Below are 243,793 nucleotides of genomic sequence, written 5' to 3'. Positions count from 1 at the left end.
ATCACAGTAATCCAAGCCTAAAGAAAGAAAGTGAAGTCGCTCAGTTGTGTCCAACTCTTTGAGACCCCATGGACTATAGCCTACCAAGCTCCTCTGTCCATGGGATTTTCCAGGCAAGGGTACTGGAGTGGGTTGCCATTTCCTTCTCCAGGGGATCTTCCCAATCCAGGGATCGAACCTGGGTCTCTAGCATTGCAGACAGACGCTTTACCATCTGAGCCACCAGGGAAAGCACCAACCAATAATGCTGAAGAAGCTGAAGTTGAATGATTCTATGAAGACCTACAAGACCTTCTAGAACTAACACATACAAAAAAGATGTCATTTTCATTATAGGGGACTGGAATGCAAAAGTAGGAAGTCAAGAAATACCTGGAGTAACAGGCAAATTTGGCCTTGGAGTACAGAATGAAGCAGGGCAAAGGCTAACAGAGTTTTGCCAAGAGAACGAACTGGTCATAGCAAATTCCCTCTTCCAACAACACAAGAGAAGACCCTGTACATGGACATCACCAGATGGCCAATACCGAAATCAGATTGATTATATTTTTTGCAGCCAAAGATGGAGAAGCTCTATACAGTCAGCAAAAACAAGACCGCAAGCTGACTGTGGCTCAGATCATGAACTCCTTATTGCCAAATTCAGACTGAAACTGAAGAAAGTAGGGAAAATCACTAGACCATTCAGGTATGACCTAAATCAAATATTTATGACTATCCAGTGGAAGTGACAAATAGATTCAAGGAATTAGATCTGATAGAGTGCCTCAAGAACTATGGACGGAGGTTCCTGACGTTGTACAGGAGGCAGGGATCAAGACCATCCCCAAGAAAAAGAAATGCAAAAAGGCAAAATGGTTGTCTTGAGGAGGCCTTACAAACAGCTATGAAAAGAAGAGAAGCAAAAAGCAAAGGAGAAAAGGAAAGATATTCCCATTTGAATACAGAGTTCCAAAGAATAACAAGGAGAGATAAGAAAGCCTTCCTCAGTGACCAATGCAAAGAAATAGAGGATAACAATAGAATGGGAAAGACTAGAAATCTCTTCAAGAAAATTAGAGATACCAAGGAAACATTTCATGCAAAGATGGGCTCAATAAAGGACAGAAATGGTATGGACTTAACAGAAGCAGAAGATATTAAGAAGAGGTGGCAAGAATACACAGAACTATACAAAAAAGGTCCTCGTGACCCAGATAATCATGATGGTATGATCACCAACCTAGAGCCAGACATCCTGGAATGTGAAGTCAGGTGGGCCTTAGGAAGCATCACTACAAACAAAGCTAGTGGAGGTGATGGAATTCCAGTTGAGCTATGTCAAATCCTGAAAGATGATGCTGTGAAAGTGTTGCACTCAATATGCCAGCAAATTTGGAAAACTCAGCAGTGGCCACAGGACTGGAAAAGGTCAGTTTTCATTCCAATCTCTAAGAAAGGCAATGCCAAAGAATGCTCAAACTACTGCACAATTGCACTCATCTCACACACTAGCAAAGTAATGCTCAAAATTCTCCAAGCCAGGCTTCAACAGTATGTGAACCGTGAACTTCCAGATGTTCAAGCTGGATTTAGAAAAGGCAAATGTACCAGAGATCAAATTGCCAGCGTCTGCTGGATCATTGAAAAAGCAAGAGAGGTCCAGAAAAACATCTACTTCTGCTTTATTGACTATGCCAAAACCTTTGACTGTGTGGATCACCACAAACTGTGGAAAATTCTGAAAGAGATGGGAATACCAGACCACCTGACCTGCCTCTTGAGAAATCTGTATGCAGGTCAGGAAGCAACAGTTAGAACTGGACATGAAACAACAGACTGCTTCCAAATCGGGAAAGGAGTATGTCAAGGCTGTATATTGTCACCCTGCTTATTTAACTTATATGCAGAGTACATCATGAGAAATGCTGGACTGGATGAAGCACAAGCCAGAATCAAGATTGCCAGGAGAAATATCAATAACCTCAGATATGCAGATGACACCACCCTTATGGCAAAAAGTGAAGAAGAACTAAAGAGCTTCTTGATGAAAGTGAAAGAGGAGAGTGAAAAAGTTGGCTTAAAGCTCAACATTCAGAAAACGAAGATCATGGCATCTGGTCCCATCACTTCATGGGAAATAGATGGAGAAACAGTGGAAACAGTGGCTGACTTTATTTGGGGGGGCTTCAAAATCACTGCAGATGGTGACTGCAGCCATGAAATTAAAAGACATTTACTCCTTGGAAGAAATGTTATGACCAACTAGACAGCTTATTAAAAAGCAGAGATATTACTTTGCCAACAAAGGTCTGTCTAGTAAAAGCTATGGTTTTTCCAGTAGTCATGTATGGATGTGAGAGTTGGACTATAAAGAAAGCTGAATGCTGAAGAATTGATGCTTTTGAACTGTGGTGTTGGAGAAGACTGTTGAGAGTCCCTTGGACTGCAAGGAGATCCAACCAGTCCATCCTAAAGGAAATCAGTCCTGAATATTCATTGGAAGGACAGATGCTGAAGCTGAAACTCCAATACTTTGGCCACCCGATGCCAAGAACTGATTCATTTGAAAAGACCCTGATACTGGGAAAGATAGAAGGCAGGAGGAAAAGGGGACGACAGAGGATGAGATGTTTGGATGGCATCACTAACTCAATGGACATGAGTTTGAGTAAACTCTGGGAGCTGGGGATGGACAGAGAGGCCTGGAGTGCAGCAGTCCATGGGGTCACAAAGAGTGGGACATGATTGAGCGACTGAACTGAACTGACGTCCCAGATTGGTCACTAGGTGGCCCAAACATGGGACAGATTCAAATACCGGTACAAAACCTTTGAAGATTGGGATGAAATTCTAACCACAGTCCAAAGGAGGTCAGTTAGAACTTATATCCTGAAACTAGTTTGGTCAATTAAATACTAGTACAAAAATATCCACATTCTTTATTCTTTAAATAAGACCCAAAGTCTCATGTCATAGTATTCAAAATATTTAAGATACAATCTAGAATTACCTAGCATATGAATAACCAGGAAAATCTCAACTCACACACACACACACACACACACACACTCACACAAGACAATCCACACATATCAATACCAAGATGATTTAGATATTGGAGTTATCTAACAAAGACTTACATCAGCTATTATAAAAGTGCTCATACAAATAATTGTAAACATCCTTGGAACAACTGAAAAATTAGAAAACTTCAGTAAAGAAATTATAAAATATAAATAACAAAATGGAAATGTTTGAACTGGAAACTTTTAAAAACAAAAATTTACAAACTCAGATAGATCCCAAAGCAAAATGGAGATGACAGAGGTAAGAGTTACTGAATATGAAGACTGATCAGAAGACATTAGTCTGAACAGTGAGGAAAAAAAGCTGAAAAGAGCCCCAGGAACCTGTGGAACAACAACAACAAAAAGTGTAACATTTGTTGCATCAGACTTCCATAAAGAAAATAGAAAGTGTACAAAGCTGGAAAAAATATCTGAAATAATAAGAGCTGAAAACTTGCCAAATTTGGCAAAGATATAAATCTACAGATTCAAAAACCCAATGAAGATCATGGCATCCGGTCCCATCACTTCAGGACAAATACATGGGGAAACAATGGAAACAGTGACAGACTTTATTTTCTTGGGCTCCAAAATAGCTGCAGATGGTTACTGCAGCCATGAAATTAAAAGACGCTTGCTCCTTGGAAGAAAAGCTATGACAAACCTAGACAGCATATTAAAAAGCAGAGACATTACTTTGTTGACAAAGGTCCATACAGTCAAAGCTGTGGTTTTTCCAGTCATGCGTGGATTTGAGAGTTGGACTACAAACAAGGCTGAGTGCCGAAGAATTGATGCTTTTGAACTGTGGTGTTGGAGAAGACTGTTGAGAGTCCGTTGGACTGCAAGGAGATCCAACCAGTCCATCCTAAAGGAAATCAGTCCTGAATATTCCTTGGAAGGACTGATGCTGAAGCTGAAACTCCAATACTTTGGCCACCTGATGTGAAGAACTGACTCATTTGAAAAGACCCTGATGCTGGGCAAGATTGAAGGCAGGAGGAGAAGGGGATAATACAGGATGAGATGGTTGGATGGCATGAGTGACTCAATGGACATGAGTTTGAGCAAGCTCCGGGAGTTGGTAATGGACAGGGAATCCTGGCGTGCTGTAGTCCATGGGGTCACAAAGAGTTGGACATGAGTGAGCCACTGAACTGAACTGAAATGGATCATGCTTTTTGCATGTCATATCTAAAAAATCTTTGCTTAACCCCCAGTTACAAAGATTTGGTCCATGTTTTTTTCTAAAAGTTTTGTAGTTTTACATTTTACATTTAGAGCTATGATTCATATTGAGTGGAGAGAAGATATTTACCACATGTACAACTGAAACAGCTCACATCTGGAATATAGAAAGATCCCCTACAATCTGCTAAGTACAAAATCAATATACAGAAATCAATGTATTTCTATAGACTAAAAAGAAGAAATGAATTTTTCAAAGAATGCTATATATTTTAAAAGAACATATCTAATATATATGACTATATATTTTTTAAATATATTAATTTTAAAATGTCCAGTACCTAGGAATAAATCTAACAAACATTATGTGAGACCTCTACAAAGTATAAAACATTAAGAAGAATTACAGAAGACTCCCTAAAATGGAAATATACCATGTCAATGAATTTTAAAAACTGATACTGTAAATATATGAAATTTCCCTAAATTGATCTATAAATTCAGCCCAATCACAATCAAAACCTCAACAGTTTTGTGGATCTTGACAAACAAATTCTAAACCACATCGGATATGACAAAGCTATAGAACTGGAGGCTGTACTATTAGTGTAAGGTCAGAGGAATAGACCAATGGAAGAAGAGAGCTCATAAGCACGTCCCCATGTATGGACATGTGATTTACAACAAGGGTGGCACTGCAGAGAAGTGGGAAAATTGGTTCTGGGACAATTATGTATCCATATGGGATATTTGTGACCTCAGGATAAAGAATGGTTTCCTCAAGTATCAAGAGCAGTAACCAAAAATGAAAAGACAAATCAGACTAATTAAAATTAAAATATACCATTATGAGTGGAAGGGCAAGCCACAGAATGGGAGAAGATATTTACCACATTTGAAACTGGTAGACAACTCATATCTAGTCTATATTAAGAATTCCAGGGACTTCCCTGGTGGTCCAGTGGTTAAGACTTCACTTTCCAATGCAGAGGTGTGGGTTTGATGGTTCCCTGGTTGGGGAGCTAAGATCCCACATGCCTCCCAGCCAGAAAACCAGAAAATAAACAACAGAAGCAATATTGTAACAAATTCAATAAACTTTAAAAATGGTCCAAATCAAACTTTAAAACAGAAAACTTTTTTAAATGGTCTAACTCAAAAAAATTGAAAAAAGAAAAAAAAAAAGAATTCCAACAAGTCAAAAAGAGAAAATAACCAAATAGAAAAAAAGATTTCACAAAAGAGGGAATACAAATGTCCAATAAACATTAAAAGGTGTTTAACCTTTAATTATCAATCAAGAGAATGGAAATTAAAACTGCATTGAGATAATACTTCATATCTGATTGGCAATAATAAAAGTCTGACAATACTAAGTATTGATTGGGAAGCATGTAGAAACAACATGAGTTCTCAAGTACTGCTGATGGCAATGTAAAACTGGCACAACCACTTTGCGAAATAATTTGGCATTATCTAGAAATGAAGACAGCAATTCCACTTATGTTCTAGATAAAGTTGAGTACACATGTATCAAGATACATTCACAAGAATAGCATTGTCTGTAATTGTCCAAACTGGAAACCACCCAGATATCCATGAACAGGAGACTGGATAAATAAAAGGATATACTCATATGACAGAATACTATACAGAAGATGAATGGGAAGAACTATACCTAGATACAACAACACGGATCAATTGTGAAAACAATTTGAGTGAAAGAAGCCAGACACAAAATAATTCATACAGCACAAGTCTCTTATGTAAAGTTCAAAGGCAGGCTGAACTAATCTATGTATTAGAAATGCCTACTTAGACAGTAAAGCTATGTGCTGTGCTTAGTCGCTCAGTCGTGTCTGACTTTTTGCAACCCCATAAACTGAGGGATTTAGCGACTTCCCTTTCACTTTTCACTTTCATGCATTGGAGAAGGAAATGGCAACCCACTCTAGTGTTCTTGCCCTGGAGAATCCCAGGGATGGGGGAGCCTAGTGGGCTGCCATCTATGGGGTTGCCCAGAGTTGGACACGACTGAAGTGACTTAGCAGCATGAACTGTAGCTGGCCAGGCACCTCTGTCCGCGAGGATTCTCCAGGCAGGAATACTGAGCAAGAAACAGGGAATTCCCTAGCGGTCGAGTGGTTAGGAGCCTGTGCTTTCACTGCTGAGGGTTTGAGTTAGATCCCTGGTCAGGAAACGATGATGAAAAAAAAGCAAGGAAGGCATTATCATAAAGCTCAGAGAGCAGAGAAGAGGTGTAATCAGGAAGGGGCCACATTGGAGACTTTTGAGATATTGGCAATATTCTGTTGCTTGAACTCAGTAATAGTTACATGGATATTTACAATAGTTATAATTCATTAAGCTATACAATTACGTATTGTTGCTTTTCTGTGTGGGTTATATATTCCTAATTAAAAAGGTTTTAAATGTTTCATACAACTCTGAATAAAGCATTCTAATAATAAGCGTTCTAACGTGATATATTTACTTTTGTTCAAAGATGTAACATTGTTCTTTTGAACGTAAGTGTAGAATTTTTTATGTCATCTTTTAAATTGTACCAAATAGACCCAGGAGAATGGGAGCATTTTTCTCATTACTGAGAATGGTGAAAATGCAGACAGGATGTGCTTGGTAGTGGATATTTTCTCACACACTTTAAAAAATCTTTAATATTCTAAGATAGATGGCTTGGTAGGAAGGAATAGATACTTGTTACGATTCTGTGGCCTGAATGAAATAATGGCACAAAGACTGTCATGTTTCTGAGTCCCACTACCTTTGTACCTTGAGAACTCTTCCTCAAGAATAATACTTTCTCTGATAACAGCTGTCATCAAAAATAAGCCCCTGAAAAGATATCCAGCATCTCTAGGCATCAGGGCAATGCAAACCAAAACCACAATGAGATGCCGCTTTCTCTCACTAGGATGACTGTTTGTGGAAAGACAGATAATAAGAAGTGCTGGTGAGGGGGCGGAAAAGTTGGATCCCTCATATATTGCTGGTGGGAATGCCACCAGCTGCTTTGGGAAACAGTCTGGCAGTTCCTCAAGTGATTAAACACAGAGTTAAAATTTGATCTAACAATTCTATTCCTAGGTGTAGAGAAATGAAAACCTGTGTGAACACAAAACCTTGTACACAAATGTTCATTGAGTACTATTCATAATAGCCAAGAAGTGGAAGCAAACCAAATATCTATTAACTGATAAACAGATACATAAAATGTGGTATAACCTCACAATGGTATAGTATCCAGCCGTAAAAAGGAATGAATTACATGCTACAACATGGGTGAAACTTGAAAACATTATGCTAAATGAAAGCCAGAAAAGAAGGTCACATTTTATATGAAATGTCTAGAATAGACTAATCCATAGAGTCAGAAACTAAATCATTGGCTGCCTGGGGCTAGGGAATTGAGGGGGCTAGAGAGTTAGAGCTATGGGGTACAAGAGTTCTTTTTGGAGTGATGAAAATGTCCTAAAATTGATTGTTGCAATAATTGGAGAACTCTGTGAATATATAAAAGCCATTGAATTCTATACTTTAAATGGGTGAATTACTAGTCAGTAATGATTTTTAAAAATATGTCCTCATAGCACTGTGCTACTTAACATTTTTAAAGACCTATCTTGGACCAAAATATCCCAGTTTAAAACACCGGGCTTCACATGTCAACACAGACACTAGATAAGTTAGAAAAGTATTAATACCACAAACTCTTCTTTGGATATTGGTGTCTTGATGAAAGGAATCTTCGCTGACACTTCATTGACACTAGCTTATATCCCCATATGGCATCCGGGGCGGTGCACCCTGGGAAGATTTGGAGTGGTTAAATGTTGCTGTCTCTGTCTGTGTAAAATGTTTGACAGATCGTTTTGAAAATGAAGATGGGGAAAGAGAACTAGAATGAAATCTCCACCACAGGTGTATTCTCAGGCCAATTTTAGGGAAAAAGTTGAGGATCTGAAAACTAATTCCCTTCAAACTATGCTTGTCTGAATTTCCCTTGGAAAGACTTCATGTATTCCAGTTTGAAGACATGGATTATAGTATAAAAGTCACGTCTTTCAAGACCATAATCTCTGCTATGAATTGCTGAAGCTCTTCTAGCAACAGAAGCCAAGAGTTGAGCTCTGATTCCTACATTCAGCTGTGCCAACCTCCTCAGGGCAATAAACCTTGAAGCTTCAGCTTCATGGTCTAACTTTGAAGGAGCAAGGAAGGACCACATTGGTTAATATATCAAATTATAATCTCTCTATTCTAAAAGGACAGAGAAGGCAATGGCACCCCACTCCACTACTCTTGCCTGGAAAATCCCGTGGACGGAGGAGCCTGGTGGGCTGCAGTCCATGGGGTCTCGAAGAGTCGGACACGACTGAGCAACTTCACTTTCACTTTTCACTTTCATGCATTGGAGAAGGAAATGGCAACCCACTCCAGTGTTCTTGCCTGGAGAATCCCAGGGACGGGGAAGCCTGGTGGGCTATAGTCCATGGGGTTGCACAGAGTCGGACATGACTGAAGCGACTTAGCGGCAGCAGCATTCTAAAAGGAAAGGAAGGAAGGAAATCCCACTGCAAGGAAAAGAAAGAATCCTGAGAAAAAGACAACAGTGTCATCAGGAGACAGTTTGGTGGTGTGCTGGGAACAGAAGCCAGACTGAGTGGGTTAGAGTTTGGTCTGGAACCGGAGAGCAGAGGCAGCATTCAGGAGGCTCAGCTGAGGAAAGCGACAGGAAGATAGCAAGAGCTGGACCTCAAAACTGAGGAGGGTTTGTCTTCAGGTTAAAAGAACCTTGAGAATATTTCTGGAATGAAGAGAAGACATCAGGAAGGGAATGTAGAGAGGGAGGGAACTGGGGAGCCTAGCAAGTTGTAAGGAAACAGAACGACAAGACAGGAGATTGCTTTGAATCATGGAAGGACACCTCTTCCTCAGAGGTGCATAAAAGCAGTGGAAGCTCTGGAGAGGTTTTTTTGGGGGACAACAGATTACTTATGGTGCCAGATCATCTGACCTCTATTTCTCTAGAGTTCTGGCAGCAAAATGAGAAGTGGCTGAGAAGAAACAGAAAGGAGGGCAGGGCCCCAGGACACCAGAGAAGGTTGGAGAATCAGCAGAAGGGAATGGCCATCTGGTGTCATAAGAGGTGACTGGGTTAGTGAAGCCTGGTGGGGTGGGGGCGGGGCAGCTGGGCTTAGCTGTGTGGGTCTGTGGGACCCTCTTCTTCCAGCTGGGAGATGCAATAAGATGAGCAGAGGTGGGGGCTGCCCAGGATTGGAGAAGAGAGAAATGTGGGGTAAGTTCCCAGGGGAGAGAGAGTCAGCTGTGAAGTCCAAGGTCCTGGACTGGAGGGAGCGAAGTAAGACCTGGACAGAGGGGTAGGCTTTGAAGAGAGAGGCCACCCTTCAGGGAAGTCAGGAAGCTGCAGTTGAGTGGGTGAAGCAGGATTGAGTGGGAAAATGAAGGGGATGGAGCAGATGTGAACCATGAGGATATGTAAAGTATCCCACATGTATAATACAGTAGCCATTAGCTTCGTGGGCCTTGAGGTATGTAGTCAGTCCAAAATGAGCCATGCTGTAAGTGTAATACACACTGGGTTCTGAAGACTCAATACGCAAAAAAAAATGTTAAATACCTCATTAATAAATGTTTCCATTGACTATTGGTTTAAATGTTAATTTTTAGGTATATTGCATTAAATGAAATATATTATTAATTTCATTCATTTCTTTTTACCTTGTTAATGTGGCTGCTAGAAAAAATGAAATTCCCTATGTGGCCTGTGTACTACTCTTGTTGCATGGCTCTGGTGGACACTCTCCCAGGGACGGGGACTGTCTGTGTCATCGCCCGAGCACCCAGCACAGAGACCTGCAGAGAGGCCCCAGTGAGCGTGCGTGTGTCTGTGTGTGTGAACTGATGAGCAGATGAGTAAGTGAATTCATGAAGGGACAAGTGAATGGATGAATGAGGATTATATGTGGTGTTCAAGGACTTGGTCAGTTTCTTCTAAATTGTTTAGGCTTCTATGGAAACACAAATGAAAGGGAAACAGAAGTAGTTAGAATTGAGGAGAGCTCACTAGGCTTTGAGGCAGGGAGTCCCAAAGAACATTTTATGGAACCTAACTTAATATCAGCGTCCAAGAACCTAGACCCTTGCCTCATCCCTCTTTTCCTTTTTTTTCTTTTATAAAAGTGCTCCTGCAGCACTTTAACATATGCCAGGGACTGTCCTCGGCACTTTGCACATCACATCACCCAGTGAGGCAGGTGCTCTTGTTGTCCCCCCTTTACAGATGAGGGAACTAAGGCACAGAGGTGTTAATAACTTTCTCAGGATTACCCAGTAAGTGGTGGGACTGGCATTTGAACCAGGCCATCTGTCCCCAGTAGTCAGGCCCCTAACTACTAAACCATCCTGACTGTCATCCCATCATCTCCCTTATGTCTCCAATAGAGATGTGGGTTTCTTTTTTCTCCCTTTACTTGCCTCTCTTCCACCCCCAGTTCCTCAGACCTTGTATTCCTGGAGAAAGTTCCCAATGAACCTTGCTTACTGGAAACATGTAAGTAACCCTACACCTTGCTCACAAATGAGACACACCATAGCTGCATGGTCCATCCCAATAGCCAAGCAACCCTGCCTTCTCTCCTGTCCCAACCCCACACCCTCTGCCCACATCCTCGAGCCTGGCTCACACCACCTTCTCCCTCCCTAACCCAGGAGGCTCCTCTCCCAGACCTGGGATTGGCCCTCCCCTGCCTTCCTGGGCAGACTCAGAAATGAGTGTTGGAGGAGCCTGAGGCTTCACAACTCTAAGCAGGTGCTTTACCTGTCAGTCTAGCATGTGTCTTCAAGGTGACCTCAAGGGTATAGGATAGGGGGCCTTTCAGACATCACCTTGGCCGGGGCCTGGGAGATGCCTTGATTTCACCCACCCAGGATCCCCTTCCAGCCTCTCCTTGGATCCCTTCAATGATGGAGTAGCCCTGAATCTTCACCCACTGGGAGCCAGTGCCCGAGATATGCCTCAATCCCACCCACCAGAGACTTTTTCAGCCTCAGCTTGGATCCCTTCAGTAACAGGGCAGCCCTGAATCTCCCCACACTGGGAGTAGCCAGAGCCCAGCATCTCCACCTTCAGGGCCAAACAGAGACTAAAAAGGAACCAACACCTTCCTCTCTATTTCTCTCTCATTAAATTGTGAATAATAATGCATTTACTTATTCTCCCACTTAAAAAGTTGTTTAAATCCTTTGAAGAATCTTGCAAGGTAGCTTGGCTAGACAGCAGGCAGGACAGTCCAATGCTTCCGGTGGGGGGGCCAGGGTCTTCCACTCGCCTGCCTTTTGGTCCAGAAGGTAGGCATTTGGATTGATGGTATAGTCCTTTGTCTGGACATCGGTGGTTGTGGTGACACCTCCGCACACAAACACTTTGTTGTCTCCAACAGAGCATATAGCATGGGACACATCCAAGGGGCAGTTGTTGGGCAAAAGAGGCACTGAGGTGGTTGTCTTGTTGGCCTTTACCTTCTGCAGATTGATCTCTACACTCTGCCGGTGGCTGTACACGCAGAGGATGTTGTCCTGATGAAAAGAGAGCAGGGGCCGGTGGTTGAACTCAATAGGAAAGGTGATACACTGGACCACCTCCCCAGTGTTGGTATCGAAGCAGTCCACCACCCCAACCCGGGAGATGTAACCCTTCACCAAGCACCGCCCAGTGACAATATACAGGTTCCGGTCACCCCTGGTGATCACGGCTGTGCCGTCCATAGGAATGCTCATCTTCCCTGCCAGGCACCAGGTCTCCTTGCGCTCATCATAGCGATAGATGTTAGAGACATAGCGCCTTGGGGCAATGCTGCCTCCCACTGAGTACACTGTCCCCCCGCAGGTCACCATGGTGTGGAAGACAAGCCCAATTGGCAGGTCGGGCAACTTGGTCCAGGAGTTGTCATCCATGTCATACCGCCAAGCCGTCTTCAGCCCTGAAATCTGCTCAGTGGTTCCACCAGAGATGTAGATGTAGCGACCAGCAGAGGTGGCACTCAGTGCTGCTGCCCTGTAGGGCATCTCTGAGAGCTTCAACCACAGGTTCTCCTGGATGATATAAGCAAACACTCCATCGTTGAACTTTCCGTGGGCCTTCTGGCCACCTAGGATGACCACTGAATCAAGCAGGGCCCCTTTCCGCTGGTAGCTCAGCAGGCTGGTTGGCCTCTCCTGCTTGCGGTCCACAAGGACACTCTCAATCAGGGTTGAGTGGGCTGAGCTGTTCTCCATGCCCATCAGCTTGTTGCTGGCATACATTAGCGTCTTGTTGGAGACAGCATTGAGGTTGATGTAATTGAAGAACTTCTTGAAATACTTCTCCCGCTCATCCTTCCGGAAGCATACCCAATTGATGAGTGCGTTGAGAGCCTGGTCTTCATTGAGTACATGCAAGTTTTCATCTCGGAGCAGGCGGCCGAAGATGACAGGTGGACAGCGCATGAAGTGCACGCAGCCCTCAGGACTGGCCCAGTAGTGGAAGTTGTCACGGATGCCAGAGTAGGCCAAGTCTGACACCTCTTTGAGCTCAAACAACTCAGCCAAGAAGAGGTAGCGCAAGCAGTTGGCACGGCGGATAGACTTGATCAGGAAGTCATTGCAGTGAATTCGAAGGCGGGGTGTGTTGAAATACTGGGCCCCACGAAGGAGCTCTTCCACATTCTGTTCTGAGATCACCACCTTGCCACTGTAGAAATAGTCTAGAAGCTGGTCCACTGTGGTCGGACTCAGGTAGTTGGGGTCAATGGTGATAAAGAGCTCATCGGTGGTCTTCATGTCATGGTTGGAGATGAGGTTCTTCACCAGCGGAGAGACTGCAGCCAGCACATTGCGATGTGCAAAGAAGACATGGTGGTCCACAGTCAGGGCTATGTCCCAGTACTCTTTGCGTTTTCTCTGTTTGTTCAGGTTCTGCAGTACGAAGCTGTTGTAGTTTTTCTCGGTGAATTCCAATTTCATGGTGCTTCTTGCTGGGTGAGACAGAAGATCAGCAGCAGGTACTGGAGAACAGACTTTCTCAGGCCTTTGGGATTCAGATTGATGGTTGTTTGCAGAGCAGTTGATCAGGGAGGAGTGGGAATAAGAGAGAGGATGATGTCATAGAATGGATGAGGTCATCACAATGCAGGCCCCCTCCCTGAGGCCTTTCTCAGAGGCACAGGGCTTTTCTCCCCTCTGATGGCTCTGATCTGCCAAGGCCAGATACCCTGCCAGGACCTAGTCCAGGGCCCAGAACTCAGGAGGAAACTCAGAGATGGGTCACAACTCCCACCTGGGACCTTCAACCTCACTTCAGGGCCGCTTCTGGAATGTCAGGGCCAGTCTGGGCAGGGCTAGTATGGGGAGGGCTATTAGGAAGCCTGGGGTAAGGATTTTTACATCATCTAGAGGAATGTACATTGCACAGGAGGGAAACCGAGGCCCATAGAAGAGCATGAACTTGCCCAAGATCACGTAGCTAGTTGGAAGCAGAGCAGGGCCTGAAAGCCAGTCCTTCTGGAACCCACCCTTCTGGGATGCTCCTAACTACTCAGCTTTCCTCTGTCTCTGATTCTCAAGCCCCAAAGCACCTTTCACTGCCAAGGCTCCTGGATATTAGAGAAGAAAAAGCTCTGTCCTTTGGTTTCTGACCTTTACGGCTACAGACATCATTCTTCACATTGGGCTGGCCCAAAAGGTCGTTCGGATTCCGAATGAACTCTTTGACCCACCCAATTAAACGGAGAGGTGGCGGCCCCTCAGGGAGCAAGGACGCAGGAGTTACTCTCGGACCGGGGGATGGGAGGGCCCTCGAAGCCCTGATTATTTCAGTTTCACGGAAAACCGGGCCATTCTGTCCACACTGCCAAGTCTCTAGCTTGTAAAATGTTGGGGGCTGGGATAGGTCAGCTCTCCCCATCAGCTGGGGACTTGGACAAGTTTCTCATTCTCTCTAAACCTCAGTTTTCTCGAGAAACGCTGTGAGATGGGAATAATAGCTGCATCCGCTTAAAAGATGATTAAGAGTTTACAAGAGAAAAGGACCGGAAAATGTTAAGCCCAGTGTTTGGTTCGCAACAATCGTTCAACAGCTAGCTGCCATTTCACTAGTTCGCCAAGTTTCGGTGTTCCTGGCTGGCTGCTCCTTTCGTAAACACTTGTGGTTCTCTGTGATCGTTGGCAAGTCTGGAAATCCCCATCGCCTCGGGGTGGGCTCCGTGCGCCGCCTCAGCCACGCGGTGGCGCTGGAGTCATCTCCAGCCTGGGAACGGTGAGCTCCTTACCGACCCCGGCGCCGCCCCCTCTTCCCCGACCGGATCGCGGCAAAACACCCTGTGCCCATTTTTCAGACAGAGGTAAAGCCCTAGATAGCGGGCGCACGGCCGAGCGGCTAGAAAGGAGACATCCAGAACTCTAGGCGTCCCCCTTGGTGCCCCGCCGGGTGCCACGTCCACGGCCCACCCCGCCTCCTAGCCGGCGTGGGGCTCCCCGAGTTCCCGTGGCGCTGCTGTGCCCAGGAGGGGATAAGGACCAGCCGGAGCCTCCCACGGAGGAGGGCCGACTCCTGCGAGTCCCAGCCGGAGCAGCCTTCGGGGGCTCCCAGCACCCGGCTCAACAACGTAGACCCTGGCGGCAACGGCAAGGTCGAACAGAGAAGACTTGGGCTCGGACCGCACCCTTGATCCCTGAGCCCCACTCCTGACCGTCAGGCCGTCTTTAGCGTCCTTACTAGGAAAACTGTCGCTGCAACCTTGGAAATGTGAGCCTGCCAGCTCTTTCCCTCCCGGTGTTGTCAAGTTCTCATTATTAACTGCTGGTCTCTCCCTCCTCCCTTCATTCCAGATCTGGCTTTTTCTTAATTCGACAATTATTTTAGAGTACTTACCTTTTAATGCTATATTTATTCACCTTGACGTCTCCAGGGTGAGAAGCGCTCAGTCTCTTGAGATACGTGTCTGCACAAGGCTAGAACCTTCTGTTTTCCCCAAGGGAAGAAGGTTTGGCTTTCTGCCCTTCCAGGACTAGCTCTGTGGCTTAGGTGAGTTCCACCTGGTCCCGTCTCTCCTTGTGAAGATAATTAAGCTCTAATTGCTTCTCCCGCTCTGATCTCTGGAGAGGAGAGGCCGCTGTGATTCAGATGGAGAAGGATGAAGCCTCTTGGTGCTGAGGCCAGACACTTATCATTTCCATTGGCTTCTAGGCCTGCCCACCCAGGGGTAGGGGATGAGTGGGTCATTCATCACTCCTTTGCCCCCACCCCCACGTTGATGGAGGAGGTGGCCATGCCCCTCTGTTTTTGTTTCAGGTCCCAGAAACCATGGCCAGAAGATCTCTCATCAGATGCTTCCTTCTGGTTTAAGAAAGTTAGGTTTACAGGGTGTCCTGGAGAACTTAGAGGACCCAGTAGACTTATTTCCATGTGCCAGACCTTGTACAGCTAGACAGATTGTGGCCCAGAGAGGGGAAGGGGCTCACTCAACTCAGTTCACAGAGCTAGGACTGGAAGCCAGGGTGCCTGACTCCTTCCTCTACCCTCTGGCTGCAAAGGAGAGATGGCAATCTGGCTTGTCTTCTGCTTACATGGAATTTATGGTGGTGGTGATTTAGTTCCTAAGTCGTGTCCAACTCTTGCGACCCCATGGACTGTAGCCTACCAGCTCCTCTGTCTATGGGATTTCCCAGGCAAGAATTCTGGAGTGGGTTGCCATTTCCTTCTTCAGAGGATCTGTGTGACCCAGGGATCGAACCCATATCTCCTGCATATTTCAGGCAGTCTCCTGCATTGCAGGCAGATTCTTTACTGACTGAGCCATCAGAGAAGCCCTTGAACTTGTAGGAGTTGTCATCTTTACAAAATCCATTGTAAGAAATTAGATTTGTGCCCACTCACTCAGCCAGCTTTGTTCTCTGGCTTATCTTCAGCTTAGAAAGCTCCCCTGGTCAGTTTGTTCCTTATTCCAGCCAACTGAAGAAACAGACTCCAACCTAAAGGGGCTGGCTGCCTGCCACGGTCCATCAGTTGGTTAGGTATATGTGTATTGAGTAGAGTATGTCCCTAGGAGCTACGGGATGTTCAATGACTGGTCGTTGAGTTTGTCTTGTTTGTGGTAGCTGCCCAGGTATGGCCAAGGCCCTCAGATTCTTGCACAGGTCAGCATTTTCTGTTGCTGGAAACTCCCTGGAGGGCGGGGGTTGGGGGGCCTCTATCTAATAGTCTATCCTTCTGGGGAGCATCAATTAATATATCAATTTGTTGGGAAGCCCTGAAGAAAATGAAGGGTATGTTTTAAACATAGATTTGGCCTGGAACTGGAAAGGATAAGAGTCTTCCTGTCTTTCCACCAGTTTTATACCTCTAACAACTGGCTTTCTCACTTCCATATATTTCCAACTCATAACTGGGCTTACACATAGCTTTGACTTGCCATGGTCTTAATTCAAACTCATGGCATCCTTATTTTTTCAGTTCCACTGGTCAATTCTCTCTGTATTTCTTAGCTCAAATTCCTGGTCCATGGCCAGGCTAGGGATTGGCTGCCATGAATCACATGTCCACTCTAGTCCTGTCAGCTATGTGACAGTAGGTCACGTGACTCAAAACAAGTCTACAGGGGAGGGGTTGGAGGTATTCAGAATCTTGAGTTACCTAAGATGGGAACTCAGAGTTATTGATTACCTTAGTTACTGGTTAAGAATCAGGCATGAGCAACTTCCCTGGTGGTTAAGACTTCACCTTCCAATGCAGGGGATGTGGGTTTGATCCCTGGTCAGGGAACTAACATCCCATATGCCTTGGGGCCAAAAACATAAAACAAAAAACCCAGAAGCAATATTATAACAAACTTGATAAAAGATTTTAAAAATAGTTCATACCAAAGAAAACCTTAAGAATCAGGCATGAATCATATGGGAGTAAGATATTACACTAAAGATTTTATTGCTGTCCCTGGGTGAGATGAAGGGCACAGCAGAAGCCTGTGTTCACAACAGAGACCTTCAGGAAGCACGTCTCAAAGACTGGCCCGCACAGACTCCCAGCCCTGCTATCTCACTACCTGGAGATGTCATGATTTCAGGGACTCACAGCTTGGCCTTTCCCACCTGGACCACATGGAGTCCTGATTTTAGAGGACTTTGTATAGTTTGAGGCAAAATGCAGAGCTAAGTTAGCGCCTCTAAGCCCCCGCATGGGATATCTCTTTGGAACACTTGGGCCTGTGACACATTCCTGGAGGAGCAGCAGCGCAGCTGCAGTCACAGCTGCCAGGAACAGGCTGGGGCTCCCACCCTGTGTGGGGGGAGGGCACAGGCTGGAGGGCTTCCTCTGGGGACTCTGAGTGAGCTCACCCTCACCCCCGTGCTCACTGACTTCATCATCCAAGGCTGCTTGGCCAAGAGCCCAGGCAGAGTGAGGGGCTTTCTCCCAGAACAGGCCCCGGGCCACCAGGCAGAGTGGGGGATGGGTGAGTTGCAGGCCTAGTGCTGCTCCCCAGAAACCAAGGTGGTGGTGGAGGGGCAGCATAGAGAGCTCTGAAATGCCAGAGGATCTTTAGAAAAAGAGGGTGGGCCAAGGGTGGTGGAAGATAGAAAAATGCAAGGAAGTCAAGCTTTTTTCTCCATTTGTTCTTTGGCAATCCCACTAGAGAATTCCAGGAGGCGTGCAGATGACATCATGTCTTACAACTGAGAAATCTCAGTAATTCCGTGAAATGGAGTCCCTGCCTACCCTGTATTTCGGATGGAAACTGCTTTGTATTGACATGTTTAAAGCTGTATTTTTGTCACATTTAAATGAGGGTTTAATATTCTTAAATATCTACCAAAAGTAGATTACAATGCATGAAGGTCCCATAAGATGAACTTCACTTTCTCAGCATCACAAACAGTTGGAATACAGAAAGTCCAGGGATTAGGGATGGATATAAGTAAGGTACAAAAAAAGTTTGCTTTAAAAATTTTTTAAAAAGTTTAAAAATTGAATTTTTCCCCTCAAAGTCCAAATAATTGCAGCTTAGGGACTCATCGAGATAAAGGCTTTGTATGCTCATTTCTTTGATGAGAATGATTTCATGCACAAGTGTCTAACCAAGTGTGTGTGCAAGAGACTCAGCATCACACACACAAGCACACACACCCACAGGGACAGGCACACAGCTGAGTTTTGTTGTTCTAGGCACTTCATATCCAAGTTCTTGAGTCTGCCACCTTCCCATTCCACTGGACAAATTACTTCTTTGGAGGCAGGACATTTTCCTCAAAGAAGCCCTGGTTGACGACATTCCCTGCTGGGAAGTATCTGGCCACCACAAAAGAGGACCCGTCACTTGCAGATGCCTTCCCCACTCCCATCTTCTTTGTATTCTTCCATACCATGGCTGTGAAGTGTCCTGTAGGAACAGGCATGGGGAGAGGGAAACAGGCTAGTTAGCAAAGCCTGGAGAATGGTGTTCCAAGGGACTCTTGAACTCCTGCACCATTCTGCCATGCGGGGGGAAGCTTGATCTTCAACTGCCAATCAGAAGGAGACACAAGACACTGACTAATTTTCTAACACATTGGGTGCTCTCAATCAGCCAGATAGACCCTACTCATCTCACTATCCAATGCTCAAAAGTTTCATGGTCTCCTAGAGATTATGGCAAAGCCCAGTGACCCCAACAATTAGAAGGTCACCCTACCTGGCACCTACTTCTACCCCTCGCCCCAAACCACACTTTCAAGGTCACCAACGATCTCTGTGTTCCTTCCCAGTGGTCACTGGTTGTCCTCATCTTACTTGACATCTCAGGAACATTAATAGAATAGATTCCTGCCCCTTTCAAAGGACTCTCCTCTTTTGGTTTCCTCTCTTGGCATTCACCCCACATCACTCTCTTCCTCCTCCTCTTCCATCTCACTTGTGAATACTGGAGGACCTGCATTTCCCAAGGTTCAATCCTGGGCTCTCTTTTCCTGTTGCCCTCTTCAGACAATTTCATCTTTCCCTGGCTCCCAAATATCTTTGTCCAGCCCAAATCTCTCCTCTGTGTTCCAAACACAACTACTTACTTGACATTTCCACTGGGATGACTCACAGGCATCTCAAATGTAACCTACCCAAACCTCACTCTTGATTTTGGTCTCTCCCGTTTCCATGACCAGTACCTCTGTGCACACAATCCTCAGGGTTGCTCTGCATTCCTCCTTCACCTTCATTTCCCCACAAACACTCATTCAATCCTGAAGAATCTAACTTCAAAATACATCTCTAGTCCTTTCATTCCCAAAACCATGGTCTCAAGCATGAACTTTTCTCACTTGCATCACTGTGATAGCCTTCGCCTGACTCTCCAGCATCCACCCTTGCTTCCTCAATTTACTTTCCATTGATGTAGCCAGAGTGATCATTTTGAGACATAGATCATATCTGTTTACTTCTCTACTTAAAAATCCTTCCATTGCTTCTAGTTGCACCTAAAATGAAACTGAATGCTTTGGTCCAGTGGCCTCCTTTCCATCCCTTGAACACATCCGGATATTTCTTACTATGGAGCCCTTGCACGCACTGGCCACTGTATGCAATGCTCGTCTGATGACCAGTGTTTTCTTATCCCTTAGGTCTTGGCCCAGATGCCACTTGTTCAGAGAGGTCTTTCTCAGTCACTCTTATTTCCTGAACACCTCCCTCTCAAGATGGCCTTACTGTACTGTTTCCCCTCTCACAGCATTCTTACCATTTGCAGTGATATATTTGTTTGATTACTTGCGAAGCACTTGGCCCCTTCACTAGGCTATGAGCCCCATATGGGCAGGAACCAAACTGATTTATTTATCAAAGTATGTGCAGTACTTGGCACAGCCTGACACATGGAATGTGAAATAAAACTTTGTGGAATGAATGAATGAATGAATCAATGAAAGCATATGGAAGAACCAACGTGGACTAAGTTCTGCCGTCACTGAAAGTGCAGGCCTTGTATGTTTTGAGCTCCTTGAGACCCAGACAAGTTAGAGCCTCCTTCAGTTTCCTCTGCTCTCAGCCACATAGCTAAGTTCCTTCTCAAGCTATTGCTGGCCCCTCCAGATACTTCTGTGGCTGCTGAAGCTTCCCAGCATCATTCTCTCACTGCTCAGGCTGCCTGCCCCGCACTCACTGGTCTTTTCCAGCTGCTAACATAGCTTAGCCTCTAACTCTGCTCTTGTTTTGGCGTCAAAGAACTGATGCTGTAATGTACTCTTTGCTCAATGACCATAAATTCTCATCTCCTGGGAGCAGAGATCAGGAGTTCATCCTTTCCACCTTTACTGCTGAAGTTTCAGAGAGATCCTTTGACAGGTCAGTGGGATATTTACTTCCATGTCACAGTATGGCATTCATTTTCTAAAAACAACCCTTAAGAGATTATGTTTCCTTTTTGAGAGCAGGCACCATATTTGTCTTCTTGACCAGTGGGCTTGGTACACAGTAGATGCTTAATTAATATCTGATGAAGAAAGAAAGAGACAGAGGGAAGGAAGAAGGAGGAAAATTGTGATCAGAGTAGCTAAGCTTCCCACTGGGTGGTTAAGAAAGAGGGTAACCACTTTATACTCATTAAGATGGATATTATTTTTTAAAAAAAATAACATGTTATTTGTTGATGGGGATGATGGGGAGAAGTTGGAACCCTTTTGCTTTGCTGATGAAAATGTAAAATGGTGCAGCCACTGTGGGAGACAGTATGGCAGTTCCTAAAATAATTAAATATAGAATTACCATACGATCCGATGATTCCACTTCTAGGCATACACCCAAAAGAACAAAAAGCAGGGATTCAATATTTGCACACCAATGTTCATATTATTCATAATAGCTAAAAGGGGGAAAGAAAACACTGCCCATGGATAAACAATGTTGTTATATAAGTAGAATAGTCAAATTCGTGGAGAAAAGTAGAATAGTCGTTACCAAGGCTTGGGCAGGGGGTGTTAGGAAGGGATAGGCGTTATTGTTTAATGGGTTCAGAGTTTCAATTTGGAATGATGACAATGTTCAGGAGATGGACGGTGGTGACAGCCGCACAACAATATGCCTGTACTTAATCCCAGTGAACCGTGTGCTCAAAAATGGTTAAAATGGGGCTTCCCTGGTGGCTCAGTGGTAAAGAATCCGCCTGCCAATGCAGGAGATGTGGGTTTGATCCCTGGTCAGGAAAGATCCCACATGCCTTGGAGCAACTAAGCCCGTGCACCACAACTGCTGAGCCTGTGCTTCACAACAAGAGAAGCCGCTGTGATGAGAAGCCTGTGTATCCAGCTGGAGAGCAGCCCCCGCGCTGCAACTAGAGAAAGGCCCGTGTGGCAAGGAAGACACACCACAGCCAAAAGCAAAGCAAACAAAATTTTAAAAAATTATACAAAATGGTTAAAATGGTAAATTTATGTTAAGTGTGTTTCACCACACAATGAAGTAAAGGAAGGAGGGAAGGAGACAGGGCTGGTGTCCACACTCTCCAGTCAGGGAAGAGATGAAGTTCCCCACTGTGTCTTGTATTTGATAAGGACTAAATCAACATTCATTGATTAAACTGGTTTTCTCCTGTAGATGAACTCTATTTTTATAATTTAAAATTTTTATTTATTATTTTTATTGGCTTCACTGGGTCTTAGTTGGAACATGTGGGATCCAGTTCCTTGAACAGGGAACCTGGGCCCTTTGCATTGGGAGCTCAGAATCTTAGCCACTGGACGAGCAGGGAAGTCCTCATTTTTATAATTTTAAAATTTAGGCATTATTTCTTTGTCTACATCTCTAAAAGATTTGTGATTACTAAATTCTTTGTGAAAACAACCAAACATAAACACTAACCTCCGGGGCTGCTGTGATCTAATCAAAACAAGAATTAAAAGGAAACATTAACTACAGTTATGCATCCTGACCATTTACCCTTAAGCTCATGTTAACTGTTGCTCAATACACCCTGAGTCTCATCTCAGAAAAGAGGAAGCACTATTTTCCAATTCATCCTTGGTCCTTAAACTTTTAATCACATTTCTTTCATCTCCAGCTCTTCAGCAGCTTTGCCAGGTGTCACTGCTTCTATAGACTGTTTTTTCATTAAGGCTCACACCCTTTTGCCCACAAGCCTTTTCTCCAAGAGACCACATGCTCTGGCCACTGACCTACCCACTGTCTCCATCACCCAGACAAGGAAGAGCTGCCATTTATCCACTGGTTGCCAAGAAAATGATTACAGACGCCCTAGCAGCAGGGTGTCTAGCCCTACTGCACACATGCACACTAGCAGTCTGAATGTCCATGGAAGCCCTTTCCAAACAGATAAGACTAAGTCATCTTTCCTCTGACTTTGGAGGTTTCAGTCTGCACACAGATAATTAAGCCTGGGTATTTAGAGATGAATTAGAGAGGACACAACTTCCTTAGCAACCATCAGATACACACTGGTTTCTAACCCTGAATTACTAACAGCTTCCTTCTTTTTCTTTTTTTTCCCTAAAAGGATCACATCCTCTTTCCTGCTATGGACCCAAACTTTCCAGAATATACATCTGAAAAACACATTAAATAAGTTACAGTATATCCTTGCAAGAGAATAAAAGAGAAAGCTCTTTCCCGATTGATATGATACAATCTCTGTCAACCTGCTGTGTGAAGAAAGCAAGTGTGAAAGAGATCATCTACCTGACACCAGAGAATAATAAAAGGGAAAACCACAAATGTTGGTTCGAATGACTCTAAAGGATACACAGAAACTGGTATTACTGGTTGGGAGGCAAAGCGCTGGAAGTCAGGGATGGAAGGAAGACTTTCCACCTTATACAGCTTGCAAATCTCATGTCATATATCGTATTACTTATTCAGAATAAGTCAACAAGCCTATGCATTAAAAAAACAAACAAAATAAAGGAACTGCAAGAAGCTATTTCTCTCTACTCAGCAGAAACCGAATTGTGTCCTTCATCACAAGACTTTGACCTGGGTAGGGGAAGGGTGGGGTCAGGGATATTTTGAAGGCTCTTTCACCTACAACCTGGGCCCAGGTCAAGGACTCCCTGAACCATGATGCAGTGAGAAGCAGCTCCAGGGGTGGCTGACGCAGGGGGGACAGGCCTGAGCATCTTTAAGAGTCTTGTAAAACCCCCGCTTCTATCACCACCCAAAGCTGTGCTTCTGTCCAAGGGTCAGGCTCTGTGTGACCCCACGCACTGCCCACTGGTGCCTGGGATGGAGTAGGGGCTGTTGGCTCTAGGCTTTTCCTCTTGAGGGATGGGAGATGTAGGATAACAGACAAGACAGAGGGTCAGTGATCATGGAAAGTTGAGACCAATCCCCAGCTCTGACACTTGAGAGATTCCTACCTTGCAGCAGGGACCATGGAAAAAGCATCAGATTGAAGATAGAAGGTAAAGAGAAGTCTTTTCCTCTTTCTGGGCCTCAGCTTCCTCCTCTGCAAAATGGGTGGAATAAAGTCCCACCTCCAAAAGGTATTGCAGGTCACGTGGCCGTGGAGGTGGAGACGCTTTTTACTATCAAGTGGCATGTACACACGAGCAACACCAATAACTTGCTCTGACACATGTGTGATTGCTCGTGAATCTTGCTCACAGGATGAAATAAAACATCTTCTGGACATTGATCTTTATGAAAAGAAGACCAAGTTCTGCCTACACATTGTTAATCACTGTTAGGAGGTTGTCATTGTTCCTGCTTCACCTCTCAAATCTAATTACCACAGAACCAGCAGTTCTCTCCCAGGGCCTGGCTGCAGCCTCCTGGTCCTGCCCCACAGGACTGAGAGGAAACGCCTCGGTTCAGATGCTGCTATCTCTACCCACACGATTGCAAGAACCCCTGCCCCAAAGGGTAAGTGCAAACCACAGGAAATGGTGACTGGCTCTGAGAACATGTCACTTCCTGCTTCTGAAGAGTCCTGCAGAGGGTGGGAGGCTGTAAGTGTCTCCACCCATGGGTGGGATGGGGTTGGGTAGAGGAATAGCAGGATGGACAGAGAATCCTCTGTTCAGTTCCTCTGGTGCCTTCTGGTCAGAGGAACTCCCAGCTCCTTTGAAACCATCCTGGGCCCTGGGTGGACGTGAGTCAGTTCTGAGGAAAGACGAGCCTGGTGAGGCCTGTGAGGGGCAGGGGGAACCCAGAGCGGCTGCCCAGGGCTTTGGTAGGCTAACCATTCGCTGCTCACATGGAGGTCCATGGGAAAGTCTGGATGGTCCCATGGCCGGCTCCCTGTGTCTAAATCCCAGCTCTCAGAACATCCCATAGAGGCCACCACCTTGGGCCTCTCCCTTGGGGACAGGGAAGGACAGGGTGCTGACCCAAGGTCATGCAACTCATAGTGCCAGAGCTGAGACTAGATCCAAAAATCTCTGCATTCCAAGCTCACCTGAACCACAGACTAGTGTGTAAAGGAGAAGGGAGAATACTGGGACGTTGTGGGGAGGGGCTGGGGGGAGGATGTGAGGGCAGGAGGGAGGAGGGTGTTAAGACCAGGGCAAGAGTCAGTGGCTCAGCAGTTTTCCTGATGGCCCCAGGAAGCCACTGGCAGTTTAATCAGAAGAGCAGCATGGACAGAGAAGGTCTTAGAATACTCTGGCTCCTGGAGAGCAGGCCCAGAAGTAGGATGACAGATGACAAGTGCTGAGGTACCACTCCTGAAAAGACACACTCAGCAGCTTTTACAGTCCACAGCCTGTTCATGCCACACTCCAGTCATCTGAAGATGACTGGGGCAGGAACCGGCAGCTTGGGTGCTCTTGGATGGAGGAGTGTGTTACGTGTGTGTGTGTGTGTGTGTGTATGTGTGTGTTTTCGAAGAGGTGGGGATGGTTTTGCCCTCTGGGCAAAGTCAAACCAGAGAAATATGGAAGTAAAACAGAAGGAAAGTGATTGATTTTTAGAGGGTTAGTTCCTCTGTAGTCAGACCCAGACTACAACCCCACCCCGGGCCAGGTCACTGCTGTGTCCACATCACTCACCTGTCCCAGAGGTGAAGCCAGGCTGCTGAAAGTTGTAGTTCTTGATCTCACTGTACCATCTATCAGCTACCTCCTTTCCTGTAAGGAGAAGACACTGCTGACAACTCAGCAGCAAAATTAACTGACTCCCTATTCCTTCCATCTCCCATTAGCCCCGAAGCACCCATCCCTCAATCAGACATTTCATGAAGCACCAACGGGCTGACATGGGGACTCTTGCCCGTGAGCACATCCAGGCTGAAGGGAGGGCCTTCTTGGGGGTTGGGAAGAGCCCTGACCTGAGGTCAGGGGACCTGCATCGTGTCCCTGCCCTGCAACCAATTCGCTGTGCAATCCTGGGCAAAGCCTGCCCAGTTCTTCTGGGCCTCTATACAACAGGCCTGAATGCAACATACTCCAAGGGCTTCTAACAATGCTGTGAGCTTTCCGGAGACTCTGCCCTCATCCCACCACAACTCTTGCTCCTGAAACATCCACAGGAGGAAGTGTAATTGGGCTGGTGGGTCAGGGTCTCTGCTGCAGGCAGGAGGGCCCTCTCCTGGAGCATCCACTGGTCACAGGATTCCCCTGGGAGCAGCTGAACTCAGGGCCAGAGAGCTAGGAGCCTTGGGCCTCAGGGCAGTAAGTCTTGAACTTTAACAAGTGCATGAATCACCTGGAGCTTTTGTTAAAACGCAGATTTGGACTCCGGCAGATCTAGGTAAAGCCTTGAGTCTGCACTGCTAACACATTTCCAGGTGATGTGGCTGATCCATGGACCACACCTGGAGTTGCAGGGCCTCTGAGAGCAGTGGGAAGTTTTTCAAAATTACTGATGCCTGATACTGATTGTATCAGTGTCTCTGGAGGAGAGATCAGGGTCCAGCCAAAATAGGAAACTGCTGCCCTAGAGACCACCCACCCAACCCCTCTCTGTAGGGATGGGGACACTGGAGCCAGGAAGGGTAGCAGACTTGCTCAAGGCTCCACGGGAAGCCATCGTGAGGCTGGGAGGGAGCCTCATCTCCTGCTGGCTCTTTCCCGCCCCCCTCCCTTCTCCCCATCCAGGCCCACAGCCTGAGCCTGGGGAGGGTCTGCGGGCCTTGGGCTCCACCCTCCTCAGGGGCAGGCCCGTGCTTCTCGTGGAGAGCTCTGCCTGGAAATATAGAGGCTGTCCAGGGCCTCCCTGGGGAACCCCCAGGAATGTGAGGCCAGGGAGGGAACAGTCATTCTCCTGCAGGGGAGGGAGGCGGTCAGAGCGCGAGGTGGCTCTCTCCAGCATTTTTCCTAAAAAGCCACGCCAGCCCTGTCAGAGCCAGGAAGCTCCACAATGTTTGGTCAGTGTGGTGGGATCACCATCCAGGCTGTGACCTTGGGTGAGGAATTGCCTTTCCCGTTATTATTACTTTGTCCAACATGGAAAAAAGCTCTATTGCACTTTTCTCATGAAAACAGTTAATACACGAGCACTGAAAAGACTTTTAGCAGAACATGAGGAAAGTAAAATTCTTCTGTAACTGGGGATGCTGCAGTGCCCACAGGGTCAGGCTGAGACTCAGCACACAAACAGTCTTTCCCCCGCCCCCACTCTCAGCTGGGAGTTCTTTTCAAGGGAGTGCGGGGGCGGGCAGTCTGACTCATCTCTGTGTCCCTGGCACCCCGCACAGGCCTGGCCCTGAGCTGGCCCCTGGAGCCCTTGTGGTGAACTGCAGTCAGCCCCTGGGGGCAGATAGAGAGCTCTGGGGTTCTTTCCCCTTTCTGGGCAGGTAGCGGCACCATGGGGGCACTATGAGGGCACTGGGGCCAGGAGGAGCCTGAACACTGGATGTCCCAGGCCCGGCTCAGGCAGTGGGTGGGGGGCTGAGAAATGACCCACCTGTCTGATCGTAGGATGCCCATGCCAAGTTCTCTCCACACTGGCCACGACTGGACTCTGGGCTGTGCTTGAGGATCCTCGTGCTGGCCAGGGCCTCTGAATACCTGCAGGAGTCCACGGTGCTTCCTTAGAGTGCGTACAGCCTGGGGAAGCCTCAAAAGTAGGAGCCCTAACCTAGCGTGGCTGAGCTTCCGTCCCTGCCCTGAGGCTCGCGGAGGCAATCAGGAACATCACACCTGCATCGCTTCTAAGCCCCTGCTCCAGTTCCACTTTACAGAGGAGCAAACTAAGGCTCAGAGGAACAATGGGACCCACCTAGGTAAATGGCAGAGGGGCTATTCAAGTATGGCTGTGTTTGCCCCCCAAGCCCACATCTCTCCTGCATCCTAGTGCCCATCCATGACTGCGGCAGCGGCAGCACCATGAAGGGCCTTGGGCACTGGGGGGCACTCACTGCTGAGCCTCCCGGTTGAGCTTCTTGCAGAGCTTCAGTGGGGGGACACCATGCTGCTTCCGGTACTCATTGTGGGCCTTCAGGACCTCGTCGTTAAACTGCTTGGAGGCTGCAAGGAGTTCAAGATGGAGACCATCTCAGTGAGCAGAAAAGAGCCACAGGAAGTAGGAAAGTACCCTGCAGGCTTCAGAGCATGGCCCAGCTCAGACCTGAGGCCACAGGGCCAGGCTTGCTGCCCCAATCTCTGCACACCAACACCCCCAGGGCTGTGTAGGGCCCCATGGGCCATGTAAGGTATCTGGGTCTTTATTCATGACAATGGGAAGTGACTGACTGAGGGAAGGGAGGTGAGCTAAGGAGACCTCTGTTTCTGGAAGACCTTGCTGGCTGCTGAGTGGAGGATGGGCTGGAGGCGCAGAGCAGATGGAGAGGGGGGTGCTGGACAGGGAAGAGCAGAACATCTGAAAGAAAATGTGTGAAGGAGACTGGATATCTCAGATGGGACCTATGGTGCATGCTAGGGGAGGACTGGGAAGGGCTGGAGAAGGGAGCTCAGAGAGAACAGGCCTGGCTGGAGTGCAGGGGTACCTGCACTGCCCCAAGACAGAGGGACAGATGGAGAGAGGAGGACTGACCAGGGCAGGACAGCATCAGGAAGTGGAGAGAGGGGAGAGTGTGGGAAAGAATGCTGTGGGGGTGGGGGGGGGCAGGGCGGGGTGTGTTCAGCTGACTCAGCAGGTGAAGGAAGGTGTGCCCAACTGGGTCACAACCTCAGAAGGGGCAAAACCAATGGGGCTGGAACTGGGAGGGGAGAAGTGGTGAAGTCAAAGGTAGGCCAGGTCAGTAGTGGACAGAGGTCATATCAATTCGAATCTGAAATGGAACTTCATCTATCCCACATCCTCCATCCATCTCTCATCCATCCACCTATTGATTCATGATGTAAGTAGCAGCATCCAATCACCCATCTATCATCCATCCAACCCCAACTCATCTATCTGTTCATCTGCTCTCCGAGTGTGTCCGCTGTGCCAAGTCCCATACCATACGCCAGAGGTTCGGACAAGTTAGCTATGTCCTTCCCTCAAAGAGCTCATACCCAGAAGGGACAGAGTCTTGAAAACAACAGCCAACAGTGTGGCAGGGTCAAGGTGCAAGTGAGCACAGTTCAAGAGGAACTTGGAGAAAAGCAGCCTAACATGGTTAGGCCTGATTTGAGGCCCCGCAGATGTCTGAACAGGAGCTGGTTAGGCTAAGACTCTGAATGTGCTGACCTCAGCCTTAGGAGTCTGGGAGGACCCTCTGCCATCACCATGGAAATGGTTGAGTTATGTGTGAGGGCCACAGGGGGGTCCATAGAACTGAGCTAGTCCCCTCTGGCAGGAGCCTGTCCCTGAAGCCTGCTGTGGGCAGAGGGTATAAACCAGAGGATGAGAGAAGCCTCCCTCCATCCACTGGCCCAAGTCACCATCACCAGCCACCTTTATCCTCCTCTGCGGTCTTTTCCTCCAGAGGCCATGGAGATTAACCAGCAGGGGTCCTCTTCCCCTCCCTCAGCCAGATCCCTCAAGTCTCCCGGGCCTTCAGATTGAATCCCATTGGGTCGCTAGGGGACTTGAGGGAAGAAGACCCAGGGCTTGCCCTCCAGAGCTTTGGGCTAGACACTGACCAGGAGAGGGAAGGAAACTGCAGGCCATGCCAGTGGTGGGCAAGTGGTCACAACCTCCACACTCTGGGAACTGGTGGGGCAGTCTGGTGGGGTCCAGTCATAGTAATGGGGAGTGGGACAGGGTGGGAAAAGGGTGCCAAATGCCAGGATCTGGGAGGTCTGGATTGACAGGCAGAGATGGGGAGATGCTGTGACAAAGGCATGTAGGTGAAAACCATGGCCATGGTAACAAGTCATAAGGCAGAGGGTGGAGCTACCACCTAAAGTCCTCAGCCCACCGAGAGGGAAGGTGCTGTTGAATGAGTACAGAGTTTCAGATCTGCAAGATGAAAAAGTCCTGGAGATCTGCTTTACAACACTGTGAGCACACTTTACTAAAACGTGGTCAAGATGGTGAATTCTATGTCATGTGATTTTTTACCAGAATTAAAAAAAAGATTTTGGGGGACTTCCCTAGTGCTCCAGTGGCTAAGACTTGGCACTCCCAATGTGCAGTGGTCAGGGAACTAGAACCCACATGCCACAACTAAAGATCTCATGTGTCACAACTAAGACTCAGCACAGACAAATAAATATTAGAGAAAAAATTGGGGTTTCACATGTTACTCTGGATAATGGAGTCACAGAGGCTTTTAAAGAATATCTCAGGTGGAAGTGGCAGGAATCACAGCAACTCATGGGAACCACACTGGAGCCTCACTAACAGGACGCTAAGGAGTCACCAGGGTGGCATGGTGGCCAGAAATCCATGGGCTCCTGGGCGATGTGCTGCTTGCCCTGCACAAGCCAGTGTCCAGCTGCAATTCTTCACCCAGCCCAGCCCCCACCTTGCATTAGAGTCAGTGACAGTCTGAAGTGTGTACAGAGGTGGTGATGAGGTGAAGAAGGGGCTGGATATGTGGTCACATAAGGGATGGTAGCAAGAACTAGAGAAGATCAGACTTTGGAAGATGCAGGACAGGGCCCTGCTGAATTCTGGGGCCCCACCGGGCAAAGTTGGGAACAGTGGGTGGAAAGGCAGGATGACAGATTTCAGCTCAGCCTAAGAAAGATCTCTGTCTCCATCAAAGCTTTCTGAAGACTGAATGTGCTACCTCACATGGTAGTGAGCTCTCCAGCACGGGGGCATACAAGCAGGTGATGCCTCTCAGAGGAATTCAGGCAACAGAGGCCCAGTCAGATGACTTTTAAGTCACTTCCTATCCTGAGGGTGAGGGTGAGAGGAGGCAAGATGACCGACTGACCCCGGACTTCCAGGAGTTCAGTGTGTGTGTACACGCGAGGGCGAGTGTGGATGCACACAAAGTAGCAGAGGGGCTCTGAGTGGCAGGCCTGGCTAGGCCCGTCCTGCAGTCCCTTCCAGCTCTATGTACCAGGCAGGCCACGGTGGGACACCATGAGAGAAGCATGGGACTGAGTGGCACGGGCAGTGGTGACCACGGATGTATCAGGGAGGGCTCCCTGGAAGAGATGAGGAGGAGGCAAAGGTGCAGAAAGGGCCAGGATTGCAGGGGTCTGGTATAAATTGTGCTGTGAGAAAGAGGTGGAGTTAAGGGGAATGGGTGGGTCACTAAGGCAAAGCCAGTTTAAAGATAGCCCTGTGTGATACAATGGACCCTGGACTGCTCAGGCCCTGACGTCTCCTTGGCAGAGAGGGACATATAAGGCTGCTAAAAACTAGGTCACTGCATTCCCAGAACGCGGGAAGTACTGAAAGTAGTGAAAGTTCCAGCACCAGGGTTTCTAGGAAGGAGTCAGCAGGGTCGCCCTCTCTCCCTGCCACTGACTGGAAAGACTGGGGGCCCTATAACCACACCCCTGGCTGACGCAGGGGTTCCCTCCCACCACAGCAGCCAGTCCCAGCCCAGGTGGGACTGAGCAGAACCGAGCCCCACGGAGGCAAGACACCTCCCAGTGACCACACCCAGCAAGAGACACACCCACTTCTGTAAAAAGACCTGAGGACAGATAAACATCAGAGAAAGAGGCCTCAAAGAAAACCCACCCATCCCCGCATCAGGCAGGGAGAGACCTCAGAGCCATCCCACGATGGGGGAGGGAGGGTTATGGCTTCATTTTGTAGGAGGGCAAAAGAGCATTCCCAGGTGGCTTAGCAGTTAAAAAAAAAAAAAAAGTCCATGTGCCAATGCAGGAACCACAGGAGACGTGGGTTAGATCCCTGGGTTGGAAAGATCCCTAGAGGAGGGCATGGCAACCTACTCCAGTATTCCTGCGTGGAGAATCCCATGGACCGAGGAGCCTGGTGGGCTACATACAGTCCAGGGGGGTCACAAAGAGTCAGATGCGACTGAGCACACACGCTCACAAACTGAGGCTCAGAGAGGTCATACAGCCCTAGGGTACCAGCCTGGAATGAGGGAGGGCCTTCCTTTTGCTTGTTGGCCAACCATTTCTGGGTGCCAGGCCTGTGCATCATCTGATTTACTTTTCACCACCTTTGCTGGAGCTTTCACCGTTGTACCCATTTTTTGGATGAGGAAACAGGCTCAAGAACATACTCTGTCCACATTCCCACAGATGGTCTAGGCGTAGGCCCACGAGGAGGGGAACCCCGCCCTGAACCCCAGCCCACTCCAAGGGTCACCAGACAGAAGAAATCACTGAGAAAAGGGGGCCACCAGACCCAGGAGGAGCATCAGTCCCAGTGAGGTTGACAGCTGCCTTCAAATCTTTGAGGAGAAAGAGGAGGAAGAGGGAAGAGAAGAAAAGAACTAAGATTTCTCAAGAGCCTCCTCTGTGCTAAGCCCTTTGTAGACAGACCTGCCCAAGTCGTCCCAGAGGAAAGCCAGGGGCTCTGGAGTAGAAGCTCCAGGGGGCACAACTGGGGCTTAAGGTCAGAGCTGCTGGAAGGGTCTGCCTGGGCCTGGCTCCTGCGGCCAAGGGGTGGGGGCAGGCCAGGGCATCTCTGCTAGGTGGAAGACAAAGGCGTCTTGGGTAGGGGCTCTCAAAGGTCCTTAGGGCAGAGCTTCTAACTATGGAATAGACTCTGAGGAGGTCCGTGCCTCTCCTCCCTCACAACTGTTGGCTGAAACAGGCCCCTCCCTCAGCATTCGTCCTCTTCTGGCCTCCCAGAGCCCAGCTGACTCATTTCTCAGCCCCCTCCCAACTCCGCATCAAAGAGGCCCAGGACCGGCAGGGGCCAGAGCAGGAATTATGAACAGGCCCCTTCTGTCCCTTGGCAAGAGGCTAGAAAGCCGTTGGGGCAAAGCTGGTTTTGCTAGTTTATCAGGAAGGAAAGAATAAAAAGTTGATTTAAAAAAATAAAAAGAATGAGTTCCAGATGGGTAGCTTTTTCAGCCTGGGTTCCAGGAAATTCAAGAGGTAAATCCCAGCTCTGCCTTTTATTAGCTGTGTGATCTTGGTAAAGTTGCTAAATCACTCTGTGCCTCATTTCTTCCATACACAAAATGGGGATAGCAGTATCTACCTCACAGGGTTGTTGTGAGAATTAAATAAATCAATCTTTGTAAATGCTTTAGATCAGATCTGGAACAGAGTGAACAAACTATAATTCAACTAAATGTCACCTATAAATCATTACTGTTGGGCAGAGACCCATTAGCCTCCTGGCTTTGTGGGGAACTCCCCTCCCTTATTTTAATGGGAGCAGGGCTGCTGGTATTTAACTTGGTCTTTGATGACCTTTTCAGTACCTCTGAGCTCAGGTACTTACTGAGTGAAAAAGTGAGCACAAGAGCAGATGAATGAGATTCTCATACCAGCACTGGGGAAGCCTGAGGACATGATTCTTCTTTATAGACAAGGAAATTTTGGTCTTTGGGAGGACATGTGACTTGCCTGAGGTCACACGGTGAGTCCACACTGGACATTCAGATCCAAGAATGTCCCTCCCTTGCCCTGGATCTCACACTTTCCACCTTACATACTTCTTTCTGTCCCTAAGCGAGAATGACAAAGATGTCCCAGGGTATGCCTTAGGCTGCCCCTGTGTGAGCGGATGATGGTCACAGAAGAACTGAGGGAGGCAGGGCAGGGAGAGCGCTTGTTCTGCCAGCAGAGAGGCGGTCTCTCTCCAGTCCTGCCCGCCGCCACCCAGGCCTGCTTGCCAGCACGCTGCCCTGTTTCCTCATCTGTGTAAGAAGGAAGGCTGACATCTGTGGTTTTCAAAATAGCTTCAAAGCAGGGAAACCCTTTTTTGAACCTTTCTTTAGAATCAACAGATGAAAACAAAACTGTGGGGACTAACCTGCCCACGTGGCCTTCCCCTGCAGAGGTGTGAAGGCCCTGCTCTGTAGAAAATTCCTGGATAATTTGGTCCCTGGAGGTCTTTCTGCTCTGATGACCTCGGGCTAGGAGATGTGGATTGAGGGACAGTAAGATTCTTAGCGATAGAGAGTGTGTGGTTGTCCTTCAGGGCTGGAGTCCAGGCTGAGAAGCAGGGTGACAAATGACCAGTGTGGCAGACAGGTCAGCACCCAGCTGGGAAGTCAGAGAACTGGGTGCAAATCTGTTTGTCCAGGGTGTGAGCTTGGGCAAAGTACTCAATCTCTGTAAATCCATTCAGCTGATAATAAGGGCCTCATAGGCTGTTATAAAAGTTGATAACACATATGAAACACCCAGCTTCAAGCCTGGCACACAGTAGGAGCTGAATAATTGGCAATTGCTATTATTAGGGACCATATTAGAGGCTTCCACTGAGCCCCAGGCTGTTTCTTTTCTCTGCTCAGCTACAAACTGAAGCCCAGCAGGAAGATGTGGGCCAGGGGCTGGACCTAGGAGTCTCTGAACACTGGACTTCCAGAATTTAAGCTGTGTTGGTTATGAGACACTTTTCCAGCAATGCCCACTATCCCAGTAGCTCTGCTGTATATCTGAGGTTAAAGATTAAAAAGAGATGGGCTCCCATGGAGTGATGAGGAAATTGAGGCCCAGAAGAGGCAAGCTCCTTATGAAGGTCTTTATGGAACCACAAAGGGCTCCTCTGTGGATGCATGTCTGTGATGCTGCCTGTCCTTTGGGCACAGACAGTCTCAGGCTGGTAGCCTGGAATGACAAGTTTAGGCCTGTGTAACCCAGGAAAGTAATTTTCTCTTGCGGATCCTTAGGGGACCCGGATACTATCCAGGGGGCTCAGAGTCTTCGGAAGGAGATGAATAGAATGCATGTGGCTAAGGGCCAGTATTCTGGAAGGTCGCCAGGTCTGAGGAGGTTAACGATAGGAAGGGGGCGGAAACTGCCTGAACCGGCTCTAACTTGCTTTCTGCCACCATCCTGGAGACTCTGCATCTCCAGTCCTAGAAGGTGTCATCACTTTCCTGCATCCAGACTCACACCGCTGACCTTTCCTTCTTATTCACAAGTTAGTCACCAAGTCTGCTTGAGGCTGCTGCTGCTGCTGCTAAGTCACTTCAGTCGTGTCCAACTCTGTGCGACCCCATAGACGGCAGCCCACCAGGCTCCCCTGTCCCTGGGATTCTCCAGGCAAGAACACTGGAGTAGGTTGCCATTTCCTTCTCCAATGCATGAAAGTGAAAAGTGAAAGTGAAGTCATGCAGTTGTGTCCAACTCTTTGCGACCCCATGGACTGCAGCCCACCAGGCTCCTCCATTCATGGGATTTTCCAGGCAAGAGTACTGGAGTGGGGTGCTATTGAGGCTACCATCTTGAAAATCCATCCCCACTTCTTCTCCAGTCCCTTAGATGTTTCTGTTATCTCTTGCTTGAGTAACTGCAACAGTTTCTCCCTGATCTCTACCTCCACTCTCTCTCCATCTGATTCACCCTCCACCCTGGAACAATTCTGGTCCCACAGCTTTTAGATCAACACCTTTCAGTGGCCCCCCAGGTCTCATGGAGAAAGTCCAAAGTTCCAAGACACTCGAGAGTCTGACCATCTCTTCCAAGAATCTTCACTGGATGCTTGGGAAAGAGATCCACCCCCCACCCCCAACACACCACAAGCTCCCACTGCTCTTCACCTGCACCTGTCTTGTGGCATGGATCACTTTCCACCTCTTGCTAGAGTGTAGTGCCTGTCTATCCCCCAACCAGCTTTCTGATGCATTTCATAATCCACACAAACACTCCTAAGGGCAGGGGCCATGCCCTCTGCAGCACTAGGTCTGCAGGTTGATACAGAGCTGACAGATGATGGAAGGGAAGAACAAGGGAGGGAAGGAAAGATGAAGGGGGGGAAGGAAAAATGGAGGGAGGGAGAGAGGGATGGATGAACAGAGAAAAATGGGCATTCAGCTGTTCTGGAAAACGGTTTCTTAGGAAAGAATCCAGAAACAACTGATTAGAATGTAGCTTTAGATAATTTGTGGACTTTCTCCTAATCTGTAGAGAATGGGACTTCCCCAGATAGGAATTTCAAAGGGTCCTCTCACATCTGCCATGCTCTCCCCTACCCCCCACTAGCCAACGGCATAATAACTATGCCACCTTTCCAGTCTGCAAAAGACCCTGGGGATGATACCGGCCATCTTCTTTGTATAAATGAGGAAACAGGCACAGAGAAGGAAAGGGCTTTGCTCAAGATCACACAGCAAGTGGTTAGCAGAGCCAGGGCTGAAAGCCAGAGCTGCCACTACAGATAAGGCAGGCTAGGCCCAATGCCAGAGAAAGTCACTTATTCCAACATTGGTACCTCAGAAGTAGAGGACAGATTCAGGAAGAGACCCAACCTTAAACCATCTGAGGCTGACAACCTCAACTTTCCATGAAGTGGGGCTTTTGAACTCTGTTCAAAATCTTTCATTCAAAAGCCTCCTGTGAGGCACGAACTATACTGAGAGAGACACGGCTCCTGGCTGTCAGAAGTGAGGAGTTGGTGGGGAGCAGGTTTTTGGTTGGGTAGAGTCCCAACCTGATAGCTGGGAGGGCTGCAAGGAAGAAGACACCAGGTCAGGAATCGGGGTGCGGTACTAGTATAGGTGTTGAGCCTAGAAGGATGGGGAGGATTTTCAATTTCACCGAAGTGGGAGAGGCAAAGTGGTGGTGGTGGTGAACGCTGGGAAGGGGAACCCAGGGGAAGGATCCAGTGCCATAGCTGAGTGCAGAGGCAAGAAAGGGGTGATGGCCAGCCCCTGAGAGCCCCACGGTAGAGCTGAAGAGTGTGTACTCTTTCAGACTATGGGATGGAAGTTGTTCGGGAATAACAAGAGGAGATCTGGGTTTTAGAAAGTTCACCGTGGCAGCCACGGTGGTGAGGCTGGGCAGCGGACAGGTCAGAGAAGAGGGAAGCCGTTGTGTGTACTCCTGTGTAGCCTGAGTCTGGCACGGGGTGGGAGGGGGGTGCTTAGAGGAGAAGGCACAAAGACAGAAGAAAAGGATGCTCAGAGCTGTCTTTCGCAGGGTTGGTCCGGGCAAGCTGCTTTGCATCAAGAGATGTTGTCACAGTTCTGTGGCTTTTTCCAACTCTAACCCTGTCCTGAAACAAAGCAAAAGCCACGCCTTGGCCGGACTCAGCGCTAATCCCATCAGCGCCTGGAAGCCCTCCCTGACGCAATCTCTGGCTCGCAGACAGGAGGACCCTCCCTCTGTCTCGCTTTCGCTCCCTCTCTCCCGGTGGCCCGACGGCCACCTCGGCTTCCTGGCTGCCCCGGAAACTGCCAGCTCTGTGAGCCCCTCCATCCCGCACCCTGTGGTCCCATAGCGCGGCCAGAGCCGCGTCGCCCCGGCGGAGGTGGTCGACCCACTGCCCCTGGGGATCCAGCCAGCTTCGGAAAGAGTGACAGAGAGGACCTCGGAGCCCCGAGCCATCACCGCACCCCGGTCCTGCTGGCCCGGCGGGCTCACCTGATTTGCCCATGGCAGGCTCGGCACGCTGCTCCGCTCCCGCTGCGCTGCGCTGCGCTCCCTCCCGGCCCAGCGCCGTTCAGAGCTGAGGAGGAGGCCTGGCGGCTGCAGCCCCTCCCCCGGCGCCGCCCGGCCCCCGCCTTATATGGCAGTGGCAGCTGCAGGAGGAGTTGCCTGGGGTCATCCCGCCGGCTGCCTGGAGGAGTCACCGCACCCCGGCGCCGCGCGGGCCTCTCACCGACTCCGGAGAAATTTGCCCGCATGGGGCCGCTCAGAGCTCTCCAAGTGCGGACGGGAGCCCAGGCTACTGGCCCCGAGCTGCCCCTCTCCGGAAACCGAATGGGGGTGAGGAGGGAAGCCCGCGCTTCCTACACAGTTGGTAGATGCTCAGAGACTGATACGCTAAGGGTTCCGCAGGGCTTATTGTCGGGGAGTGAGGGACGGTTCCGACCCGCATCACCAGGGCTTGGTGCTCTCCCTGCATCGGCCTGACCCCAACAAACCCCTGAGGCCCCGGGCTCCGATGTACGTCTTGTCCTCTCTGCAGCACACACCCTCTGGTGCGGGTCTGGGTTGGATCTGGACACTTCCCAACACTCCCCTTCCCCGCGTGGCCGTCCCAGGGAGGCTTCTGCAGTCCCGCTGTGTCCCCTGTCCTCTGTCCCTCGTTGCCTGTCAGACCAAGCCAAATCCCCCACCCCTGAAGTCTGGGGGCAGACCTGTCTCCTCAGCTTCCTAACTTCATCCCATGCTCCAGTCAAATTAGACTTATGAGGTGGGGGGTTGGGAGCCCTCGCCGAGTGGCTTGCAGATTCTTAAGAGTCTTAGATCCCAGACCAGGGATCAAACCCAGCCCATGGCAGGGTCCAAACCGCAGATTCCCAACCACTGGACTGCGAGGGAATTACTCAAACTAAAAAAACTAAGATCATGGCATCCAGTCCTATTACTTCATGGCAAATAGATAGGGGAAAAGTGGAAATATTGGTAGATTTTATTTTCTCGGGCTCCAAAATCACTGCGGATGGTGACTGCAGCCATGAAATTAAAAGATGCTTGCTCCTTGGAAGAAAAGCTATGACAAACCTAGACAGCATATTAAAAAGAAGAGACATTATCTTACTGACAAAGGTCCAAGTAGCCAAAGCTATGGTTTTTCTAGTAGTCATGTATGGATGTGAGAGTTGGACTATAAAGAAAGCTGAGCGCTGAAGAATTGATGCTTTTGAACTGTGGTGTTGGAGAAGACTCTTGAGAGTCCCTTGGACTGCAAGGAGATCCAACCAGTCCATCCTAAAGGTGATCAGTCCTGAGTGTTTGTTGGAAGGACTGATGGTGAAGCTGAAACTCCAGTACTTTGGCCACCTGATGTGAAGAGCTGACTTATGTGAAAAGACCCTGATGCTGGGAAAGACTGAAGGCTGGAGAAGAAGGGGATGACAGGATGAGATTGTTGGATAGCATCAGCAACTCAATGGACATGAGTTTGGGTAAACTCCAGGAGTTGGTGATGGATAGGGAGGCCTGGCGTGCTGCAGTCCATGGGGTTGCAAAGAGTTGGACACCATTGAGCGACTGAACTGCACTAAACTGGACAGCAAGGAGATCCAACCAGCCAATCCTCAAGGAAATTAACCCTGAATATTAATTGGAAGGACTGATGCTGAAGCTGATATTCTAATACTTTGGCCACCTGATGCAAAGAGCTGATTCATCTGAAAAGACCCTGATACTGGGAAAGATTGAGGGCAAGAGGAGAAGGGGGTGACAGAGGATGAGATGGTTGAATGCCACCACGACTCAATGGACGTGAGTTTGCGCAAACTCCAGGAGATGGTGAAGGACAGGAAAGCCTGGTGTGTTGCAGTCCATGGGGTGGCAAAGAGTTGGACATAACTTAGTGGCTGAACAACAACAGACTTTCTGATATTCCCCAAACATGTTCAGAGATTCCTCACCTTCTTGCCTTCCTTGGGCTATTTGTTCAGTCTGGTCTGCTGGCCCATCTCTGCCCATTCAAATCCTACCCTTCCCTTAGGGTGTATGGGTCCCTTCAACTTCCAGAGGTCCTGACCTCTTTTGGCCTTGGGGCAGTGGTCAGTACACACCTGGCACTAAAGAGACTTGGTCTCACTCATGGCCCCACCCGTGTGAGACAAGCAAGGAAATTAAGATGCAGCCTGGGTGAGATTCCCCAGAGTAACTCCTTATGGGGGAAGGGATTCAGTAAACCCTAACTGAAAGAAGCTAATTTTAAGATCTTTCAATAAGTGGGCACTGAAGTGGACTGACTTATTGATTATAAGGGTTGATTTTTAAGTAAGACTGGGCGCTGTCCTCTACTTCCTCCCCTGTGCCAGGCAAATAAGACCATTTATATTTGATAACATTATTTTCAAATTTCTATGGAACAAATACAAAGGTTGACCAAATATTAGGCCCTAAAGTAAACCACAATTCCAGAAAGTAGAAACTATCCAGTTAAATTTTCTGAACACAATGTAATAAAACTAAAATTTAACAAAAGATTAACTGATAATTTTTGAAATGAAAAAAGTCCCTCCCAGAGGACTGAAAGGCAAAGTCAAAAGAAGTGTTAAGAGATGAATGGCAATTAAGAATGCTTGGTTAAGAGCCTGGGGCATGGCCTTGAAGTCACGTGGCCCATGTCCGTGTTCCAGCTCTGCTGCCCACTGACTGGGATTCTCATCCAGGTGCTTGAAATAACAGTAACACCTAACTCAGAGTTTTGTTTTTTTTTTTTAATTAAATAAGATGATAACTAAAGCATCCTTTAAACATCACTTATTTGTGTGTGGGTAATATTTCACAGTCACAATTTAGATATGTAAAACGGTCACTGTATAGATCTAGTCGAAATTCCACTGATGGTAGAAAACTTAAACTTGCAAATTGACGGAAACTGTCACATCTACTTTAGTCTCTTGGGGATAAATATTCAAGCAATCCAGAATCTTCCCTGGTCCCTCGCTATGCCTCTGGGTCAACTCTTCTAGACTCAGATTCTTGGGCAGCAGCACCTGTTTGGCTGAACCGGGGTCACATGACTTCCCACAAGCTTTCAGAAAGAGAACAGAGGAATGTCTGCCCCGCTTCAGCTTCCATAGTTAGATACAGGATCTTGTACTATCAAATAGAGACCTCGCCACATGCTGAGCAGCCAGAACCCAGAAGATGTCTACCTTATCTTCCCTTCAACAAAAGGAAATTTTGTTTCTGTCCTAAATGTTTCCCCAGAATGTGCTGCACTCCATGATTCAGTCCTTCTTAGTGTCTAAAGTCTTATATTATTATAAATTCTTCCCTAAACTATGGTTTAAGATACATATAATGCTTTAAGCCCTTCAGCCTTTGGGTCTTGATCTGCAGTTCTGGGGAATAAAAAATTCATTGTAATAGTTTGATGGGTAGAGATCATGGCAGCTAGAAAAGTGGAGGAAAGTAAAACCTTGGCAGAAAGTCTCATTTTATTGAGTTGTGCTCTCTTTATTACTGTTGGTAGAAAATATACGGGGGGGACTTTCCTGTTGGTCCAGGGGTCAAGACTTTGCCTTCCAATGCAAGGGGTATGGGTTTGATCCCTGGTTGGGGAGCTAGGACCTCCCATGCCTTGGGGTCAAAAAAGAAAACCCCCAAAACATAGGACAGAAGCAATATTGTAACAAATTCAATATAGATTTTAAAAATGGTTCACATCAAAAAAAATAAAAGATTAGAAAAAAGGAAATCTATGGGATTGAGAGTTGTTTAAAAAGAGAAAATAAATAATGCTGGGCCAAAGGAGTTAGACAAGTTATAAAAAATAAAGAATCATAAAAAAATATTGAATTCTAATTAATGAATAAATGCTGAAGTGTTTAGGGGTAAAAATATATTAATGTTTGTAACTTACTTTGAAATGCATAAAGTATAAGATGTATGGATAGAAGACAAGATGGATAAATAGTGATAAAGCAATTAGCAAAATGTTCATTATAGAATCTGGACAGTGGTATATGGATTTTCACTTTCACATTGTCTGCCAGTTTGAAATTTTCATAATAAAGTGTTCAAATTAACTGAATAAAGAATTAATATAGATAAAACAGAAAAGTAGCAGAAGCGAAAAAATATATCCTAGAGCTGGAAGATATCAAATAGATAAATTTCTACAAAATCAAATCACTAAAAAAAAGTCTAAAAAGAGAAAATTCAAATGTACTACATTAATAATAAAAAGAGGAGGTAACCTCTTTTTAGAAAAATAGTATCTACTCTCCACTAGTAGATTTTCTGAATTGGGCAATTTTCTAGGGAAAAAAAAAAAAGTATTTAAGAAGAGAAAAAAATAAAAGTGAACCAATATGGTCATTAAAAAAATGAAAATATGACTGCTTACCCAAATAAGAGCTGGACCCAGATAAGCCCACAGGTAAATTCTATCAAAGCTTTGATAGACAGATGATTCTGGTACTATTTACATGTTCTAAAGCATAGAAAACCTTCCCCTCTCATTTAATGAAGCTAAAATGATCCTGATTCCACAACCTGAAAAATACAACAAATACAAAAAAACATTATGAATATAAATATCAATGTCCTAAATAAAATGTCAGCAAGCTGAACCTAGAAGCATATTATTAGAGTAAAATTTATTTCAAGGCTATTAAGAAATATATTCATAAGTCAAAGGAAAAATGTCATTTAAATGGATGCAGAAAATACCTTTGATACAATTCAATATCCACTAAGGAGTTTAAAAAAATCTGTTTTCCCTTAGCAGAATCAAGAGAAACCTCCAGAACAAATAGTAAAACATCATACTTAAAACATCATGCTTAACAGTAAAACAATGGGACACTGCCATTAAAATAAAGAACATAAGGTTTCTTGCTATCACCACTGTTATCCAACACTGTCTGAGGAGTTCTAGCTCATACTAGGGCAACAAAATGATGTAAGAGGTATAAATATTGGTAAAGGAAGAGTGAAGTTTTAATTATGGCTTCTTCCTAGAAAAACTTAAGAAAATTCATTAAATTAACATAAAAACCTTCAAATGATAGCCAGGTCCAAGAATAATATTTTTAAGAATCAACTTTTTCACATGGCATCAATACCTAGTTAGAATGTTGTTGTTGAGTCACTAAGTCGTGTCCGATTCTTTGCAACCCCATAGACTGCAGCATACCAGGCTTCCCTGTCCTTTATCTCCCAGAGTTGCTCAAATTTATGTCCATTGAGTTGGTGATGTTATCTAACCATCTCATCCTCTGTCACCCTCTTCTCATTTTGCCTTCAATCTTTCCCAGCATCAGGGTCTTTTCCAATGAAATGGCTCTTCGCATCAGGTGGCCAAAGTATTGAAGCTTCAGCTTCAGCATCAGTCGGTCTTTTCCAATGAAATGGCTCTTCGCATCAGGTGGCCAAAGTATTGAAGCTTCAGCTTCAGCATCAGTCGGTCTTTTCCAATGAAATGGCTCTTCGCATCAGGTGGCCAAAGTATTGAAGCTTCAGCTTCAGCATCAGTCCTTCCAATGAATATTCAGGGTTGATTTCCTTTGGGATTGACTGGTTTGATCCCCTTGCAGTCCAAAGGACTCTCAAGAGTCTTCTCCAGCACAATTTGAAAGCGTCACTTCTATGGGGCTCAGCCTTCTTTATGGTCCAAATCTCACATCAGTAAATGACTACTAGAAAAATGATAGCTTTGACTAGATGGACCTTTGTTGGCCACGTGATGTCTCTGCTTTTTAATATGCTGTCTAGGTTTTTCCTTCCAAGGAGTAAGAGTCTCTTAATTTTATGGCTGCAGTCACCATTTGCAGTGATTTTGGAGCCCAAGAAGAAAGAAAATCTGTCACTGCTTCCACTTTTTCTGCATCTATTTGTCATGAAGTGATGGGACCAGATGCCATGATATTCATTATTTGAATGTTGAATTCAAAAAAGCCAACTTCTCTTTCACCCTTAAGAGGCTTTTTAGCTCCTCTTCACTTTCTGCCATTAGAGTGGTATTGTCTACACATCTGAAGTTGCTGATATTTTTCCTGGCAATCTTGATTCCAGCTTGTGAATTATCCAGTGCAGTATTTCACATGATGTACTTGGCATAGAAGTTAAATAAATAGGGTGATACATACAACCTTGTACTCCTTTCCCAATTCTGAACCAGTTGTTCCATGCACAGTTCTAATTGTTGCCTCTGATCCACATACAGGTTTCTCAGGAGACAGGCAAGGTGGTCTGGTAGTCTCATCTCTTTAAGAATTTTCCACAGTTTGCTGTGATCCACACAGTCAAAGGCTTTTGCGTAGTCAGTGAAGCAGAAGCAGATGTTTTTCTGGAATTCTCATGCTTTCTCTGTGATCCAACAGATGTTGGCAATTTGATCTCTGGTTTCTCTGCCTTTTCTAAAACCAGCTTGTATATCTGGAAATTCTCTGTTCATGTACTGCTGAAGCCTAGCTTGAAGATTTTGAGCATAACCTTACTAGAATATATCATGGGCGAAACCTTGATTAACAGCAGTAATAGCAACTTACTTTTTTTTAAGATTTTTTTTTTTTTTGATGTGGACTAGTTTTTAAAGTCTTTATTGAATTTGTTACCATATTGCTTCTGTTATGTTTTGGTTTTTTGGCCTTGAGGTATGCGGGATCTTAGATTCCTGATCAGGAACTGAACCTGCACTCCCTGGGCTGGAAGGTGAAGTCTTAACCACTGGACTGTCGAGGAAGTCCTGACATCAACCCATTTTAAAAGTACCCAAGTATGGACTTGTTTCACTAGGCACATGATCAAATTCATTTTATTACGAGGATTATGTCGCTTCCTTACATGCGACAGCCTTGTCTGCTTTAGGAAGAAAATGAATACGTTGAGGAGGGTGCTTGCTCTTGGGCAGCTCCATGCTGACAGGGAAGGCGAGCTGGATCCTGAGCCAGATGACCTTTCTGGGTCATTCTTGGGGAGTTGGGAAGAGACTCTGGGAAATGTGGCATGAAGAACGGCCACAAGAGGAGGGTGGAGAGGAACTGTGGAGGCTGCACTCAGAGGGACCCTTCCAAAAGTTTAAACCAAGAGGCCTTGCCATCTTGGGGTGTGCTGGAATGAGGGGGCAGATACCTGCACATCTCCCCTCCTCTTACAAGGTACTGCCCTGATCTGTTGTGCTGGTGTCTTCTTCTGCTCCACTTCCTTCCCTAAATCACTCTGTGCCCTGCGGGGAAGGTTGACTTGCATAGTTGCAACAGAATCCCTTGTCCTCTGGCTTCTGATGGGGTTCAGCAATGGGCGGACACCCGAGGGAGGGGGAGGAAATGCCTGCTCCGTGCAGCAGTGCCCTTGGCTTCTGGAAATCACCTCACCACTTTGTGCCAAGAGGTGTTAACATACCTGTGTTAACAGCTCGTGCCCTGTACTCTTCCTCTGGTTTCTTACATACTGCTCACACCTTTATAAATAGTTCCTTTATGAAGCCTTCCTCAAATTATCCTGATTTGGGTGGGCCACCTGTTTTCCTGCTGGGTCTTGACCAACATGAATGCCTCCATGACTCCTCCCTAAAACTGTGGCTCACATCTCCAGTCAAGGTCAGCGGGAGATTGTCCAGGGAAGACAGCCCTCAGGAAGGGGACCCGGAGAGGTTCTGGCTGAGTGAGGCTTCCATCTGTGAACCATCAGGCAGGGAAGTGTCAATCAGGAGGCAACATCCTCAATATGAAACCAGTGTTCTGAGTTAACCACCTGTGCCCCCAAGCACAAGGAGAAAGGACCCTGACCCAACTGGGTACAGAGATGGCGGTAGAAAGGGTCCACTCTCTCTAGTAGGGGCAGGGGGAAGACGGTGCACTGAGGGTAACTTTTTCCTGTGTATATTTCCAGGTTTGGGGGGAATACACAAAGTTATTTTTCACAATAAGAAAACAATAAATTTCATTTAGGAAAAATGAAAGAGTGGGTGGAGCTGGGGGCAGGGGTGTTAGGAAGCTTCCCCATGTGAAGGCTCCTGCCTTACCCTTCCTTACCCTTACCAGCCTCACTTCCTGAGAACCTAACCTGACCTTGGACTCGGTATATGCCCTCTCTGTGCACCCTTTTGCTGTGGGCCAGTGAGAGAAGCAGGTGGAGGGCACTGTGCAGACTGTCACACAAAGGGCAGGAGGGCTGTGTCCATTACTTTTATGATCCCTGTTGCTCCTTGGACCTGTCAGACCCCACCCAGGTGCTTGCCTTGTCAGTCTGACACTGAACCTAGTTCACTCGGGCCACTCACAGTGTCCACCTTCACGGAGCGCTCCTGCATGGTTGGCTCCATCCCTCAGGAGCACAAATCCTGCCCAGCTGCCTTGTGCCAGGGAAAGCCCAGACCTGGCCTCTGGCTTGGCTCTGACCTGACTTGCCGTGTGACCCCGGGCTTATATTGCTTTCCGGGCCCACTGCCCTCTGTGTACAAAATGAAAGTCTGCTGGACTGGGGAAAGGAATTTCCCTAGGAATGATTCTGCAGCTTTCCCTTTCCCTCGCCTGGCAAAGCTCACAATGCAGCTGGGAGAAAGGGAGAGAGGACCAGGGCCTCTGGTCCCTTTGAGAAATACAGTGGGAATGTGTGGGTTTGACTCCCGCCAGCCAGGGTTAAAGGAAAACCATTCAATCAAATGAAAGAAAATGAAATGTCTTCTATGGATTTTGTGTGAAGGCCATCAGTGTTGCTGGCGGGTTTAACTTTCTTCCCAAGGTGCAGCTGAAACAGACCCAGGCTGAACCCTGAAGGAGGGGGCAAGTTCCAGGGAAAGCTGGCACCCAGCCTGGCTCAATTAATGTTTCCTCAGTAGAGTCCAGGAGGTTCACAGGACAGAAGAAGGGAGCATGAGATAACGAGATCAGTGGGTGACCTTGAAGGTCTCTCCAGTCACTGAGGTTGGGTGGCCACAGTTCTATGCCTGGGAACTATCCCAGGCAGTATAGCTGGGAGGGCAAGGCCAACAGCTCTGGGTGCCATTCCGGCCTGGCAGCCTAGGCTCCAAACCTGACCTGCCTTATGCTTCCTCTCACCACCCCTTCCCACGTCATTAACTCCACTGTACTACCACTGGGACAGACCCAGTGCTAATGAAGCCCTGCACAGCCTTCTGTCTGCTCCTTATTAGATTTTCTCTCCCACTCCTCACACTTCCCATGGCACACTGCCTTGTACAATTAGGTGACCTACATCTGTTTTGTACAGGCTAACCACAGCTGAGGGCAACACCACTCACCTCTTGGTTGAAAAACTTTCTTACTAGAAATGAATGTTCCAGAGTTTGTACTGAAGACACCCTAATGTCTGTGACTAATGCCACTAGACAAGCTCACAGACTCTGAGATGTGAGCCTTGCATATGTTTGTGGCAAAAAGACCATCCCTTCTAACCACCCTATTCTTGAGCAAACATCTAGTCTAGGCTGGAGGAGGTGAAGAGGCCTTTGCATTGGATATGGGATGGAAGTTTTAAAATAACCAGGTCAGAGGCCTGAGGAATGAAGCAGGGCTGTTTAAGTAACTGGAGGAAAGCACTAAAGTTATGAAATCAGACACTTGTTGTTATGGGGTTTCACTACCTTATTAGTGAACTAGCTGTAGTTCATGGGATCACAACGAGTCAGATACGACTTAGCAACTGAACAATCACCTAGTTAGAAACACCTATCACAGCTGGAGGTAGTTAAACAAAACTTTTCATATCTATACTCTAACAAGTTGAGACTACCCAAAACTGACTTTATCTTAGGGTAAATGCTCTTGGCGGCCTTGGCCAACTTACTCTTGCCCTCTTGCACCTCAGATTGGTTGGGGCAGCAGTGTGTTGCCTCTGACTAGCCAACCAGCTACGGCCATCCTGCTCCCCTTGGCCAACTCTCTAGTGTTGGCAAATACTACCCAGTCCTGGGCAAGGAGATACCCGGGACAACTGTTGAGGGATTCCTGAGAAACATTTTTTTATTCATAAGATACAATGGCAGCAAAGAAGGTACTCTAGTGCCCTTTCTTCCTACTCAGAATGCTGTGCTTGAAGCTGGGCTTGTCGCCACCACCAGGAGACCATGATGGAACTGTGATCTCTTTACCATGGACATCCAATGAGGATTTGGTCACATGAATGACACACATTTGCTGTCCCTGGTTTACAGTAAATGATGACTTATGAGAGACCAACAATTTAGTGTCACCCTGTGACAATCGAGCCTTAAGCCTGGATCCTCTGTCCTGGAGCCCTTGGGAAGACCCCTGACAGAGCTGGTTGTGGAGTGAGGATTCCAGGAGATAAGAAGAATCTTTCCCAAGTTCTCCTACTTCTTTTTGCCCTGATTAAAAATGTTTACATTCATCACAGTCTCTCCTCTTCATTGCCATTTTTGCTCTGAAGATGATTTACTTTATTACCAGTCACTTTGGATAACTCCCTTGTTTAATAGGTCTCTCATACAAAGCACCCTGTTGGCTGTCCCTGGGCTCTGGTGGCTGATGGTTTGACAGTTCCAGGTGGGCACCTGGCCTGAAGGTGAGGCACTGTTGTGTGCTCCCAGACTGACTAACGGCCAGTTAGAGAGACGTATACTCCCCAGAGGATATATCTAGCAGCCACCTTCTTCTAGGAACTGAGTCATTTCCTGTGAGAAATCCATTCTGTCTGGTTTAAGTGGGGCTGAAGCTCCCCTGACTTTCCTTCTCTGCCAGAGGTGGGCATATGACCCAGGCCAGGCCTATGACCCTCTTAGGGTCCACTCCTGCCCAATTACTTCCCGTAGGCCAGACAGGAGGTTATTTCCTATGTTTTCCTAGTGTCTTAGTTTCATTACCCATGACCTTATGGGAGCCTCTGAACCTTTCTCTGGAGTCCACTTTTCACGCAGTTATCTCATCTGCTAAGTTACCTCCCGCAGAACCGCTTTCTCCGGACTTCCAGGTCCTCCCTGCCTCTAGCTCCTGGCAGAATTACAGAAGGGCAGGGCCCACATTTCTCTCTTTCGCCTGTGCCCCCTGTCTCCCACAGAGCCTCTACTAGCCTAATACACTTAGACAGAGCTAACCAACAGGGGCTGTGTCCTGCTCTGAGGCCACTGACAGCTGGTCCCCAAGGCAGCCTGGCTGTGCTCACCACAGCCACCGGCTAGTGAGGAGTGCCATCTCCTGAACTGACTGGGCCTGGGCTTGTTTCGCCTGTGACTACCTATGGTCAGAGTTCTCAAGACTGTGATTCTGTCCTTGGGGCAGGACCAACCTTTAGATCTTTTCCTCCCTTGATATTGCCCCCTCCATCAAACCCAAGCACCTCTCTTATTTCTCATTTCCTTCCCAGACCAAAAACTTCTACTGCTTTTTTAATAAGAAATTTAGTCATTCCTGGCTATTGCCCTATCCTGATGAGAAAGGGCCTCTGCAGTAGACTGTATCATTGTTCAAAATACTCATGGTCTGCCCCAGCTTCTTCCCTTCTTCCCCGCAACACACATACACAAGAGGACGGTATGTTCCTCGCTACCTTTTGGAGTCAGGGGCGGCCATGTGACTTGCTTGGACGTTAGCCGTAGGCAGAAATGACAGCGTCATTTCTGAGCAGAGACCTAACCAACAGTTGTGGTTTCCTTCATCTCCTTCTTCCCTTTGTGAGGACACTGCATGGGTCCTGGAGTGAAGACAACAATGAGAAGAAGCACAGCAGACATGTGACGGGAGCAAGATGGAGGTTTGGGGCCTTAGCCTCAGCCGACTGATAGAACCTCTCAGGCCCTGACCAGCTGGCCCTCTGTCTTCACAGTGCAAAGTTCTTTCTGTTCTAGGATATACCATAGGGCTGAAGTATCGGGATGAACCAGTGGGGAGAAGAACTGCCTAACCTACTCCTGGTCTTGGAGTGCCTGAAGCTCTCAGTCCTGAAGAAGCCGGGGTCTTTGTCCTTGACCCTTCTGCCAAGAACATGCCAGGGTCTGTTCTGACCAGCTCTGTCCCAGCTGCTCTGTTTTCCCATTTTTGAAGTAATCACACTCCCATAACTTCTTAGTCAGAGCAAAGGACATGGCTCACTGAAGAGTGATCAGTGGTTTCATTCTAAATGTGCACTTTGCTTAGAAATACACATAATCATATAAAATTATTTTATTAAAATAGAAAAGCTTTCCAGTATATTGCATTGAAGAGATTTATAGCAATTGCAACAAACATGCTACATCAGCACTGAGAAATTCTGAAAGCTTTAAGTGCCCACTTTTAAACAACATTTTGGTATAATAAGCATAACCCTATATCTTTCAGAGGGTACATATATATAACACTGAGAAAAACACTTCATGTAAATTCTAAGTTTAGGTGCATATAAACAAGAAGTATTACACTGAATAGCTTATTTAAAACTGTGAAACACATTCAAAGTATTCAATTTCTTAGACAACATGCAAACATTTTAATACTTAGATTGACACTTTTAAATATATAAACCACACTTCTTTATAAATCTGTATCAAAAAAGAAAAACAGAACACTTACCTACATTGTGCATATCACAAAAAACAAATGTGTCTTCATGAACGGAAAGTACTGGGTTAACACACATGATTGTCATTTTACAAATATGGCTATTCACCTTCTTCATAATAAAATAGAAAAATCATGTATTATTTACATGAACTACTAATTATTTCACTTTTTGGCAATTACATAAGTAGCAGCAATTGGTTTAAAGGTTAATGTTTAAAAACTCAACATTTAACTTGGATGATACCAAAAGATATACATCTGTTAATATAAAAAATGCATAATACAAGATGCTTTGATGCAATATAACTTCTCCCTTTCACAGAAGTCACAGACACACTTTAAGAACCACTGAGACTATCACTTAGGTACAATATATCATGTGAGTGCCATTTACTTAGCCTGCTTTTGCTTACTTAACACATTAAATGGATTCTGAATTAGATTTCTATAAATTAAATTTGCCTGATGACTTATATGAATTCCAAAGATGCCTTATCTTTTTCTCATACTCTAATAACAGTGGCTCTTCACTGTGACTCCTCACTTCTAGACAGAGTAGGGAATTATCTGTAAACAAACACACATGCACTAGGGGCACCCTAATACTGAAAGAACTCTGAAATGAAGTTTCTGTGATACGAAGTCCATAGTTAAAGTGAGCTGTCTTTCTAAAAAGTGATCATCTCATTTATCAATGATATATAATTTGTTTTCGGTGGGGGACCCATCTAATGAGCAAAATGTAAATTGTAAGGCAGTCAGTGATCCACCAGAAGGAAACATCCTCTTTTCCTTAGTATTTGGAAGAATATATTGTAACACTTGTAGAAACAAGGAAAAACCCTGACTAATACTGGTAATTAAGAAAAATACTGTATGGTGAACAGGTTAGAGGTGACAAGTGCTTTGCCTTGGCCACTATTCAACTACAAACCAGCAGTCCTATATGTTTTTTCCAAAGTGAGAAAATTAGATCAAGGACTATTTTGCAGTTTTCATGGGCATCAGTTGTGTCTCCAGACCCTGTGGAAGGTGAGGCCCAGGCTGAGGAGGAAGAGGCAGGAGTGATGGGGAGGCCGGGCGCTGGGGGCGGCTGAGGGCATGCTGCTGGAGACCTGCACCTGGGAGATGACCAGGGCAGACAGAGGGACGTGGGCCGCCAGAGTGGGGCTGTCAGAGTTGATGAGAGACTCGATCTTCTCTGCTTCCTTATTGCAGGCCTCAATCTGGGAGAGGATAATCAGATCCTTTTAATATAAGTCACAGAACCCACGAAAAAGTCAAGTCACACAAATTCCACATATATCCCAACACACGGAATATGTCTTCTCTTTATCCTTCTTTTTAGCAAAGTGATATTCTAATAAAGTCTTAATTTATTACACAAATAATAATAGCATCAATGGAAATCAAATGAAAAGAAAAGCCATGACCCACACAGCCATTGCCCTTTCTTTCCCCACAATCCTGTTCACCCCTTCTTCACGTTTAGACATTATCTTTTCACGCTTAGACACAGTCACAGGGATTGGCCTCTCCACAGCCACCTACACATCAGGAGAAGAGGAGAGCGCTGAGACAGAATGAGCTTCCTCACTGTGGCAGCTTAGAAACCACTGTATTCACTTCCGTCACTGGGACCTCCCTATGTTGATGCTGAAATTTGTGCCTCCTGAGTGAGTTTCACCTCTAGATTATGAAGAAGAAAACTCGGGGCCCATCAGATCAGTTCTGGTGGGCTCCTCCTCCCCAGTAGGAGCACAGGAGACCTGGCCTTGTCACTGAGTGGCTGGTGTCTGTCCCTGCCCTCCCTGGGCCTCAAGCGCCTCATCTGGAAGATGAGCAGACACCTTTCATGTCTGCACCTTCTGAGTCACAGCACCTGCACCTCACCCCCCCTCCCCCGCATTCTGTTGGAAGCCACTCCCCTGGAGCAGCTTGTCCTCAGAGCTGCCGTGCTTTCCTCCCTTCCGCCCACCCAATTCAGCGTGACAGGATGGCTGTACGACACGTGGTGACCTCACCTGTAAAGCCTTTGGATAATGGTCCACAGGAATGATAAGGATCACAATTTCTGACTCAATGCTGAAGTACCCAAACACATCACACTGTGGGACAGACACGTGCATGCGGATCTTCTGAAGTATTTCCAGAACTGTGATTGGCTTTTTGTTTGTAACCTAGAAAGAGAAAACAATTCTATTACCTGAAAAAAGAATTCCTTACTACTGCCTAAGCTGCCTTGTTACCTTGCCTAAAACAAGAAGGCTCTTTTAATCCTAAGTGTGGGGCAGGGCCTTGCTGGATGAATTCTAAATATCCACAGAACCCATTCCAGTAGGGTTTTTTCTGACTGCTGAGTTTTCTGGCTGACATAAACACTCTCACCAGGAGCACTTTTTAAGGGACAGTTCTGAGTTGGACACCATGGGGAAATAATTAAAGCCTTCCTGTAAAAATACAGTTGTTTTCACTAAAATGGGTGTAATTTTTTTAGGTGGTGGCAGGTGTTGGTTGCTACACTTCTGCAATCTCATCTTCACAAAAGTGAGCAGCAAAAGTAATGGTACAAAAAAGGAAAAGGGGTAAAACCATCACGGGAAGATGGTCGATTCTGGACATACCCCCAGAGGAATGGGGACCACCTGAGGGCGGGCAACCTTGAAACTATCTGGGAGTCTACCAGCTGCTGGCTGCCTGGCTCTGGCTCCAGCCCTCACTATGCTGGCAGGAGACCTTTTTTAAACAAGTGCAGGCTACCTGGTTGCAGAGCAAGGTCACTGCACAGCCAGGCTGTACAGGGAAGGAACACAGGACGGGGAGGCAGATGGCCTGAGCTCAAAGCCTCCTGGTTGGGAGCTACTGTACAGCCTTGGGCAAGACGTTCCCGTGCAAATTAGTTTCTTCAACTATAAAAGGGATGACACGTTCTGTCTGTATGATTACTGACAAGCTTATTAATAAGGTTTCAATAGTACATGGCACATAAAGCAACTTACCTTAGCAATAGTATCCAATTTTTCTTTGTCAAACAAAACTCTTAACATTCCAGCACATAGTGGGCAACAAGCACCTGTATAACAGAAACCATTCTGTTTGTGTTCAGAATTAGAAATAAAGAAAATTCAAAACAGTTGGTGAAATTACCAGCCCTTCATTTTGTGCTGGGAAAGTTACCGAAGTCCTTCCTGATGACTGCACTTTCAGATATGTTCCCTGATCAACCTGGAGTCTAATGATCTACACATTTACCAAAATCCTTCCTCCATTCCTGCTTTCCTCCTGTACCACTTCTCAGGTGGGGCAGCTGTGGCTTCATACAGCACAGGGAGAGCTGGCCTTTCCAGAGACACGGGGCCTAGACCCTGCCCTACTCAGAACTGTGTCATCCCAGGCAAGTGTTTCCTGTCGGCAAAACACAGGAGCAAGTGTTTCAGAGATTCCATGGGTGTTTGATTCAAACTGAATTTTAAAAGTTATTTAAACTGTTAAAAAAACAATAATAACATGTCAAACCATGGTCTCCAGGAGGAAGGAGGCTATGTTAGCTCACTGCTGTGCCCCCAGCACCTAGACACTTGTCTAGGACATAGTAGATGCTCAAGAAACATTTGCTAAGTTCCTGGACAAAGGAATGAATTTGTTAGACTCCAGGTAATCTGTTCTGTGCAGACTTGGGATAAAGCCTCTTCTGCTACCTCTGCTTAACTGAAGAGTATGAAACTGAAAGGTAAGCTGTTTGAAAACTGTTACTGCTTATAATAGCCTGTTTGAAACAAGACTTCTTGATTATATGCAACTGAAACAATTAAATTAGACGCTAAGGCCAGTCTAAGGCAACAACTATCTTGTTTTTCTCAATTTAAAATGTTTGTGTTCATCAAAAATACTCCAATTGTTCATTAATGTCCAATTCTTTATTCATTAACTTTATAACAGGCAAACATTATGCCTTTGAACTAATAACCATAATTCTAGCAGTTAAATATTGCTGTTTATCTATTGGTGCTTGAGGTAAGACTGAAATAAGTTTTCCATATTGTTTTAAAACCACTAGACTAGATGATGTCTAAGATAGATCCACTACTTTTTAAGGTCTGCCCAGAGAAATGCATCCAATCAGCATTAGGTAGAGTCAAGACTTTCTGAGAAGTTTAAACACACTTAAGTCAGCTTTATTTTAGTGACTCACTCTCTGAAGACAGATAAGTAAATCCACCCAATCCTGCCCCTACCCCACCCCCAGCACTGCCAGCCTACCAGGTGGGATGATGGGTTTGCACTCAGTCACCGAGAGTGAAGGACACTTCACAGCAGCACACTCAGCCACAGAACTGTACTCGGAGAGGACTCCGACAGCCTGGCAGGGCCCATAGTAATCGATGGCCACCCGGTCCGAGTAGGCAGCACACACGCTGCTATAGGTCTCCCCGTTGTGCCCACAGACGAGCTCCGGGGCCCTGCAAAAAGGCTGAGGGCAAGAAAGCATACTTAGCTGTAAACTTCTATGGCACACTTTTCCTAACCAAGAATAGGTCTCCCTACTTTCAAGAAGGAGAAAAGACAGTATAAATTTTTGGACACTCTAAACAGGGCGTGGGGTTAGGTGCAACAGGACCATCCCAAGACTGACTGAAGAGACTACTTTTCTCAGCCTCTCAGGGACCTGGGTGATCATTCTCTGAGAACGGATATGAGATAAAAAGCCTTCCTTCCTCTCGACTTCCATTATTCCAGAAGAGCCTGTTAGAAGAGAACAAGACCAATCTTGATGCAAATTCAGAGGCCTTATCATTTCACACTGGTTCATGGGGTTGCAGAGTCAGACACGACTTAGCAACTGAACAACAATAGGATAGAGAGGGAAGACAGGAGGGATGAGGAGAGCAGATGGACTCTGCATCCATGAAGAACATGTAAGAGAAAACCTGAAGCCAGGAAGAGGGACCAACAAGAGGGAATTCAGAGTCAAGGTATCAGTGCACTTAGAACACAAGCTCTGAGGGGAAACAAGCCCAGGGAGATGAGCTGAAGGGACTTTCCTTCAGTGAAAACCAGGAAATGAGAAGCCAGCATGTCAGGTGTCAGCCGGCTGTAGGCAGGGATTGCTGGTCCACGGCTGGGCTTCCTCCAGGCAGACGGCCCAGCACACAGATCACTGGTGTGTATGTAAGGTCTCAGTGGGGTTGTCCTCAAGGTTATTTTTTGACATGAATACCAATTTCACAACCCTCAAAGACTAAAGTAAACTGATGTAAGACATTAAGTTTTAAGATAAAATAAATTATATATATTAGGTGGGAAGGGGTGGGAGGTGAGAGGGAGGTTCAAGAGAGACAGGACATATGTATACCCATGGCTGATTCATGTTGATGTATGGCAGAAACCAATACAATAGTGTAAAGCAATTATCCTTCAATTAAAAATAAACACAGAAAAAATTATAGAAGACAAAGCCTAATTTTGTAAATTATACTAAGTAAATATAAAATTCTAAATAAATCTAAAAAATATGTCCAAAAAAAAAAAAGACACTAAGTTTTAGAGAAGTTTTCAGGACCTTGGGTGGAACTTCAGTGGAAAGAGTGGGGGGAAAAGCTCTTTTCTTGGTTGTTTTCCCTCATATTCTTCCTGGGCTGTTTTCTTTCTTTTTTTTTTTTATTATTTTTGTTTGTGCGGTTTTCTAACGAAACAGTTCTGGGCCCACAGAACTAGGGGAAGTGAAGATGCTGCTGACTCATGCCAAGGGTGCAAGGCTTTAAATTCTTTTCTAGTGGTTGGTGTCAAGAAGCCTCTCTATTTGCTCTGTACACTAGAGGTGCCAAGGGTCATGAGCAAGGGGGCCCTCCAGTGTTAGGAGGAAAAGCCAGCCTCAGATGGTTCATTTTTGATAGAGGACTGAGTGCTTTAGATTTGATGGGATTCACAGAAGACCCTCAATGGGGGTCTCACTGCTGATTACATGTAAAAGATCATAAGCTGATTTCATGCTCAGTGTACTTGGGCTTGTCAGGCCAACAGTGGTACCTGGCACGGGCCTTTGTATAAGAGGCTTTTCCCTCTCTGGTACAAAGTGCAGAGATTGCTGTGCTCCATGTGGTTTGTATCACAAACAGGATCTCGGACCTGGTCACAGGTGAGCTGTCTTGGCAAACACTCATATTGGCTACATCCAAATTTATCAAATGTCGTCAGGCAGACTTGTGGTTTGGGTATGCATCTGAAAAACACAAATGCAGCACCATGAATCAATGTTGTAAGAGACTATAGTGGGGCTGGCAGGCAGTGGTGGGGCACAGGAGGCTGAAGAGAAAGTAAGAGCGCAATCAGAAACAGTCCCTGTGCCTGAGAGCTTATGGAGACTGGGGAGTCGAGCACACATGTAACGCAGGCCCTCAGGCAGAAAACCACATGCCAAATGCTCATGAGAATGAGTCATTCTGACTGGGGAGCCTGGAGAAAGCGCATGGAGGAGGTGGAGCCTGGAGGATGAAGGCCTGCCAGTCAGAGGGAGTAGCAGAGCAAGCGTGTGATGCCCCAGACCCTGTGGTACTGGGGGAGAGGGCAGGGGGCCCTGAGGGCAGAAGCGAAGGGTGCTCGGGGTGGAAGAGCATGATACGAGACCACCAGACAGGTCAGAGTCCAATGCTGGAGGCATTCTTATCAATAATAAATGAAGCATTTCTCAGGGACTTAATTATCAGCTTGGCTAATATGAGTCTATCTTAAGAGAAAACTTCACAGCATACGCTGAAAATTTCAGGCTTCTGTGTTTATAAGGCTGAGGACCTGATGCTGGCTGGTTGTGAATCACTGAGAGAATGCCACACCATGAAGCTGGGTTTTCCTAGTAATACCCGGATCTGGCTTCGTTCTCAATCTCTGAACTTCTTCAGAGGGGTTAGGGAGGATGGTTCTTTTCTTTTTTAGACTATTTTGCCTCTCTCATTTCTATAAAGGGTATTTATAATTTTCTATAAGAAGACAGGACCTAAGAAAATGTTTAACTTTTACTGGGTATTTAAAATAATAGGATACACAGATATTTACCTATAACATAAAAGGAGAAGAATATATTAGCTAACATCATATAATTTCAAAGGAAATTACTTCTTTTTACACAAAATTACCACCACCATCACTACTACTACCTATGGCTACCTTTTCTGATGAGATTTAAAATCAGGATGTATGTAAAGACAAATTAAGAAAACAATCCAATTTACAAGCATAAATAACTAAGGAAAACTATAAGACACTGATAAACTGAAGACAACACAAACAGGTGGAAGGATATACTATGCTCATGGATTAGAAGAACTATTGTTAAAAATGACAGTTACCCAAGGTAACTGTCCAATGCACTCCCTATCAAATACAAATAGCATTTTTCATAGAACTAGAACAAATAATTATAAAATTTGTATGGAAACACAAAAGTTCCTGAATAGCCAAAACAATCTTGAGAAAGAAGAACAGAGCCCTTCCTGTTTTCAAACTATACTACATAGCTATAGCCATCAAACCATATGGTACTAGCACAAAAACAGACACATAGATCAATGAACAAAACAGAGAGTCCACAAATAAACCCACATTTATATGGGCAAATAATCTATGACAAAGGAGGCAAGAATATACAATGGGTAAGAGATAGTCTGTTCAATAAATCGTGTTGGGAAAACTGGACAACTACATGTAAAAGAACCAAACTGGACCACTTTCTCACACCATCAGTTCAGTTCAGTTCAGTTGAGTCGCTCAGTCATGTCCGACTCTTTGCAACCCCATGAATCGCAGCACACCAGGCCTCCCTGTCCTTCACCAACTCCCAGAGTTCACCCAAACTCATGTCCATTGAGTTGGTGACGCCATCCAACCATCTCATCCTCTGTCGTCCCCTTGTCCTGCTGCCCCCAATCCCTCCCAGCATCTGAGTCTTTTCCAATGAGTCAACTCTTCACGTGAGGTGGCCAAAGTACTGGAGTTTCACCTTTAGCATCATCTCATACCATACACAAATATAAATTCAAAATGGATCAATGACTTAAATGTAAAACCTGAAACCATAAAACTTCTAGAAGAAAACACAGGCAGTATGCTCCCTGACATTAGTCTTAATAATATTTTTTAGGTATGTCTCCTCAAGCAAGGGAAACAAGAGCAAATATAAACAAACGTTGACTACATCAAACTAAAAAGCTTTTGCACAGCAGAGAAAACCATCAACAAAATGAAAAGGCTGCCTACTGAATGGGAGAATATATTTGCAAAAGATATATGTGATAAGGGGTTAATATCCTAAATATGCAAAGAACTCAAAATCAAAACAAACAAGCAAACAAATAAACAAAAAAAACCCTAACCCTAAACAATCCAATCAAACAATGGGCAGAGGATGTGAAGAGACATTTTCCCAAAGAAGACATACAGATGGCTAAAAGGCACAAGAAAAGATGCTCAACATCCTCAGTAACCAGGGAAATGCAAATCAGAATCACAATGAGATATCACCTCATACCTGTCAGAATGACTATTATCTAAAAGACAACAAATAAGTCTTGATGAAGAGGTGGAGAAAAGGAAACCCTTCTGTGTGCATGTGATGTATGCCACCCATGTGAACACACAGGATGGAATATTACTCAGTTATAGAAAAGAATGAAACCTTGTTACAGCATGGATGGACCTAGAGAGCGCTATGCTAAAGTGAAATAAGACAGAAAGAGAAAGACAGATTTCAGTTACGTGTGGACTGTAAAAAATGAAACAAATGAACGAATAGTAAAGGACTGTATCTATGTGTATCTGTATCTATGTGTAGGTACAGAGACAAACAGGTGATTGCCAGAGGGGAGGAGAGTGGGGAGAGGACAGAAATTGGTGTGGAAGACCAAGAGGTACAAAATTCCAGTTGCACAATAAATGAATCATAGACATGAAATGTACAGTATGGAGAACAGAGTTGATAATTATGTAATATCTTTATATGGTGAAAGATAGTAACTAAACTTACTTCAAAATGTATAGAAATACTGAATCACTATGTTTACACCAGGAACTAACACAGAGTTGTAGGTCAATTATACTTTAAAACAGACAAACTCATAGGAAAAGATCAGATATGTGGTTGCCAGAGGCAAAAGGTGAGGGGAGGGAGACTTAGATGAAGGTAGTCAGAACCAGACATGGAACGACAGACTGGTTCCAAATTGGGAAAGGAGTATGTCAAGGCTGTATATTGTCACCCTGCGTATTTAACTTAAATGCAGAGTACATCATGTGAAATGCCGGACTGTATGAAGCACAATCTGGAATCAAGACTGCGGGGAGAAATACCAATAACCTCGGATATACAGATGAAATCACCCTTAGGGAAGAAAGTAAAGAAGAACTAAAGAGCCTCTTGATGAAAGTGAAAGAGGAGTGGAAAAAGTTGGCTTAAAACTCAAAAAACAAAGATCATGGCAACTGGCCCCATCACTTCATGGCAAATAGATGGGGGAACAACGGAAACAGTGACAGACTTTATTTTTTTGGCTCCAAAATCACTGCAGATGGTGACTGCAGCCATGAAATTAAAAGATGCTTGCTCCTTGGAAGAAAATCTATGACCAACCACAGTATACTAAGCAGAGATATTACTTTGCCAACAAAAATCCATCTAATCAAAGCTATGGTTTTTCTAGTAGTCATGTATGGATGTGGGATTTGGACCATAAAGAAAGCTAAGTGCTGAAGAATTGATGCTTTTGAACTGTGGTGTTGGAGGAGACTCTTGAGAGTCCCTTGGACTGCAAGGAGATCCAACCAGTCAATCCTAAAGGAAATCAGTCCTTAATATTCATTGAAATAACTGATGTGATGAAATGACTCATTGGAAAAGACCCTGATGCAGGGAAAGATTTAAGACAGGAGGAGAAGGGGACCACAGAGGATGAGATGGTTGTATGGCATCACTGACTCAATGGACATGAGTTTGAGCAAGCTCTGGGAGTTGGTGACGAACGGACAGGGAAGCCTGGCGTGTTGGCAGTCCATGGGGTGGCAAAGAGTCGGACATGACTGAGTGACTGAACTGAATGCAACTGAGTCAAAAGATAACAAACTTCTAGTTATAACATAGTGATGTAATGTATAACATGATAAATATAATTAACACTGCTGAGAGTTATATATGGAAGTTATTGAGACTAAATCCCAAGAGCTCTTAGCGTCAAGAAGAAATTTTTTTTCAATTTCTTCAAGATGATAGATGTTCACTAAACTTACTATGGTAGTTATTTCATGATGCATGTAAATCAAATCATTGTGCTGTACACCTTAAACTTATACAGGGCCACATGTCAAGTCTATCTCAAAAAAACTAGAAGAAAGAAATTGGAATGCATTAAGTTACAATTTTATAGAAATTTAAGACATTTGAAGAGAAATGAAAAAGAAGACTATTTAGAACTTCACTATCTATTAACATGAAGGAATGAGGACAAAGAATATCACGAGAAATTTGGTAATTTTGGAAGAAAAAACATTACTAATTTGAATACACAGAAATAAGAGGATCAACAGGAAAGGCTGAGAATCAAGGAGAGGGCAACAAATTACAAAAAACACTATCAGGGCAGGGACTTGGTCTTGTTGACTACTGTGTCTTAGTGATTAGAAAGATCAGTACAACAGGAGATACTTGATGAATGAATACAGCTTCATTTATTTTCAAATTTCTATTTTTTAAACAACTATTTTTTGAACAGATAATATAAGCCCATGGAGAAAATGAAAAGACAAAATTGTATATAATGAAAAGTAAGTCTCCTGCCTATTCTTTGTATCCCAGCCACCTTCCCTGGAGGTAATCACTTATTACCAACTTCTTATTTATTCTTCCAGAGATATTTTATATAAGAACAAGCATTTTTACATGCTGATTCAAAGAGCATGTGCACTTAAAATTTTGATATGCTTGGCCAAACTGCCCTCCGTAGAGGAGGTACCAATCTTTGCCCCAATCCTCTTCTGTATGGGAGTGCCTATTTCTCTGTATTTTGCTATCAAACTTTTTTATCTTTACCAATCTGGTAGATGGAAAATGGTACACAACTGTAGTTTTAATTTATATTTCTCTTAATATGAGAGAGGTTAAGCATTGTGGTAGATTGGCTAGAGCTCATTCATCAAATTCATTTAATTTTCTTCCTGGGCATACATCTAGATTATATTTCCCAGCCTCCCTGGAAGTATTGGTCAAATGAAAAAGTTCTAGACAATGGAATGTGGCTAGAAGTAGAGATGAATTTTAACTTGGCTTATAAAAGCTTTTCAGGAGCAACCTCCATCATGTCCCTTCTCTTATTTGCCTGACAGAGGAGGACTAGAGGCTGTAGGAGCTGGCTGAGTTGCTAGATGGAAAGATCCTAAGTTTCTGAATCACATGTGGAAAGCCACCTGCTGACCACCCAAATGGACTGTAGTTGAACTTCCACTATGTAGAAGTACTGATATTTGGGGGTTTGTATACAGTAGCTAGAGTTGCTCCCCCCAAGTAATAAAAGCATCTTTTTAAGTGTTTAAGAAGAATTTGTATTTCTTTTCCTATGTTTATGTCCTTGGTCCATTTTCCACTGGTTATAGATCTTTGCCTATTTTTATTAATATATTAAGTTGTACATCTTTTTCATATTGATTTGTAGGGGTTCTTTATATTATCAGAGATTGTACTGAAATCCCTTTCTCTTAAGATTTCTCTTAGTTTGTCATTTGTTACCATGCAGCAAAACTTCATTTTCATGTAGTTGTATTTTTCAAACTGTTCTTTTATATTGACTTTGTATTATACCCAGCCAGGCCTTCCCATTTTTGAGATTTGTGGTTTTATTATAAAAGCAAGCCAATCTTATTCAGAAAGGTTACCAAACAGAAGGAAACAGATAAACAGATACCAAAACAACTCTCAATTCTATGTCCCGACACAACTATATTATCCTTTTGACTTATTTCTTTATCATGTTTTCTTATGCATAACACCCTATCTTCTTTGCAGAACAACTCTTTGGGCTTAGTTTTCATGATGTAAACTTTGATAGACAGGGACCAATTCTCTTTGGTAAAAGAGAATTTGTTAAAATAAATTTAACACAAGAGAAAATTTTCCTTCTCTCCCTTCATACTGCACCAAGGTTTTCGGGATGGAGAAGCAATTGCTTATTCTCCACAAAACCTTCAAAAGGCAAGGACTGTGGTGCTGGGACATGTCTTACTCAGCTGTCTGAGGCAGTCAGTGAAAACTTCAATTCCAGAAGCTTGAAACCTAAGAGAATCAGCAGTACCCTTCACCTGCGACCACAAGCAGAAATCCATCATTAAGGTGACGTCAACTGCACTCTGAGCTCCTGAGGAAACCACAGAGAGAGGAGTCCCTAAACAAATATCTTCATAAAATACTGAAAGTGCACTTCCAGAGATTTCTCATGTTCAATCCGTACAGTGGAGGCAGGTTTTAAGTAGACTATTTTCTATTACTACCAGGCATCAGTAACTAATAATAAGAATGCATCCATTTCTCTTGTCTTAGCTGCCGCTTCTCCTTGCCTCACACTTTGTTTCTGTCTTACAGAACTGGTCTAGCTTCCGGCATACACCATGCTCTCTCATTAGCAGCCAAGAGATTTGCTCTGGTTACTCTCTCTGCCTTCATGAACACCACTTCTCCTCTACCGTAAACCTTGCTGGCAGTCTCCTCCTCGTTTTCCCAGCTAACTACCACATGCTCTAGAGGCTTTCCCAGGTTCCTCCAGGCTGTGTCAACTGCTTGACCTCTGGGCCCCCAATCACAGCATATTACCAAGCAGCTTTACCTGGATCTTTCCCTCGAGACTCTAACTTCTCAGGGGAGAGAGCATCTTAATTCATCTTTGTATTTTCACTGTCTGGTATAGAGTAAGTGGTGACCTTCAGTTGAAAAAGACAAGGAGGCATTTGACTTACCTTTGGTTTTTTGGGCAGGGATTAGGAGTACATGGATCCTTTGAGATGCATGATCCAAACTCAAACTGATGGTCCTGGAGGCCCACACAGCGAGCAATGCAGGCGCTGGGGTAAGTGCGTCCATTCTGCCCACAAACGGGGACAAACTGATCTGCACAGTTGCAGGGCAGACCTGCAGGGGGACAGCACCTCAGCAACTGCTCTTGTATGGCCCCTTCCTCTGTTTCCTAATTAAGGTAAACCACTGACAAGCAGTCAGAGGTCTCAGGTTAAAACAGAATTTAACATTAGGTCGGGGGGTGGGGGAGGATGGGGAGCTGAATGGAAGGGGGCATATCCTCCCATCTCAGTGTTTTTAAAGGTGGCAAGGCTCTGAAAAGCCATTTGTCTGCACAATGACTTTCCTTTGTTCCACTTATTGCCTGCTAACTGAGGGTTTCCAGATCTTGATCCCAGGGGTAGAGATCCTTGCAAACTAAACTACGGGTAGGAGAATGTTTCTCCCAATTTGATATATAGAATCTGGAATTTAGATGTTTGATTCTGGTTTAAGGGATTTCCAGAATGTTCAAGGATAATACCAAAAAACAAGACAAAGAATGAAGGTTGTAAACGCCTCACATAGGTTCTTTCTACCTCCTTAGGGAGGAGAAAGAACAAGAAGTTAGTAACTTGGGAAGATATTGTAACTTAAAACTTAAGAATTTTTATGAACATCTCCTTCTGAGTCCTGTGTAGACTGTGGCCCTATTTGAGTCCCCCAGATGTGTATACTTTGTGGCCAGTAAAATCTCCTTAGAGTCTGCTAGCTAAATACTCTTTATTTTTTTATTTTTTTGTCTGTACCACATGCCTTATGGGATTTTAGTTCCTTGACCAGGGATTCACTGGACTACCAGGGAAATCCCATTAAATAGTCATTGATGTAACTTATCCCAGGACATGAGGAGCTACACACTACAGGGAAAAAGGGTCCTACTAGTTGTAAACTTTAACTTCTAAAAACATTGTGATGTATGTAAATAAGTAAAAGTCTTCCTTGTAAATCTTTAGCTCATTTCTCATCCCACATCATTTTTCGGTTTCTCTAGGCAGAATGAATTGTCCTCATCAGAGCACAGCAGATAAAGGATAAAAATAAAGGACAACAACAACAAGACAATAAAGTAGCAAACCCTGGTACTCATTAGGGTGGATAGAGGATGGGATGGAGCTGGTCCTGCCTCTACTTCCCCATCAGTCTGCATTCACTTCTTGTTTCTGATCTCCCTTTTATTTCCAATGTGCTGGAGATACAAGGTTGGTAAACCCTATTCTGTTCTCTTCCTACCCTATTCCATGTGTAATACCAACTCAGAGTCAAGCTGCTGCTGCAACAGGAAGAAATGGTTTAAGGGCAACTACCTAACTCCTCTTTGCCCAGAACCAGATTTGGGAAAAAAGTAGATACCAGCAAATACTGGCAACTATGCTGTTGCTGTTGACAACTGGAGTTTCTTCTCAAGAAAAGAGCATCTCATCTCACTAACCTTGTCACTTACTGTGGCTGATGTGAGCATAATACCAGCAGCATAAAGCCTAGGAAAGTCAAGAAAGTAACATTCTTGATTGACTGTTCATAAAAATTAAGTTTCAAAATTACAATAATTTCCCAAGTTACTTTCCTGTTTTCCCCCTCCCTAAGGAGATATGAATGGAAGGAATCTATGTAAGGTGTTTACAACCTCTGTCTTTGTCTTGCTATTGTTATCACCCTTCAACATTCCAGAAAACTCCCAGACTTGACATACCTAAATTCTAGATTTTATATCTAGATTGGGAGAAATATTCTTTACTTTTTCTTCCAGTAGCTTTGTTTATAGGGGTCCCTGCCTATATGAATCCAGAAAGCCAAGGTAGGACAAGAAGAACATGGTTAAAGAAAACAAACACAGAAACAAATTTACAAAATACAGGGACACTTTGGACTATAGTGGTAGGGGCAAATGGGTATTTCAGCAGGTAGAAAAACTCCATGTAACTAAAACTATACCAATCACTGGCCCTGTTCTTTTTGACTTACGGAATTCCAAAAGGACCTTAAGAAACCATTTACTTTAATGCCTTCAATTTATAGAGGAGGAAGCAATCCAGAGAGCAAAGTACCTTGCTCTCAGGTTATGTATTTACTTTACTGTGAACATTTGCAGTTAATGAGATGCTGCCTTCAAGGGAAAATGGGTACAGAGGATGAGGAAAGCTGCTGGATGACCACGGTTACCTGTGAAGGTACGACGGTCATCTTCTGAGCTGTGCTCGCTGAGACACAGGCGGGTAGAACACACCAAATTGCCAGCAAAACAAGAACAGATATTGCAGTCGACATTAAAGGAAGTTCCATGACCTGAGAGAAAGAGAAATAAAATGCTAATTTATGTCATGAATTTATAAATAAATCACAAATTAAAAATTACATAGTTTAAAAAGTTTTAAAATAGAAATTCTTGAAAGATGACTTCTGAATATATAAACTAGGGAATTAAACTTGTAATACTGGTATTTTCATATTGACCTCCCACCATATCCCCTCCAAACCCCTAATATGCTCATCTCACTAGACTGCTCCAAATTCTCTCCTATCTTATCATGTAAAGCATGACTTCAATTCCTCATCCGAGGTTCTTTCGTACAGAAAAGGTATTTACTCAGTGAAAGTTTATGGAAAGAATGAGTTTATCTTCTGATGTTTTCTGTGATTCAAGGTACCTATGTTACATTTTAGCTAATTAGAATATGGACTAAGCAATGAATACCTGACTTGCTGGTCTAAGCAGAAATTTGCAAGCTCTTTTTAGTCAAAAGTACTCTTCTTAAAGTAAGATCTCACACAGAAGAGTAATACAAGAGGCATATAAAAGCTGAACTACTCTAGTTGATGGGTAGGGGGATGGATGTAGAGGTAGCAGAATGAGCAGGTGGGGTGGGGAGCACATTCTCAAAAGTGGTATTTTTTTTCACAGTTTTTGAGGTTATATATTGATATGAAGAGTTACTAAGGGCTATAAGCAAAAGATGGTTTAAAGAAGCACTGAGAAAGCAAGATCCTCAGACTTTTAGAGAAGGTGATCAAACGAGGAGGTACTCGTAATGTGCTCTCTCCCAACCCCTAACCAACAGTGTAGTTCCCATCCCTTTGGTTTCCATGATGTCACACAGTAAAGAGTTCAGTAAGTGTTAGTTACTATCAGCTGTTAGTAGTCCCTTCTTGATGAGGCTTCTAAGAAGGTTCCTTAGAAGTCCTTGTGTTCCATAGAGTTTGAAAAATACTTCCCTAGAATATCTGATTTGTAGACTTTTACTCTCTGGTGAGAACCCATCCAATGTTCTCCCTACCAAGTTAATACAACTAATCTTGTGTTAAAAACAAAACAAAACAAAAAAACAAAAACAGTTCAAGACTCACTTTTTCTTTTTCCTCCAACAATACAAGACTTCTGAAGGTCTATACAGTGCATCTCTATACAGTTTTCTAAGAGTCCACTTTGCCCACACGAGCAAATTTTATAACAACCAACTTCCCCTGCAGATGATGGCACCTGGATCAGTGTCCCTTGACGGACAATAAAATCAGATGCTTCTCCCAATTTGCAGCCTGTAGGGACAAAAATGAGCTGAGAGAGCTGGTACTGTTCCCTGATATTGTTTTGTGATATCAGATACACTTCACATAAGTTTTATAGATATTGTGTGGCCACTAAAGATTACGTAATAGAACTTTCACTAAACTAGGGAATTGCTTTGGTTCAACTGGCCACAAACAAACAAAAATTCCACGTTCAGTCTGTGAAGTGGTGGTGATTAAAGGACACATACCCCAAAGTTAGAAATAGTTCTTACAAAAATGCTGTAAGATAAGTAGTTCTTAAAATTTTTTAAGGCTTATCAAATATATTTTAAAAACACAGGTATTTTTTTAAATGTAACATGGCAACTGAGAGTAATTTTAGAATAATCTGGTCAGAAAACTTTTAGTGATAGAATAAAGACACATCTTAAATTCAAAGAAAAGTGAATACTTGATTGGACTTAGGGAAAACCCGTTTATTTTCAATTTTAACAAGATTTATTATGATGCTATAGCTTATGTAGTATTATACAAATATTATAAGTGGCCCTTTGAGATATGCTTATTTAATATTTTTTTTTTTCCTTTTTACTTCCCATGTTTAAAAACTAGCCCAAGGTTCTTTTTTCCTTTGGTTGTCAAGAACCTTATGACTCATTATGAGAATCTGGTTTTGAAAGTGAAATAAGTTTACAATCTAAATGACTACTGAAAATTATTTTTTTGTCTTCCTCTGCTTACATAAATAATACACGTTTATTTGAAAAACATAATTTAGAAAATAATCTTATTCCAAAGATAACTGCTATAAAGAAACAACAGCAGCAAATACCCTTGCCCATCCCACACCCCACCCCACCTCTTACCCTGAACACAAGAGTATGGAAGACAGGGATCACCAGATGGACACCCTTTCCGGTTTACCTCACAGAGTTCATTAGCAGGGCAAGGGTTTGGGTTACAAGGATGAGTCACCTCTTCTACAATGTTACCTAAAGAACTTGGCCCTGAAAATACAAAAACAGATCAGTTTAAACACCCAAAAGAGTAGAAGAGGTCTGTAAATTGTCTGAATTAATGACATCTGAAACAAATGGACAGCTCCTGAGGTCTGTATAGTCAAAGCTATGGTTCTTCTACTAGTCATGTATTGATGTGACAGTTGGACCATAAAGAAGGCTGAGCACCAAAGAATTGATGCTTTCAAACTGTGGTGCTGGACGAGACTCTTGAGGGTCCCTTGATCAACAAGGAAATCCAATCAGTCAATCCTAAAGGAAATCAACCCTGAATATTCATTGGAAGGACTGATGCTGAAGCTGAAGCTCCAATGCTTTGGTCATCTGATGTGAAGAGCTGACTCAACAGAAAAGACCCTGATGCTGGGAACGTTGAGGGCAGGAGCAGAAGGGGGTGGCAGAGGATGAGATGGTTGGTTGGCATCATCAACTCAATAAACATGAGTTTAAGCAAACTCTGAGAGATAGTGAAGGACAGGGAAACCTGGCATGCTGCAGTCCATGGGGTGGCAAAGGACTGGACATGACTGAGGGACTGAACAACAACATGAGGTATGATTCAAGTGAGTTATTGAAATGGATTTCCTGATCAACTGTGCATTTCCATAAACAAACATTCATTCATTTGTTTATTTATTGGGTGCCTAAGATAATGCCCATGAATCAAGGCAAATTGGAAGTGGTCAAACAAGAGATGGCAAGAGTGAACGTCGACATTCTAGAAATCAGCTAACTAAAAGGGACTGGAATGGGTGAATTTAACTCAGATGACCATTATATCTACTACTGTGGGCAAGAATCCCTTAGAAGAAATGGAGTAGCCATCATGGTCAACAAAAGAGTCCAAAATGCAGTACTTGGATGCAATCTCAAAAACGACAGAATGATCTCTGTTCGTTTCCAAGGCAAACCATTCAATATCACAGTGATCTAAGTCTATGCCCCAACCAGTAATGCTGAAGAAGCTGAAGTTGAATGGTTCTATGAAGACCTACAAGACCTTTTAGAACTAACACCCAAAAAAGATGTCCTTTTCATTATAGGGGCCTGGAATGCAAAAGTAGGAAGTCAAGAAACACCTGGAGTAACAGGCAAATTTGGCCTTGGAATACGGAATGAAGCAGGGCAAAGGCTAATAGAGTTTTGCCAAGAAAATGCACTGGTCATAGCAAACACCCTCTTCCAACAACACAAGAGAAGACTCTACACATGGACATCACCAGATGGTCAACACCGAGATCAGATTGATTATATTCTTTGCAGCCAAAGATGGAGAAGCTCTATACAGTCAGCAAAAACAAGACCAGGAGCTGACTGTGGCTCAGATCATGAACTCCTTATTGCCAAATTCAGACTTAAATTGAAGAAAGTAGGGAAAACCACTAGACCATTCAGGTATGACCTAAATCAAATCCCTTATGATTATATAGTGGAAGTGAGAAATACATTTAAGGGACTAGATCTGATAGATAGGATGGAGCTTCATGACATTGTACAGGAGACAGGGATCAAGACCATCGCCATGGAAAAGAAATGCAAAAAAGCAAAATGGCTGTCTGAGGAGGCTTTACAAAAAGCTGTGAAAAGAAGAGAAGCAAAAAGCAAAGGAGAAAAGGAAAGATATAAGCATCTGAATGCAGAGTTCCAAAGAATAGCAAGAAGAGATAAGAAAGCCTTCCTCAGTGATCAGTGCAAAGAAATAGAGGAAAACAACAGAATGGGAAAGACTAGAGATCTCTTCAAGAAAATTAGAGATACCAAGGCAACATTTCATGCAAAGATGGGCTCGATAAAGGACAGAAATGGTATGGACCTAACAGAAGCAGAAGATATTAAGAAGAGGCGGCAGGAATACACAGAAGAACTGTACAAAAAGATCTTCACAACCCAGATAATCACGAGGGTGTGATCACTGACCTAGAGCCAGACATCCTGGAATGTGAAGTCAAGTGGGCCTTAGAAAGCATCACTACGAACAAAGCTAGTGGAGGTGATGGAATTCCAGTCGAGCTATTTCAATCCTGAAAGATGATGCTGTGAAAGTGCTGCACTCAATATGCCAGCAAATTTGGAAAACTCAGCAGTGGCCACAGGACTGGAAAAGGTCAGTTTTCATTCCAATCCCAAAGAAAGGCAATGCCAAAGAATGCTCAAACTACCGCACAATTGCACTCATCTCACACGCTAGTAAAGTAATGCTCAAAATTCTCCAAGCCAGGCTTCAGCAATATGTGAACCGTGAACTTCCAGATGTTCAAGCTGGTTTTAGAAAAGGCAGAGGAACCAGAGATCAAATTGCCAACATCTGCTGGATCATCAAAAAAGCAAGAGAGTTCCAGAAAAACATCTATTTCTGCTTTATTGACTATCCCAAAGCCTTTGACTGTGTGGATCACAATAAACTGTGGAAAATTCTGAAAGAGATGGGAATCCCAGACCACCTGACCTGCCTCTTGAGAAACCTATATGCAGGTCAGGAAGCAACAGTTAGAACTGGACATGGAACAACAGACTGGTTCCAAATAGGAAAAGGAGTACATCAAAGCTGTACATTGTCACCCTGCTTCTTTAACTTATATGCAGAGTACATCATGAGAAACGCTGGGCTGGAAGCACAAGCTGGAATCAAGATTGCTAGGAGAAATATCAATAACTTCAGATATGCAGATGACACCACTCTTATGGCAGAAAGTGAAGAGGAACTAAAAAGCCTCTTGATGAAAGTGAAAGTGGATAGTGAAAAAGTTGGCTTAAAGCTCAACATTCAGAAAACGATGATCATGGCATCTGGTCCCATCACTTCATGGGAAATAGATGGGAAAACAGTGGAAACAGTGTCAGACTTTATTTTTTTGGGCTCCAAAATCACTGCAGATGGTGACTGCAGCCATGAAATTAAAAGACGCTTACTCCTTGGAAGGAAAGTTATGACCAACCTAGATAGCATATTGAAAAGCAGAGACATCACTTTGCCAACAAAGGTCCGTCTAGTCAAGGCTATGGTTTTTCCAGTGGTCATGTATGGATGTGAGAGTTGGACTGTGAAGAAAGCTGAGTGCCGAAGAATTGATGCTTTTGAACTGTGGTGTTGGAGAAGACTCTTGAGAGCCCCTTGGACTGCAAGGAGATCCAACCAGTCCATTCTGAAGGAGATCAGCCCTGGGATTTCTTTGGAAGGAATGATGTTGAGGCTGAAACTCCAATACTTTGGCTGCCTCATGTGAAGAGTTGACTCATTGGAAAAGACTCTGATGCTGGGAGGGATTGGGGGCAGGAGGAGAAGGGGAGGACAGAGGATGAGATGGCTGGATGGCATCACTGACTCGATGGACGTGAGTCTGAGTGAACTCCAGGAGTTGGTGATGGACAGGGAGGCCTGGCGTGCTATGATTCATGGGGTCGCAAAGAGTCAGACCCTACTGAGCGACTGAACAAAAGATAATGCCTGGCAAGGTCCTAGGTTCTGGAGATACAGAAGTGAATAAAAAAGGCAAATCTCTATAGAGTTTACATTTTGGTCAGGAAATAGACAATAAATAGACTCTGAGCGTGTGTGTGTATGAATGTAAGTAAAAAGTCAGATAACAATAAGCAGTATAAAGGGATGGAATGTAACATATATTTTGAATAAGGTGGTCAAATAGATGCTTATGTCTAAAAGGGATAATTTAGCACATTCACCATAAATAATGATAATTTATTATGGTAAGATGGACCCTATACCATGATCATATTGGTTAACTTATTAAATAATGACCAAGGAAAAATCTCACTTAATATACAGTCATCCCTCAGTATCTGTGGGGGGTTGATTCCAACACTCCCATGGATATCAAATTCTGAGAATGTTCAAGTCCTTTATATAAAATGGTGTAGTATTTGCATATAACCTAAGCACACTCTCCTGCATAGTTTAAATTATCTCCAGATTATTTATAATACCTAATACAATGTAAATACTATGTCAGTTCAGTCGCTCAGTCGTGTCCGACTCTTTGCGACCCCATGAATCCCAGCACGCCAGGCCTCCCTGTCCATCACCAACTCCCAGAGTTCACTCAGACTCACGTCCATCGAGTCAGTGATGCCATCCAGCCATCTCATCCTCTGTCCTCCCCTTCTCCTCCTGCCCCCAATCCCTCCCAGCATCAGAGTCTTTTCCAATGAGTCAACTCTTCACATGAGGTGGCCAAAGTACTGGAGTTTCAGCTTTAGCATCATTCCTTCCAAAGAAATCCCAGGGCTGATCTCCTTCAGAATGGACTGGTTGGATCTCCTTGCAGTCCAAGGGACTCTTAAGAGTCTTCTCCAACACCACAGTTCAAAAGCATCAATTCTTCGTAAATAGTTATAAATAAAATGTAAATGCTATGTAAATAGTTGCCAGGTATACAACATTCAAATTTTGCTTTTTGGAATTTTCTGGAATTTTTTTTTCCTGAATATTTTCAATTTGCAAATGCAGAACCTGTGGATATGGAGGGCAAACTCTGTGTGACATTTTAAAAGAGTACTGAAATGTAAACAAAAGCATTTCTTTAAGTTTCCTCCCACTGAAAACAGTCTCTGTCTACACATATATTTGACTACTCTAATGGCATCCAGGATTATGAATACATTCATTTTGCTTACTTGATTTTAGGCCAGACTTAGACTCTAAGGCTATAGAGAATCAGGGCTTATAGAATTTATCTCATCCAGCCCAATCATTTTATAAATAGGAAAGCTGAGGCTCACAGAAGTCATCTGCTTAAAATCAGAGAGGCCTATGATTCTAGTCAGTCCAATGCTCTCTTTTTTTCTACACTTGTCACTAAGGTTAAGGGACACAGTCTGTTTGTCTTGATTAAAATATAGTGGATATTGTGAGTTGCAAATGTAGTACCCACTTTTTTCTTTTTACTTACTACCAGGTTGGCAATGGGCCCACAGATAAAAAATCTTTCCCAGCTTCCCATACAATGAGGGGTGGTTTTCCCTTACATGAAGTAGCTAGAATTAAAATACTCATGTTGTGATGGTAAAGTACACGAAGTAACCTTGATGATGGAAGCCAAGCACTAAGAATGGTGGAGAAAGAAAAGGGAACCTGGATTCCACTGTAACAGCCCTAGACTATTTACTTCTGGGCTTTCTTTTGCTTCCATCTGTTCTATTATTTGCAGTTGAACTTAATCCTATCTTAACACAGGAAAATAAAGCTAGTTTGAGCCAGCTCACAGCACTAATGCCCCTTAGTGGTAGCCTAAACACTTCTCTTAACTATATGTACTTAGTCTCTCAGTCGTGTCTGACTCTCTGCGACCCCATGGACTTATAGCCCACCAGCCCACAGGGATTCTCCAGGCAAGAATACTGGAGTGGGTTGCCAGGCCCTTCTCCAGGAGATTTTCCCAACCCAGGGATCGAACCCAGGTCTCCAGCATTGCAGGCAGATTTTTCACTGAGCCACCAGGAAAGCCCCTTGACTATATAGTGTCTATGAATTTTATTCCCTGGTTTCTACCACACAGTCACCTCCTGCTGGGAAGCTTAGCTTCAGAATCCATCAAGGAGATACAAACTTATTCTTCTAGCTCTTGGTAGGAGTATTTGGTACAGAGAAAAACTCCATTTTCATGTACTAACCCAGACCATCATTCCTTACTCCCTATTTGGTGGGTAAGTCCAAGCCAACGCCTGGCTCAGTTTCCACTGATATTAGATGACAAGAAGCTAAAGACTCCCTAGGGGAAATTCTACTTGATCAAATCATGGCAAGGAGACAGCAATGATAAAGAGCTGGTTATCTGAGAATGCGGACACATGACTCATCACTAAGAATTCCTGACTGACAACAGTTCACTACCCACTCAGACTGCTAATGATAGTTGCTTCTGTGTATATATTTTAAGACGACAATTCTTTCCTGGGCTGAAAAGGGCAAGCAAATAAGGTAAGAGTCTGCAGATGAGATATTATCATTAAACCACATGTTCTCAACAGATAGATGCTCATGCAAAGCAAACATCAAGGGCAGAGATAGAAGGGAGAAGCCTTTAAATTAAAAAAAAAAAGTACTTACTGAGGTATGTATCCAAAGGTATGCAATTCTCCAGGTCATCTGTGGGTGACAGAAGCTCACAAATACTTTCAGCTGTGTGGTCTTCAGGGAATTTGTTCTGGTCCCCACATTTCTTGAGAATCTCTACACAATCTGATCTTGAAAAGGAAAATACACACAAATTTAGGATTTGAGGAACCTCCTCACTCCCCAGGTTGCCTAGCCAATATCAATTCTGTTTCAGAAGCTTTTCAGAAAGTGAGTTTTTACAACTCAACAATGTTTCGCACTTTGTTAGGTGCATGATAAAAGAACAGGGCTGACAGCAGACCTTAGGTTGAAGAGTAAGTAATATATTTCACTATCAAAGCAGCCCCAACTTTCTCTGACCTGAGATCAAAAGCCTTGCTCACATTTTACACTCATACCTACTGCCACTACTATCAATGTGGTTTTCCACTGTCATTGAAAGGAAATTAACCTAGGCTAGTCTGATGTGCTCTTTGTGAAATCATATTCCTTTCTCTCAAGGCTTTCTTTCTTCTTCCCTCACTGCCTTCCTGCCTTTCTCTTTTTAAATATCTGTTTATATCAACATTAAAGTGTTTGGCCTGTAACAACTGGAAAACCCACTACTTTAAAATTTTCTGTCTTCAATAGAAATTTGACCCCTCTATAAAGTTTCATCTTTATTTTATCCAGATCCCCCTTTTTTTTGTCTTCCTATTTACTTAAATTTTTTTTAAATTTTTTAATTGAAGTATAGTTAATTTATAATGCTGTGTTCATTTCAGATGTACAACAAACTGGTTTAGTTATATATATACACACTGTTTTTCAGATTCTTCTACCTTATAGGTTATTTCAAAATATTGAGTATAGTTCCCTGTGCTATACAATAGGTCCTTAAACTTTATCCTATAATAGATCTTAATAAGTAAACCATTCAGAAATGTTTATTAGGAACAGACCCTATTGACTATATTTACTAAGTCTTTCACTCATCAAACATTTCTGGAATATCTATTGCACTTTAGGATTATGCTCATTCCTGAAGAGAAGAAAAAGAAGAGAGAAAAGATAAGAAAAAAAGAGGTTCAAAGAAGAGTGTTTATCCTCAAGAAGAGCAAAGCTAACAGGATATAAGACAAATACACATATTAAAGTAAATGAATAGAATAGTGCATTGAAGATACTCACTGTTTCTTGAACAAAGTTCCATGAGAAAAGTACAAATGAAAGTCTACAGAAATTTGTAGTTTGGATAAACTACTATCAGCTGGAGAAATCTGGGAAGATTCCATAGCAATGACTGGAATTTAAGAGGGGCTAAGGCAGACAGTCAACGTTCTAGGAATGAGCAAAATAAAATGGACTGGAATGGGTGAATTTAACTCAGATGACCATCATATCTACTACTGTGGGCAAGAATCCCTTAGAAGAAATGGAGTAGCCATCATGGTCAACAAAAGAGTCCGAAATGCAGTACTTGGATGCAATCTCAAAAATAACAGAATGATCTCTGTTTGTTTCCAAGGCATACCATTCAATATCACGGTGATCCAAGCCTATGCCCCTACCAGTAACGCTGAAGAAGCTGAGTTGAATGGTTCTATGAAGACCTACAAAACCTTTTAGCACTAACACCCAAAAAAGATGTTCTTTTCATTATAGGGGACTGGAATGCAAAAGTAGGAAGTCAAGAGATACCTGGAGTAACAGGCAAATTTGGCCTTGGAATACGGAATGAAGCAGGGCAAAGGCTAATAGAGTTTTGCCAAGAAAATGCACTGGTCATAGCAAACACCCTCTTCCAACAACACAAGAGAAGACTCTACACATGAACATCACCAGATGGTCAACACCGAGATCAGATTGATTATATTCTTTGCAGCCAAAGATGGAGAAGCTTTATACAGTCAGCAAAAACAAGACCAGGAGCTGACTGTGGCTCAGATCATGAACTCCTTATTGTCAGATTCAGACTTAATTGAAGAAAGTAGGGAAAACCACTAGACCATTCAGGTATGACCTAAATCAAATCCCTTATGATTATACAGTGGAAGTGAGAAATACATTTAAGGGACTAGATCTGACACAGAGTACCTGATGAACTATGGACTGAGGTTCGTGACATTGTACAGGAGACAGGGATCAAGACCATCCCCATGGAAAAGAAATGCAAAAAAGCAAAATGGCTGTCTGAGGAGGCCTTACAAATAGCTGTGAAAAGAAGAGAAGAGAAAAGGAGAAAAGGAAAGATATTCCCATCTGAATGCAGATTTCCAAAGAATAAAAAGGAGAGATAAGAAAACCTTTCTCAGCGATCAATGCAAAGAAATACAGGAAAGCAACAGAATGGGAAAGACTAGAGATCTCTTCAAGAAAATTAGAGATACCAAGAGAATATTTCATGCAAAGATGGGCTCAATAAAGGACAGAAATGATATGGACCTAACAGAAGCAGAAGACATTAAGAAGAGGTGGCAAGAATACACAGGAAAACTGTACAAAAAAAATTTTCACGACCCAGATAATCATGAGGGTGTGATCACTCACCTAGAGCCAGACATCCTGGAATGTGAAGTCAAGTGGGCCTTAGAAAGCATCAATATGAACAAAGCTAGTGGAGGTGATGGAATTCCAGGTGAGCTATTTCAAATCCTGGAAGATGATGCTGTGAAAGTGCTGCACTCAATATGCCAGCAAATTTGGAAAACTCAGCAGTGGCCACAGGACTGGAAAAGGTCAGTTTTCATTCCAATGCCAAAGAAAGGCAATGCCAAAGAATGCTCAAACTACCGCACAATTGCACTCATCTCACACGCTAGTAAAGTAATGCTCAAAATTCTCCAAGCCAGGCTTCAACAGTACGTGAACCGTGAACTTCCAGATGTTCAAGCTGGTTTTAGAAAAGGCAGAGGAACCAGAGATCAAATTGCCAACATCTGCTGGATCATCAAAAAAGCAAGAGAGTTCCAGAAAAACATCTATTTCTGCTTTATTGACTATCCCAAAGCCTTTGACTGTGTGGATCACAATAAACTGTGGAAAATTCTGAAAGAGATGTGAATCCCAGACCACCTGACCTGCCTCTTGAGAAACCTATATGCAGGTCAGGAAGCAACAGTTAGAACTGGACATGGAACAACAGACTGGTTCCAAATAGGAAAAGGAGTTCGTCAAGGCTGTGTATTGTCACCCTGCTCATTTAACTTATATGCAGAGTACATCATGAGAAACGCTGGGCTGGAAGAAGCACAAGCTGGAATCAAGATTGCCGGGAGAACTATCAATAACCTCAGATATGCAGATGACACCACTCTTATGGCAGAAAGTGAAGAAGAACTAAGGAGCCTCTTGATGAAAGTGAAAGAGGAGAGTGAAATAGTTGGCTTAAAGCTCAACATTCAGAAAACTAAGATCATGGCATCCGGTCCCATCACTTCATGGGAAATAGATGGGAAAACAGTGGAAACAGTGTCAGACTTTATTTTTTTGGGCTCCAAAATCACTGCAGGTGGTGACTGCAGCCATGAAATTAAAAGACACTTACTCCTTGGAAGGAAAGTTGTGACCGACCTGCACATTAAAGAGCAGAGATATTACTTTGCCAACAAAGGTCCGTTTAGTCAAGGCTATGGTTTTTTCAGTGGTCATGTATGGATGTGAGAGTTGGACTGTGAAGAAAGCTGAGTGCCGAAGAATTGATGCTTTTGAACTGTGGTGTTGGAGAAGACTCTTGAGAGTCCCTTGGACTGTAAGGAGATCCAACCATTCCATCCTAAAGGAGACCAGTCCTGGGTGTTCATTGGAAGGACTGATGCTGAGGCTGAAACTCCAATACTTTGGCCACCTCATGTGAAGAGTTGACTCATTGGAAAAGACTCTGATGCTGGGAGGGATTGGGGGCAGGGAGAGAAGGGGGAGAAGAGGATGAGATGGCTGGATGGCATCACCGACTCGATGGACATGAGTTTGGGTGAACTCTGGGAGTTGGTGATGGACAGGGAGGCCTGGCGTGCTGCGATTCATGGGGTCACAAAGAGTCGGACACGACTGAGTGACTGAACTGAACTGAACTGAAGAAGGACAGGCAGTGGGCGAGTACAGATACAGGGTAGGAGGAAGAGTATTTTCAGTAAAGAAGGAAAATTGGGAGAACATCTGACATGTGGGGGTGATGACTCTAGAGATAGGCTGTGGGTAGAGATCATAGAGGGTCCAAACCAAAACTGGAGAGTCATTATGATGAAAGAAACTTACTTGCAAATAATACTGCCCCGTGATTTACTATGACAAGGCTTAATCTGCAACGAACAAGCTATTGCTTTCCACATTTCTGGTTGGCACTTTTTAATGTCAAGAACAGGTATGCTGATAAATGGCATCTTTATGCTTCCTTTTTCCCACAGCTTCATGTCATTCATGGCTCCTTGATCTGACTGAGCATTGCAACTCCTGAAAAGTTCTGTTGGCCTGAAGAGAAAAAAGGCCAGAAGGAATCAAGAGGCAATTATTTTCTAGAAAGAAGCTACGTGTAAAATCTTGACATGCCAGTGTATCAGGAAAATATATTTTTTTAAAGAAGAAAGTGCATACAACCCATCAAAGAATGTCAGCTTTGAATGTATGAAGATTCAAAGTAGACATCAGCACTAAGACTCTGATTGAAATTTTTCTTTAAAATACAGATTTTTGTGAGGCACTTAAAAACTTCAAAACACTGTAGACTATCATCTCAGACCATACTATTTCTTTCATCTCATAAAATAAATAAGTTCAAGTTTTAAAAACTGAGGTATAATTTATAAAAATAAAATTTATAGATCTTATGGTTAGTTCAATTTGACAAACATATACATTCATATGGGCATATCCAAATCAATGAGCAGCATTTCTATCCTGTTAAAAAGTTCCCTTGTGTCCCCATCTAGTCAATGCCCTTCCCTGCTACTGCACCCCAGAGGCCACCACCACTCATATTCAGATCACCAGAGATTAATTCTCAAATGGAATCATACTGTATGTAGTCTTCTGGGTCTAGTGTCTTGAGCTAAAGAATCTTGAGATGTACTCATGTTGTGCATATAAATTGCTTATTCTTTTTATTGTTCAGTCATATTTTATTAATAAATGTATCATAATTTGTTTATCCCAGTGGTTCCCAAACTTTTTGATCTCAGGACCCATTTACACTTTTGAAACTACAGAGTTCTCAAAAAGCTTTTGTTTATGTAGACTATATACACCAATATCCCATTATCATAAATCAAAACTGAGAGATTTTTAAAGTACTTCTTAATCCATTTAAAATGATAAATCCATTTCACGATAACAAAAGGAAGAGAAGGGTAGGTCTGTTGCAGTTTTGTAAATCTCTTTTAATGTCTGGCTTTAAAAAGACAGCTGCACTTTCGTATGTGCCCCTGCATTCAATCTGTTGCTATATCACGCCTTAAAGCAGCTGGAAAACTTCACTATTCACTCTTGTGAGTGAAAAAGGCAAATAATGTCTTGGTATTATTATAAAAATAGTTTTAATCTCATGGGGTTTTGGGAAAACAGAACACACTTTGAGAAATGCTGGTTTATTCATTCATTCACTGGTTTAGTGACATTAAGGTTGCTTCTAGTTTTCATGTCTCTTTTCCCTGGCTATGAATGGCACTGTTGGGTTATAACTTTCTAAGAAACTGTCAAACTGTTTCCAGAAGTAGTTACATCATCTTCTGCTCTCACCAGCCAAGTATGAAAATTCCAGCTGCTTTACATGCTTGTCAGTCTTTGTAGTTAATCACTCAATTGTGTGTAGTGGTATATCACTGGTTTTAATTTGCATTTTGCTGATGACTAATTGCACTGAGCACCTTTTCATGCACTTATTGACCATTTTGATATCTTCATTTGTGAAGCATCTTTCCAGCCTTTTGACTTTTTTTAAAGTTGTCTTTTTACTATTGAGTTGTAAGAATTCTTTATATATTCCAGACATTAAGTTCTTTGTCAGACATATGTATTACAAATATTTTCTATCAGCTTGTGGTTTGCCTTTTCATTTTCTCAATGGTGTCTTTCGATGAACAAATTTTTTTAACTTTAAAAATTTATTTGAGATACTATATTATTGGGGTATAATTTACATACAATATAATGTGAAGATCTTGAAAGTTCAGTTCAGTAAGTTTTGAAAATTATATTCATGTATATAATCAAACTCCCAAATAAAATATAGAACATTTCTGTCACTCCATAAAGTTCCCTTATACATTCTTCCAGGCGATTTCCCTTTCTGCCAGAGGCAAGGACTTTCTGATCTTAATCCTTAATGATTACTTTTTTCTATTCTTGAACTCATACATGTGGATGTGTTTTGGGTTGGGCTTCTTTCACTCAACATAAGATTCATCTGTGTTTTGGGGTTTATCAGTACTTTGGCTTTTTTTTCTCTCCTGCTAGGTACTAGCTATTCTATTGTTTAAATACCACAGTATGTTCTTTCATTCTCTTCTTGATGGATGTTTTATTTATCCACCCCTGCTTCCCATTGGAGAAGGAAATGGCAACCCACTCCAGTGTTCTTGCCTGGAGAATCCCCCAGACGGGGGAGCCTGGTGGGCTGCTGTCTACGGGGTAGCACAGAGTCAGACACGACTGAAGTGACTTAGCAACAGCAGCAGCAGCTCCCCATTTTGGAGTTCTTATGAATAAGGGTGCTATGTAAGCCTTTTGGGGGAACATATATTTTCATGTATCTTGGATAAATGCTTCAGAATGAAATTGCTAGGGTACAGATTTAACTTTTTAAGAAATTGCAAGAAAACTTTCCAAAGTGCTTAAACACATCTTATACTCCCAGCAGCAAATTATGAAAATTCCATTTCATGCACATGCTTGGCAGTCTTCTGCTTTTAGCTATTTGGTGTGAGGGAGCATCTCATTGGGGTTTTAATTTGCATTTTTGCATGACTAATGGTAATGAACTTTTTCTATACTAAGTGTTTGTTTTGATGTCTTTTTTTTTTTTTTTTTTGATGTCTTTTTTGATGAAGTGTCCTTGGAAGTTTTTTTGCCCATTTTTCAATTTGACTTTTACTATGCCGTTATAGGAATTATCTATATATCCTGGATATAATACCTTTGTCAAATGCATCTGTGTGTGATTATGTGTGTGTATGTGTGCATTTGTGAAGTAGGAAATATTTTTTCTCAGACTGTGGCCTCTCTTCTCAAATTTTAAATGGTGGCTTTAAGTCAACAAAAATGTTTACTGTTGAACTCCAGTTCATTATTTTTTTTCTATTATAATTAGTATCTTGTGTCCTGTCTACAAAATCTTTGTCTATATCATGGTTGTTTAGAGATTCTCCTATTTTTTTTCCCAGAAGCTTTTATTTTTATTTCTATGACCCATCTTGAATTAATGTTTATGGTGCGAGATAGAAGTTAAGGTTCTTTTCTATTTTCATACAGATATTCAACTGTCCCACCATTATTTGTCGAAAAGCTGTTACTTTTGCACTGAGTTGCCTTGCTTTGTTGAAAATCAAGTTTCAGCACAGTGTGGGTATACTATTGCTTTTCTATTTTGTCATTGATCTGTTTGTCTAAATTTATGCCAATATCATACTGATTTAATTTCTATTGCTTTATAATAAGTCTTGAAATCATGTACTGTAAGGTCTCCAAATTTAGTCTTTAAAAATACTGTTTTAGGTATTCTAGGTTCTTTGTATTTTCATATGAATTTTAGAATTAGACTGCCACTTTCTATTTTAAAAAGTCATTTGGGATTTTGATTGAGGTTGCACTGACTAGAGTTCAGATTGGTTTCAAGAGAATTAACATCTTAACAGTATTAAAATGTTCTAATCTACATAGAGAAGTACATAGTACTTCTCTCCATGTATTTTCTGTCTTTAATTTCTTTTTGCAAAGTTTTCTAGTTTCTAGAGTAGAGTTTTTGTACATCTTTTGTTGAATTTATCTCTAAGTATTTCATATTTTTTATGCAGTTGTATAGATTTTCTTTATAAATTTCATTTTCTAATTGTTTCTTGCTAATAAACAGAAACACAATTTGCTTTTTTATGTTAACCTTATACCCTATGACTGTCAAATTCAAGGATTTAAGGGGAGTTTGTATGCAGATTTTATGTCATCTCCTTTTGCAGTTCCCTCCTTTCTGGGATTTTCTATTTCCACATCCAGCTACTCTGGCAGCCCCAAACTCTGATCTCTTAACTCCTCAGTCCAATACTGCTGCTTTTTGCTTGAAATCTATATGCCATGCCAGGGGACTAAGAGTGCCTATGAAGGAAAAACTGGATAAAAGTGGCCCTCACTCAGTGTGGTCTCTATCTTTCATGAGATGTAGTTCTTCCTGCATTAGGTCACTCTCAAAGGCCTTCAAAACAATTATGTTTTTGTAGTTTGTATAGGGCTAATAATTGGTATTTTTTAAATATAAAAATATTTAATTATATCAGTTTCCTATCAACAAACAAGTCATTGAAGGCTGTTTATACTGGCCATTTCCATTGGTTGGCAGGAGGCTCTTTCACTAAAGGATCCCATGGTTTCCACTGAACCGTTTTTCTTGTCAGGCTTAGTTCCTTTTCAGCTTGAAGAATTACCTCTTTTACTTGGCCACCCTGAAGTTGCTCTCCTAGTTTTTTAACATCTGGTTCCGCTTTAACCATACTCAGCTTCTCATTTGTAATCTGTTCTGTATACTTCCTATATGCTGCATTTTTTAGGGATCTGTCCAAGAACATCAAGAAACTTTGTATACAATATTTTTAGCCTCTCATGTGGAGTCTTACATACAGCTAATCCCACAAGGTCAGCGGTCTTCAGCAACCCCGCCATGAGAGCCATAACTGGTATTGACAGGAGTGTTAGTCTGATACAAACTGCTCTACCATTACCATAAGTTAGGAATATATCCAAATTTAACTTTAAACATTTGCTAGATCTCAAATTTGCTCAACCTCTAAGCCAGGTCTTTATTGGCTAATATTAGCTGTAAAGATATCTCAATTTTCTTTCTTGAAATAATAATCTGAATACTTTTAAGAGGGTAGAACTAGCTTGAGGTAAACTCCTCAAGGTGTGTTAGCTTGAGGTAAACATCCTATGAACTTCCTTCTGGATCAACTGATTGATTCTCTGTCTTTTTGCCCTCCTGATCTTTGGGCTGTGCCTCACAAATCAACTAGCCCCCTTTTCTTTAGAAATTCTCCCTCTCTGGCTTCTCTGATACAGCATTCTGTATGCTTCTGGATGCCCCTTTCCTGGTTTTCTTCATTCCTTCTTCAGCCATTACTTCAGTTCTTGGCTCTTATTTTTCTTATCATAATGGATATCTCAGGAAAACACCTATTTAATTGCTCCTGTAAAGAATGCTTTTGTATGTCATAGGGGACTCAATGAGTGTGAACTTCAACCAATCTGAAGGTCCTTCACAGCAAGTTGTCATAAGAGGGTATTTGGATGAGTAAATTGTTCACATTGCTCTACTCTGCACTGAATTATTTTTTCACTGGTGATGCAGAGGAAGGGAGAGAGGAAGAATGGGAGATTGAAGGCAGAAGGACTCTGCATTCTAGAAGTCTGAAGCATCTTTAGATTAGAAGTGGCTTTGTTATAGTGCTTCCTTTCCCAGTGGTGATTTACCAGGTGAATACAGCCTTTAAAGATGAAATGATAAAGATATACTACTTCCTTTTAACTTAGCAGGAACAAAATCAGAGTTCTTAAGGAACTCCTGCTAAGGAACATTTTAGCAGAGTTCCTGCTAAAATGATCTTTTTTCACTTATTTAAAAATAAGTCAATTAATGACAAAATACTTCCATTCCATGTATAGTAATTTGCTCTTACCTGTTGTTAAAATTAGTGCAGTAAGTGAGGTTTCTACAGCCCAACTGGCAAGGTTCCCGGACATCTGCTAAACAGGTCAACATGGACACTTCCACTGGATTATATTCACAAAAGCGATCAAACTCTTGCCAACTCTGTGTATTGCCCCAGCTCATGCTATAGAGTTTAGTACACAGTTCTCTGAAACAAAAGCACAAATACAGAAACATACAGATCAGCCAAATGAATATTTGATTTGCATAAAACTTAAACTCTATGAACTGTGCTTTAGAACATAAATGAAAAAAATATACAAAGATCAAAAGACTAAGACCTATCTTCTAGAATTTAGAGCCCCCAAAAGTAATCTTTTACATGAAAAAGTTAGCTTTCTTTTATTATCGATCTCTTTTCTTTGCCATGGTTGCTAGAAAGCTTGGTGTTCAATTTAATGTTTAATCATATTTGTACATCCTTATTCTTGGCACAAGTATTCCCCTCTATATTTCTGATCTCTCTTTTACCTTTAAAGAACCTGCCTGCAAATACAGGAGACATAAGAGATGCAGGTTTGATTCCTGGGTCAGGAAGATCCCCTGGAGGAGGGCATGGCAACCCACTCCAGTATTCTTGCCTGGAGAATCCCATGGACAGAGGAGCCTGGCACGCTATGGATCATAGGCTTGCAAAAAGTTGGACACGACTGAAGCTACTTTGCAGCAGCAGCAAATGTAAAGCACACGGTTCTGCTTCTACCAAGACATAGTCCACTATATTTATGTTCGTCACATGAGGCAAAAATGTAACTTGATCCTCAGACTCCTTTTAAGAAGCATTATAGACTTAAGTTCACTAGCTTCTCCCTGAAAAAGTATCCCAAGCAACTTATAGTCCTTAAGATATACCAAGACAGCCTATATATATAGGCTTTAAGAATTTCAAAGCTGCTATAAACTATTATATATAGCAATATATACTATATATTATTGTAGTATGCATGTATTCTTATTTCAGTACTCGCTAATTATAAAGCAACTTCGGTGCATATATATATAGCTGAAACAGAATCAGGATCATTTCCAAAGTGATTTCACATTTTATACTCATTAATTTTTAACACTGATAAATGTAATAAAAGTATAAAAAAAGTAATACGTAATATAAAATTTTAATACTACCAGAATGTACAAAGTCACAAGTAAAAATTCTCCACCTCTGTCACATTTTGACTCTCATAATTACCTCTATGAGGAGGGTACCTTTACTTTTATAAGTTTGCTCATTCACTTTACCAACATTTATTGCATGCCTATTTTATGTGAGGCCCTGTTCAAGGCACTGGCTATGCAGTGGTGAATAAAAGAAACAAAGTCCCTACTCTCAGTGGAGCTTACACATCATGGGGATGAGAAAGCTGAGGTACCTTGAGGTACCAAGATCCAACAGGCACCTGGATCTGGAAAATCAGTACTTTCTCTAGTCCTTACTTTCTGTATGACCTTGGACCTTGTTTAATATCTCAAGTTAGTTTTCTATATATAAACAAGAATTAACACAAATTGACATCAGTCATAAGATGATACCGGCCTTGTCAGATTTCATGAAGATGAATAAGATGAAAGTGAAAGCATTCAGTAAACCATAAAACCTTACATCAAGATAAGAGATGTAGTGTTTCTTACCAAAATTCTTCTTGGATGACACAGCCATTCCAATCTCCAGTTGATTACAGGGCACAACTCTTTAGTAGACACTCAAAGAATTATTCAGGATCCTTCCCAAATATATACATTTATAATTCCTATCAGTAACCCAATTTCCAATTATAGGACCAACTTAACTTCTCTTTTAGCCCTTCTGTTAATTTTCTTTTGATGTTTTCCAAGTTTTTCATATCTTTGGTAAAGTTTAATGAGCTATTCTAGGCACAATTTTTTGATAAAGTCTATCCAATTTAGGAAACACAGAGGAATTTCCTGTTGGTCCAGTGTTTAGGACTCCATGCTTCCACTGGAGGGGGCCTGGGTTCGATCTATGCTCAGGAACGAAGATTCCCACCCCCCACCCCCCACCCCCCACCGGCAAAAGACTGCTTCACTGTTTGTATGTCATATTTATTCAGGATATTACAGTAACATGTGGTACATTTTCACCCAAAATATCTCTAATAAAGCAAACTTCTGTGTTCTACCATTACTTTATCTCCATTTATTCTTGTCTCTAGATTGTGTTTCCTCAAGCCTACACAAATAGTATTGTTAGTTTTTTATCCCTAAGTGTATCACCTAAATAAATGCCAATACACTGCTGTCTAACTCCGGATACAAGTGTCAACTCAGGTTACTCACCAATATACACAAAGAGTTGATTAAGTTCAAAGTTTCATAGTTTAACAAAAAGAATATCTCTTAGCTGTCAGGTCACAACATCTACATTGTAGGCTTACTTGAGGATAACCTCGAGGGTAGAATTCATATTGCATCATCTTTAAATATTTAATGCCCTGCCAATGCTATTCCTCTCACTCTAAAACATAGTGCTTTTAGCTCAATGTACAAAAACAATGTTCTATATATACATGATGCTCAATAAACACCTGCTGGATGAAAGAATGAGGGATTTTATATCTTCTGAACTCTTTACACAGTGCAAGAATATAACACACATTTCCTTAAATTCATTAATTAAAATGCTATTTTCTACTGGTTTTAATAAAGGAAAATGAGATACTGACCTACATGTTGAAGTGTTTGCTTTAGAACAACAATGCAGTTTAGCACCATCAAGGCCTGTAGAGGGAGGAGGATGCAGAGTGACTCCAGGGTGAACAGACTGTGAGCTTTCAAGAAAACACTGCCAAAGTGGATCCTGAGGCAAAGGCTGGGTCTTACAACCCTCGATGAGGCCATCGACAATCTCCATTTCTGTTTTCTTAGACATCAGAATTCTCTTGCAGGCACTTTGGCAAGCATGATCTTCAGCTCTGTCACAGCAATACAAACCTACAGTTTTGGAATAGAAGTGGATTAATTAGCTGGTTTTATAGCATGCACTGCTCAGGCAGAAGAATCAAGTGGTATACTGGAATCCATTACTACTCAGAGTCATGTCAACATCTCCAGGATATTGAGCCTACCAAATTCTCTTTCCATTGCTTTGCAGTGTAGCAAACAAGTGAAAAGCTAAAGGTGGACTAGGTATCTATTATCAGATTCTCCACTGTGCTCATTCATGGGCTCTCCAGCATCATTCCTAGATAAATGAAATATCCTCTTACACCAAAGAGGTCCTTACCTGCAAGGTATTTTATGTTCCTGGAAAGGATACAGTAGGTCAAATTGGAATTATTTCATGCTAGAAACAACTATGTAAAAGGATCATGTTCTTGACATAATGAGAAAGATGACTAATTTTAATAGCAATAATCACAAATACTGTATTTCATCACATTCTGGGATAAAAAGATTTATAAATCTGTACAAATTAATCTAAGTAGTAATTTAAATAATACAATAACAAACTCTGACAAGGTATCAGTTTGTTATACTTTTCTATAAAAAACTAGAAAGCAAGTGAACACTTTCAACCAGACTATAGAATTCAAAGGGCTTCTTTGAAGTAGTTTTCTTAGGAGTTTGACTTCTTAAGAAGCCTATTCAGGAATATCTGTTTGTAGCTTTCTTTTCCAGTTTTCCTATATATTAGCACAGACATTTGAGATGGTTGTTCTTTTACCCTTAAAACATTTTCTGCCTTTTTTTTTCTTTTGACCTGCTATCAACTTTGCTTCAGCAGCACCTCTCCATAGCCTAAATGTCAGTGAAGACAGATCTCTCTTTAAAATAAATGAATGTTATTTGCAGCAAGTGCTTCACCCTCTGATTTTCCTCACACAATCACAAAATGTCATAAGCCTTAGTTAGAATCTGGCCAAACAAGGCATAGCGCTGCTTTTGAGTTTACAAAAACAAGTCTTTGAATATCCCAGTGTAAGTCAAAACACTGGCATCTGGCTTACAAGCCTTTTGCCAGTTTTGCTTAATTAGTCAGTTACTTTAAGTCTGATCACCTCTAAATGAAGAAAATGATTTATAGGCTTTACAAAGCTGAGATTCTGAAGATCCCATAAGGTGCAAGTTCATCAGGAGGCCCTGACTTTTGAAAGTATGAGAATCTCATTTATACTGATATTTTTATTATAAAAGTAACAAATGTTCATTGGTAAAATTCAAATATTACACATCCAAACAATGTGGAACAACTAGGTATTAACTAAAAATGAATCTTACTATATACATTTAGTTCTGCAACTTCCTTTCCTTGCTTATTACATCTTGGACTTCTATAATAAATATACATTTTTTTCTGGTATTGTAGTAGATTTACAGAATTGTGTTAGGTCCAGGTGTACAGTAGAGTGATTTGGTTATACATATATTTTTAAATTCTCTTCCATGTTAGTACAAGATATTCAATATAGCTCCCTGTGCTATATAGTAAATCTTTGTTGCTTATCTATTTCATATATGGTAGCGTATATCTGTTAATCTCACACTCCTAATTTATCCTTCCCCACACAACCTTTTCCTTTGATAACCACAATTTTGTTATTGGTCTGTGAGTCTGTTTTATAAAATGTTGATTTGTATTATTTTTTTTTAGCTTCCAGATAAAAGTAATATACTATTTCTCTTTTACTTCAGTTAGTATGAAAACCTCTAGCTCCATGCATGTTGCTGAAAATGGCATTATTTCATTCTCTTTTATGGGCAATATTACATTGTATGTTATCACATTTTCTTTATCCATTCATCTGTTGATGAACACCTGGGTTTTTTCCATGTCTTGGTTATTCTAAATAATACTGCTTTGGACACTGGCATGCATGTTTCTTTTCTTTTCTTTTCTTGTTTTATGTCAACATTAAAACAAACAACTAGATCAATACAGGTAATAATTTAAAATCTTAATATATGAGAGCAAAGTATCAGCTCTATAGCCCTGGAAAAAATCTTTACATTCACCAAAAGACACCCATTATATCTGTTTTGTGTATCATGATGCTTCTTATCTGTAACAAATCTCATACAGAACAATGAGTACTGGGTTGCAAAAGAGGATTTATTTTTGCACCTGTCTATAAAAGTCTTTGTCTACAAATGAAACACAAGTGCTAGTATGTTTCTTTTCAAATTAGAGCTTTCATTTTTTCCACATATATATCCGGGAGTGGAATTGCTGTCCATATTTTTAGTTTTTTAAGGAACCTCCATACTGTTCTGCATAGTGGCTGTACCAATTGAAATTCCCACCAACAGTATAGGTGGCTTCCCTTTTTTTCACACCCTCTTCCGCATGTATTTTATATATATATATATATATAATATTCTGCATGTATTATTTGCAGACTTTTTGATAATGGCCATTCTGACTGGTGTGAAGTGATACCTCACTGTAGGTTTTTTTTCTCTCATTGTAGTTCTGATTTGTTTTTCTCTAATAATTAGCAATGTTGAGCATCTTTGCATGTGCCTGTTGACCATCTGTATGTTTTCTTTAGAAAAATGTCTATTTAGGCCTTCTGTATATTTTTTGATTAGTTTATATTTTTTGATATTGAGTTGTATGAGCTGTCTATATATTTTAGAAATTAAACCCTTGTTGTCACATTCTTTTTCAAATGTTTTTCTCCCAGTCTGTAAGTTGTCTTTTTATTTTGTTTATGGTTTTCTTGCAAAAGCTTATAAGTTTCATTAGGTCCCATTTGTTTATTTTGCTTTTATTTCTTTTGCCTTGGGAAACTTATCTAAGAAAACATTGTTATGATTTATGTCAAAGAATATTTTGCCTATATTCTTTTTTAGTTTTATGTCATGATGTCTTATAATTAAATCTTTAAGCCATTTTGAGTTTATTTTTGTGTATGGTGGGAGGCAGTATTCTAACTTCATGGATTTACATAACATACATCTCCCTTTTCGCAGGTTGTATAATGTTGTTATTATAGAGATATGTAGTTTATTTAATCAATTTTAATCAACACCCTATTGGTGGATGTTTAGGTTATTTCTAGTTTTTCTCTATTAATAGCAATGTTGTAGTAAACATCCTTTATATGAATAGATGTGTTTTTACAAATTTGTGTTTTCTTAAAGGACAAATTCTGAGAAATGGAATTACTAGATTAAAAGGTATGGTTATTTGAAATGCTCATGGTCATAGCCCAAATTCTGGCCCCCTCCCCAAAACACCCATACCAATGAATTCTCCCCCTTCAGGATAGAGAGGGCCTGTTCCTTCATACCTTCAACAGCTCTGTCTTTCTTGGCATCTTTTAGCTAAGACAAAAATGACCAATCTGCCAAATCTAAAGACCAAAGGAGATCTGGGTTTCCCAAATGACCCAGACTATAGATATCTTCAAGAATTTATTTCCTTTTTACAAATTATTTTACCAAAGATTGAAATGAGAGGAATATATATGGCTTTTACTTACTATCTGTTGGGTTCCTCATTGGATAAGATTGGGTGTAATTGTTCACACAGTGTATTAATCGTGGACTAATAGAGGCACAATAATTTTCCACTGCTTTGATCTGAGAAGGACCAGGAGAAGAATCTGTTCGAAAAATGGCTTGACAGTATTCTCGGCAGTTTGTGTGATGACCTGCATAACTGCAACAAACTGATCCCACTAGAGGAAAAAAAAGATGACAGTGAAATGAAATCAGCCATTCACTAACATTCAATCATCATAATAATGATGAAACAATTTGTGTCTTTTTGAATTTGAGAAATAAAACCATGCCATGGAAGACATGTACTTAAAGTCAGAACTACTGTAAGCATAGCCATGGGGACATTCAGGTGGTCACTGGTCTGAGAAAGTCATTTTTTGTCAACTTATAGTCTATAATGCAGTGGTCCTCAGCAGGAGCAGTACCAGCCCATGGGAGAACTTGAATGCATGTGGAAGTATTTCTGGTTTTCATAATAACTTGAGGATATCTGCTGGCATTTAATACATGGGGGTCTGGGCTGTTAAATGCTCTGCAATGTACACGACAGTCTCATACAATCAAACTGTCTCCTAAAAGCTAATAGCACCCATGGTGAGAACCACCAGACAGTTTCTTTCCACGTCAGATTAGTAGAGATTCATAAACAAAGCAAAGCAAAGCAAAGCAAAAAAAAAAAAAAAAATTGAACATACCAAAACAACAAAGCTCCAAATAGCTCCTTTATAAAATAGGACCGATAAAAACTAAGAGATATCAGGATCATTTCATAAATTTGCAAATTATATGTGCCTATCTTGAAATAAAATCCCAAAAGTTCTATGCTGTTTAAACATCTCCAAGATTAGGACTAAATTGAAAGTTCTCAACTCATAACTGATATGACCTGCTTCAATACTGAAAAGTAAAACCCACATTTGAAATAAGTGATTCTGGATTTACATATTTTTAAAAATCAAAGTAGACTGTTTAATTTATCTGGGAAGAGCAGGATGAGTGGCTAGGGGTGAAGATGTGGGATTTATAATGAAGAGGAGCAAGAGGCCCTCACAGGAAAGGCTAAAGGATCTGTGGGAGGCCAAAGGGAGCCAAAAAGGTAGAGGGATGGCCATAAAAGGTTAAGAAAAAGGCAGATGGGAAATCTCTGATAATTATTAGGGATGGTTATATAGGAACCAGACTCAGGTTTCAGTGACTTCTGTAGAACAGGGAATTCAGGTGGCTTCCAGAAATAATAATAATGATAAAATTATATACAAATGAACTAAACTAGTACTAAACTAACAGCAAGACAAGCCTGTTTTCATTCACAGCTACATTTATCACTGTCAACCTCAATGAGGCTAAAACTGAGGGTAGAGGTGATGGATGCTGAGGACAAAGAGACAAGAGAGAATGGGAGAAGGAGTCCCCCATGAGGCTGGCTTCCTGCAGTGTGGGAGGACATAAAATTATGTGTCAAAGACTATCTGGGAAATGTTGAACTAAATCCCAATAAAAAAAGGGTAGCAAATAAAGTACAGACAGATAATGTTTCTGGTATTTTAATACACCCAGTACCAAGCTCATCTAAACAACTCTTTGTTCCTTGATTGCGTTTCCCCATTTCCAACTGCTCTCATTGTTTCCTTCACCTATAATGTCCTCCCTCCCATCTCTACTGTTCACATCATGTCTGTCCTTCTAGGCCCAGCTCAGATACCAACTCCACAAAGTTACTTCTAAGCACCCTGCAGGAGGTGATCTCTCCTTCCTCTGAACTCCCACAGCACGTTCTCAGTAACTCAAGCCCATACCTACCACGTCCCAGGGTTCTTTGTGTACAGATTATGCCCTCCAAGATGTGTATCTGCCCTGCACAAAGCAGGGCAAGCAGTCAGTGAATATCTGGAAGCAACTGAGAGGTAGCCCTCAGCAACTGCTACATTATTTTACATCATATTATGTGTGCTCAGCTTCTGAAAGTTATCCAAATGGGGCATGATCTTCCTTTAAAACACCCAGCACTATTATCTGCTTTGTAAATCTCCAACTAAGACATGGGAATTGTTAGAATTCATGAATGGCTCGACGCTCCAGAGGAAGCAGCCTATCAGAATCCTGCTGTGCACATTCCTTCAGATGGTTTAGCAACAGTCTGTTATAACAGCAAAGTGTTGGCAATATTTATAATAGCTAAATCATATTCTGTAAGCTGTGTTTTGCTCTTTGGATTGCTGGTATTGCTGATAATATACTTACTTTCATTTCTGCTAATGCAACTGAAAAGAGCATTCTGTAAATTAAAGAAAAACAAATAAAAAATTAACAACCACACAGAATTTCTAATTTTATTCCACTTTATAGTTATACAGAAATCTGGATATCAAACTACTTAATCTTTCTCTAAATCCAAGATTGAGAACAAAGAAACTATGATATAGCATCCTGGTGAAAAGAGAAACCATCTTCAAATACATTAAGAATATAAAAAAGCTTTTAGAAAATAATAAAGGATATTTAGGGAAATACATTAATATATTTCATATAACCACAGTATTTTAAGAGTTGAAAGGACCTTAGAGATCACTTCTAATTATACTCAAACATGGCCATACACTAGACTCACCTGGGCTTCCTAGGCTTTACCCTAGACTACAGAATTGAAATCAGGAATGAAGCACAGAAATCTAAATTTTAAACAAGCCCTCAAAGATGATTCCTCTATAGCCATCCTAAGGACCACAGTTGGGGGATCTCTCTACTACTTTACAGATAAATAAAACATTTCCTCAGCAAGGAAGAGACAGCCCCAAGTCACAGAGCAAGTCAAAACTAGAACCTGAGACTACAATTAACGTAACTAGATCTCTTAGATCATGAAAACATCACCCTGGCTTAAAATCATTGTAAGGAAAATAAGAAACAAGACAAAAAAATTTCTGGTAGAAAGTGAGTCGGATGATCAGGGCTTGTTGGCTAAGATTAATATCACTCACATTTGAAAGAGGATGAATTCTTAAAAAAATATGTTGTTGTTGTTCAGTCCCTAAGTCATGCCTTGACTCTGTGATCCCGTGGACTGCATCACGCCAGGATTCCCTGTCCTTCTCTATCTCCTGAAGTTTGCTCAGACTCACGTGCACCGAGTTGGGGATGCCATTCAACCATTTCATCCTCTATTGTCCCTTCTCCTGCCTTCAATCCTTCCTAGAATCAGGGTCTTTTCCAATGATTTGGCTCTTTGCATCAGGTGGCCCAACTACTGGAGCTTCTGTATCAGTCCTTCCAATGAATATTCAGGGTTGATCTTCTTTAGGATTGACTGGTTTGATCTCTTTGCTGTCCAAGGGACTCTTAAGAGTCTTTTCCAGCACCACAGTTCGAAAGCATATAGGTATAAATAAAAGGTAGGTAGAAATCAAGGGTACCCTTATTAATGAATACAGATGATTTTGGCTTTTAATTGTAACTAACTTCCAAGCTGCCTATGTGATCTGGACTTATTAAGGGACCAGCTTTACTGACATTTAAAACTTAGCTTCAAGGATCCATCTATGTAGTTGTGTGAAGCTGTGCTGCATTTTCTCTACTATATAATATTCTACTGTAGGAAAAAAACACACTTTGACTTATCCAAAGCAAAACAAAATACTAGGACCCATAGATAAGGGTCAATAATTCACTCAGTATGACTTCTTTCTGCTAGAGGCCTCATCAAACAATATAAAATAGTGAAAAGTAAGTATTTTTGGTATTCTTTAGTAGTGGTCTGTTTTATATTTCTCTTCATCCATGTTTCTGTATTTTAGTTAGCTCCCTATTATAGGTAGCCCTCAATTTTGGTTCAATGGTTTTATGAACACTTTCAATAAAATGACCTAAATCAATATTAAAAAGTCATCTGTTACCAACTTTCCAGCCCCTCTTGACTGGGTTAAAATAAAATCAATAAAATTCTCATTGTCTTTCTCCTTCAAATATGCTGGTTGTTCCTTTAGGTTTTAGCTTTTTTGGTCCTGTTCCTAAGGAAGTATGGTTATTATCTTGGTGGCCACCCTAGGTTGCACGGCCTGATTTCCATTTTTGTTCTTCTTCCAGTTATTCTTGAATTCTCTAGAGCTGTAGTTCTGAAGTGGAGGTGATTGTGTTTCCCAGGGAACATCTGACAATGTCTAGAGACATTTTTGGTTGTCATAACTCATGGGGTTGGGGTGCACTACTGAAGTGACATCTAGTAGGTAGAGGAGTCTAGAGATGCTGTGAAACATCCAACAATGTGCAGGGCAGCTCCCCTACAACAAAGGACAATCCAGCCCCAGATGTCAACTGTGTGAAGGTTGAGAAATCGTGCTCTAGAAACTTACAAACTTTTTCAAGCTTGATTTTTAAAAACCTCGATCTTAAAAATAAAAGAAATACCACTCTGGGTCACTCTTGTGGATCACTTAGCTTCAGCGAGAGGTACTAAAGGACATAAAATCTGAAAAACAGCAGAGATCATCTAATCCAATTCCTTATTTGACAGAAGCCAACGACTGAAGTCCAGAAAGTCTGAACCCTAGCTTTCACCCACAAATGAGTCAGCAAACTATGGCACATGGGCCAAATCTTGATCACTGCCTGTTTTTGTAAATAGTTTTATTAGAACACAGCCACACCCATCATTTACATATTGTATATGGCTACCTCACACAATAATGGCAGAGTTGAATGGACAGTGAGCCTAAAATGGTCTATATGCCTAAAATATTTGCTATCTGACTCTTCACAAAAAGTTCGCTAACCCCTGACATAGAAGGACTCAGATGTCTCTCTTGATGTCACATCCAGAGCTCAGAGATATTCCCTAAGCATTTCTCATTTCTCTTAATGTTCACTGATAGACCTTTCAGGCATACGGTTACTCTAACTTATGAACTAAAGAAATATGAGCTTTCATATTTCTGCAAGGCAGCACCTCTAGTGTTAATAACATGTTTACATCTCTTTCTTTATCAATTTTAAGGTTTCAAAGAATGGTCCTTGCAGAGAATAGACTGGTGGCTGCCAGGAGGGAGAGTGTGGGAGAGGGCTGGATTGGGAGTTTGAGATTAGCAGATGCAAATTGGGATATACAGAACTGATAAACAAGGCCCTACTGTATAGCACAGGAAACTATATTCAATATTCAGTGATAAGCCATAATGGGAAAAAGAATGTATATACATGTATAACTGAGTCACTTTTGCTGTATAGCAGTAACACAACACTGTAATTCAACTATACTTCAATAAAAATATAAAATTAAATTTAAAACTTACATTAAAAAATAAAAGAATGGTCCTTCACTCAAGTATACTGGTATTTGATAAATTCATCAATTCTCTGTTGCTTACTTTATATGCATCATGATTTTATCATATCCTTCTCTTTGATAAGATTCCTAACCGTATGTAACTACACCTAAAGTATAAACTATAGGTAACTTTTTTTGGCGGGGGGGGGGGGGGGGGGGGGGGCCACAAAGCATGTGGGATCTTAGTTCCTTGGTCCGGGATCATATCTGTGTTTCCTGCATTATAAGCATAGAGTCTTAACCACTGAACTGCCAGAGAAGTTCCAGTAACTCTGCCTTTTTACTGCTTATTGTTGTTTAGTTGCTAAGTTGTGTCTGACTCTGCAACCCCATGGACTGTAGCCTGCCAGGCTTCTTTGTCCTTGAGATTTCCCAGGCAAGAATACTGAAGTGGGTTGCCAGTTCCTTCTGCAGGGGATCTTCCTGACCCAGGGATTGAATCCAGGCCTCCAGCAGTAGCAGGTTGATTCTTTACTGCTGAGCTACCAGGGAAGCCCTTCACTGCTTAAACTACTGCTGGTTAGTTTGACAGGGCTCAGGACACACATGAGTTGCAGCACCAGCTTAGTTTCTTCATTTCTTTAAACGGTCAATCTTGTGAGTCTTGGCTAAACTCGTCTTAAGTCTGGTGAAGGGATCAAATATCTTATCGCCATCTAGTGGCAAAAGCAGGCAGTAACTGAGGGTTTATACTTGGGTTTATATGGAGCCTCTTTTGACCTCCTGCCACCAATACTATACTCATATAAACACCTCCCCCACCCGACTCATTTTACTCTAGAAGAGATCAAAATTACAGGGTAACTGAGGTGAGAACCTACCACAACCTCAGAGACCCAAAGAACAAGCCAGCATGTGGGAGTTGACAGTGTCCCCAAAGATCTTTAAGTCCCAAAGCCTTCACGATATAGGTGAAGAGACAGATACACACAGTAAGCAAAGGGCAGAGCTGGGTGGGGCTAGAACCCAGAGTGCTCTGCTTGTGCTCTCCTATGACACTATCCTGTGAGAAGACTTTGGATTATTATTTTGAAAGTAGCCAATGCAAAGCTGAATTTATGTCCATAGAGTGATCTATCTTAACAGTCTCCTGTTTTTAAAATCAACATCTTAAATTGTAAAAAAAATAATCTTCTTGGTTATTATATCCTTTAAAAAATTTTGAACATGAAGTCTTTCTTCAGGCAGCTGCTTTCATTAACTAGTTCCCTGCCCTACCTTCAATGGTTTTTGAGAACTGCAATAAGCCCTTCCACCTAGTGCTGGGAGCAGGTAACCTGTGGGCAAACCTAGTAGAAAAACTAAGATACAGAGTGAAATCAACAAGAACCCTATGTGATCTTTCATGTCACATCGACCTTCCTTTTGGGGTCCAAGTAGGAGGCACATTCTGCAGGTCCAACTTCTTGTTCATAAGTTAGCTCTGTAGATTTATTTTTGACCTGGTCACCTGCTTTTCCACTTCAGTGACCCCTTCTAACATTTCTCCACTTGTCCACTTGTCTCAATCCTGTCTCTGTCCCACTGCCTTTCTACTATAACTGGTCCCTCCAGCTCCCTTTCCCATTCTCACCAATGATGATGATGAAAAAAAAAAAGGATCATATGAATCTTATTAAAAACAAACAAAATCAAGCTTGAATCTTTGATGTTTTAGTCACTTCTGGAGAAAGACCCAAAAGAACACATTCTATGAAATGTTAATGTTTCCTATTCCCAAGGCTACTAGTTAAAAGTAAAAGGGACTGATTTTGTTCTGAAGACTTCAATAAATAAAATCAGTTTGCTTTGCACAGATGGACTGAAATTTCTCCCAGTTTGAAGGTTTGCATGAAAAATCTAGCTTATTAAATGTTAAATCAGAGATTAAATACTTGACCTTTTTTTTGGGTCGCACCACACAGCTTGTGGGATCTTAGTTCTCTGACCAGGGATTGAACCTGGGCCACAGCAGTGAAAGCACTGAGTCCTAACCATCAGATTGCAGGGAATTCCCCAACAACGGAACTTTAAAAACATGTTTTTTTAAACCTCTACAAGATGTTTTCTCCTTGTTGTGGACACCATGGCTTTTTAGTGAAAAAAAATCTAAGTGACTAGAACACGTAAAGGAGTTTAATATGACATTGTTGCTGTTTAGTCACTAAGTCATGGCTAACGCTTTTGTGACCTTATGGACTGTAGCCCATCAGGGTCCTCTGACCATGGGATTTCCCAGACAAGAACACTGGAGTGGGTTGCCATTTCCCCCTGCAGGGGATTTTGCTAACCAGGGATTGGACCTGTCTCTCCTGCATTGGCAGGTGGATTCTTTACTGCTGAGCCACCAGGAAAGTCCCTTAATGCAACATGGACATCACTAAACAAGTGATTCTTCAATTTCTTCAGCATTTCAAATAATGTCATTTCAATAGTGGGACAAAAATGAGACCCTAAACTAAGATTAACAGGTCTAGACTACTCAGAGAAGTTTGTTCATGATTACCACAGAGTATCCAACCAACTGGAAGCAAATTCACTGGCAAGTACTATAACACCTGCAGAGTAACACAAGGTCTAGAACAGAGCTTACATACAGTATGTGTCTGTGGCAGACTGACTGCAGCAATGGTTTCGATTTTTCACACTTCTCTGTCTATTTCTCTCACACTAACTCTGGACTTAATCGTGTGATTTGCTTTAGTTAAGGGGACAGCACTAAGTGTGAGGAAAGTAGAGGCCTGCCCATGTATCAATACTTGCAGGTTTCACTTCCTCTCTTGGGCTTGGGCCGCCACCACGGGAACTTGTCAGACCCAGGCTGTGAGAGCGCTGGGAGAGACTCATGGAATAGAGCTGAGCTGACTTAGCCGAGGGCATCCTAAACCAGCCAGGCCCTGGCTGATTTGCCAGGTAATGGCAGATGGGTAAGTGGGCCCAGCTTGCTCAAATCAGAACTGCCTAAATGCATGAGAAATAATAAATTGTTATGGTTCTCGGCTATGGGGTTTAGGAATGGCTTGCTACACAACATTACTGTGACTACAGATACAGTATTCAGTGCTTTCTCTGCTCATTCAAAGAATGACTAATTCATAGACATTTACACAGGGTTTTCACATAAAACTGCTATTTACTCTGAAACAAAGAACCTTGTGTACTGTCCAGAGTGGGAAAATTTTCTATTAAAAATTCTATCTATAAAAATACTACTGTAGCACCTATTTACAGGCAACAGATTTCTGTTCATCCTTTAAGTCTTACCTGCTCTGTGAAGACTTCCTCATTACCCTGGGCAGGGTTTTTTTCCTCCAGGCTTCAAGGTGTCTTATACAGACTTCTAGCAATGTACTTGGATTTGTATTATAATGGACTATTTGAATTTCCCTCCTCCCAAGGACTAGGCTATGGACTTCTTACTGTTCTCAGAGTACAAAGATCCTTCCATCTTTGTACTCTGAGAACAGTGCCTGGTACATATTAAATGTATCAACTCAATGAACATTGAAGGAATGAATGAATGACAGATGCAAAGAAAAGTGAGACATGGACTCTGCTGGTAGGAACTCAAGCAATTAGCATTAAAAAGTGATAGGCAAACGAAGAGTTACACTATAAGGTGACAAAATGCTACAATAAAGTATGCAAAGTGTTTATATGTAGCAACTAATATTTTTGAGTGTGGAGGGAAGAGGGCTAAGTAGACAAGATTTTAAAGAGGTACCATCTAAGCCAGAATTTGGATAGGGGTTTTGGTATTCTGCGGTAGGGTGGGATTTCACAGGCGTGTGGGTAAAAGGGAGTTCTGATTTGTAATATTTGCTGATATGTATGGCATAAATACCCCCAACATGGCTGCTTTTCAAGTTAAAAACTGGCTTGCAAAATTCCTGAATATTTAACAACTGACCAGTTCTCCCTAGCAGGTAGGAGTTGGCTCTAGCCTACTACTGGATGGGAACGATAGGATGGATTCAGGGAGCAGGAATTCCAGGACAATGGGTGGTACAGCCACAATTAACTAACAAAACACACAGCCAATCTGGGAAGTATAAGCAGTAACCTGTAGAACTGTCAAGGAGGGAAGAGTTAGGACCAAGAAAAGCTTAAGTACACTAGGCTGAGGAACATGAACTATATCTTACGGGTGAGCCACTGAAGAGTTTCAAGGAAGGGAGTGTTATGACCATATCTGATATTTAAAGAGGTCACCCTAGAAGAAGTGGAAATAGTAAAAAAAAGAGGAGAAAGTAGAGACAGGGAAGCTACCTGGGCAGCTATTGTAGTAGTTCCCCAAAGTGGTATAAAGGCCTGAAACAGGCTATAACTAAGGGTCTGGAAAGTAGGCCCATTTAAGACATATTCCACAGGCAAATCTTTAGGGTTTTATGGCTAGTTGTTCTTTGTTTTTGTGGGAGGTGGTGAAAAAGAAGAAATAGTAGACAATACCTTTTAGGTTTTTAGTTTGTGTATCTGGGAGGACTGTACTTGAACAACCAAGTGAGGAATATAAGAAAGATGGTAAGTTTTTGTCTAGGGATGAGTGTATATGTGGCGTTGTGTAGTAGTAGCGTGGAGGGAAGGAGAGGTAGGGAAGATAAGTTAGTTTGGCTGATTTATTGGGGCAATCAGGGTAGATTGTTTAATTGTTTAATCAGGGTAGATGAGATTCAGTTCAGTTCAGTTGCTCAGTTGTGTCCAACTCTTTGCAACACCATGGACTGCAGCACGCCAGGCCTCCCTGTCCATCACCAACTCCCAGAGTTTACTCAAACTCATGTCCATTGAGTTGGTGATTCCATCCAACCATCTCATCCTCTGTCGTCCCCTTCTCCTCCTGCTTTCAATCTTTCCCAGCATCAGGGTCTTTTCCAATGAGTCAGTTCTTCACATCAGGTGGCCAAAATATTGAAGTTTCAGCTTCAACATTAGTGCTTCCAAGGAATATTCAGGACTGACTTCCTTTAGGATGGACTGGTCGGATCTCCTTGCAGTCCAAAGGACTCTCAAGAGTCTTCTCCAATACCACAGTTAAAAAGGATCAATTCTTCAGCACTCAGCTTTCTTTATAGTCCAACTCTCAAATCCATACATGACTACTGGAAAAACCATAGCCTTGACTAGACAGACCTTTGTTGGCAAAGTAATGTCTCTGCTTTTTAATACGCTGTGTAGGTTGGTCATAACTTTTCTCCCAAGGAGTGTCTTTTAATTTCATGGCTGCAGTCACCATCTGCAGTGATTTTGGAGGCCCCAAAAATAAAGTTTGCACTGTTCCCACTGTTTCCCCATCTATTTCCCATGAAGTGATGGGACCAGATGCCATGATCTTAGTTTTCTGAATGTTGAGTTTTAAGCCAGCTTTTTTACTTTCCTCTTTCAAGAGGCTCTTTAGTTCTTTGCTTTTTGCCATAAGGGTGGTGTCATCTGCATATCTGAGGTTACTGATATTTCTCCTGGCAATGTTGATTCCAGCTTGTGCTTCATCCAGCCCAGGGTTTCTCATGATGTACTCTGCATATAAGTTAAATAAGGAGGGTGACAGTATACAGCCTTGATGTACTCCTTTCCCGATCTGGAACCAGTCTGTTGTTCCATGTCCAGTTCTAATTGTTGCTTCCTGACCTGCATATAGATTTCTCAAGAGGCAGGTAAGGTGATCTGGTATTCCCATCTCTTTAAGAATTTTCCAGAGTTTGTGGTGATCCACAAAGTCAAAGGCTTTGGCATAGTCAATAAAGCAGAAATAGATGTTTTTCTGGAACTCTCTTGCTCTTTCGATAATCCAGCAGATGTTGGCAATTTGATCTCTGGTTCCTCTGCCTTTTCTTTTTTTTTTTTTCCTCTGCCTTTTCTAAATCCAGCTTGAACACCTGGAAATCCACGATTCACGTACTGTTGAAGCCTGGCTTGGAGAATTTTGAGCATTACTTTACTAGCGTGTGAGATGAGTGCAACTGTGCAGTAGTTTGAGCATTCTTTGGCACTGCCTTTCTTTGAGATTGGAATGAAAACTGACTTTTTTCCAGTCCTGTGGCCAATCCTGAGTTTTCCAAATTTGCTGGCATATTGAGTGCAGCACTTTTACAGCAGTAGATGAGACTGCCTAGATAGAAAAACCTGGCCATTTGGATTAGATGGGGTCATAATCTAATCAGACTTGATCAGATTTCCCTTTGGGGATGATCTTATTCAGTTCACTTCTGAGAAGAATGGACTAATGAGGAAATACATAAGCTCATCAGACTAAAATGGGAGCTATTCCATTTAGCTTCTATTCCATTTAATTCCATTAGCTTCCCCAATACAAAATATGGCAAAACCAAAGAGCATACAAATGGAGAATAATCAAGATTTTATACTATCTTAAGCCAGTACTGCAGGACCTAATAGGTTTCGCTCTTTTTGGAGCTCATCAGCTGCAGGTAACGGCTCAAATCTAGTCCCATACAGCACACCTGTAGAGCATTTTACCATTACAAAGCCTCCCATTCACCATCTTCTATTTATTATATTCTGACAATCCTTGGCGTTTCCTTGGTACTAACTAAAAGAAGCTTTACATTTAGGTGCTAAAGGCTCTGCTGAGGCAAAGTAATCACATGACTCTTATTGTTAAAATTCCCCAAAGTCAACTGTCCACAGCCTAGGCTGTTATCTGCCATTCAAGAAGGCCTACTATATTCTTGGAACTACTGCAGCACAGATCCAATCACACCGAGGCATAGAAGGCCTCGAGCTGTCCAGAGAATACTGTTGATCCCTGCCCTCCCAGCTCTAAATTTTGGGAGCTACTTTTTCATCCCTTTTCCTTTATGCTTCTGGTAGTAAATCTAGAATCAAAGTTATTTTGAGAGAAAAGGAACAAAATAAAATTAAAATAGAAATCTTTAAAGCAGAATATTTATTGTGACATTTCCTGATGATACACTACATACCATACAGACACACATAAAAATGCACCAAACAGTGGCATTCGGGGTACCATGAAGTGTGTAGTAAGCTACCATCTGTGCACAGAAGGGTGGAAAAGAATGTGTACATATTTACTTTCATGTGCATAAAGTCTCTCTGGTGACTTTAGGAACTGGGTGGCTGTGGTGTAAGAGGTATATGTACATGGTTTTGAATTCTGAACATGTGATATATGGTTTTGAATTCTGAACATGTGAATACTAAAAAAAAGAAAATGAAATTTAACACATACCTGCACTCTTCTCTTATGCATTTAGCTGTGTGTTCATATGACATTGCTGACACTGCTGTGAGCTTGGAACTCACAAGGCTGACCATCTCTGTTCTTGTGGTTCTGAGAGCGTCTTTTTAACATCCTCAGAGTCTTAACTTTACCTCAGTATTCCCACAGAACCAGAGTCCAGGACATAGCATTATTTTAGTTTTCTTTAGCAACAATTTAGTTTAAAACTTTAAATGGCTTAACTTAAAAAAAAAATCCTCACAAAAATATCTTCTTCTGGCTTTCCTTCATAGTTTCTCACCTTCCTTAATGAAATAACAGCAAATAACGAGTGAAGGAAGCTAGGAAGAAAATAGAGAACTGAAAATTGTATTTTTGATAAGGATATAAAGAAAAGCATACAGAAGGATCTGTGAAAGAAGGAATAAACAAGTAAAAGCATAAAAGTCTGATGATAAATTTGCAACACTCTATTTCAGTGGTTCATGCAGCAAATGGAAAGGTATATGTATTTATGGCCATTATGTTAAGAGACTGGCAGGTAAGGTCTGACATAAAGGCATGACACAGGTTTAACAACCTAAAACTAAAATTTGTCTCATCATGTTAGAGACATTGCCAAGTCTCTGGAAATATACCAGCCTCACATCATCTTGATGTTTATTCTGACATTCAAGAAAATAACTACCAACAGCCAATTTTTGTTTTTAACCACCATCTTGGTGGCTAGAAGAAAATGTTTTCAGCTAGCCTGTAGACAAAGACTATGCATAAAGTTTCACACCTTGTGGAAAATATGACTACATTTTTACTTTAGTTCTAATCAGCCAATTTGCCCTACTGTGGCTAAACTAGTATGGCTCTACTTTATATCCACCATCTGTTCTGATTATTAGTGCTTTCATTCTAGTTGTTAAATATTTTAAATGTCATCCCTGGTCTAATATCACACATGAATAGACGTGGCCTGATCAATACTTCTAGGGTTAAGACCAAGTTTGTGAAAACGTATGGTGAACCTAGAACTGAGCATGCCGGTGACACTTGAACATGTCCATGATAGAGTTATCAAGCTACTGGTTAATCCTGGCAACTCTAACCAAATGTGTGTGATTCTGAAAGAAGTACTCTCAAATACTGAAGGAAGTATTCTTTCTCAGGTATTACTCAGAATAAAAGAACTGCAGAGACAAGTCTCTGCAGACTCTCTAGTCTCCTGTCCCATTGCAGAAATCTCCTCCACAGTGTGTTTATCCAGTAAATCTTTGCTTGAACACTTACAGTAATAAGAATTTCTCTTTTTCTTGGAATATCTCAATCCACTATTTTCAATGAACATAGAAAGGATCCTCCTACTGGAATGTCAGTAGGAGGACTGGCTCCTCCTCTTTCCATTCCCTAAAAATGCAATTTTCAAAATCAGCTCTCACTTTTTTCTACACTTCCTCTTTCACAGAGCTCTCCTTCACTCTTGAGATTCAAGAGTTACTTTATGGTTGACTTTGGGCATGATCTCTCATTTTTAGTCTGGTATTCCTAACTACCTCTGCGTGTGTGAGTGCTCAGTCACTAAGCCGTGTCCAACTCTTTGAGAACCTATGGACTGCAATCCACCAGGCTCCTCTGTCCATGGAATTTCCCAGGCAAGAATACTGGAATGGGTTGCCATTTCTTTCTCCAGGGAATCTTTCCGACTCAAGGAGCGAACCCACATCTCTTGCATTGCTGGCAGATTCTTCACCACTGAGCCACCTGGGAAGTCCAACTTAACCTCTGAGATATGCAATTTTTACATTTAAAAAAGACCTAACACTCAATATACTTCTATTTCTTTAAAATCCCTTCCCATGCTATCTTTGCTGTGTATTTTCTTTTTTAAAAATTCAATATTATTATTGTTTTCATATAACTTGTGTTTTAATTTAGTCCCTTTGTATTTTTATTGTTCTCATTTTCCTTTGCATCTCAAATAATTATAGGTATTTTAGAACTTCCTTTAGAGAAGGTCTTTTAGAAACGGTCCAGTAACAGCAATTCTTTGTTGTCTTTGTTGTCTAGAAACACCTTAATTTTGCCTTCTTTCTAGAAAAATATTTTTGCTGGATATGATAGTTATTTTCTCTCAGAACATTTTAGGTATCATTCTACTGTTCCTGGCTTCCATTGTTGCTTTGAAAAGTCAGCTGTTGAACTCCTTTGAAGACAATGTCTTTTTTTTTTTTTTTCTGACTGTTTTTAAGATCTTTGGCTATGAAGTATGTCTGCAATGTATGGATTAAAAAAAAAAAAAATCCTGCCAGATCCTTCTTGGGCCTGTGTTTTTTCTCCTTCCTCTAGTATTCCAATTAGAACACTCATATCCTCTATGTCCCTTAAGTCTCTTTCAGCCTATCCCACTGTGCTGCTTTTTCACATAGCTTCTTTAGTTCTATCTTCCAATTCATTAATTGTTTCTTATACTTCCCTGAACATCATCTCCTATACTCAGTTCATCATAACAAATCCTGAATGATGGACTCTTATCTTCAAATCTCTGATTTATTCCCAAATATTTGACTCCATTGCTATCATCCTAGTTGTGGGCCATATTTGTTTTTAGCTAAGTTAGAGAAATTTGGGGGATCTAAAACTTAGCTTGCACCCAAGACTTAAAGCTTTCTAAAATATTGACTTATTTGTTATGCTGATCTCTTATCACAGAATCTTTATTATCTCCTTCTACTTAATAATGACTGACCCCCAAAATATAATTTTTCCAGGATCTGGTCCCACTTTACCTATCCAAGCAGAATTCTCAGCCCTAAATAGGCCTGCCTTCTTTTTACCCCCCTGTACAAGCCATGTGCACGTTTGCTAACATGCTTTTGATACAGTCTCCTAACCCAAATTATATAAATCCTTTCAGGCCTCTCTTTTGCAGTTTCTCCTGATAACTCCCAGCACGCTCAGTCCGCTTTCTCATTTGCTTGAGCCCTTGTGTGTTCAGTACATATTTTAATTATCTTGACTCAATTAGATATAATTCTTTAGTATTTGAAGTTGAGCTATATGTAGCTTAACCATAATTCTAACCTAGATCTGATCCAAAGTTTTTATATAATTTTACTTATTTTTGGCCAAGCCATGTGGCTATGTGGGATCTTAGTTCCCCAACTAGGGATGAAACCCATGGTCCCTGCAGGGGAAGCATGGAGTCCTAATCACTGGATGGCCAGGGAATTCCCAAAAGTTTGCTTTCTAATATAATAAAATTGCCTCTCACTATTCAATAAATATTTGTTGACTTGTGTAAAAAAGAAACTAGATGTTGCAAAATCATATATGAAAATGCTTTACATGTAACTAGTTTATCTTAGCTTAGCTGGAACAAAGTAATCTTAAATGGCATTAAAATTTTTAAACTTTATTCATTTAAATACATTTCTCAGGAAATCTCCTCAAAGGGGATTCTGCAGCAGTTTATCAGTAAAGATAAACATTAGCTCCTTCGAAAATGACCACTCATTCTCTGACTCTCTAGTCAAATTACACAACTCCATCCTTTAGAGTAAATGTTAACCCCTAAAATTGTAAACCTAAAGTAATAGCTTACATATTTGGAAGTTCACTTCCAGGGGCCACTCCAGTGTTAAGGAAAAGGTACTAAAAACCTAATTTTATGTTTTATAAACTATTCTCAGGTTGATAAACAACTGATCCAGTTAAAATAGGTTGCACTACACCAAAGTTACCCACTTCACTTTATAACAAATGGCCATTACGTCTACACTAGAGTTTAACAATCTAATGAGAGTGACTGTTATTTGGGGTTTATAATGCAGAACCTTCTTTCCATGTTTAAGTGCTCTTGCTCTCTTTTTATTTCTAAATAGCATATAAAATATAAAATAGAATCTCAAATTATCTTGATAATGTGTACAGTTTTTTACGTATGTAAACATAATATTATATATATAACATATATATTTTACATATATATATTACATATATATTTTATTTTTATATATATGTGAAAAAACCATCTTGACATGTACATTTTTGGAAAATATTAATAGTTGCTTAATTCTAGGCCAAATAAGGGAGGAGAGACTGAAAAAGAGAAACTACTCTTAGTATTTCTCTCATAGGACAGTGATTATCTCTCTTACCTTTCCTGTCCCGTCCTTCATCAACACATACTGGCAGACTTCCTAGGTCAATGCAGAAATCCAGACAAGAGAAGGAAGCACACTAAAATAGTGGAGGACAGGCTACAGGAGATGGACAGTGTCAGTGTCATGGACATCATGTGGGAGAAAAGAAGGAATCGTCACAGTTAGTCTCTTTGTTTAAAAGAAACTAAAACAGTTACTTCAGTGGTAGAGAGAAAAGAAAAAAAGAAAGATCTTTCTACTTCTTTGTAGAAAGTCTCTTTTCAATAAGAACAGAGAAGAACTGCAGTTAATTTGGAAATTTGTCTTCAGAGAAACAGATAAAACTTAGCAATAGTATAAAGGAACAAAAGATAAATAAGACTTTTTTTCAATTCTAAAATATTGAGATTATTTATAGGCTTTGACAAAAGAAAAAAAAATCAGAACTATAATCTAGAAGCAGTGAAGAGGCTGTTCTATTTTTCTTCTCCAAGAGAATACAGACTATTAAAAGCAATAGGAATCCCAATGTTTATATATAAAAATGATGAATGAGTATACAGCTTTATACTATGAAAAAACACATTGTCACATTTAACAATGAAGTTCTAGAAACTGACCAAATTTTAGTATCAGTGAGGAGCTTTTATTTCACATCAGGGACAATCTTTTGTACATACTTACATGATATGAAATACTTCCTATACCTCTGCCCCTCCTCAACCTGTGTCCCCATGCCCCACCCAATCTATCAGTAAGTACTACAGTGCTTGAAATACCACTGCTAGGAAGAGTCCCTTGAGATTTAAACAGCCTTTGAAATTTAGTATGTACCTCTCCCCTCCAATGTACGATGCTAGGAAAGTACGAAGTTACTCACGCTAGCAATGTGATTGTTTCTTCCAATTAGTAGTAGTTCATAAAGGTGGATACCTGGATGAATCAAGGTATAGGAAAAGGGGCAAAAGAAGATATGGAACCTAAGGAAAACTATTTTACAACCTAGGATACAACCAGTAGCTATATTATGAAAACACAGGTTAAAGCTTCTACATGTGTGATTTAGGTATTTCTTTCAAATTAATGCTTAACTGCAACAAGTTAAAGTCATAACATTTCTAAACAAAGTAAATGACATTTTTCTCAAGATTATCTTTTCTATAAAGTAAAAGGTAATTTATTTAACAATGAATTCATTTTTAAAACTTGATTCTATCAATTCTGATAACATCTGATTCGTTTATCCACATTTGTGAAAATGCATACCTCATATTCTTTTCTGCAAACTCTGGAAATATCATTTTTTGACGATGCCTAAAAGATAACAAATTCCTCAATTAATTTATTACACATGCTCTTCAGTATGAAACCAAAAAGAATACAAACATAAGTATATGTAATTGCTGGCACAGCAGTCTTTACTTCATCAAGGAAAACCTCATGCTCAAATATTATCCAAACAAATCTCATATAATTTTTTAAACAAGCATTAGCTCCAGATATGCTAGAATTTCATTCTTCTATGGCTTTAATCTCACATAATAACACAGTCCTTTTGTTATTTCAGAAACTAGATAAGTTTGAAGGAAATGTAAATCAGAGGACTTTTTTAAAAAAGTCTAAATTCCATTCTGTAACAAATTTTCTTGTGAAGCTCTGCTGCAGTGAATTTTCTTATGAAGTTCTGCCAGGGCATTTATAGTTTGCTTTTTCTTTAACCCTTCATATTCTAAGTTCCCATATGAACCCATATCCTCAGAAAAAATCCGTACCTAACAGAGGAGACAACTAAAGAAGGAAAGGCAATGCCAGGCAATTAATTAATAAAAGTTATTTTTATGTAATTTTCTTAACAAGTTTATGAAGAAGAAATTAACCTTTCTACAGATGAGGAAACGGACACACAGAGAAACAACGTGATTTACTGAAGTATATACTTTCCATAAAAAACAAGCCAAAACACATCTGCTGAGGGGTGGCTGTTCTTCTACATGATAACAGTCTCCACTCAGAAATACAGTCCCAGAGCCATGGGCTCTGGTTCCTTTTTCTATTTCCTCCTCTTCTATCACCTAGGCTCATGCAGTTCTTAATAGATCAGCTGACGAGGACAGGGAAAGCAAGCAGCAGAATGGACTGGCAACTATTCTGTGTCTCACGAGATACACTACAGTTCAAATCCTCTTACAACTCAGTTTCACCTCAATGCCTGCAGGAGAACAGCAGATAGTTAGGCTGTGTGCTGCCCAAAGAGTGTGGTTTGGTAGTCTGTATGAAAGTGAAGGTGTCTCATATACTCCTGTTCAAAGACCAGTCACTAGAAGAAGAAAATAAGACAAGGCTTTGCAGCTGCAGTTTCAGGGCCACTTAAGTTTCCCAGTTAAGAGTGCTCCCACCACTTGGAGTTAGAGGAGCCTGGAGACCAGTTTTACCACAGCACTCTGACGAATCACCATGAGCATATAGTGAGGAAGAGTTCGGGGGTCTAACTTGATTCAGACCTGAGATACATCAAATCAGAGAGGAGTCATAATTCACTGTAGGAGTCATGCTCACCTGAGGAGCAGAGAAGGAATAAAGAACACAGAGTAAATCCATGATGAAAGACAGAGGGAAGATAAAAGCAAAATAAGCCAACTGTGTCAATTGCTTTCATCCAAGCACGCCTGGAATTTATACCACTATTTGGAGTTGTTTAGCACTGATTAAGCATGACCATAGGCAGAGTACAAAAGTCCTTGATTTCAATAACATTTTTTCTTTGTGTGGCAGAGAGAAGTTAAAGCACAAGAGAAGGCTGAGTGTCTTATATGCAGCAGACATAACTGAAAAAGCAGCATGTCTAAAAGGAAATATTCTATGCAAGGAATGCTAAATTTGCAGCTGCTACGGGTCACCTCTCCAGAAATAGGCAAGATCCAGGACACAGCTAAAATGCAAACTATACTGCACTCTGCTTAAGAGCCTCATTGCTAAGTGTTACCTGCTTGCATGCCTGTCGACATTCCAAGGTAATAGCCAGTTCACAGCAGCCTAAGCCAACCCAGCCATCAGACTTCTTAAACACACCTTAAAAACAAAATGTTCAAATGTTTTGGTCATAAGAAGTGACAAAACAAACTGGTTCAAGGATACCACTCAAGTCAAAGCAAGTTTCCGTAAGAAAACTAGCTTAGATAGCAGGGTCTCAAAAGTATGAAGCCCCTCCTCCCACCCTGACTCTCAATGCTATCTAGTCTTCTCAGGGTCTCTTCTCCCTGCTCACCTTAAATTCTCTTTAGCTCATTCTCACTCTAAGGTGGACAAAATCTCCAGAGGACATACGGGTTAAGGAAAGCAAAGACTTCTTTCACCTCTGGACTGTGAACCAGAGGCAGGACTCCTATTAATAACTTAATAAGCAAGCAAACAAAATAGGGCATGAGTATTATTGTATTCAAAATACCTAGAATAGCATAAAACCCATGATGCTGTTTAACAACTGATACTTAGTAAACAGACAGGAACATCTCTTGTGAGCCATGACTGAATTTGATAGGTACACTTTACTGTGGGGCAAAATGACTATACTGATGCAATTTATGCACAGTAGCTATTTCTCCAACCAAATTACAGTGATACCAAAAGGTGGTAAAATTATAAAGAGTTCTAATGCAATTTTAAGATCCCTTTTTGCAATTATAAATGTCAATGAATAACTCCTAGATGAAATTAGGAGATATAAATAATGATTATGATAAAAGAAAAAATTTACTTGTAGGAATGCTGTAAATTCCTTATCTCTTTTAAGAAATGCTTTATGCTGCTTCCATGTAATACACAGATCTGCAAATTCACATGTACATTAAATTATTTCCATTTGAAAAAAATGTCAGGGATTCAAGGCAATAGGTAACATAGTTCTCTATACGAAACCAAGACCTAATATAAAAAACAGAAGCATTCCACTAAAAAAACAAACAAAAGCAAACAAATTGCCCATGGACAGACAAAGCTCTCAAAATATAATCATAAACCATTCCAACTGTTCAAACTGGCTAAGAATACCGCATATCATAAGATTCTATATCCCTATATGTTTAAATGGTATTAAAGGGCAGCAGACTCCCATCTAGTCCCACTGCCCAGCATAGATTCCTCTTGATCTTTGCTGCTTGCTACTCAGAATTGCACATATTCTATAAAGAATTTTGAATGGAACCAATGTAGGTCATATCTGTGAGCTTTTATACCATAATTCAGTATACTGCTATTTTCACATATCCAGTACCTTTTGTGTGTTAGTTGCTTAGTTATGTCTGACTCTTTGCAACTCCATGGACTGAAGCCCTCTAGGCTCCTCTGTCCATGGAATTCTCCAGGCATGAGTACTGGAGTGGGTTGCCATTCCCTTCTCGAGGGGAGCTTCCCAATCCAGAGATCGAACCTGGGTCTTCCATATTGCAGGCAGATTCTTTACCATCTGAGCCACAAAAGGAGCTCTTACCTCTTAGAAAATATTAAATTATTCAACAAGCAACTACATTCACTGAACCCTTACTATATACAAAGCCCTTTATCAGGTATTTTGTGGGCTAACAAATAGATAAAAATATATGATTTATCCCTTTATGGAGATTACAGTTTGGTAGGAACAATACACACACATATATAATTATAGACACTAGGTAGAGGGATAATTAGGAAAACAAGCAAGGATGTGAGCAATTCCAAGACGAAAATAGTTCAATTAGTTTGAAATGAAAACTTTCAACAGTGTGAAAACCTTTAGAATTCAGAGAAATGTAAGCTATACTCCCTTTTTTCAAGGCACTGGCTTTAACCAGGACTGGAAAACGAGCTCTAATCCTAGGAGATCGGGAATGCCAGACAGGGAGTTTGGGCTTTATTCCGACTGAAGTGGACAGCCCCTGAGGGAGTTTTTTTGAAGAGGGTGGGGAAGACAGCTATGGTGTGTTGAAACATGAGTTATGAAGTTACTCCAAAAATCCACCCAAAAAGTGTAATAATAAAGGCTTGATCTAGGAATAGCAAGGATGGATGCAAGATTTTACAAGAGGGTGAACGAAGCTAAAAAGAAAAAACATTCAGAGATAATGACTTGAGGGTTTCCAGTCTAGTGGCATTCATAACAAAAAGCAATTATAAGATGAGTTTGGTTTTGAGTCATGCTACCTGGATGCAGAGATCCAAGTAGAGAAGACTCGAAGTCATGAATAATAACTTGTATTTGAAAATTATCTTCTCAGAGCTGATTAGATAACAGTTCTGGGAAGGAATGTGATACCAGGGTGAGTGTGGAGAAAGAAGGGAAGAGGACCACACACAGGAATAGCCATGGTAGTTACAGGGGTGATGGTGTGTGTGTGTGGAGGTTGGGGGTGGTGGTGGGGATAAGAGAGGACAAAGTCACAGGCCAAGGTGAAGTCACAAGGAGGTAGTGGTCAATGTATCAACTATTACATGGAAGTCAAAAAGAACAAGTACTGAGAAAAAGCTGTAAGATCTAGGAACCAAGAGATCTTGGTGATCTTTCAAAGCCTAGTTTCAACAGAACAATTGAAGTGGAAACAAGAATACCATAAAGGACTGAGTGAATGAGAATAAATGATACATTTGAAAATTTGGATGCCTCCAAGGAGAGGATAGAAATCCAAGGGTATATATTAGGTTACAGGACTATGACACAGATTTTACAATCACAAAATAAGTTTTAATGTTATACTATTGCTTACCTGGCAAAGATGAATTCATACAACTCCAAATGTCAACCTAAAATTATAATCACCAAAAGATTTTAATGTAGAAAACAAAATACAATTTCTACAGAAATTACGTATAGCTAATTTGATTATGTGTGTCTCTATACAATCAATGATCTAGAAGCATCAACCAGCTATTTGAGGAAGAAAAAATAGAAATGAGATGTAAAAATACTGCTTGTTGTTGTCTCAACTTCCCATCTGGGATACAAAGGACAAGTATGGTTACTCAGGATGTTTACTGGAATAACTGTTTCCAAGCACAGAGATAAAAGTGCCTGTTGAGTGACTGAAGTAAAATATGTCAGTCAGAACTGTTTGATCATCAACTTTCCCATTTAACCCAACCTACCTTATCTAAACAGGCTTTCTCATGCCAGTTCAGACTTTTTTAGCTTGGCCATGAGGATCCCAAACATGGGATGGTCCATGCATTAGAGACATTTTAAGTTACATGATTCAGACAGGCATGCAATGTATTTTTAGTATACCAGAAAATGAGAAGACAGAAGTAATGAGAAATTACACATTTTCCCTTACCCTAAATCTGACTTCTTAAAAATAAAAATAAATATAAGATTTAGTTATAGTTTTCATAAAATTGTCAAAATAATAAGTAAAATTCTCAATTTCAGAGAAACTATTATTATGAAATTTAAAGACTAGAACATATTTTTATATAATACTGTTTTTATACCTACATCATAAACAATAAAAGATGAAAGACAATATTCCATCCAGCAATTTGTATGAAGATCTTTTTAAAGTATCCAGTTAAATCTAACATTTTACTTTGACCACAAACCCCAATCACACTGAAAAATTTGTTAAAGCAAAAGTAACTCAATAGAGTGCTTCATTAGACAAAAACTTCCATAGTTAAGTCAAACAATACCTACCATTGTTTCAGGGCAATAATCTGGGGCTCGCTGCAACAGATGTTTTAGTCGCGATTCACTTTTTGAGGAAAATATCTACTTGACAAAAAAAAAGTTTTACGGCATTTTTTCAATAAGAAAATGGAAGAGGTAAATTTTTTTATCCTCTAGGTTTATCAGTTGTCTAGAATATTTTCCAATTTCCCTTCATAAATGTGCTTTATTGTAAAACATCAGTCCTGACTTCTTATATAAATTCAAATTCTAAAAGTTTTAATTCCAAATCTTTAACTGCCTTCACACAGTGGTTTTCACTGACAATTCAGCAACTTACCCCACTATCATCTTCCTAACTTTCTACAGCCATCAAGTGCATTAGTATTCACTCCAAATCAAAACCTAAATATCAGTAGAATACCCTTTCTCTATTCCTTGCTGGTTGAAGAATTAAAGATTCCTTATTCCTGGCAATTCTTCTGTCAGTGAGCTCTGCCAGTTTTAGCATCCTAGCCTCTCACTCCTCCAGTGATTGGGATGACTGACTTACCTGATTGTTGAGTCTGAGCAGGGAAAGTGAATCCAATTCTTACCTCTCTTCCTCTGCAAGTAAGTAGTCTATCTGGAGTTTAGTGCATACTTAGAGATAAATGCTATCTACATTCAGCATTTGTGTAACCAGAAATAAAGTAATTTGGTCAGGGAAGAACTTGGTCAGGGAAGAATTTTTTTTATTAGGATGACTATAGTATTCACTTACTTTGCTACATTATAGAATTTCAAACACTTTAGATTTTAAGAAATTAGTCCTTGCCTGTTGCAAGTATCTCATAAAAATAATTTACCCTATGGAACATTAGTGGAAAAAACAAGAGGAAACAAGGCAAAAAGTCAGGAAAGGAGTGCTTCCAAAAGTAGGAGAGTTACTTTAAAAGCTCTCTTATGCTGACACCATCAAGAGGACATTTTTGCTTTTAAAAAGCTATTGTTCTGGCAGTAAATTTGCAGAAAACTTAATCTGCTATAGTGTTTTGACATGAATTCTCTAGCAGCTATTTAGGTAAGACATCTTGTTATACTTAGAGTATCTTGAAAAATCTTTTTCATCTATGTTAGTTAGTGCTCGCATTTTTAGGAAGTAATAAAATCCAGGTTATTACTTGAAAACTCCTCAAAAGATGATTGAGGTCATTAATTCTCAACTAGTAAGGCTACAACTACACTATCAAGATGATGAAAGAAAGGTAAGACATTATGAACAGCTATTGTCTCAGTGGAACTTGCCTTAGAAAGGTTCAAGCAGAACTACAGAAAAGTTTCAAAGGTAGGAAATCAGTCCTGAATATTCATTGGAAGGACTGATGCTGAAGCTGAAACTCCAATACTTTGGCCACCTGATGCAAAGAACTGACTCATCTGAAAAGACTCTGATGCTGGAAAAGACTGATGGCAGGAGGAGAAGGGGACAACAGAGGATAAGATGGTTGGATGGCATCACCGACTCAATGGACGTGAGTTTGAGTAAACTCCGGGAGTTGGTGATGGACAGGGAGGCCTGGTGTGCTGCAGGTCCATGGGCTCCCAAAGAGTCGGACATGACTGAGCGACTGAACTGAACTGAGTACAATGAACACCCACATAAGCCTTCATCTAAATTCACCCATTATTAACATTTGCTTTAACTTTCTCTACATATGCATGTTATTTTTATTACTTTGATGAAACATTTAGAATTCATTACAGACATGATCATTCATTCCTAAATTCCAGCATGTATCTTCTAAGAATAAGGACACCATCCTAACTAACCACAGTACAATCATCAGATTCAGTTCACAGCACTGGTAGGTACAATATCATTATAGCTCATATTTAAATTTCACCAATTTATCTCAATCACATCCTCTATAGCAGTCTTTTTTTTTTTTTTAATTCCAGGACCCAATACAGAATTATACACTGCATTTAGTTGTCATCTCTTTAGTTTCCTTTAATCTGGAAGTTTCTTGTGTGTTTTTTGAAGCCTCAGGAACTGCAGCCTGCCAGGCTCCTCCGTCTACGGCATCTTCCGGGCAAGAATACTGGAGTGCACTGCCTTTTCCTACTCCAGGGGATCTTCCCAATCCAGGAATCAAATCCGTCTCTCTTGTGTCTCCTGTATTAGCAGGCGGGTTCTTTACCACTAGCACTACCTAGGAATTCCTGGGACATTTCTTGACCTTTGTTTTATAACACTGATATCTCTGAAGGGTACAGGCGGTTGTTTTGAGGAACATCCCTCAATCTGGGTTTGCCATATTGTTTCCTCAGGATTCAGGTTATGTATTTTGGGTAGGAATCCCATGTCAGATACTGTGCTCCACCACGTTTGCAGATTCATGTTAACTTGTTCCATTACTGCTGATGTGAACTGACCATTTAAGTGCTGTCCAACAGATTTCTCTGAAACAATTACACTAAATGATATCCTCTATAATTATCATGCAAGCTTACCTGTTCACAAACATCACGGCACATCTGGTTATCCTTTGAATGATTACAACACAGAGCACCTAGGGAGAAAAAATAAACACCTAATATTGCCTACTGTTAAAACACAATGATTAAGCTAAGTCAGATGGTTACACAAATCACTTATCGACAGATTATTACTATTATTATCCATTTTAACTCAACAAACCTTTGTTGTGTACCTATTTCAAGTCAAAGATGGTGCTATTTGAGGACACAATTTTTGCCTTTAAGAAGCTTGCAATCTAACAGGGGAGACTGTCATTTAATAATAATTGCTACTGTGTACTGTGTACTTTTTATGTGTCAGAATTTTACTACTTGTTTTAAGATCATCTCATTCAATCCTCAACAATTATTCTATGGACTATATTCTATTATTATTCCTATAAAGGAAGGTTAAATGATTAAAAGATAATGAATTTTGTTTTGGACATGTTAAATGTAAGTCTCCATTATCTCAGTGAAATAAATAGAGATTAGGTTTGAAAACAAAAAGAGTTGAGGGCTTGAGGTGAGATTGTATATGTCTCTGAATGGTCACTGTGGAGAACAAAGGAAGCAACTATAAATGTTTCTCAAACTTTTTTCTGTGAAACACTGTTTCATGATGTGTTAATATCTATTCCTCAAGAGAAAATGTTTCATGTTCAAATAAATTAGGAAACAAACGATTAAAAAGTTAAAGAGAATTTTTTTTTAAATTATTTTATTTTTATCCCCTGGAGAAGGGAATGGCAACCCACTCCAGTATTCTTGTCTGGAGAATTCCACGGACAGAGGAGCCTGGCAGGGCTAGTCTATGGGGGTCGCAAAGAGTCAGAAAGGACTGAGTGACTACACTTTAATGCCATTTTTAATTTATTTTTTTAACACCAAAAACATTTTGCATTGGGGTATAGCCTATCTTAAATTCTTAAGAATTTGAGAAATTTCTTTCTCAAATCTGAGAAAATTCTTAGAGATGGGAATACCTGACCTGACTCCTAAGAAATCGGTATGCAGGTCAAGAAGCAACAGTTAGAACTGAACATGGAACAACAGACTGGTTCCAAATTGAGAAAGGAGTATGTCAAGGCTGTATACTGTCACCCTGCTTATTTAACTTACATGCAGAGTACATCATGCAAAATGCTGGGCTGGATGAAGCACAAGCTGGAATCAAGATTGCTGGGAGAAATATCAATAATTTTAGATATACAGATGACACCATCCTTATGGCGGAAAGCAAAGAAGAACTAAACAGCCTCTTGATGAAAGTGAAAGAGGAGAGTGAAAAAGTTGGCTGAAAACTCAACATTCAGAAAACTAAGATCATGGCATCCGGTCCCATCTATTCATGGCAAATAGATGGGGACAATGGAAACAGTGATAGACTTTATTTTTTGGGGTTCCAAAATCACTGCAGATGGTGACTGAAGCCATGAAATTAAAAGACACTTACTCCTTGGAAGAAAAGCTATGACCAACCTAGGCAGCACATTAAAAAGCAGAGACATTACTTTGCCAACAAAGGTCCGTCTAGTCAAAGCTATGGTTTTTCCAGTAGTCACGTATGGATTTGAGAGTTGGACTATAAAGAAAGCTGAGTGCTGAAGAATTGATGCTTTTGAACTGTGGTGTTGGAGAAGACTGAGAGTCCCTTGGACTGCAAGGAGATTAAACCAGTCAATTCTAAAAGAAATCAACCCTGAATATTCATTGGAAGGACTAATGCTGAAGCTGAAACTCCAATACTTTGGCCACCTGATGCAAAGAACTGACTCATTGGAAAAGACTCTGATGCTGGGAAAGACTGAAGGCAGGAGGAGAAAGGGACAACAGAGGATGAGATGGTTGGATGGCATCACTGACTCAATGGACATGAGTCTGAGTAAGTTCTGGGAGTTGGTGATGGACAGGAAAGCCTGGCATGCTACAGTCCATGGAGTATGGAGTACAGTCCAAAGAGTCGGACATGACTGAGCAACTGAACTGAATAGCCAATCAATAATGTTGTGACAGTTTCAGGTAAACAGTGAAGGGACTCAGTCATATACATACATGTATCCATTCTCTCCCAAACCCTGTTCCCATCCAGGGTGGCACATAACACTGGCAGAGTTCCACGTGCTATGCAATTGATTTTTGTTGGTTATCCATTTTAAATATAGCAGGGTGTACATAACTTCCCAAAGTCCTTAACTATCCTTTCACACAACCCCCAACCATAAGTTCATTTTCTAAGTCTGTGAGTCTCTGTTTTGTAAGTAAATTCATTTGTATCTTTCTTTTTAGACTCCACATATAAGGGATGTCATATATTTTTCCTTCTCTGACTTATGACAGTCTCTAGGTCCACCCATGTTGCTGCAAATGGCCTTATTTCACTCTTTTTAATGGCCAAGTAATATTCCAATGTATACATATATGCATGTGTGCGTGTCTGTATATAGATATATTCATATATACACCACATCTTCTTTATCCAGTCCTCTGTCAATATTTAAGTTCTTTCCATGCCTTGGCTATTGTAAACAGTGCTGCCTTGAACACTGGGGTGCATGTATCTTTTCAGGCCATGTTTTTCTCTGGATATATGTCCCTGAGTGGGATTGCAGAGTGATATGATAGCTCTAGTTTAGTTTTTTAAGAAACTCCCATACTGTTCTCCATAGTGGCTGTACCAACTTACATTCCCACCAACAATAGCAAAAGGGTTCCCTTTAAAGAGAATTCTTTACTGGACTTTATGAAACCTTTAATATATTAATATGCATCATTAATCTCCTAAAAAGGATCTAAGTAGACAGATTTCTCAGAGCACAAGATATTTTTCTCATGCCACTTATTTTACATCTCAGCATGCTGATTTGAGAAACATCACAGAAAAGGAAAATGTTGCCAAGCGGCATTATGGGCCCAGAAAAATTAATAAATCAGTGATATAGATAATCAGCAGGGGCATGTCATTATTCTAGAATGAAGCTAACTGGGAAAAGAGATAAAGCTGAATTGGTCAGGGGCTGTTTATAGAGTGCTAAATCAAAAGTGACAAGGACATGAAAATATCTCATTTCAGGCAGCTAGATCCAATACAATGCCTATATATGTGTATCAATCTCTTTAAATAAAATCTATATAATCTCAGTATATAAAACAGATGACAGCAGAGCTTTTTTGATTGAAGGTAAGATTGGTATTGGGAAGAAATGAATGAATAAAAAAGGTTCTTTTTAGCTCTTACCAACATCCTTTTAAGCTCAAAATTGATACTGTTACTCCATAAAACAATAACAGGGCATATGATATTACTAACATATTGCTACAGTTTAGTTTCATAAAACACTATCGTGGGGCAGGCTTTCTAATGCTATATGGAAAAAGGTGTCTTAAGCTTTTAACATTTGACTTAAAAATTCTTAAAAAATGAAAGTTAAGTTGCTCAGTCATATCTGACTCTTTGCAACCCTATGGACTGTAGCCTGTCAGGCTCCTCCATCCATGGGATTTTCTAGGCAAGAATACTGGAGTGAGTTGCCATTTTCAGTATGTAGAAATTCCATTAAGTTTCAGAAATGAAAAAAATTCCTTGTTTACAGGCTATAGCTACCTTCTTAGAAGCATTGTATTCAAGGATGGGCCCAATCACTAAAGAGACTTTCTCACAACACCCCTCTCTTCTCTGCCATGCCACATCATGTTGAACCCCTGCCCTTTTAAGATCCTGTTATGTCCTCAGCCTCATTAGAATGAAGAAGACAGGCAAGAAAAGAAAGGTGGGGCCGGGGATCTTCTGTGTGACATCAATGTGATCTTTTGAAGTGCTCAAGTTGTTGCCACTTTCTACTATCTTCTAACACAAAGGTCACAGGATGGCAGAAAATCCAGCTGATGGAAAGCAAAGATAACTCAGGATAATACATGATCCCCATAAGCACAGGCTTAGCAAAAAGTAAATAGGCAGGCAAGAGTCTGACTTGGGCCTAGGGATTTTTGGAAAAAAAAGTTTCCTGGAGCAAAGGTCTATTTAGAACAGAAACATGAAATATGTCACAATTAAAACTCCAATAACAATGAAAGATTTGTTAAAAATATAAAGGTTTATTTTTTCCTATTTAACGGTGAAGGTCAAATTTATAGTGGGGTGACCCCCAAAGTTAAATTTTTTAAATGATTCACTTTTTCATTAAGAAATCCCAAAACCTGGAAAAGAAGAAAAATGATCTAATATTCCCACTGTCCTGTCAGAACATGTACTGACATTTTTGACATATTTCTTTCTAGTCTTTCCAAAAGCCTTCTGAAATTTCTGACAAAATGGGATTAGAGAGCAGCCTGAAGTCTTCTAGTAGTAATGCCCTTCCCCCTCCTAACCAAGCATTCCTCTGTAATAATACATTTCCTCTCTCGAGAGGAACTGCCACCCTCCTAGAACAGGCTAGGGGACCTATGCTATATCACGTTTTCCAAACTTCATTTTTAACCTTAGTCATCATTATATTTGTATACATTTTTATTTCTTTGAAACAACAAAAACTTACTAGACTCTTAAACACTGCATACTTTTAGAGAAATGTCTACAAATAGACATTAAGTCATATGCCTTCATTAAGAATGAGGGCAAAGGATTCAAATGCAATTAATGTGGCAATTAAAGGTCTTTGTCTTTTCAGAGCTTTTAAAATGGATTAATTGGGTCATTCAACTATTAGAGTACAAAAAACTCTCCAAGGCCTAATGTTTTATACAAAAGAAGACAGTGAATTTTAGAAATGCTTTGTTTTTATAATTTGATTCTAACCTAATTTCTGGTTCTTCAAGAATAGTTTAAAACTCTGGTTATTTTCATAAAATGGAATTGAACAGATAAAGGAAAATTAGTTCAAAATAACACTTGATATTGACAGGATGAAAATAAATAGCACAGATATCATCCTTATTAAAGACATAAGGATGAGTGTCATATTTTGCATTCTTATTTCTAAACTCTGAAAATATAAAATTAATAAAAACCCAAAACTGATTACTAAAAGCCATGTATATTGGGTTTAAGAGGGTATTAGTGCAACCTAGAAATATTCAAGCAGAATTACCCAGTAATTAGAAACATCAAGGGTTGGCTGCTGGTTTGGGCCACGTGCCTACTAAAGACAGGCAAGTAAGCGGGAAGCACATGCTCCAGCCACAAGGGAAAAATGCAACTTCTGAGACCAACTAGCATTTAAAAAAACAATTACACACACTAATCTAAAACTAAAATATTCATAGAATTATAGGATATTTGAAGTTAAAAGAGAATTTGCTACAGAAGCCTCCCCAAACCTCAATTTGGTTAATGAAAAGCCAGTATTGTTTTCTTTTCTAAAGAAAATAAAGATTCTTTCTAATTAATGTATTTTTAGAGAATTACTAAAACAGAATATATATATCCTGCACTACTGAAAGGGAATAAACTAAATCTGAGCTGATACTGCAAAAAGATCATTCCAAATAAAAAAGGTATGTTAATTTAAAAAATCTTATTTTCAAATTTTTATTTCCAAAACAGCCTGGAAATTGACCATCCCTTAAAAACATTTAAATGACAACTGCAACTTTAACTTATAAATGCATTCTTACCATTGTCACATTTATCCCTTGGAAGATGGATATGTGCCTATGTATACAGATAAAATATATCATCAGCCAAGTAAGAGCCAAAGAGTAAAATGATTATTTATATATCTACTACCTGGATTCAACACTGCACCTTTTTCTTGACTCATTTACAAGTTACAGACATCCTCCACAGCTTGCCTCAAACTGTAATGCTACAACTGCCAATTAGGTTCATTCTCTTCTGTTATCAATATGACTGCCAGGTTAATTTTTTAAATTACTTTTCATGATGTCACTCTTTTAATCAAGGGTCCACAATGGCATCCTGCTATTTCAGTTCTAAATTTTCTTAAGTCTTCTTACCTCCCCCTCCCTGATCCTCTATTATTTTTAACAAGGAAAGCCTGTATTTATATAATAATACCTTGAACACAGCCTCTGCCTGTCATGCTTAGTGCCCTCTTTCCAGCTGACATAAATCCCAAACATCTTTCAAGGCTTAAAATTAAGCCCCATCTCAACTCTAAGTAAGCCTTTCTTTAACAACTCCAGGCCATGTTGTTTTTTTGGTTAATGTCCTACTATTCCAGTCAGAACTGAAAACTTTATCACTTAGCTCTAATAATTTCATGTGTGTACTAATGGTATTTCCAGACTGAATGGGGACTTCTTGTACACAATTTAGCAAAGTGCTCAGCTCAAAAAATTTTCTTATTCACTGGTTAATAAGTAATAATTTCCTACTTATGCAATGTATTTTTAATCAGAAAAAAATGTACGAGAAGTTTATTTCTCCCACGTACCACTGTCATACCACATTTCCCATGGTGACCAAGCCATAATTTAGCAAACATCGTCAAAAGATAGGCTGGACCCAATCATATGCACAGGCACAGAGGTACGTACGTACCCAGAGGGTGGTGGGCTCTACAGCTATCAGGTCAAGATGAGCTGGAGCTGAGGAAGTTTTATGGTGTAGAGAAACCATGAGTAAGAAGAGGAAGCTAGTGGTGGAGAATGGGAAAGGCAAGAGATGTACAGAGTCAAGCTATGAGAGACAGAGGGAGACTGTCTCTAAAAGTAGTCTTGGCCAGTCAGAATGGCTGCTATCCAAAAGTCTACAAGCAATAAATGCTGGAGAGGGTGTGGATAAAAGGGAACCCTCTTACATTGTTGGTAGGAATGCAAACTAGTACAACCACTGTGGAGAACAGTGTGGAGATCCCTTAAAAAACTGGAAATAGAACTGCCATACGACCCAGCAATCCCACTGAGGAAACCAGAATTGAAAGAGACACGTGTACCCCAATATTCATCACATGACCTGTTTATAATAGCAAGGACATGGAAGCAACCTAGATGTCCATCAGCAGACGAATGGATAAGAAAGCTGTGGCACATATACACAATGGAATATTACTCAGCTATTAAAAAGAATACATTTGAATCAGTTCTAATGAGGTGGATGAAACTGGAGCCTATCATATAGAGTGAAGTAAGCCAGAAAGAAAAACACCAATACAGTATACTAATGCATATATATGGAATTTAGAAAGATGGTAACAATAACCCTGTATGTGAGACAGCAAAAGAGACACAGATGTATAGAACAGTCTTTTGGACTCTGTGGGAGAGGGCGACAGTGGGATGATTTGGGAGAATGGCATTGAAACGTGTATAATATCACATGTGAAATGAATCGTCAGTCCAGGTTCGATGCAGGATACAGGATGCTCGGGGCTGGTGCACTGGGATGACCCAGAGGGATGGTATGGGGTGGGTGGTGGGAGGGAGGTTCAGGATGGGGAACACGTGTACACTCATGGCGGATTCATGTTGATGTGTGGCAGAACCAATACAATATTGTAAAGTAAGTAAAAAAAAAAAAAACCTGAAATTAAAAAAAAAAAAAAAAAGTAGCCTTGGTTCCTGGCAGCTTTCCAGTTCCCACAGCAGTCCCTGAGGTTGTGCTCAATTTCCTATCCTTGGATTTCCATGTTCCCTGTTAGATGCTATCTAGCTAGCTCCCTACTCCTGAGCTACCTTGGTTTCTGTTCTTTGGGGGGGTCCAAAGACCCTAAACACATTATCATACGTTATTATGAAACAACTAAGCAAATGACTCCTCAGATGTGCCCCCACCCCATAGACGCTAATAGCCAGTATTCTCGGATAATTCCCTCTCCATTCTATGCCATCTACTCCCATCTATCAGATGAGGGATCTCAAAGTATTTGTGTCTGGCTCCCAATGATATATTCCATGGTGAAAATGTTTCTCTTAATACTTATTACATTTTTCTTGAAGTTTTCTTGATGTAAGTTATGTGCTCTACATTATGTACTACAAATTTGACTAAATCGTATGATTTTTCCTCAAATATATTCAGATTTAGAATATAAATGGATATGTACAAATATAACTACATAATACTAGTAATGCAGATATACACATTTTTTGGTGATATTTAATGTCTGACATTCTCACTAAACCATAAACCCCATGAAAGCAGAGACCACGTCTGTTTTTGTTTACCACATTATGTACCTAATGCTTGTCACAGTGTCTGGCACTATTAACCCCTCAATGAATATTTGCTGAATGGAATACTTACAGGTATGACATTTAATTTAGTAAGCAATGGACCAAGGGGAGTTATTCCTAATATCTACCTTAAACATATATGAAAACAGAAAATTTGATTCTCTTCCTGACTCACCTGCCAAACCTCCAACTTACTTCTCCCCATCATCCTGACCTCAGTAAATAGCAACATTTTCCACTAAGTTGCTCAAGGTGAAAATCTAGAAATAATCTCTAATTCTTGCTTCCCTCAATTTCCACATCCAATCCATTAGTAATATATTCTGAATTTGTCCTCTTTAATCTCCATCATCACTCTAAGAATTACCTCCTATTTTGACTACTACAGTGGCCTATTAGCTCTGCTTTTATTCCTACCCTCTTACAATAACTTTTTTAAATTCAGCAGTCAGTGTGATCTAAAACAGAAATGAAAGCATACATCTCTTAAAGGTCCATTGGTTTCTATTTGCACATACAATAATATCCACAATCCTTACGTGGGTTTTTGCACAGCTCAGTACTATCTGCATGTGTGTGTGCTAAATCGCTTCAGCTGTGTCTGACTCTCTTGAGTTCAGTTTAGTTCAGTTGCTGCTCAGTTGTGTCAGACTCTTTGATACCCCATGGACTGCAGCATGCCAGGCCTCCCTGTCCATCACCAACTCTTGGAGCTTGCTCAGACTTGTGTCCATCAAGTTGGTGATGCCATCTAACCATCTCATCTCCTGTCATCCCCTTCCCCTCCTGCCTTCAATCTTTTCCAGCATCAGGGTCTTTTCCAATGAGTCAGTTCTTCGCATCAGCTGGCCAAAGTATTGGAGCTTCAGCTTCAGCATCAGTCCTTCCAATGAACATTCAGGACTGATTTCCTTTAGGACTGACTGGTTGGATCTCCTTGCTGTCCAAGGGACTCTCAAGAGTCTTCTCCAACACCACAGTTCAAAAGCATCAATTCTTCAGCACTCAGAATTCTTTATAGTTCAACTCTCAAATCCACACATGACCAAGGAAAAAACCATAGCTTTGACTAGATGGACCTTTGTCAGCAAAGTAACGTCTCTGCTTTTTAATGTGCTATCTAGGTTGGTCATAGCTTTTCTTCCAAGGAGCAAGCATCTTTTAATTTCATGGCTGTGGTCACCATCTGCAGTGATTTTGGAGCCCCCCAAAACAAAGTCTGTCACTGTTTCCATTGTTTCCCCATCTATTTACCATGAATTGATGGGATCAGATGCCATGATCTTAGTTTTCTGAATGTTGAGTTTTAAGCCAACTACTACACTCTCTTTCACTTTCAACAAGAGGCTCTTTTGTTCTTATTCACTTTCTGCCATAAGGGTGGTGTTGTCCGAGTATCTAAGATTATTGATATTTCTCCCAGCAATCTTGTACTTGTACTTCATCCAGCCTTGGTATTTCACATGATGTACTCTGCATATAAGTTAAATAAGCAGGGTGACAGTATACAGCCTTGACGTACTCCTTTCCTGATTTGGAACCAGTTTGTTGTTCTGTGTCCAGTTCTAACTGTTGCTTCTTGACCTGCATACAGATTTCTCAGGAGGCAGGTCAGTTGGTCTGGTATTCCCATCTCTTTAAGAATTTTCCACAGTTTGTTGTGATCCACACAGTCAAAGGCTTTGGCATAGTCAATAAAGCAGAAGTAGATGTTTTTCTGGAACTCTCTTGCTTTTTTGATGATCCAGCGGATGTTGGCAATTTGATCTCTGTTTCCTCTACCTTTTCTAAAACCAGCTTGAATATCTAAAAGTTCATGGTTCTTGTACTATTGAAGGCTGGCTTGGAGAATTTTGAACTTTACTTTGCGAGCGTGTGAGATGAGTTCAATTGTGTGGTAGTTTGAGCATTCTTTGGCATTGCCTTTCTTTGGGATTGGAATGAAAACTGACATTTTCCAGTCCTGTGGCCACTGCTGAGTTTCCCAAATTCACTGGCATATTGAGTGCAGCACCTTCACAGCATCATCTTTTAGGATGTGAAATAGCTCAATTGGAATTCTGTCACCTCTACTAGTTTTTTTTGAAGTGATGCTTCCTAAGACCCACTTGACTTCACATTCCAGGATGTGGCTCTAGTCCAGTGATCACACCATTGTGGTTATCTAGGTCATGAAAATCTTTCTGTATAGTTCTGTGTATTCTTGCTACCTCTTCTTAATATCTTCTGCTTCTATTAGGTCCATACCATTTCTGTCCTTTATTGTGCTCATCTTTACATGAAATGTTCCCTTGGTATCTCTAATTTTCTTGAAGAGATTTCTAGTCTTTCCCATTCTATTGCTTTCTGACTCTCCTGCTGCTGCTGCTGGTAAGTCGCTTCAGTCGAGTCCGACTCTGTGCGACCCCATAGACGGCAGCCCACCAGGCTTCCCCGTCCCTGGGATTCTCCTAGCCCTGGCAAATTCACCTGCTCAGGATGTTGGAACCATACTGACCTTCAGTCTCTTCTTGCTTCAGGGCCTGTGCACTTTCTGGTCCCCACCCTGATCTTTCCTAAGGACAGCACCTTTGGTCTTCACATTTCAGTTCAGAACTTAACCCTCTCAAAGCTTTTCTTGACATCATTATGGAAAGAACCAGTCCTCACTACTCACACAATTCTTTATGCTACCCTCTAGTTTCCTTCACAGCATATTTATCACTACTAGAAATCATTTTATTTATCTGTTTATTGTCTATCACCGACTCAATCAACATGAATCTGAGCAATCTCCAGGAGATGGTGAAAGACAGGGAAGCTCCAGTCCATGGGGTCGCAAAGAGTTGGACATGACTTAGTTACTGAACAACAGTCTATTCCCCCTCTACTAGAAATCTAAGCCCCTTGAAAGCAGTAACCCTGAACCTAAAACAGTGCCTGACATATAGTAAGCATGCAAATTTTTTGGAATAAACTCTTGCAGTATCTATTTTGCTCTTTAAAAAAAACCACATTTATAATATATAAAAACCACCTGTTTGACATCATTCTACTTTCTTCAAAAAGTGGCAAAGGATGAAAGGTATGATTAATGAAAGACTGTTTAAATCTACGACTGTAAGACAGGAACTTTTAGTAGCATACTAGAATAAACTGTTATATCTGGTTTCTCACTCCTTTTACAGTGTGGGCCAAGACAGTTCTGTTTGAAAGGAAAGAGAATCTGTTTCTTATTACATTCCTCCAGATAGGCGGTCACTTTTTCTAACTTAAAATTCATTACATTCTTTTTCAGGATCCTAGGCTATTACATAATTCCTTAAATGTCAACTTATTGAAACCTAGACCTTAAATGTTACATCTTTCTCTCTTTAGTACAATTAGAAAATATCTTAGATGGAAACAGAGCTAGTATCAGATGCCATGACACACAGATTCTCAGACTGTAACACAGGGTTCCAGCCCATCCTTCAAAGGAAACACTAGAGGTGCTGGGGAGCACAGCCGGGGGTCAAGGAGACCAGAAAGTACACTGTGGAAGTGTGGCGTTACTCCAGTGTACAGGGTGTGGCCAAACTTCACAAGAGATAATAACTAGCAAGTCGAATCACTCCTTCCCTCTCCAACAGGAATGAAATCTCCAAGTCAGAACAAATAAGACTTGTAAAATGCTTTATACCAGAGGAGACAGGATAACCCAACCTTGGATGGGGTAAGGAGATGAGAATGAAGACTGAGCAGGAATACAAGTCAGGCCTTCATTGAAACACATTTAATATTGTTTTCTTAATTTTGTCTAGGATTGAGGAACATTTTCCACACTTTATACAAATCCACAGTGGAAGCCTTTGTTCATATTACTCAATGTCTTTTATGTAAGGAAGCAGGCAATATATGCCTAAGAATTTAGTACAAGAGACAATTCTCACTTTTACATCAAACTTGGGGGTTTTCCTTTTTTACCAAACAATGCAAGTTCTGTGTTGTCATGGACGTTTTGAACTGGTAGGGCCTTTAGAAATCTGCTAGCCTAGAATTTCCTAAATTGGGATTGAGGTGCTATGAAGAAAAAAACAGTTCTTTAAGCAAAAAAGTTTCTTTCTTTCTTTGCATAACAATTTTACTGAAATAAAAGTCACGTTAAATTAATAAAACAAGGAGACCACTAGACTGAGTTGGCGTCAGTTCCCTAGTAGCATACCTAAGTAATCCTAAACTTAAGCCTATAATCCCCCAAGGTTAAGAGATCAGAATCCTAAGGACAATCAATCAGCAACAATCACCTGGGCTTTCCCAAATAAGACACCTGCTCAAACTATAGCCAATCAAATATTTCCTTGCTTCGTCTCCACCTTTTCTATAAAAGTCCTTCCTGAGCTCCTGTTACTTCCCATTTGACACTGTCCAAATTCAAATCAATTTTTGCTCAAATAAACTTGCAATTTTAATATGACCCCATCTATCTTTTAACAGTAACACATTATAAAATTCATCCTTTTAAAGTGTACCATTCAGTTATTTTTAGTATATTCACAGAATTGTGCTATTTTTCAATTTCAAACATTTTCATCATCCTGAAAAGAAACCTCATATTCATCAGCAGTCATTTCCCCATTTCTCCATTCTCCCAGCAACAAGTTTCTTAACCACAGGAATCTTTGCAAATTATTGTGAACCTAACCTGTTTGTGAATTTATAAGAGAGGGGTACAGTGTACAGTGTTTCCCAAACTTATTTAATAGCTAATATGCATGTATTACCTCAATTATCACAATAAAAATCTGAGAATCTTTATATACAATAAATGTGGATATTAAAGCACAAAGAATAAAGCTAACTAAATTTGTTCAAATATTCTTAACTATATTCTACTCTACTATTTCCCACAGAACTAACCAGCTGTGGGATAATAGGCAACTAGTTTTCCAATGCGGAGAAGGCAATGGCACCCCACTCCAGTACTCTTGCCTGGAAAATCCCATGGACAGAGGAGCCTGGTGCGCTGCAATCCATGGGGTCGAGAAGAGTCCGACACGACTGAGCGACTTCACTTTCACTTTTTACTTTTATGCACTGGAGAAGGAAATGGCAACCCACTCCAGTGTTCTTGCCTGGAGAATCCCAGGGACGGGGGAGCCTGGTGGGCTGCTGTCTATCGGGTCGCACAGAGTCGGACACGACTGAAGTGACTTAGCAGTAGTAGTAGCAGTTTTCTAATGAATCAAAACTTTGAAAGTGCTTTAATTCAATTTCTTTAACTTGAGAAAAATAGGGTCCAGGAAAGTAAGCTGATTTAGCCCCAAATATACAACATTCTTTATTTCTCCTTTGATTTGTCTAATTGACAGCTTTGTTAGAACTCAATTATAATTAACTGTATAACCCCAGGCTCCTGACAATTCTCTCCCTTCTTTAAATACTCTTGACTTAAACAAAATCCTTTAACTCTGTAAGCTACCTTGAAACCTGTTGAGGCTGATTTTGCTCTTTCTAGGTGTGTCTCCCTGTGAGCAATGCACTTCTCCTCCACTTTCGCATGTATAAATCCCAGCCATCTTTCAATATCTAGCGAAGCTGGGGCATCACTCAATTATATCTTCCCAACCTGAGTGGACATCATCATCTCTCTCCCTGTGTGCACTCACAGCCCTCATCGCTTCATGTGGATACTTTTGCCTGGAATTGGAGCCGCTCCTGTCTTGTGGCACCCCACCCTCTAGCTAAAGCTGGTGGAGGGCAGGAGTTGGCAACAACTCCTAAAACCCAGCACGTGGGAGACACTCAGTAAGCACTGAACAGCTTCCTATCCACTCGTGGTCTAATTTCTCCAGAGCAAGAACAAAACTCTCCTCAAGTCAGCCCCCACAGAGAGAATTCCCTGATTTCTAATCTCTCTCCTGGCATAGCCCAGCGCTGTCTTGGACACACTGCATACCCACAGCGAAGAGCAGCAGAATCGGGTTTAGGAGACTTGGACCTAGTCTCTGCCTGAGACTTCAGAAGTCAGTCAGGGTGTAGAGCACATAAGTGCTCGCTGTCCGAGGTCGGCCTTTCAGAACCGAGGGTCAAGTAACAAGCAACAGTAACTGGCCAGGGTGGCGGTAAGGCGGCGGCTCCTCCAAAATCCCGTCCCACCCTCGCGACGGTCCTGGACGAAGGCATTTCGCGCTCTTCGGACAGAGACCCGAGCCGGATGAGGAGCTGAGGGCTCCTGCTCGGTGGGTGACAGAGGAAGGCCTCGAACCCAGGTCACGGCTCCCAGTTCAGGGGATCTGGGCGGAAAGAGAGAGGGTGGAGAGGGGTCCTGCTCGTCCAGCCTCAGTCCCTCCTGCCGCCTGCTGGGACCTCCCGACCCTGGGTCATCAGACTTGGACTGGGTCTGGGGGTCGCCGGCACCCCCGCCCCCTGCTCCGCGCCATCTTGGAGCGCTGAGGCGACCGCTCTGGACCTCCCCGAACCCCTGCTCCAGAAGTTACTCACCCGCACTGCCCGGGGCCAGGCCCCCTGCCACCTCCGCGACCCTAGCCACCGTCAGGAGAAGCAGCAGCGCGCCTCGCGGGGAGGCCCGGACGGTCGCCATGTCCAGGCCTGGGGCTCCAGGGCAGCTTGATGCTCGGACCCAGCCTGCCCGCCGCGGCAACTCGCGGAGGCCCCGCCCCGGTGGCCCGAACCCTTGGTGATTGGCTGCGGCGCGAAACTCCGCCCGTCGGCCGCAAGGATTTTCCAAAACCTGCTGGGGGCGGGAACCTGCCCGAGACCCCGCTCTTTGTTAAGGCCCAGCTAGCTATCTGTCCGCTTCTGCGGCGGAATCTGGCAGCCGGCGTTCTCCAAGAGGCGAGTCAGAGGATGTCAGGGTTGGGAGGGTCCTAAGAACGCCTCGGCCTCCCGAGGTTTGCAGATGCGGTCACTGAGGCTCAGCGAAGAGACCATCAGCCCAAGGTCACACCGCAAGTTCTCCTGAGAACTGGGGCACAGGCCAAAGCTGAACCAAAGGGACTTGTCCCTTTCACGTACTTCGATGATCTTAATATCCTTTCTGCCCGACGCTGCCCCACACCCCAGGAGGGCGTGTCATCTGGGACAACTCCGCCTCCCCTGAAATCGGAGGGGCTCTGCCTCTGACAATCTCCTGACAAGAGCCCGAGGCAAGAATTCGCCACCAAACGTCTTCTGCACGTGTAGCCTCACTGTATCTTTGATGTTCTAAGGACACCTGATGTTGCCATCAGGAGAATGTGGAGAGGAGAATGCTTGTTTATCTAAATATGGAGAGCCTCGAAGGCCAGGCTGGGTTTAGACTTCAAGAGACAATTTGGAGGTGGGTACGCTTATTATCAAAGCGTTCTCCAACCCCCACCCCGTTCCTGTGTCCCTCCTTCTCTCCCTCTCCTTTCCTTTTGTCAATTATGAAATACATTTTTTCCTTTCCTCTTCCTTAAAAAAGCAAAAAGCAAACATAACCACAGTTACATTTTTAAATATGGAATATCATTAAATATCCAGTGTTTACATTTTCCTTATTGTCTCATAATTTCCTTTTACAGTTTCCAAGTGCCAACCAAAGTCCATGTATAGGAGTTAGTTTGTATGTCCTTTAGGTCTCTATATATTCTCTCCTTTAGGAAAATGTGAATAAGTTACAATAATCTTTCTAAAACGTTTGCTCTGGCAACAACCCTCTTGCTTCTCTGAGAGACCACCTCTTTATTTACAGGATGGAATGATGTACAGTTATTCACCATGATATCAGAGGCTTTCAGCATTTAAACACAATCACCTTTACCAGTTTCATCTCGCCTTACATCCCACTCCTCTCTAGGAGAGAAGAGTCAAAAAACCTAGAGTCGCGCTGATACGGTAGCCACTAGCCACATGTGGCTGTTGAATACTTGAAACATAGCAATTCCAAACTGAAATATGATGGAACCAGATTTGGAAGACTTAATATGAAAACAAGAACCTTGCTTATTTAACTTATATGCAGAGTACATCATGCGAAATGCCGGACTGTACAAAGCACAAGCTGGAATCAAGATCGCAGGGAGAAATATCAATAACCTCAGATATGCAGATGACACCACCCTTATGGCAGAAAGTGAAGAGGAACTAAAAAGCCTCTTGATGAAAGTGAAAAAGAGTGAAAAAGCTGACTTAAAACTCAACATTCAAAAAACAAATATCATGGCATCTGGTCCCATCACTTCATGGCAGATAGATGGGGAAACAATGGAAACAGTGACAGACTATTTTATTGGGCTCCAAAATCACTGCAGACAGTGACTGCAGCAATGAAATTAAAAGATGCTTGCTCCTTGGAAGAAAAGCTATGACAAACCTAGCGTATTAAAAAGCAGAGACATTACTTTACCGACAAAGGTCCATCTAGTCAAAGCTACGGTTTTTCCAGTAGTCACGTATGGATATGAGAGTTGGACCATAAAGAAAGCTGAGCACCGAAGAATTGATGCTTTTGAGCTGTGGTGTTGACGAAGACTCTTGAGAGTCCCTTGGACAGCAAGAAGATCAAACAAGTCAATCCTAAAGGAAATCAGTCCTGAATATTCATTGGAAGGACTGATGCTGATGCTGAAACTCCAACACTTTGGCCACCTGATGCGAAGAACTGACGCACTGGAAAAGACCCTGATGCTGGAAAAGATTGAAGGCAAGAGGAGAAGGGGATGACAGAGGATGAGATGGTTGGATGGCATCACCGACTCGATGGACATGAGTTTGAGCAAGCTCTGGGAGTTGGTGATGGACAGGGAAGCCTGGTGTGCTGTAGTCCGTGGGGTCACAAAGAGTTGGACACGACTGAGCGACTGAACTGAAAATGTTATTAAAACTAATTTCACCTTTTTTTAAAAACTTGTTTTTGTTTTAAAATGACTTTATTTTTTAGAGTGGTTTTCAGCTCACAGAAAAACTAAGCAGAAGTTACAGAGATTTTTCATAAACCCCATGCTTCAACATACGATATACTCACAGACCCCTCCACTATCAACATCCCACACCTCAGTGGTGCATTTGTTACAGCTGATGAAGCTGCACTGACACATCATTATCACCCGAAGTCCCCAGTTTACCTTAGAGTTCATTCTTGGCTTTACACATTCTGTGGGTTTTGACAAATGTATAATGACATGTAGCCACCATTATTCTTTTTACTTTTTTTAATGTGACTATTAGAAAACTTAAAATCATGTATATGGTTCACTTTGGGGTTCATATAGTTCTATTGTACAGTGCTGGTGTAATTACTTTTCATTCTAAACAAAGGTTAATGCTCAGAGAGCATCTTTAAAGTGGCACTTTTAAAAAATGTTACTCATCAATGATTTTGTCCTGAGCTCAAAACATCTTTCTATATTTCAGATAAATAAAACCCATCAAATCTTTTGATTCATCTTTGTGTACTATGATTTCACCATCATTTTACTTTTGTTTCTTTATTAAGTATTTCAAGTAAGCTTCCTGCAGAAATCATATAGTTGGTTGCTTTTTTTAAAAAAATTTAATATGATAATATTTGCCTCTTAATGCGAGTGTTTGGATTTAATGTAACTATTGGTATATGGTTGAGTTTAAATATATCTTGCAATTTGTTTTCTATTTATTCCAGTTGTTCTTTTTTCCTTTTTCCTACTTTTCCTACCTTCTCTCAGAATAATAAAGTGTTTGGAGTATTGTTTTTATTATTTCATTATATCTCTTCTATTGGCTTATCAGCTCTACTTCTTTGTTTTATTTTTCAGTAGGTGCACTAGAGTTTAGTATACAGTTTAACTTATTACAGTCCACCTTCAAATAATAATTATCACTTCATGTCAAATGTAAGATGTGACACCAATATACTTCCACTTTCTCCTCCCATCTTTTGTGCTAATGTTATCATACATTTTGCTTCCACGCTCTGTTATTATTTGCTTTAAATAGTCAATTATTTACGAGATTATAAAATGAGAAACTGGGTTTTATATTTACCCATATGTCAAGCATTTCTGATGCTCTTCATTTCTTTATGTAACTCCAGATTTCTCTTTGGTATCTAGAGGAAGATAAATATTTTGATTAAGAACATGGCAGATTTTGCTGATTTTAATTAACTAGGACCCCAGACATTGGTTTTAGGGGTTTATGCATACTATTAATTCATTTCTGAAGTTAATTTTTAATGGAAATGATTTTTCTAGGTTTATTTAGCTTAAACACATTTTCTTATCAATCAGAGACAGTCCCTCCACTCCCATCAGTCCCCAGCAACTTGACTCACTGGGATGGGGAAGGAGGCAAGCCCCTGGAAAAGGGAGGCTGTAGTGGGATGGGACACGGAACCCCAGAGGGGCTTGAAAATATGAGATAAGAGGGGATCTGAGCCTTGTCTCATGGAGCTCAGGGAAGAGAGACACCTCATAATGTTCCCCTGCCCTTTGGTGGCAAATGTGTCCTGTTCCTTGCTCCCCACCGAGAATGACACAGAAGAGGAGCTAAATGTTTTCTGTCTCTGGTGGCTCAGATGGTAAAAAATCTGCCCAACAATGTAGGAGACTCGCGTTCGATACCTGTGTCAGGAAGATCCTCTGGAGAAGAGAACGGCAACGAGTATTCTTGCCTGGAGAATTCCATGGACAGAGGAGCCTGGCGGGCTATAGTCCATATGGTTACGAAGAGCTGGACACGACTGAGTGACTAAAACAGGAGCTGAGAGAGCTGAGACCCCAAAGAGGCCTCCAGATCAGAACAAGGAGGCTGTAACTGGTATCTGCATGGTCTGTACAACTGGATGCCAGATGAGAATGCAGGTACCAATGGGGATTGATTATGACAACTGAGGACCAGATGTCCTGCCTTCTTCCCCAGTCCCAGCTGGTGGGTTTGACTCTATGTATTTTCCTCTCAAAACTATGGAGGGGGTTGGGGAGAGGCCTTGACTCAGCTGAGATCCTACTGAATTGACTGAGATTAAGTTTCAGTTGTTCGGCAGGAAGGGGACTTGCAGAGACAAGTAGCTGTTGATCAAGATTTGTGCAGCCCTGCTAGAAATTGTGGCTTAGAAGCAACTGCCCAGCCAGAGCAAACATTTTCTGAGTGCTATCATGTTCTCTGTTCATTTACTGCCTGTGACTATAACCTTGGAGAACAAAGGATCCCATGCCTTGGAGCAGAATCGGTGTATTTGACAGTCCCATTGCCCCTATATTGAGATCTCACAGGACAGAGAGAAGCCCTAACGCAAAGTCATTCAATAAGAACACATTATAAAACTTAACATTGTGACCTCAGTCTGTGATGTTGGTACAATATCTTGCCAGCGTCCAGTAAGCCCTCTAAACATATGAGCCTGTGAGTATGAAATTGTCCCCATTCTCTACTTTCCTTGCTTGCTTACTTCAGCAATTTTCAAATTTAAAAAATATTATTTTTATTTTTTAGCAATGGAACCCTTTTCCCAACAAAATCTTACAGAGTCCTACCATATAAAATAGAATTAAAAAAGCTATATTTCAGTGCTACATTTATTTTCTCAGTTCAAATATATAATTAATAATAATTGGTTCAAAGACAATAAATGAGAATTCAGATAATAAATAAAATTTTGATGAACACAAAAACTTGCAATTGGGAATTATGTATGATAATTGTGGGCTTCCCTGGTAGCTCAGCTGGTAAAGAATCTGCCTGCAATGCAGGAGACCCCGGTTCAATTCCTGGCTCAGGAAGATTCCCTGGAGAAGGAATAGGCCATCCAGTATCCTTGGGCTTCCCTGGTAGCTCAAATTGTAAAGAATCTGCCTGCGATGTGGGACGCCTGGGTTCGATCCCTGGGTTGGGAAGATCCCCTGGAGGAGGGCATGGCAACCCACTCCAGTATTGTTGCCTGGAGAATCCCCATGGACAGAGGAGCCTGACAGGCTATATTATAGTCCATGGGGTCCCAAAGAATTGGACACGACTGAATGACTAAGCACAGCACAACATGATAATTGCAGTCATACCAGTTTTGGCTTCCATTTCTGTACTTTGTTTTGGTTGCCTGTTGTAGAGAAAATCCTGCTTCATACAGATGAATAGTTTGCAAAGGGTCTTGGTTTTTGAATTAGCCCACCTTGCATTCTCTGACTACTCTTTGTTCAAATTAACATGGTACCTTGAAAAAGAAATATTGAGAGATTTTTGTTTCAATACTGATTCAGTAACACTTATGTCCATACCAAAATCTGCACATGGATATTTATAGCAGCTTTGTTCATAACTGCTAAAACTTGGAAGCAACCAAGATGTTTTTTAGTAGGTAAGTGGTTAAATTAACTGTGATACCTCCATACAATGGAAGATTGTTGAGCAATAAAAAGAAATGAGCTAGTCAAACCACAGAGTGTTGTATGGAAGGAGAGAAGGTTAGCACCCACCTTTACAAGGATGGAAGAGGCCCTTGGGCCTGACAACACACAGATGGTTAAGGCATTGATACCTACTTTGTGGCATCTAACCACTATTTTTAAAAGGGGATGGTGGCAGCCGAGGATGAGATGGTTAGACAGCATCACCAACTCAATGGACATGAGTCTGAGCAAACTCTGGGAGACAGTGAAGGACAGTGAAGCTTGGCATGCTGCAGTCCATGGGGCCACAAAAAGTCAGGCACAACTTAGCAACTGAACAGAACAGAACAGAATAATAATCACAATGTTAGAAATTAAAAAAAAAAAAAAGAAAACCAATACCAACAGCAAAAAACACCCCACAAAAAGACAGGGATGAAACTTAAAAAGGCATATTTCTGAGTGAAAGAAGCCAATCTGAAAAGGTTACATACCTTCAGATTCCAACTCGATAACATTTTGGAAAAGGCAAAATTATGGAGACAATAAAAAGATTAGGGATTGTCAGGGGCTAAAGGGGGAGGGCAGGGTGAAGAGGCAGAGCACAGAGGATTTTCAGGTCAGTTAAAGTGCTCTGTTTAAAACTATAATGCTCAGATCAGATCAGATCAGGTCAGTCGCTCAGTCGTGTCCGACTCTTTGCGACCCCATGAATCGCAGCACACCAGGCCTCCCTGTCCATCGCCAGCTCCCAGAGTTCACTGAGACTCACGTCCATCGAGTCAGTGATGCCATCCAGCCATCTCATCCTCTGTCGTCCCCTTCTCCTTCTGCCCCCAATCCCTCCCAGCATCAGAGTCTTTTCCAATGGGTGCTGGATACATGTTAATATACACATTTGTTCAAACCCACACACCAGGAGTGAACTCTAAACTGTGAACTCTGGGTGATGATGTGTCAATATAGATTCACTGATACCATTGTAACAGAGATACCATTCTGCTGGTGGATGTTGACAGTCCGAGAGGATGTGGGCCGAGGGGGACCTGGCATATGGGAACTCTCAGTACCTCCTGCCCAGTTTTGCTGTGAAGCTAAAATTGCTCTAAAAAACAAACTGTATTGATTTTTAAAATGCCAGTTCGACATTAAAAATTAAAAAATATTGATTCACTAATAAAGTTTGGATAATTGCTCAAATTCCTTATCATAAATGTAGTCAGAGAAGTAACACCCCCAAATGTCTAGTTAACTCCAATACTATATATAATGTGACATTATTACTGTGTGACCGCTTACATGTTCCTTTGTCATTGTGCAATTGGCTATGACACTATGATGAGAACATGCACCAGGCAGATGATTCTGAGCTTTGACCAATGCTTAATTGGAAACAGTGCACATTTGTATTCCTTGGTACTACTGTACGTAAGCAGTTGAGCGTAGGCTTGGATTTGAGAAATGATCAGTGCAGATTTACACTTTTTCTAATCAAGGACACATCCAAAGAAGATAAAAGAAATATGCAGAGACGGTAGGAAAAGATTTATTCTGAGGTCTATGTAAAGGAATCAACTCAACAACACACATACTTGTGATAGTGGTTTCTTGTGTGTCAAAAATCAAAATGCAAGTTTGTGTGTGTCCATGGTCTTACTTAAAAGTTATTTAGTTATTTAGTTTATACATTAAAGAAGCTCAAATCAAATATTTGTAGAGCCCAACAAACTTCCATTTGGGAGCAGCTTGATTCTTGCTTGGTTAGACTATATTATTCAAGAGTTTTATACAAGAGTTTTGTATATTGGAACATGTCTGTTTTAATTCTGATACCCTCTTTCCCTTCCAAAATAATGAATCATGCTCTCTTCCACAGCTGGAATAAATATGTCATTCGGTTGTCTTTTTTTTGCTTTGTATAATCATGATGGTGTTTACGTTTAATTCTAATCCATCCTGTTTCTGGCAGCGTGTGGTGTGATGTATGGATCAAAGGAAAAACCTTCATTCAGTTGAATGTCGCTGTTGTCCCACTGTTTATTAAAAACTGGTTCCTCTTCATGCTATTAATTTTGACCTGATGTGTATATGTATTAAATTCTTGTAGTTGGAATTAATTTTCTGGTATCTCATAACCATTGATTTTACACACAAAAAAATAACACTTAAAAAAAAAAGCCAATGGTCTATTGTTCAGTAATTGTTATATTTTAGTAAGTTCAAATCTGGCAGGAAGACTCCAACATCATTACCTTCAAAAGATCCTTGTTCAATTATACTTTATAAGCTCAGTAGAATCTTCTGGGGAATTAAAAACACTAAACAACTTTGTTTCTAAGCCCAATTTTCCTATTGGTCTTACCACAGAAACAGTGAAATTTGAATTGTTGTAGGGTAGAGACTAGGAGATGGAGAAGGCAATGGCAACCCACTCCAGCCTGGCAAATCCCATGTATGGAGGAGCCTGGTAGGCTGCAGTCCATGGGGTCTCTAGGAGTCAGACACGACTGAGCGACTTCACTTTCACTTTTCACTTTCATGCATTGGAGAAGGAAATGGCAACCCACTCCAGTGTTCTTACCTGGAGAATCCCAAGGAAGGTGGAGCCTGGTGGACTGCCATCTATGGGGTCGCACAGAGTCGAACACAACTGAAGCGACTTAGCAGCCAGCAGCAGCAGCAGCAGAGACCAGGAATGTGAATATTAAAGAAGTTCTTCTATCTGTTACAATTTGAGAGCTTCCAACTTAAAAATTAAGGTTATTGTCTTATATTTATACTCTCAAGCCCCTGGTCCATCACTCTGCCTTCCTTTATACTCCCAAAACACTCATCATTTTTTCCTTGACACAGTCCGTCATGTCTAGAATTATTTTTGTTCCCAATTATTTGGTACTTTTACTAGTGTAAATAAGATATTATTTCTGTTTTTATTTTTGCTCTATATTAATGGAATGTAGGAATACAATTGACATTTGAGAAGTTATTTCTATATCCTTAACTTTCCTGAACTCTTAGTACTGATAATATTTTTCTAGTTAATACTTAGAAATACAATCATTATGTTTTCTGTAGAAATTGACATCTGTTTCTTCCTCTGCTATGTTCATGCCTCTTATTTTGTACTTGACAACATTTTTATATCTATCTGCACTCGGACACGACTGAAGTGACTTAGCAGCAGCAGCAGCACTTGACTGCACTTTAGTGCTATTTGAAATGGGAATGGCTGGTTTCTGGTCTAGCATGGAAGAAGCTTGGGAGATGCCATACTGTACTAACAAGCAAAAATCTGAACAGACTTATTGATAAACCAATAATTCTTCTTAGACCTGTAAGAGAAATGAGGTCACAGGGCAAACTGCTATCCCCACACTGGAGAGAGCAGTCTGGGTTGCTGATGCTGGAGGACTTGGTACCTGCAGGAGTTGCTTCCTTGCCTCTCTCCTCAGTCCCTTGTCCCTAGTCCCCAGTCTTGCAGGGCCTACTACTCAGAGGTGCAGTGTCACCTAGGAACTGGGCAGAGATCCAGAATCTCCAGCCTCACCTCCGACTCAATGAATCTTAATCAGCATTTTCACAACCTCCCCAGGTGACTCAGGAACCTTTTCAGGTTTCACAAGTACTGACCTCAGGAGCTTGCAGAAATGTCCACCAGATGGCAGGTTTGCAGTAGGCACAGGTATCCAGAGACACCTCCAGCCACCCAAGTTCATTGGCATAAAGCAGCTGTGATGTGATGTCACTGTGGTTATGCACAAAGTCAACAATTTCTAGCCAGCACTTCTAGAAATTCAAAGCTCTTTCCTTCTAGGTTCTTAAATAGGAGCTTCCATTGCCTATGAAACAAAGGCATAATGGTCAGTCTACTTTTTAGTTTTAGTCACATGGTCTACAATGTGAACCTTGGGAGACTCCCTTCTGTTTGCTGGGTTCTCACTTCTCTACCAGGACAATGGGGGGTTTGGAGACCATGTGTTCTGGAGTCTGAAAATCTATGACAGTCACTCAGTTAGGTGTTTCTGACTCACCAGGTTTCTCACAGCAGCCTTCGTGTCCTTGTTCCTGAGGCTGTAGATGATGGGGTTGAGCATGGGGGTCACCACCCCATAGAAGAGGGAGGTGAGCTTGTCTGCAAGGTCCTCTTTGTCTGCCCCCAGGGGGTCCTTGTTTTTGGGCTTCCCATACATGAAGAGGATGGTCCCGTAGAAGATGACCACAACTGTGAGGTGGGCAGAGCAGGTGGAGACCTTTTTCTTCCCTACTGCTGAAGGGATCCTCAGGATGGTAGCAATGATGAACACATGGTAGAAAAAGATGAACAGAACTGAGATGCCCATGAAAATAACAGTTGTTATCCCCATGCTGATCACATTGATGGAGATGTTAGCACAAGCCATGGCACTTCAGGACAGCCAGGATCTCACAGGTGAAGTGGTTGATGACGTTGTCCCCATGGAAGGGCAGCCTCACAGCCTGGGATGTCTGAACTACAGAGTTGGTGATACCAGCTGCTCAGGAGCCAACAGCCATGGGCATGTAGGCAGCCTTACTCATGATGACGGAGTACCTTAGGGAGTTGCAGATGGCTACATAGCGGTAAAGTGCCATCATGCTCAGGACCACATACTCTGTTCCCACCATGGTGAAGGAGAGGACCATCTGCATGGCACAGGCTGAGAATGGGATGGTTTTCCTGGGAGTCAGGAAGCTGTCAAGGATGAGGGGGACTGAGGAGGTTGTGTAGCAGATGTCCAGGAAGGAGAGGTTCCCCAGGAAGAAGTACATGGGTGTGTGCAGACGGGAGTCAAGGATGGTCACCAGGATGAGAACCCCATTGCCCAGCAGGATCACCCTGTACAAGAGCAGGATGAGCACAAAGAGCTTTCTCCAGCTTTGGGGGGGCTGACAGGCCCAGGCAAATGAACTCCACCAGTGGGGAGGTCTGATCGGACCCGTCCACAGCGCCTCTGCTCTGTCACCTGCAGGCACTCAGAAGCTCAACCTCAGCACTCTCTCATTGAAGTGCTGGCTTGCTAGTGAGGAATGCCCTCTCTGCTGAGCAAGAGGAAAACAACTTTAACAATGATGGTTTCTCTGCGGTTCTCAGTAAGATTCTGGGGACTAGAAGGAATCTAGTTTGTCATCTTAAGCCACCCTCTGTGCAAGAGACATCTGAGATGCCCCTGTGGTGATTTAACTTACCTGATCAGACATACTCATTTCTACTAAAATATCCTAGATGGTGGACTTCTCTTGTTAAATCTTGGTCAGAGAGAGTAGCATTGAAACATAAATTGTTGTTCAGTCACCCAGTTGAGTCTAACTCTTCGCGACCCCATGAACTGCAGTGTGCTAGGCCTCCCTATCCCTCACCATCTCCTGAAGTTTGCCCAAGTTCGTGTTCATTGTACTGGTGATGCCATCCAGCCGTCTCATGCTCTTACACCTTCTTCTCCTTCTGCCCTCCATCATTCCCAGAATCGGGGACTTTTGCAATGAGTCATCTGTTCGCATTAGGAGACAAAAATACTGGAGCTTCAGTTTCAGCATCAGGCCTTCCAATGAGTATTCAGGGTTGATTTCTCTAAAGATTGACTGGCTTGATCTCCTTGCTGTCCAAGGAACTCTCAAGAGTCTTCTCCAGCACCACAGTTCAAAGGGGCATCAATTCTTTGGTGCTCTACTAACTCTCACAACCATACGTGACCACTGGGAAGACCATAGCCTTGACTCTATGGACCTTTGTTGGCAGAGTAATGTCTCTGCTTTTCAACACACTGTCTAGGTTTGTCATAGCTTTCCTGCCAAGAAGCAATCGTCTTCTGACTTCATGGCTGCAGTCATCATCTGAAGTGATTTTAGAGCCCAAGAAGAGGAAATCTGTCACTACTTACACCTCTTCCCCTTCTATTTGCTATTAAGTAATGGGGCCGGATGCCATGATCTTAGTTTTTTTTTTTAATATTTAGTTTTAAGCTGGCTTTTTCACTCTCCTCGTTCACTCTCATCAAGAGGTTCTTTAGTTGCTCTTTGCTTTCTGCCATTAAAGTGGTAACATCCACATATCTGAGGTTGTTGATGTTTCTCCCACCTATCTTGATTCCAGCTTTTAACTCATCCAGGCTGGCATTTCTCATTATATGCTCAGCATATAGGTTAAATAAACAGGGTGACAACAGACAGCCCTGCCATACTCCTTTCTCAATCCCGAACCAATCAGTTGTTCCATACAGGGTTCTAACTGTTGCTTCTTGACCCACAGGAGACAGGTAAGATGGTCTGTATTTCCATCTCTTTAAGAGCTTTCCACAGTTTGCTTCCACATGTACATTACCACATGTAAAATAGACAGCCAGTGGGAATCTGCTGTATGATGCAGGGAGCTCAATCTGGTGCTCTGTGACAACCTAGAGGGGTAAGATGGGGTGGCAGGTGGGAGTTGGAAGGGAGTTTCAAGAGGGAGGGGATATATGTATACCTATGGCTGATTCATGTTGATGTATGGCAGAAACCAACACAACATTGTAAAGCAATTATTCTCCAGTTAAAAATAAATAAATTAAAAAAAAAAGTCTTTGTCAGAAAAGTGAGACCAGGTTCACTTCATGCTTTTCTCCCTTGGTGTCCAAGGCTGGTGAAATGATCAGCCCTGAAGCCATGGCTCTTGGCAGGCTTTCTTTGCTTCATGGTATCCTCATAGAAATATCTTTTGACCTTCCCCTTTCCTCCTGTAATAGACAATCAGGCCCCAGGCCATCTCTCATCTGTCCCTTCACCCTATCCTGTCTTCCTCTCTCCATTCATCAGCCAACATGACTCACTCACACTTGACTCTGAAACCCCACAGCCTTTCAGGAATGATGCACTGGCTCCAAAAGAGGCAACAGTTCCAGGGAGAGGATACTGATGGGTCACTTTGAAAGGGCAGGCTGGACAGAAAGGTCACCTGGGGAAGGTAAGGAGGGTGAGGGCTGGATTTGGGCAGCTGTGTTGTGGAGTATGGATGCATTCTAAGGTGTTAATCATCCCCCTGGCTGCAGTGCCATCCTGGCCAGTTTGAACTGATGCTCCGGGAAACCAGGCTGCATTTAACAGCCACCATCTCAGCCTCTGGAGAGCCCCAGTTCCCCGATTGATTTCTCAGTCCATTGCCACTGAAGTCAGGCTAATGCCTCATCCCTGACTCTGAAGACCTCAACCTTAGAAAAGAGAATTCTAAACATCTAGTCTCACTGATTTTTTCTTTGTACATCCAAGCTACATCCAATAATCCAACAGGATTATTAAGCAATATTCCTGTCCACCAATGAAGATCTCATTACCTTTTTAGGAAGCCCATTCAAGCTTTATAAATCTTGTATCATCTGAAAATTTTGTCTCTTGGGTCAAATCTCTTAATATCTTCCTAATTCTAATTCTAGTTCTGCTCTCTGGGGACACATACAGCATGTCACCCCTTTCTGCCCCATAATAGCTCATCAGAGATCTAAAGATAAAGATGATTCTCTTAATTCTCCTCTTTTCCTGGGTCATACCCTGCGCCAGGAAAATCCAAATGTCTATGATAGAATCCAGGCATCAGGTCTTGTTAAAACTCCCCAGATGGCTTCAATGTTTGGCCAAAGTTGAGAACACAATCCTAACTTTGTATCCCAGGTATTCCATTCTGCCCTTAGGACTTTTAAAAAACAGACACCAACAGACAAACAAATCAAAGTCTTTAGAGACTTTCGTGATTTCTTGCCGGACATTTGCTTAATCAAAAGACTTTCCTGGAATAAGCAATATTCAGTGATAGGTTCTGAAGACAAGCCATCTTCACCTTCCTTGGGCTTTTCTGAGGCCCTATTACCAGTCACATTATACCCTCTGCCCCTAAATGCAAAGGTCAGAATGACTTAAATGACATAAATGACTGACTGCCTGTCTCCCCTGACCTCTTCCCCACACAGGTGGGGTCTGCAGGAACTCTGTCAGGGGCCCTGTACCTCTGAGGTCAGAGTCCCTCTCTGACCCAGGGGCTGGATGTTATGAATCCCCTTGAACAGCTCCTCTTCCACTGGAGGAAGGAAGACATATGGCTTATTCATGAGTGGAAGCACGGTTCCAACCTCCTCCTTCCTGTCATAAGAATAAAGATGAGGAATGTTTCCCTTTGGCATCACTTAAGCCCAATAAATTTGATTTGGAAGTAATTCATGTTTGAAAAGATTTTCCAAAATACTTTCTTCCAGTGCAGTTCAGTTTAGTCACTCAGTCATGTCTGACTCATTGTGACCCCATGGGCTGCAGCACGCCAGGCCTCCCTGTCCATCACCAACTCCCGGAGTTTACTCAAATTCACATCCTTTGAGTCGGTGATGCCATCCAACCATCTCATCCTCTGTCATTCCCTTCTCCTGCTTTCAATCTTTCCCAGCATCAGGGTCTTCTCAAATGAGTCAGTTCTTCGCATCAGGTGGCCAAAGCATTGAAGTTTCAGCTTCAACATCAGTCCTTCCAATGAATATTCAGGGCTGATTTCCTTTAGGATGGACTGATTTGATCTCCTTGCACTCCAAGGGACTTACAGGAATCTTCTTCAACACCACAGTTCAAAAGCATCAATTCTTTGGTGCTCAGCTTTCTTTATAGTCCAACTCTCAAATCCATACATACTACTGGAAAAACCATAGCCTTGACTAGATGGACCTTTGTTGGCAAAGTAATGTCATAACTTTGGTTGGTCATAACTTTTCTTCCAAGGAGTAAACGTCTTTTAAATAGATGCACAAAAATAGTTGTAGAAACAATTATGGGGTGGAAGCTACCTGCTTATTCAGGGCTTCCTAAAACACACCATACTGGCCATCCTTCAATTCTGGCTTTCATTATTTTGACAGACAACTGTAGACCCAGGTGCGGCAGGGTCCTAAGGGTCTAAATAAACCAACCTCCCCATCCCACTCTCAAAGAATGCAGGTCCACTACTTCTTTGATTATGGTGCTCTGGCCTCAGCTGGAATACTTGAGTGAAGCAGGCTCTCTGCTTGCTGAGGTTTATTTCATTTTAAAGTAGTTCCCATAGACAGACAGTTCTGCCTCCCTACAAATTCCATCTGGTTCTACCCTTTGCAGCCTTCAAACAAAGTTGGTTCTTTCCCCATGCCCTCTAAATATTTAGAAATAGGTTGGTTTTGGCAATAAGATGATATAGAACCAATCTTGTTACTCTTACAGCATCCAAAAAAATGTCATATAGTTTAGAGGAACTGTCCACAGTTCCTGAATAATTATGAGATATCTTTCTGGATATTATGTCCCACCAGGTTGGATTGTGCTGCATCCAGCACTTGCCATACCACTGAAATCATCTCTTTCCCCCCATTTTGAGACCTATTCCACTGAACAATCATCTATTCTTAGGGCTTCCCTAGTGGCTCAGTGGTAAAGAATCCTGCCAATGCAGGACACACAGGTTGATCTGGGAAGATCCCACATGCCACAAAGCAACTAATCTCATGCTCAACAACTATTGAGCCTGTGATCTAGGGCTTGGGAGCCACAGCTACTGAGCCTACTACATGCTGCAGTTACTTAAGCTCACTCTCCCTAGAGCCCATGCTCTGCAACAAGAGAAGCCACACAATGAGAAGTCTATGCACTGCGACTAGAGAGTAGCCCCTACTTGCTGCAACTAGAGAAAAGCCCAGGCAGCAACGAAGACCCAGCACAGAAAAAAAAAAAAAATACATAAAATATTTTTTAAAGGTACAAGGAGAAAAAACAACCCCAAAAGATTTTTTAAAAACAATCTATTCTTAGAAATGAGTTTGTGCTAATGAGAATCTGAGTCCTTTTATCAAAACCTTCACTTACCTTTATCAGAAACATGGTGTGAAAGAGTGATCACTCTCCTAAGGGTTGGGGACAGGCCAGTTGTCAGAAATAGCCACACTGGATCCAAGGCACCCAGTGCAGGAAGAGTGGGAATGTGTCAGGCCCTGCAATTGGTGAAGGTCCAGGCCTCCCCAGTCCTCCTGCCTTGGTGCTCCAGGAACAATCTCCAAAGAACTGGCCATTGCCTATAGAAAGGAAATTGAGTCTCAGTTTCCTTTTGGGGACCAGTTTAGTCCTGAAAGTCATTTACAGTTTGGAAAGTGAGTTGTACTCAGTTTAGAAACTTTGTATTCTTCTGGGATAAAACCCCAAAGATCCAGTTACACTGAAGGCCCTGAAGAAGGTTTTTTGCTTGCTGCCTCCCTCCCTCCTTTTCATGTCTTCTTCTCCTTTCTTTGGTCAACATATTCTGATAAAGACATCAGCCTTAGCCTGGAGCCTGATGGAAAATCATCCTGCAGCTCACTCAGCCCCCAGGTCCTTTCCCCTGAAAGGAGGGTGACAGAAGCAATTCTGTCACCCTCAGCCTGGACTTGCAGCAGTTTTGGAAGGAGAGTTAGAGTTTGATTTTAGAATGACTACTCATCCCCAGAGTGGTTAGGCTCCATGAAGCATCATGCTGTGTTCTTTCTGGATCCTTCAGCTTCCTTCCTCTGTGCATCCTCAATTCTTCATCTGAGTCACTGACAGCAGTACAACACAGGCCAGGCATGGATACAGAGCCCTGAGGCTCCATGAGAGACCATCACTATGGACACTGTTATTCAAGGTGGAGTGGGAGGCAGCCACATGTAGAGGAGTAACACACTGGCTCAGTCTTCAGGGCATTCACCCTCTGTATTGAGAAAAATGAGTTAAAAGTTAATTATGGCTCTTCTTGAGCTGGAATGTCATCTTCTTCCCTCAGACATTGGAGCTCCTGATTCTTGGGTCTTCAGATTCTCATTGAATCATACCTTGGTTTTTCTGGTGCTCTAGCATGTAGATGGCAGACCATGGGACTTCTCAGTCTCAATATATTTTATCAATACAATACTTCTACCTAAAAGTAGCAGAATATATGTTTTTTTTCAGGTATAACTGGAACTTTCTCCAGGATAGATCATATCTTAGGTCACAAAACAAGTCTTAACAAACTTAACAATGAAATTATGCCAAGTATCTTTTCTTATCACAATCAAATGAAACTAAAATCAATAGCAGAAGTAAAACTGGAAAATTAAAATGTGTGGAAATTAAACAACACACTTGTAAGCAACCATTGGGTCAAAAAAGAAATAAAAAAAGGAAATTAGAAAATATCTCAAGACAAACAAAAATAAAATACAATATGCCAAAACTTATAGAGTGCAACAAAAACAGTACCAAGAGATGTGGGAAAATACTGGGCAACAACTGATCTCCAATGACACTAGAACCAAGTATTTCAGTTAACTCAAGAATAGCATAAGGAATTTGAATGCTTTTTCCAGCACATACTTCTAAAACTTCATGATATAAGTGATAAATTTAGACAAAGTGGTACAAGAGGAGAATTTACTGGATGGGAAAGACCAAAGGAAAATATGGATGAACCCATGACTGTGATGTGAATTTTGCAGATTCTTCATTGAATGTAGAACCCAGGTACAGGAATCACATTCATCACTATGAAGTAGAGCCAAAGAAAAGATATATCTGGGATTGTGAGTGCAAACTGATTACAAATCCATAACAAAGGATGGAGTATGACAGTTGGCCTTTTTATAACAATGTTTATGTAAGTGGAAGGAGGTTGGCGCTGGCTGGGTGAGGACAAAGGGTGACGACAACGGCCTCTCATCAGAGACATCTTATTCTGACAGCTAAAACCGATGTGCTCATAATAGTAGCCTTATGGTAATCTTTGGCAAATTGGAGCTGGATTAAAATGCTCTCAGATTACTCAGCCAAGGGATGTACAAATGTACTTTTTTTTTTTAAGGGCAATTTACTGAATTGTAGATTTGCCTCGGGTAGTGTTATTTATTTCCTCAGATTTTTTTTCATGTCAATCTGTCATGAGTTTACTCCAATAAAGGGGAAAAAAATGATCAACACAGATTTTCTTTTAGCAGGATAATATCAGTAGTATGGTTATTTTAACAAAATCAATTCTTCCAATCAAGGAACACAGTATATCTTCCCATCTGTTTAATGTCATCTTCAATTTCTTTCAACAATGTATTATAGTTTTCTGACTATACAGGTCTTTTACCTCCTTAGGCAAGCCTATTCCTAGGTATTTTATTCTTTTTGATGTGATTATAAGTGGACTGTTTCCTTAATTTTTCTTTCTGATAGTTCATTGTTAGTGTGTAGAAATGCAACAGATTTCTGTACAGTAATTTTGTATTATGCAACTTTACTGGATTCATTGATAAGCTCTAGTAGTTTTTTGGCAGTGTCTTTGTTTTTATGTATAATATCATGTCATCTGCAAACAGTGGCAGCTGTATTCTTCCCTTCCAATTTGAATTTCTTTTATTTCTTCTTCTTGTCTGGTTGCCATGACTAGGTTTTCCAATACTGTGTTGAATAAAAATGGCAAGAGTGAGAACCCTTGTCTTGTTCCTGATACCAGAGGAAATGTTTTGAATTGAATCTACAGATTTAAAGCAATCTTTTAAAAAGATGCACATGGCATTCTTCAAGAACAAAAATAAATAATTTTAAAATTTTTATTGAAGTACAAAAGACCCTGAAGAGCCAAAACAATCTTGTGAAAGAACAGAATTGGAAGTATCACATTCCTTGACTCAGACTATACTACAAAGCTACAGTAATCAAAATAGTATGGTACTGGAACAAAAACAGATACATAGATTAATGGAACAGAATAGAGAGCCTAGAAATAAACCCATGCACTTTTGGTCAATCTATGACAAAGGAGGCAAGAATATCCAATGGAGAAAAGATAGTCTCTTTAATAGTGGTGCTGGGAAAACAGGACAGCTACATATAAAATAACAAAATTAGAACATTTTCTCACACTATATACAAAAATAAATTCAAAATGGATTAAAAACCTAAATGTAATACTGAAACCATAAAAGTCTTAGAAGAAAACACAAACAGAACAACCTCTGACATAAATCATAGCAATACATTCATGAGGCAAGTATATTATGCTAGAGGCAGAACTAAAAGGCACTGGTGCTCTTGTTTGTATAGTCTGGGATATGACTTCCTCTACTGGAACAAAGAAGGGCAAGTGAATCAATCTGGTCTATGATGGCTTCTGTTGTCTGATAGACACCAAACCTATCTCATGTCTACCTTCCTGAACAGCCACCTGCCAATTTGAGGGGGCGGGGATAGAAGTAGCTGTTGCAGTAATTTACTTGGGGATGGTTAATGGACCTCCCATTCTCTTCTCCTCTTCCTTGTAATACTTAGAGTCTCCTCCTCATAATATTCAGGGTCCTCTAAATTAATTCTCAAGGGAACACTGAACCAGCATTAACTGCAACCAAGTAGGTCAGCCTGAGTATCCCTATTGGGAGCCAGAATTGGTTGTGAGCAGCTGGGTTCTTAACAACTCTTATCCTGACCTAGTTTTGCTCTTTTGGTTATAAGAAACTAAGATCCACTCAGGCTATCTCAGGGAAAGTTCTATTGTGGTGGTGGTTCTAAGAAAAGATGCATTTGGGGGCAATTATGGAATTTTATATAAATCAAAGAACAAGATTCTTAACAGGGAAAAGTGAAAGGATTGAGAAATGGAAAATGTTCTTTTTAAAATTTTTATGTATTTATTTTTGGCTGCACTGAGACTTCGTTGCTTTTCACAGGCTTTCTCTAGCAGAGACAAGCAGGGGCTACTCTTCAATATGGTCCAGAGGCTTCTCATCATGGTAGCTTCTCCTGTTGCAGCAAACAGGATCTAGGTCACCTGGGCTTCAGTAGCTGTGGCTTGTGGGCTCAGCAGTTGCGGCTTGGAGGCTCTAGAACGTGGACTCAGTAGTTGTGGTGCACAGGCTTAGTTGCTCCATGTCGTGTGGAATCTCCCCAGACCAAGAATTAAATCCATGTTCCCTGCATTGGCAGGTAGATTCTTATCCATTGCGCCGCCAGGAAAGTTCAAGAATGTTCTTGATAGCAAGAAGCTCCAGGAAACCCAGAAACAGAATTCATGGGTTCACCTTTTGAATCTCCTCTACTAATGAGACAGACACTTTCTACATTTTTTTTTCTCTTTTGTTTTTCTTTTCTTTTTTCTAATGGGCTTCATCTGCTGACTGATAGCTTTTGCTTCCCACCCTACCACCATAATATCAACCCTACCTCATGGAATCTTTGGTAGGTCCTTTCTGATTTGGGTCTCATTAAACTGATTTTGGGAGAAGGCAATGGCAACCCACTCTAGTACTCTCGCCTGGAAAATCCCATGGATGAAGGAGTCTGGTAGGCTGCAGTCCATGGGGTCGCTAAGAGTCAGACATGACTGAGTGACTTCACTTTCACTTTTCCTCTCATGCATTGGAGAAGGAAATGGCAACCCACTCCAGTGTTTTGCCTGGAGAATCCCAGGGACGGGGGAGCCTGGTGGGCTGCCGTCTATGGGGTCGCACAGAGTTGGACATGCCTGAAGTGACTTAGCAGCAGCAGCAAATTGATTTTGTCTCCCTGTTTCTTAATTCCAAGTTCCGAAAAGATCACACTAACTAGCCCAATTCACCCTTTCGCTTCAGTCGATATGTGAGTGCATGCATGCTTAGTCACTTCAGTCATGTCTGACTCTTTGTGACCCTGTGGACTGCAGCCTGCCAGGCTCCTCTGTCCATGGGATCCTCCAGGCAAGAATATTGGAGTGGGTTGCCATGCCCTCCTCCGGGGATCTTCCTAACCCAGGGATCGAACCCATTTCTCTTATGTCTCCTGGATTGGCAGGCAGGTTCTTTACCACCAGCACCATCTGGGAAGCCCTCAGTCGGATATATTACTCTCAAATCTATAGATAACCTCATCTGGGGTCACAGTTGCTCCGGTCCAGTGAACTATGGCTACAGGAAAACTGCAAGTGTCACTGGGTTGAAGATGGAATAGATCCCTTTGGAAGCAATGTGTATAGAGGAAGCTCTATGGCATCTTTATGATGTAATATGAGTTTGACTCCATCCATCTATCCATAATTAGCAAATGCTACAGTACCTCACTTACCAATCTTTCAGTCCCACTATGATTTCAGCCACAGCTGTGTGGACAGTTTGTGCAAGTTAGACTCACCTTGAGCTAACAGTATTCCACTTCAAACACCATCCATCTTTCTGCTTCTCTGCCCCAGACCTTCTCCAATTCTATGGAAATCCACTGTGCATAGCCCAGAAGAACAGGGGTTACACCTGTGGCAGGCAGGATTCTAAGATGTCCCCAAGATTTTCCCTCCCTGGTGTACACACTCTGTATAATCCCCAGGACTGTAAAAAATGATGACATAATTGGCCTTAACATAGAGATTATCCAGGTGGGCCTGACCTAACCATGAATCCTATAAAGGCAGAGAGTTTTTCTCTGGCTAGTAGCAGAAAGAGAAACCAAAGATTCAAAGCACTAGAAGAATTTGATGCACCATTACTGACATGAAGATGGAGGGGCCATGCAAAAAGGAAATGGGGAATTCAATCCTATGGCTACACAAAATTGAATTCTGCAACATAAATATGCTTGAAAGTGGATTTTTCTTCAGAGCCTCCAGATGAAAACTTAATGCAGCTGACACTTTGTGATTTTAGCCATTTGATACCCTGAGAAAAGAACCAAGTCATGTCATGCTGGATTTCTGAACTGTGAACTAATAAATGAGCATTGATTTAAGCTGCTATATTGTGGTGATTTGCTACACAGGAAGAGAAAACTGATACAAGGAAAACAAAAAGGACAAAAAAATGATAGTTTCATCATTAAAAAAAAAAGTCAAGGGCTTTTAGTTACTTCTCAAGGGCTATAGATAATATTCTGAGCCATATCCTTTGAGCTGTTTTATAGACACTAAAACCCCTACCAGGTGGAAGAAGTTAATTTGATGACCAGACTGTAGCCATGACATAAGCTGCCACAACTCCAAGAACTGGCCTTAAAGAAATAAGAATGAATGGACCCTGGAGCTGAAGACTAACTGTACTTAATCAAGGTGATGCTGATTAGACCACCCCATTATCAATTTCAAGACAATCGTCAAGAGATGACAGTGCTGTTTTTTCATGTAGTTCCTTTCCCCACCTGTAAAAGTTCTTGCCCACTGATTGTCAGTTGGGGGACTGGGGTGGAAATTGACCTTTGACAGGAGTCTGCCATCCCCTACCTCAGTTGCCAAACTTCAAAATAAAGCAATCTTTCCTTCCTACCCAACTTGCCCCTTTATTGGCTTTTGAGCGACAAGCAGCCAGACCTCACTTTTGGTTAACAGTTCTACACAGAAAACAAACAAACAAACAAAATACTTGATAGTCTCAGTACCACTAAAATTTCCATTTGTCTCTTTTGACTATATTTATAACTTCTTAATGGTTATTTACCAAATTCTGGTATCAGAGGATTTCAGACTTAGGCAGCAAAATACAGCTGTGATATGATACAGTATGTTTCTGGGTGAAGCCAAGAAGCTGACCAGCAGTACCAGAAATGAAAAGGCTCTTTCCACTGACAACCTAAGGACATCCCTGGGTTACCATTTCCCCATGAAGACAATGAGGAATTTGGGGGTCTTGTACTCTGGCAGCCTGGGAATCTGTGATGGTCACTCAGTTAGGTGTGTCTGACTCACCAGGTTCCTCACAGCAGCCTTCACGTCCTTGTTCCTGAGGCTGTAGATGATGGGGTTGAGCATGGGGGTCACCACCCCATAGAAGAGGGAGGTGAGCTTGTCTGCAACGTCCTGTTTGTCTGCCCCCAGAGGGTCCTTGGATTTGGGCTTCCCATACATGAAGAGGATGGTCCCGTAGAAGATGACCACAACTGTGAGGTGGGCAGAGCAGGTGGAGAAGGCCTTTTTCCTCCCCTCTCCAGAGGGGATCCTCAGGATGGTAGCAATGATGAACACATAGGAGACAAAAATGAACAGAACTGGGACTCCTAGGAAAATCACATTGGCCACGACCATACTGACCACATTGATGGAGATATCAGCACAGGCCAACTTCAGGACAGCCAGGATCTCACAGGTGAAGTGGTTGATGACATTGTCCCCACAGAATGGCAGTCTCACAGCCTGGGATGTCTGAACTACAGAGTTGGTGATACCAGCTGCCCAGGAGCCAATAGCCATAGGCCTGCAGGCAACCTTGTTCATGACTACAGGATACCTCAGGGGGTTGCAGATGGCCACATAGCGATCAAACGCCATCATGCCCAGAAGCACACATTCTGTAGCTCCCATGGCAAAGGAGAGGAACATCTGCCCAAAACAGGCTGAGAAAGAGACGGTTTTCCTGGGGGTCAGGAAGCTGTCAAGGATGAGGGGGACTGAGGAGGTTGTGTAGCAGATGTCCAGGAAGGAGAGGTTCCCCAGGAAGAAGTACATGGGTTTGTGCAGGCGGGAGTCAAGGATGGTCACCAGGATGAGGACCCCATTGCCCAGCAGGATCACCAGGTACATGAGCACGATGAGCACAAAGAGTGTTTTCTCCAGCGTTGGGTAGGCTGAGAGGCCCAGGAGAATGAACTCCACCAGCGGGGAGGTCTGATTGGACCTGTCCATAGTGCCTCTGCTCTGTCACCTGCAGCGACTCTCTACAGTCAACCTCAGCACTCTCTGGCTCCAAAAGTGCCTGGGCATAAGGGCAAAAATCTCTGCCCTGTTGAGCAACTGGAGAAGAGCTCTGACAATCTGGTCATGTCTAAGGGGCTCTAGAAAAATTATGATAGAGATCGGTGTTGTACTTCTCTTTTCAGCAAGAATGAAGAGTTAATTTGGACTAACTCATCTGCAGATGAAAAATCTTTTAAATTGGGCAAATGATTTAAAACTTTTGTGTAAAGTACTTGGCAAGACAGATAAGATGACAAGGAATCACAGAGTCAGGATTCAGGAGGAAGAAAGGAATTTGGAGAAGTATATCCGGCTTTTGAGGCTATGTGTCAGCTGGGGCATCTGCACCTTCTGGAGGTGGCCTCTGAGAGACCAAGAAGTGTTACTCACAGCCTCCTGGAGGTAGAAACAGGTCTGAAGTGCAAGGCCCACTGTGAAGGACCCCTAACTAAGCCTCCTCCCTTTGGAAACAAACCAAAGGGCAACACCATAGGAATAAGAGTTAATCAGAAAGAAACAGGTGTTTACAGGTGCTGCAGCTTATCTTCAAATCTTCTCTAGCTCTGAAATTGGACTGAGGTGGTCCCCAATTTTTGATGCTTCCAAATACCTACCAGAAGCAAACACAAATCTACTTTGAAGGAAGGCAACATCATCACTACCTCTAAATCAGGTCCACAAATAATTCTGCAAATACAACGCCTGGCACACATTGAAAAAGAGTAAGTCACACAGGAGACAAGACAACATAAATGAAAACTGACAACAGGAAAAAACAGAAAACCAAGCCTCCTTTCTTAGGGGAAGGTGAGAGACTACAGCTGCTCTGGCCTGGTGTTGCCTATTGAGAGAATTAACCCAGACACAGTGCCAAGGCCTTCACCTCTTGTTGACACTTTGGTACACCTGGGGCACAAGTGACCCTTTCGTGCACTGTGGCCAAGCTGAAGAAGAGTCTGATGGACTGTCTCTTCTTTTCCTCTTTCTCCATCTGCCTTACCAGAGGCACTGGCTTCTCCCTGAGACTGTTTCCACAGTTCTGAGTCCTGCCCTGTCAGCCCTTCTTCCTGGGAAGCTTGAATCTCCCCTCAGACTTCTAAGAGCTCCCCAAACTAGGATTTATTCTGGACCAGTGGGAAAAAAAAGGTAGGTAACACTGAGGATGTTGGGCATTTGCCTTTATTTGCTCTGTATCTAAAATATTCATGAATTCCCATATCTCCACCTCTTCAAATGTTCTCAGTCATCCAGCCCCTGCCTCAACTATAACGGAACCTTCCTGCCTGGGGAGCTCTGAGACACTTCTCTGGTGGTGCCCAGCACTATAGCTGTGACCAAGCCAGCACCACAGTAATTCAATTCAGGCTGACATATTTATTGAGCATCTGTGTTGAGGCAGGCACTATTTTAGGTGCTGGGATCACAGCAAAGAAGGGCACAGCCTACAACCTCAAGGGGCTCAAAACCTAACAGAGGAAACAGTCACGCACATAGTCACACACACAAGTAATTATGTCATCCTCGACCAGAACAATGCCTCTAACACTATTGACAACAGGCCTTGGGACTTATTTCGCAATCTGTGCCCTTTCCAATGCGGAAAGCCCTTTGCTGTGTTCCTCGTGGCCCTCTGGCCTGTCTTTGGCTCCCTGAATGATGTGGGGCGCTGTGCTTCCTGGCGAGGCTCATTTCACTTTGAAGTAGTTCCCCTTTGATATTGAGCCGAAATCTGCTTCTTTGCAACATTAATCCCTCTTCCACAGACAGCCCTCCAAATGTCCAGAAATAGCTTGGCTTCAGCATGAAGATAAACAAGAGTCCATCTCCCTTTTTCTCCCAGGACTTTAAAACAGACATATTTCTCATGAGCAAATGTACCATCCAGAAACTGACTATATAGGCTGGTCAGTACAGAGAATGGCCCCCAACTTGAGCATGGCTCACCTGCCCAGAACACAGTACCACCTGGATATCTGTGCTGAGACGGTAAATCAGTACCAGGCTGGGTTTTCACTCTATGTCAGCCAGCCCTCCAGACTTTTCCCCAAACCTGGATTCTGTGAAGAAAATATTCCCTCCATGTCATCATCACTAGATCCAGATTCGTGGCTCATTATTATTGCTGGATGTTGGATTCTTAACTACAAAAGAAGAAAAAGCCTCACAGTTTTAATCAAGAAGGGACAACTGTGTGAGAAAAAATTATGAGCTGTGGAGTCCCAGGCAACCCTTTCCTCTCTACACAAAGTGGGGTGAGGCTAGATGACCTGAGAGACGCTTGCAGTTTGATGGGTCTATTTACCTCTGTGAGAATAACACCTTATCCATGAAGGGCTTCCTACCTTGGCTTCTCAACCCTATTCCATTATGGTCAAGTCTGAAAGCAGAAATGCCACTGCACTGATGAAACTTTTGGTGTCACCAAATCCTGCGCTTACCTTTGTCAGAGACATGGTGAGCAAGAAGGATCTGCTTCCTAAGGGTTGGGAAGAGGCCACATATCAGAAAGAGCAATGCCAGGTGGGAAGTATCAGGGTGAGGGTTCAGAATGTGTGACAGGTGAAGGGTCCAGCCAGTCGTCTGCCCTGTGTCTCCAGCACTCAGGGTACAATTTCCAAAGGACTGGCCATCACCCTTAGAAGATAATTTAAATTCCAGTCTGTTCCTTGGGACCATTTTGTCCCTGAAGTCATTTAAAGTTTGGAAAGTGAGTTGACACATTTAGAAACTTTGTATCCTTCTGGGATAACATCCCCAAGATCCAATTATGTTGAAGACATCTGAGGAAGTTTACTGCCTGCTTCCTTTCTCCCTCCTTCCTTCTCTCCCTCCCTCCCTTCCTTCTCTCTTAATATCATAATCCCATTAATAGAGTCCAGCAGCCTGCTGGTCAATGATTACATGACTCATTCAGATGCCAAGTCTTTTCTCCTGCGCTGTAGTCAAGCCCCATCACCCCAAGTCTGTGCTTGTATGTTGTTGTGTTAGTCGCTTAGTCGTGTCCAACTCTTTGCAACCCCATGGATTGTAGCCCACCAGGCTTCTCTGTTCATGGGATTCTCCAGGTAAGAATACTGGGGTGGGTTGCCATTCCCTTCTCCACAGGTCTGTGCTTATGCAGTGGTGTATAGGGGTCTGAGTGAAAGACATATTCTCTTCCAAATTTTCAGCTTGTGGCATTAGGGCCCTTGAAGTATCCCACCATGTTCCTCCTGAATCCTCTCCTGGCATCCATCTCAGCCATTCCCCTTTCAGCATCCTATCATCTGCTCATGTGCTCCCAGACCTTATAGGGACCCCAGATAGGATGCGACCTAGAATAGGGATGGATCCAGAAAAAGGGTACCTTCCTTTATCCAGCAAATGATTATTGAGTGTGTACTGTTACACAGAAGGCAGACATGTGCCAAGAACCAGGGTCAGGAAAGTGAAAAGAAAGCTACCACACAAGGAAGGAAGCACAGGCCAGGGAGAATGCCCACGCTTATGTGATAGCCCAGAGCGAGGCAAGGGCCAGACCTCCTGGAGGAGGTAACCCAAGGTCCTCGGTGTGCTGGTGCTGGCTCACAATTGTGTACATCTCCTCCCAACTCCCATTCAGTGACTGTTGGTAGCTTGAAATGGGCCCTCCTATGAGTGTTTAAACCACAGAAATCAGCAAATGTTCCAGATCAGGGCTTTTTCTGACTTGGGGATGTGGTTGTTAAACATTCGTCAGCACACCACTGGTGTGGAGAAGTGTCCGTCTGCCAGATGAAGGGGAGTGGGGAATCATTCCAGCCAGAAAGGGCTGCATAAATCAAGGCACAGAAATGAGAAGGAGCCCCTGGAATAAGGAGTGGCCAGCAGGGCAGTGTTGCTAGAGCACAAAGGGGCTGGATGGGGAGGAAGGCAGGGCTGGACCCATGCTGACCTTTGGGGACATCCTGAGGAACTAGGACTTTCTCCTGTAGCAGATGAGGAGGCAGTTGGGGATTTTAAGTAAGGGTCTGACACCATGAAATCTGCATCTTAGGTTGGTCCTTCCAGTCACAAAGTGGAGAGAACACTGGGGGCAGACTGGAGGACAAGGTCTAAAGAGACAGAGAAACACTTCAGGCAAATGAAGATAAGAATACTGACTGGGGAGTGATGAAGCGGTGAATATGAGAAGATGCAAGAAATGTTTGGTAGATACAAAATACAATAGTAGATTTTGGTTGGATGTGACAGACAGGAAAGAGGATAGAATCAATGCTTCTAGCTCAGATGATGGGAGGATGATGGTGACATCACCAAGGTAGAGAATATTGATCAAGCTGATGGTTTGCGGGGAGAAGATGATTCATTTTGGAGTATAGAATGTTTGAGGAACTTCCAGAAAGATATGGGGGAAACGCCTGAGCTCAAGACTCATCAACTTATCCATCACTTAGGGAGAGTTGCTGGCACTGCTCTGCTGTCTGTAGGTACAAGTCTAACTGTACTGCCATGGGAGATTGTTGGCGGACCCCTGAAGTGCTGGTCATACTATCTACAGTTTCCTCGACCTCTGGGCCACTAGGGACCCATCTGCTCTGTTATGAGAACTTTCTGAGGAAGTAGATTTCTGAGGATAGAAAAGCAACTCCTTGTTGGCAGGGGACAGAATAAGGCCACGGAGACCAGTGGCCCAGAGGAGGTCAGCAGGGGTGTGGACGGTAGAGGGTCAAGATTCATGAGTGAGGGGCAAGCAAGGACTGGAAGAGCAGTTGACTCCAGAGCAGAGGAACTACAAGCAGCTGCTCTGACCATGCATAAAAACACCCTCCTTCCTCTGGGAGGCCTTAAAGGGATAACTGGGACCCCAGTTGTAGAAGTCTAGATAGACCAGTGCTCTCAGGCAGTAGCATGCATCAGAATCACCTAGGGGACCTGTTAAAACACAGATTGGAAACACACAGGTACACACAAACACACATACTCATGGGTGCACAAGCAGGTTGCTGGGACCCACCCCCAGAGATTAAGTAGGCCCAGGGAAAAGCCCGGGAATCTGCATTATCAACAAGTTTCCAGGTGATGCTGATGCTGCCCTCTGTCATCACATTGAGTAGTCCGGGGCTAAACTTCTTACTAACTTAGCGTGTGGGGTCTCAGGGCATTGAGATCTGAGGTATTGCTGAAAATGCTTCTCCTCATTACTCCTCATTGTCTAGGGAAGCCTTGGACAGACCAGCCAAGGGGATGTTGGGTTTTAATTGGACAAGAGGGAGCGCTGTGTGTCAGAAATCTCCTTTTCTGCAGGTGTGTTTGTGTGTAAATGAGTTTGCCAAAAGAAGTGGACTGAAGGAGTAGTCTGAACTCCAGCGAGCCCAGCATCCCCTGGGGAGACATCTCTGTTTATTGTGACATTCTGAGGACAAATGTGGACATGACACCCCCATGAAATTCACAAGGCCTGTAACCAGATCCCTGCTCAAGACATTTGGAGATTCTGTCAGGCATCAGGAGTAACAGCACGGTCTCTATGAAGGCAGAAAAGCAGCACTGCCATTTTGAGATGATCCCAGGGCTGGAATCAGGTGCTCTAAAGGTCAGAGAGACAGAACTTTCCTGAAGGGAAGGGAAGGGGTGGTAGAGGGAGGGGCCAAAGTGCTGCTCCTTCATGGAGGGAGCCCACTCGCGCGGCAAGAGCTCAGTGGAGAAGCGAGTGTGTAATCTCTTGTGTCTGAACGCTGGGTCATCTAAACAGTACTTGTCTGATTCACCGCTTTGTCCCAGGAAGTCTCATGTTCTCCTTCTGAGGGGGTTCCTTACGTTGTTTCCAGGCTCTGCACCAGAGTGGCAGAGTCTCCACCATGGCAGACTCTGGGCAGTGACCCCAAGGAGTTGGGGGACAGAGAACTCTGCCATGCAGGGATGAGCAGGAGCCACTCAGACCCTGATTGACAGGCCAGTGCCTGTTTAACCATGAGGCCCAGTGGTGCCACCGCACCCCTGCCCCCGTGAACCCCACAACATCCCCTAACCCTTGAGGAAATCCAGGTGTGAAGGAGGGGGAGGCTCCCGGCACTTAGAGGGCAGAGGTTAAAAATGCTAGACATTCTGAATACAAGTTACTACAGCCCAGGAAAGGAGGGTCCTTCCAGCTGTTCACATCCAAGCATCCCTCATACCTACCTCATGGGGTTTGGGGAGCACTAGATACGATTTAGAAAACATCTGTAAGTTAATGGCAACCCTTAGTAATATCTCACCATTATCTCAAATACAACAAATCAACCGGCCGTAAACAGTTTCAATCATGGAAACTATCTCTTAGTCATATCTCTATTTCTAGTAACTAGCCTGGAACTGGGCACAGAGGAGTAGAGAAACTATACACGGAAATGTCAGAGACAACCGTGTAGCCACCCTACCCCCACCAGCCCAGACAGCCTCTCCTAACTTCCTCCAGGTTTCAAGATCTGGGATTTTAACCACTGTTCATTTTTCTCTCTCCTGCATGTCCCACCCCGATCTATCTCTAAATACTATAATTTCTTCCTTCTAAATATCTCCCAGGGCCACTGTCTCCTCCAACCCTGTTACTGTCATCCTGGGCTGATTCTGCCTGCCCCTCCCAGGCCCAGCCCCCTGGACAGCTTTGTGACATTCTCAGACATGTCTCAGTCTCTGGCTGGTCCCACTCTGCTGGACATTCTCTGAAGGCAAAGACCCACTTTTGGCCATCATGTCCCCCACCCACCCCTAACCTCTGGTACCTGGCACAAGGCCTGATACACATGACGTGTTTGTAGTGTAGAGATTGTTCAGAGTGGAGGGCAGGCTGGTAGGGGAGAGAGAGAGAAAGAAAGAGAGCCTGCCCGTGTGCACTCTGCGTCACCCAGTGGAGGGGAGGAGATGCCTAGGTGGCCAGGAATCCGTCCAAAATCCCCAGGAATATTCAAAGCACTGAGGGTTAGCTTTTTCCCTTCTAGGCAATTCTGAGAGTCAATGACAGAGCCAATAGTTAGACCAATTGTTGGAGCAACTGTTGTGATCAAAGCCTGGGAGAACTCTGACTACCTGGCCAGAGAACATTCTAAGCTGGAATTTCCTTGCAGTGAGAGACGAGCTTTGGGTAGACTGTACAGCATTGCCTAATTGGGTCTATGAGGCGAAGTCTAAATTCTGAGTCTCTCACCAAACTTTAAATTGCTTCTGGGACAGGGCCTGGCCCCGAAACAACCCAGATCTAAACTCCTGAGTCATCGTGGGACCCTCTGGAGAGCAGGGCGGAGCACAAGAGAAGAGGGTACTGGGCGGGGGTTGGGCATGGCTTGCCTGCTGGCACTGTGGTGCAGTTTCCTCCAGGCTGGAGGTACCTGGGTGAGCCTCAGCCTTGAGAGTCAGCCCTCGTCTCCTTGTCTCATAAAGCCCCAAAGGCAGGCAAGGGCACTCTGAGTAGCTGTGGCTGAACTTTGGAGCCTTCTACACCCAGGGTCACTTGGAGACACTACGACATTAGACAACAGTTAAAGGGTATGTGTTCCTGTTAACAGCACATGTCCAGCTGTTGCCAGAGCAGCTCGGAAGGCTATGGCCTGTATGGCCTTCTTGGTTATGGCTTGGTAGCACCCAGATGGGCAGGTGACACCAGAGACAGTCACTTCTCCTGGCCCCCAGTAAACTGGCAGCCTGCTTACTCCATGTTCTGCCTCCCTGCCAGCAATAGACCCAGCCTTCATGGGGTCCCATACTGGGTAAGTGCTGGATGACCTTCAGGACTAGTTCTTCACCAGCTGAGGCTTCCCTGCATTGGCAGGTAAAGAACCTCACCTGCCAATGCAGGAGACTCGGGTTCAATCTTGGGTCAGGAAAATCCTCTGGAGAAGGAAATGACACCCTGCTCCAGTATTCTTGCCTAGAAAATTCCATGGACAGAGGCGGGCAGTCCATGGGGTCGAAAAGAGTTGGACATGACTGAGCATGCACACTTCACCACCTGGGAGGAAAGACAGGAGTCTCAGGCAAAGAGGGCTGAGTGGAGCTGGGGCAGGGAGAAGGACTGGGCTAGGGGGACAAGACAACTGTTTCCAAAAGCTCTGAGGGCTGTTACTCTCGCAAGTGAGCTCGTCAGTTTTGGATGTGCCCAGGAGGCTGGCTTAGGACCAGGGGCTGGGTCCTAATGCAGTTTGGTTGGACACCAAAAAGATTTTTAGAAAGTCACATTGTGTTATCCAAGGAGACCACTTCTCGTCGCCATGGTTCAAGAGAATGAGATGAAGATGGCAGCCCCAGCCACTAGTCCAAAGTATCTGGGAGCCCCTAAGTAATGCCACAGAGGGCACCGAAAGGAGATTCTCCCTGCCCACGCCCTGATCCGTGCTCCTAAGGGGTCTATCATTAGCTGCTGGTTGCCTTTTCACCCATCCTTCCCCCATCTCCTGCTTCCTTGCCATTGCTGGGATAATGCATGCCAGTCCCATTATTCCTAAGACTGTGTCTGTAGGTAAATTCATGACTATAAATTCATGAAGCTAAATCGCTTCAGTTGTGTCTGACTCTGTGCGACCCCAGAGACGGCAGCCCACCAGGCTCCGCCATCCCTGGGATTCTCTAGGCAAGAACACTGGAGTAGGTTGTCATTTCCTTCTCCAATGCATGAAAGTGAAAAGTGAAAGTGAAGTCGCTCAGTCATGTCCGACTCTTCGAGACCTCATGGACTGCAGCCTACCAGGCTCCTCCGTCCATGGGATTTTCCAGGCAAGAGTACTGGAGTGGGTTGCCATTGCCTTCTCCTAGGACCAGGGGAGGAAGGGAGGAAAGGGTACACGTCAGGTCCCTGAATAACTAACAACTCAGGATTCCCGACAACAACACTGTAGGCCATGAGCGCTGCCATCATTATTCAGAATGTTCAAGCAGAGGCCGAGAAATCACCTCCTGAAGACAGGGCCTCTGTAACAGGTGGGTTAGAGGAGGGGACTGGATTGATTTAATATCTGAAGATTCTGCCAAGCTTCCAATCTTGGCACCCCCACCACCACCACCCGCCGATAGTAAAGGAGCCTTTCTCTAAAAAGGATTCTGCATCCCTTCATTCCTGGTATCCTGAGATAACCTCTTTTGGACACTGTATCATCACCAAGTAGAAAAAAAGCACCTCTTCTTCAGGTCCAAGTACAATCCACAAATCTCTCTCCTGGCCTCAGTTTCTCCACCTTTAAATCAAGAGGTCAGTGATTCCTGAGACTGATGTACATCAGAAGTAAGTACATGGGGAGCATTTATTTAAAACAGAAAAACAAACACTGATCTTTAAGACCATCTGTAAAGGCAGGACTCAGCAATATCTCCTTTCTTTCACTGTATTTTCAGTTTTTTTGGTTTGCCATTCTTTTTTCCTTTTTTTTTTTCAACTGAACTATAGTTGACTTACAATATTGTGTTAGTTTTAGGTGTACAGAAAAGTGATTCGGATATATATATATATCCATATGGATATATGGATATGAATATATATGTATATATTGTTTTTCAGATTCTTTTCCATTATAGGTTATTATAAAATATTGACTATAGTTCCCTGTGCTATACAGTAAATCCTTTTATATATTTTATATATAGTAGTATGTATCTGTTAATGCCATATTCCTAATTTATCGCTCCCCCACTTTTCTCCTTTGGTAACCATAAGTTTGTTTTCTATGCCTGTGAGTCTTTTTCCATTTTGTAAATAAGTTCATTTGTATTATTTGTAGATTTCACATATATATGATATCATATAATATTTTTCTTTCTCTAACATACTTCACTTAGTATGATAATCTCTAGGCCCACCCATGTTGCTCTAAATGGCAATACTTCATTCTTTTTATGGCTAAGTAATATTCCATTGTGTGTGTGTGTGGATATTTCATATATATATATGAATTTCATATATATATATGTGGATATTTCATATATATATATAGGAAATTCATATATATATATATGTTGCAATTTCAAATATGTATATACACATACACACACACCCACACCACATCTTCTTTGTCCATTTACCTCTTGAACATTTGGTTTGTTTCTATGTCTTGGCTATTGTAAACAGTGCTGCTATGAACATGGGTACATGTATCTTTTTGAATTAGAGTTTTCATCTTTTTCATATTTATGCCCAGGAGTGGGATTGCTAGATCATTTAATATCTCTATTTTTAGTTTTTTAAGGAATCTCCATACTATTTTCCATAGTGACTGTACCAATTTATATTCCCATCAACAGTGTAGGAGGATTCCCTTCTTTCTAAACCCTCTCCAGCATGTATTATTTGTAGACTACTTGATCATGGTCAATCTGAAAGGTATGAGGAGCTACCTCATTGTAGTTTTGGTGTGCATTTCTCTAATAATCAGTGATGTTGAGCATCTTCTTCATGTGCCTGTTGGCCATCTGTATGTCTTTTTGGGAGAAATGTCTATTTAAGTTCTGTTCATTTTTTGATTGAATTTTTAAAAAATATATTAAGCTGTATGAGCTACTTGTATATTGTAGAAATTAAGCCTTGTTGGTTGCATTGTTTGCAAACATTTTCTTCCAGTTTTAAGGTTGCCTTTTCATTTTTTTTCCTCTTCCCTTTGTTTATGGTTTCCTTTGTGTGCAAAAGCTTATAAATTTGATTAGGTCCCATTTATTTATTTTTACTTTTGTTTCTTTTGCCTTGGGAGACTGAACTAAGAAAATATTGCAATGATTTATGTCAGAGATTGTTTTTCCTATGTTCTAGGAGTTTTATGTCATGTCTTATATTCAAGTCTTTAAGCCATTTTGGAATTTACTGTATATATGGTATGACGGAGTGTTTTAATTTCATTGATTTACATGTGACTGTCCAGTTTTCTCAACACCACCTGCTAAAGTGACTGTCTTTTCTCCATCATATATACTTTTCTCCTTTGACAAAGATTAATTGACGATAGATGTGGGGGGTTATCTCTGAGCTCTCTATTCTCTTCCATTGATCCATGTGTCTATTTTTGGGCCAGTACCATGCTGTTTTGATTTATTGTACCTGTGCAGTATTGTCTGATGTCTGGGAGGGTTATGGGTCCAGTTTTGTTCTTCTTCCTCATGATTGCTTTGGCAATTCTGGGTCTTTTGTGGTTCTATATAGATTTAAGGGTTATTTATTCTACTTCTGCCACAGGTAAATTGATAGGGATTGCATTAAATCTGTAGAATGCCTTGGTAACATTGCTATTTTAGCAATATTAATTCTTCCAATCCAAGAGCACGGGATACCTTTCCATTTCTTTGAATCATCTTCAATCTCCTTTGTCAATGTTTTACAGTTCTCAGCATACTGTTCTCACCTCCTTGGCAAAGTTTATTCCTATGTTTCTTTTTTATGTAATTTTAAACAGGATTTTTTTAAACTTTCTCTTTCTGATATTTCATTTGTAGCGTAAAGATGTGCAACAGATTTCTGTATATTAATTTTGTATCCCAGCAATCTATATTTGTAACCAGCACTCAGGCAGCTATTAGACAGCTAGCTCCATGTTGTTTTGGGAACCATGCAGCAGGGTGTGGTGATATCTGTGTTCTAATTTCTTTGGCAGTGAAGTTGTGATGATCTACAGTGTGACTCTGGATATTCTGAGAGGCTGAGTAGAGTTACATGTAATAATGTCTGAAAAACATCTAAATGGCACTAGACAGCTTGTGACTCAAGGTCCCACTCAGTGTAGGCTGGGAATGTGAATTCTGAGTGGGCTCTGACTGTCAGGTAAGGTTTTATTTCCTTAGGCCAAGTCTGAGAGCAGCCAAGGTGCAGGCATGGCATGATTACGGGGGCAATGCACAAGACCTGCTCTGCAGATCAAATTTCTGGAGACTCTGGTGGACACTCTATGTTACAGGCTCCAAAAATTCAATTTCATTAGATTTTTCAAAGAAGGTTAAGATCAAATGAACTAATTCATACTTGTTAAACTCACAAAACATTGAAGTGTAAAACAGATACTGTATAAGAAATAAACCTGCTCAAGAGATGAGAAACTTCATGTTTTTAAGCCAGCACATCTCTCCCTATAAGACTATCTGGGAAGTCGAATTAAAATAGAAACTTGGTATGTAAACAGGAGCTAGATCTGGAGGAATGGGCCATGTGGCCTTAATGGCCAGAATCACTGAACTGTGATAGCCTGAGGACCCCAACTACATGGCAAAGAAAGTTATTCAGAAGCCTGTGATTTGCAGGTAAGTTCTGGATATACACAACATATATAGACATAGGACATTGGTTTAGGAATCACTGACTACACAAAAATGTCCTTCATTTTATTAAGTTTCATGAGATTTTTAGTCTGTTCTTCATGATTTTGACTGAAACACAACCTGGCTTTTAGATAAGTGGTTTTTTAGTTGAATCCTACAGTGTAGGCTTAAAATTAGAGACATGACACATATTATGATCCCCCTGTATTGACATAAGCAAGCCATAAGAAATCAAACATGTATTTTCTGCCTTCAGTATTCCTAGAGATGAAAAAGAGAGATTGAAATGGAAGCATCCAACCAATCCAGTGTGACAGAGTTTGTCTTGCTGGGCCTCTCTGCCCACCCCAAACTAGAGAAAACGTTCTTTGTGCTTATCCTGTCCATGTACCTGGTGATCCTGCTGGGCAATGGGGTCCTCATCCTGGTGACTGTGTCTGACTCTCACCTGCACACACCCATGTATTTCTTCCTGGGGAACCTCTCCTTCCTGGACATCTGCTACACAACCTCCTCAGTCCCCCTGGTCCTGGATGGCTTCCTGACCCCCAGGAAAACTATCCCCTTCTCAGCCTGTGCCATACAGATGTTCCTCTCCTTTGCCATGGGAGCCACAGAGTGTGTGCTTCTGGGCATGATGGCATTTGATCGCTACATGGCCATCTGCAACCCCCTGAGATACCCTGTGGTCATGAGAAAGGCTGTCTATGTGTCCATGGCTGCCAGCTCCTGGCTGGCTGGTGGAGCTAACTCCTTGGTACAGATCTCTCTTGCAGTACAATTACCCTTCTGCGGGGACAACGTCATCAACCACTTCATCTGTGAGATCCTGGCTGTCCTGAAGTTGGCCTGTGCTGACATCTCCATCAATGTGGTCAGTATGGGGGTGGCCAATGTGATCTTCCTGGGGGTCCCAGTTCTGTTCATTCTTGTCTCCTACATCTTCATCCTTACCACCATCCTGAGGATCCCCTCAGTTGAGGGGAGGAAAAAGGCCTTCTCTACCTGCTCTGCCCACCTCACTGTGGTGGTCATCTTCTATGGGACTATTCTTTTCATGTATGGGAAGCCCAAATCCAAGGACCCTCTGGGGACAGACAAACAGGAACTTGCAGACAAACTCATCTCCCTCTTCTATGGACTTCTGACCCCCATGCTCAACCCCATAATCTACAGCCTCAGGAACAAAGACATTAAGGCTGCTGTGAAGAACCTCGTGGTTCAGAAACACTCCACTCAGTGATTGTGGGATGTGTCCCATGATATGATCTGCACACTCTGATGACTGTCACTTGAAAATCCCAATGCGAAGTAATGCCAGGTGAGGGGCAAACTCAGTTTAGAGCCATGCTACCCACAGTGTGGTCCATGGAGCAGCAGCATCAGCAACACCTGGGAGCTTATTGGGCATGTAGAATCTTGGGGCCCATTCCAGACCTACTGAGTTAGAATCTACATTTTAACAAGATTCCCCAGGTAATTCATATGCATAGTACACATTGGGAAGTATTAGTTAAGAGTGTACAGTGGGGGACTACCCTAGTGGTCTAGTGGTTAAGAATCCACCTGCCAGTGCAGGGGACACTGATTCAATCCCTGATCCGGGAACTAGAATCCCACATGTGGCAGAGAAACTAAGCCTGCTCACCGCAACTAGACAGCTCTCACACCACACTGAAAGATCCCACACGACACAACAAAGATCTCGCATGCTGCAACTAAGGCCTGACATGGCCAAATAAACAAATAATATATCTCTCTATATAAAGAGTATACAGTGGATGTGCGGTGTTCCTTCAGACCCGACTCTCACCTACCTCGGGCTGAAGCTCTCATAGCCTCAGCTGCTCAAAGTGCTGACAGTGAGTCCCTCTGCTGGCCTGCCCTTGGTCCAAGAGAGTTTACTCACCCAAAGTCACATTCCCTTCCCAGAGGCAGCACACATCCACTGATTGGTCATTGTCAATATAGAGTCCTGCTCTTCCTTGCTTCCGATGGGGATGACTCTAAAGAGCCATCCCACCCTGAGAGCTTCCTCATGACAGAGTTCTTCCTCTGCTCAGCCCTGCTTCCTTCCCCACCCCCTACTCCACAGGTGTTGATCTTAGCAGCACTCCCCAGTCAGCATCCTGCATGAAAATCTCCCCACCAGAGCCGACTTCCTGGGAGACCCAACCCGGGACAGAGAATAATGGTCAGTCTTGGCACTGATACATGAACCTCATGTGGGGTTCCCAGAGCACGTTCTTCTCAAGTGTTTCCTGCAGCCTGACTCCCAAGGAAAGTAACTCAACAAATTCCTTTTGTTCAGACAAAGAAAAAATTATCCCCTACAAACAACTTGCTAAATTCGATTCTCTTACTTTTCAGTTCTATGAATGGAACTTCATTTGTATTTACTGTATGAGTGTCTTTACTCCAACTCAGAGCATTGGCAACACCCTGGGCATATGAGTGCGGAATCAGGTCTATGAGGTTTTATCCGAGGACAAAGATGTTTGATGTCTGGAAAATATGTTGGCTCTTAACTACAAACAAAATAAATTAAAAACTCTTAAAAATCTCTTAATAATTGTATATTTACATGCCTATAAAGGGGAATATATGTCAACCACAGTAATGGGTAAATTTCAGTATTCACGTGCCATATTTTAAAACACTTGGTACTTAGGTACTTCTATAGGAACTCCTGGGCTTTAATGATTATTGTTGAGAAGACATAGAATTACAAATTAAATAAGTCACTTGTAAGTCAAATAGTTTTAATAACAGAAGTAGAAAAATTATTTCAGATTTACCACAAGATCATACTTATAATGAGATGTAGGTACATTTTGACATGTTGTGGGGTGGGAACTCTGAGAGTCCCCAGGCCTGTGACAGCCTTCATATGGACCTGATAGTTACAGATATATTGGGTTGTAGTGCCTAAAATTTAATCAGCACACAGGTGCTCAATAAGACATACAGACTTCGCTCCCCAATTAACTTTCAACCTTCCCTTGCCCACCTTCACCTCTTGTGCTCAGAGAGACGTGGGGCGTGTGGCTGGTAGACTTCTTTGCGAGGTCCAAGATGGGGACACTTTTCCCTAAGAGATAACCCTAACCATGCCAGCCTGTACCTGTGGGTGGTAGAGATCCCCAGGCAGGGGCTCTAGGGCCCCTTCTTCTCAGTCCTTATGAAAATGATGAAAGCGTGGATGGAGGGGGCTGAACCCACACTCTATGATGAGACCTCTGCATTTCCCGTGTACTAACAGGGACTATGATGCCTGCAGGGATGACAAGGATATAGAAAGAACTCGGACTGCAACTTCCTTCATCTTACTAATGAAGCATTAGTACTTAGGATCTTTTTATTAGCAAATTATCCTACTTCTCTTTAAAACAAATCTTTTTTTTTTTTAATACTACACATTTCTTCTCTTATTCCCCTACGTATGCTTACATCTGACTTTCAGGTAAACAAATCAGCAGTCAGTTTTTATATTTTCAGAACCGTGCTCACCACTAATCAAGGTCAGGTATTCCCCAAGAACATGGCTCTCACGAGGCTACCCTTGCAGGGGCCTGTGACTCAGCACCCCCTTTTCAGATTTTCGTTTTTAAATTGAAGTATAGTTGATATTCGAGGTTGTGTTAGTTTCTGATATTCAGCAAAGTGATCAGTTATATACACACACACACTGAGACCAGTCTTTATCAGTTGCTTTTGATAGAGATTAGGCTTCAATCCAAAGCTCCTCACCTCCTCCCAGCCTTCCCCCTCATCCACTTCTAAGGGAAACACCCCATCCTCAGGCCTGCTAAGCAGGCTTTGTCATGTCCCATACCACCTGACTCACCTCACTGGCCCCCGGTGAGACTACCTGAAAGATTCCATGTTCCTAGCCACCAGAGATCTCCAACTATCCAGAAGCCAGTCACCTGCCTGGCCTGTAACTCTGGAGCAACTTCCACCTACAGCATGACCCTGTTGCTCTTTCACCAAACCCAGAGCTCTCTTGGCCGCTCATGTCCTCTGCTTTAGCCTGTAATCCTCACTCAGCTCAGTATGATGCTGAGGGACTGCAGGGATGGCCAGCACCTCTGGAGCAGAGGGATGACCACCTTTAGCCTTGCAGAGACAAGGGCAGAGTCCCCTTTAATAGATACCATTGTGGTCAAAGCACAATCAGACCTTAGTTCTCTCCTCTCCTCCCAGGAAAGTCAGCAAGGCAAGGACGGAAACTTCTTAATCTAAGGAATATTAGTGAGTTGAGATTTACACAGAGCTGTCTGCAGCTTATCTAATTGGGTTTATGGAACACGGGCCCTACACTCCTGTGAGGCCTCCACCAAACTTTAAATTGCTTCTGGGATTAAAACTGGCCCCGAACAACCAGAGCTCTAGATTGCTCCATGGCTCCTTGACAGAACCTCTGGAGAGAGGGCTGGGGCAAAGAGCATGACCGCCAGGACCTCAGAAAGCAGTTCCTTGAGCTGTTCTCCCTCCTGCTAGCTCACTGCAGGTGGACAAGGCCAGAGAAGGGAGCAATCAGAGCCCCTGCAGCTACGGCCAAGGCCCAATTCTCATTCACTGGCTGTGAACTCTGAAGGGACTGCTCGGCTCCAAGGCAGCTACACCGAACTTGCTGCATGCTTCCAGGCACAGCCTCACCAGCAGGGGATGGTCAGGGCAGGCAGTTCAAGCCATCACCTCCCAGCCATCTTCCCTGCCCAGGTGAGCTCCTGTCCCCACCATGGCCTCATCCCCACGTGGGCGCAGACCTGTTTCTCTCTGTGGCCAAACCTTCCTCAGATTAGTGGGGAGCAGAGGACAGGTGGCACGAGTGGGGACTGGTCACAGCTTCCATCTCTCTGAAGGGTTTTAAAGGGAAGGGAGCAGGCACGGCCTGGAAGCCTAGACCCACTTTGGGACAGAGCAGGGTTGAGGAGTGGGGATGATATTAGAAAAAAGAAGTTTCTGTTCAGTTTAAAGGAAAACTTTCCAAAAATAGAGGATCTCTGATCAAGGAGTGGGAGCCAAGGTATTCAAGGTATTCAAATAACTCAAGGTATTCAAAGGAGCAATTGGAAAAATTGGGTCTCATAGAAAGTATTTACACAATGGAGGCGAAAGAGGCAAGACCAGTTATTTTACAACATTCCTGCCTAGTCTGACACTCTTTAGTCATTTTCTCAAATGTTCCTGACACCTACAGTTAATCTCCTCTAATAATTGCATGAGGGTAGCTTGAGACTCTGCCTGGTTTCTCCCACCCAATTTCCCCCAGCCAGCACCAGTGTAATAGTCACAGATGCAGTGAATGAAGCCCAGGGACACACTGCTATGAGGCAGATGTCTTGGAGAAAGGTGTGACACCTCTATTTCACATGAGTGTCCTGGGGAAGTGAGGATGACCAAGACTTCATAATCAGTCCTTTGCTCCTCAGTAGACCTGCTCTGGCACGAATGGAGCAAAACTACATTCAGAGAGATGAAGGGAGAAGGTGAGGAGCCAGGCTCCAACCTAGCCCTATCCTCACTGAGCTTTAGTTTCATCTTTAGTGTGAGAACTCCAGGCTTGAGATTTTCTCTAATGTACTAGACCTACTGCTCTATGGTGACTAAAGTGCATCCTACTTGCATGTCTCCTTTGAGCCACTCTTCTGCAAAGCTGGGTAGAATTTTTTCTGTGGGGGAGAAAGCATTGTCATAGCACTGCAGTGGCTTTAATCAGCTCAGGAATAGAAGGACCTGAGCTAGGAGCTGTGACTTACAAAACCGCTCCAAAAGTATGGAGCTTGGTCCAAAAGTCACTGATGCTCATACTTGGAGGCATGATGGACACTTGCCCTTTGACCCTGTCCCTGCTTCCCAGCCCCAGGAGCTGGTAAAGCCTGAGGAAACTGCAGTTCTGGGGGCAAAGGCCATGAGTAGAGAGAGGGGATATGGACTGGCAGTGGTCTTCTGACCAGAAACTCCTTATTGACAGTGCAACAAAGGGAGGTCGCCAACCAGACTCACAAGAAATGAAGTATTAGCCAGGCACCAAGTAACTAATGTTGATGCTAAGCATACCCTAATACTCCTGGCCTCTGCTCATCACATTCTGTGTAGGACTCCATGTGGAGCCAAATTATCATCAGAAAAGTATTACACAAGCACAGAATTAGAGCCAGGAAAGTGAGTGAGGTGATGGCAATTGTCAGCATCACTAAGTGTGACAGCCTGAAGCCCCCAAGGACCTGCAGGGACAATGTGGGGACAGGCAGGCCTGGATCAGGCAGCACACCCTCAGAATTCCTCTCTTACAGTCCTCATGGGGATCCATCCTTACACATCCCTTTCTTCAAGTGAGTTAACATTACTGATCAGGCTAAAATTCTGTCATATATCATGGTTTAATTAGATTTCCAGGGTCTACTTTTCCTGCTCTAAATTTGATATATCCTGACTTTTAGGGTAACTTTAGTGAACAGTGAATTTCATCCTTTAGATGCAAATACTATAAGTTAGCATGTCAAAGGTCAAATTTAATTATAAGTTCTGGAAGTACATATTGATCCCCATAAATATGTGTTTCCTGTCCTCAGTTTTCCTGAAGGTAGAAGAGATAATTTAAAATGAAACTGGCCAACCAATCCACTGTGGCAGGATTCGTCTTGCTGGGGCTGTCGGATCAGCCGAAGCTGGAGAAAATGTTCTTTGTGCTCATTCTGCTCATGTACCTGGTGATCCTACTGGGCAACGGGGTCCTCATCCTGGTGACCATCCTTGACTCCTGCCTGCACACGCCCATGTACTTCTTCCTGGGGAACCTCTCCTTCCTGGACATCTGCTACACAACCTCTTCCATCCCTCTAGTCCTAGATGGCTTCCTTACTCCCCGGAAAACCATCTCTTTCTCAGCCTGTGCCATACAGATGTTCCTCTCCTTTGCCATGGGAGCCACAGAGTGTGTGCTTCTGGGCATGATGGCACTTGATCGCTACGTGGCCATCTGCAACCCCCTGAGATACCCTGTGGTCATGAGAAAGGCTGTCTATGTGTCCATGGCTGCCAGCTCCTGGCTGGCTGGTGGAGCTAACTCCTTGGTACAGATCTCTCTTGCAGTACAATTACCCTTCTGCGGGGACAATGTCATCAACCACTTCACCTGTGAGATCCTGGCTGTCCTGAAGTTGGCCTGTGCTGACATCTCCATCAATGTGGTCAGTATGGGGGTGGCCAATGTGATCTTCCTGGGGGTCCCAGTTCTGTTCATTCTTGTCTCCTACATCTTCATCCTTACCACCATCCTGAGGATCCCCTCAGTTGAGGGGAGGAAAAAGGCCTTCTCTACCTGCTCTGCCCACCTCACTGTGGTGGTCATCTTCTATGGGACTATTCTTTTCATGTATGGGAAGCCCAAATCTAAGGACTCCCTGGGGGCAGATAACCAGGATGTTTCAGACAAGCTCATCTCCCTCTTCTACGGGGTGCTGATTCCCATGCTCAACCCCATCATTTACAGCCTAAGAAACAAGGATGTGAAGGTCACTGTGAAGAATCTAGTGAGTCAGAAATGCTTCCCTAGGTGACAGCGGGAGAGAGCAGTGAGTGTACCTTGCAGTTCTCTGCACACAGGAGATCCCCTAGGGAATGGCCACTTGGTAAGTATAGACTGGCTCCATGACCCTCCACAACAGTATCATCACAAGACTGATCCCCAAGATGCACATATAGATAGGGCTTTTCTGAATATCTGAAAATCGAACATCAAGTCTTTAGAATGAAGAGGGGCTATGCTAAATCACCTAGAAGCAAGGATAAGTAACTATTACAATTTATTTTATTCTGAAAAAAAAATTAAAACTTTATACAAAAGTGCTTCTTTCTTTGTTCATGTGCAGACTAGCTCCAATTTGTACGTGTAATCATGCTGTTTTCTGCTCACTGTATAATGGGGAGCATGGCAGTGAGGAAAAGTCACTTCTTTTTGAAATTTATTTCTTCTTAATTGGAGGATAACTGCTTTATAATATTGTTTGTTTCTGCCCATACATCAACATGAATCAGCCACAGGTATACATAAGTCCCCTCCCCCTTAAACTTCCTTTCTGAAAAGTCATTGATTAACTGGTGTCCAAACCAAAACCCAATCTGCCATTTTGGAAAATTACCAAAACCAAAACATCCCAAATGACAATATTTAACCCCCTTTTCACCGCAGGGGCTCAGAGTGTTTCTCAGAGCCAATTATATCCCAAATATAAAATCCCAGCGCCCATTTTTGGAAACTCCTTCTTCTCCTCTGTACATAGAGCACATCTATTCATATCCAGATTTGCAGAAGAGTTGTTTCAACACCAACTGAAATTAGATATTGCAGGCCAAGGGCAAATATTATAGAAGTCTGTATTTAATTATTGTTGTTGTTCTGTTGCTCAGTCATGTCCAGCTCTTCGTGACCCCATGGACTGCAGTGCACCAGGCTTCCCTGTTCTTCACTACCTCCTGGAGTTTGTTCAAACTCATATCCATTTGGGACAGTGATACTCTGAGTCCTTTCCTTTCCCTGGAATTAATGTTTGCGAGCATCCAAACCTCCGTGGTCATACTTGATCATGTCTAAGATTTGGATTGGACATGGGCACCAGCTGCTAAAAAATCTATCTGTAACAACCCTTGTGGTTAAAAGCATAGACTGTGAAGCCAGACTCATATCGAGTGCCCCTGACTCGACATTACACTCGACTGGCACATTACAAACATGACTTAATATCATAGACTCTTGGTTTTCTAATGTGTGAAACAGTGATGATTAAACCAACCCCAAGGAGTTATGGTGGGGAATAAATTAAAACAGGGCATCATATATATTAAAAATGCACAGTGGCCAGCAAAGAATAGCCTCTCAATTAATAAATGAACAGTGTTTATTATTAATGAAATATGTTAAATAATTCCTTTGAGGGAACTTCATGACACAGAGTTCAAAATCACACTTAACTGGATCAATTTCAGTTTATTATTGCAGCACATTTTTAGCTAGATTTCTAGCTTATGAACCAACAATTTCTCTGGGCATTTTCCCATCACCCCTCAACCTCATCCACAGAGATGAGGGACCCAGGTCTGTGCTGTCTGATGCTAACTCTGTCTAGAACAAGCAGGTTCTTTCTGCCAGGTTTTGGGGATTGTCATTAGTGCCTAAAGACTCGCTGAATCTATAACATGCAAACATGGGAGCTACAAGGAAATCATGTTTGAACATATGTCTTGGGGAACTAACTGTACATAATAAACCAATATATATTCTATAGTATAATATATAGTTAATGTAGATATTAAGTCCAGATAGGGACTAAAGTTTATTTTGGCAGAGAGTGTTAAACAGAAAACAAGTCTGCAAAAATAAAAGAACAGCCAAAGAGCAAAGACAGGAGATGAAGGCATCTTCCTATGTTCTCAGTTCTTGGTTTCCTTTTTCCCCTCAATCTGGCCACATTACTGCACTTTTGCCTCCAAAGGACACCCCTGCATCCTGATACTAGATTCTATTTTTCACTAATCTAGATTGTTACTTGCTTTGAGGGGGGTAATAAAAGTCACATCTAATATGATTACTAACTGGTGTGAAATAGATATGCTCTTTCCTGTGCAAGTGCAGAGTGCCAGGCCTTGTGCACTGCAAAAGTCTTTTAGAAATCAGTCTTGAAATAATCATTCTGAAGTCAACATGTAGTGCTTCTTGCAATCAATTATCCATTCCTGCTACAGTGGATTTGCTCTCTGTCAATTCTATCACCCGTAAATTTGGAACATGTCTAGGGGTTGATGTATTACAGGAGGTCTAGGTTCAAATCTTTGCCCTCCCACATAGAGCTGGGTGACCATGAGTGTGTCCTCTGTGCTTGAAAAATATTCATTCTCACAATGAAGGGGGCCTATAGAATATCTCAGGTGACCCCCACCTGTGAATTTCCCTGAACCTATGGTTCCTTTCTCTTGTGGGATGGTGCCTTGAAGAGAACACAGCAATGTCTTATCATAGTATTTAATTATTTGAAGCTGAGTGTGGTATCTCTCACCTCCTTAACACTCTATGTTCCAGGAGATTCTTCAGAGTCTCCATCTTCCCCACTAGGCTCAACAAACAATAAAATGATTCAAGAAGTTGATGTTATCCAACCTCTGTTATTGGTACAACTGAGTAACCATGATAGCAGAAGGCTGTCTATGGGCTAACCACCAGGGCCTCGCATTCACAGAGGCTGATGTAGCTACTTCAGCAGCTGAATATTCAAACTGGCAGCAAGAGACCAACCTTCATTTGAAAAGACTCACCAGCCACCTGGTGGTGAGCTGATTGCATTAGACCATTTTCCTTCTGGAAGGGACAGAGACTCACCTTGACTAAAAGCAACACCTTTTCTGAGTATAAGTCATCTTTCCTCTCTGTAGGGTATTAGCAAATATCACTCTCTGAAAGCTCATGGAAGGTTTGATTTAACAGCATGGAATCCTGCATAAAATCTCATCAGACCAAGGGGCTCATTTACCAAAGTAGATGCTGCTGTGGAATCACGATTATGGGTTCCACTGACCCTTCCACATCATGCACCATCCAGAAGTAGCTGGCCCAACACAGTTGACATAATGGCCTTTTGAAAGCTAAGGCCCTAGCTGTTGCAGATGAAAACAACAATGAGATACCACTACACATTATCAGAATGGCTAAAATTTTAGACTGACAACACCAAATGTTGGCAAGGATGTGATATGAGACATCTTGTCCTTTTATGATAAGAATGTAAAATATTACACATGCTTTGGCAAAAGACCTATCCATTTCTTAGAAAACTAAGTGTAAACCTGTGTTATGATCCAGAATCTCATTCTCAGATATTTAGCCAAGAAAAGTTGAAATATACATCTACAAAAGGACTTGTATGAAAGTGTTAATAATGGCTTTATTCATAACAGCCAAAACTAGAAACAGCTCAGATGTCCATCAAGAAGGAGAGGATAAACAAAGATGTTCATTTAATGAAATACTACTCAGTAATAGAAAGGGACAAGCTAAAAAAAATGTAAAAACATGACAGATTTTAAGAACCTTATTCTGAATATAAAGACTTGCACATGATTCCATCTATTTGATGTTTCTGAAAAGGTAATACTTTACAAAGAGTGAAAAATATTAGGAGACTGCTAATAATCATAATAATGAGGACTGACTGGTAAGGGGCATGAGAAAACTCTTGGTTGTGCTGTAAACATTCTGTAGTGATAAGATTTGGTTACATGGGTGTGAACATCTGTAAAACCTCATTGGATGATATACTTAAGATTTATTTTATTATGGTTAAGAACACAACATGATATATACTCTTTTAGCAACATTTTAAGTGTATATTACACTACTGTTGACTATAGGTACAATGCTGTACATGGATCTCTAGAGTTTAATCATCTTGCTAAACTGGAACTTTATACCCATTTATTAAGTAACTCACATTTGCCCCTCCTCCTGGTCACTGGCAACTACATTCCATTCTGTGATTCTATCGATTGATTTTATTGGGTTAGCAATGAACTTAAGATTTATGCATTTCACTGTGAGTAGATTCTACCCAAAAAAGTGGACTACTAACTATCTGTCTGTCTGTCTAAATATACAGACTTTTTATAGTGACTGCTATTGGCAAGCCACAAATTTGTCTAGTAAACTTTCTAGCAGCTTCATTATAGAAGGAAGATGTATCCCATCGGGTGCTTGTTCTTGTATTTGTTACTATTTCTTTCCCATAAATAACAGTGAAAAGCTCCTCTTATAAGTAGGTCACCTAGGGCCTGAAATTCCCTGGGCTTCTTGGACTGATGGCAGAGTCTGATTTGCCAGGATAGCTTTTGGTCATGATTTTATTATATACTTATTGAGTTACTGTTTAATTTCTATTATTTGTTGAGTTATTGTAGATGGTTGTGCTTAGTTCAGGCTCACATCTTCAGTGTAACTGAGCACATCTGTAATGACTTATAGTCTTCCTATCTTTGAAGGGCTAATTTGTAAAAGAAGAAGTAACCATGTCCTGCCGTTGATTTTCAGTTGCTCAGTTGTGTGTGACTCATTCTTTAGGTTAGAAGCAGTTACTAAAGGTAACTGGTTATATAAGAGATTTATATAAGGCCATGAAATCCAGTAGGAAAGAATTACTGGGGTCATCTTAAAGGCTGCTATCACATCCCAGATTCCTGTCCCATGATGTTTTTCACACATATGACATACTGAGGCTGTGGAAGAAATATTCAAGCCCAAGCCCCATGCCAACCTCCATCCCCAGGATGGTAAGTCCCTTTTTCCCATCCGTTGCCTGTCTCTTCATGTGTAAATTCGCCCTTACTCTCCCTGGCCGAAAAATATCTCCTCCTTGAAGTTTCCCCATGGCTCTGGGTGGAAGTTCCCCCAAGCATACAAATCATGACTTTGAGCACTTGGTTTAGAAACAGTGTGTCCATAGAGGCTGATTCCACAATGCTGTGAACACAGAGTATTCTTAAATAACTCTTCTCTCCCAAGCTGCTGATTTCAAGAAGTTAAAACATTTTGAAGTTTGTACAAATTCAAGCAGCACATGGAAATGCTTCCCCTGATGCCCTTCAGTGGCCTCAGAGTGGAAAGTTCCAGCAGGAACAAAGGAATGAGAAAAAGAAGCTTTTCCTGGAGTGCTTTCAGCATAATTGGATCTTGGGGACATTGTCCCAAAAGTATAAAAAGTTCCCTAACTTTGTATGCTTTCATTTCCGAACTTTTAATCACTTTAGGGAACACAATAGTCCCAACTGCAGTTCTGATTTCAAATTGCCTTCTACATGGACTGGTTGTTCCTTTAGAAAGTTTGCCTAAAACACAGAAGTAAGACAGAGTGGGAGGAATTGGCTTTCACCCCTTCTTCTCATCAGAGCTGGACATCTCAGCCTGGACCTTTCAAACTAGTGATGATATTTCTGGCCCATGTACTGTTCCCAGACCATAGGGACCCTTTCCCAGTAGGTTCCTAAAAAAGGTAAGTGAGGGTTCTTATAAGAGTAATCCTCAACCTTTTATCAGCACAGGGATATTTCCAGCTTCTGACTTGATTTTCTGAAGGGCCTGGGGGTTGGGAAGGGAGGAAATGAAACAATTTCAGTGATATCACAAAGACCAAGGGCCATTCAAAATCCCGGGTTAGAAAAACCTAGATGGCAAGAAGCCTCTGAAACTTTTGTCTCATTTCATGGATTCCTCTAACTTCAGAGACACCCCTAGGATGAGATGGTCCCACAGTTTCAGAGCCTCTTCTGTACAACTCCAGGGAGCACCATTCACACTATAGCCACAGAAATGGCTGCAGCTGTCCTGCTGTTATACTCCAGAGGTGCCATTTATATTGCCTGTAATGAAAACAGTTTCTGAGAGCTGCTCGTCAATGGCCTGGTCTCTGGCAGGCCTCATGGGCTGAACAACCCAGACTTTCTGAGCCCTCCTGGCCCACTTCAACAAGCACAGCTCTACTTTATACTTGGTGTGATGTGTGCTGTGCTAAATCACTTCAGTCATGTCTGACTCTCTGTGACCCCATGGACAGTAGCCTGCCATGCTCCTCTGTCCATGGGATTCTCCAGGCAAGAATATTGGAGTGGGTTGCCATGCCCTCCTCCAGGGGATCTTTCCAACCCAGGGATGGAACTATGTCTTTGATGTCTCCTGCATTGGCAGGCAGGTCCTTTACCAATAGCGCCACCTGGGAAGCCCACTATATACTTGGAGTGGGGGTTCTGAATTTAAGGAAACAAAAATTCTTTCTCTTAAAGAGTTTGAACATCATTGATCTGTTCCAATTCCAAAGCAGAAGAGGGTAACCTGAGAGTCTAAGAGAGGGAAGGAGCACTGAAGTCTACACAGCAGGTTAGAATGCAGCCCAAATCTCTGTGCTTACAGACCTGATGTATTTGCACAAATTCAATGCAATTTTTAAAGGAAGCTGACCACTGACAACCATCATATGGACAAGAAAAACTTAGAAAACTACCTGCTTGGTTCAATATGAAAAAGAATTTTCTAATACTCTAGAGCTCTGAAAATATGGAGTAGATTGTTTAGGAATGTAGTGGGCTCTTCATCACTAGAGGAAATCAAATTGAAACTGAAAAACCATGCATCAGTGTGGTGCAGAGAAAGATCTACAATGGGAGACAGAGTTGGACTAGATTACTTGGGGGGCATAATCAGTGACAGGATATAAGTCTGAATGACGTACCTAGAAGCTCAGCCAAAAGATTCAAGGACTATCAGTGTCCACTGATTCCTGAGTGGACATTTATGAAGAGGGAATGATAACAACAACAAAAAAAATAGTAACATAACAAAGATGTTGTTTAAGGGTACAAACTTGCCATTCCCTTCTCCAGGGGATGTTCCCAACCCAGGGACTGACGCTGGGTCTCCTGCATCGCAGGCAGATACTTTACCATCGAAGTCACCAGGGAAGACTTTTTTTTTCCTTCAGTCATGTCTGACTCTTTTCCGTCCTATGGACTGTAGCTCACCAGGCTCCTCTGTCCATGGGATTCCCTAGGCAAGGATACTGGAGTGGATTGCCGTGCCCTCCTCCAAGGGATCTTTCTGACTCAGAGATCGAACCCACATTTCTTACGTCTCCTGTATGGCAGGAAGTGGTTCTTTACCACCAGTGCCACCTGGGAAGCCTACAACTTGCAACAAGTAGTAAATACCCCAGTGATCTAACGCATGGTATAATGAATACAGATAGCAATACTGTACTATAATCACGTGATATGATAAATATCATGACACCAATCATATTACAATATATAAATGTATCAAAGTAACACATTGTACACCTTAAATTTACATGTTATGTGTCAAACATATTCAAGACTGGAAAAAATCGTTGTTTTAGTTATCCAAGAGAACTAGATTTCCAGAAACTGTGACCCACTGTGGATTTCTGGAGACAGTCCTCTGTCTGTCTTCGCAGAACATCAGATTCAAACTATTAGGAACATAACAGCATTTCCAGATCACAAAGTTACTGTGGAGGCCTGCCCAAGTTCTCTCTCCATGTTCAGTGTCCTTTGTCCTTAAAAGCCAAGCTAGATTCTACACCGCTTAAGGATTATTTCATGACCCCTGTTCTACACTGCATGCCCATTTGGATGTCCTGGCCCCTCCAAAATCCTTCTGCTTACCCTCTCTGACAGGTGCTTGGCCATGGGTCACCCCTGTTCCTCACAGGAATTCTCACACTCATATACCGGGTGATCAACAGGCGTTTTGATGAGTGGATCGATGTTCAAACATGGATGGATGGATGGATAGACAAGACAGGTGGCTGGACAGACAGATGAATGGATAACCCTGGAGTTTGCATTGCTCATGAGGAAAAGAGGTCTTGGGAACAACAGGAATATGTTTTCTGTGAAAATGATCCGGAGAAACAGAGTATTCACAGCTAATGATTTCCCTAGTCCCTAGCACAAATTGGAAGAACATGGAGCAAACTTAAAAGTCATTTTTCTGACCAAAGTTTAATGAGATCAATTGCCATATAGCACATAGAACCACTTAAATGAATGTGTTGTGTATACTGTCTCTGATCAAATGCATTAAATAATCAGAATTGTCATTTAAACAGTATAAATTTGATATTCTATGACCCCAAAGTAGTTTCTAATTTTATTGCTCCTTTTTCTTGGAAACAAATAGAGACTGCCTTCAGAACTGTTTCCTAATCACTCAGCCAGACTGGAACTCCTGAACACATGCCCTGGAACTGTGTGAGACAACGGATGTGGAGTCTGGATCACTGAGTATTTTATTCAGTTGAAAGAGGAGACATACCATGGAAAGTGCCAACCATACAGCCTCTGTGACAGAGTTCATTCTTCTGGGCCTCTCAGCCCACCCAAAGCTGGAGAAAACACTCTTTGTGCTCATCCTGCTCACGTACCTGGTGATCCTGCTGGGCAATGGGGTCCTCATCCTGGTGACCATCTTTGACTCCCACCTGCACACACCCATGTACTTCTTCCTGGGGAACCTCTCCTTCCTGGACATCTGCTATACAACTTCCTCAGTCCCCCTCATCCTTGACAGCTTCCTGACCCCCAGGAAAACCATTCCCTTCTCAGCCTGTGCTGTGCAGATGTTCCTCTCCTTTGCCATGGGGGCCACGGAGTGTGTGCTTCTGGGCATGATGGCATTTGACCGCTATATGGCCATCTGCAACCCCCTGAGGTACCCCATAGTCATGAGCAAGGCTGTCTATGTGCCCATGGCTACTGGCTCCTGGGCAGCTGGATGGGCTGCCTCTATTGTTCAAACATCCCTTGCGATGAGGCTGCCCTTCTGTGGGGACAATGTCATCAACCACTTCACCTGTGAGATCCTGGCTGTCCTGAGGCTGGCCTGTGCTGACATCTCCATCAATGTGGTCAGTATGGGGGTGACTAATGTGATCTTTCTGGGGGTCCCAGTTCTGCTCATCTTTGTCTCCTACATCTTCATCCTCACCACCATCCTGAGAATACCTTCAGCTGAGGGGAGGAAAAAGGCCTTCTCCACCTGCTCTGCCCACCTCACAGTTGTGGTCATCTTCTATGGGACCATCCTCTTCATGTATGGGAAGCCCAAATCCAAGGACCCTCTAGGGGCAGACAAACAGGACCTTTCAAACAAGCTCACCTCTCTCTTCTATGGGGTGGTGACCCCCATGCTCAACCCCATCATCTACAGCCTCAGGAACAAGGATGTGAAGGCTGCTGTGCGGAACCTGGTGAGTCAGAAATGCTTCATCTGGTGATGTTTGGAGGACAGATGTCCCTGTAGTTCTGCGTCTCTTGGCTACTTTCACTCGTGAATCTCAGAAGAATGTGCCTCTCAAAGAAGATATGTGTAAAGAGTCATCACCGGAAAATTGAATTACACATACAAGGGAGAATTTTAGCTGTTACTGGACTTAATCTTTGAAACAATGAAACCTAAAACCTGATGGGAGTGTGCCTTGAGGGGATAGAAGTGGAATGCAGCTGAAAGAACAATTTGTGATGTCCTGCTTCTCTACTGGGCAAGTCTTAATTCACCTTTGTGAGCAAGTTGCTCCTTTGCTTTGAGAAAAACAGATTAATTTACCTTTGTGTTACATAAAGATTCAAAATACTGCTCTAAAAGGAGGCACTGAAGACAGTGGGGGGTGAAACTTCATGACAGCAGTACAAAAAATATCTTCACTGTAGGTGAAATGGCACATCTTCACATTTTATTTTTCTTGGAGGCAAGGTTGAGACTGGATATGAAAAAGAAGCTGTCTCTGAGACGGAGAAGTTGGGACCTTGTAGATTATACACAGGGCGCTTCTTCTGAGGGCAAGTAAGGCGAATCCTGCAACACGTGTGTGGAGGGTCTTAGCCTCGCATCTGGAATGCAAGCTTTGCTTTCCTGCCCCTGGTAAATCCTGAGTACACAGTCTGGTGGTATAGTCTGGAGAGTTAAAGGGTGGTTCTATGGGAAGAGCAGAGTCGGGGCAGCACGGTGATTTGAGAGACGCTGGAGTCAAGATGCTCAGATGTGACCAGCAAAAGATGGAGCAAGGCGGCTGGGCTGAGGAGAACTGGGCGGCAAAACTGAAAGGTGGGGCCCGTTCACATGTACCGACAAGAGGTCCAGAGGTAAAATGTGTGAGGATCTCAGTCAGTAGTGACGCAAAAGGGGACAAAAACACGTAAGGGAAGGAAATTGCCTTATTTTCCTTGAGGCGATCAGATGCCCATTTTTCCCTGAGAATCAAAACTTTGCAATGAAAACACATGCTCTCAGCCTGCCTTGCCGGGATGTCCGGGGTCCTCTTGCCTGAGAAGTGGCCAGCCATACTCTTGTGGGCCCCACAGCGCTTTCCTGTGCATTGTGGGCAGAAACCCAGACACAGTCACCACCCTGTGGTCCCTTCAACAGTCTCCGGGCTGTAGGAGCGCAGGGCATGTTCCCGTTTCACCCTTTCATACCCAGTATTATCTGTCCCACCCTAGGGGGATGTGCCTTTCCCTACTGAGCACAGAGTCCACTCATGCCCTTCTCAGCTCACTAAAGGGAGGAGGACATCAACCTGAAATTAGTTCTGACCTTTATAATCAAGAGTTTACTTAAAAATGAAAGGTACTTGCAGAGCAATCTTCCTTTTCAACACACTTCATTTCACTGGTTTCTGGCTTGGAGATCTATGCCGAGTTCCCACCCACATCTTTCTAAAGGACCCGAGGAGGTGTTCCTCCAGTTACTGAAAGAGCTGCTGGCAGACAGCCTTCAGCTGTCAGTCATCTTTGGAATTTCGATAAGAGGGCTCTTAGCTGAAGAGACCTGACTCACTCAAGGTCATACTCCCTTCCCCAAGGCAGCCTATATCCAATGACTGATTGGTAAAGGGATATAAACGTCTCCTTCTACTAGAGACATCTCTGAACAGCCATCCCAGTACCAGGGTCCCTGTGGGGTTGACTGAGGCCTTTGTTGAGACTGCACCACAGCCCATCGTCCCCCTCTGCCAAATCCTCCATCCTCATCCTCTCTTCCACCAGTATTGAACCAAAGAGCTCTCCCTAATAAACCTCTTGCACTCCAATCTCTTGGAGAAGGCAAAACTCACTCCAGTACTCTTGCCTGGAAAATCCCATGGACGGAGGAGCCTGGTAGTCTGCAGTCTGTGGGTTCGCGAAGAGTCCGACACGACTGAACGACTTCACTTTCACTTTTCACTTTCATGCATTGGAGAAGGAAATGGCAACCCACTCCAGTATTCTTGCCTGGAGGATCCCAGGGATGGGGGAGCCTGTGGGCTGGCGTCTATGGGGTCACACAGAGTCAGACACGACTGAAGCGACTTAGCAGCAGCAGCAGCAACTCCAATCTCTGTCTCAGAGTTTGCCTCTGGGCAAAACCAAACTGTGACACCATGCAAAGTCCAATGCTCAAGTAATATGTGTTATCTTTTTAGAATCCTGGACACTGGTGATACTTAGCAAAATCATGGAGAATAGTAGGTGGATGAGGTGGCACCGTGTTGTGTTAGCATCAGAAGCTTTGGAACCAGACCTTGGTTAGATTACAGCTCCTCTCTTCATCACGGTTGTAACCTTGAAGTTTGTTTTATACTGTATGTAACTTCTCTGAAATCTTCCCATCAGCCCCCCTCCCCTGTCCATCTCTCTAGTTTAATGTTTCCCAATCTTTTTCTTGCCATGAAACACATAGAAAATAATAGAGTTTGTATACAAAAACAAGTTTGGGTTTTTAATGGCATGATTAATCACTAGTGATCAATGTGACCTCCAGCAGCCCTCCCCTCCCTGGAAATCTGGTTAAAACTGAGAGTTCCAACCCTCTACTCAGAGTTGGTTCCCCTGGCAATCAACTTCAGTCTTAGGTGCTTTCCAAAAGTCACCTTGTTAACATAGACCCAGTTGTGGCTGAACTGGGCTTGTTAAGAATAACACGATACCCCCTTCACTTTATGGCTCTAAAGTGTTTTTCAGAAACTGAGGATTGAAGACTAAACACTATGATGGAAGTTGCTCCCATTGTTCTTATCACTAAGGAAATTCCCAGGATTTTAAGAGCTGTGAAGGACTTGGCCGGAGAAGGCAATGGCACCCCACTCCAGTACTTTTGCCTGGAAAATCCCATGGATGGAGGAGCCTGGTAGGCTGAAGTCCATGGGGTCGCTAGAGTCGGACATGACTGAGTGACTTCACTTTCCCTTTTCACTTTCATGCATTGGAGAAGGAAATGGCAACCCACTCCAGTGTTCTTGCCTGGAGAATCCCAGGGACGGGGTGAGCCTGGTGGGCTGCTGTCTATGGCGTTGCACAGAGTCGGACACGACTGAAGCGACTTAGCAGCAGCAGCAGCAGCAGGACTTGGCAGTTGTAAGCCAGATGCTGTGGACAAAGTCCAAATACATGTGATAAAAATATCTTGGTCATCTGAATGAACAAATATATATTTTGTATAAATCACAATGTCACAGAGTCTTAGTTTATATTTTGCTGATTATAGTCCTGTAGTATCTGTCCCTGTGTTTCCTATTAATTGATGATCAGATCTACATACTTGAGAGGTTTTTGTTTCAGTGTAGTGATGAGCCCATGGCTCCTGAGATCTTTTGACAGGGCCCAAGTATTTTTGATGGTTTCTTGCTTTCTGATTATGTCAAGTTGTTCCAGGCTCAACGTGTACAGTTCCTCTCCAGGCCTGAAAACAACCATTTTTTCTAAGGAGCTCTTGTTTCCTTTGGTATTCAAAAACCACAGTCTGGATGCTAGGGGTGCTATCGAGATGTCATAGTTTCTAGGCCTCTTCAGTGGAATACATATGTACAATTCAAATTAAGATCTACAGAATGTTTACTTAACCTCACTGACTTCTTCCCCTAAGTGTATATCCTCATTCCAGAAAAAAGCATGGAGAGGGCTTAAAGTTACATCAACACAGTAAGATGTCACGAGCCACCACGGACAGCTTCTATAAAGAGCAGAAGCAAGTCAAGCTGTCCCTTTGATATATATTTGATTCCCCTGTGCCTGGCAGTACTTAGGCCAACTGTAACAACCGAGGCACAGCGTGTGCCCTTCTCTTCCTCTTGCTGCTGAGCTTTCCTGAGGAGACCCAAGCTCATATTTAGAGTACTGGAGGGCAAAGGGCTGGGGAGGAGTTCAGGGAGAAACCCAAAGAGGGAGGAGAGGGAAAGAATGACTCCAAAGGCATCTTACAGCTCAGGGTTGACCTTCCAGAATCTTGGTGAGCACAGTCACCAGTCCCTATTTACCATGAGAGGTCTCTGATCAAAAGGCATATGGTACAGACCAGAAGGAAGCTAGCAGGTCTTCTCTGAATGAGGCCGAAAGTCCTGAATTCTGCAATGCTGCTCTGCTCAAGATAGAGGTTTCCAAACTTTAAGAGATGTTTGTTGAATATTTGAAAGGGTGAAAATGTTGTACCCACGCGTTCCAGGAAACAAATTCACTCAGAAGGACAATGCAGATGGTGGAGTGCAGTTTATTACACCGGCAGGCCCAAGGCAGAGTCTCCTCTTAGCCAAGGACCCCGACCAGTTTTTGTGAAAACCTTATATACCCTAAGTGTATTTGCTCAAACTCACCTCCCCAAATTCCTTGAAACTAGTCTGAACAAGGTAAAAGAGAGATACAATCAAAGTTAATCCATGATTCATGTGTCACAAGACTAGATAAAAGTGGATATTTATCAATAGACCCGTGGTCATATCCCGATAAACTTAATGGAATTTACCAGTTTGTTCTGCTACAGAGATAATTAGCATATTCTTTTAGAGGCTCTTTTATCCGGGGGTCTGGTTTTCCATTGGTATGCCATTTCTATAGACACCGGGCACAAAGTTCAGAGTCCACTGGGAGGGTGACCATGCGTGTAGCCTAATGTTCACAGCCTGGCCTAAGATGGAGTCCAGCTCTGTCTGTTTCCTCCTTCAAAACCATAGCCAGAAGCTTGGTACCTACTGTCAATGGTCTCCAGGGTATTAAAATCATGCTTTCTAACAATTTACACTGCATGTTTGTTTATTCATTTATAAATGTATAGATGTTCTATATCAATATGTTAGGATGCACATTATAAAATGTTTACAAAAATAGAAATTAAAAAGATGGATAGAGATAAATAAAATATAAAAAATAATAGTTAACACGGGGAAAAAAGAAAACAAAAGTAGGTCACAAATTCACTTAATAACTCATTTAGCAACTGTTCATTGATGCCTACTGTGAGTCTGGTACATTTTTCATATATCTAGGATACATCTGTGAACAATACAGGAAAAAAACCTCTGCCTCTGTGAAACTGACATTCTAGCAGGAGAGAAACAGACAAGAAACAATGACTAACATGTATAAAAAAAAACAATTGAGGGTGTTAGAAACTGCATGGACTCAGGACTGAGGCATAAAGAATTTTGCTCCTTTGTGAAACCCGCAAAAACTACCATAATACGTCTTTGTTTTGCTTAATTTTGTTTTTAATGACAAAATCAACAAGGTTAAGGAGAAGAAGGGAGATATCAGAGTGAAGACATTTTGAACACTGGAAAGTGAATGAGCTAGTGGCTGATCTAATAGAGCCAAATCCTAAGCCAGAAACTAGGAGAGCTGAGCCACAACCAGACCTACAGCACCGAGGACCCGCTGTACCAGGTCTCTCTGGGACCAAGGATAAAGATGGATGCTGCTGAAATAAGGAGGATTGGGAAAAAAACTCTAAGAAACACAGGTCCTACACCCCCTCCCTCATTCTGTGACATTGGTTGACTGTCCCTTACCTACCTTAACAAAAATTTATTCTCTGGAGAGGATAAGACACATGCACCAAAGAAAGATTTCAAACAAAAGGACATCATTTCTGCAATCAGCCGACCATTTTCGGGTCCAGAGCTGCACTACCTGTGAAACCAGATTCATTTATGACCGCCCCAACTCCTCACCACTGAACGCCCTGTGAAGGCCTGGCCTGTTGTAGGCACTCTGAATTTATTTGGTGGGACACAGACAAGAGGGAACCTTCCAGGACACTTGCTTTTTTCCAGTCCTGAGATTCTAAATTTGGAAATGCCAGGGGTGCTAAAGGGTTTGTCCTGTGGGTTTCACATTCTTCCAGCTCTATTGTGGGCTCTGCTGAGAGTTCTCACTGACTGGGGGGGTCAGGTTAACTCTGGCAGGACCAGAATGACCCTTTTTCTCTAATGCTTTCTACTAGCTCAGCAGGATGGATACAAAGAGAGGGAGGGGGAAAGAAAGTGCTTCTGGCGGGACTTCAGAATAATTGGATCTTGGGGACATAATCTCAGATGTATAGAGTTTCCAAATTTTGTCACTTCAACTTCTAAACTTTAAATCACCTCAGGGACTAGAGTAATCCCAGTAGCAGAGTGGGATTTAAATGGCTTCTGGTATGCAATGGACAGTCCTTTGTGTATTTTTTCTGAAACAGAACAAAGCCAAGAAAATTTAGCTTTCATCCATCTCAGGTGCTAACTCCTCTGGCTGCTACTTTCAGACTCGATTGGCTATTTTAGGCTTCTTCCTCAGACAGAAGAAAAGTGATTTACTTTATTGACCTATTTACAAAAAAGGTAAGAGAACACCCTATATATATATATATATATATATATACACAATACTATATACATTAACTGTTGTGGACCCAGCATCATAAAGGACATCTTAGTGACAGACAGTTCAAGAACAAGAAATTCAAGAGGTCATTTAGTCCCTGGGATGGAATACCTTTCAAAACAATCCATTCCAGAGTGAGTATGAGGGAGCTGATGGCCAGAGAGGAAAAGGGACTTAACGATTGCCAGGCCATGCTGCTAAGTAGCTTCAGTTGTATCCGACTCTGTGTGACCCCATAGACGGCAGCCCACCAGGCTCCCCCGTCCCTGGGATTCTCTAGGCAAGAACACTGGAGTGGGTTGCCATTTCCTTCTCCAATGCATGAAAGTGAAAAGGGAAAGTGAAGTTGCTCAGTCGTGTCCGACTCTTAGCGACCCCATGGACTGCAGCCTACCAGGTTCCTCCATCTACGGGATTCTCCAGGCAAGAGTACTGGAGTGGGTTGCCATTGCCTTTGCCAGGCCATGAGTGATTGGCCAAGGCCAGCTCTTTGGGTAAGTGCTTCTGAGGAGCTTTGGAAAGTGAGCGAAGGAATAAATGAATGAATATCCCAGGGGCTTGGGGGCTGTAAGAGAGGGAACTGTGAAAGAGGAGAAAGGTAACATCCAAAAATGCTTGGAGGGGAATGGTCAGGAATTAAGCACAAAGGAGATCAGTTATTTCCACCAGTCCTGTGCCCCAAAGCAGGTGAAATCATACAAAGGGAATGTAACACTTCTCAAAAAATTGATGAAAATAAATTGGCCATTCATGGTATAACTTGAAGTAAATGTGTGACATCAACCTTGAACATGATTAGAAAAATTCAACCCAATCTGGTAACACTTTCATGGGCAGCCAAACATCATAAAGTAGATTTTGAAAAATTTCTCTCCATTTTACTTAGAACAACACAAAGAACTGCCCAGATTGCTAGAAGAGTTCTCTAAGCGCTCAGCAGGACAAGTGTCCTCACTGGTTTTCTGGCCTCTTTGGGTATCAGAGAATCATGAAGTTGGCTTTTTGAGTTCAAACAGGTGACAGAGAGGAGACACTATGGACAGATCCAATTGGACCTCCCCCCTGGTGGGGTTCGTTCTCCTGGGCCTCTCAGCCCACCCAAAGCTGGAGAAAATATTCTTTGTGCTCATCCTGCTCATGTACCTGGTGATCCTGCTGGGCAATGGGGTCCTCATCCTGGTGACCGTCCTTGACTCCCGCCTGCGCACACCCATGTACTTCTTCCTGGGGAACCTCTCCTTCCTGGACATCTGCTACACAACCTCCTCAGTCCCCCTCATCCTTGACAGCTTCCTGACCCCCAGGAAAACCATTCCCTTCTCAGCCTGTGCTGTGCAGATGTTCCTCTCCTTTGCCATGGGGGCCACGGAGTGTGTGCTTCTGGGCATGATGGCATTTGATCGCTATGTGGCTATCTGCAACCCTCTAAGGTACCCTGAGGTCATGAGCAAGGCTGTCTATGTGCCCATGGCTGCTGGCTCCTGGGTAGCTGGAAGCACCAGTGCCATGGTGCAGACATCCCTAGCAATGCAACTGCCCTTCTGTGGGGACAACGTCATTAACCACTTCACCTGTGAGATCCTGGCTGTCCTGAAGTTGGCCTGTGCTGACATCTCCATCAATATAATCAGTATGGCGATGGCCAATGTGATCTTTCTGGGCATCCCAGTTCTGTTCATCTTTTTCTCCTATGTGTTCATCATTGCTACCATCTTGAAGATCCCCTCAGCTGAGGGGAGGAAAAAGGCCTTCTCCATCTGCTCTGCCCACCTCACAGTTGTGGTCATCTTCTACGGGACCATCCTCTTCATGTATGGAAAGCCCAAATCCAAGGACCCTCTGGGGGCAGACAAACAGGATGTTGCAGACAAGCTCACCTCCCTCTTCTATGGGGTGGTGACCCCCATGCTCAACCCCATCATCTACAGCCTCAGGAACAAGGATGTGAAGGCTGCTGTGAGGAACCTGGTGACTCAGAAATGCTTCAACTGGTGATGGTGGAGGGGTCCTGATAGTTCACCTGAGGGTCTCAAGAGCATAAGATGAAGGGATAAGTTCATGCAAGTTTCCATAGGTACATATAATTACACAAAACCTCATTATACCCAAGAACTTTGTGTGAATAGAAAAGCAGTCAGTGTGAATTTTCCCATCAATCTCTAGGCAATTATACAAAAGTATATTCTTGCTGATCTAGTCTTTTACTTCTCTGTATCTTCCATGCATAGTAAACAAATTGATGTCAAAGAAAAGTAACTCTTCAAGTTTTATTTTCTAATTCATAAAAGCTCTACTCTATAGAGCTTTTCATAGTCTATAATTCAGTCACTCCTTGGCTCACTCGCTGACCATATTTGAATGGGTCCATACTTTTATGGTCACCTGTCAGCTCTTCCTACTCCATATCAAACAACAGTAATATTTTTATCTTTATCCTCATTGTACTTTATTTTTATTGTCATTTTAATTCTTTTTTTAATTTTATTTTATTTTTAAACTTTACATAATTGTATTAGTTTTGCCAAATATCAAAATGAATCCGCCACAGGTATACATGTGTTCCCTATCCTGAACCCTCCTCCCTCCTCCCTCCCCATACCATCCCTCTGGGTCATCCCAGTGCTCTAGCCCCAAGCATCCAGTATCGTGCATCGAACCATTTTAATTCTTAAAACTGTTTCCTGAATCATTCTCTTCCTATGTCTCCATAATTAGCCTCTTTCCCTTGCCCTTAACCAAGGGCCCAATCAGAAAATCATTTACATCCTTGGAGCAGAGAGAAAAACAAGGTGTGGCAGACTGATGCAAAGGTAAAAGGTTCAGGCCTTTTTCTTTTCCTTTTCTGAAAATGTTATTCATCCTTGGCTTCTTTCCCTAGAAAACACTGGCTTCCCATGGGTCATCAGAGGATTGTGGAAACTGAGAGATGTGGAGGGTAATCAAATAAATTCTATTAAATACCTGACCTGGCTTGACCAAGCATGCAGCCAAGAGGTGACCATCACTTGCCTTTGTACCTAAGAATCCCCAGAGCCACGCGGTCAGTGTTTAGAGGGAGAGGTGGCGGTGCTCAGAGATGAAGGAAGAGATGCATAGGAATCGCCTTCATGACTGGTGAGGAATTCCCTAGAGTTATCCATCTAGAAGTGCAACTAAAAGAATGGGCAAAGTAGAAAACCTCTGACAGTTGATATGAATTTTTAATCCAACAGAGAGGAAACAAACTACCACTCAAAGCAACCAGCCTTTGCTGAAAAAGAGTTATTTCAGGAAGATGGTCTGAAATTAAAGAAAATTCTCAGTAGTTTTTTTCAGTGGAATTCAAGAGGGTATTGAATCAACAAGAGCAGTCTAAAAAAGGAGGCTAGGAGAAAAGATAACTGAGAAATAAGAACATTTGCTCAGGGGAAACAATCCCACTTACTTGGATTCAGTATGGAATTCATGAGGACACAGAGCAGATGAAAGACGAATAATAACTAAAAATTTTTTCATGGAATAGAAGTTTAGATATTTTGTTCATAAAAGGTTCATCAAACACCCAATAAGAAATTATAGCAAAAGACCCACCTACCTAGATTCAAAGATAAATTTTAATTCCTATACATACCAAAATAATCCTGCAGACTTTTCCACAGAAGAAAAGCGTATTTCCTAATAAGGAATGAGAGTCTGCCAATGGCCTGCTGTTCCCCAACCCTAAATGTAGACATTGGCAGAATAAGGTTTTTGAAGTTCTGAGGGAAAGGAAATGGGTTGTGAATCCTGAATTCTATACATCCCTTATCTTTGCACAGATACAAGGGTTTAAAAGACACTTGCTGTCATGCGTAAGCATAGAAAGCACATATCCATACAATCTCTTCATGAAAATAATTTATTTAGAATGCTGTCCCAACAAACAGTTAAAAATAAAAAATTGAAAGGAAGTGATAGAATAAACAGTGGGGAATGATGAAATACATAGGACCAATCAAGTCTAGTCAATTCTTATACTGATTTTGCAAAGATGAATACATGATGGAATTATTAGCAATCGTGTCGAGGTGAATAATGATGATGAAGCAATGATAGAGCTCCATTTATAATTCTAGATGAATTCATCTAGCTGGGAAATGAAGAAAGAGAAAGTTACACCCTTGAAGGCTTCATCGGATATGGTGGGAAGGGTTCCTATAAATACAGTCCATTGCACTGATACTGAAGGGCAGCAAAAGTCTTAATATTCTTGTTGAAAATTTAAGAATAAATACCAACAAGTATTAGGGTGAAGTTTTTGAAAGAACTAGAGGGTTATGAAAGAACAAAGAAAGTTGATCAAATGAAAAAACTCATTTATTGAACCTGAGGGAATTTAAATCACTATATACTAAACAGATAATACATAATACCCAGCGGCAGCCTTTTTTTTTTTTTTTTAGGATATGCAAGGTTTTGAACATCAGATCAATTACTGCAACCATTGTATTAACAGATTAAAAAAGAAAAAGTAATCTCACCCACAAATGTTGAGAAATAATTTGGTAAAATTTAGCATCTATTTCTGACTCTCTTAAAGTAGTGGATTTGAATAGAGGAATCCATCCTTGACATGAATGAAATGATCAGAACAACAGCAAAGGGTGCATTTGATGGCAAAACATTAGTAACATGCTTACAACCTGGATTAGGACATCTCTCAATATCTGCATCATTCTGCAGAGTCTAGCTAATTAAACCAGATCAGAAAAATAAATGAGGAATGAAATACAGAAAAGAAGAAAACTATTCAGTAAGTAAACTACTGTTGTTTACTGAGAAAAAAATTTTGATCAAGTACAAAACTAAAGTGGTTGTATATAATTTAAAGTAAGTTGTATATAATTTAAAGAAAGTAAAGTGGTTGTATATAATTTACATGAGTCACAGCAACTTTAAAAGACCTAGGAAAAATATAAAAAGAATTTGAGTATATCAGATATTTACAATGGTCATGCATTAACAGAAGAAATTTTTTAAATATGTTTTCATTTTGGAGGGAGGAAAAGACCTGAATGTAAGCTTCAAGACAGTCTGGAGTATCCTCCAAGTGCCCTCATTCAAAGCCAAAACTGTTTCTAATAGGTTGGGATGACCCATGCTACATCCAGTTTCCCATCCTGAGGGCAAGTCCATTCTATTTGTTGGGAAAAGGTCCAAGCCCAGGGCTTGGAAGCAAACAGAAAGGCTCACTCATCAAAGGTTCTCAGACGAATGAACAGCCAGCGGGGCGAAGGAAATGGTAGGGCGAATTGAAAGAATAGTATTGACATATACACAGTACCATGTGAAAATAGATAGCTACTGGGAAACTGCTGAGCAGCACAGAGAGCTCAGCTCAGTGCTCCGTGATGACCTAGAGGGGTGGGATTTGGGTGGGTGGGAGGGAGGCTCAAGACGGAGGGGATACATGTATATTTATGACAGATTCTCATTGTATGGCAGAAAACAGCACAACACTGTAAAGCAATTATCCTCCAATTTAAAGCAAATTGAAAAAAAAAAAAAAAGAAGAAGAAGAAACAAAAACCAGCTTTTACTCCAGCCCTGATTTTGGAGATAACCAAAAAGTTTAGACCAGACCACTTAGATGTGCAGATTAATTTCTACCTGATTACTTTGTTGTTGTTGTTTGGTTACTAAGTCATGTCTGACTTTGCAATCTCATGGACTTTAGCACACCAGGCTCCTCTGTCCTCCACTATTTCCTGCAGTTTGCTCAAATTCATGTCCATTGAGTCAGTGATGCTACCTAACCATCTCATCCTCTGCCACCCCTTCTCCTTTTGTCTTCAATCTTTCCCAGCATCAAGGTCTTTTCCAATGTGTCAACTCTTTACATCTCGTGGCCAAACTATTGGAACATCAGCTTCAGCATCAGTCCTTCCCATGAATTTCCTTTAGGATTGACTGGTTTGATCTCCTTGCAGATCAAGGGACTCTGGAGAATCTTCTCCAGCATCACAATTCGAAGCATCAATTCTTCAGCGCTCAGCCTTCTTTATGGTCCAACTCTCACATCTGTACATGATCCTGGAAAAACCATAGCTTTGACCATAGAACCTTTGTCAGCAAAGTGATGTCTCTGCTTTTTAATATGCTATCTAGGTTTGTCATAGCTTTCCTTGCAAAGAGAAATCATCCTTTAATTTCATGGCTGATTACACACCTGATTACTACAGGTAACCATTTCTCTCAATTTAGGACAATCCCTAAAATCTTCAAGACAATTGAGTATCCAATGAAGGTTATCACAAAATATGCCCAAATCAAACATCAAAGATGATCACAGGCAACATGTCAATAACATAATCACTCAGTTTCAATCAGAGCATTCCAGATGCCGGACAGGGACTTTAACTAAGGGGAAGGACCAGGTGGGGAAGCAGGAGCTAACTGCCTGTTCCTCCTAAGCTCCAGCCAGGCAGGAATGCAGGAAGGGGAAGGGGAGGGAATGCAAAGAGCTGCTCCCCATGCTGTAGTCTCCACGTTCCCCTCTGGTGCTTGCAGAGCTGAGTGCTTCCCAGAATTCTACAACAGTGTAAGAATTCTAAGATCAAACAAAATTTGTTCCTCAGCCACTTTTGCTATGGGTTGCAATTTGCGACCTCTACTAAAAGCACACATCAGTCACAGCATTGCTGGAGTTTCTAAGGATGCCCTCACAGAGGTCACTTACATCTGTACTGTGCATCTATTGTTTCAGGAGGAAACTGCTCCCTCTCACTCTCATCATGTGATTCCAGGGGACTGCCAACTGTAGTACACCCACCCTTGGCCACAGCAATCAGTCTGAGGGAAAGCATGTGACCTTGGTCAAACTAATCAAAACCATTCCACAGCATATTTTAATTGGAGCGAGAAGAAAAGGGGTCCTTATTGGCTTTCTATGCTGCATTGCAGATCACTACTTAGTGGCTTTAGACAATACCCATTTATAATCTTGCCATTTCTATGAGTTAGGAGTTCAAGCAAGTCCTCTGCAAAGTTGCAGTCTAACGCGTTGGCCAGGGCTCTGTTCTCATCTGGAGACTAAGACAGAAGAATGTGGATTAGGCTGCTGACAGCTCTCTTCTCTAGCATGTGAGTAAGTCTGTTTAAAATGAAGCCAGGAAAACACAAGTAGAGATAAGAACCAGATGAAAGGACAGAGTCCTAAAGACATGTTGAGTCCCTAATTCCAACTGTGCCTGAGACTGAATCCACCTTTAAACTTCTCAGTTTTATGAGCATTATAGTTTGTATTGGGATTATGTTGGTTGGAATAAGTTTTCTATCTAGAAACTTACAAAGTCTTGACAGTTACAAAGCCCAAAGGAAAAGTATCTTTACATAGTCACCTTCTCTTGCTGACCACTGCACACTCCAACTGCAATGTTATATTTATATTACATAGGAGATCATTTCCAACCGAGATACAAGAAACTGCAAACCAGTCTTGATTAAGTCTATGGCTGTACCACCCAATCTCATCTGATCTCAGAAGCTAAACAGGGTTGGGCCTGGTTAGTACTTGGATGGGAGTCTTAGTCAAATCCCAGGCTCTTTTTCAAATAAAATGAAAGGACTAAACTCTTTTCAGGCCTGTACTCTCCATGAACATTGATGCCAAAAAGCCAAATTATGAAAATCAGTAAAACAAATATAGTAATGCATTTAGAGGATAATACTCTGTGAGAAAGTTGCATTAATCCCCCCAAAAAAGCATGGATAGGGTGAACATTAAAAATTTATGGCATCAACAAACTAAAGAAGAAAACCGAAATGATCACATCTCAACAGATATAGGAAAAGTACTTGATAAAATTTAATTCCTGACAATATCCACTCTACTCCAGCCAAACACCTCAGAAAAAAAAAACCAAACAAAAAAACAATGGCCTCACCTTCACCCCACCAGCAAAGGCTGAGCAAATGGTAGCCTGGACTTCTATTCTCACCAAGCTATGACAAGGCAGCCCAACCACTCCCCTGCCAACGTGGTGTCAAAGGAGGCTGAATAGGAAGATGGGATGCTGGGCAGTAACAGGTCCTCCTCTCCCCCACAGAGTTAGTAGAGACCATGTATGAAGCTCCTTCTTCTTCCCGCTTGGGTGGTATCAGAAGGGGCCTACGGGAGAGTCAGGGCTCGTGCCTGTGCTCCTGAGGCCACCCCTTCCCATGGTGTCAGTGGAGGGCATGGGGACAACACTAGGCACTCCTGCCACTACCAGCCAGAAGGAGATCAGCACAGCCTCAGTGGGGAGCTGAAACTCCCACTCCTTGCCCAGCGGTAAGGAGGATCCCCTCCTCCCAGCAATGCAATGCTGGTTCAATATTCAAAGATCAGTCAGTGCAATCCAACTACCATATTAACAGGCTAATTAGGAAAAATCACATGATTATACCAAATGAAACAGAAGAAGCTTTTGAAAAAAACAACATTAATTCATGGCTTAAAAAAAAAAAAAAAACGTTCAGGGACTTCCCTGCTGGTCCAGTTGCTAAGACTCCACTCTCCCAGTGCAGAGGGTCCAGGTTCGTACCCTGGTCAGGGAACTAGATCCCACATACTGCAATTAAAAGATCCTGCATGCCACTGTGGAGACTGAAGATCCTGAAGGCTGCAACTAAGACCTGGCATAGCCAAACAAATAAATAAATCGATTAGTAGTTAAAAAAAAAAAAAAACTTTCAGCCTTAGCCAGTGAGTTAGGACACTGGCTTCTCTGAGATCCCAGGGAAGGCTCAGAAGGAAGCTGGCATTTCTGTGCCTGCCTCTCCATTTGCAGTTAGGCATGTCCCAGTCACTGCCTCTAATTGCAACTGATGGCAGGGATGTGGCCCCTGGAGCCCCCAGTATGCTGAGCCCCAGTGCCCTGTGAACACTCAACATTCCTAACTAAATTGCTTCTGGGACTAGCAGGGTCCCTGTAGGAGTCTACGGCTGCAGCTCGAGGACTTCCTTCACTGCTGGGGAAAATGAGCCCATGGGATTCCTCAGGCTCAGACCAGGATGACAGGTCCTGTACATGAAGATTCTGTCACTGAGATACCCAGGACACAGCCGGGAGGAAGGATGGGAGAGAAACACCCACCAGAGGCTAAAGTTCCCCCAAAGATTCAGGAGGACAAGAAGAAAGAGAGTCTCAGAGGTAAAGGAAGTTAGGCAGGAGAGTCTGGGTTTTTCTCTCGCATCCAGGGTCTGGTCCTGGTGTGCAGTGAGGAGTTAAGAATCTGGGATCAGGAGACTCAGAGAAGCACCTGACGCAGGTGGGGAGAGTTGAGCCAGGATGGGACAGAGGCAGTAGCCATGCCTGCCTTCTGCAGAGCGCTTCTCAAAGACACACTTTCCTCTCCTCTGCCTCTGCTCTCAGAAACCTTCCCACAGCTGCTGAAGCAGGGAGGAACAGCTGAGAGTAAGCTCCAGGCCAGGCAGTCCTTCCTTCACGCTCTCCCAGCCCCTGTCTGCCCTCGCTGCTCCTCCTCACAGGAACCCAGGGAGTGTGTGGGATTCCCATCATCCCCCTGCTGCAGAGGCTTCTGGGAAGAAGGGGCCTTCCTCAGTGTCAGAGGGTGAGTGGACCCAAGCTTGGTCCCTCTGGTTTCCCAATCTATCAACGGCTAGTTATTTCTGGTTTTTTTCACTTTCCTTTCATGATTACTGAGACTTTTCCCCCACCCTGAATACCAAGTGACCTGTACCCATTGTATTAATAGAAGATGTGGTAATACTGAAGAGGAATACAAAGAGGAATCCCTCGAGAAATATTATCAGTGAGGAATCTGCATTTAGAATCCGAGCAATGGCAGCTAAGAGATTCAAAATCCTCTACACAAAGGCATATAGGTCTCCCCATAAGCTAGTTGTTTGTATGGAACCCAAGGGTGGGTTCCACACAAGAATATAATATGAGCATAAAAGGACAAAGAAAAAAAATATTTCTGAGTTATCTCTGGCTAAGAAGTTCACCAATATTCTAGTGAAATGGGGTTGGAGGTTAATGCTGTATAGCCTATCATCTGATAAGTATAGTTCACATAGCTATTAATCATTGAGTTCACTGGTCAGTAAGCTGCAGAGCTGTCAGCCCCTAGAGTGGGTTTAATCATTCCAATTTTAATCATTCTGATCAGTCTTTGTGTTGACTTCATAAAGTTCTTCCCTGTATAGGTACCTCCCCATATACTGTTATCAGTTTGTATTAAAATAGGGCGATCCCAGTGCTGATGGTGGTCAAGTCTGTGTCACTGATGGTGGGCGGACCGAAGAAGTCATCCTCAATATTGTTGAGTTTTTACCCGGGCTTGTTTCTGTGTGGAGGTGAATTGACATTTTATACAAGTTTCTTCCAAATGTAGTCAAAATTTAAAGAAGTTTTAAAATTTGCTGGTTCTGAGAATTGGATCAGCCTGGGAATCTCAGAAAACTCAGGTTAAAGGCAAAGACTATACATTTCCATTAAAGAGAAATCATTCATAGGATTTTCTCGCTGTTAATTATTTGTTGTTGTTTTTCAGTTGCTAAATCGTGTCCGACTCTTTTGCGACTGCATGGACTGTAGCCTGTCAGGCTCCTCTGTCCGTGGGGTTTTCCAGGCAAGAATACTGGAATGTGTTGCCATTTCCTTCTCCAGGGGATCTTCCTGACCCAGGGAATGAACCCGAGTCTTTTGCATTGGTAGACAGATTCTATTCCACTGAGCCACCTGGGAAATCCAGTCATTAATCATAATGCTGAGGAAAGGCTCTCCTTGACTGGGGATCCGCTCCACTGGGCTCAAGTCCTGTCTCTGTCACCAACTTAGAAGTCTTGGACAGGTCACTTCCCTTTTGAGACTTCAGTTGCTTTTATGGGCAATGAGAGGATGCAGCAACTTGGGAAAAATCCCTCACACAGCTAGACTGTTTGAGGCCCTCGCCCAGGACTGACCCATTGTAAGCTCTGCTCCAGCTCTGACCTTCGCTCATCTTTAGAGCTGAGGACACCCTGCTGCCTCTTTTTAAAATGCATACAATATATTTAAAATTCTATTTGTTTATTTATTTTTGGCTGTGCTAGGTCTTCGTTGTTGCAACGGCTTTTCCCTAATTGCAGCAAGCAGGGGCTACTCTCTAGTTGCGAAGTCCAGGCTTCTCAATGGGGTGGCTTCTCTTGCTACAGATCACGGGTTCTGGGGGTGCGGGCTTCAGTAGTCACGGCACATGGGCTCAGCAGTCATGGCTATAGAGCACAGGCTCAGTAGCTGCTGCACACATAGCCTTAGTTGCCTTGAGGCATGTGGGATCTTCCTGGATCAGGGAGAGAACCCATGTCTTCTGCATTGGCAGGTGGATTTCTATCCACTGGACCACCACGGAAGCCCAACCCTGCTGTCTCTTTCAGTTGTTTTCTCTAACACACATATGCTCTCCTATTACGCAGCAGGACTGGCCTCGTACCAGATAGCTGGGGTTCTTTTCAGGAAAGCCTGATGTGATACTTTTGTAATGTGCTGATGACAGAGGGAATATCACATGGAAAAACCTAATCAGACCTCCCCCCTGGTGGGGTTCATTCTCCTGGGCCTGTCAGCCCACCCAAAGCTAGAGAAAACGTTCTTTGTGCTCATCCTGCTTATGTACCTGGTAATCCTGCTGGGCAATGGGGTCCTCATCCTGGTGACCATCCTTGACTCCCGCCTGCACACGCCCATGTACTTCTTCTTGGAGAACCTCTCCTTCCTGGATATCTGCTACACAACCTCCTCAGTCCCACTGGTCCTGGATAGCTTCCTGACCCCCCAGAAAACCATCTCCTTCTCAGCCTGTGCCGTGCAGATGTTTCTCTCCTTTTCCATGGCGGGAACAGAGTGTGTGCTCCTGAGCATGATGGCATTTGATCGCTACGTGGCCATCTGCAACCCCCTGAGGTACTCTGTGGTCATGAGCAAGGCTGTCTATGTGCCCATGGCTGCTGGCTCCTGGGCTATTGGTGGTGTTGCTTCTCTGGTTCACACATCCTTGGTAATTCAGCTGCCCTTCTGTGGGGCCAATATCATCAACCACTTCACCTGTGAGATCCTGGCTGTCCTGAAGTTGGCTTGTGCTGACATCTCCATCAGTGTGATCAGCATGGAGGTGACCAATGTGATCTTCCTGGGGGTCCCAGTTCTGTTCATCTCTGTCTCTTATGTCTTCATCATTGCTACCATCCTGAGGATCCCCTCCGCTGAGGGGAAGAAAAAGGCTTTCTCCACTTGCTCTGCCCACCTCACTGTGGTGATAATATTCTATGGGACCTTATTTTTCATGTATGGAAAGCCCAAGTCTAAGGACTCTCAGGGTGCAGACAAAGAGGACCTTGCAGACAAGCTCATCCCCCTCTTCTACGGGGTGGTGATCCCCATGCTCAACCCCATCATCTACAGCCTGAGGAACAATGACGTGAAGGCTGCTGTGCGGAACCTGGTGAGTCAGAAATGCTTCAGGAGATGATGTAGGAGAAGTCTTCTGTGGTTCTCACCCCCATGGAGGAAAGGATTTCACTCATTACAGCTGCCATTCAAAAGCCAACAAGTCAACTTAACTGGAGTGATCTCTTGCCCTAAGGTCTATTTTCAGGGAATGTTTACCTTTTCAGAGTTTATCTGTGGGGTTTTGACCACATGTCTGACACTCAACAGATGCCAGACAACAAATCCTCTAACTGAATGATGAAGACATTCTGAACACGTGCTAAAACCAAGGAGACAGGGACCATTAGAGCAAGCCTAACGGTCCATGCTGTGTCTAAACTGCAGATTAGTACAGAGAGGTGAGATGGCTCTCACAGCAGCTTTGTTACCCCTGTTGGAATCATCGGGAGAGTCGGAGGAACAAGGAGGAAATGGACATTTCATCTGGGGCTCCTGTATATTACATTCAGTTTGCCTGAAGTGCTCAGAAGAGACAAAAGTTCACCACATATAAAGCCTCTGGGTGGAAATAATCTATTTTGATTAAATGAATTTCTTTTTAGCTATGAGAAAATTGAGACCTTTTTTTTTTTCTTGATGGACTGCACATTTTGAAACACTGATAGTAAATTAAATTGAAGAAGGAGTATAGGGTTTGAATTTGATCTTCATCACTTACAGTAATTCCGAATAGAAAAGGTAGTATTCTATTACATAATGAATAAGACATTCTTAAAAAAAAAAGATGATAGGCAGATAGATAGATAGATAGATAAAGAAAGAGATAGTGGCTAAATATGTTTGAAGACTTTGGGATGGTAGGTTAAAGTCTGACAAGTTTCTTTGCTCCAGGAATTCTCAGAGATTTTAATATACTAATGTATACTGTGAATGTCTAAGAGATATAAAGTCTACAGCACTTCCTGAGTCTCCCTGCTGCTGCTGCTGCTAAGTCACGTCAGTCATGTCTGACTCTGTGCAACCCCACAGATGGCAGCCCACCGGGCTCCCCTGTCCCTCTGATTCTCCAGGCAAGAACACTGGAGTGGGTTGCCATTTCCTTCTCCAGTGAATGAAAGTGAAAAGTGAAAGTGAAGTCGCTCAGTGTCTGACTCTTCCTGACCCCATGGACTGTAGCCTACCAGGCTCCTCCATCTATGGAATTTCCCAGGCAAGAGTACTGGAGTGGGTTGCCATTGCCTTCTCTGAGTCTCCATCAGTTCAGTTCAGTCGCTCAGTCGTGTCCGACTCTTTGTGACCCCATGAACTGCAGCACGCCAGGCCTCCCTGTCCATCACCAACTCCTAGAGTTCACCCAAACTCATGTCCATCGAGTTGGTGATGCCATCCAGCCATCTCATCCTCTGTCGTCCCCTTCTCCTCCTGCCCCCAATCCCTCCCAGCATCAGAGTCTTTTCCAATGAGTCAACTCTTCGCATGAGGTAGCCAAAGTACTGGAGTTTCAGCTTTAGCATCATTCCTTCCAAAGAACATCTCTATAGTTTAACACAATAAAACCAGGAAGCACTTTCTTACTTATGACCTTGGGCAGGTTGCTTAACACCTTTCAGCTTATTTCTTCATGAAAACATCACCACTTTATTTTACATGGAATACATAAGATACCATAAATAAATTCTTTGTAAATAGTAAGCATCATAGAAATGTAAGATATTGTTAGAAGTATGAGTGCAGTATAATGTGCCATATGGAACAAAGCAAGATATAGTTCCTATCCAAAACAGACACAGAAGATGGATGAGACATTCAAGATGGCAGTAATAGAAGCAGTTTTATGACAAGTTATATAAAGTTCTGAGAATATTGGAAAACTTAAAAAGAAAATTTAGAAAGAAAACCCAACTTTGCATATATAGAAGATCTTGGAAATGTTTACTTCAAATGATATTTAAGTTTTTTATATTTATTAAAATTGAATTGTATAAAATAGGGATGCACATTTTGTGAATAAAATTTCACTATCTTGTTAGTCTGTCAAGTTTCTGATTTCTGCTATGTCCCAGCGAAAAACAAAACAAAACAAAACAAAACCTTGCTATTGCGAACATACAAGAGCGACATCTAGCGGCCATACAAGCAAACTTCAGATACTTGGGGAGTCGCATAATAGGTCTTCTTGTTCAACCCCATGCTTCACAATCAAATCCTAATCCATCTGCTCTACTTTATGAGAACAAGCAGCTGCTGAGGCTCAAAAGCTGTGGGAAATTCTAAGGCTATATTAGGATCCTAAAAGTTTGAAGTGGTGCAGGAATTTTACTCCTCTGTATAAGGAGATCCTGGAGACAAGCATCAGGGTGTTGGGGCAGAAAGGGACGAAACTCCGTGGTTGTCTTAAGAGAGTCAGGCTGGGCGATTCTTGGACCACACAGGGGCAGGGCTATGGCTTCCATGTCAGGGTCTCTGCAAGAGCCCAAGGGAGCCCAGGGGTTTTTCTGGCCCAGAGCAGAGAATGCCCCAGATTTTACTCACCTCCGCAGGGGTGAGTAATAGGGGCCTATTAAAGTACTCACAGTGGCCAGTGTCTCACACTCTAATACACACATGAGGACTACAGTGTCTGCCCCACTCCCAGGATGTGGCTGCCTAAAGAGTGCCAGCAGCAGGGCACCCAGCAGGCAGACAGAGGCACACACAGAACCTAGAGAAACAAGATTCTTGATGTAAGTGAACTGCCAGAGGAACAAAAACATTCCAAGAGCACTCTAGGGGGTCAACTCCAGCACAAAAAGTCTTTCTGATAAGACGGCAGATTGAACACTTGTAACACGGTGAAGTTAGAGAAGGAAAAACACGATATGATGCAATTTGAGGAGAATGCAAGGTCAGAGGAAGGTTTGGAGGGGAAGGAAGAGGGAGGTGCTGAATAAGAAAGACTTAAAAATGTTCAGAGTAGGAAATGCCAGGATTTGAATCCAACTTTGTCTAACTCCAAAGTCCATGCCTTTTGGCTCCAGCAGCACTTACCAAGGCCAGCATAGACCCTGCTAACGTTCAAGAGGTTTCAGGGAAACGGAGAGGTGAGCAAGCAGGTACCCATGAATTATCCTGGTCTTTCTCCCAGAAGGGGAAACACACACCTCATATCTCTCAAGTCTGGCTGAAAGAAAATAGGAGAGATTTTAGGCCCAGAACCCTGGCAAAAAGACTAGGTGTGGCAGTTTTGGGTCTATACCACACTTCATAAAGACTCAGCTCACTGTTACCAAGTATGAGACCCCTATAAAGAGATTTGAGTTGCTGTCACTCCCTGATCTCTCCCTTCTCAGCCACACACTTAGCCCAACAATGACAGGTCAGTAATAACTTGCTGGTGAATTTAACTCAGATGACCATTATATCTACTACTGCGGGCAGGAATCCCTCAGAAGAAATGGAGTGGCCATCATGGTCAACAAAAGAGTCCGAAATGCAGTACTTGGATGCAATCTCAAAAATAACAGAATGATCTCTGTTTGTTTCCAAGGCAAACCATTCAATATCACAGTAATCCAAGTCTATGCCCCAGCCAGTAATGCTGAAGAAGCTGAAGTTGAACGGTTCTATGAAGACCTACAAGACCCTTTAGAACTAACACCCAAAAAAGATGTCCTTTTCATTATAGGGGACTGGAATGCAAAAGTAGGAAGTCAAGAAACACCTGGAGTAACAGGCAATTTGGCCTTGGAATACGGAATGAAGCAGGGCAAAGACTAATAGAGTTTTGCCAAGAAAATGCACTGGTCATAACAAACACCCTCTTCCAACAACACAAGAGAAGACTCTATACATGAACATCACCAGATGGTCAACACCGAAATCAGATTGATTATATTCTTTGCAGCCAAAGATGGAGAAACTCTATTCAGTCAGCAAAAACAAGACCAGGAGCTGACTGTGGCTCAGACCATGAACTCCTTATTGCCAAATTCAGACTTAAATTGAAGAAAGTAGGGAAAACCACTAGACCATTCAGCTATGACCTAAATCAAATCCCTTATGATTATACAGTGGAAGTGAGAAATAGATTTAAGGGCCTAGATCTGATAGATAGAGTGCCGGATGAACTATGGAATGAGGTTCGTGACATTGTACAGGAGACAGGGATCAAGACCATTCCCATAGAAAAGAAATGCAAAAAAGCAAAATGGCTGTCTGGGGAGGGCTTACAAATAGCTGTGAAAAGAAGAGAAGGGAAAAGCAAAGGAGAAAAGGAAAGATATAAGCATCTGAATGCAGAGTTCCAAAGAATAGCAAGAAGAGATAAGAAAGCCTTCTTCAGCAATCAATGCAAAGAAATAGAGGAAAACAACAGAATGGGAAAGACTAGGGATCTCTTCAAGAAAATCAGAGATACCAAAGGAACATTTCATGCAAAGATGAGCTCGATAAAGGACAGAAATGGTATGGACCTAACAAGCAGAAGATATTAAGAAGAGATGGCAAGAATACACAGAAGAACTGTACAAAAAAGATCTTCACGACCCAGATAATCACAATGGTGTGATCACTGACCTAGAGCCAGACATCCTGGAATGTGAAGTCAAGTGGGCCTTAGAAAGCATCACTACGAACAAAGCTAGTGGAGGTGATGGAATTCCAGTTCAACTATTCCAAATCCTGAAAGATGATGCTGTGAAAGTGCTGCACTCAATATGCCAGCAAATTTGGAAAACTCAGCAGTGGCCACAGGACTGGAAAAGGTCAGTTTTCATTCCAATCCCAAAGGAAGGCAATTCCAAAGAATGCTCAAACTACCGCACAATTGCACTCATCTCACATGCTAGTGAAGTAATGCTCAAAATTCTCCAAGCCAGGCTTCAGCAATATGTGAACCGTGAACTTCCTGATATTCAAGCTGGTTTTAGAAAAGGCAGAGGAACCAGAGATCAAATTGCCAACATCCGCTGGATCATAGAAAAAGCAAGAGAGTTCCAGAAAAACATCTATTTCTGCTTTATTGACTATGCCAAAGCCTTTGACTGTGTGGATCACAATAAACTGTGGAAAATTCTGAAAGAGATGGGAATACCAGAACAGCTGATCTGCCTCTTGAGAAATTTGTATGCAGGTCAGGCAGCAGCAGTTAGAACTGGACATGGAACAACAGACTGGTTCCAAATAGGAAAAGGAGTTCATCAAGGCTGTGTATTGTCACCCTGTTTATTTAACTTATATGCAGAGTACATCATGAGAAACGCTGGACTGGAAGAAACACAAGCTGGAATCAAGATTGCCGGGAGAAATATCAATAACCTCAGATATGCAGATGACACCACCCTTATGGCAGAAAGTGAAGAGGAACTAAAAAGCCTCTTGATGAAAGTGAAAGTGGAGAGTGAAAAAGTTGGCTTAAAGCTCAACATTCAAAAAACTAAGATCATGGCGTCTGGTCCCATCACTTCATGGGAAATAGATGGAGAAACAGTGAAAACAATGTCAGACTTTATTTTTCTGGGCTCCAAAATCACTGCAGGTGGTGACTGCAGCCATGAAATGAAAAGACACTTACTCCTTGGAAGGAAAGTTATGACCAACCTAGATAGCATGTTCAAAAGCAGAGACATTACTTTGCCAACAAAGGTTCGTCTAGTCAAGGCTATGGTTTTTCCTGTGGTCATGTATGGATGTGAGAGTTGGACTGTGAAGAAAGCTGAGTGCCGAAGAATTGATGCTTTTGAACTGTGGTGTTGGAGAAGACTCTTGAGAGTCCCTTGGACTGCAAGGAGATCCAACCAGTCTATTCTAAAGGAGATCAGCCCTGGGATTTCTTTGGAAGGAATGATGCTAAAGCTGAAACTCCAGTACTTTGGCCACCTCATGCGAAGAGTTGACTCATTGGAAAAGACTCTGATGCTGGGAGGGATTGGGGACAGGAGGAGAAGGGGACGACAGAGAATGAGATGGCTGGATGGCATCGCTGACTCGATGGACATGAGTCTCAGTGAACTCCGGGAGTTGGTGATGGATAGGGAGGCCTGGCGTGCTGCGATTCATGGGGTTGCAAAGAGTCGGAAACAACTGAGCGACTGATCTGACCTGATTATGGCTTTGAAGGTTATACCACCTTACAGACAGTGACTCCTTTAATTTAAAAAAAAAAATTTTTTTTTTTCAGAATAACCATGTTTTTACCCAGAGAAGTATACTATAGGAAGTAATATTTTGAGGTTTTGGTTTCAGGCAAAGACACTTGCCATCAAGTGTCATCAACTTCTTATTACTGTGATGAGTAACTTATAACTCAGCACAGTGGTATCTAGCTGGAGAGTATCAGATGGAACAGCTAGGAACTGCCTGACACATAGGGGTGAACCTGAAATGCATCGCCAAGTGAGACCGATGAAAAGGCAGTACCTCCTGAGACTCCAGTGGGCTGGGCACACGCATTGTTCTTTTTGTTTTGAAGCGCTGGTGTATTTATTTTTATTTTGCCCTAGACATATATTTTGTGATATGACTTTATAGTACAGTTTGAATGCACAATTACTATGAACTTCCAAAATGTTGAAATATTGTTGAATAGGGCAGGAAGAAGACTGCACCTTCCAAAGAATCCCTTCTCACCCCAGCCCCACCACCATCAAGTCTTTCTTTCTCCCTTGGAAAGTACTGTAAACTTCATTATACTACCTTTTACATACAAACTCTATTTGCTTTCTAACTGCTGTTTATTGCATAAAACTGCTTTCACTGTTAAACTAATATATTCTTCTATCTGTGAATATTGTTAGGGTATCCTGGGTCAGGATGAAACATATCCTAATTTTTCATATTAAAATGAATAGATGGAGAAGAAAATGGCAACCCACTCCAGTATTCTTGCCTGGGAAATCCCATGGACAAAGGAGCCTGGTGGACTATAGTCCATGGGGCCACAAAAGAGTTGGGCATGACTTAGTGGCTAAACAAGTCAAAGTAACAACAACAACAGAATAATATCAATAGAAAAAAATTCTATCTATTGGCCTTTTTCCCTTAGCAGTGTTTTTCAGAAACAAATTGACATCTTTAAGCAAAGGATAGGTATATATTTTACATCAGCAATGCTCTCTGAAGAAAAAAACTATAGTCATATTACCTCACAGAGCCCATGACTATTCTCTTCGGAACCAACTGAAACAGCCAGAAAATTTAAATTCTTGAGACATTCACTGGACCTGTCCCTGTTCTTATCCTGTTGGGTTTGTTATCCTAAGGACCAAGGTTTGGCCTCTTACCCCTGAGAGGAAATGGCTAGAGACCTGCTGAATAAGGCCCATGAAGAATCAAGTGAACATCAAGATAAGGTTTTGTATCAATGAGGATTCAGTTCAGTTCAGTTCAGTTCAGTCGCTCAGTCGTGTCCGACTCTTTGCAACCCCATGAATCGCAGCACGCCAGGCCTCCCTGTCCATCACCAAATCCCGGAGTTCACTCAGACTTACATCCATCGAGTCGGTGATGCCATCCAGCCATCTCATCCTCTGTCGTCCCCTTCTCTTCCTGTCCCCAATCCCTCCCAGCATCAGAGTCTTTTCCAATGAGTCAACTCTTCGCATGAGGTGGCCAAAGTACTGGAGTTTCAGCTTTAGCATCATTCCTTCCAAAGAAATCCCAGGGCTGATCTCCTTCAGAATGGACTGGTTGGATCTCCTTGCAAGTCCAAGGGACTCTCAAGAGTCTTCTCCAACACCACAGTTCAAAAGCACCAATTCTTCAGTGCTCAGCTTTCTTCACAGTCCAACTCTCACATCCATACATGACTACTGGAAAAACCATAGCCTTGACTAGACGGACCTTTGTTGGCAAAGTAATGTCTCTGCTTTTGAACATGCTATCTAGGTTGGTCATAACTTTCCTTCCAAGGAGTAAGTGTCTTTTCATTTCATGGCTGCAGTCACCACCTGCAGTGATTTTGGAGCCCAGAAAAATAAAGTCTGACACTGTTTTCACTGTTTCTCCATCTATTTCCCATGAAGTGATGGGACCAGATGCCATGATCTTAGTTTTCTGAATGTTGAGCTTTAAACCAACTTTTTCACTCTCCCCTTTCACTTTCATCAAGAGGCTTTTTAGTTCCTCTTCACTTTCTGCCATAAGGGTGGTGTCATCTGCATATCTGAGGTTATTGATCAATGAGGATTAGGTTTAATCAAATATAGCAGAGCATCACATTAGCAATGCTCACACAAGGCGGCAGTTCCTTTCTGTCCTGTGAAAAGACCTGCAGGGCAGGTAACCCAGGGATACTGTGGGATCTCTATTCTTCAAAGATTCCAGGGACTTGACCTCCTTCTAGTTTACTGCTTTCCTATCCCAGTGGTGGTGTCCTCATAGTCCAAGAAGGCAGCTAGAGCTCCAGCTCTCACACCACACCACACAGTGGTGGGATGGAAAGAATGACAAAGAAGAAGGGAGGGTGATGGTTAATTTTTTGTGTCAATTTGACTGGCCCTGGAATGCTCAAATTAAATACTGTTTCTATATGTGTCTGTGAGAGTGTTTCCCAATGAGATTAGCATTTCCGTTTGTGAACTTGATAAAGCAGACGACCCTTCCCAATGAGGGTCAGCATCATTGACTATGTTGAGGGTGTGACTAGAATAGAAGGTGGAGGAAGGAGGAATTCACTGAGATGTCTCATCTCATCTCCTGCCTCAAACTGGGATTTTCGGTATCAGTTTCCCTGGATCTCAGGTCTTTGGATACAGACCGAGTCTCCAAGATCTGCATACAGCATATTGTGGGACTTCCCAGACTCCATACTTGTGTAAGCCAATTCCTCATAATAAATTCTGCTTCTCTGGAGAATTCTGAATAATACAGGGTACAAGGGCACATGCCAGCTGTCCTATAAGAAACGTTTCTAGGGCTTCCCTGGTGGCTCAGTAGTAAAGAATCCGCCTGCCAGTGTGGGAGACATGGGTTCAATCCCTAGTCTGGGAAGATTCCACATGCCTTGGAGCAACTAAGCCCGTGCACCACAACTATTAAGCCTGTACTCTAGAGCCCAGGAGCCACAACTACTGAAGCCCGTGCACCCCAGAATCCGTGCTCTGCAACAAGAGACACCACTGCACTGAGAAGCCTGCATACCACAGCTAAAGACTAGCTCCCCCCGCTCTCTGAAACTAGAGAAAAGACCACACAGCAACCTAGACCCAGCACAGCCAGACATATATAAATAAATAAAATTATATTAAAAAAGAAAGGTCTCTAGAGACTGTCATGCTTCAATTCTATTTGCAACCCATTAACCATAACTTAGTCATGTGGCTGTAGTTAACTGCAGGAGATGCTGAGAAATACATCCTCAATTCTGGGCAAACATCTGACCTAGTTAAAAATGGGGGATTCTTTGATTTTTGAAAGAAGGAATGTCATTGTTGTTGTTCGGTCATTAAGTCATGTCTGACTCTTTGCGACCCCATGGGCTACAGCACACCAGGTTCCTCTGTCCTCCACTATCTCCCAGAGTTTGCTCAAATTCACGTCCACTAAGCTGATGATGCTAATCATCTCATCCTCTGCTGCCCCTTTCTCCTCCTACCTTCAATCTTTCCCAGCATCAGGGTCTTTTCCAATAAGTCAGCTCTCCATATCAGATGGCCAAAGTACTGGAGCTTCAGCATAAGTCTTTCCAATGAATATTCAGGGTTGATTTCCTTCAGGATCGACTGGTTTGATCTCTGTGTAGTCCAAAGGACTCTGAAGAGTCTTCTCTAGCACCACAATTCAAAAGCATCAGTTCTTCAGTGCTCAGCCTTCTTTATGGCCCAACTCTCACATCCATACATGAGTACTGGAGAAGCCAATAGCTTTAACTGCACGGACTTTTGTCTGCAAAGTAACATCTTTGATTTTTATTAATAATACGCTGTCTAGGTTTATCATGGAGAAGGCAATGGCAACCCACTCCAATACTCTTGCCTGGAAAATCCCATGGATGGAGGAGCCTGGTAGGCTGCAGTCCATAGGGTCGTGAAGAGTCGGACATAACTGAGCGACTTCACTTTCACTTTTCACTTTCATGCATTGGAGAAGGAAATGGCAACCCACTCCAGTACTCTTGCCTGGAGAATCCCAGGGACATAGCAGCCTAGTGGGCTGCTGTCTATGGGGTCGCACAGAGTCGGACACGACTGAAGTGACTTAGCAGCAGCAGCAGCAGGTTTATCATAGCTTTCCTTCCAAGGAGCAAGGATCTTTTGCTTTTCATGGCTGCAGTTACCATCCACGGTGATTTTGGAGCCCCCTCAAAAGTAAAAATCTGTTACTGCTTCCACTTTTTCTCCTTCTAAACAGTTTTGACCACAAAGTCCTCATAATTCTAATTCTGCACTGTATTGCTTTAAACGTAAAAGCTGCCATTTACTCCCAGAAAGCTCTTTGTCAATCGAAACTTAGTTGCATTGGGAAAAAAATATGAGTTAACAAAATAGTTTCTTAAAAATTAAATCTCCATATGTATCTGTTTCCCAGCCTGTCTCACAATCATCAGGACAATGCCAGATCATGATAAATTAGCTATTATACGTCTTTGAACTACGGGCAATACACATCAAGTTTAGCTAATATGGCATTACAAATTTCTTCATCAAGTGATCAACATATTCTTCACTTTTAATTCTCACTCAGTTTCATCAGAGATGGACCTGGGTAGCATAACTATGATTCGGATTATGTGTACATCTAAAATAATAAATAATACGTTTGGATGTGGAGTCAGGTCCTTTGAGTGGATCCAGATAATTAAAATGTCTTTTACCTTTTGGGACATGCTCCCAACAAGTATGATAGTAAAGCTTCACTTTGTGTTTCTTGGAGAATATGAAATGTATTTATAATAGTTATCACAATTCTCTCTCCCAGCATCTAGGCTGCCTAGGAGCTCATTGTACCACATTAAGCATACAGCCAGATGACCTACAGTCTTATAACAAAGGCAGCATGCTCGCTTCATACCCTTATTTGTAAACTAGAGATCAACAGCAATGACAGACATATATGTTTATGTTTCAATTTGGGTCCAAAAGGACCATCATGGAATTCCCATATTATTAATCCCCCAAAGAAATTCCAATGAGAAAAATCATGCAGGTACCAATGGAAGGACACTGGCTGCTATGATACAGACAGGGACACGGAGCAAACTCACTATAGCTGAAACCATAAGGATTCTCAGAAAAACCCACCCACAACTAAGAATTGCCTTTCCTCATACCTCTGTCAGCCCTTTTCAAGGACAAATTTCCTTCCTTGGAGCCATTCAGTTTACCCCCAAACAAAGATCATCTGCAGGTTTTGTTTTTATAAACCTCACTTTCATCTCTGTCCAAGGAGACAATCTATGCAAAGTTTCCCTTCTCCCTATACTGCACTCTAACTAAATGTCTCTGCATACACTCTGATTCTCTAATAATTTTCCTGTGTAAGAGCATAAAGACCACTTTAGAACAGAATTGATTCTCCCACTAATGAAACACTTCACTGTTCTACTTCACAGACTCTTGCAAACAGTCCTCAAAGTGCACAACTGAATGTTCTGGCAGAAAATCCCCAGTCGCAAGAGGTATCTGGGCCTAATGATATAATCAAACCAATTTCACCAAACTCAAGGGCATACAAGGAGGCTGCAGGGACTACAGAGAGGTGTCTGAGGCTGGTTCACCATCCATTTGAAAATACTGAGAACTGATAACATTTTGACCCATCCACAGGTGTTAAATGCCTATAGTTACGACCCATAGATCTTGCTAAAGGCTCCTACTCTACGCAGATTTACAGTCCAGATTTAGTTTAGCCTATAACTCTAAAGGATCTCACTAGTTTCTCACAAATGCTCACCTCTAAGGGAACATAAAGTTCTCATCAGAAGTCTTAGGTGACTTCATCTTCCTAGACTACAAGCGGGGAGTACTTGGGGGCCAACTTCTGATCCTGTTGGTTAATCACAGGCTTCAGCATCTGAGTAACATGGACTTGGAAAGTATCAAGCCCTTCAAAACCTGGCTGAGGTTGCCCACACTGGGATCTGACCTGTCAGATAGGAAGATGCTGTATTTTGACTGTAGGTGTAAAGAAATGGCCCTTGGCCTACATGCATCTGGAAAGGATGCCCACGAGACTTCACCGGTATTTCTGTCATGTTGCTCCACCAGGTGATCCAGGAACCCACTTCTTTCTTTTTGCTCCACTCTCCCCATGTTGTTATCGTCACCTAACTGATCAAAGCTGGTTTATCTCTTCAATTCAAACGTTCCAGCCAAAATAAACGGGGACAGAGAGGGCATGGACAGTTTCTTTCTCAAGGACTTGACCTGGAACTTGAAAACATTTCCACTCAATCCCACGTGGCCACCCAGATACAAAGAATGGTAGGAAATAGAGTGTCCAGCCAGGAAGTCAGAGCTTAGTTAAAATTTAGGAGTTTCTATTTATTGAAAGGGGAAATGAAAAATGTATATTGAAAGATTGTTGGTCTCTGCTGCAATGACATTTATTTAATGACTGCAAGAGCATGACTAGTGGTTGACTAGATGACTGGGAAAGCTGCTGATAAGCTACTAAGTCACTGCAGTCATGTCCGACTCTGTGCGACCCCATAGACAGCAGCCCACCAGGCTCCCCCATCCCTGGGATTCTCCAGGCAAGAACACTGGAGTGGGTTGCCATTTCCTTCTCCAATGCATAAAAGTGAAAAGTGAAAGTGAAGTCGCTCAGTTGTGTCCGACTCTAGCAACCCCATGGACTGCAGCCTATCAGGCTCCTCTGTCCATGGGATTTTCCAGGCAAGAACACTGGAGTGGGGTGCCATCACCTTCTTCGGACTGGGAATGCTAGGGGAAGGAATTTGATCACTTTGAGGGGAATTGGTTACTTTAGGGGAAGTTATTAGCTTTAGGCCTAATTAGGCTTGAGGAAAAGAAGACTATTGAGTATGTCTGGATTGACAGTGACTGTATTTGGTGAGACTAAATTAGTTGATTAGATAAGAATTTTGATAAGATATATAACTTCCAGTTTAATACCAAAATGCAAAGTTATATTTGGTCATTGTGAGAAGTAATCTTTTTGGTTTGCCAAATTTTAAAACTCTGAAGTGAAAATTGGTTATACTTATTCAAAAAATAAAAGTATTCAATTCTCTCTCCTGCTTTTCCTTGTGCACTGGACATTCGTGTCAACACTCATTCCATCTGAGGTCCATTTGGTCTCTTAAAAGCTAGCTACAAATAGCTCTCAATAGCTCCTCTGGGCAGACACCAAAGAAGTAAATCTGATTCTAAGTAAAAATCTAGTAGCTTGCGAATATTTTCACCAGTTAGGAATTATAGGAATTTAGCCATAGAATTTGAAAATAAATTGAAGTCTCTTTTTAGCCATTTTTTGTTTTTAGTAGAGACCAAGATCCCATTCATTGCAAAATGTTTTCCTAGACATGAATGCCTGTGTTTGATCCAGGAATAATAAATGATTTACTGTTACCCAGCAGCAAGGTGGAGTGGGATTCCTGGTACCTTTTTTTTTTAAGCAAAGGAAAAAACAACTGAGCAGAAATTTGTTCTTTCAATAGCTTTTTGTGGAAATGTAGAGAGACTAGGGGACTTTTTAAATCCCTTATTGCAACATTTACAAATATGGTTACACAAAGCCAGCAGGAATGCTGTTTTAAGTCACTACAATTTATCTGACCCTGACTTTGCCATTAGGGGCATTAACTCACAAGACATCTTCAGCTTTTTAACTTTATCTTAACGAGTTCTGAGTTCAAATGTTTTCTTTTTTAAATATAAATATTTGCTTTTGTGAAAACTAATTTGAAATTCTTGAGCGTTGCCTTGAGTACGCACAGAAAATATCAGTTTTGGTGGGAGTTGCTGGGAAATCCAGTGTTGGAATTTAAACCAGCTAATGTGTTGTAAGTCATTATCTCTCATTGTAAAATTTTCCACAATATAGACGAAAATTTAAACTTCTTTTTAAGCAAAATCTTGATGCTAGGCATCACAAAAGAAAAGTTCATCTCATTTAAGAAGTGCTCTAAACCAGCAATTCTCCAACATTTTGTCTGGAAGGTTAGCAGAAATTAAGACTAATAATAGCTTTAGATATTGATGTGGATAGAGCGAAATAAATACTCATATTCTATTGGTGCTAATGTAAATTAGATCAATTTTTTATATAAAGCTATAGTATTAAGTAGACAGGAGAACAAGAAGAAAGAATAAAGAAATGAAAATCCAACCATCCTCCAAGGAAGAAAACCTTGAGAGGCCTAAAGGTCAAACACCCTGTTTGACTGGTGGAGTGCTTACCTATTGATGCGAGTTACCAGATTTAGCAAATAAAAGTACAGAATGAAAGTCAAAGTCACTCAGTTGTGTCAGACTCTTTGTGACCCCATGGACTATACAATCCATGGAATTCTCCAGGCCAGAATACTGGAGTGGGTAGTCTTTCCCTTCTCCAGGGGATCTTCCCAACCCAAGGATCAAACCCAGGTCTCCTGCATTGCAGGCAGATTCCTTACCAGCTAAGCCACAAGGGAAACCCAAGAGTACTGGAGTGGGTAGCCTATCCCTTCTCCAGGGGGTCTTACAGACCCAGGAATCCAACCTGGGTCTCCTGCACTGTAGGCAGATTCTTTACCAACTGAGCTATCAGGGAAGCCCAAAGGTACAGAATGGTCAATTGAATTTGAATTTCAGATAAACAATGAACACATTTTTTAGTGTACAGATATCAACATACCCTGGACTGCGTCTGGTATGTCCACTAGAATCACCTTTGCCGCAAGCGTTACCCCCACCTCCCACATTGGCCGTAAGGCAGTTTGACAGTAAAAGATAAAATAACGAAAAATAAAAGGGGAACGAACATTTAAAAGGACATAATGAAACATGAGGAATGAATAGCAAAATTAAAAGGACTTTATTACAAAATATTTGAATATACTTAAAATGTGTGTAGATTTCATGGCAATAATGCTCAAATAACTGATTTTATTTGCACATCATACCTAAGCCCTTGTCCTCAGAATCTTTCGTTCATAGTATTTTATGGCACCCACCCCACCTCCACCCCCGCTCCCTGGCCGCCGCCGCCGCTGCCCCCGTCTCCCTTTGTTTTGCTTGTTGATTCCTCTTCTTGTTCAACATCATGCTTTTAATTTTTTGCTTTCTTCTTTTGTTAAGAGAAGGTCAGTTCCCAGAAACAGACTCATGGATAGAAAACAGACTTGTGGTTGTCAAGGGTATAGGGAGGGTTGGATTGGAAATTTGGGATTAGCAGATGCAAACTATTATATATACAATAAATGAACAATAAGGTCCTACGTATAGCCCAGAGAACTATATTTCAATATCTTTTAATAAACCATAGTGGAAAAGATTAGGAATATCTATCTATACATGTATCTGAATCACTTCACTGTACACTGGAAGCTAACATAACATTGTAAATCAACTATACTTCAATAAGAATAAATTTAAGAGAGGTATCAGTTTGCAAATACTATGAGGCATATTTGTAAACAAGCTTTGTATTGCATTATGAAAGCCTCTCCATTGTTGTTTGTTCTTGGCACATCGTCACATCTGTTGATAGACCTTCCAAAGTTCTGTGGGAAATGTGGGTTCAACTCTATGCCTTTAAGGCTGTCCCAGGCCTCTTTCCCTGCCATCCCAGTATGTTTCAAAACAGGAAGCCGACTATGGCCGCAGATCATCCTTATCTGTCAGCTCCACAAAGCCATCAATAATGTCACTGACTGCAATGCTAACACATTTCAACCAGTTAAACCAAAAACTGTCAACCCATTATTTCCTCTTTCATGCAAAATTGCTTTAGAGCCAATTAGTTATGTGGCAAAAATATCGCAGTGAAAATGCTTGCAGCAAAGATATCCACAGCAGAAATGCTTCACGAAAAAGGATCTTTGGGACATACTTAAACTTTGGAAAGCATTCTCTGTTTATCTGAAATTGCAATTTTCCCAGCAACCTATGTTTTATCTAGCAGCCCAAATTTAACATAAAACCCTGAGAAGAAAGGAAAGATTTACCTTGGTTTGTGGTTAAAAACCCTGCCTTCAGTCTCCTCTTTTATGTTGTCCCTTCCTCCAGGGACTATCCCTGCCAACCGTTTATCACAGGAGTTGCTCAGCTAGTCCCTTTATCTTACCCTTATCCTTGAGTCTGTCTTACAAATAGCCTCCAATAGCAGCCATTCATTTCATTTTTTTTCTTTTTAATTCATAAGTCTTTTCAGTTTCGAGTTGCAGTTAACAGAACCAGGTACATTCCAGAGTCCATCCTCTTACCTGCTTCAAAACTAGAAACTACTAAATTGCCCTAGGGAAGGATATAAGAGGCCAAATGCAAATTGGAGAGCACAAATAAAGGAAAGGTTAAATTGGGGGGTGGGTGCTCAGCTGCAAAGACACAGTTGTTTCACTACTCTTTGGGCTATTAGCAGAAAGCAAACATCCTGGAACAGACAGGCCAGGCAAAGATTCTTTAAAGTACCTGTACATGAGGTTTACCTGGAGCCTGATGAGTTCAAATCCCATCTGTCTTGATTTAGAACTAAATCCCCTCTACTACCATCCAGATCTTTAGAGGCCTAAAATGACCAGTTACAAATATAAGAGAATATAATCAACTGAAACATTTTCAATTACACAGAAATTTGGATACTGACTTGATATTTGATGATTTAAGGAATCATTGTTCAATGTTTCAGGATATGATAATGGTGTTGTGGTTACATTTTTAGTAAAAGTTCTTATCCTTTATATATATCCTTGAATGTTTGCAGATTAAGTGATATTTCTGGAATTAGCTTCCAAAGGTAGGATGTGGACTGGAAATATAAATGGAATAAGCAAGCTTATTGAAGCTGGATAATGGGTAACTGGGAGCACAATATACCATTCTCTGTGCTTTTATATATGTTTGAAATTTGCCATAGTAGAATTTTTAAAATAAAAATTATCCATCCAACAGAATATTATTCTTAAAAAGGAAAAAAATCCTGATGCATGCTGCAACACTGATGACCCCTGAAGACATTCTAAGTGAAATAAGCCAGTCACCAAAAGACAAATAGTGTATGATTCCACTTATATGAGGTACTTAGAGTATTGAAGTTCATAGAGACAGCAAATACAGTGGTGGTTGCCAGGGACTGGGGGATGGGGATGGGAACGTAGTGGTTAACTGGTACAGAGTTACAGTGTGGGAAAATGCAAACAGTTCTAGGGGTGGATAGTAATCATGGTTTCAGGACAATGGGGGTACTTAATGCTACTGAACTGTACACTTTGAAATCATAAAAATTATGTTGTGTATATTTTACCATGGTAAAAAATATCAGTGTAGTTTCATAAGTGAAAATTGAGACTTTCATAATAGGTAATGCAAATAAAAATGGAAAATAACATTAAAATATAAATAAGGGAATTAGAAACTAACTTTTATTCTTGAAGAATAAACACACATTCTTTTCAAGATGGAAGAAAAAAATCTATCCTTTTAGTCTCCTCAGATAGCAAATTTAGATTTCCTTTTATCTTTAGATTTACAAAATAAAAATAACAAATCAATAAAAATTATCATAGAAAACAAGCCTTGCCATGAGATAGCTTTTACCCAAACAGTTAAGTAGGACAAGTTCCATAAGCCCCTATGTCATCACCTTCCCTAAGAACCAGACCATAAACATCAGGTGAGAGCCATTCCATATGGCTGAAATCCCTGTGCTGGGCACCCTCCACCCACACTCCAATTGCTCTTCTACAGTCATCTTCCATCCTAGTGCTCATTACCTGGAATTCCAATCCCTTTGGCCAAATCTCAGGAGCTTTTCAACGTTGAAAAAAAAGCAGATAAAATGATAAAGCAGCAATTCATTAGCAATTCTAAGAATATCCCATTATGATCTAGGATGGAGGTTGCAATTTTGTTCATAAGATTAAACATGTCCTCCTTGCCTTCACTGGTTTTCATATTCTATTGCCTTTAAAGATAACTGCCAATACTCAATTACCTCTAAAATGTCAGCCCCCATGGAAATAATCTAATTCTTGCAGGGTTCCCTAGGTACCAATCCCACCACATGTGTCTCTAATCCAAAGAAAGCACCACGGGCTTAGAGCTGAGGACTTTATGGGTCCTCTGACTGGGGTCTTCCAGGATGCCAGCCCTCCAGGGAACTCATCCTTATTTAGTGATCTGGTCACCTCCTCCACATCAAGCAAACAGCCTGAGTGACAAGCAACACTGCAGTGAATGTAGCAAGGAAGACCCTGCCTCCGTGGGGCTAGGGCCGAGAGGAGAAGATGAACACTGAAGGAGCCAGTGTAAGTATGGTGAGTGCCATGAAGGACGGTAATCCAGGACAGGCTGCCTAACCTAGCCTGGGGTGATAGTGGACAGGGAAGACTCCTCTAGCAAGAGACAGGATGAAGGAATCGAAGTTATAGCTCCTCCTGGAAAAGAACCTTCCAATGGGATGCCCTGACTTGGGAGGTATGTAGACAGCAGAGCTTGAGTGGAAGATGCTGTGGAGAATGGCCCCAACCCTGGATGGGCTGGAAACAGGTGAAGTAACATTGTCATAAAGAGCACAGGCTATAGAGACAAACAGTCCTGGGTTCTGTCTTCAGCTCTATCACTTAACTGCAGAAATGAATGCAAGTTGCTTCACTACCATGTAGCTGATATTCCCTTAGTATATCATGTATGTATTATTATGCCACAAAGTCTCTGTCTCTTTCTGTGCTTCAACTTGCGTTGCAAAAGGCGAACTCCTGTTATCCCAGCTTGGTATGGTGAGTCTAACTCATGCCAAAAGGGAGACTTGGTGTGTGATGAGCCCTACTAAAGGAGTAAGGAGAGGGGAAATCCTGCCACATAAAAATGGAGTTAATGCCAACTGCACAGGTAGGACAGATAGAAGGTGCACAATAAATATTTGTTGGGTGGAACTGATGAACAAAATTAGTAAAAAGGCACCAAGCTCAGTGCCTGAGGAATTGTGAATTTTCAATAACTACAACTATACAATAAATATTAGTATCAGATATGTGCTGAGATCTCTCCCATCTAACTACCAAAGCGCTAAGGCATGAATGAGTCAGGATTGGGCCCACACCCAGCGGATGACTGAGCCCACTTCCTTGGGGCACAAAACAGGGTACCCAGAGGAGATGCTGTGCTCATGAAACCTGTCCCTCTTCAGTTACCTTCTCCCACTAACTCTGCACTCGTGGGAAGGCAGGACATCTTCCCTAGAGCCTTGGGGTTCCCATCTCACATTCCAGTCTTTGAATTGCCTCTGGAATCAGCCCCTTTGCTGGCATAATAGTTATATCTTCACATTCACTCCAAGAGGGAGACAGGCTGAATTCTTACCCACATTCTGAAGGTAAGAAACCTGAGGCTCAGAGGAAGAAGCCTCCCTGCTTAAAAGGTGAGCTCAGAGGTGACCCAAATCCTTAGCTCTGATCCTCAGGCCAAAGTTAGTTCTTTCCATTTATCCTATTTCTTTTTCATTATTTTCAATCCAAAGATGGTTTTTTTTTTTCAGAACACAAAATGACACGTGGCCTTTGTAGCAAGTTTAGATGAAATCAAAGCAGTATAAGAAGGAATTTGATCTCCTTATAGTTAACTGTTCTAAAAAGTTTGAAAGAATTTCCTTCTGTTCAGTCATTCTTACACATAAATATTTTTATGATTGAGATTATATTGTATGTACACATTTATATCTTACAATTCACTGAATTTTATATCAAAACCGTCTCTACTATGTTACCGCAAATGCTTTGTTGACATGCTTAAATATGAGTAATTGTCCATTTTCTGTTTCCATGAATATACCACAGTTATTGAGGATGCCATTTATTAGTAGATAATGACTTTGCTAACAATGTTTCTCTTGTAAATAACTCTAAGATGAAAATCTTTGTTGAGGAAATTTGATCCACTTTTTTTAAAGGAATTTTTTTGGCTGCACTGCAGGGCATGTAGGATCTAGCTCCTGACCAGGGAGCGAATCCACATCCCCTCTATTGGCAGCACAGAGTTTTAACCACTGGACCACCCGGAAAGTCCCCTGATCCACTTTTTTTAATGATTTCCTTAGGACTGAGTTCTAGAAGGGGACTGCTGGTTCAGCAGCTATCATCTGACATCTGATGCTGTCACCAGCAGGAAGTGCTGAAGGAAAGCCCTCTCCAGTCGATACAACTGTCATTCAGAAGCGAAGTAACTTCTAAATAAGTAAAATTCAGCAGAAAAGCGTAATTTTTAGCTTTTCAAAATATGCTTTGTATGTCTTGAAACATGTTGGTTTTATATGACAGCTTCACAGGATCTTTTTAGGAATGTCTGTAATCTTAACTTTGTAGCAACCAGGCTCCTGGAAGACATAGAACGTGATTTATTGCTCCCACAGATGAGAGTGTTTATTACTAACACAGGGCACAGTAGAGCACTTAATACATAGTAGGGCTCAATAAATGTTTGTTGAATGAATGAATGAGGTAGAAAGCTTTCAGTGTGAAGAACCTGTTTTACATTCACTTTGACTTATTACAGAGAAGGACAAAGGAAAGGTCATTCTCTGCAACTTGAACTACCATTGAGAGGGAATGAACTATAAGGACTTCATAAAGTGTAAACCACCAAACAAATGCAGATTATGATCACTAATGTGACGTCGTGCTAGATGCTGTGTGCTCTGTAAAATGGGCAGGACGTAGTCCCTGCTCATGTGAATAAAGTCATCAGCCAGCTGAGATGCTCACGGAAAGCTCTTGACCAAGAGGAACACTTTATTGCAGGTACACTAAACTTATGAGGATACTGGAGACCTTTATTTAGAGAAAGCATTTAAGGTAGTAACCATTTCTGTTTTTAGAACTTTGAAAGTTAATGTTGTTTTCAAACAATAATAAAAATTAGTATTTATTAAAACATTGCTTTACATGGAAAAAATGAGTACTTTGTCAGTAGAGTTGCTCAGTTGTGTCCGACTCTTTGTGACCCCCTGGACTGTAGTCTGCCAGGCTTCTCCATCCATGGAATTCTCCAGGCAAGAATACTGGGGTGGGTAACCATTCTCTTTTCCAGGGGCAACCCAGGGATTGAACATGGGTCTCCTGCATTGCAGGCAGATTCTTCTCTGTTTGAGCCAACAGGGAAGCCCCAGTAAAGTTTAATTTACTGACTCAGCAGTGGCCACAGGACTGTAGAAGGTCAGTTTTCATTCCAATGCCAAAGAATGCTCAAACTACCGCACAATTGCACACATCTCACATGCTAGTAAAGTAATGCTCAAAATTCTCCAAGCCAGGCTTCAACAGTACATGAACCACGAACTTCCAGATGTTCAAGCTGGATTTAGAAAAGGCAGAGGAACCAGAGATCAAATTGCCAACGTCCGCTGGATCATCAAAAAAGCAAGAGAGTTCCAGAAAAACATCTATTTCTGCTTTATTGACTATGCCAAAGCCTTTGACTGTGTGGATCACAACAAACTGTGGAAAATTCTTAAAGAGCTGGGAATACCAGACCACCTGACCTTCCTCTTGAGAAATCTGTATGCAGGTCAGGAAGCAACAGTTAGAATTGGACATAGAACAACAGACTGGTTCCAAATAGGAAAGGAGTATGTCAAGGCTGTATACTGTCACCCTGCTTATTTAACTTCTATGCAGAGTACATCATGAGAAATGCTGGGCTGGAAGAAGCACAAGTTGGAATCAAGATTGCCGGGAGAAATATCAATAACCTCAGATATGCAGATAACACCACCCTTATGGCAGAAAGTGAAGAACTAAAGAGCCTCTTGATAAAAGTGAAAGAGGAGAGTGAAAAAGCTGACTTAAAGCTCAACATTCAGAAAACTAAGATCATGGCATCCAGTCCCATCACTTCATGGCAAATAGATGGAGAAACAGTGGAAACAGTGAGAGACTTTATTTTGGGGGGCTCCAAAATCATTGCAGATGGTGACTGCAGCCATGAAATTAAAAGATGCTTGCTCCTTGGAAGAAAAGTTAAAAAAAGAAAAAATCTAGACCGCATATTAAAAAGCAGAGACATTAGTTTGCCAACAAAGCTAGGTAAAGCTATGGTTTTTCCAGTAGTCATGTATGGATGTGAGAGTTGGCCTATAAAGAAAGCTTAGCGCCGAAGAATTGATGCTTTTGAACTGTGGTGTTGGAGAAGACTCTTGAAAGTCCCTTGGACTGCAAGGAGATCAAACCAGTCCATCCTAAAGGAAATCAGTCCTGAATATTCATTGGAGGGACTGATGCTGAAGCTGAAATTGCAATACTTTGGCCACCTGATGTGAAGAACTAACTCATTTGAAAAGACCCTGATGCTGGGAAAGATTGAAGGCAGGAGGAGAAGGGGACGACAGAGGATGAGATGGGTGGATGGCATTACCGACTCAGTGGATATGAATTTGAGTAAACTCCAGGAGTTGGCGATGGACAGGGAGGCCTGGCGTGCTGCAGTCCATGGGGTCGCAAAAGAGTCAGACACGACTGAGAGACTGCACAGAACTGAAAGAAAGTAGATCCCGTTTCTGGATTCTCTATTTGCACGGAAATTATTTAGCTGCTGTAAGTACCGGAGAGGGCAATGGCAACTCACTCCAGTACTCTTGCCTGGGGAATCCCATGGAAGGAGGAGCCTGGTGGGCTGCAGTCCGTGCGGTCGCGAAGAGTCGGACACCATTGATGCGACTTAGCAGCAGCGGTAGTAGCTGCTGTAAATACACAGGAGTGCCATCTAGTGGCCACTAGGATGAACTACAGCTCCTTGAAAGGTCAAGTCGGAGAGTTTGAGAGTCATTTCATCCATCTTGCGGGTTACCAGATTTCCAGATTTCACAGAAATTTTATTTATTTTTAATGGCGACTTACATGGAGTTGTTGAGGTTTTCTATTTTTTGTTGAGTTATGACGTTAAACAACAACAATAACAACTATTATCTACTATTTAACAACAAGAAGATAGATCAAACATAGTCTCAGAATAAATGAAATGTACTTCAAATTGCAAATTTAAAATGTACCACATTGTCTTTTCTTTCTTAATAGGAAAATGAGACCTGGAAAACTTTATGGACAGGTACCAATGTACAGCTTGGTAATTGGGAACTGCTGCTCAGTTGATAAATTCTTTCTTCAACATCCTCTGCTTCAGTATTCCCAGCACTGGAGACGTGCCCCCTCCACTACCTCCTTCCAGCCCTAGTAGGTGGAGATTTCTCTTTAGGTAAGAGTTAAATTGGCAGCCTTAACACATAGGTCCTGATTTTGGTCCCGGGCAGTCTCCATGAAAAAGCCTAAACCGTTTTTTATTTTGATGTGTGAAAGTGGCTCTCTGATCCCCAGTGTTCACCTCCCATGATCTCGTTCCTAGGCTGAATCCCCTTGTTCCCTCAGCCAGTATTTACACCCTAAGCTGGCAGAGCAATAAAGTACATTCTAAGTCTTCTAGGAGTATGGTTCCTACAAAGTGAAGATTACAGACATTCCAGAAAAGATCCCGGGAAATTAGAAATCAGAAGGCTAACCAATTCAGAGCTGTAGAGAAGTCTACTTATTCACCAACCTTCTTGGCAGACAGGCAGTAGGCACCTGGGGCTACAGTATCTTATATTACAAAGTGTATCATTTGTAGGTGGAGGTCAACTCTCCTCCCCCACGCCTTCTGAATCACTGAATAATGCTGAGTTCTTTCATGGATCACACTCCATTACTGACCTTCCTAAGCTTCTTGCCAGTGGTCTGCTTTCACTAGGAACAGATGGGTTAGTCTGCCGTTTAATTTGTTCTAGCTATGAGTGATCAAAGAGAAGACTAGTATGCCCTGCCTATTTAAGGACATTTTCCAGACATTGCACCCCACTTCTGTTGGCCATTTCTAGCTCTGAGGGAGGCTGTGTTGTTGTTGTTGTTGTTCTAATAATAAGAATGAAGGGGAAAACGGAGGTTGGAGACAACCAGCTATGTTGACAGCTAGCTTGTGCCACATGTGCAAGACCAGACAGAGGTCAAATGATCACAAATCAATCCTAGTGGTCAGCCATTCTGTAAAATCACTATACTTAACATCACATTGTATAGGACTCCACACCTAAAATCCCCTAAAATAAGATGGCTGACAGTGACCAGTGGGCAAAATTGGGACCAATGAAAATACATCCAGGAGAATCATGATCATTCAAGCAAATGGACTGTTTTAACTCAGACCTACTGGTTTAGTGCTTCTCTGCAGGAATTCCTTCCCAGCATTTCTCAGACATGTAATGTGTTTCCAGAGCCTGAAAACCCTAATAAAAATAAGTTAAGAAATCTAGAAGCCTGGGAAACTATTCCCCTGTGAGAATTAAAACTTAATGATCAACATAGGGCTGTCACTAGTTCAAAGGAATCCACTGATAACATATCATAAGCAAGAGTAGAAAACACTGAAACATGGATTGGAAAAGTCAGGTTGACAGCTCCTGAACAGAACGGGAGCAGGAAGGAGGGAAGTGGTCACAGTCTAATCGGCCTGGCCTGTAGCTGCTGCCACCTTAGAAGCAATGATGTTGAGGAGCAGGGGCACAAAGGAGAGAGAGAGTGCCGCAGCCAGTTAAGAGCATCTTTTTCTGACTTTTAGCGGCATCACATCAATAGTTCAAAATTGACCCTGGTGGGAATATTTATACTTCCCCTCCTCAGAAACTGGCAAAAGCTACATATCAGGACGTCCCTCCCTGCCCTGCAGAGGGTCGACTTACCAGCACACACTGGTTACAAGTGTATGTTTGTAGCCTGGTCTGTTTCTAACAGTAAGTCATTTCTATAAATAAAATAAATACTGGTAAGTTCATACACATAGGATACTTAAACAAATCCTATGAGTGGTGTCAGGAAAAACAACAAACTTTGGAAGCAGTTTGTTGGCATTTGCCTCATATTGGCAGTTTCAACAAGTGATTCTGTGTGGTTCTTTTAAAGTTGCTAGCAGTTCTGAACACTCATGCCATTTGAAAACTTTCCAGTAACGACTGCTGTCTTTTCCAAATATTGCAGTATTCACCATAGGCTACAGTTCCTTGTAAATACTTAACAGATGAGCTGCAAAAAGAAAAAGATGTGATTGTTGCTATAGGACACACAAACACGAAATCAGAAACTGCTCCAAAATCTGAATTGGCAAGAGCGATATTTTTTTTGGAAAACTAAGGACTGGATTTATTTGCTCAGTATGCGTTTTACTTTCAGTAAAGTAAGGACAACCAGACAGGGGATCTCCAATCAGGCCCAGATAGCAGCCACCAGCAAGAGAAATATTGAATTCAATGGCAAAATCAAGACTAGGGCAAGCAAACCAATATATATATATAGTCCATTTATATATAAAGGAAATGAGCTTCTGTGAAGCAACATGTACCCTCTGGGACACCCACCTTGAAGATGTTTGCATGCTCAGTGAGTGTTAGTCGCTCAGTCGTGTCTGACTCTTTGCAACTCCATGGACTATAGCCCATCAGGCTCCTCTGTCCATGAAATTCTCCAGGCCAGAATGCTGGAGTGGGTTCCATTTCCTTCTCCAGGGAATCTTCCTGATCCAGGTCTTCTGCATTGCACGCAGATGCTTTACTGTCTGAGCTATGGTCACTAGTGTAGAAGGGAAGATGTTTGGGACATCTTCTTAATTCAGCCAACATCAATGCAAAATGAAAGTTTCCTACATCTGGAATATTTGTCACAAAGCAATGGTCAAGACTATCTTTAACTCTTTTTTTTTTTAAGTTGAAACAATTGATTCATTTTTTTCTACATTCTATTTTCTTCCTTTTTAAAATATTTATTTATTTGGCTGTGCCAGGTCTTAGTTATGGCATGCAGGATCTTTTAATTGTGTCATGGGAATCCTTACTTCCCCAACTAGAGATGGAACCCAGTAACCAACCCTGCATTGGAAATTTGGAGTCTTATCCACTGGACCACCAGGAAAGACCCTATAGTTCATTTTTCAAGTGATAACTTTTAAATATCAAATATTTACAGTATTCTATTTCAATTTCAAGTGACTTTATTTGGCCTTTATTGGGGGTTAACACTCCTTTCCTCTTCAGTTCAGTTCAGTCTCTCAGTCGTGTCTGACTCTTTGCGACCCCACGAACTGCAGCACGCCAGGCCTCCCTGTCCATCACCAACTCCTAGAGTTCACTCAGACTCACGTCCATCGAGTCAGTGATGCCATCCAGCCATCTCATCCTCTGTCGTCCCCTTCTCCTCCTGCCCCCAATCCCTCCCAGCATCAGAGACTTTTCCAATGAGTCAAGTCTTTGCATGAGGTAGCCAAAGAACTGGAGTTCCAGCTTTAGCATCATTCCTTCCAAAGAACACCCAGGGCTGATCTCCTTTAGAACAGACTGGTTGGATCTCCTTGCAGTCCAAGGGACTCTCAAGAGTCTTCTCCAACACCACAGTTCAAAAGCATCAATTCTTCAGCGCTCAGCTTTCTTCACAGTCCAACTTTCACATCCATACATGACCACTGGAAAAACCATAGCCTTGACTAGACGGACCTTTGTTGGCAAAGTAATGTCTCTGCTTTTCAATATGCTATCTAGGTTGGTCATAACTTTTCTTCCAAGGAGTAAGTGTCTTTTAATTTAATGGTTGCAGTCACCATCTGCAGTGATTTTCGAGCCCCCCAAAATAAAGTCTGACACTGTTTCCACTGTTTCCCCATCTATTTCCCATGAAGTGATGGGACCAGATGCCATGATCTTCCTTTTCTGTTCGTTTTAACATTAGCTTTAAGCCAACTTTTTCACTCTCCTCTTTCACTTTCATCAAGAGGCTTTTTAGTTCCTCTTCATTATATATCCAGTGTCTGTATTAGGTAGAGAACATTTTCCCATGTTATTGAAATAATCTTGTCATAATATATTGATTCATAATCTTAAGAAACTATAAAACCATGTTATTTACTGAAAACTTCTGAAACTTTCAGCATCATTCTATCACAGAAAATTATTCAGTATTTATTATCATGGTCACTCATTATTTAAAAGCAGGTAAGTAATTGTTATGAATAATGCATAATAACTCATGATTTCAGAAATTCTCAAGGATTCCTGAAAATTCCAGTTTGTCACTCCTGACCATTGAGCATTAGTGTCAGCTGGGAATTTGGAAACATTATCCTGGATCATTGACTTTCAAACTTTTTGAAGCAGCAGAACTTTTGCTTTTTTTTTAATCAAGCAAAATTTATCTTGGAAACCAAAAGTATAAAGGAGATAAAAATGAAACTGGCTGAAAGAGATGGAAGAATAAGGAGATCTGATTCTGTCCTAAACTCTACAACCAAATGGCTGAAAGACTTGGGATTCATCACTTTAGTGTCTCGAGGTCTTTGTTTCCTCATCTGTAAACTGCAGTTGATACTGCTCCACTAGGTCCCTGGGCATGTTGTTGGAGACAGTTGCGACAGTGCTGCAGAAGAGCTCTGCAATCCAGGGACACCTTGCAGAGCATCAGATGCTGGACAGATAGAGGACTTGCACGCAACTGATCCAGTCCTTGTGTTGCGAGCCCAAGGGGAGAGCAAGGACCCCAAACTCCATACGCCCCCCCCCCGCCCGCCTCCCCTCGGCTGCTTTCCTAGGACTGTCTCTGCTGGTGTCCCTCCCTTTTAAGGACTGCAACTTCAAGATGTAAACCAGACCTTAGTGTGGGATCAAGCAGCGAAACACAGAAGTGTTTATTCCTCACATAAAAACTATGAATTATAAAAAGGGGAGTTTGAATTTTGAAGAATTTCTAAGTTCACCAAAATGGGGGCCAGAATATTGTACGGGGTTGGCCAAAAAATCTGTCCAGGGTTTTCTGTAACATGGGATGGAAACCTGAATGGACTTTTCGTCCAACTCAATATTTCAGCCTGGAATTGCCATGCAATGTAGAGAAATGTCAGTTCCCTCACAGAACCTCAGATCACAAGTCTGTAAAAGGCCGGGAGGGCTCGGGTGACTTCACTTTTCCACTCACAGGATTCGTGCTGCCTTGTTCCCCAGCTATGCTCACATAGAAAAAGAAATCAATTTTGTTCATGCATGTCCAGAGTGTTCCTGCTAAGTGGAGCCCCACCATTCCTCTGCCCAGAGAGCTCTTTTTTGCAAATAATAAGAATCAGAGTAAAGTTTGCTTTCCTTAACCTTTGTACTATCTTTTAAAAAAATAATGTTACATGGAATGAAAAACAAGACAGGCTTGTTAAAACAAGTTCAAACAACCCAGAATATTATAAAGTAAACACTGTTTCCTGCTCCCTCCAAGCCTATCCCCAGTGGTAATCATATCCTTCCAGACTTTTCTCTGTGTTTATACAAACATACAAACATATGTGTAATTTAGGAGTTTTTTGGTTTTTTTCCCTTAGGAAGAAAGGATATTTGTTTATTTGCTCCCCTTTTCTTCTTTTTTTTTTTTTATTTTTTATTTTTTTAAATTTTATTTTATTTTTAAACTTTACATAATTGTATTAGTTTTGCCAAACATCAAAATGAATCCACCACAGGTATACATGTGTTCCCCATCCTGAACCCTCCTCCCTCCTCCCTCCCCTTTTCTTCTTATAAGAACCTTCCATAACTTACTTTTGTTTCTCTATTTATAATAGGCAGTTTCCAAGTCAGTACATTTTGCAAGGACTATTATCCCATTTTGTGGCTTTGTTTATATTAATATAGGCTTACCTGGTGGCTCAGGTGGTAAAGAATCTGCCTGCAATGCAGGAGACCCGGGTTCAATCCCTGGGTTGGGAAGATCCCCTGGAGAAGGGAATAGCAACCCACTCCACTATTCTTGCCTGGAGAATTCCTTGGACAGAGGAATCTGGTGGGCTACAATCCATAGGGTTGCAAAGAGACAGACATGACTGAGTGACTTTCAATCCCTCACTTATATTCATATATTTGTCTGTTGATTGTCCTTGTTAGCATGCTTCACTGTTTCCATAGGATAGGAGTGGGATTCCTGGGGGTGCACATCACATAATACCTAGCACAACCTGGCAGTCACCACGCTGTCCCTCTCATCCCGCTCATTTGAGAAGTATGATTTCTGTCTTCTCATCCTTTTCTCTAAAGTAGTCCATCCCATCTATGCCTGGAGCCCAACAGCCTTCTTCAGCTCTAATACCTGTGAGGGAGGAAGGCAGCAGGGCAAAAGAATGACCTCAACTAGCTCCAAGATGGTGGATCTGAGCTTGAGCCTCAGTACACTCGCTGTAGCATATCGGCACACCCCAGACACCATGATGGTTCCAAGGACGACTACACAAGGTCAGAAAGTGGGCACTGACCCAATATCTGGAAATCCCCACCCCTTCCCCAAAATAGCTGGAATATTCCTCCCACTCATTAGCCTATATAATTGCCTGCATACTCAGTTGCTTCTGCCGCTGCTGCTGCTAAGTTGCTTCAGTCGTGTCCGACTCTGTGTGACCCCATAGACAGCAGCCCACCAGGCTCCTCTGTCCCTGGGATTCTCAAGGCAAGAATATTGGAGTGGGTTGTCATTTCCTTTTCCAATGCACGCATGCATGCTAAGTCGCTTCAATCGTGTCCAACTCTGTGTGACCCTATGGACAGCAGCCCACCAGGCTCTTATGTCCAAAGGATTCTCTAGGCAAGAGTACTGGAGTGGGTTGCCATGGCTTTCTCCAGGGGATCTTCCTGACCCAGGGATCAAACCTGAGTCTCTTATGTCTCCTGCCTTGGCCATCGTGTTCTTTACCAGTAGCGCCACCTGGGAAGCCCAGCCTATATAATTACCCACCCCTATAAAAAATGACAACCCGATACCCGGGTGCCTCTCTTGCCTTCCTAGGTGGCCCACACTCTGTCTATGGAGTGTGTTTCTTCCCTCAATAAATCTTCTTTCTCATTACTATGGCTTGCTCTTGAATGCTTTCCTGTGTGAACCAAGAACCCACATTTGACAGCCATCCCAGGGACTTGGTCCGATGTGACCTGGGATGTGACCATCTTCTCTCGCCCCACTCTCATTCCTGAAACACTTGGGACTCTAGGAGGGAGTCTGTTTCCTTGTCTTTTCCTTTCCAACTTCTAGAGGCTGTCCTCATTCCTTAGCTGGTGGCCCCCTTCCATCTTGGGGTCTTTTTCATATCACATCACTCTGACCTGCTTTTCAGACTTCCCTCTTCCACAGTTAAGGACCATTTTGATTTCACTGGGCCCATGTGGATAACCCAGAATAATCTTATTTTAAGGGCAACTAATTAGCAACTGTAATTCCACCAGCAACTGTAATTCCCTTTTCCAGGTATATGAGCAAGGAGATCAAACCAGTCAATCCTAAAGGAAATCAACCCTGAATATTCATTGGAAGGACTGATGCTGAAGCTGAAGCTCCAATGCTTTGGCCACCTGATGCAAAGAGCCAACTCTTTGGAAAAGACTCTGATGCTGGGAAAGCTTGAGGGCAGGAGGAGAAGGGGGCAACAGAGGATGAGATGGCTGGATGGCATCGTTGACTCAATGGACGTGAGTTTGAGCAAACTCCAGGAGATGGTGAAGGACAGGGAAGCCTGGAGTGCTACAGTCCACGGGGTCACAAAGAGTCAGACTCGACTGAGCAATTGAACAACTGGGGCAGCCCTTCCCAGCAGTGGGCCCTCTTATCTCCCTATACAGCAAGGTGGGGAGGAGCCAGGAGGGGGCAGGGGTGGGGAGCTGCCTTGGCAAGTTCACAGCCTTGCCTGAACTGGAGACCTGGGATCAGGATCCATGTGCTATCTCAGGAGGCAGAAGGTAGGTAGGTATGTAGCCAAGGCTCGGCTGAGTCCCAGGATGCTCCCTCTACCCTCCCAAACCCACCTAAACGCCCCTCTCAGTCCCTGAAGTTCCTGCAGTCACTCTCACATCCAGATCCCAGAGTTTTCTAGAAACTTAGCAACCATCTCCCTACTCCTCTGCCTTATCTACCTCAACCATGTGAATTAGGCAGAACGTGTCTGTGTGTCTGTCTGTCCTGAGAATTTGTCACCATTATATGTCTGTGTTTGATTGGGTTTTTATATCTCCTTCTCAGATTGAAGTTGGTTCACTTTTTAACTTAGAAAAATTAATTTTGTTCTTTTCCTTTGTTGGTTTCTTGCTTTTTCTTATTCAAAAGCAAACCACTGATCACAGGAAATACAGATAGACAAAAAGGAAAAACCTGAAACACATAAGCAGCCCCACCAACTGGAGACAATCACTAGTTAGCACCTGGGCATGTCACTATCCATCCATTCTTCTTTGCATCCAAGTGTATTTTAACAGAAATTGAATTTTGCCACAGGGCACATTTATAGTTCTTTAATCCCCTCTACTTTTAACTTACTGATATATGATAAATGCCCTTTCATGGTAATGGGTTTAAATTTACCTCATTGTTTTTATACCTGCCTAGTGTCTGATGTGTCTCTGCTAGGATTTGCCCCACCAGCCTCCTCTGATTGGTATTTGAGCCCACTCCTAACTTTCACTCTTACAAACGCACTGGATGAATGCATCTGAGAGAGTGTCTGTGTGTGTGTGTGTGTGTGTAGCCGTGTCTGTCTTTTCAAGTGTCATGTCCTGAGGGGAGCAGGAATTGGCAGCGCACAATGACCCTTTTCAATTCCTTGGAACAAGTGGTTTCCTTTAAGGAAGGTACTTTTCCGGAAAACATGTTATTTCAGGGACTCCTGATTCCAGAATCCAGTGTGTTCCAGAGAGAAACACCAGGCTGGTGGCGGGCCAGGATTGTGGAGGAAGGGCGGGGGGTTGGGTCGGGGGGTGGGGGCAGGGGCTCCTGACAGCTGGGTTTCCAGGCTCTTCCCTCTCTGGTACAACCTCTAGACAAGGGGATAAGACTCTCACCTCCTCTACACCTGGCTGGAGCCCAGCTAGCGAGTGGTGGGGGCAGAGGGGAGACAGAGCTGGGTGGAGCAGAGCAGGGTTCTCTGGCCCTTTGTCCTGGGGCAGACCTGGGCATGGAGAGACATAGTCCATACAGCAGGGAGGCCGTGGCGGGGCAGCCCGGGGCTCAGGTCGGTTAACCCGGAAGTGCAGCCTTCAGCAGAGTTATCTGGGGTGAGGTTTTGTGGGCTGCCCCTTTAAAGTGTAGACAGATCCAGGTGGGGCATGTGCGTGCAAGGCTTTTGTCCAGGAAAACCCAGGGTAAATCCAACCCCTGGTGTTCCTGCCTTCCCTTCATCCTAAAGATATGAAATGGGTCGGGGGAGAGTTCCAGCCCCGTTTACAGAGAGGGCAGGTTAGCTCTGTGCCTGCAGGTTCCAGCAGCACTGGGAGGCACTGTTCGAGAGCACCCCGCAGTGGGGACTCATGTCTCTCAACTATAAAATGGAAATGGTGGGATCAGCCCTGGGATTTCTTTGGAAGGAATGATGCTAAAGCTGAAACTCCAGTACTTTGGCCACCTCATGCGAAGAGTTGACTCATTGGAAAAGACTCTGATGCTGGGAGGGATTGGGGGCAAGAGGAGAAGGGGACGACAGAGGATGAGATGGCTGGATGGCATCACTGACTCGATGGACGTGAGTCTCAGTGAATTCTGGGAGTTGGTGAAGGACAGGGAGGCCTGGCGTGCTGCGATTCATGGGGTTGCAAAGAGTCGGACATGACTGAGCAACTGATCTGACCTGATCTGATCTGCTGCTGGAAAAGATGCTCATCACAGCGTTTACTATGATAGGATCACAGTGAGCATCGAAGAGAGGTTGGATAAAAAGCATAATGCCTGGTACCCAGTAAGAGTCCAATAAATAGGAAAAAAATCACTGTAGACAGTGACTGCAGCCATGAAATTAAAAGACACTTGCTCCTTGGAAGGAAAGCTAAGACAAACCCAGACACCATATTAAAAAAGTAGAGACATCACGTTGCCGACAAAAGCCCATAGAGTCAAAGCTATGGTTTTTCCACTAATCATGTATGGATGTGAGAGTTGGGCCATAAAGAAGGCTGAGCACTGAAGAACTGATGCTTTTGAATTGTGGTGTTGGAGAAGACTCTTGAGAGTCCCTTGGACTTCAAGGAGATCAAACCAGTCAATCCTAAAGGAAATCAATCCTGAATGTTCACTGGACGGACTGATGCTGAAGCGCACCTGATACAAAGAGCCAACTCATTGGAAAAGACCCTGATGCAGGGAAAGATTGAAGGCAAAAGGAGAAGGGGGCAACAGAGGATGAGATGGTTGGATGACATCATCGACTCAATGAACGTGAGTTTGATCAAGTGCCAGGAGATAGTGAAGGACAGGGAAGCCTGGAGTGCTGCAGTGCATGAGGTTGCAAAATGTCAGACACGACTGAGCGACTGAACAACAATAAGTAACTGAATGAACAGAGAGAATGCTGCATTTGGAGACTAAGAGACGGGGGTTCAAATGCAGCTCTGCCCAGGTTTCCAGGTGACCTTGAGCAGCCCCTTCCCTTGCTGCCACCAAGTGAACACTCCCAGTCTTGCCAGCCTCTTGGTACCAGCTTTAGCTTCTGTCCTTACATTGCCGTCTCCTCCGTCTCCAGAGGTGCTTCATGCTGGCCTGTTACAGAGTTCCCCACCCCCTTTTTACATGATGGGCTGCCCTGGGTGAAAGGGCAGAGCACTTCAGGCCAACACACACCACAACATAAATACACACCACACAACATGCACACATGCACAACATACATACCACACAACATGTACACTCACACCATACAGCATACACACAGAGATGCCACACACATACTCCTCACGTGAGAACAGCAGGACGGCTGCTCCTCTCTGCTCTGGGTCATCAGTCCAGGCTCTCCTTGACCTCAGGTCCCCAAACCCATCTCTGAGCAGATGCTCCTGCTTCACCGAGTAAACAAACCATCTGGCATGATGCCCTCATCTCCCTCCTCCCCCACCACACACACAACATGAGCGTTTACCCGTACTCTTGAGCATCTTTTCCAGCAGCATTCCCTTGCCCCCACTTGCCTGACTCCTTGACTCCCACCCCACCCCTTCCGTGGGGCTCCTCCTTGCTGAAAATTGTCACTGTCTCCCTCTGCAATCCTTCTCCTTCAGGTCTTCCGCATGCTCAACCTCCCTCCCCTGCTTAAAAACACCAATAATAAACTCTCCTTCAAGGCCATGCCCCTCGGGCCACAATACATCGCCCTTCTTCCCTTCAGATTATCTTCAGTCCTTATCCTCTGCTGACTCAGCTCCCACTGACTCCACTGCCCCTGAGCACACACACACATGTGAACACACACACTCCCCTGAACACACACACACACTGCAGACACGTGTACACTTGCACACTGCCCATAGGGCTGCTCCCTTCACTCCACTCAAGCTGTTCTCACCAAGGTCATTGTCGACAGTCCATTGCAAAATTTGAGGCCTCTTCCGGATGCTCACCTTCACCTCCCTGAAGCTTCAGCCAGTTAATCCCCCTCTCTGAGAACCACTCCCTCCTTCGTAGGATTGCCAGACAAAATATGGACACCCCAGTTCAATCTAAGCCTCAGATAGACAACAAGTAATGTTTTAGTGTAAGTATATCCCCAGTACTGCCTGGGACGTGTGTATACTAAAAATTATTTGTTGTCTACCTGAAATTTAAATTAACCAGATGCCCTGTATTTTTATTTGCTAAATCTGGAACCCTACTCCCAACCTTCCTGCCCCTTCTCTAGCTTCTCCTCCTGGTCCCCCTCCCTCTTGTCAGCCAGCTCCAGGGTGCTGGCCTGACTGCCTGCCTTTCTCAAATGCCCTGCTTTCCTGGGACATCCTCTCCCTAGCCCTCAGCTCCACCTGCGCGCAGTGCTGGCCACCCTCTGAGTCTCCCGGGACCTTTCCTCCAGCTCTTACTGCAGAAGCTACCACTCCCCTGTAGCAACGGCAGGTTGCAGTGCCCATGTGTGTGTGCTGGGAGACTTCTCCTGCCCAGACTAACAAGCCAGGCTGCCTCTTCGTTGCCTTCGCTTGCCCAGAAACATACTGGACAAGTGTGGCAATAAGGGGTTCCCACAGGAGCTGGCTGTGTTTCGTCTCCTGGCCCCCACTCAGTCTGACCCCCTACGCCCTGCCGCACACATTCTCTGAATCTCCAATCCTGCCAGTCCCTCTGGGGGGCCCTCCCCCAAACTCTTCTTGTTGAAGTGCCTACTTTTCTTCAAGTCCAACTCAAAGATCACCTCCTCCCGGGTTCCCCGGGGACTCCCAGCTCTCTGTCCCCTGAGCACCCTTGTCCAGATGACTAAACTGGGTGTTCATCGATTGCTGGGACTGGGTCTTGGTGACTTTCACATTCCCTGGGTGGGGCCTGGTGCACAGTAGGTGCTCAGCCAGTGTTTATTAAATGGAGGAGTGAATGAGTGATGGAATGAATGAATGCATGCATGAGTAGGTAAGGAAGTAAGGCTCAGCAAGTAGGTGGAGTCAGTGGACAGATGGACAGATGGGTGGGTAGGTGGGTGGATGAGTGAGTGAGCACATGAGAACCTGGGGCTTGACAGACTGCCCACCCACAGAGCAAGGCTGTCCCCTCACCATTGCTTGTTCTCAGAGCTGAGTCCAGCCTACAGACCCTTCCTCCATGGACTCAGGGAAGAATGTGACCACACCACACAGAGGCAAAGCCCTGGACCCAGGGTCCTGGCACTTGGGTCCAGCTGAAGGTGCTGGACCTCCAGCAGAGCTAACTCTGCTTGAGGACAGAGAGAGGCTGAGGCCCACTCTTGTCTCCTCCCAGTCCTTGTACCACCAGCTCTGCCCACCTGGAGCTCCTGTGCCCGGTGTTTCTCTCTGCCTGGACACCCTCACCCAACTCTGAGAACAGGCCACTGCTGAGCTCCTGTGGAGACGTGCCACACAGGACCCCTCCAAGGAAGGACTTCAGGGCCAGCTTCTGCTCCAGAGCCACTTTGCCTGAGGTCAAACCTCAGGGGGTGGGGGCACCCAGAGAAGAGCAAAGATGGGGGGATATTAAGGGCCTGCATCATCTTTGACTCCTTCCTCTATCTAATCCTGCTTCCCCCTCCTTCCCCTCACAGCTGTTGATCCCTACAAACATCTCACACCCCAAACTCTGTCTGGGCTTCGCTTTCAGAGAACGTGAACCGAACCGTTCACTCCACTCCGCTGAGGCCCTCCGGGTCCTCCCTGTAGCGCTCCACATGCATCTGTGAAGGCTCTGCTTGCGGGCTCTAGGGTCCAGAGAGACCGATACAGGGTCCTTAGGCGCTCCGGGCCCTCCCTGTGTTGTGCCTCTCCCCTTGCCATACTCACCCCTCTCCACCAGCCTGACTCTCTCCCTGGCTCCTTACACCTCTGCACCTTCACAGCCCCAAGCATCTCTCTCTGCGAGTCCTTCTATGGCAGCCACATGGCCAGGGTGGCCCATCCAGGCACCCTTAGGGACCAGACCTCCTCTCTAGGTCAGTCCTGCTCCCTTCAACGGCAGGTCCTGGGAGAGTCATTCCTTCAGTGCTGGATGGAGACATGAGTCAGGAGACTCAATTCTGCATCCTTCAAACAATTTGCTAAATATGGTCTGGCATGCATTTCATGGGTACAGAGAAAACGGCTCTTCCATAAATAAAAGCAGAACATCTCTTTATTTGTGATGCAAACAAGAGCTTTGTTACATACTGTCAATATAATATAACATTTTAACTTATTCAAAATTACCTTTCAGTTGGTGATTTTTCCATCATTCTTGAGTGATGCAAGTCACAGTCTCTAAGAATAGAAGTGACCCATAAGAATATAGAAACAAAGTCTCATGCAAATATGTTTCAAAGTCTTCTTTCTGGCTTTCCTATTAATAAAACATCTGGTACTTTCTGTGACTTTTTTTCTTTGTTTCCTTTTGTGGTTTCCCAGCCCTGATTCTTGGGAGACCCATAAAAGGATATGCATTTTCAATTATAAAATGAATCGCCAGTTCCCAGGAAGCAGCCCTTTGGTTTCAGAATTTCAGGGCGGATTTCAGGTAACAGGTAGGAGGCAGGTCTCAGAAGTGGGCTCTGCAGTACATGCTCAGGCAAATAGCAAAATGACTCACTTGAGAGATAAAAAGTGGTTTCTAAAACTGTCCACTTGAGGGCGCTGCTTCCTCTGGTGGCAATAGAACCAGTTTCACAGGGACAACTTGAGATAATCAACACTCTTTTCACAATAAAGTCCAGTGATATTTCACTGCACCTTGTAGATCAGAAGAGCTGGCCCACCATGCCATCCAATATTGCCTGGTCACTCACTCTCAACCTCTCGTAAGCCCCACCCTGTGGGTAGGGTCCAGCTGAACTCTCAGGGGTCAGAGCTAACTCCTACCTGGTCCTATCACCATAGATCTCCCAGGCTGGAGGGCATGGCAAACCAGGATAGGATGGGCCAGGAGTCTGCTGGATACAGGCTGGATGGGACAGAAATGCCAGGCTGGAGGAGTGGGTCACCAGAGAAGGCTTGCTGGGGGAAGAGGAGTCTGACCAGCAGCAGAGGAAATCTTGGGCTTTCCTGGTGGCTTCATGGTAAAGAATCCGCCTGCTAATACAGGAGACTTGGGTTCAGTCCCTGGGTCAAGAAGATCCCCTGCAGAAGAGAATGGCTACCCAGTCCAGTATTCTTGCCTGGAGAATTCCACGGACAGCAGAATCTGGCAGGCTACAATCCATGGGGTCACAAAGAGTTGGACACGACTGAGTGACTAAACAACAAGAGCAAATCCTGGGGGGCTGGTATATTTCACATGAAGGTCCAGAAGTCCCAGGCACCTGCCACTGGCTGAGCATTGTGATCTGGCCCAGTGAAGAGAGAAGCCTCCTTGCGAAACGTGGCTACTGTGAAGCTGGGGCTCGGGGCCCCCTGAGGATCCTGGCTCCTTGAGTCACAGCTGAAGCAGCAGAGGACACAGGTGATGGCCACGGTGACCACGAATAGCACAGCCACCACTCCAATCACTGCTGTTTCCATGGCCCCGTATGGCCACTAACCCACTGAGCAACCCAGGGTGTGTTTTGGACCTCATTCGCTCCCCATCTGAAGCGAGGAGCTGCTGGTGACGGCAGGTACCCTTGCTCCTCCGGCTGCTCTCCCTGTGGTCTTCTAAGGAGATACTGGTCTGAGGCCCTGGCTGGTACCCACTCTGGGCTGTTGGGCACCCCACACGGCTCTATTTCGACCTCACTGGGTCTCTGTCACTGTTTTCTCAGCCTTGGGCCAGGCTTCCAAGAGCCGTGGGCAACTCCACTGGCAGCTCTGGAAGAAGCGCTGTCCTGAAAGACGTAAGCTCAAGACTTCTTGGATGCGGAAGCTGGAAGGAGAGCGCAGAAGTCTTTGTTCAGAGGGAGCCCCGCTCAGCCCTCTGGTGACGCCTACGGATTTCAGGAGTGTTTGTACACTCGGACGAAAGACACAACACTCCTCCTCCTGTGGATCCGGGATGAGCCCAGGCTCCTCCCTTGGAGGAACCTTAGATCAGTCCTTGAATCAGCCCCACTGCTGACTCTCGAACCTCTCCCCCGAAGGAGGGGAGGAGGCAATGTCAGCTCTGAACCAGACACAGGGTCACCACGAGCGCCCGTCTCATTGGCCTCCTTTTCTGCACATACTGGGAGAGTGCTGTTTAGATGGGGCAGGTCACTCTCCGGGTGGGATACCTGAGTCCTTCAGTAACTCCTGAGGGCTCCTTAGTCCCATTCTCTGCCCCCCCCCCCCCCCCACAACTTGCTGCCTGCTCGTGCCTGCTGCTCACACTCAGGTGCTGTGAAAACTTACCCCTGGCTTCCAGAGGGGCAGCTGTGGCTGTATGCAGTGCCGGGGTCTCCTGACCTGATGGCTACCCCAGGGCCCAGGCCATGGAACGCTCATCCCTGGGTGCCTCAGCCTTGGTGCTGCCTGGGACGAAGCTCTGAGATGTCTGAGCAGCTGTGAGCACTTCCTGAATTCCTTCCTCCAATTGTGAGTGAGGGCCCAGGACCTGCACAGCTGCCGGCCCCCTTGGTGACTGCACTCACCCCACCCCCCATGTACACCCATGCCACTCCAGCCCTGCCCCCTGCCAGCTCTCTGCTTCACTGGGTCAGGGGAGCAGGGGTGAGCCAGATCCGGGCCACTCTGTCTCCCATCCTCACTTGATCTCAGCCTTTCCACAGCCAGCACCTCCTAAGACCACCACCATTTCCAGAAAGGAGGCTGAATTATTAACCATACTTCATCCAAACCCTGAGAAAGGGTGTCATAACAGACAATAATTTCAGGTATCAGACACAGCCAGGCACTATCTTATATAATGGTTCCAGCAACACTGTGAAGTAGCATTTTCCCCATTTTAGGGATAGTCCTAGCCCATGGCCTATTGCTATTAGCAGTGATAACTAGAGCACCAAATAGCCAAGGAGGGGCTTCCCTTCTTTTTCTCCTAGTTCAGAGCTCTCTCCAGGTACCACCACTCCACAGGGCAATTGTCTCCTTCTATAGATTTACTGATCAGAGTGTGAAGACCCAGAGAGGGCCAAGGGCTAGCCCAGGGCCACACAGCCTGGATCCTTTTCAATTTCTTCAAGGCCCAGTGAACTTTCTTTGGTACTAGTGTTAGGAAACTGCTTATGCACAGAATGGGAGAGTGATTATTTGGAGTAAACGATACTCTGCCAAATTCTCTCTCTTCCCCTTTCTAAGATAACTGGACAACCCACACAGAGGAGGAGCCCAGAGCCAGCTGGGGCTGCAACAGAAAGCTGGACATCTTGAATTACTTGTGTTAACTGGAGTGACCAGAAGCAGGGGTCAGGAAATATGATGAACCACTCTGTGGGGCCTATGGTTTCAGATTGAATTATCAATGTCAGTCATTTTGGGAGGTAGAGGGCACCAGGGGGACTTCTTGTCCTAAGGGTTTCTCCAGATATTTTCTTTTCTTGTGGATTTTGTAATCTTATGACAAACAGCCCCTATCCATGAGCCCCAGACACAATGGGGCTCTGAAAGATGTCTACCACTTAAACATAGATCTGTCCTCCCAGCATCCATCACTGTCAACTGGTAAGAGAAAAGACTGTGGCCCATACATTCCATATTCCAAATACATATACATGCACCCACACATATAAATATATATATTCATATTACATATGTATATATATATGTGATATTGGCCTTATCACATGGCATGTGGGATATTAGTTACCCATTAGGGGTCGAACCATCACCCTCTACAGTGGAAGCACGGAGTTTTAACCTCTGAACCACCAGAGAAGTCCTTCATAGATTCCATTTACATTAAGAAGGGGAAGGTGATGGCAAGCATCCTGGTCCTCCCAGAGGATGCTCGAGGCCGCACATAGGAAAGGCAGGCCATCCAAGGCTCACATCGGGCTCTGCAGAGGGATGAGGGAGGTCCAGGCCAGCAGGCTATTGACCTCCACACACCTCAACACTGAGCAGATGGGGTACTAAGGCAGGAGCTCTCTCAGCAAGGCCCTAGAAGCTTAAAGGACTAATCCCTGCAATGCCCCACTACTATACTTGGAAGCCCTCAAGCCCTAAGTTTTGGGCAGTGATGATTCCAAGTACATTTACTTTTCCAGAGAGCATGAAGCTCTGGAAACCTTTCTCGAGCATCTGTCATGTGGGCTGGTTCCACACTTGGGCATGGGGTGGCCCTCAAGAGTTCTCTAATCTAGGAGGACAGGGGCCTTTGAATCTCTAGGGAAAGAGATTTGAGTGCACCAGCAGAAATGACAACAACAACAACAATAATAATAAATTAGAAACCCATAGGAGTGAATGACAAATTCTTCTTGGGCAAAGACACAGAGAGGGGAACGTGCAAGGTGTTTTCTGAGCCTGAGGACTGGAGCAGCGTGGGCAGGAAAAAAGGAACAGGAGTAGGCAGGAATCAGAACGGGGGCCTTGGGTGGCCAGCCAAGAGGCAGAGACTTGGTCCCAAGGGCAATGAGGAGGCTGCAGTGTGCAGAGGCTTCGCAAAGTGGCAGGGCTGGAGGCGCGCAGACTTGGAGGGGTTGTGGCAGAAATCCAGATCAGGGATGAACTAAGGGCAACCATAGGGGTAAGGGAGGGGAGGCAGATTCAAAGAGTGCTATAGACCCTGGATCCTCTTTCCCAAGCCTGAAATCTGGCCCTGCTATCAGTGAATTTGCCTCCCTCTCCCTGCCTCCCACCCCAGGCCTCATAGAGAATCCACCGGGAAATAGAAAAGAAACAGGACATTCTGTTCCAGTGAGTCAGTCACGAGGCCCCTGACTTTATGGCCTGTTCTCCGGCCCCTCCCCACCACCTCGCCTGGCCCTCAAGCCTCTCCCCCACACTCCCCACCCCAGTTCACAGGACTTCCTTCCTCACTGAAGGCCTCAGAACTAGATTTCCGCCCTGGCTGCAGAATCCCATCAGCTGCTCTGGGGTAGCTGGGAGCAGGCTTTGGCAAGAAGTGTCTGTCACCTATCTCATCTTAGGGAAGGGGAAACTGAGACTCCGAGGAGGCAAGCCCTCTCCCAGGGCCACCCAGCACCACATCGTCCCTCCTAACCTCACAGCCATACACACAGACTCCAGCCAGCCACACACACACACACGCACGCATCGGTGGCGTCAGTCTGGCTGAGACGCAACATCTGGATCAGAAACCCTGACCAGTTTACCAAAGAAACATTCATTCAGCACAGCCACGCAGGGGGCTTCTTCAGGCCCAGAGCATAGTCTGCCCTAGAGGTGGACCGGAAAGAGCCCTGGGGGCGAGCCTGGATGGCCTCGCTCCTTCTCTCTGAGCCCCACCGGTACACAGAGAGCCCTGTCTGTGCAGGGCTGCCTGCAAACCCTAACCATGCCCCACCGTCAGAGCTCAGGCCCCAGGCCTTCTCACCTACTGTCCACGGAGCCCAGCACAGCCGTCCAGTCTCCCCCACGGCAGGGCCCACTCAGACATTCACTTCCCGTCAGAGAGGAAGGTCCAGGGAAAGGCAGAAATAGTCCTGGCCATTCCCTCCCTCCCACTTGAGTTACAATCAAGAGCCTCTTCACAAAGCTTCTTAATGGTTTTTATTTTCTTGGATTAAGGCACCACTGACTTGACTGTGCAGCCTCACGACTTCCTTCAAACAAAGGGGCATTGCCAGAGCCCCTCCCAGCTACCTTGCCAGCGAGAGGCCTGGTCATTGAGATAAAGCAGGGTACACCTGCACATCTGCACATACCAGCACACCTGCACCGACCGGACTGGCTGTCCATTCTGGTGCCCTTTGGAGTTAAGGTCACAGGGTGGTGTCTTCCCCCAAAGGACCACCAGCACCCCCTGTGCTCAGCCCTGTCACCCTCCTGTGTGTGCAGGGCCAGCCCTGGCGCTCCTCAGTTCTCCTCCACAGCACACTGGGCGTAGTAGGT

The 243,793-nt window shown here is 42.9% G+C and overlaps 11 protein-coding genes, 1 long non-coding RNA gene, 2 other non-coding genes and 2 pseudogenes across 16 annotated transcripts in view; 7 read left to right on the top strand and 9 right to left on the bottom strand.

The window, feature by feature from the left end:
• Window positions 1-11,434: 11,434 nt before the first annotated feature.
• CCIN (calicin) lies at window positions 11,435-14,573 on the bottom strand. The gene has a single exon (XM_061425646.1). The coding sequence runs from the start codon at window positions 13,281-13,283 to the stop codon at window positions 11,517-11,519; it is 1,767 nt and encodes a 588-aa protein (XP_061281630.1). The 5' UTR covers window positions 13,284-14,573; the 3' UTR covers window positions 11,435-11,516.
• Window positions 14,574-17,217: 2,644 nt separating this feature from the next.
• GLIPR2 (GLI pathogenesis related 2) lies at window positions 17,218-37,151 on the bottom strand. Of its 2 annotated transcripts, XM_061425650.1 has the most exons (5): window positions 37,038-37,151; window positions 27,584-27,692; window positions 27,130-27,233; window positions 25,275-25,352; window positions 17,218-18,691 (listed from the first exon to the last, which is right to left on the bottom strand). In XM_061425650.1, the coding sequence occupies exons 1-5, from the start codon at window positions 37,048-37,050 to the stop codon at window positions 18,531-18,533; spliced, it is 465 nt and encodes a 154-aa protein (XP_061281634.1). In that variant the 5' UTR covers window positions 37,051-37,151; the 3' UTR covers window positions 17,218-18,530. The 2 variants fall into 2 exon arrangements, with proteins under 2 accessions (XP_061281634.1, XP_061281635.1); XM_061425651.1 differs by lacking the exons at window positions 25,275-25,352; window positions 27,130-27,233 and having other exon boundaries at window positions 18,625-18,691; window positions 37,038-37,146.
• Window positions 18,691-23,206, top strand: LOC133252762 (uncharacterized). Its single transcript, XR_009738072.1, has 2 exons — window positions 18,691-20,619; window positions 22,784-23,206. It is a non-coding gene; the product is annotated as an uncharacterized LOC133252762 (long non-coding RNA).
• Window positions 37,152-49,159: 12,008 nt separating the features above from the next.
• Window positions 49,160-130,537, bottom strand: RECK (reversion inducing cysteine rich protein with kazal motifs). Its single transcript, XM_061425640.1, has 21 exons — window positions 129,945-130,537; window positions 115,341-115,399; window positions 112,872-112,946; window positions 111,946-111,982; window positions 109,194-109,279; window positions 107,477-107,524; window positions 91,825-91,858; window positions 89,562-89,759; window positions 85,800-86,067; window positions 83,087-83,266; window positions 77,469-77,681; window positions 73,224-73,360; window positions 67,007-67,147; window positions 65,979-66,167; window positions 64,797-64,919; window positions 62,537-62,708; window positions 55,580-55,772; window positions 53,813-54,023; window positions 52,552-52,625; window positions 51,577-51,732; window positions 49,160-50,778 (listed from the first exon to the last, which is right to left on the bottom strand). Exons 1-21 carry the CDS (start codon window positions 130,042-130,044, stop codon window positions 50,557-50,559), a joined length of 2,916 nt encoding a protein of 971 aa, XP_061281624.1. The 5' UTR covers window positions 130,045-130,537; the 3' UTR covers window positions 49,160-50,556.
• LOC133252754 (NADH dehydrogenase [ubiquinone] 1 alpha subcomplex subunit 5-like) lies at window positions 81,141-82,924 on the bottom strand (annotated as a pseudogene).
• Window positions 88,122-88,240, bottom strand: LOC133253549 (small nucleolar RNA SNORA40). The gene has a single exon (XR_009738337.1). It is a non-coding gene; the product is annotated as a small nucleolar RNA SNORA40 (small nucleolar RNA).
• Window positions 130,538-135,840: 5,303 nt separating the features above from the next.
• On the top strand, window positions 135,841-135,966 carry LOC133253551 (U6atac minor spliceosomal RNA). Its single transcript, XR_009738339.1, has one exon. It is a non-coding gene; the product is annotated as a U6atac minor spliceosomal RNA (small nuclear RNA).
• Window positions 135,967-139,602: 3,636 nt separating this feature from the next.
• Window positions 139,603-141,010, bottom strand: LOC133253480 (olfactory receptor 13C7-like; annotated as a pseudogene).
• Window positions 141,011-152,426: 11,416 nt separating this feature from the next.
• Window positions 152,427-153,386, bottom strand: LOC133253429 (olfactory receptor 13C7-like). Its single transcript, XM_061427057.1, has one exon. It carries the CDS (start codon window positions 153,384-153,386, stop codon window positions 152,427-152,429), a length of 960 nt encoding a protein of 319 aa, XP_061283041.1.
• Window positions 153,387-165,891: 12,505 nt separating this feature from the next.
• On the top strand, window positions 165,892-166,902 carry LOC133253428 (olfactory receptor 13C7-like). Its single transcript, XM_061427056.1, has one exon. The coding sequence runs from the start codon at window positions 165,946-165,948 to the stop codon at window positions 166,900-166,902; it is 957 nt and encodes a 318-aa protein (XP_061283040.1). The 5' UTR covers window positions 165,892-165,945.
• Window positions 166,903-172,270: 5,368 nt separating this feature from the next.
• Window positions 172,271-173,253, top strand: LOC133253427 (olfactory receptor 13C7-like). Its single transcript, XM_061427055.1, has one exon. It carries the CDS (start codon window positions 172,271-172,273, stop codon window positions 173,225-173,227), a length of 957 nt encoding a protein of 318 aa, XP_061283039.1. The 3' UTR covers window positions 173,228-173,253.
• Window positions 173,254-181,537: 8,284 nt separating this feature from the next.
• On the top strand, window positions 181,538-182,497 carry LOC133253426 (olfactory receptor 13C7). The gene has a single exon (XM_061427054.1). The coding sequence runs from the start codon at window positions 181,538-181,540 to the stop codon at window positions 182,495-182,497; it is 960 nt and encodes a 319-aa protein (XP_061283038.1).
• A 7,372-nt stretch (window positions 182,498-189,869) lies between these two features.
• Window positions 189,870-191,009, top strand: LOC133253425 (olfactory receptor 13C7-like). The gene has a single exon (XM_061427052.1). The coding sequence runs from the start codon at window positions 189,924-189,926 to the stop codon at window positions 190,881-190,883; it is 960 nt and encodes a 319-aa protein (XP_061283036.1). The 5' UTR covers window positions 189,870-189,923; the 3' UTR covers window positions 190,884-191,009.
• Window positions 191,010-200,321: 9,312 nt separating this feature from the next.
• On the top strand, window positions 200,322-201,362 carry LOC133253424 (olfactory receptor 2S2). Its single transcript, XM_061427051.1, has one exon. It carries the CDS (start codon window positions 200,403-200,405, stop codon window positions 201,360-201,362), a length of 960 nt encoding a protein of 319 aa, XP_061283035.1. The 5' UTR covers window positions 200,322-200,402.
• Window positions 201,363-237,992: 36,630 nt separating this feature from the next.
• Window positions 237,993-243,353, bottom strand: SPAAR (small regulatory polypeptide of amino acid response). Of its 2 annotated transcripts, none has more exons than XR_009738070.1 (2): window positions 240,173-243,269; window positions 237,993-239,708 (listed from the first exon to the last, which is right to left on the bottom strand). XR_009738070.1 is itself a non-coding variant. In XM_061425639.1 (2 exons), exon 2 carries the CDS (start codon window positions 239,366-239,368, stop codon window positions 239,141-239,143), a length of 228 nt encoding a protein of 75 aa, XP_061281623.1. In that variant the 5' UTR covers window positions 239,369-239,708; window positions 243,276-243,353; the 3' UTR covers window positions 237,993-239,140. The 2 variants fall into 2 exon arrangements, 1 of the variants encoding a protein (XP_061281623.1); XM_061425639.1 differs by lacking the exon at window positions 240,173-243,269 and adding an exon at window positions 243,276-243,353.
• An 81-nt stretch (window positions 243,354-243,434) lies between these two features.
• The window catches only part of HRCT1 (histidine rich carboxyl terminus 1), a 1,000-nt gene continuing 641 nt past the window's right edge, over window positions 243,435-243,793 (bottom strand). Inside the window, exon 1 of the mRNA XM_061425638.1 lies at window positions 243,435-243,793. This exon is cut by the window's right edge and continues 641 nt beyond it. The gene's annotated coding sequence lies outside the window, so the exon portion shown is untranslated.

The sequence above is a fragment of the Bos javanicus genome, chromosome 8, assembly GCF_032452875.1.
Source record: "Bos javanicus breed banteng chromosome 8, ARS-OSU_banteng_1.0, whole genome shotgun sequence".
NCBI classification, from domain to species: Eukaryota; Metazoa; Chordata; class Mammalia; order Artiodactyla; family Bovidae; genus Bos; species Bos javanicus.
The sequence above is the reverse complement of the archived record's forward strand: the minus strand, read 5'-3'. Positions and strand labels throughout refer to the sequence as shown.

Coding starts and splice junctions, on each gene's coding strand:
- LOC133253428 (XM_061427056.1), top strand. CDS start 165,946: ATGGAAGCATCCAACCAATCCAGTGTGACAGAGTTTGTCTTGCTGGGC.
- SPAAR (XM_061425639.1), bottom strand. CDS start 239,368: ATGGAAACAGCAGTGATTGGAGTGGTGGCTGTGCTATTCGTGGTCACC.
- LOC133253424 (XM_061427051.1), top strand. CDS start 200,403: ATGGAAAAACCTAATCAGACCTCCCCCCTGGTGGGGTTCATTCTCCTG.
- GLIPR2 (XM_061425650.1), bottom strand. Junction 25,353..27,129: donor GGCATCCTACGATCAGACAG/GTGGGTCATTTC, acceptor TTCTCCTTACAG/GAAAGGAGGTAGCTGATAGA. Junction 18,692..25,274: donor TGGCTTCACCTCTGGGACAG/GTGAGTGATGTG, acceptor CTGTTCCTACAG/GACACTTCACAGCCATGGTA.
- RECK (XM_061425640.1), bottom strand. CDS start 130,044: ATGGCGACCGTCCGGGCCTCCCCGCGAGGCGCGCTGCTGCTTCTCCTG. Junction 112,947..115,340: donor GCCGTGATGTTTGTGAACAG/GTAAGCTTGCAT, acceptor TTTGTCAAGTAG/ATATTTTCCTCAAAAAGTGA. Junction 51,733..52,551: donor AATTGGATACTATTGCTAAG/GTAAGTTGCTTT, acceptor TTCTCTTTCTAG/GTTACAAACAAAAAGCCAAT.
- LOC133253426 (XM_061427054.1), top strand. CDS start 181,538: ATGGAAAGTGCCAACCATACAGCCTCTGTGACAGAGTTCATTCTTCTG.
- LOC133253425 (XM_061427052.1), top strand. CDS start 189,924: ATGGACAGATCCAATTGGACCTCCCCCCTGGTGGGGTTCGTTCTCCTG.
- LOC133253427 (XM_061427055.1), top strand. CDS start 172,271: ATGAAACTGGCCAACCAATCCACTGTGGCAGGATTCGTCTTGCTGGGG.
- CCIN (XM_061425646.1), bottom strand. CDS start 13,283: ATGAAATTGGAATTCACCGAGAAAAACTACAACAGCTTCGTACTGCAG.
- LOC133253429 (XM_061427057.1), bottom strand. CDS start 153,386: ATGGACAGGTCCAATCAGACCTCCCCGCTGGTGGAGTTCATTCTCCTG.